The 240962-nt window shown below is 41.2% G+C and overlaps 13 protein-coding genes across 30 annotated transcripts; 6 read left to right on the top strand and 7 right to left on the bottom strand.

Annotated features, from left to right (window-relative positions):
• Positions 1-25531: 25531 nt before the first annotated feature.
• Positions 25532-40783, bottom strand: LOC124481512 (inactive phospholipase C-like protein 2). 2 transcript variants are annotated; one of them, XM_047041523.1, is made up of 8 exons: positions 40707-40783; positions 40070-40153; positions 39716-39991; positions 33379-35862; positions 32168-32371; positions 29273-29348; positions 26531-26640; positions 25532-26248 (listed from the first exon to the last, which is right to left on the bottom strand). In XM_047041523.1, exons 3-8 carry the CDS (start codon positions 39983-39985, stop codon positions 26054-26056), a joined length of 3339 nt encoding a protein of 1112 aa, XP_046897479.1. In that variant the 5' UTR covers positions 39986-39991; positions 40070-40153; positions 40707-40783; the 3' UTR covers positions 25532-26053. The 2 variants fall into 2 exon arrangements, with proteins under 2 accessions (XP_046897479.1, XP_046897471.1); XM_047041515.1 differs by lacking the exon at positions 40707-40783 and adding an exon at positions 40295-40540 and having other exon boundaries at positions 39716-40153.
• Positions 40784-42516: 1733 nt separating this feature from the next.
• LOC124477348 (cysteine-rich venom protein) lies at positions 42517-45875 on the bottom strand. The gene is made up of 9 exons (XM_047035091.1): positions 45791-45875; positions 45519-45591; positions 45358-45364; positions 45027-45127; positions 44747-44837; positions 44108-44250; positions 43823-43911; positions 43521-43603; positions 42517-43253 (listed from the first exon to the last, which is right to left on the bottom strand). The coding sequence occupies exons 2-9, from the start codon at positions 45576-45578 to the stop codon at positions 43111-43113; spliced, it is 717 nt and encodes a 238-aa protein (XP_046891047.1). The 5' UTR covers positions 45579-45591; positions 45791-45875; the 3' UTR covers positions 42517-43110.
• Positions 45876-49693: 3818 nt separating this feature from the next.
• LOC124474727 (raftlin-like) lies at positions 49694-94092 on the top strand. Of its 3 annotated transcripts, none has more exons than XM_047031146.1 (10): positions 49694-50251; positions 58885-59052; positions 69215-69392; positions 74095-74206; positions 75968-76412; positions 80537-80740; positions 85221-85336; positions 89133-89236; positions 91515-91590; positions 91995-94092. In XM_047031146.1, exons 2-10 carry the CDS (start codon positions 58908-58910, stop codon positions 92718-92720), a joined length of 2106 nt encoding a protein of 701 aa, XP_046887102.1. In that variant the 5' UTR covers positions 49694-50251; positions 58885-58907; the 3' UTR covers positions 92721-94092. The 3 variants fall into 3 exon arrangements, with proteins under 3 accessions (XP_046887102.1, XP_046887093.1, XP_046887085.1); XM_047031137.1 differs by having other exon boundaries at positions 74098-74206; positions 75965-76412; XM_047031129.1 differs by having other exon boundaries at positions 49695-50251; positions 75965-76412.
• Positions 94093-98190: 4098 nt separating this feature from the next.
• LOC124480120 (vitelline membrane outer layer protein 1 homolog) lies at positions 98191-99560 on the bottom strand. The gene is made up of 4 exons (XM_047039204.1): positions 99305-99560; positions 99025-99137; positions 98425-98728; positions 98191-98311 (listed from the first exon to the last, which is right to left on the bottom strand). The coding sequence occupies exons 1-4, from the start codon at positions 99518-99520 to the stop codon at positions 98306-98308; spliced, it is 639 nt and encodes a 212-aa protein (XP_046895160.1). The 5' UTR covers positions 99521-99560; the 3' UTR covers positions 98191-98305.
• A 1251-nt stretch (positions 99561-100811) lies between these two features.
• brd2b (bromodomain containing 2b) lies at positions 100812-110104 on the bottom strand. Of its 2 annotated transcripts, none has more exons than XM_047031096.1 (12): positions 109458-110104; positions 106612-106921; positions 106151-106288; positions 105767-105914; positions 105437-105600; positions 104736-105251; positions 104473-104601; positions 103978-104205; positions 103532-103797; positions 102965-103287; positions 102710-102835; positions 100812-102587 (listed from the first exon to the last, which is right to left on the bottom strand). In XM_047031096.1, the coding sequence occupies exons 1-12, from the start codon at positions 109487-109489 to the stop codon at positions 102463-102465; spliced, it is 2505 nt and encodes an 834-aa protein (XP_046887052.1). In that variant the 5' UTR covers positions 109490-110104; the 3' UTR covers positions 100812-102462. The 2 variants fall into 2 exon arrangements, with proteins under 2 accessions (XP_046887052.1, XP_046887043.1); XM_047031087.1 differs by having other exon boundaries at positions 106612-106924; positions 109458-110102.
• Positions 110105-110358: 254 nt separating this feature from the next.
• On the bottom strand, positions 110359-115214 carry tap1 (transporter 1, ATP-binding cassette, sub-family B (MDR/TAP)). 2 transcript variants are annotated; one of them, XM_047031117.1, is made up of 13 exons: positions 115112-115214; positions 114256-114587; positions 113863-114052; positions 113657-113771; positions 113382-113512; positions 113015-113220; positions 112661-112858; positions 112363-112491; positions 112077-112277; positions 111748-111921; positions 111311-111470; positions 111067-111203; positions 110359-110933 (listed from the first exon to the last, which is right to left on the bottom strand). In XM_047031117.1, exons 2-13 carry the CDS (start codon positions 114574-114576, stop codon positions 110700-110702), a joined length of 2196 nt encoding a protein of 731 aa, XP_046887073.1. In that variant the 5' UTR covers positions 114577-114587; positions 115112-115214; the 3' UTR covers positions 110359-110699. The 2 variants fall into 2 exon arrangements, with proteins under 2 accessions (XP_046887073.1, XP_046887065.1); XM_047031109.1 differs by lacking the exon at positions 115112-115214 and adding an exon at positions 114833-115094.
• A 347-nt stretch (positions 115215-115561) lies between these two features.
• On the top strand, positions 115562-122515 carry notchl (notch receptor, like). Of its 4 annotated transcripts, none has more exons than XM_047030267.1 (11): positions 115562-116614; positions 117581-117728; positions 117849-118181; positions 118362-118582; positions 118744-119074; positions 119188-119369; positions 119478-119536; positions 119830-119959; positions 120660-120757; positions 120917-121248; positions 121371-122515. In XM_047030267.1, exons 1-11 carry the CDS (start codon positions 116563-116565, stop codon positions 121882-121884), a joined length of 2400 nt encoding a protein of 799 aa, XP_046886223.1. In that variant the 5' UTR covers positions 115562-116562; the 3' UTR covers positions 121885-122515. The 4 variants fall into 4 exon arrangements, with proteins under 4 accessions (XP_046886223.1, XP_046886231.1, XP_046886241.1 ...); XM_047030275.1 differs by having other exon boundaries at positions 118747-119074; XM_047030285.1 differs by having other exon boundaries at positions 117584-117728.
• Positions 122053-132213, bottom strand: pbx2 (pre-B-cell leukemia homeobox 2). Its single transcript, XM_047030305.1, has 9 exons — positions 132147-132213; positions 128862-129161; positions 127785-127858; positions 126697-126941; positions 125878-126068; positions 125636-125771; positions 125339-125480; positions 125098-125162; positions 122053-122780 (listed from the first exon to the last, which is right to left on the bottom strand). Exons 2-9 carry the CDS (start codon positions 129098-129100, stop codon positions 122700-122702), a joined length of 1173 nt encoding a protein of 390 aa, XP_046886261.1. The 5' UTR covers positions 129101-129161; positions 132147-132213; the 3' UTR covers positions 122053-122699.
• LOC124474310 (G-protein-signaling modulator 2) lies at positions 131759-134900 on the top strand. Its single transcript, XM_047030318.1, has 5 exons — positions 131759-132126; positions 132451-133074; positions 133402-133567; positions 133848-134074; positions 134292-134900. Exons 2-5 carry the CDS (start codon positions 132475-132477, stop codon positions 134430-134432), a joined length of 1134 nt encoding a protein of 377 aa, XP_046886274.1. The 5' UTR covers positions 131759-132126; positions 132451-132474; the 3' UTR covers positions 134433-134900.
• A 1900-nt stretch (positions 134901-136800) lies between these two features.
• On the top strand, positions 136801-140766 carry dnase2 (deoxyribonuclease II, lysosomal). 4 transcript variants are annotated; one of them, XM_047026483.1, is made up of 8 exons: positions 136801-136831; positions 137137-137205; positions 137609-137706; positions 137864-138035; positions 138251-138353; positions 138666-138830; positions 139586-139804; positions 140008-140766. In XM_047026483.1, exons 1-8 carry the CDS (start codon positions 136802-136804, stop codon positions 140370-140372), a joined length of 1221 nt encoding a protein of 406 aa, XP_046882439.1. In that variant the 5' UTR covers position 136801; the 3' UTR covers positions 140373-140766. The 4 variants fall into 4 exon arrangements, with proteins under 4 accessions (XP_046882439.1, XP_046882466.1, XP_046882457.1 ...); XM_047026510.1 differs by having other exon boundaries at positions 136826-136844; XM_047026501.1 differs by lacking the exon at positions 136801-136831 and having other exon boundaries at positions 137006-137221.
• A 124-nt stretch (positions 140767-140890) lies between these two features.
• Positions 140891-155684, bottom strand: rgl2 (ral guanine nucleotide dissociation stimulator-like 2). 5 transcript variants are annotated; one of them, XM_047026440.1, is made up of 20 exons: positions 155351-155682; positions 154274-154443; positions 148902-148949; positions 148503-148586; positions 148196-148362; positions 148002-148058; positions 147700-147893; positions 147313-147422; positions 146901-147116; positions 146355-146458; positions 146148-146232; positions 145417-145476; positions 144864-144950; positions 144697-144729; positions 144332-144453; positions 144126-144215; positions 143913-144006; positions 143319-143549; positions 143048-143162; positions 140891-142948 (listed from the first exon to the last, which is right to left on the bottom strand). In XM_047026440.1, exons 2-20 carry the CDS (start codon positions 154430-154432, stop codon positions 142767-142769), a joined length of 2238 nt encoding a protein of 745 aa, XP_046882396.1. In that variant the 5' UTR covers positions 154433-154443; positions 155351-155682; the 3' UTR covers positions 140891-142766. The 5 variants fall into 5 exon arrangements, with proteins under 5 accessions (XP_046882396.1, XP_046882403.1, XP_046882412.1 ...); XM_047026447.1 differs by lacking the exon at positions 148902-148949; XM_047026456.1 differs by lacking the exons at positions 154274-154443; positions 155351-155682 and adding an exon at positions 150326-154267.
• Positions 155685-157551: 1867 nt separating this feature from the next.
• On the top strand, positions 157552-168138 carry phf1 (PHD finger protein 1). Of its 3 annotated transcripts, none has more exons than XM_047042378.1 (15): positions 157552-158074; positions 158599-158677; positions 159030-159111; positions 159829-159915; positions 160180-160274; positions 160724-160872; positions 161053-161148; positions 161781-161849; positions 162007-162130; positions 162448-162515; positions 162759-162896; positions 163518-163596; positions 164918-165030; positions 165186-165269; positions 165393-168138. In XM_047042378.1, the coding sequence occupies exons 2-15, from the start codon at positions 158600-158602 to the stop codon at positions 165769-165771; spliced, it is 1641 nt and encodes a 546-aa protein (XP_046898334.1). In that variant the 5' UTR covers positions 157552-158074; position 158599; the 3' UTR covers positions 165772-168138. The 3 variants fall into 3 exon arrangements, with proteins under 3 accessions (XP_046898334.1, XP_046898326.1, XP_046898341.1); XM_047042370.1 differs by having other exon boundaries at positions 157553-158074; positions 165390-168138; XM_047042385.1 differs by having other exon boundaries at positions 157553-158074; positions 162759-162890; positions 165390-168138.
• Positions 168139-169683: 1545 nt separating this feature from the next.
• Positions 169684-239747, top strand: syngap1b (synaptic Ras GTPase activating protein 1b). Its single transcript, XM_047041185.1, has 21 exons — positions 169684-169763; positions 187149-187288; positions 194343-194448; positions 212979-213073; positions 214665-214786; positions 218156-218309; positions 218857-218955; positions 220152-220391; positions 220561-220896; positions 221124-221268; positions 221358-221502; positions 221706-221942; positions 222083-222284; positions 222425-222627; positions 222713-222923; positions 223776-224408; positions 224578-225015; positions 225135-225308; positions 225883-226094; positions 231773-231845; positions 237930-239747. Exons 1-21 carry the CDS (start codon positions 169742-169744, stop codon positions 238182-238184), a joined length of 4242 nt encoding a protein of 1413 aa, XP_046897141.1. The 5' UTR covers positions 169684-169741; the 3' UTR covers positions 238185-239747.
• The last annotated feature ends 1215 nt before the right edge of the window (positions 239748-240962 follow it).

Consider the following 240962-nt stretch of genomic DNA (forward strand, 5'->3'; position numbering starts at 1 on the left):
ACCTGCCTTCTTTTCTGTGTTTGTGTATTTCTTTCCTAAGTGAGCGCTGAGCGCTCCACGGTTTCAACAGACCTCATGCATTTTTATTGCCATCTGGAAAATTCCAACAGGTCTTAACGGGAGTCTTGCTGTAATTCTTTTTTTACCTTAAAGCCAGCTGCTGAGTAAACTGCACTCTTTTGACCGGTCAAGCCCCTGGTCAAACCCTGGGTGTGTGTCTGTGTGGGAGACTATGTGTGTGTGTGTAGGGAGTCAGATGGCTGAGCGGTGAAGGAGTCGGGCTAGTGATCAGAAGGTTACCGGATCGATTCCCTGCCGTGCCAAATGATGTTGTATCCTTGGGCAAGGCACTTCATCCTACTTGCCTTGGGGGGAATGTCTACTGTAAGTCGCTCTGGATAAGAGTGTCTGCTAAATGACTAAATGTAAATGTGTGTGTAAAATTCAAAGAATACATGTGTGTATGAATGTGACACAACTGTAGTTTACCTCTTTACTTCTCCTTACAAAAAGCTCCACAGTTTGGTGTGTTTTTCCACATGCTACTTGACACTCTGTCCCCACTCCGACCAGAGGCTGCATTACATTAAAAAATGCAGTCAGACAAGAAACTGAGCATCCCCCATGTGCATCTCTCTGTGGGGAGTGCAAGGTGAGCAGAACTTGAGTTTGTCATGGCTGCACGCCTCTGACAAACATAAGTAGATGCTAATGGCAAAATCGTGCCAGAGCAAAGTCCCACCACCATATGGCTAATTGCCACAACAATATCCTCTGTGTTATTAATCACGTTTTCATTGCATGCCATGATAATTGGAATAATTAGAGTGGGAGCAGGCAATGTGATGCCTTTGGCACCTCCCTCAGCTCTGAGAGACAGACCCAGCAAGAAAAGTGTCAGTTTTGGGCTGTTCTCCTTTTCTGTCCGGAAAAACCCTTTGTCCAAACTATTAGGCAATGTGATCTTTCCTGTACATGTTCTTCCTTCTCTACCTTGGCTTGTTCTGACCCATCTCTCGCCATTCTTTCTTTTCTTATCCTCTCATCCTTTCCTGTATCGCACCAATCACTTTTTAGTTCCCCATTTCCCTGGTTTACAATATGGTTTGAAAATATGGAGAGGGTAATTAATGGAAACAGTGACAATTGCCTATCAGGGGGGCCTTTGAAACCAGAGCTTGGGTATGGTGAAGGCATCTGAGGTAGTTGAATGAGTGCAACTGCAATGAAAATGATTTTAGAGCTGGACAAAGACGATGCTTTTGATTCCAAGTGCTTCTATCTTTGGTTATCATTAGCCTCCTTGTTTGTACAAAGTATATGGGTGTAAAATATTGAGACATACAGTGTGTTTACGTTTGATTGCAATGTATGGTCATGTATGCGTGCCACACCAGATTGTCAGATGTTAGAGTTCAAAGTAGGACAGTAAATGCTATGCGATCCAATGCTTGTTCTGCAAGTAAATAGTTATTTGTGCCAGTTATTTTATATATATGCAGATGACATGCTGGTGTTCATACGGGATGGTGTTTTGTTTTTTCAGGGTGCATAATCATGCTTTAAAAATGCATGGGTTTGTTTTTGTACAGTAGTTTGTACAGTGTCCAAAACGTTGGACAATCATGCTACAGGATATGATTCAATAGGTTAACTTTTTTGTGTGTCTATGTGTGTGAGAACGCGTTATACCAGGTTGGGTCAGCAACAACCAATCCTTAGGGGGGTCCTGGCATCCTCTATCCTCTGATATGATCTGATTGTTCTAAGGGGAGGATGCTGGTATATACTATATGGGATATTTACTTTATCCAGCGATTCACATATTCTACTGCCCCTTCCATCAATGGCCATTGACTTCCAAACAGTAAGCAGAAAGACCATCACTGTACTACCCATTTTACATTCAGGCCCCTTACATTTACATTTAGTCATTTAGCAGATGCTCTTATCCAGAGTGACTTACAGTAAGTACAGGGACATTCTCCCCGAGGCAAGTAGGGTGAAGTGCCTTGCCCAAGGACCCAACGTCATTTGGCACGGTTGGGAATCGAAACAACAACCTTTTGATTATTAGCCCGACTCCCTAACCGCTCAGCCATCTGACATTGTCACCCTTGCCTGGTCATATATTAAACTGTATTTGTTTTAAAACTTTGAATATCACTTTGAATTTGGAAAGCTGGTGAACGTTGAGGAGAGTAGAGAACCCTTATTCTTCCCACTGAGGACCGTTTCATCAAAGTCCCAGATTTGGGGAGGATTCTAAGATCTTTATTAAAGTATCCCTGGTCTTCTGCAGCTACGGCAAGATTGAGATGCTTCACAACATGTCATCCATGCTGCAATATTAGAAGAGGAAGCACCCATTCAGGTGCGGCATACATTAACCATGTGGATTAGCAAAGCTCACAGCCTTGATTACACAGTCTCCTGTAAGGAGTGAATTTGATGTTACTTTTACTTCAAGGGTTGATTGGTGTTAAGGTGCTAGAAAGTTTAGTTTTACATTTGATGAAGAAGTGAAGTGTTTAGGGTTTCCTTGGGAAACCAATGCTTGCATCTGCTATGAAACGTGATGCATGTTTATAAAGGAGAATCTCTTTGTAACAGTATGTCTCTTCTGCCTCTGTATGTACTTTTTCTCTCCGTCCCATGTTGCTGTAAAACATTTTAAAACAATGGTTTTGCCAGTTCCTTTTGTATTAGAAATGTGATTCATCATCCGAATGATTGACCAAACATTTAGCTATACCAAATTAGTTATTAGTGACAACTGTAATTCACTTGGGCATCTACTAATTTGACTAATCTTTACATGCACAAGCATCCACATAGTATGTTTATTTATCATGATAACTATGCTTTATTCAGGAGCAGCCACAAAGTCTCCGAGCACAATTGGGCATTTGAAGTGCTCAACTTTATTGATGCTGACAGCGGGTCAACCAGAGAGCAGTCTATGGCATTGCTGCTCTATTCGGTTCTTCAGTAGGCTGGTTTGTTTGAATAGCCAGAGATCTGACTATCCCAATGACTCCCTAATGAAGTATTTTATTTTCACAAAAAAAAGACTGCTCTCTGAATAATAAGAGAAAGACTGAAGAGATACCATTGGCTAAGTTGATGAGAAAGGGACATTGCAACAGCAGACTGAAAGATTCGAACTAAGGGCCTGTAGAGGAACATTTAAACAATGGATATAGAAGGGGCCCATTATACATATTGAGGAAATCGTGCATGAAAATAATTAATATAAGGAAATAATTGACAACTGTACTTCAATACCTAAACATAAAGCCTATTTCCTCAGGTTAGGGTTGACATCAGCTTTTGCATTGAAGGTTAGTACACAGGATTGGTACATGTCTGAAGAAAGAATAGACTTGTATTCTCCAATCACTTTGAGGTCTCACTAATGACATAAGTCTTCATTGTGCCCTGTCTAAGGTAACTTTATTAATTTATACCTCCTTCAACATCTCTTATCAACACCACAACACACTGTCAAGGCCCCTTGTATTCTATTGCAACTTAATTGACATATATTAACTGAACGGTTTGCAAGTTGAACTGTTTCCTGTCTGACGACCTACCGCGCTGCACCTGAGCTGCTCCAAACTTTTCCCAAACTTTTTTGTCTTGTTTATTGCTATATTTTATATATTACTTCATTTATTCATTTATTGTGTCGTTACCGATGTAATCTATACATCTACTGTCTCAATTATAGGTTTACTCGGCACGGCTTTTTTCCTTGGAGCTCGACGCTACTGTTCCTGTTGAACTAGCCAATTCAACGTTCTGACGAATTATCTTGGCTGGCATAAACTATTAACGTAAGTTAATTATAATGTCTCACACCCACTCACATTGTCCTACATGTGTCATTTTGTTCGAAAAGTTGACTCTATTAGAGAGTCGCGTTCAGTCGCTTGAGGAAGAACGTATGCTAGTAACTTTAGATGCGACTGGCGCAACATCACAGACAGGGAGTCCTAGCGTGAGTGAGGACTCAAGTTTAGCCCCACCGGTTTCACCTTTGCAGCATGGTGGGAGTGGGACTCCGCAGACGTTAGTGATCGGTGACTCCATCACTCGTAACATTAGATTGGAGGGACCAGCGACAGTTTACTGTGTACCTGGGGCCAGAGCTACCGACATAGAAGCTAATCTTAGGGTGCTGGCTAGCACTAGGGCTAAGGCAAATGCCCAAGCTAAGGCACATGGCGCACGCACTGATGATAGGTATGAGAATATTGTCATTCATGTCGGCACCAATGATGTTAGGCTGAGGCAGTCAGAGGTCACGAAGGTTAATATTGCTCGGGCATGTGACCTTGCTCAAAAGATGAGTCGGCATCGAGTAATAGTCTCTGGCCCACTACCTGCTAGGGGGACTGACGAGATCTACAGCAGGCTTGTCTCTCTCAACCGCTGGTTGGCTCGCTTTTGCTCAGAACAGGGTTTAGGATTTGTAGATAATTGGTCTCGTTTCTGGGCCAAACCTGGCTTGTTGAAAAGTGACGGGCTCCATCCTAGCTGGAGAGGTGCTTTTCTTTTGTCTAGGAATATTGAAGCTATTCTAAAGCAGACCTGACACTCACTAGAACAAGCCGGGCTACAGTCTCTTAGAGAGTCTGATAGGTATGTTGATAGGCATGCTGTGAGCTGTTGGGGCCCCGATAGCTCAGCTTGTAGTGTAGCCAGGGTGGTTGCTGATGTTGTTTTTCCCATTGAGACGGTGTCGGCCCCCCGCCCTTTTTCCAAATTCCGGCCCTCAATTATTAGGAATTATACCAATTTAATATATATTCAGCCTTGCTCACCCGTTGCTCTTCCAACTCAGTTTCCTGATAACAGTGCCACCTTTTCAGAAGTATTTTCTACGTCTAAAGCTGCCAAAAACCCATACTGGAATGTTGGGCTCCTAAACATCAGATCTCTATCCACAAAGGCCGTTTTGATTAATGATCTGATGTCTGACTGCAGCCTGGACCTGATTGGTTTCACCGAAACCTGGCTAAAACCTGATGAATATTTCCCCCTGAATGAAGCTTCGCCTCCTGATTTTGCGTATTCACACATCCCTCGTGTTTCAAAGAAAGGTGGTGGTGTTGCTATGTTATATAAAGCTAGCTTCAACCTCAGCCTAAAATCTGTCAATACCTTTAAATCATTTGAGATAATTTGTATGAAACCACCAACTACTTTAAAAAGGACTAATTCTACTACTGTTGCCCCCCCTCCTTCGTTTTGTATAGTTACTCTATACCGGCCCCCTGGCCCATACTCCCTCTTCCTTGAGGAATTTGCTGATTTTAGTGCTGATCTTGTGACATACACTGACAATATCTTAATTATGGGTGATTTTAACATTCATGTCGATGACCCAAAAGATCCTCTAAGTAAGGCCTTTACTGCTCTTATGGATTCCACAGGTCTCACTCAGGTGGTTTCTAAACCTACCCATCTTCACTCGCATACATTGGATTTAGTTCTCACGCGGGGAATCAAGATTAGTGATGTCATTGTTCATACCCACAATCCTATATTATCAGACCACTGCCTGGTAACCTTTAAAATGGATCTCTGCCAGAGCCTTGGAGGCACCCAGAATATTTCTATTAGCCGCTGCTTAACCCCAAATACAGCTCTGGAACTGGCTAGTATTCTACCCGCTGCACTAGAAGCACTTGATGTCCCGAATAAATCATTAAATGCTAAAACAAGGGATCTGAATTTGGTTCTTCAGCAATCCCTAGATTCTGTTGCTCCACTCAAACCAAGGAAAAGAATAGACAAGAAACTGGCTCCATGGTATTCAGAGGAAACCCGCACTCTCAAGAGGTCCACTAGAAAATTAGAGCGTAAGTGGCGTACCACTAAATTGGAGGTTTTCCGCCTGGCCTGGAAGGACAGCCAAATAGAGTACAAGCAAGTCCTCATCAGGTCCAGATCAGAATATTTCTCTAAGTTGATTAGTAAGAACAAACACAACACTAAGTTCCTATTTGATACTGTTGCAAAACTCACTAAGAAAAGTACACTCTGTGTTAGTTCAGATCTCTCTCCCAATGATTTCTTAGATTTCTTTGACCAAAAAATCTATGCAATAAGGGACAAACTACAGACTAGTCCTGGAGGAGTGGCCATCAACACTGATTTTCCCTCTGTACCCAGCATTCTGCATGTTGAGACTCTCACTCACTTTAACCCTATTTCTATGGAAGCATTCATCAAGCTGATAGATTCCTCGAAACCCACTAGCTGCCTTCTCGATCCCCTCCCTGCCAAACTTTGTAGGGAACTTCTCCATATTATTGGACCGCCCATGCTTAGTATTATTAATGAATCTCTTGTAACTGGACAAGTCCCTGACGATTTCAAACAAGCTATTATCAAGCCCCTTCTTAAAAAACCAAACCTGGATCCAGGTTGTCTTAGCAATTACAGGCCCATTTCAAATTTGCCATCTCTCTCCAAAATTTTGGAAAAAGCTGTGGCAAAACAGCTCACTGAGCACCTCTCCTCAAATCAGCTCTATGAACCTCTCCAGTCTGGATTTCGTCTTCACCACAGCACTGAAACTGCATTAGCCAAGGTAGTCAATGATCTATTATTAGCCTCTGACGCGGGCTTTAGCTCTGTCCTTGTTCTTCTAGACCTAAGTGCAGCTTTTGACACTGTAGATCATGAGATTCTCCTGGAACGTATGGAGAACTATGTTGGGATTTCTGCTACTTCACTTCAGTGGTTCAGATCGTATCTATCTGATAGATCACAATATGTCCACTATGATGGTTGCTCATCCAGGAGCTCCATTGTAAAATACGGAGTACCACAGGGTTCAGTTTTAGGCCCTCTGTTATTTTCACTCTATATGTTGCCTTTAGGAAACATAATTAGAAGTTTTGGGGTAGATTTTCACTGCTATGCAGATGATACTCAGCTATACATGTCTATAAAGCCGGGAGAATTTCCACATGCTATGGAAACCTGTGTTTCCGGGTTGAAAACTTGGATGACTGCAAATTTCCTTCTTCTTAATTCGGATAAAACCGAGGTTCAAATTTTTGGTCCGAAAAAACACCGAAATAATTTATCCCATCTAACCTTAGACTTAGACGGCGTCAAAGTATCTCAAAGCCAGCTGGTAAAAAATCTGGGAGTCACAATGGACCCAGACCTTTCGTTTGAGTACCATATTAAGCAAATCACCAGAACAGCATTTTTCCATCTACGTAATATTGCCAAAATACGAAAATTCCTCTCAAAGGATGATGCTGAAAAACTAATACATGCTTTTGTTACGTCCCGATTGGACTACTGCAATGTGTTGTTCTCTGGCCTCCCAATTACCTACCTAAAAAACTTACAGCGGGTGCAAAATGCTGCTGCTAGACTATTGACTAAAACTAGAAAGTTTGATCATATAACATCGACTCTTATCTCTTTACACTGGCTCCCTATCCAAGCCAGAGCTGATTTCAAAGTTCTACTACTAACTTACAAATCTCTGCATGGATTGGCACCACTGTACCTCTCCGGTCTCCTTGCACCCTATTGCCCCGCAAGGTCTCTAAGATCTCAAAATGCCGGCTATCTGGTAATACCCAAAGTTAAGAAAAAAACTGCTGGAGGTAGGGCGTTCTCATATAGAGCACCTCTTCTTTGGAACAAATTACCCATCTCAATTAAGGAAGCTGATACTGTCTCGACATTTAAAACTAGATTAAAAACGTTCTTGTTTAGTCAATTCTATGATTGTTAAAGGGAAGTATGTGTGTACTTTCTATGTAAACCTGGGATGTGTGCTTGCCTATGTGTGTATCACATGTAACTTTTAAATTTTAATTATAGCTTATGTTCACATTGCCCAGCTAGATGTTACAAATAAAGTAAACCTGTTACTGTATATTGTTAGTATTATTATTATTATAGTTCCGTTGCTGTATATTGTTACTGTTATAGTTTTTATTACTAGTTGGAGACAACGGGGGACTGGCTGTTTTCATCCTTATTCGTATAAGTATAACCTACTTTAGAGTTCTTTCCCCTGGAACAGATTTCATGTTCCAACTGAGGGGGGCTGTCGTTGTTTTGGTGTGTGGGGCTGCATCAAATACCCTTTTTGCTCTGTTAAATTGCTGCACTAGTCCACACTTGACCGGTGGGGATCTCATTCTATTTTGACTGTAACTGTTAGCTGCTCCTGGCATTCTCTAATCCCTGCTCTCCTCTCTGTCCCCCCCCCACACATTCCCTGTGGTGTGGGGGGTTTGAGCTGTCAGGACCTGCTTGGTCGTCGGTCTGCCAACGCTGAACCAGGTCGTCACCCGGAATCCAGTCTCCATGACGGCCAACAGCGAGTTTCCCGGTCCCATCCAACGTCTATAAAGCCGAACAATGGATTTTGGTGTTTCAAAACCCATTGACACTGTATGACTATGTTTAGCTTGTGTTCTGCTCCTCTCTCTTACCAACCGTCTCTGGAGGAGGGGATCCCTCTCTGAATTGCTCCTCCCAAGGTTTCTTCCATTTTTTCTCCCGGTGGGAGTTTTTCTGGGAGTTTTTCCTTGTCTTCCTTGAGGGTTTAGGTTGGTTGAGGGGCAGTTCTATGGGCGCATGTGAAGCCCTCTGTGACATGCTTGCGTGTAAAAAGGGCTATACAAATAAATTTGATTTGATTTGATTTGATTAAAAACAACTCTGTGACCTGAGTTGTTTATGTTTAATTATAGTGTGTGTGTGTGTGTGTGCACGGTGTGGGGGGATGGGGGAGGGGGATTGGTGCAAGAACACATTGAGTACAGAGTTGGTAGAGGTCAAAGTATTTCATCTCCTTGTGGTTAGCTACAGTGCCTCCCAGATTGGGACATTAAAGGCAAGGTTACTCTGTGTTTTATACCCTCTTCTTATGTGAGAAAGAATATCCAGACCATTCAACTTGAAAGAAAATGTTAAAAGTATGTAGTCACAAATCTCGAGCCTGCAATTACTGGCCCATTAAGAAGGCACCCAACACGTACTGTAAGTTCCAGTCCCAAAAATTGGACTGCAAAGAACATCCCTGACAGACTACTAAGGTTTTCTTAGAGTGTCTCCGATGTTAATGTTTATGGGTTTGATATATGTGAAGGCCTTTGTGATATTGCTTGTGAAAAGATATATATATATATATGTATTTAAATATACAAATTAATTAGATTGGAAAGCCAATCTTTCTATGACTGTGTTTCAGGGTTGGAAAGGCCTTTGTAAAAGCAGCTTTCCTCTCTAGAGGTGAGCTCTAGGTTGCTTCCCATATTAGTTTGCTTTCCACTTAATGAGGCAGTGGAGCATGAAGGTCCAAGCACTCCTTAACGCTGTGTTCATTAAACCAATGGTGCTTAATGATGACGGTAAAGACACCAGCGACCTGCTGGCTCCTACTGAGGATGCTGTCATTACTGTTACAGCCAACCAGCTGGGGACAACTGAGGTGTTGTCAAGCTAAACACTACCACAAGGACACCTAACCTGGATAAATGACTAAATAGAACATATAATCAACTTTATTCAAAACTTGGTAGATTTGGATCACGATAGTATTCAACTCATCATTGTCTTAATTGAACTGTCTCGCAAACATTGTATTTTTTATGTAACCACTTTAAAACCAGTAGTTACTGTGTTGAATGTCAGTGTCCCACACTGATCAATTATGAATGACAAGGAGCTTTGTTGCAAGATAAGAAGTGGGGAAATGGAAAGAGGCAGGCAGGCATGGGAGGATGGGTGGAAGTCTAATACATTTACATATGGAGCCAGGGCTGAGCTGACCAGCAAGAGCATTATATGACTTTTATATGGCAGCTCACAATGTGAAATGTAACTTTTGATGGTCCACTTTGGTAGTTACATGTAGAACTAACTTTACATTACATTGGTGAGGTATGATATTGAACATCATGGTCTTGCCATATACTGTCATTCGAGAAACATATAGCTTGTGAGATTAGGCTGTGTGTTAACTCTTTGAGTCATTATGGCCATGAAATGTACAAATACACTCAAATACACTTAAATACACTTAAATTGACAACATCACTGGCATGTTATTGTTATTATATCTATTCAGACATACCATATTTGCTATTTTGGGTGTAGTTTAAACATATAGCTGGAATATCAGAATCATAGAGAAGGCTCACACAATTATATTTACAGTAAGGTTTTCTGTCCAAACTATTGGGACATAGCTCAGTCTTCTATTGTTCTACTTTTATGTGATAAACCGCATATATTACCTCAACTTTTTCTAATGGCTTTCCACAATGTTCTGACTCACCTTCCCAAGCATAATTATTTTCTTTATAGAAACTATTTTCAAAAAGAAAATTCCACAAATGTTCCATTTTAGTCCTTACCGTATCCATAAATACAGGAAGTATGAATGTGTGGTCATTTGAGTCTGTGGACTGCATCAGTGCCCACACACATCGTCAGCTTGTGTGTTTACCCACATATCCCAGAGGACACAGTAATGTATCCAAATATATTTAGAACAGATGTTGCATTTTATTTTTCATGATAAAAAAAACATTTAGGAAAATGTACTTCAAAATGGGCACAGCAAGTTTGCTTTTCTTTTTTTCCCCTGAGGTTCCTCAAGTAATACAAGAGAAGTATACCATCTACTGGTGGTGAATTGTACTTCAGATTAACTGTTCTACATGCTGTAAATCTATACTTCTCTCAAGAAAAGTGTTTGCTGTTTACATTTACATTTAGTCATTTAGCAGACGCTCTTAATGTTGTTTAATGTTGAAATACTGTTGCCATATACAGAGTCAAAATGAACTTAATCATCTGGACATTAATGTATTTTAATCACAGTTAATGGGTGAAGACAATAAAGGTTGTGGTGTTTAATTATTCTATTTTGGATCAAGATCATCATTAACTATATTTTTCTTGTACTTGTTAACTAGTAGATATCAAGTTGCAAATGAAACTGCATAAACATAGAGGAAAAAATAATTGGATAAAAAAAAGACTAGAAATTGTGGCATATAATATGAAAAATGTGGAAGGAATTTTGTGAAGTTCTGCCTTTTGTGTGAAAAGGGCAATACAAATGTATTTGTTTTTTAATGTTGAAGGGGGTGACTGGTGATTACAGGTAGTCTAGTAGATCAAATAAATTAGCGTGTGTGTGAAAAAGAAAAAGAGAGGGAGAGCTAGAGAGAGAGGGTTAGAGAAAGTGCACAAGGGGTTGAGTAAGGCCTTCACAAATGAAAGCAGATGCCTGGCGTTTGGAACTTGTCGGCTTGCAGATGGGGGCTAGGGTGATGAAGCTTCAGCTTCCCCTGATCATAATCACTCACTCCCTGTCACCCCTCCACCAGCTCCAGCACGTTCTTTCCCAAGAAAGAAATATAAATACAATTATTCTGGAATACAAGATGGTGCAAAGAAGGAGGAACCTTAAAGACAAGTGATTAGTGGGCAATGTCTGGTTGAAAGAGAGAAAAGAGAGAACAAATAAAACTTTGTTTCCTCTTTCCTTCCCTCTTCAGTACTCTTTCCTCCTCCGCCATTATATAAAGCCCAATTCTCTTAATTGATCTTGGCATTTGTGTGTGTTGATTGATTAGATTGCCTGCGGAACATCATGCAGCTAACTATTCTTTTTGAGAGGGGAGTTTGTCAGTGTCATTGATCTTCTTGTAAATGAAATGTTCCATTTCCAGTGCATTTCATTGTTAAATGCAGTTCATTAGCTACTCTTGAGATTTATGGCCAGTCTTTTCTCCCAGACTAAACTACAGAGCGAAAAAGAGACACGGAGAGCAAGAGGGTGAGGGAGAGAGAGAGAGAGAGAGAGAGAGAGAGAGAGAGAGAGAGAGAGAGAGAGAGAGAGAGAGAGAGGGAGGTGGTGGCCTTTGAAATGTGTTCGCTGTATACTTCTAAGCGGAATCTGAAATTGTCTCTGACACTGAAAGTTAAGCTTAGCTAACGATGGGTGAGGAAGAGCTGTTGAGTAATTGAATGGAAACAAAGTTGAACTTATTGTTTATCCGTTTTCATTCTGACACTCGGACAACTTCCTAGAAAATCTGAACATATACAGTAGTATTCATATTCATAACGTTTTTTGAGTTTTAGACAGGTGCAGACCAACTACTGTAAGTGTTGTATGTTTAGTGCAGGCATTTTGTCTTGTGTTTATTTTCTGTTCCCTTTTTTTCTCTTGTTGCTATATCACACCGCACAAACACATTGCACACACACACAAACACACACACAGCCCAATTAAAAGCTGTCATTTGAAGAAATCTTGGATGTCGTCCTGTCTCACCAGATGTTCATGGTACCTACAGGCAAAGTAACCCCATCTCTCTCTCTCTCTCTCTCTCTCTCTCTCTCTCTCTCTCTCTCTTCTCTCTCTCTCTCTCTCTCTGTCTCTCTGTCTCTTCCGAGAGAAAAGTATTTTTGCACTTTAGTTTATCTCAACTGTGAATAGTCTTTTAATGCAGATCTTCCTCAGGGAGCCGGCTGTTACTTTAGGAACATCAAGGACAGAGCTGCACCTCGGTTTGCCCCTGTCAAACAGTCGGGAGTAGGGACAATTACAAAAACAAACTTTCCACTCTTTGACTTTGACTAAGGTTGCACTGAGCATTCTGAAAAGTGACTTTGTTTCAGTAATTAGGAGGTATGTGGGTGCATGTGAGTGTTATGCGTGCGTTTAAGAGTGTTAACTATGTGGGTGAGCCTTCTTGTATCAGAGTATATTGATTATGAAAATAATTGGTATGATCAGAAAGGTGGCAGGGCTACCATAGAAATGTGCACTTGTTAATCAAATGTCTTGCTTCATAAATAAGCGTAATTAGGTTGCATTAGCAAACTAACCGTTTGCAATGATATTGTCAACCAAACCAGTGTCTAAATGATGTGGTTTTAAAGGGTTTTTAGGGACTTTATACTTTCATTATTTATAGTTATTGATGCATTTTGGTCAAATACTGGAGCAGTTGGTCATTACTTGATCAATAGTGGGCCACTCTTTAACTTCAGTATTTGAGTGTTTACTAATGCTGTAAACGATTACAACATGAATATAGGATGTTTTCATAGTTTTTGGTTTGAAGGACTTATCCCTCCCAGAAACTGAATGGGTAGACTTCTAATTAAACACAACGTATGTGTGTACGTATATATATACACGTACACACACACACACACACACACACACACACACACTGTATATAATATGATTATCTAACATAGATTCATCTATATGATTTGATTAGAAAATGATTCCCATTCCCTTCGTTCTCATACTTAGTTATGGTAATGCCTTCCAGAACCGCCCTTCCTTAGCCAGAACAAATGTGCCACATTGTCACAGGCGTAGCCTGTTCCTGGGGGCAATGAGGGAGCCACACCAAGCTCTCATCCATATTCATCCATCCGAATTGGGGACGCTGACATATGGTTGGTACTCCTGTACACCCCCCCCCCCTGAACGAGAGACACAAATTCTGAATTGGATTTAACACTTAAATTCCCAAATGGTCGCCATGGCTGACACAATTACCATCCCAGCGACACCACACACACAGCCATAATCCAATTAGAACAGGACCAGCACTGTGTTTGTGCGTGCAGGGTGTGGGGTACATGGTGGTACCAGCCAGTCCAGTTGTAGATTGGGGTCAAATCACTGTCCCATTGACTATTGCTCTTTCTCTCATTAGCATCCGTTGTGGCAAGTATTTCAACAAGAAAAGCCTTTATATTAAAACGGTACTGTTCATGGGTTCTACATGATTTAGTCAGATCTGTAATGGATGCAGTTGTTTGGGTTCATTTCCTACCTGTGTGGATGTGCTGATAAAGGTGCCAAGGTCTACTCCCCACCTCCACTCCCCACCTCCACCCCCCACCTCCCCAGGCTGTGTGAGTACAGGGAGCTAGGTATTAGCCCTGACAGATCGTACCGTTAATTGCTAATTGTGTTTCTCATTAGGCGGAGGGTGACAGGTGTTGTTAGTGTGTTGTGAGTTTTCTAGTGCTCTCCCATGACTTGTGTTAACTCCCCCCGCTCTGTGACACCGATGGGCACGCTAATGGTTCCCTGGAGATCTCCCATCAGCCCCTGGGCGCGCTGCAGTGTGAGGTCAACTATAGATACTCTGTAGCAGGGCAGGTACTGTCGTCTTGTCAGTTAGAGGGTGGGTCAGTCATTTTCAGCTTAACAGAGAGTATACTTCAATGTGAAATATGTTTTTACACTGTGACCACACATTTTTGTCTGTCATCATCTTTTTGCTAAAAGTAACAAAAAAAAACGTTTGGTTTGTTTGTTTCCCCTTGGCTGTGGTTCTCTTGTCTTTCTCTCCCAATTGTCATATATTTTCACATGATATTTTTGATAGTAGTTTGATATTCCAGCTATTCGGGTGGATTGTTGATCTAGAAGAAAATTACAACTTAAGATACTCAGGTTGACATTGTGAACATGATGTGCACATGTCTAGTTCTTTTTGCTGACCCACTCTATAGGCATGTACAGGGGACACGTCCTCGGGTCCTTGGTTTTGAACCAGAGAGCCGGTGCCCGTGCAAGCTCTTCCTAATAGATTACCTTAGCCCTGGGGTGATTGTTTTGACGATTGCTAATTATTATTGTCACTGAGACCCCTGTCACTGATGTCCCTGTTTACCTCGTTGGTGTACCTCAGGTGAGCAGTGTTGTCACTGGCTACTAATTACAACCTGAAGACCGGTGTCCCCACATGCCCCCCCCCCCCAGTGTCACCCCTATCTCTCCTACCGTTATGATTAGCGTAGCTATGCTTGGCAGCATTTATTAGCCTCAGATATTACTGCCTCGCCGGCCCACCTGCCACCCCACAGGGAGACTGTCATTGTCTGTGGATATATATTTTTGGTCCCCATGTGGCTGCCCATTGTTCTAGGGATGTTGGAGGGGGGGGGGGGGGCGAGCCTCAGAAGTACATTGTGCTAATAATAATAATTACCCCTTAGAGACAATCCCACTCCCTATTCACACAGTCTTGCTAACGAAGTGACTCAATCTGGGTCCTGGGTCCTGTGCTCTCAGAAGTGTGCACCTCAGGGAACTCTGTCATGTTTCTTACCAACAAAGCACAAAGATTTGTCCCTCTGAACCTGTTCCCTTGCACCACCTGTTGAGCATAACCGTGTCCCCTTAGTCATATTATCTACATCTTTTCCCCTCTGTGTCTCTCACTCTGTCGGCTCTCAAACTCTCGTTTGACAACCCATTATATGAGTCGCTGGCACTTGACTTGTCTCTGTAGCAAACACTCCCCCGCCCTTCCTGTTCCTCTCTTGTGTAATAGACTACAGGGAGTCCTCTCCGCCTTCCCTTCCTCCCTCTTGGCCTCCACACATCCTCTTCCCCACCGTGTTTTAAGAAGGCGCCAGCCCCTCTTGGGTCTTTTTATTTTTTCCGCACACACAGCAGATCCATCTAGAGCCAATTATGTTATTATTTTCACTAACAAATGTTACCTTCAGCAGTCAGGCTCAGTCAGCACTGTGAGTGACCATGACGTGATGGTTTGCCATTTTCTTGACACATTCTTTGACCAAAAACACGGTAGACAAAACAAGCTAAGTAGTTCAGTCAACGGTAAAAAATCCACCCTGTTATAGTTATAGTCAAATTCCTTTACTGTATGCTCACTTGACATAAGTCCCGGTTTAAAGTGCATGGAGTACGTGACGTTTTCTTACATTTCCTCCCACTCTGATCCATCTGAAAGCAGCTGGCTGGTACAGTGTAGATATCTGATTGGATCTGACAGGAGATCCCTGAACATGACTAAAATGTCCAGACGAATCTTTGTCCCTGTCACACAGACAAGAACACAACAAAGTCAACTGGGCCACACACTGCCAGTGGTGTGTGTGTGTGTGTGTGTGTGTGTGTGTGTGGGTGTGTGTGTGTGTGTGTGTGTTTGTGTGTATTTACGTGAATGTGTTGAGTTTATGAACACAATGTGTCTTCACATATGATAAAAATGTAGTCTATAGCCCACTCAGAATATAAACTTTTCTGGTGATATTTTAGCAATGTCCCAAAAGATCAGTGTAGATGTAGTATATTATGATGAGATAATCCTGTGATAATCCTGGCAAACCATTAAGAAACAATTGTTTTGATACACAACAAAGTCTTTCAATACAAAGTTGTTTTGGACAACTCCTTACTTCCTTACAGTAGTTAATGCTCTTTGCTGTGTTGTTTACTACTACTCTTCTACTTGAGCCAATGCCATTCCTAATGTCACAGTCTCCAACAAGCAGTGGAATCACCACTGCACCTAAAAAACTACACACTTAGATCTCCCCTCTCCCAACACACACTATTTAAACAACCTGGTAAACATGTCTGTCTTCATTCATTATTTTCTTCCTCATCATGATCAAGCCTCTCAATTTAATGAGGCAAATAGATATTTCTGCAGTGATTGTCTCTCTCCCTCAAAGTATTAAGACTATTAAATGGACACATCTGTTTTTAATTAGAAGCTAAAGTCACCTCGACGCTGCCTTCCATTTTAATGTACTTTGAACACTGATTCCATCATGTCACCTGCTGATGAAAAACTGCGGTGTTGCTCTGCTGCTCTTGGTAAACAATTGTCTAGAATAAGATGAAGAAGGATGGGGTGACTACTTATACAGCACAGAGGCAAGAGTGGCAGGACAAGCACACCCATCTCATTTAGTAATGTTACACTTCTAAACCAGGTTCATTTAAATGAATGACCTTTGCCCCAGTACAACTTAGTCTTATAAGCATGTCTGCAATTACAGTAAACCAAGGCTTTTTTTCAATAAATGGTTTGGAATATTTCTATATAGTTTAATATCGTATGCCTTTTCAAGTTGCTTGTTGTTTTGATTTCTATGCAAATCCTCATCGACTATGAAGATAGAAAAATAGGGTTCCTTGTTACATAAATCTTTCCGGCATCTCCCATTATAACATGAAATATGCAGTTGAAGTATACTGCTGGAAACCATATCAATCCAACACAAGCAGTATAGGCTGTGCAGTGGAAAAGGTTAAACTACCAATCAGCTCAATGTTGTTTTTGAAATTGCAGCATATGTGCACATGGTAAAGCAGTCCCTCTTGGAGGGCAGGTGAACTGAATTGTGGGAGTGGATTGTTGCCTCCTGTAGACTGGTAGGGAGAGTGGGCAGGTGTGAGACTCCAGGAGACTGCTCTCTGAGGCAGCTCCCAGTAGAATACGACATAATTAGACATGGAAAATCATGAGCTCCTTCAGGGAAGGAAAAGAGATGAGAGAGACAGAAGATGCCATCTAGTGGAGCTTTCTCACACATTTACTTCATGAAATTCAATTATAATATAGTACAATTTATGTACAATTTGTAATTGTATGTAATCAAAATGATATATTCTTATCAAAAACTCTGTTCTTATATGGATAGTATCACATTGTGTGAGACCATTGGGTACCATCTATAGTTCATTCTTTGATTCTGTGCAAGCTTATCAAAGCTGATGATAGTATATGAGATCATATGTGATATGGACGCCAAATGGTGGTCATTGTAAAAAAAAAAGATGTATTTAAATGACAGACGTTTTAGCACTTTGCAAAAGTTGGTGAGGCCTTGTTGCCAGTGTTCATAATTAAATATTATGGGGTCAGATGGCTGAGCGGTGAGAGAGACGGGCTTGTAATCAGAAGGTTACTGGATCGATTCCCCGCCGTGCCAAATGAAGTTGTGTCCTTGGGCAAGGCACTTCACCCAACTTGCCTCGGGGGGAATGTCCCTGTACTTACTGTAAGTCGCTCTGGATAAGAGCGTCTGCTAAATGACTAAATGTAAATGTAAATATTTCAATACCTGTGGAAGAGCTACCTGCTGTGAAATGGCAATTTCTAGGTTCTGGGGTGGTCAATAAAGCCTGTTTGCTATGCAGGAGGAAGCCTTGTTAGGTGGTCAAAGAGGAAGAACAACTACAGTTACAAGATAACCAGGTCTCTGGCTCTGTTTCTCCTTTTTTTGCAGGGAGTAATCAAGACATTCACAAACTATACATGTAAGGCAAGAACTGCCTTGTAGTACTCCTCATGACCACTAAGGGTCAGTATAATACCAAGGATTTGTTCTGCTGTCCTTTAATATCCCTGTGAGGAAATTGGTTTAGATCAGGTTACATGTTTACTTTGGAGAAAGGCAGCAACGTAATCCACTTATACATCACAAAAAACTGCATTATATTAATCTTCCTCAACAATATGGATGGAATAATGGATGGAATAACCTAGCAGAAACAACCCCATACACAAATAATAGTTTGACCTAACTTTGTTTCAATGCGTCAATGTCTGCAGGATGTTTAACAAAAGCTTGTGTTTCTGTATGTCTTTTTTTCCAGAATTACTTAATTGTTGTGTGGTCCAGTCACAATGGGAAAGCAAATGATGTTACACTCTCCAAAATCCTTTTTCATTAAACTTTGTTACTTGATAACTTTAACATGCTCCAGTTGAACCCCAATGCCATTGAAGGATGTAAAATATCAACATCAAGGATATTCACTAGATGAATCATTCAGAGCCTACACAAGATGTTAACACAATTACAATTACTCCGTCCAAGAGAGTCCGAGAGAAAATCTCGAAGGTGTAGTGCTCTGTCACAATCCTCAATAGTTCAAGTTCAAGTTCAAGTTCAAGTCTTTTATTTGTCAGGTGCACAGAGCAACACAAGGTTAGACTGGGCACTGAAATTCTTAAGACAAGACAACGCAAGCACTTGGCATAACATAACATATAAGAACACAGAACAAATTTACATCTATGCTGAGCTTAGATAAGTGAACTTCCTAAATAAATAGTGTGTCACTCTGGGGCAGCTAGTCATAAAAACATATTGCCATCACATTACAACAAGTTTAACGGAGTTAGAACCGGGAAACTCGCTTCTCAGGTATGTAACAGGCCACCCATGTCAACGAGGAGAGCGTGGCTACAGCTGTTACATACCCGTCACACAAGGTTACAATAACTACCATGTAACTACATAGCAATAACTATAGTACCATATGAACTGACATGTAGTTACACTTATATTTACATTACATGTATTCATTTAGCAGACGCTTTCATCCAAAGCGACTTCATTACAGTTTAGTGGTACAAGTTATTTCAGAAGTTAAACTTTGTAAGGGGGCGGTTGGGCCTTCCAGGTGTAAGTGGATGTTAACACTGATCTTGTTTTGGTAACACAACCATCAACTGTCCCTTTACATTCACACCCCTCCCCCATTCTGTGCCTTCTTACACTTTTGTAATATTGTATTACTAACATAAAAATATTTAATTATGTCACAATTATTTTGTGCATAATGTTTTGCTACTTACTTACATGGTAGTTAATGTATTGTAATGTCAAGTGTTGCCAAGAATGTTCACAAAATGTGGTTACCAATGCGACACATTACTGTGTATAGGACTACCCGCAACTCTGTGCAGACTCTGAACTCCAAAAATGGATCATCATCCAGGCAGGAACCAGCTGCTTCAGAAATGACATTAATATCTTTCCCTGTGCTCAATGGCCCATTGGCCACTCCAATCAAGTCAGAGAAAAACAAGGCTATTACTGACTCACGATGACAAATAGGTCACCCTTTTTCGAGTTTGATGGACAATGCTTGTAATCTAACTGGCATTATTCCTATTGGCAACTGTACAGTGTTCTCCAGTATTCTCCAGAGCACGTGGTTGATCAGTTGTTCAAAGTTCAGATGCAGTAATACAGCCATTGTTTGTCAGAGAATGGACAATAATACGAAAAAAAGGCAACATTAAATGAGTCATTACACCAACTTTTGTCACCAGCAGTTTACGTCAGCATTGTCCAGCCTTAAGAGTGAACCATTATGTGGGGGCAACAAACACAATATGTATACAGTTTGTTTTGCACTGAGGAAAGAAAGTAAAATTCTGACAAGACTAGGGTCATAGAATCATCCCAAACAATGGCACACTGTTCAGTTTCAAGAACAAGATATTATTGTGTAAAGCCATAACAAATTAAAGACATTAAGGCACTATGACACTATTAATAACTGGAACAGTTATTTTGCACTTGTTTCTAGATTATTTTACTTTGTTAAGTAGTTTATCTAACTCACTTCCACATGCACAGTATTCCTGTACACTATCATGTAAATCCAGAATCAGGAATTCAGCTCGGTTCTCAAATGTTTACAAACGAACACATGGTAATACAGAACCATCTTAGTTGTACCTCAAAAGATGTAAAAAAAAGATCATACAAAAAACTGTATATTAAGGGGGCCTGCGTAATGTTACTTTGACAAATAAAAAAAAGTATAATACCATGCATAGAGAAGTAGAACATGGCACTTTACAGTAAACTTGTCTCGTAAAATAAACTATTTAAACAGAGCGCTCCACAGGCCTTGGGCATGATTGTGCTGTGTCCATGCTTATGTGAAAGGCATAGAGCACTAAGTGCTCTGGACGAGCATCACTTGGTTGTCACAATAGGCGCTCTTGAGCGTGAGATTTTTCTGGGCTTTGCAGTTTAAAGAATGAGCATTAAAGGCTCAGCATAAAAAGATATAACGGGGGGAAAGAATTTCATTTCCAAAGAGTAGTTTGTTATTAATGAGCAGTAGGTTTAGCTGCTTTCGGCTATTTATAAAATGAAATCAATTTAATTTTGAATAAAATAAATGTATAGGGGAAAATAATGGATTGTGTACCATGAGTAAGGTGGAGAAGAGGCCTTGAGGAGGAGCTCAGAGAGTGAAGACTGACCTTTGCACGGCTGAGACTACTCCGTCCATTAGTTCAAAGGTATCTCCATGCAAAGACAAGATGGCCGGCACTAGAGAGTGCGGATGTGTCCATAACTAGTGGCAGCCTCGGCTTCATCATGGACAGGCAGGAAAACTGGGCCCTTGGAAGAAAACAAGAAAGAGATCTCTTCTATCATCTGACCATATACTGTAGCTCTCTAACATTGCGTTAATCCATAACTGCAAGCACACATACCAACTGCTCGGTAGTCTTGAAAAATGTCCTCATAAATCATAATTTAATGGCTGATGTGCACAACTCCTACACATTCAGGTATAATTTATCTTAGATATGTAGAATCGTCCCTTCTCAAAGGCATACCGAAACTGACAAGCTGTATATTTGGAATGTCCAGATTGTTTGCTCATTGGAATGTGTCTTCACTGGCTGTTGATACGTGGGGCAGGCCCTTGTCTTCTCTTTGTGGTGTGTATGATACTATCCAGACACTGTTTACTCTCCCTGGGCATTCACAGTGCTCTTCAGATGAAATCAAATCCCCTCTTTTGTAGTCCTAAGAAACAGAAAGCTTTTAACAAAGACATGAAGCATACGCAGATCCGTCTTGTAATCTATCTTTCATCTAAACTTGATTTTATATCATTTATACTTAAAAGCAATTCATAGATCGTTTATTTAACCCCCCCCCCCCCCCTTTTCCTTTGAAAATGCCTTGCACTCGTCATAATTAAAAGCGTCAGAGCAACAAGATAGAACTAAAATGTAGGGTAATTGTATCTGCAGACTGTGCTCTATGTGTGCCATGCATATCAGCTCTGTGCACTGTACATTCTGTGCATTCATACCATCCTGTGCAATTTTACAGTATATGTACATGAAATGCTTATCCGTGTGAATATGTTTATGCATGAATTCTGTGTGAATGTGTAATGTACAAAATGATGAGTGTGTATAATCGCCACTGTAAACTCCTGTCACACCCACCCAGCGACAGTCCAATGTGGGTGAGATTGTGTTTAGTTTTTCTATTTGTCACCCTCACTTTCCTCAGTTTGTGGACACGCCCTCCTGTTCTCTCCCCGCACCTGACACCAGTCACTCATCAGCGCACCTGTTATCGATTAGCTCATCAACCACCTACAAAGACCATCCCGACCTTTCTCTCCCTGCCGGATTGTTAGTTTTGTTCCCAATGCCAGCCCAGTCTGCTTTATTGTTTATTTAACAGATTATTTTTGCACCAGTTCCAGTTTCTGTGCCTGAGTTCTGTCCCCTACCCTGACAACTCCACTGTAGTGTGGCTGTATGCAAGCACTGAAAAAAACAGGCTAGACTTCAGCTCAATTTCTCTTGGCCCTTTATAATCCTACTGTATCTATACACAGTGAACTCATCTAAAACTGAACTAATCCAAACTAAAACTTAAATCAGCCAAATTTAAATAGTATAATATAATAAATTATATTTTCAATAACACAAACCCTTATAAAGGTTTTCCTCTGTTACATCCAAGTAAATTGTAAATGTTTGTATGCCACATTCAGGGAACAGGCCTGTCAACAGGGACATCCTAAATAAACTATATTGTAAAATACAAAATTAAACCACTGACTTAATACCAAGTACTGTATTTTATGTAGTTTATTCAGAGGGCTTTGAGGGTTTGACAGATAAGCAAAAAGGAACCTTTTTTTTCCCTGGGCAAAAATGGTTTACTAACAGTTTTAAATACAACAACTGTCACGGCACGGATGTTCATCAACAACGGTAGTCCCAGCAAGTGTCCAGTTAAAACACTGGTGGTGAAATGGGAGATTCAGAGGTGGTTGTGGTGGTACAGTAGTTTACCAGGGTGAAACATTGTCTCAGTTCTGTGGAGAAAACGAGCAGCAAACTAAAACGTGTCAAATGTAACTTCACAGTCCTGTGTCAGCTACTATTTATAGTGCCTTGCAAAAGTATTCACCCTCGTTTAAACAATTTACCTTTTGAACCTTATTGCCTCGGTATTCATTTTCCTACCAATCTACAAAAACATACGGTATGTTTGTGTATTATATTTGTTATTAATAAGATAGATTAATACAACTTTTAACTACTTTTTAACCATGTCTACACAGTATCTAATAAAATAGAAAATTGCCAATTTTTTATTAGGTTGATGATTGAAGTCGGTAAAAATAAAATAAATTGGGTGAACACTTTTGCAAAGCAAAGTGTATTTCAAATGTTTTGGTAACAGTTTGTGATTCTGAGGAAATTAAACCACAGGAAATATGGTAATTTCAGTACATTGTGACTACTATTTTCTAAACGCAAATCACATACAGAGGACAGTCAAATAAAATATAACTGAACTATAAGCAACGTGGAGAAAGGTGTGACAGCTCTTCAGGGAGTTTTTTCTTTCTCTCTTACCCTCCTTCTGTTAATAGAGATGTGCTTGAGGCACAATTATGTTTCATCGTCATATGTTGGCCACCATGGCTGCCACAGTCAATACACTGTATATCATGTACAGGAGAATGTCCTCAACTGCTCCACATTGATTGCAGAAAACAAATTCCTGACATCATAATCACAATGTTTATGGTTATTTTTCCTATCAGATTTAGGTTATATTTATGAGACCCAGATTTCCAGCCTTGGACCATAAACCCGAGGCTTACATTCTCTTACTGATCTGAACGTGTGAAACTCTCAAACTGGAGATTGAGCTACCACCCCAACCAAATCAAATCTGTTTTAGACAAATGCAATTGTATATTTTCATGGACAATCTTTTACATTTGTATACAAAATATTGTATATGTAAGTCATGAAGGATGCACATTGCAGAACAAAGTAACCAAAATCCATATGCACACATACATACTTTGGCAGACAAGAACAAGTTTGTTATTGTAAACAGCTCTCTGTTCAGTTTCCTCTCAATTCCTGTTCCCATGTTCACATTCACAGCTCCAGTTTCTGAAAGGTCAGAAACCCTTATTTTGTGCTTTATAAATCCTTGGACCAATCAGTGCTTCTACTCTGAGGGCTGACCTACAGTGCCCTCCAAAAGTATTGGAACAGTGAGGCGAATTCCTTTATTTTTGCTGTAGACTGAAAACATTTGGGCTTGACATCAAATAATGAACGTGAGACCAGAGATCAACGTTTCAGCTTTTATTTCCAGGTATTTACATCAGGATCTGATGCACAACTAAGAAAATATCACATTTTGTTTGAATCCACCCATTTGTCATGTGATCAAAAGTATTGGAACAGATATACTTAAAACATATTTAAGTGAATAAGACTTAATATTTAGTTGCAAATCCTTTGCTTTCAATAACTGCAGCAAGTCTGTGACCCATTGACGTCACCAAACTTTTGCATTCTTCCTTTTTGATGCTTTCCCAGGCTTTCACTGCAGCCTCTTTCAGTTGTTGTTTGTTTTGTGGGGTTCCTCCCTTCAGTCTCCTCTTAAGCAGGTAAAATGCATGCTCTATAGGGTTTAAGTCTGGAGATTGACTTGGCCAGTCTAATACCTTCCATTTCTTGCCCCTGATGAACTCCTTTGTTGTTTTGGCAGTGTGTTTTGGGTCGTTATCTTGCTGCATGATGAAGGCTCTGCCAATCAGTTTGGTTGCATCTTTCCTTAAATTGGCAGACAAAATGTTTCTGTAGACTTCCGAGTTCATTTTGCTGCTGCCATCATGTGTTACATCCTCAATGAAGATTAATGAGCCCGTCCCAGAAGAAGCCATGCAAGCCCAAGCCATGACATTACCTCCACCGTGTTTCACAGATGAGCTTGTGTGTTTGGGATCATGAGCAGTTCCTTTCTTTCTCCAAACTTTAGCCTTTCCATCACTTTGGTAAAAGTTAATCTTTGTCTCATCAGTCCATAAAACTTTGTCCCAGAATTTTTGAGGTTCATCTCTGTACTTTTTGGCAAATTCCAGCCTGGCCTTCCTATTCTTCTTGCTAATGAGTGGTTTGCATCTTCTGGTGTAGCCCTTGTACTTTTGTTCATGAAGTCTTCTGCGAACAGTAGATAGTGATACCTTCACTCCTGCCATCTGGAGGTTGTTGCTGATCTCACTAACAGTTGTTTTAGGGTCTTTCTTTACAGCTCTCACAATGTTTCTGTCATCAACTGCTGATGTTTTCCTTGGTCTACCTGTTCGACGTCTGTTACTTTATGCACCAGTAGTTTTCTTCTTCTTCAGGACATTCCAAATGGTTGTACTGGCTATGGCATATGTTTCTGCAATGGCTCTGATTGATTTTCCATCTTCTCTAAGACTCATAATTGCTTGTTTTTCACCCAAAGACAGCGCTCTGGTTTTCATGTTGTTTTCACCTCTGAATACAGTCTGCATAGACAAAACCTATCTTACCCAATCTGAACCTGAGTGTAGACATTCAGTGGTATTTATTGATTGAATAATGTATGTAATAGGACACACCTGGGCAACAAAACACACCTGTCAGTCACATGTTCCAATACTTTTGCTCACGTGACAAATGGGTGGGTTCGAACAAAAAGGTGATATTTTCTAATTTGTGCATCAGATCCTGATGTAAATACCTGGAAATAAAAGCTGAAACGTTGATCTCTGGTTTCACATTCATCGTTTGATGTCAAGCCCAAATGTTTTCAGTCTACAGCAAAAATAAAGGAATTGGCCTCACTGTTCCAATACTTTTGGAGGGCACTGTAGGTCCATAGTATATACGTCCGCTGTCTCTCCAAAGTTTGTCACAACTGGACTGTCCCCTGGCTGCAAGTACACATGCACCCCAGTTTACCTACAAAGTACTAAATGGGCAGACTGGTTACCATTAGGATTGGTAAAGAGTGTGTAAATTGTTGCACAGATTGGACAAACAACCAATACAAGGGGTTTTATGAGACTTTGCGCAGCTTCAGAACACTTGGTTTGATTTTGGCACTTAACTTGGATTTGGAAAACACTTTTACTTGTGCTTAAGTTAGAGAGATAGAGAACTACATCAAAAAGATGTTTGTGCTACTAGATTAGGAAAGGATATAATGGGTGTATGATCCGTGTAAAACTGGGTTAAGGCTCGGTAGAATCCTATTTGGCCTGGACAGACATGGGGAACATGTGTATGCCACTGAAGCAGTGTGCATCAGGAGTGAAAGGGAGTCATTAGACGTCTTCATCAGAGAGTTCCTGCACTCCAGTGTCCTTCTCAGGGATGGCCTCCAGGCTCCGGCGGCCCCGGGTGGATTCAGAGCCTCCTGAGTTCTCCTTGCACAGTTCACTGGTGAGTGCGGCATAGTGGATCTGCTTGAGGTTTTCCTGGACCTCCCCTCTGGCATGCTTTAGCAAGTCTGCTTGGCCCTAGGGAGTGCAGACAAGGGGGTGTTGACAGTCCTGATATCATCGAGAGCAAGTACCAAAATCTTCACATTTCATCGTGAACAAAGTCACAACACAATCCATACTTTTTCCTGTAATATGTCACAATGGCTTATTTATGCTAAAATCTTCTTTGAATGGTATTCTAGCTAAACGTTGGCGTTTTAAGTTTTGTCAAACAACATGTCACATGAAAAGAGAAATTCCGAAAAGCAACACACTAAAATGTTTACAGTAGTAGTCATCTGTAGTAGGAATCCTTACCTTGAGAATTGTGATGTTCCAGGTGAAGCTCTCCACAGCCTTGTGCAGCTTCCGGCCTTTCAAGCCCTCCTTTACGGCCATATCGTGAAGGTTCTCATGAAACTCCATCGCTTGGGGGGGGTTAAAGGAGTCAGTAGTCATGAGTTGCTGTTAAACATCTAGAATTTACCTGCCAAGACTTCTGGGAATGTCTTCTAATTCAGAGGTTAGTGTCACTATAGTAAAATCACAGTGAATGTGTTTCTATAAAACGCGGCTGCCTCAAAAACAGCTTGCTAAATGTAGGGGTTTTACAGCAGGTGTGCCTGTGGAACGAGGCTGCGTGCGCAATCTGTGACATTGACGAGCTGTGCGACTTTGCGCCGCAAAATTTTGAATATTTGAACTTTTATTCGAGTCAATAAAGCGCTATAGAAAGGTGCTCAAGAAAGGTGCACTTGCTTGGCGCTCAGTAACCTTTATTGATAACTATACATAAGGCACATTTATTGAATGAACAAACATGAATTGCACCAATAATGAACACATGCAGCCCCCATCCATCCAAAAGCAAAATGGTAACATTTTTTTACATTCTTATTAAGGCTAAATTAATCCTTCACTGTCAGTAAAGTGTGACTTTGCAATGTACAGTAAGTAGGAGAAAGAAACGGAAAGGGCTAGTGTGGGCAGACACACAACATCCTCTCACTCTTGATTAGCATCAAGGCAGAGATTACATTTGTGTCCTGAGGAGATTTCAGTTTATTTTCCTCTCTGTTCTCTACTTCTCTGCCCTTAGCTGGCTGACTGAATGCCCCTCACCAAAATAATATGCCACCAAATGTCAACATCACAGTAATGGTTGACGTGACTCTGGTTTACTGCGTAGTCTCTAAACTATCGTAGGCTAGTCACTGGGGAGCTTACCGTACTTGCAGGACAAAACTTTTCTGGAACTATCAAATACTTTTGGTCTAATGTAGTCATCACCATAGCAAACTGTGTTAAAGGGTGGTCTGACTGCATGCTTAATTGCTGTTTGGTGCTTTTTCAGGTCTAGGTTAGCGTCCAAACCGGTTGGTGTTGTTACCATGATAACACCAGATACATTTTGTGTGCTAGTATGCAGTGGATTGGTTGTCAATTCTGAAAAGGGCTGATGTTGGCACAGTGATAAAACAAGTGTGTACACATGCCAGCCTTAGACCTAAAAATGCAAGAATGTGGAAATGAGCCAATGTCATCATTTATTGATGACACCTAGCAAAAAGCATTTTATCTGTTAGCATTGCTGTACTGTTTTAAGCATTTTGAATCATACATTGATATCATTAAGATTTATTTCAGTTGTGCATGTTGTTTAATGTGGTGCATGGATCAGACTGATTTGCAGATAACATTTTCCCCACCCTCTGGTAAAAAGCTGTAACTACAGTCCACCTGGTAGACACAAGGAATGACTGTGCTTCAACTGCTGAGTCTATCATGTAGACAAGAGGAATGACTGTGCTTGAGATGGAGCTTGCATACACAGAGTAGGTTGCTTGGCAACACGCTGTGGAGTTGGGGAAACATTTCAAAGCAAAGCATTTCAAACTCAATTTCTCTATGAGTTTATGCTCACTGAGAGACATTGTATGAAGGCGATTAAGGCTCTCAATAGCCAATATCAGAAACATACAGGACCGTTGTACATCAGGTGGGAGAAAAGATTGCCAAGGACAATGAGGTTCCATCCAGAACCAAGTTTTCCTGTGGGTCATCTTTTCATTTCTGGAACTGTCTAGAACTCACAAGTTATTTTAATGATTCATTATAGGCTTACAGGAAATTAGACGTCAATCATCAAAACCTCTTCACAGTTATATTAGAAAGATAAGTTATATTAGATAACAACATGAATTATCAATAAACGTGTTTATTCATGAACATGTATATACAATTCCCTGCATCTCTACTGAAAACAGCTACTGATCTGGGACATGCCTTGCTGTTTACTTCTTGTTCTGACTGCTTTGCTCTTTGCATGCTGTGGCATTGACTGAATGTTTAACTGTTTGAATATTTGTGGTTTTGTACATCTTCTGTCATGTATCTGGCTGCTATGACAATTACATTTTCCTCCTAGGATTTCAACTAACTACAACCTATGTATATTTTGGATGGAAATCTACATTTAATGTTTTGCTCTAAGCATGTCCAAGGAGTGAATTTTGGCCCATTTGATGAACATGCAAATAGTTTAATACATACTTTCAATTTTAAAAACAGTTCTCAGATATATTTATAATATTTGAATGCAATGAAAAGAGCTGGAAAATGTGCTCATTGTTATTTCTAGATGATTCCCTTTGATTTCTTATTAGATGAGCTTGATCTGCACATCTTTATGCTGTTCTGGTCATGGTGGCAGCTGGGCCAGCTGTCTTTGAAGTCGTTTCACTCAAGCCATAGATGTTTACCCCACCTAGCCAGGCCCTATCGCAGCCAAGCTTTTAATTAGAATAGCTGCAATTTTGAAACTGGTGAGTATCAAAAAACCGTCTGGATCACAGTGTTTCAAAGCTGAGTGATGTCCAGGTCATGCTAATAAGTCTTACATCATAGGGATGGGGGTATAATGAGTTCATCTTTTTGTTAGCGTAATCTTTGTGGCATACTTCACAGAGGTTTATGTAAAAGAGAGGAGATCTAAGGAGCGGTACATCTTTGCTTAGAAATGACCATATATGGGCTTACATTGACGCTATTCTCTCTTACCTGCTTTTTGGGTTTGCAGTATTCTCTCATAGACCCCATCTGAATGTTCCAGCAGTGTCTTACTGGTCTGGATCACCTGTGAGTAGAAGAAGATGCAACTATTAGGCTATTTGAGCCACAACTGTGTCTTTTATCTTTTTCTGACAGCATGCGGGCTGAATGCCTATATTTTTGAGTATTACAAAGAGATCAGTAAGTAATTAGGTACTCCAGTAACTGCATGCTGTTTGTTATTATTTTGAAACATAGAAGGGTGCCACAGGTAAGTACTTGTATGAGGTATATGTCTCGTGTCATTGACTGCACAAACCTCAACAGTCTTTTGCCATTCTTTGGCTGGGGCTTTGTCATTGCGGTAAAAATAAATAAATAAAATCTTACAAATAAATACAGGGAGTTTATAAAAAGATTCTTTACGATCAGGACACAATTTACCGGTACTTCACATTCCCTCAGTGTCTAAAGAACGTTGCAAGGTGAAGTTATTAACGGAAGCTATCCTGTCCCACGGCCAAGACAGAAGCAAGGAGGAGATGGGGGGAACGACAGTGCCAGGTCACTTTCAGACAGACATTGACCAGCAAAGCACCCCCAAGATCAATCCCCTTTGCCATGCCAATTTTCCATCCAGCCAGCCAGCGAGAGAAGACAGCAAAGGAAGGGGTTTATTGCTCTTTGAGAGAGTTGTGCCAGCAGCTAAGGGTCACTGTGACGCTGCACTGCTAGGTGTTCTACTTCTGAAAAACATGAATAGCCCTTCCCCCTAAAGTTAATCCTATGGCAAAACAAGGAGACATAATGAATAATTTAGCTTTACAGAATAAAATGTATACAGCTAAATCTCTATATTTCAAAATGGGAAAACATTTGTATTTGTTATGGCCCCAACCAATGTCTTTCTACATGACATGTTTGCAATGCACCATGCTTACAGAGTGGAAGATCCGTGTGTCTAAGGAAGGGGGCGGGGTCTTTGTGACAGTCCACAGCTGCAGTACCAGGGCACTGAGCTGTCATGCATACTGTGATTATTTTACTTAAGGGTGAAGAAATTACTGCCTTGGTGGCAGACGTGGGACCACTGAGGTGTATTTATAGCAAACACTAAGGTACATGGGTGGTCTTAAAGCTAGATCAGCTCATTAAATAGTAGTCAGGATAAGTATTTTCCATTCATTTAACTGTGTGGCATTTTACATTTTAAAATCTCAATAGAATGCAAAATATATTAGTTAAACCATGACGCACATTAGGGTTAACTGGTGTAGTGTTGTTAATATGCTCATGTAAAGAAACAGAAAAGCTGCTGGGTCCGTATTGTAATTGGTAGGATTCACAATTTGTTTCTTTGGCTCTTTAGATGCTTATAACTCTGCTTATAGTACTGCAAAGACTTGCATAGACATTTGGTGAAAGTGGTAATTGATGGGAGTAGGGTACCAATTGACCAACGACCTAAAAAGGTCCCTTCTTTCTTTATGAAACTTTTTATCAACCAATAGGCAAACCACCAATCATTATACAAATACAGTACCCAAAGTAATACAAAAGATTTTAACTGTCCAAAGTACTTTTGGTGAGCTTTAAGTAAAATATAACTTCAAACTCTACACTACTCATACTTTTTATTACTATGCTAATACCAATAAATTTAAATACAACGTAATTTTGAAAGCTTTTTAGCAAGCACTTCCTAGCAAGAACGTTTACATTTTCTTTAGACTTTCTGTCACGGTCTGCAGTATGGTCATATTACAGTTCGTCAGATGTCTTTCCTAACTTGTGTTAGAAGGTGTCATGCAAGCTCTGCAGGTAAACGTTTGCATTTTATTCATCAACGTCAAACATGACATATGTAAAACATGTAAATAGCCTAAAGTTTGCCTCTAGCTCTAACGTTAGATGAGCCTAACAACTGAGATAAAACTGCGATGAAATCTTGGTGGGCAAATGAATGAGTACCTCGCTTATGTTCAGATCGTCTCCTTGCGTTTTTTTCCGACACAATCAGAAACATTAGCCTACTGCTTTGGCCAGTGTCACTGTGGCTCGCTTTGTGTTTATTGTAAACGTAATATTTTATAAGCCCATTATGATGGCTTAGTAATTCTCTGTAACGTAGAAAAGTGTTTGCAATGTTACTTATTACATTCCGTCTCAGCCCTGGAACTCGTACCTTTTTCTGATGCCCCCCTAAATATTTATTTAAGGAATTATAGACTATTAATTTCATAAACATGCGACGACCATAGTCAACTAAACCTGAGTGAAGTTGGCCCCCAACCCAACGCAAAACATAGTCAAAATAGTCTCAATTGTTTGTGGTCCGATTTGGGTTGCAATTATTTTCGTTTGTGCTGCTTTCATTTTTTTGATATTAAAGAATGTTTTATAGTTCATCCTGAGGTCACTCAGCCCCCCCCACATATTCCGAATGAACCCAACATAGTCTCAATTGTTTGCGCTTTGTTTGTGTTGTTAACATTTTTGTTTGTGCTGCAGCGGTATTTTTATATTAGACATTTAATTGTGGGTGATGACGTCACCAGCCCCCCCCCCACTTGCTCCACGGATTGTTAATATACCTATAAAACATTCTTTAATATCTAAAAAATGAAAGCAGCACAAACGAAAATAATTGCAGCTCAAACGGAGCACAAATAACTGAGACTATTTTGACGATGTTTGGCGAGGGGTCGGGGGGCCAATTTCACTCAGGTGTCAAACCAATGGCTAAAATAACGACTACTAGTTAACAAGGACAGGTCTTTACTCGGGGGCAGCCCTTGTTAACTCTATTGTCAACAACAATTCAATAACTTATCACGACACATCTAACAATAGCGAAGATAGACTGTCAAATTAAACAGACAATGATGTATTTAGTATACTTACAGTGTCATAGACGTTGACCACCTTCTTGAGGACATCGGGTAGCAGTCCTTGGGGTTCCAAGATGGGGTACTCCTCCTTCAGGTTGAATACTAGTAATGGGTTGTTGTCTGCCCCAGTCAGTCGAGAAGTTAGGGCCAAGATGCACTGCTTCAAGTTAGCCACAGCTGAAAGGCCACACAGCTCTTTGAAGGGCACTATGGCATTCTGCAGAAAGAGGGGGAAGTTTGGATAAGTACCTGTGGGCAGGTGTATACATAGCAAATGGGGTTTACATGAGCCAAAAGTACTTTAACTATTACTCATTTTAATCTAGTTTCTCAACTTAGCTATTTTTCTACATAAAACAAAATGTGTCTTGTTTATTCTTCCAAGCACTTTCAAGTTGAGTGAAATGAAAACTGTTGTTTCTCCATATTTATGCTACCTGACAACAACTGAAATGAAGGTACAATAGAGGCTTTCAGGAAACCTTCACCACAGTAAATGTGTATGTTGATAGAAAGTGGCTTTGTTAGTCACTCAAGTCAACAGGCCTTCACCACTTGCAGTGCACCAACAATAACAATTGTATACACACACAAGTGTACTGTTAAACAGAAGACAAAGTAGGAGACAGTGTAAGGCCGTGTTCACACTTGACTTCTTTTTATAGAAAAAAGCGCTGCCTTCAGTGCCTTTTGAGGGCCTTTTGCTTTTAAAGAAAAGCGCTGGGTGACATCAAGCGCCTTTCTGACGAGAATTCTGTAACCTGAATGGGAATCATACATTCTAACGATAAATTATTATCCGTTTTTTTTCCGTTGGTTACTTATTGACAGCTAGCTACTAAGGCAAATAAAATGCAATTACTTGCTTTAGCTTTGGCGCTTGAGGAGCCATAGCCTGGTAACTAAGAGCCTGGGAAGGCACACTCGTACCTACTCTCCTCGTCCTGATTGGTCAGCTGTCAGAAAGGCGCTTGACGTCACCCAGCGCTTTTCTAAAAAGTTGAGAAAATGTAACTCAAAAAGGCATTGGATGCTGCGCTGGATTGCCAGTGACTGATGAGTATTAGTCTCAAGATGTACTAGACTATGTAAATATCATATAGGGTTCAAGGGACATTCTCCTTCAAAACTCATCTGTAATTTCCACCACCAATTGAATAGGACAATAACCATCTAAGGAAATAATATAATAAAGGAATTTATAACATAAAGGAAAGTTCATACCTGCATGTTTTCTCTGAGGTCAGTTGCCTCTTTGAGTGGCAGAGTAGCTGTCTTGAATACATCATCAACAGGCTTGATCGTCAACACCCTCATGGTGGCGTACTCCCGACTCTGCTTGCCCTTGCGCACAGACAGCCCTCTCTTGTGGGGCTTACCCCCACCCCTTCTGTTCGTGATGGCCACATGGACAAAAAGCCAGGTATGAGGCAAAACCTCACCTGTGAGGGATTGCAGTGGAATGTGCCGGAATCCTGGCTGCAGACACTCAAAGGGAATTGTGTATTGGCCAATGAACTCATCGCCAATGTAGTCATCATCCAGAACCACAAAGCGCACCATGGCCAGCTCAGGGAGGTTAATCTGGAACTCAAAACTTTCATCAAAGAGTGGGTTTTCCCCATTCTGATTGACTGTTTTAGTTCTTTGCTCAGCACAATCGGCCGGTATACCGTGGATCTCCACATAAATGTAAGGATCGACAACGTCCCCTTTAGCGCCTGAGCCTTTGGGTTTGGGAAAGTTTTGTCCACTAATAATCTTAATGTGCAATAACTGTGGAGAGACACCAGGCACTGAATCTTTAGTGTTGGCACTAAAGTAAGACACCTGTTCCCTCATGATGGCTGGCCTCAGAACATAACCACAATTCCCATTCTGACGGAACCAGCCAATATTTAAGTCCATCATCAGACCTGGTGTCTGGTAGTTCATTGCCACAACTTGGCAACCACACTTCCAGAAGGCCTGAGGGTTCATATTACTGGAGTCAATTCGCATTGGGCTGGGGTACACTCGTGCCAAAAACTTCTTGTTGTAGTTCACAAAGTCTCCAGGGAAGTCACTGGCACATCGACTGGCAAAGACTTCATTAAAAGAGCAAAGCTCCCAGTGCTTCTGGCTGTGAAAGGACGTTGGAAAGTCTTTGAACTCAGTTGATTTACACAAGGTTACAAGATCGGAGAGGTCCTTTGAGAGTTGGAACTTCTTAGGTGCCACACTCTGTAGTTCTCCAGGCTCAATGTTCATTCTTTGGGACATCTCAGCACCTTCATCCTCATCTGTTACCTCACCTTCTGAGCTTGTGCAGTTTGCGCCGAGCTTCTTCCCCTTTAACAAGATTTGACCCTTCAAGTCACTGGGTGAGGGAAGGTAGCTATCCTCTGATTTGGGGGGATTCAAGTGGATCCTATCCCCAAGTATCTTTTTCAGATGCTGAAACATGACCTTTTGCTGCTTTAATGAACAATGGTTTTCCAGACATAATATTAGGGGGAAGTCAGATGCCACAAAGGCATATTTGTTAATGATGTCAATGACACTGCGGAAGACTATTTGCGAGGTCATTGTATGGCCAGTGTAAATGACAGGTTCATTGTCTGGTCCATCCCATACATCTAGTTCGACACAACGACAGCCCATCTTGAGTGCTCTGATGTATCCGGTGATGTCAGAAGGGCCTCGAAACTGATCCTCAATTAGGTAGGTGTTGTGGGAGGCATTGATGTAATAGTGGGATAGAGGCTGGTTCATGTCCTGGCAGACAGTTTTTTGTTCTGGGTCAAAGATATGGCACTCCTGAGACATCAGGTAATTCGTTAACCCATCAAGTGAAAGCCAGCCCTTCATCTGACCTTCTTTAGAAGGTTCATAGTTTTGAATGACTTCGAGACTTGTGTTTTCACTAACTTGTGCCATACCCTGTTCAGCCTCCAGAAACATCATTAAGTCCTTGGTGTCCAAAAATTCCTTATTGCTAGAGAACTGGACAAGAAGGAAGTAAATTTCTGGTCTTGTACAAAGGTCATGAAAGACTTCAATGAATTCTTCTTTACTCACGTCACAACCCATCTTATCTTTCGCTTTGTGGAGCTCCTTGAATTTGAGTTCTATCTTAACATGTTTAAGTCCAGGGTTAAGGTTTTTGATTAGTTGTACAGCATCACACAAACTGATGTGCTTGCTATTGTTGATCACAGCCTCATCAAAGAGTTCACCTATCCATGATGATCGCATGTTATTCTGGCTGCTTTCAATCATATTCAGAGTAAGTTTTCCATAGGATTTCAAGTATCTAAGCCCAGTCACCCATATATTAGCTATATCAGCTGAATTTGCCACCAAGTCCAAAGATTCATAGTTCTCCCCATAGATGATTGAGAATGCACAGTCTTCCGATATTTGATCATTAATTCCATTGGTTCTAAAAGTGTCTGTGTTCTTCCCTGTCCGCACCTCCTTAATGGACTTAACATCAATTTTGGCTTTGTCGGACTCCTTTTTGGAAGGCTCCCACCTGAGAGACTGCATGTCTGCGTCCAAGAGGAAGTAGCGGTGATAAACACGGGAGTTTGAGCGGACCTTCTTCAGTTCAGATCCGTCCACCATGGCGTTGATGCAGTCACTTGCACTACTGATCTTCTTTTCTGTTGGCATGCTACTGAACGACACAGTCTTCTTCCTCTCTTTGCGCTGTCTTGAGCCATCCTGTAGAAATAGAAGGAAACTAAAATAAACAAACTAAACACACTCATCTGAGCTACCAGTTCATAGCCACATACATCAGTAATAACATTTCAGAAATTTAGAAGAACTTTGAATGTTTACACTCAGTAGAAAAATGATTAGATACATCTAGTACTCCCCACCCCTTTGCCTTCAAAACGATATGCATCTGCCTCTGTATAAGCATGTGCAAAGCACATTGGAATTACTATTAGAGCTTTTTACAACATCTCTTAAGATATGCCATTAGTCAAGCTCCTATGCAGGTTGAGCATTCACCATCAATTTAGGAAATGCTTTAGCCTCACCATAACCACTCAGCTCTCATCCCTATCAGTTATGCTTACCCCAAGGCTTGCCATGTGACTTTACTCTCCTTTGTACGCACTTACTGAGAGTAAGAATGCTCATGAAAATCTAGGCCTGTGTGCTTTACCGTAAGGAAAAGTCCATAGGAAATGAATCGTTTTCAGATCAAAGGAGAATTTACTTCCCCATATATATTTGGGAAGACTGTTAAATTGCAGGGTTTAAAGTGAAACATTGGACAAATTGATTTCAGATATAAAAATGTCAAATTGAATACTTCATATATATTGCAAAGCCCAAGAAGAAAGATGCCAGCAGTGGATGAAACAGTGAGGGAGGACCCATTCTCAGCCAAATACCTTCAACCAACATACTTACATTTACATTTAGTCATTTAGCAGATGCTCTTATTCAGAGCGACTTACAGTAAGTACAGGGACATTCTCCCCGAGGCAAGTAGGGTGAAGTGCCTTGCCCAAGGACACAACGTAATTTGGCACGGCCGGGAAGGAAACCAACAAACTTCTGATTGATAGCCCAACTCCCTTAACTGCTCAGCCATCTGACTTTTGTCTGCTAGCTAACTGGCTAATATGCCGTCATTTATAACACAATGCAGATGTGAGAAAACATTTGTAAAACTGGATTTTAAAAGTATGGTTACCATTTACTGGTATTATTACTACTATTACCTCATTAATATTATTATTACTGGCAAACTAACATTACCCGCTGTAAAGTTTAGCTAGCTAATGACAACTATGGGTTGGGTTGCATTGTTTTAGTGCTGGAGGTTTAATGTACCCTACATTTTATAGACTATAAAGTTGAACATTACATCCCAAAAGGCAATTACAAATTAATTTTCCTTTAATCTTTGTAGCATTTTGTGAATCCTCCTCCACTGCATATTCCATTTCATTTTGCCTCGATTTGGAGGAAATTGCCGAGGTAATATTCCAAAAACAATCCCTTTATTACTGACCGGCAATATACAACTTTTCCTCCTCCGTGCTCCATACCCTTAGAAGGGCATCTTGACAGAGTAGCAACAGTAACTAAGGTGGATGGGCTTTTGCGAAAGATGTATTGGCTCGAAAGTAGCGGGCTGATCAATATAGAAATATAATTGATATTCCACTTCAACCAAGCTGAATTTGTTACAAAACAAGGACCTCATTAGCTTTTACAACATGTTTTTACTTTTCTTTTCTTACAAAATAAAACATACCTATCGTACCTTTTACATTGCATGCTGGTGCAACAAAAATATTTGGTGTAAAATGTCAAGACATGCTTTAAGAAGCATGAATGTTTTTTTTTTTTTTTTTTAAATCAACCCCTGTGGAGATGAATTATATAATGTGATACCATTTCTGAGAGGACCTAACCTAGAATAAACGTATACACTATGGCTACATTTCTCAGCTGCTGGTTGGTTTATGCAGCTCCTAGGGAAGAAAAAAAAATCTAAAATGCATGACTGAAGATAATCCGCATGATCTGGACAAGAATGTGGACTTTATCTGCAGGAGAGCTTTCATTTGTGTTGACCTCTAGGTGTGGCTGCCTGCTAGCCCTATGTTCCTGATTTATGTTGAATGGCTAGGGCTTCCAGGCCCGGGTTCCGCCTCAGGATTTCCTCTTCCACTTGATGGGGACCAGCATCAGCCCTCCAGGCCAGAAAACAATACACCAAAACTCCCCTGTGTCTTTGTTTTTTGTTTTGTTTTTCCTGAAAAAACTATTTTTGTTTATATAAAAAGTAAAGGGGGCTTTCCTTGCCAATGCTCATTATTAAGTGTGTATTCAAACGGTTGGTATATAGAGGTAGAGATTGTATTATGATATTGTTTTTATACTGTATTGTATATTATAATACAATGTGCCATGTCTCATGGCTTTTCTCTTCATGAGTGTAAACATTGTTTATTCAATTAGCCTCATCAAAGAGATCAGATCCATCATATTGGTGTTAGATCATTGTGGCCAACAAAAAGGTTAATCTGAGCACTGAGCAGTGTTTGACATAACGTTTCAGCATGCATGATGTGCCTTTAATACTCAAAAGGGACCTTAATCTGGACAACCAGGTTGACTTGTGACCAGGCCAACAAACTGTGAGAGCTGAGACCTCTCAGAGCAAATACTTTTCAAATTACATTTACCTGAACTAATAATAATGATCTGTGTGTTAAAACACTTTTCCTGGAATGTTATGGTCCCTGAGACATGTACTATGCCTGTATGCTGTCATATGTCTGAGGAGCCACTAAAGTCCATCCAATAAATTATTTGCATGTCATGTGAACTGTAGACGTAAAGACTGCAGAGAGAGAAATGCATTGTGAACTATGGGATCGATTTTATGGATTCAACTGTTTAGCCTTGTGCCTTTCAATAGGGGTAATTCAAGATCAAATCAAATTGAGAATTGTAAAGAGTGGAGGGTGGTGTTTAGTCAAGTTTAACACTCCTAGGGAGCGACCACGCTGCTACTCTACGCCTAATGGCTAATGCTCTGGGCATTTGATATTGTGATGCCACCTCAGGTACATTTGCTGAGATTCTGAGATTCTGAGATAGATCCCTAAACCGCCAGTAAACTCACCTAGATTGTCAGATCAATACACCAAAAGCCTGGAGCATTAGACGGCACGCAGGAGTACTAGACGATACCCCACGCAGTCCGCGGTTCCAGAATCTTAGCCTTAGTGGCAATGTGGGCCTACTAGGTCTAGGCTTTATTGATTTTAACAAAGTTTTCAGCATTTATGAGCAAGCAGTCAAGCAGACAACCTTCAACTCTACAGTGTAATATTTACTTAATTAAGCTTTTCCTTGTTCCTGTAAAAAACAAATCTATGAGGAAACACCTGTATACAAAGCTGAGAAGTTGTAACAAGGCCTACTGGACATAAAAGTCCACCGTCACTGAAAAACAAAGACTTGAAGCCTGTCTGTCTCAATATAAAATATTTTGTGATGAATTATTTCCTACTCCAATTTACTAAGGAACAATGCCACCAGTTCAAGACTGAAATTCAGCTTTTCCAAGATTAAGAAAACAAAAATATAGAAAACTAAGAAATATTATTGGAAAGAAGTAGGCTCTTACTTGCACAGTAAAACACTTTGTAGAAGTTCTAAGTGCCATTCTAGGAGTGGTTCCCAACAGAGGCATTACGTGTGTTTACTAAGTGTGTGTGTGTGTGTGCATGCGCATGTTTCAAAAGGTTAACCATGTGCTAGCCAACTGAGACAAAACCACTTACTTTCCACTTACTAACCATGATTAGCAAATAAAATATATTAGAGTACACCCAAACCCATTATTTTGTAGCAAGCCCATGCATGGAAGTAGGCCTGGTTCATCAGCATATATTACTTGTTAAATAATTTGGTCTCTACTGGGATGACCATGTTGTCTAGTCGAAATTTCTGGACGTTTAAATTGGACAGATAAAACGTAAGCATACGCATCCGGTTCTAATGATATGCAAAACTGTACATTCTTACTGTATACCTTTATAATGCTGCTCCTGAGAGGTATTCCAGATTTGGCATCCAATGCCAATGAAGTATTGTTAGCCGTTTCCTGTTCCTGGCTGTCAGGGTGGAAGATTAATCCAGAGACAACCATGTCTGTCGTTATCCCACAGTCCCCGTTCAACACCGATCCTTCGCACTGCGTCTTCCCAGTTGTCTCATCACTGGGCACTGTCGTCGTATCCCCAGAATTTGATGGGGACGAGCCGCTGTTCTCTCTTAACTCCGCCATAGGCACTTCACGCATACAAACCTAGCAAGGAGCGGTCAGCTGTTGGACAAGCGTTTCTGTTGCAATGTTTGTCTTCCAATTTCCTTGCGAACGTATTACCTCGTTAAAATATCTGCACGTTCCATAAAATCTTTCACAATTTACATGACACCTAACAGTGACGACTCCTCCATCGTTAGTGCTCTGTAAAAACATACATATAAAACAATAAGGGATTGATCAGTATCATCTAGCGAAATATATCCACAGACAAAAAAAATACTACACATCCAACGTCTATGTGTGATTGCATGAGTAATGAATTAAAATGACAACAGTTGCTACCTTGACTTTTGGGTTAAATGTAATAGGCTTCACCTCCTTGGCAATTCATGTATTGTCCTACATGCATTTTCATACATCTTCTTTAACACAAAGTGCGAGCAATTCCCTTCTTCAACAAGTTCAACAAATGCTGTTCTCGAAGCATGATTTGTGTATCATCACACACAACCTAGCTCTTGGCTAGAGCTAGCTAGAGCTATAGCCATTCACCAGTACCACTAGTACCAGCGAGCGAGCAACACGTTTAGACCAACTAGCGCAGGCTAGATTGCTCTAGGTATAACAAACCAAGGAGATATGCAAATTATGATAGATTTACAAGAAAAAAAACATATACAATTTGTATAACGACTTTGATATGTGTAACTTAATCACACAATGAATCATACATTTCCATAGCAACTTCACTTGCCTGGTTTGATGAGGTCTTATTTAACAGTGTCAGAGCTTCATTCTGATCTGTGGTGTGGGGCGGATGGGAATAAAGAAAAATGCTAGTCTACTAGATACCTACACTACGGTAGCAAAGCATCATCAACTAGATAAGTTAGTTTGGCGAACTATCTAGTTTGTAAAACGTCTGCTGCTGATAGGGCTGAGCTGGCTTACTAGTAACCCATTAGCTACAGTACTGTGCGCGATGAGCTATAGCTACGTGACTAGTCTGTACAACGTAGCTCAGTTAGCCCTAACTGTAACCAAGTATATGCAGGCTCAAACCTTTAATATTTTTCGAACAAATTTCTCGCTAATTGCCTGTCCCTGCAAACATTATTTGTAACCATATTTGCATTGAAGTAAAGAAAGTCAGACTGATAAACAGAAAACTGATAGACGAGGTCTTTACAAAAACCCGAACAGGAGAAACCTAACAACCTGTGCATTACCTAGCTAGCACGCTATCAGAGAGTTACTGCTTCCCTTTGATTTCTGGACCTTGTCTAGTGCAAGCAGCAGCGCTACCCTGCACGATTTAAACTTTCAGATTGATAATGTCAGGTTGATTTCTTATTAGCCTTCATATTCTGTAGCTACTTGTCTAGGCCTGACACAAACAGTAACTACAAAATATTGCTAGTGGCCTAGAATGTAAAGCCCAACTATGTCTATAACCTATGGTTCAGATAATAAACTATAGTATTGTATCATCTTAAAGTCTAGATTATGGTGTCTCGTTCAGAAATCCTGTACAGGCAAAAATAATAATAATGCAATTCGTATAAAAAAAAATAACAAAATAGGTACAGATGTTAATTTTTAAAAGAAATGTTGTTCATTAATTTATTTGTAAATAGAAAAGCAGGTTGCTTAATGGTGGTGATGATTTAACTGGTGAAAATAAGCCTAGTTTGAGCTCATCATAGCCAAGCAATTGACGAGTGGAGTTTCATTTCAGAGATGCAACCTGGGACATATGGAGACGGGAATATTACATAAAAATCATAACATTATTGAAAGTTACTTTTAAACAGTGGACAATCCCATTATGATTTAAAAGACTGATTTCCAGCTATTTTTTCTATTGTTGCTTTATTTAGGCTAGGGCCTACTGCATGAGAAGTTTTATAGTAAACAACTTCACACTTTCTTTAATTAAACTGGTTTCCGTTCTGTCATGTCGACCATTGTAAAAAGTAGCCTACATATTGGACAATATAGCCCCCTGCTGGTGAATTGGCCTATAGCTACCATTTATGTTTTTGTTGTCTTCATAACCATTAGGCCCTACCTCACATAGCCCATTGTCAATTTTAGTACTAACGTGCGTTTGTTTCGTACGTTTTAAGACCAGAGGGTTGTAGAACAGAAAACAGCATGTGTTTGTACAACACAAACAATATGTCAGTGAGTCAGATTTGTGTGCAAAACCAAAGTGCAGGTTATGAACTAGGTGCCATTTCATGTTCATGCAAGCTACATCAGTGAAACCTTTTCACCCAGTTTTTACAATTTAGTTATAGTCTTTGATCATTTTTAGAGTCTCACTATTGTATTATGATTACATTATTTAAGTTTGTCTTACCCTTTTATATGAACTGTTTCCCTTTATTCTCCTGTAGTAAGCCACACCCACGTTTGGTCCAAACATTGCCCATTGTGGTAGAGCTTGGACTGAACTGGACTGGAATGTGCTTTTACACATTATGTAGCTATGCAACCCCGTACATGTGAGTCATACACTCAATTTCATGGCAGAATGTACAATTTTAACTATTCAAAAGAAAGGTAACAAAATATATTTTATTGTAGTTGCCGATTTGGTTGTTTTGTCCCATTTCCCCCAAAACAGGTAATAATTTGATTGTTTGAAATGCATTTAATGCCACATTACAGAAAGGTTTAGCATAGAAATCCATAAATGTAATCATTATCGTCAATTGATATGAACAAAATACATCCAAAATTTCAGAAATAGTATTTTAAGATCAGTGTTCTTTGTGCAAACTTTCATTTTTTATCCAACTTTCTTTGCATTAAATCTAATTCTGTTTGTAGACAGCAGAAAGCTTTCCACTGGTCAATATTCCATGGAACTGATAGATCTTCAAAAACTTTTTTCTATTAATGTGGTGTTAATCATGTGCTCAAGTCAACCACTGCATAACTGTAAAAATAATTTGATCAAGGAAAGTATGTCAATAGTCTTGAATATGATTTGATATTATCTGGAAATTATATTAAACTGACTTAATTTAAATCAAGGTGTCAGCAATGTGTTTATTATTTAAGACGAGAAGCCAACTTTGAGATGATTCAAGTGATAATAACACATGACATACACTGTTAGCATCTTGAGACCATGAAATAGGAGTTTCCTATTTTCGAGCTATTGGAATTATTTCATTGTGGCATTTACAGAGGGCAGGGCAAAAGGCAGTCACCCAAAGGTTGGAACACCCGGCCTTTGCTTTGAGTGCTGCACAGTTGGCATACTTGTTAACGTAAGGACAGGGATTGGCTGTAATGAAACAAGGAAGTAAAGTTAATTCACAACTCCCAAAAGGTTTATAACTATAGTAGCTAATGTGCATTCAGATATGCCATATACAGTATTTGTACAGTATATAAATACACAGTATATTCAAACATATTCAGTAAACATACACATATATATATATATATATATATATAGTATACAGTTATATCACTATTACTCAATTACTATGGGTATGAGGTAATTGTACTATATGGCAGGTTTTAGCACAATGTATATAATGTAACTTACTGCAAAGGTTGTTTTCACATGCATTGGGACACATGGCACATGGCGCTCCAACCTTGTATGGTGGCACTCCTCTGTAATTTCCACTGTTAACAAAATCATTCAAAGGATCACTAGCTCATAACTTCCACACGCTTGATTACTCTACACCCATGAGAGGTTTTTACATTTAGCGTTTTGACACAGGCTGCATATATAACTTTTCAAATGTCAGTTTAAAATATGCTTATCAATTTATTGTAGTATTATGTGGATCAGAGTGCACGTTCTAAACAGCTTGTGGAGGTTGCAAAAATGTGACTTACGCTCTGTAATAGTGGCAGCCGTAGAAATAGACTGAGCCTGGACACATGGCTACTCCACAGCCAACTTTGTAAGAGCTATTCCACACGACCTGTATCAAAGGGATACAGGGGGAAATGTCCCTGTACTTACTCCAAGTCGCTCTGGATAGGAGCGTCTGATAAATGACTAAATGTAAAGGAGAAGCTAAATTATGCTAACAGTTTGACTGAATGTGAATGATGTCTGAACCTTTACATGTTCATAAAGTCCAAACAGATGCCAAGCACTCATCAGAAGGCTGTTACCTGTGTGTAGTGACCAATAGGTTGACCATTGATAGAGCCATTAGGATATATGTAATTAATGACTTCACTGTGCCAGGCTGTGACAATTTCCGTCCAAGCATATGATGCATATGATTTGAAGAGGTTCTCGCCACATTCATAGTCTGTTCATCATGGAAATGAGAAGAGAAACACAAATGTAAATGTAATGCAGTATATCCACATAATAATTTAATATATACAATTCTTAGAATAAGTTGGCTCACAATCTAGGAACACTGTGCCTATAGAAGGGTGTTGGGGTCCCTGAATTTAAGCTCATGTGATTTGTTGTTTTGACTGATTGGTTGTGATCTCTTTCTCTCTTTTGACAATGCATATTATGGACAACCCTTGGTTGGTTTACTACTGGACAGATGCCCAACTGATAAGTGAAGTGAGCCATCTGGTTTACCAAGCTACTCAACTGTATGATTGATATGCATTATGTAAGTTAAATATTAGTAAGTTAGTAGGTAAGCTAGGAGTACCTTGAAATCATACAGTACGCTGTAGAGTGGGTAGATATATCAGTGAAAAAACATTTGTATGCAATGGGAATGCCTTGTCCCAGGTGGATGAGTGAAGATGTTTTAATTTAAATACGTTTATATATTATACCTCCAATCATGCGACTGCTGGGTGGACCATGAACCATGGAACAGGTATCAACCCATGCCTGAGCACTGGCTGCAGCCTCCTCACTCCAGCTCTGCAAGGTACGCACAGCATGCAAGTGATGGGTCGGTAACATTTGGTATTGACCTTTTGAATAGTGACCCATCAAAATCAAACCAACCAATTGTGTGACAAACACAACTGTGTTTGTACATAAGATATGATTATCAAGTCATTGTCGGTTCAGAAGGACTGGTATGAAACTGTAGACATAAAAGATTACCATCTTGAGCATGTCACCTGCCGTAGGCTGAACAGCTTGCCTGAAAGTGTTATGCTGATCAAGGATTTCCGTCTGAACTGCTGTGCTGTCTGTGCAAATGTCTACACACATATTTGAAAATACATGAAAGCCCATAAACATGTCTTAATCTACATTGAATCATAACCAGTATGGGGTTTCATAAAACACATGATCAATACACCATTGAATGTTAATTAATGTTAGTTCATTTCCGTTTAATGAAACAGTAAAATTTATTCTAGATTGGGCATTCTGTATATGATGAAATGAGTACAGTGTACAAAGTCTGGTGACTATAAGTTGCACTTACTTGATTCCTTAGGACAAAAGGAGAATATGAAAGAAAAGAACCATTTAAGAGTCAGAACACAACTTCATCTTGCACATAAGTTAGCATACAACTATCGTATTCTGTGCACATATTAGCTCAGTGTATCAAAGATTGTTACAAACAAAAATAACTGTACACACCACATTGCATGCAGAGTGAACTCTGTGCAGTGTCAGGATGCAAACCACGAACAAAAACATTTTTACAGAAGTCCTGGAGAGAAGAAGACACTTAATGAATGATAGAAAACAAAAACATAACAGGCCTAATATGGATTTACAATGAGAGAGATTTAACTTCCCTTTGTCCTGAAGTGTTTAATTCAGAAGTTGAGTTGTGATCCCAGAAACACAATTTTACTGATAATTAGTTTTCCTCTGTGTTTTAAATAATAACGTAGCAGATCCAGTACCTGTTCAGAGATCCAGTACCTGTTCAAGTGGTTGGGTGGTTTAGTGCTTTTTGTACCCTCCTTTTATAAGCCTTCCCTCAACCTATATTACTGGTCATACAATAGTTACTTTCTGGACAAAACAACTCAGCAAACTAGTTTTAAGAACAGCTGACAGGTGCAAATATGGAATTGTAAGCCCAAGGGTGCAGTTTATGTGCAGATATGTGCAAATACTGTGATGTGATTAATCATTAAAAAAAATGTCATTTGTCAGACAGCAATGCATAGGGTAACAATGACTGAATGCTAAGGTTAACTGTCTAGTCAGTGTTTGTTTCAGTATTGTATGGAAGGTATTAGTTCACTCTTTCAGCAATATTGCTTTTGTTGCCGTATCCTGTTGTAAGTTACGCAAATATCAGTATTGCATGTGGACAAGAAGTACAGCGCAGAGGCCAAATATAACAGATGTGCAATAATATTATTTGTAATTCCCTTTAAAAAGTGTTTCGGATTCGATTGAAGTGTAGGTTAGATATATAGATTTATACACTGGTATTAAAAGAAAACAACTTACTGACCCCATAAAGGTTATCAATTGTTTTAATTTAAATTTTAGGTTCATATATGTTTATTGTATGCACCTTCCTGCCAAAGTAAATTCCTTGTCTGTGCAAACTTTCATGGCTAAAAAATCCCTTTCTGATTCTGATTCTGATTCTGACGACAAATAAAGCCCTGTCAAAATCATACGCATCTCAATGTATGTCTTAACATACCTTTGCTCTTATTCACAGCTATGGAATTATGTGTGGGATGACGTTCAACAATGTGTACTTAACTCAAGTGGGTCTTATCCAAAGGACCATGTTTGTGGCTGTGCCAATACTTGTTCATAAACACACATTTGTCGGTTTCTGTTTATTTGAAGAGTTATCGACAGGCACCATCCCACACCATGTCACAGCTTGATGGTTAGTGACCCTGATCGCACTTTCTAAAATACTAGGTTTACATTTACATTTATTATTTTAGTAGACACTTTTTTCATTTACTCGTGGAGATCTTAACCCTCCTATTGTGTTCGGGTCAAATTTGACCCATCCACGGTGGTCTACTGAATACAATCAAACACAATTTGATCAGTTTTCTTTTTTTTATCTATAAACCTTATACCTTTCTCATACTTCATTACCAACATCTCACCGCATCATGTGCACACACGTACACACACACAAACATGAAAATACCATTTAATCTCTCATATTGCATACTTTTTTGCTGTTATTATTTTGGGAACTGTTTCATTGTCATATATGTGACAAAGGTTATTTCAATTGGGGAGTGGTAACATCATTTTGATAAGACTTTCTTTGAGGTCTTACCCCCATCCCATTCTGAAGCAGCATATGAGTGAAGCCTAGTTCAGGCATGGCACTCTACACCTCACCCATTGGCCCACGTAGGATAAGGCGACATTATGAGGCCGAATACTCCGACACTCACTTCTGGTTGTTGTATTATTGTGCTGCTGCCGCCCTCCACCATCCCTGTCTCCCCTGTGTTGTCTGTATGTTACTATCCATCAGGTGGGATTATTTCTCTATTTGCTCCCTGCCTCATAGTCTATGTATGTTTTGTTTCCCCTAGATACATCCACCCTGCCAAAGTCAAACCTATTTTCATGTTAATGGTTATCAATTAATGCTGAAATGAGCAAAGGATTTCTCACAGCCTACAGAAAGATCATTATTGACATGACCAACATGGAGGGAAGATTAGTGTTAGTGAATAGTTGAAGAGAGATTGACACATTACCATTGTCACATTGCCACATGCCATTCTAATGCTTACCTGGTGTACCTTACACAAATCAAACAATGAGGCCACTGTTTTTGGAATGACATTAGCATTACTCTCTACTCATGGTTTTATAAATAATTTCCCTCTTCTGTTAATTATAACTAAATAAAATAGATAAATGGTACCTTTTTTGTACATAAAACGTGTACATTGTAAGTTCAACATAGTCTATGGTACTAAAATTCAAAGTAATATATTTAACTATGGATATGGATGGCTAATATGTTACTTGGCAGAAAATAACTTTTTATTAGATGATATTTTTTGCTTTAATTCAGTGCTTTTCAATGTATTCACCAAAGGTGTAAACACTTTTTGAACACAATAGGAGGGATGAAAGGGAAAAAAAACAGTACCAGTCGGTGAATGTCAATTTAGTGTTAAAACACCAGAGGGCACTCTTGCATCATATTTCATAAATTGCATTAAAACAACTGTACAGGCGTTTTAAAGAATCTGAAACTCAGCATTTATGGATATATGAATTAACACAATTATAAACTAAACTGATTTACCATGGTGTTTTATTATTATATATTTTTTTTATTTCTTTCAGTTAAATCTTCATGTCACACTGTACTGATTCTTTTCAAGTCCATTTTCTGTCCTGCCAACCATCAAGAACACATGCTTTATTTAACAAATACCAGCTATGCACAAACCAATACGTGACTTCCTAGCTCAACAACTTGGACTGACATTATATGTCCCATTAGGGTTGTTTTGGAGCCTCAACCAATAAGAAAATGTCAGCAACAATCACTGATACATCCTTTGAGGTTGCTTTTGTTTCAGCAGTGGACCGTCAGTTCCACCACTGTGCGTATTCTCTGTTTCGGTTTGAACAATTTACCCACTGAAGCATTCCCTCTGATTACATAATGTTGGTGTTTTTTTGCTCACACAGTGACAGATTGTAAACAGATTAGGCCAACATACTCTGGGGGTTTGTTACTGTAATTCAAGCTTCAGCAGTATAGATACTGTATACAGTAAAGTTATAACAAGACATATCAACAATCTACCTGAGCTAGATGTTTCTTATTTGCCTCTTTTCTGTGTATCAAAAGTAAAGGCTAACAAACCTCTGTCAAAATTGTTCACCAGAACTAGAAATACTGTGCAAACAGCAGGGTTGGGTTTAATTCTAGTTTCAATAATTTCTAAAACCTCAATCTTGAGCATGGCCAATAGAATGATGCTTTCAGTCCAACAGGAAGTTATACAAAATACAATCAAAGTACCTACAAAACAGAATGGTGCCCTCAACCCTCCCATCAACTACTGTAGTAAACCAAATAGTTTCCTCCTACATGAAAAAGGTACCAGGATGTTGGTGCATAACTAAAAAAAATTGGAGAAAATGATTATCCTCAAACTTTTGAATCTTTGCAATATCATCAAACCTCAAAATTGTCATAGGAGGGGTTCCACTATTTGCCACCAAGAGGCCGTTCAAGCATTGGCAGAGCCAGCCAGTTGCCTTTTTGACATTGTTGTTGTTGTTGTTGTGGTTGTTGATGCGTCAGACAGTTGTCCCATGAGCAGTCGCACCGCTCTCTAAGCAGAATTTCAGACTGGTCTGAATAATGAATACACACCTACAAGGGCCATTGACTGGATAACATGAAATATGGATAGTTGCTATAGAGGAGGGCAGACACACCCAAAAACCTCTGAATGTACCCTCTCGCCTAATTCCTAATGCCAGCCAGACAACCCTCCCAAATCTACTAGGAGGGTACCTCATTTAGTTTTTCTTCAAATGCACATAGTACTCATTATGTCTCCCAGTTTCTCTTTCTATGGTTTGTTTGTCTCTGGCTGTTTCTCCTATCTCCACTGCTCAAGCACTCTTCCCCCTTGCCCACCTCTGCTGCTCTTTCCCTCAGTCTGGTATGTCCCAACCCTTCCTTCCCCTTCCCTCCCTGCTCACTCTCTTTCCCTTTCCTCTCTCTCATCCCCCTCAAGTCAAACTCAAATGGATTCTTCAGTCGACTGGAACTGGTGCTCGGCTGGAGGAGCGTTGAGTGTGAGTGAGCGAGCGAGAGAAGTAGAGAGAGAGCAACAGAGGGAGGCAAAGAGAGGGGTGGAGGGACTGCACTGAGCAGAGGCTGGGTCAGAGCGCACTGACAATCACGGAAGAGAGAGAAAGAGGAGACAGAATTAGCAGCGAAAACAGAGAGAGAGAGAGAGAGAGAGAGAGAGAGAGAGAGAGAGAGAGAGAGAGATGAGGTAGATGTGACAGGATGTGGTTTTCCAGAGCTTGCAGAATATCAGCGAGGCATACTTTGAGCATGAAGCAGACAGTTTTCTGCACTCCTTTAGCTGACTGAGTCGCCTGAGAGAAAACAACTCGCCACCAGAGCTACTGATTCCCTCCACACATCAGACTGCTCCCGCTTGCTTGTTTCTCCTTTCTTCTGCAACAGCTCCTTGTTCCAGCTGTGTCAAGAGGACCTGCGTCAGGAATCTCAGTGGATAGGAGCATCTCTTACTGTGCTCTTCTCCTGTCAGTAGAATGAGTTTCTCTTTTGAAACAGCTGGTCCAGTTGCTTTCTCCTGATTTCAACAGTCAACTTTCAGACCCCGGTGTGGTTCACAGCTTCTAAACAGGTAAGCAATCTATCAGACTGTCAAAGATGTGTGTCTGTGTGCTACAAGTGTGTGGGTTTGTGCCTGTGTGTGTGTGTGTTGGTCTCTGTATGTACATACATGTATGTTTATATGCATGTTTGTATGTATCGTATGCATGTCAGATAGCAGACATCTTCTGATCAGTAGTATGAACTGGGGAACAGAATAAAGTAATTTCAGCATCACCCATTATGCCCTCTCTTATCAGTAACTATGACTTGTGTGTATTTTCCATGTGATGCCACTGTATGTCCATCAAAACCCAGGGCAAGCTTGGACAGAAGACAAAAGTAAATCAATAGCTCATACCAAGCACTGCAAGACTGTGGGCACATCTATATATCAGTTGATGGCACAAGTTACAATTTTAGTTTATCTTGGTTTAACCACCAACTCACAGAAACACAACCATATTCACCCTCAGGGCAGTAATCATGCAGATCAATTGGCTGGTGGGGTTGAAGTCAATTGTACGATGGTACAGGGGGGAGTAAGAATGCCCAAAAATGTTCACCTGGTTCCAATCACTGAACCCTGACAGAACTTAGTGTGCTTGACGTACAGTATAAAAATAATGTGGCGCGTGCATGTCGGTGTATGTATATATATGTGCATTTACATGTCCTGAATCTCAAAGACTTTTAGAAGTATTTGAAGGCTCAAATGGAGGGATGCGAGAAGCCCATTGAAAAACAGGAGAATGGAGAAAGTATGAGAAAGGCAAGACAACCGACAGGAAGCATCAGAGAAGTTGGGGGAATGAGGAAAAGACAGAGAAAGTTCAGTGAGTGAACACTGTTTAAGTCAACCAGTTAATCAGTTCCAGCTGGTGAGTTGTGAGCGCTGGACTGTGTTAACCCTTTAGTGTTGATGGGTCAGAAGCTCATTCACATACACACAGAGAAACATTTTCAGAATTCCTCATTCAGGTCATTTCAGAATGTGGAAATAAGTTTGTGTTGTGATGTTTTATATGGCATACCTTTGACTACATATGCACATCAGCATTACTATTGACAATTGTACATTTCAGAATACAAACAAAATTCATTACAATAAAATAATCTCTTAATTTTTATCATGCAAACTGTTTAAAAAAAGATTTTTTTCATTCAATATTTCTACTGTAAACACTAAATATCTGTTGAAAACGCATGGTCTTTTTTTTTTTACAACGGAAACTCAACTGGTTTGTCATTTTCCCCTCATTCACCACAACCTGATCTCTGGGGATACAAATATCTTAGTTTGATGACGCTATGGAAGATGATGAATAGATTTTTTGCACAAGCTTCATATCTCTGTTCTTTGAATGCATGTTTAGTGTGCAAGATTGCTGGCAAAGAATGTTAATTTCTTGTTCTTTATTAATGGGCTTTTGAAGGCGCCAAGTTATTCAAGCTACAGGCATAGCCCTAGACTAAGACAGGATATTACCAGAAAGCCTTTCTGCTAATGGATGTTGGATTGTGATATTTCTTAGTGCTGGTACTTTCAAATGATAAATTATACTACATTAATCAAAGATCAATGTCTATCAAAGTTACAGTTGCTGAAAGGATGCTTACTGTTTCCTTAGAACAGCAGCTTAATTTGAGGGTTCAAATTGTCGGGTATAGAGTTCTTAGACTCACCCAGATGGACGGTGAAAGTTGGATGGGCTGGGTCGACTCCCTTGGTGGGATTCACAGTCTGATTATCAACAGGTGTTGATGATCTCACAGGCATGGATAGTTTAACAAATGTGGATTTTGGTCTTGATTAAGAAAGTGCTTTGTCTGTCTCTTCATAAACGGAGTGACAAAGTTCAGTTAAGTTCTGGATTTTAATAAGTATTATCAATCTGCAGATTGGGAGAGAAAACCAGACAAACACAACACCAGGCTTAGGTCTCAATCATGTCTCTCTCAGCTCTGATGGCCGGAGGACCATCTTTTATAGGGCACAAGAAACAAGTAAACATAGATAGTGACAGTCAGGCAATAATGACATTACAACAGTCTGACACATAGACACAATCTTTTCTTATTAATAGAAAGCTTACATGAGAACATACTAACTAGTATTCAATGACTAGTTCTATTGATTATTGAATAATGTAAGCACACAGGAAATCCCAATTTCTTCCACTGTCTGTAAGTCTATATGTCAGGCCAGATTCTACAAGAGGAAACTCAGTGCCTAATATTCACTGCTTTGTAGTGGCTTAATTGAGGAAGGTGACAAACCCCTTGATATTTCTAGAAGCCAAATGGACTTATGGGTGGTCCAGAAAATGGTGACACTATTGATTGGGTAATGTTCAACATGGACATGTCAATATGGTATATGAATAAGCCAAGAACTTCATTGACCTGCCTCAAGCAAGTTCACTGAAAAGAGTGAGTGATTCATGTTTTGAGGAAAATAATGAGAAACCAAAGGATTTTCTATTTTTAAACAGCTTTTCTGCCTTTTTTGTTGTTGTAGAGATGCATTCACTTTGATGGTGATCCCAAAACATTTCATTGCTTATGCATGGTAGATTTAGAATATGTTTGGATTTTCAGTCTAGAGTGATGTAAAAATCCCAGTAGGAAAAGATTATGCATAAGATATTAAACTCATGACTGTCAAATGCAAAATAAGAGGAGAATATGCGGATTGCTCTAACAGATGAGGAAAGAAAGACTTATGGAGGAGGAGAGGAGTGAGCTGATGGTAAAGACAAAAAAGACAGGGAAAAGGGACTCCAAGAGAATGGGAGGGAGAGAAAGAGGGAGGGAGAGAAAGAGGTAGGGAAAGAAGAGCTTTGCCTTCAAAAAGAAAAAAAAAATGAAGCAAAGGATATTGGTGTCTATTATTCTCCTGAGAGCGGGAATAGTCGTGAAGGGTCTGGTTCCCATGGTAATAGCTCCCTAGACGTTTGTGTGTGTGTCTGGCTGTAATGTGTGGATTGTGCTCAGGCCTTGAGACAGTACTGTACAAGGATAGGGGTTCAGCCAGGCCAGAGTGAGCTAGGACATTCAGCCTTGAAGCACTATAAACACAGACTCTTTTCAGACAACTTTTCATTTGCACTTATCTCCTCTCATCTACCAGGTAGGATTCTCTTTGTGTCTGGAAATACATATTGCCCTTGCACATTGTAATACAACTGTGTTTTCGTGTGGGACATAGTGCTATTAGTTAGTACATAGTTCTAGTCCTTCCAACAACAGGGTTCACAAATGTACCTTTCTCAAATATTTAGCTGTCCTGTACACAATAACCCGCCACAACCCCTGGACTGTCTGTTTCAGTGTTGTAGGTTGGTTAATAAAGGCAACATTCAATATGTTCTAATCCTAGCCCATTCCCTGTAACCTCCCCATACACTGTCCCACCTAGGTGAGAAGCCAAGGAAAGAAGTAAGGAGGGAGGGAGTGTATTATTCAAATGGGGAATGACCCTGCTCAGTGCTCTGGGCTCTTGGCCCTTGAGAGCACTCTCCCTGTGTGGAAACAACACATCAACAGGAAACTGCACCTTATGTCCCACTTTTGTCACAAAACGACAAGGACATGTCAAGAAGTGAGAGAACAATATTTTAAATGGTCTTGATTGGTTTTCTACCAGTCCCTACATTTTCAAGATAATTCAAAGTAGTTGTCTCTAGCATTCAGCCACATCTTTAGCCACATCATTTCCTGGCTATTGCTTCCAGAAATGTATGATTGTTGCTTTCAGTTCCTGAACCCATGGCGGAGTTCATAACCTTGACGCCAGTGAAGCAATGGACATTGTAATGATTGTGAATAACATGATCCCAACTTCTGTATCATATTGGGGAAGCCTGGTCACAACAATCCAAACAAACTCAAACTTACTGTTCAGAACCTTATCAGGTCTTATTGGGCTAAACATCAGATTGAAGAAAAAGGAGACAATTTAGTTTAAACCTCAAACAAGCCTGCAGAGTGCTATAGGAAAATGGGCAGGCCCAACACATTTTGATTGCCCTGAGCGGACCACCTCTGAGGAGAAGTTGGACAGAGAAAAAAAGGTTGTTGCAAAAAATTCATAAACATCTCACACTTCCCGTGTCAGCTCTAAAAATACACTCCGCCTCGCCTCCTTTAGTCTCCAGGAGTCAGGAAAATACAAACCTCCTCCATTTGTTCTCTCCCTTTGTTTTCTTTTTGTTCACCTCTTTTGTTCTGGCCCCTTTCCCCTCGTCAATGTAGACATCATGCCAGAGCCCCTTTCTTCTCTCTCTCCACCTTTCCTTCTCTGACGGTTTCTCAATCTTAAACTCTCTCTCTTTTTGTGTCTCGCTTGCTCACTCTCACTGAAACTGACAGAGACCACATCTGAGGCAAGAGATTATGGTAAACACTGTTTAAGTACACTGTAGAGGATTCTGGGTCTTAGAAGCATGTTAACTCTTGTCTTGTTTATTTTGATGTCAGAAATTATTTAAAAATATGTACTAATTGAACATATCGAAGTTTGCATATGATCCTGGGTGCTTATATTCTTTTTAGATTTCAGAACACATTCAGGGAAATTAATGGAGCTATTTCCCATTTTACTTTTTGCTTTTGAATATGCAATCTGGAAATGGGAAGAAAGGTTTTCTTTCTCATTCATATAGCTCATTCATGTAGTATAGATGACACAGTTCCCTGAGATGACATGCTCAGCTCCACTGAACACCAAAAACATCACAGGACATCAAAGATCCCACCGCTATCACTGCTATTAGTTGTAGTTTCTTCATGTGCATTTTCCTCAATTTACAGTAACTAAAAAAAAGACATTGGGCACAACACGTCCCATGTCCCATGACACACCATAGAGACGTTTGTCTAAAATGGACAGCATTCATGGCAACTGGTATGAATCTTCTGCTGCCAACAAGCCTGTGGCCTTCCTCATCATCCCTTATTTGAGAGTCTTCTTGCAGTCCTCTCTCTGTCCCTCCCTCTCTCTCCCACATTCTACTTGCAATGCATTACAGACCCTTGTCTCACTAACGAATAATCTCCAACCAGTCACCCCATTTCCTCTTCCTTACCTTGATTGGTTTTCACCTTTTCATTCTTCCAGCTCACCTCATTAACTTAGCACACCATTTCCCCCTCCCCACCCCCACCACCATCAGCTCTATCCTTCCACCACCCCTCAACCCCCATCTTTCCCACCAACTGTCCCCTCGTCTAGCAGCGGCTCTTCTTAAGTTATTAGAAAGGTACACAATAGAGATCTATTAAAAGGGGCCAGACGGCAGCCAAGACCCATCAGACTTCCAACCCACCCCATCCTTCCCCAAATCTCGCTTCAGCACACGCTAGAAACCCAGATGGTGGAAACTGATTACATCAAACTGTTTAAGTAATCAAACCGTCATTTAATAAATGTATAGATTGTATAAGTTATGATCTACTTATAGAAATTGCTCAAATGGTTCATTGTCATCAGTAACCACCAGAGGTGGGACCAAGTCATTTTTTTGCAAGTCCCAAGTAAGTCTCAAGTCTTTGCCCTCAAGTCCCGAGTCAAGTCCCAAGTCAAGACAGGCAAGTCCCGAGTCAAGTCCAAAGTCAAGACTGACAAGTCTCAAGTCAAGTCCAAGTCCTGCAGTTTGAGTTTCGAGTCCTTTCGAGTCCTTTTGATCACAGAGTAATAATATATTTACACAGATCATGTATGCTTTTAAAATCTGTATTTATTTATTATAAGTACAAGTATAACTTAGTATAAGTGCAATTGAAATTGCAGAAAAAAGATTGTGCTGACATTGCACTATTAACCAGTCATTTTTTACATTTTACTCATATTTTGAAAGAATATTCTTCATTTTAAACCACTCCTTTGCAGAACAAGTGCAACTGTAATTATTTGTACAAAAGTGCTAACATTGTATTTCGCATTTTAACTAGTTCCACAGCAGTTTCTGTCCTGTATTTATCTCATCTCATTTATCTCACCTCATATTGTCTGTGTGTGTGTGTGTGTGTGTACATGTGAGAAACGTAACAAATACATGAACATAACAATGAACAGGGTTGTGCTTTTTATATGTCAGGGCCCTATGCTGCATTGCATTTGCAAAAGACCAAATTGGCCAAAAGTCTGTCAGTCATTTGTGCACGATGAGAGTTGCTGCTGTAGCAGATTACAGCAATGGTCATTTATTGGAAAATTTATTTCGGGATTTGTGAAGTTGGGTCAGTGGCGTAACTATAGGGAGTGCAAGGAGTGCAGCTGCACTAGGGCCCGTGGCGAAAGGGGGCCCGTCCTCGATCTCACCGTAAAAGTGAGACAACCTGACCGGGCCCCTTAAGGCAATCTGACCTGGCCCCTTTCACCGCTGTAATACCGCCAATTGAAGATCACATATGATCTCTAGTCTTATCAATTCGCAAACATTTCTCAATTATGGTGTCAGTTATTCAGAATTATGAGCTATCACCTGCCCAATAAACATTTTAAAAACAGTCAGTGTTAACAACAGCAAATAATTAATTTTTCCTCATTTGCCTTTTGCTGAATAAAACAAATGTCGTTTTTATTAAGTAATATTGCCCTCGAAAAATAGCAAGGATGTCTGGGTAATATTGTTGTCAAAGATTCCCGCCCACCCACACAGGATTGTTCCCATCCAGTTGTTGGAATACCACAGACAGTTGTTGTTGGGATACTACAGTTGTGTTGCATTAGCGTTTTGAAGCGAATTAGGCTACCCCATGCCATGCCCTTTAACATAAAAGTGGCTCCAGAAAGCGGCAGGAACGAAAAGAGCAAGATGTAAGGATGGCAAAGCTGTCAAAACTATCCTCATTTGGATTGTGGCGAAGCGTGTTGAAGAGGACGCTACGTCTGACCCCCAGCCCGGCAACAGCAATGAGTGTGAAACTCAGCCACCAGGGTAGGCTAATAATTACATAACGTTTACTGTCTGGTATATGCAGTTGACATGGCTATTAAAAGTCATAAAAATGCATATATAGGCCTAGGCTACCAGGCAGCGGCCAGGTTAGATATAGTAAACTGTGCAGGATGTAGTCGGAAAATAGCTAAAGCTAGATAGACTAAATGTAAACTAGCATATCAAACGAACATAAAATTAAATATTCACCATCGAAGTGACTGTTTTTTTTTACTAGTACCCAGATAGCACACATGACAGATCGAAACGTCATTCATAACGTCGGATAAGCCTCGGTAAATGATCAGATTTTCTTCTCATCTCTGTGCTCTATTTCAAACGTCGCAGATACGTCGGCTCATGACTGACTGTTCCATTATGCTCATTCCGTGTTGTAGCAAGCATAATCTAGAGCCAGAGACTCGCGAGTCAGAGCCGTTCACTTTTAAAAAACCGTAATCTATCTTCACATAGAAGGAGCAGTCGTTACCCTTAATTGTACATCATGAGTAGCCTAAATTTCCTTGCGCATCGCTAAACTGAAAACTCAATAATTTCGCCTGACGATAGGTCGGTAAGGGGCCCGTTGGTGAGATCTGCACTCGGGCCCGCCAAGTCCTTGTTACGCCGCTGAGTTGGGTTGTATGTAGGGACTACCGTTCTTTGTGCAATTTCAAATGTCGAACGAAGTTGGAAGTTGTCGCGTCTCCGTCTGAAATCTTCGACCTGCATGTTTTGCAGGCTGCACTTCGTTTTTTGTTGACCACCTCGTAGTTTTTATACCCGAATGAAACTATCTTTGGTGTAATTTTTTCCCTAACTGGCGCGTTGTTTGACAGTTGCTCTTCCATGGTTGACCTGCAGTTTGATTGGATGGATGCTGTCGCTTCAAAACAACGTGGATCTAATTTGATTGGATGTTGTGCAGACAGCACGTACACACACACACACAGGCGCACACATACACAATGAAAGATACAGAGCGTTCCTTAATAACAGACTTTTTAATATTTGGGTTTTGGGGAAAGGAGCAAGTCTTATCAAGTCAAAAGGCTCAAGTCCAAGTGAAGTCACGAGTCATTGATGTTTAAGTCCAAGTCGAGTTGCAAGTCTCTTTACATTTTGTCAAGTCGAGTCTAAAGTCATCAAATTCATGACTCGAGTCCAAGTCATGTGACTCGAGTCCACACCTCTGGTAACCACACAAGTTATGAGTATTCTGAATGTTTTAAGTTTAAAACTCTGGTTAGTAGAGATGCAGTGACACCGTTACAAGTCACTTGGGTGACGGCAGGCGAGCAAGAACACCCTTGAATATCTATCAGCCCCTTTAGGGATAGAGGGCTCTGGGAACCATGAAAACTCTTGCTCATTTATGACCATTTATTTATTTGGAGTCGTTATCCTGCATGTTGTTCCTTATTGGTTTTCCCTCTGAAACTCCCTGAGGGACCACGGATTGGATGTCTGTGTGTATGTGTGTGTGGCCTATAGGGTCATGTGTGTATTTAAATGAGAGTGAGAGTTAGAGTGACAGGGATGGGAAGAGAAAAATAGATTAATATTTTCTTCTACCAGACAGCGATGATGCTTTATGACTGGTATCCAGCTTCAACACAACTACACACACGCACACACACACACACACACATTGAGGGAGAGTAAGGAGAGAGCACACAGAAGATTTAGCCTCCTCTCAACCCTTCTCCTCGCTTTTCAGGGTCCACAAACACACTCGGAGAGATGGGGTGTGGACTGAGAAAGCTGAAGCCGTCCGAGGAGAACAGTCCAGGGAAGATCTATTCCACACTGAAGAGACCTCAGGTGGAGACCAAGGTGGGGGTGGCCTACACCTACCGCTTCCTGGACTTCCTCATAGGGAAAGATGGTAAGTCACAAAACTACATTCTCAATGTAAGATTTTATTACAATAACATATATGGTATAGTTTATAGTTTACGTGCCAGTATAGGTACATTAGAATCATTTGGTCCAGCTTGTCTTGACAATCCTCAGCAGCCTATCTATCCTTAAAAAAAAATGTAACCTGTAACAATAATTCCTAATCAAAAATATATAATATAAAAAAAAATCTGAAATAGGGAAGAATACTGAATTAATTTACATGACAACCGAGTACACTCTAAGCTATAGCAATAACAACTCAGAAAACAACCCTACTTGACAGAATACATAATTGTACCATGCTGTCTTGTGATAAGCAAACATGATCCTCATGGTCCACATGCCTCCTTTTCGAACCCTAAACCTTTGTGCGACCCGCCGCTTGCCCAATGACTCCACCAAACACACACACACACACACACTCACACACACACACATGCAGGAACTGACACATGCACACAGGCATAGGTGTTTGTTTCTTTGTGAGATCCTGAAACCCGCTACAGGAGCAGGCGCATGGTTGGGCGAGAGCAGGGCGTGGAGGTTGGGGCTATATATAGCACTCCCTCTGTTATTTCCCCTTAAGACGCAGTCAGGGTTAGAGCAGAGGGTGAGGAGGAGGGGAGGTGGGGACCGGAGGTTGGGGGGGAGTGGCATCTCTGGGAATCTGAGCAATACTGTCTAAGGGATGGAGGCTGTGACAGTTTATTAGTCTTCATTATTTTGTCCGTCTGATTGGAGTGGATGGACGAGGAGAAGCAGCCATCTGGGTGTCTGAGTGTTTGTCCATCTCTAAGTTTTGGTGTTGCTGTACTGCTAACTAATAATGGTAACACAATGTCATCATTGCCAAATACCAGTAGGAATCTATGTAAACTACTCAGTAAGCGACAAGACATACATAGTAGAAGTTATTTATTCTACACAATTGTTGAATCAATGTTTTTCAACTATCGTTCAATTGGCCTACTTTTCCATCCAGATCCTGTATATTTAAAGACATGGACCTACAGTACTAAATGACAGCTCCGCCCAAGGTATATAAGCAGTCATAGAGTTGGATGGAAGGATGTATCTGTGTGAAAATGAACTCATTTGGACTCACTCTGGATTCATTCACCAGCTGACTCCAGACAGCATGTACGTGTTATGTTATCCTTGAAAACAAAACCACACACACGAACCACAGATGCACACATACACTTGTCCACACACTCAGACACCCAATTTGATTTAATCTTAGTGCCAGACACATTATTTATATGCAACCCTCCTCAAGGCCTCGTGTCCTCTGGTTAATAGAAGCTGTGTGGCAGGTGAGTGACATGTAGAAGCAGCTTTCTCCCAGCGCTCGACTCACCGCTCTAAAGATGGAGCTGTGATGAGGGGAGGTTAGCAGGAATACCTACAGGACACCCGTGCAGAGTTCTGAGTGGAGATTAGCCCTGAAACCAGGCATCCAGGGTTTATCCAGGTTCCATGCTCCTAGAGGCGGAATTAAATGTCGAGTCTCAGGGTAATGACATTGAAGAGTGAATTCATGGTCACCTGCTTTTCCATTAGATTTCCATTATATTCTCACTGTGGGGGCTGTTGCAATGACAGGGATCAAACACACTTCATGCAGAGCATGTTTCCCATGTAGACCTACGTCATAAGCACACCAGGCTGTAGAAAAGAATGTTTGCGTGTATATAAGTGGCCTTGAATAGTCACATCATACAGAATTTATGACGATTATGATGATGATGGCCAGTAGTCACCTGGTATCACGCTGCTCATAAGCACGAATTGTGCCATGGTGCATGATTACCTGAAATTATTTGTGCTATACAGAGATAAATAAAACCCATTCATTTTTGGAGCACATTTTTTTACTTTTTTTGTGCCACACTGAATGTTTTAATTGTAGCCTTTTTCATACTTTTTTGTGTTGGGCTAGGGCTAGGATTACATTTAGAGTTAGCTATCTCTAACCCTAACCCGAGTTGCAATAGTATTTGATTTTGCTAATGGCGTTTATGAGTAAATAATCAATGAGTGGGTTTGAGATGACACATTTTATTTCATGGGTAAAACATGCATTATTTAATACACTTCAAAAACAAAAACAACAATATGATCTTGCAAGTGGTTAAATGACACAATTAATACAAATTGCAAGTAGCTTCAGTCATATGAATATTTTTTTCAGTCTGAAAGTCAAACTGGAACATAGGCCCTTGACAACCGTTTTAACCATGATCTTGGTTCACGGTCTTGTCTCTGAGTCTCTGTTGCACCCATAAAATACAGCAAAGTATCAGTTAGTAATTTGTGAAAGAAGAGACATAGAGCTGTGTTTAAGGCTTTGGCAAACTCAGCAGCTTCAACTCATTAAAGCTTCAAACCAGAGCAAATGCTGACAGTGTTCTTGCATGAACAGGAAACGCACATTTCGGCATAGTTCCTTCCCCTCCATATCCTCTCTCTTTTTTCACTCACTCTCTCTCTCTCTCTCCCTCTCTATTTCCCTTTCTCTCTCTCTCTCTCTCTAATCCTTCTCTGAGCCTGTGTCAGTACAATAGTTTTTTTTCATTTGTATTTGAGGTACTTTATTGCTGTGTCCAAGGTCTTCTTTTTGTGGTGGCTAAATCTCAGTTTGCAGTATGAAGCATGCGATTTGCCTGACAGAATGGAGATAAAACAGTTTTGGGCGGGCTGGTAACACTCTTTTTGAGTGTTTGATGCCTGATGGTACAGTATGTGTATGTGTGTGTATGTGTGTGTGTGGGGGGAAACATCCCTGAATTACTCTGTATTTTCTATTCTAAGTTGTCTTCCCGACAGACACACAATAAGGCCTCCGCCTCCACACAGCTTTATTTGGTCTCATAGTCTTCTTACTCAGTTCCATTATGCTAGTATTGATTGTGCTGAAATGAAATCTAGGCCCCCGATGGTGCCAGAGTAAACAATCTAAATTCAACAAAACACCTTTTCAAACCTTGCCCATGCCTTCAAAGAACCAACTGGAGGAACAATTAGATTTATTTTTTGGGCGGGGGAAAAAAGAGTTGTACACTTTATATAGCCTGTATTATCATGTCTATGTCACTCTAAAACTAAAAGCTAAAGCTAGGTTGGTTAGGGTTTATAAAGGAACTGAACCTGAACTTTGACCTCACTTCCTGAGAGCCATGCTAGCTTTGGATGTCTCTGCTTTAAAAGCTCAAGTTTCACTTTAAGGTTTTGTTGACATTAGTTTTTGAGAAAACGTTGTGCATAATCAAGACATATTTAGGCTCTGAAATGGCATTCGCGAGTTAAGGCCTAACATATTACATTCACAGCCCCTTACTGCCTCTCACCTTTGTCTTCTACCATTCTCTTTTACAAGCCAATTTAAACTTCCTGGCTCTCTGAAGTAGTTTGATTCCCCTCTGAGCTAGTAAAGTATGAAAAGTCAGACTTTTCAAAACATTTTTGAAGTTGTATCTCATTAGATTGGTCCACTAAGATGTTGCTTCCTCCCCATCCACTCTGTTGTTTGAAGGTGTGAGAGACTCAGCTGAGCACTTAGTGCAGGAATCAGTCTGAAGGACTTTCCATTAATAACTGAACAAAGCACTCCTGCAAACGAATTGACAAACTTGGTGGGCAAAATAGGTGTGAAATGTTTGAGGCCATGAAATCGACTTTGTTGGACAGTGGCCTCTAACGACATGGATGGAAGAAGCCTTTATTGACAAAGCAGCTCTCCAGATAAAGTCATGCGGCAGTATTTAAACTCACAGCACCTAGAGTGCTTTTGGCATGTTTATCATACTGTGAAAGTAGTTTGTACTGTAATGGTAACCAAGCTTCAGTCTGGTCCTTTCAGAAGCTATTCCTCAGACATGTGCATTTCAATCTTTCATCATTCATCGAACACATTACTTGTCCCATCAATAGTTTTGTACGTTTCTTAAGTAGAATGAAGGCATCAAATAAACAATTCTAAGTAAGTAAGCCCTAAATGACTCCTTTTAAAAGATTGGTACAGGGGGTGCACATGTTCCGTTTTGAATTACTTGAGATATGGATCTCACTTGTGTATGGATTAATGATTTCAGATCCATATTGGAATAGACTCGACATCGAGATTGTTACATTGTGCCTACGACATAGTTTCCATGGATTTCACAGTGGCGGGATGTTAGTTTCCATGACAATTTGCCACCTGTTGCTCGACGTAGCCTCCCATCTGTTTGGTAGATTGAGGTGTATGGGGCCGATTAGATGAAGAACTAATTACTTTTAAAGAGGGTGTGAGTGATATCCTCATTCATTAATGAAGGCCCTGTCTCAGGGCCTCTTTCAATAGCTTTTCAGAGCTGTCAATGTATTTGTAATCATTAATATTATTCACATGCTTTACATTTTTGCAATGTACTTCAAATACGTCTTAAATGCTGATACTTCCCTACAGAAACGATGGAAACAGTGTTATCAAGTTTAAACTTGAGTGAAAAAATTGCTGTTTTCCCAAACATCTGATTGAATTATATCACATTACTGAACAACTGAATAACATTTTTGATGTATGATAATAGTACACATTATAAGATTAAAGTTAGTATGCAGTTTCCATCATTGTATTTGCGGGCCTCCATTTTAAATCAGACTTTTGTTTTCCACAGTTAATATAACAGAACCAACAACATTTATGAATATGTTATGTATGATATTCATGACACATGCTTCGCTTTATGAATATACCCAAAACTATTGTGTTTATTCATTGAAATGTTATTGACTCTCAACTAATGACATTAATAAATATTTCACATCATTCATGCAATGAATACACTGGCAAACAAGTTGTTCTGCATTTTACAAAATGCTAGGAATCCATGTTAATTATGCAACCCACGTCACAGATGTCACAGTTTTTGAGGTGAGGCTTGCACTGGAGACTTTAGATAACAGGTGCTGTACATCACAGCTCAGTGTACAGCTCTCACTCTCGTGTATAAACGAACCATGTGACATACTGGTTTACTATGTCAAGCACTCTGGCAGTAATTATTGAGACCGTATGGCCCTTACATAAAATGTTTAATTTGGTGATTCTAAAGGAATGTTAGGGGCCCGAAGTTGTTAGTGTGTCATTACATGTCATTACATGTACTGTATCCAACACAAACAAACGTAACACATGCTCATGTAAGCAATGTCAAGTATGTGGCTATACCCCTCTCCATCCTCCCATAACAAACTGAACTGGAACCCGCTCTGCTAACAAACAGACTGAAACATGTAACACATGTACTGTAACTGAGTCTCGCCATTGGTTGAAAAACCGTACGTCAATGGATTCGGCATGGGCATTGAGGAACAACCTGCTCATTTAACACTGCTTGTCTCTCAAGAGCCGTCTCCAGGCAACAGCCCTGTCAGCGGATATGCATGGACAAAAACTCGCGCAGAGAGTTCCTGTCAAGCAAATGTGATGGAGGTAAACTTAATTCCAGGGAGCCCTTTACCTGCTATTTATAAACCTTTTACTGGCTGAGCAAATAACAGGTCGTTTTCCTTCCATCAAGACGTCACGCCAGGCAGCTTTTTTATGCCCTGTTACAAAATACAGAGCCAAGTCTGCAGATGAACTCTCCATGCTTCTCTGCTTTTTTGTGGAGGCTTACCGGAGTTAGTTTGGAGATTGAGCGTTTCAGGGCATGCATATGTATGTGGAGATTTACTAAGAGACAGCCTTAAATGCACTGTCTAGACGGAGCAAGCACAATTGCATTCATATTTGGCATTCTTGCCCATTCCGTGTGCCCAACGAAAGTAACGAGACTAAACATCTGATCAGTATTCAAGCTTTGGAGAGGTGTGGTCTCTTGATGACTGACTGCAAAAGCCTGCCAGGATGCCCTGTGTCCCAATTCTCACTTGTAAGCTGTCATATAGCTGACATGGCCTGTCATAACGTAAAACATGCTTACAGTTCCTCTGTACCAAATTTCTCTTCCGAATGATGACTGGGTGCAGTGGTTTTATTGAAAATGATTAGCATGTGTCATGTAACATCATGCTGAAAAGGGAACAAGACCAGTGTGTTCTGTACCCACTTTAGGTGTTATCCAAGCACCCACGCTACGGAGTCACATGGCCAGTGCACAACTGGGACTTGTGACTGTGTGTCTGTGTGTGTACGAGCACATATGCATGCATGTGTCGGTCTCCAAGCAAAAGTGTACTGGAGGGGTCAGAGTTTTGTGTCAGTGGTTGTAAGCAAATCTGAAATCTGTACATGTGTATGAGTGAATGAGGGAGTAGGGGCACCAGCAGGGCTCTCGCACAATGACTCATTAGTTGGGTAATTAGGGCACAAGGCTGTGCCCCCGAGGCTCTACAGAAGAGTACTGTGAGCCAGGACTACTAATGACGAGTTGCGGCCGAGAGCCGTGTGGAGGTTCCGGAAGGGGAGGGATGGAGAGACTGGCCCCATGTTAAAAGCAAGAGGGTAGACAGTTACAAGAATAAAGGTAGAGGAGAGAGCAGGGGGGGGGGGGGGGGGGGTCAGGGAGGGAGGGAATAGAGGGAGGTGGAAAGGGAACGCAGGGGGGAAAGAGAGGAGGTAAGAGAAAGGGAGGTGGGAACAGGGGAGCTGCTGGCATTTCCATTTTCAGAGTGTCACAGCTAATGACACAGCAACAAGGTACAGCGAGAGAAGTCCATAGGTGGTCCTCAGAGAAGAGAAAGAGTTCAGGGGAGACAGAGGACATTTTAATTGGCTTTAAATAAGGATAGCACTGCTCTGGGAAGATAATCATTGGTTAGATGTTCATGTTGTTGTGACCTAATGTTGCCAATTAGGATAATATGATAAAACTACCTTGTACTTAGAAAGGGTAAAGGAAGGATTTAGGATATTTCACTGGGTTCATGTAAAAAACAAAGGCGGTTATTAGGTCGCACAGTCACAGCCACAACCTTGTAACATAGGCAGATACCCTACTCAAGTTGCAAGATCGCAGTTGTTGTTTCCATGACATGATTACATGACCTGGCTCTGTCACACATTACCACATCCTGAAGTCAAAGCAACACTGGCTTTCAAAATGTTTACGAAACATTCTCTCAATCTCTACATTGGTCAAAGAGATAGAGCCTTTAATATCAATATGAAACAGTGGCTGAGCCTAATGCAAATTTAGTAATAACCTCATAACATACACAGACTTCAGTAATAATAATAGTGAGATAGAATGATACCCAAGAACAGATAGCCGATGAATGGATCGGAAGCTCTGTTCCTGCTAGTCCCAGTTATCTAATTTATTGCAGACACATTTTTTTTTCCTCTCTCAAGGTTCATGCAAATCGTATTGAAGCGTGTCCCCTGCCGGCAGAGGACTGTGTGTTTGCTCAGCCCCCGTGCTCCAATATCTCAGCTTATTAATTTCATATTTACTCATTTATTTTTCATACACATTGACTGATGGAGACAAAGAGGCTTTAGATCAACTCTGCTTACACGACAAAGGCAAGATGGGAAGGTTTCATAACAGATGTAAGATTCAAAACTCTGTACAGGGAGATAGTTTTGGCTTGGTAGTAATGTGGTTGTCATAAAATCAATCTGATCTTAAACAAGCATAAATAAACATACTTATGCACACTTTTATTGTCACTCATGTTGTTATAACCTACATATTTCTATGTATGTCTTTTTGTTCAAACTATAGAGCATACAGTATCAAAGCATGCTACTGTATGCTTGCTGTGCAGTTTAGTACAGACATTTAGTAATCTCTACTAAATGGATGCACTTTACCACTTGCACTTTTTCATCTCACAGATGAAACTGTGGTATGATTCCTTTACAAGTTTCCCACATTTTGGTTTCCTTCTTGTTGTTACATAGGAGTTTGTTTGATGGGTCTGTGTTAACACAATTTTCCAGAAAACCAATTTGTTGGTTGTCAGCCAGGAGCCTTCTTTCTCATGATTTGTCACAGCATGATTTGTTCTTGTTTCTTTCTGATGTGAGCGCAACTTTTCTGAGTGAATCAAAACATGGGCAGAAATAATTGTCTTTCTATTTGCTGATAAGGTTACCTACTGAAGACCGCTTGTCCAGATGGTCACATGCTTTTTAAACAAAGATCTTCACATATTGAGAACATTGGACATTAGACACGGTATACGTATGCTGTACAGGATCTAATCTGTAATCTACCTTAAAAGCAATTTGCCCATATCTTGTTGCTGCGTCAACACTTCTGCCACATCTCAAGATTTCATATAACTTGGTAATAACAAGATGTAAGGAGGATACATATAATAAAGTTGGTTTTCTACCAGCTTTTGTAAGAAACATTCAGTCTCTTATACCCAATGGGAATTGTATTTGCTGTTGACCAATCTAACCAGAAGAGTTCAGAGCAGAAGTAAAGAGTGTTTTAAATTTGTGCTGATAATCACCATTTCACAGACCAGGCAAATACAGCATCCAGTCCCTGGGGAAAGAACTGGGTGTTTATGCATCCTCCAAAAAATTACAGATCACACATTATGTCCAAAGGCAGCTTGTGGGGAAGAAGAAATACAACCGTTTCACCGTTTGGAAATGGTTGGCCTATTTTTTTTGTGTTAATTCTTCCATGCCTTGTTAACTCCCGGGGCTCATGTTGTGGCCGTTTAGGACAGAGTGTGATTGAGAAATTCTTAAAATATATTTTTAGCAAGCCAGTCTCTGGCCTGAGGGGACACTATGAGTTTTTTCAAAGCCGTTTCACAATGGACCGTTGGATCCATGCCCAGGAGAGTCCTGACTGAATCAGCTTTATTCCGCTTCACAATGTTGCTTTCTAATTGGCAGTGGGAGCCTTGTTCCATTTCCACCTTTCCTCTTTTGGTATCCTGGTGATAGACTGTCTAAATATGCGACAAAATAGTGTTAAAGTAATTACAGCCAGCCTTTGATTTTACAGACTGATTTTGGTTGCCAATGTGTACTTTATTCAACGCTGGGCACATCTTCCACACTCAGGCTTAATGTCCCTGTGATCAATGTACAGTAGATGAAGTGTTTACAACCTTTCAACCTTGTTATTTTATTACTATGAACTATGAACACAAGAGGAGCTCCCTAAGTCCCCAGTCATAAACTACCATCACTGCTAATGTTTTTTTTATATGGCAGGTTATATGATAAATGAAAGTCAGTGTCAATAGCAAATTTTCTGTAATGGAGGAAAGCCTGCCATAGTACAGTAACACAAATCTATAGACAAACAGTACATGCTGTATATATGCAGTATATACTTAGATACATTTGTGAAGTATACGTATGCTATATGTGTATGGACATATACACTGCAATTCTGGCCCCAGCATGACCTCCCATATGTTCACAGTTTCCATGGACCATTTCTCTCTCTCTTATCCTGATTCTATGGTCAAAAGTGACAGACCTTGCACTGCAATCTCTCCCTCTTGGCAGTTTCCCACACACCACAGCTGTTTGGACTGGTTTAAATGCCGCTCTCACTGTGGATTCTGAAAGCTCAGCCGTCAATCGACCGGGGACCAGGTTCCTTCACCCGTTCGGTGTCTCTTCTCTCTCCCTTTTCTTTCTCTCTATCTCTCAGAGAGATCCTCATTAGCATACATTCTGTTTTGATTGGCTGGCCAGGACAGGAGCCCTGTGTGTGCTTGTTGTTGCACAGCTGGGTGATTCTGAAGTGAGGCTGACACTCTGTCTCTGACACTGTTTTGCATGGCTTGGCTTGGCCTGTCGAGATAGCATTGAAGACCAAAATGTAATAACAATAATAAAGAACACCTCTATATTTTTCTTTCTATCCATGTCAAATACCGGGTTATTGAGCAATTGTAGGTTATTGCTCCCAACCATGTACAGTACCCTACATTTTCAAGGAATTTTGTCGTTGAAACTTGTACTGTTGGTGAGAAATATGAAGGCTTTTTCAAAAATTGCTTGGTTGCATTCAAGTTTGGGTCTGGTTAGCCTTTGTAGTCCATACATGTATGTAAATGTCTTGTCTTTTTGGTTTGTCATTGTAGCTCCACACTGATTCAATTGCCTTTGTTTAACATTCTCCAAGATAATGACATGCCTAATCCATCCCTCCTGTCTTCTTTTTAAGATGGCACATCCACCCTGCGCCTCGTTTCAGTGAGGGAACTTCCCTCCCAGCTCCAAGACCTCTACCAGCAAGGCTTTGTACTGGCAGCAGTCCACCCTTTCATCCACCCCTGTGGACCTGACACAACCAGCACCCAGCACCAACTGTACCGGGCTGTACTTTCTCGACTCAACGAGGGGTATGAATATTGTAGATACTAAAAAGATGAATACAATTTGTTTATATTTTGTAGTACAAAAGAAAGTCATTAAATTGCAGAAAGAGGAACGAGGAGGCAGAGTTAAGAGATCAAATGTTGGCATGTGAGAAGTGACATATTATTAGTTTTCAATTTACATTTTGGACGAACATGTAAATGTGACATTTGATTTTAAACATCTGTGTTAAGAGATTTGGGAATTAATCAGTGTAGATTTGGACCAAGCACGCTGAAAAGGACAGTTGTTTTTGGAAATGAGTCAGCAATAATCTCATCCCAAGCCTCTGATGCCCTGGCCAAAATCTGCTCATGGTCCAAAGTCACATCTGCCCCTGCATCTGCCCTCCACACCCGACCCAAGTGCCTCCAGGCATTGCATGGAAGGTGGGTATCAGATTGGTCAGGGCATATTTTCCAGCTCCAAGGGTAAGTGGAGGGCATTGCGGGGCAGTGGAGGATGGTAGAGATGAGTGGCCAAGCAGTTCCACATGAAGCTTTCACCAGCTGGTTTTTCTGAAGGGACTGCGGTTTCAAGCCTTCTTACTAGGAGTGTTTGGCCATATGGGTGAAGTGTTTGTGTGTATGTGTGTGGTTGTGTGTATTTGTGTGTGTATGTCTGTGTATGTATGTGTGTGTACTGTATGTGTATGTGTTCATCTGATGGTTTGGTGAAGAACCACTTATGACTATACCCCAGATATGTTACATGTTCAGCATTTGAACCTCTCACCCACCCTCTCATCCATGTTTCATGGCCTGTGTGTGTGTCTGTGTGTGTGTGTGTGTGTCTGTGAGTGTGTGTGTGTGTCTGAACACAGCAGAGGTCTGCTGGGAGGGGAGCGTGGTCTTTGTAGTGAATCTACAGCTTCAGAGCCATAAAACAGATTTTGTTTAAGATTACCTCTTTCTGAATTTCATGCCCAGGAATTCACCTCAAATTCCTTTAAAATTATTCTGGAAATTTCACAGACAAATAATTATAGACCAATTCCTCAGAATGTTGTGGATTTAAGATCATTTTTTTTCTTTTGATTGTGTGCCTGATTGCCTTATAAATGTACCCTTCAAGTGTCTCCTGTCCGGTTAGTCAATAACGTGCTTCCATTGACGAGGGATATCCCACCTCTCAACACACAGAAACATACATAAACACAGTGTTTGGTCAATGAACTTGTGTCTGGACAAAGGAAGATAAACAAGTTATTGATTCTGTGTGTCACAACATGGATGAATGAGCAGCAGCTAGGCTGCCTTCCCTCTTGAGAGGAAGAATCGGTGAGAGATAGTAGGCAGTGGCTGGATGTCAAGGAAAGAGGAAAGAAGATCACAGCCGGGGTGTGAAGAGAAAGAGAGGCATAGAAGGAGAAAGAGAATGAAAAGGCGAGATGGGGTGCAATCCTTTGATGACTCGGACCAAGCCCAAGCCCGCTTTAGCTCAGCGTCTGTCAACGTGAAGACGGCTGCTCACATCAGCAGCTGCCTCGGGGGGATGACATCGGGAGAAATAAAACAAATCAAATGTGGAGCATCTCCACTTCCTGTCACCCTGTCAGTCCCCGTGAATCAAAGGGAAGAATAGAGGGGGAGAGAAAATGCGGATGAAAGCTTGACGGTGCACCCGTTCATCATGCTCCGAAAACAAACAGAGCCCAAAGTGTCCTCTGTGCTTGACGGTGCTCTGCGAGTCAACCAGAGACAACAGAGACCGAGAGGGAGGGGAGGGGCAGAGCGGGAAAGGAGAGAGAAACAGAGATGGAGAGACGGAAATAAATAAGGAAGGAGAAAGCCAAAATAACAGCTAGGCTCTGCTCAGCAGCTGGATCAAGCAGTGTTTAGTATGCACACAGTTTCTTTGGATACAGTCCCAGCCAAATCTCTACAGTATTAGCCTGAATTCTAAGCCAAATGAAGAATGATATATCCATACCGTAGGGTGACATTACAAGAGATTAAATACAGCACCAAATCCACGGGCCATGTAAGCTACATAAAGCTGAGCACCATTGGTACATGTTTCACACTGTCACCTGCATGGTATACTAGGTTAAGTGCACCAGAACTTTAAACGTGCAACAGGCTTGACTGTGATTTGTCATTGGTGGCAGTCAGAGCCAGGTAGAACTCTGCAATGCAAACGGAATGGATTGGACCGTTTGAAACGTTAATGTCAACTGTCAAAACTCCCAAAGTTCAATTTGGTTGAGGCAAAGCCAGGTTACTGTTCAGTAAGCAACGTCTGATAGGATATATTCATCATTATTGGGTAATTGTAAAGCTCACGCGTGCTCAAGCAGTGGTACCAACCAGAAACCATTAGAGGAGATTTGCTCCAGTTAAATTATTCATGACTCCATGAAAAGCTGACATTAAGAAAGATGTTCAATGTTTTTAAAGCCAGGGATATAAGATTACTAAATACAGGTTGGGTGATTCCCAACTGAGGTGTTGTCATGGTGATTGATGATTTTAAGTGTCCATCATGTAAAGTCTTTCTTGAGATGTCCCTGTAGCCTATTCAGATCTAGTCAAAGGATCTCTCACACTGCTTGTTTACTGTCGATACTGTATTTTGGTCTATTTTTTACTTTTTAATAATTCAACACAAAGCCCCAACTGGTGCCAAATGGTTCCCTTGTGCCACCTGTTTTAGTAAATATCAAAGAAGCAAACAAGACATTATATCAGAAAAAAGTAACTAAAAACAGCATTTTGTGCTTACTGGGGATGGGGACAATCATGATTCTGTTCTTTGAGGATGTGCTGCCTACAGACAGTAGCCCATTTGAACTGTATTGTAGGTTGTCCGGCCGATTGGAAGCTACAGGAAATTGTACAGATTCTTATAAAGATCAGAAAATCTTTGCTAGAGCCATATGTGGAAAGGCAAATATATTCTTAAAAATGTTCTCATTCATGAATTAGTAGCCTGTCACATGGTATGTCCCAATTATAGTATATTGGGAGTGAACATATATCCGATTTGAGGCCAAACAGTCTTTGTGCGACTGGGTTGTAAACAAATGCGAACACAATAGTTTCCTCTCAAGCTGCCACCTCAACCGAACTTCTCCCACAGAGCTGTATAATTTCTAGTCTTGGCAGTGGATGGTTGGTCCAGCAGGTGTTGACCCAGAAGGAGACTGGAGGCAAGCAGGCGTTTGACACTCGCTCGAGCCACATGACGCCCTTCAGTACAGACAGCCAGAGCTGTGGGCTGAATGTAAGTGACTGACTCACACTGAGAAGATGGACTGCAGGTGATGGTGCTATTTTTAAAAGGGAGTGCATGGCTTGCCTGAAGGACAGAGATGCACTCTTTGAGATGTTTCTTCGCTTTTGTGTTTGGTCTTTTGTGAAAGATATGAGCCTGCCTCAAGCATATCTGAGGTAGTTAGAAATATGTGTCTGCAAATCGGTGGCTGGAATAGAGTCTACTGTTCTGCCTGTTATTTAGAATTGTTAGTGCTGTAAAGAGTGCTTCAGTTTTTATAACAAGCATTAGCAATGTGCATTCATGGTCTATATTTGGAATGGCGTTGTGTATTTGGCAGTGTTTGCATCTGTCGGGTTCCAGGGCAGTGGTGAAGTGTGAATGGTGACAGTGACATTGGACATGGTTGCTTTTGTGACTCTGAGAAACTAGTAATTATATTTCATCCTGCTGTGCATTAAAGATACAACGACAGAGCGGAACTGGGATGCATCTGATAATTTTCAATCTCACCCACACACCTTAGAAATGCATACACATTTTGACACACACACACACGTATTAAGAAAGGGCAACATTCCTCTTGTCAACAGGATGAGAAGCAGAGAGAAAGAGAAACATAATATGGTATTAGCCTCCTCAGGGGTAGCTAAGGGATTTCCTCTGGAAAAAAATAGAAAAATTTATAACAATATAAATAGATTATTTTCGATCACTATCCTGATATAGGTTGAGTGGGAAAATAAGACTAGATTTGCATTGACTTTCTTACTGTATTGCATCCTTGAGTGCATCTCTATGCAGATTATATGACTCCAGAAGTATAAATGTTTCTCCCTTATACTCACAACAAGGCAAAGATTATACAAACAAACTACTTTCAGACTGAATTTATCTTACATTGCCTAGCATTAGACACATGATAATGTATCTACATGAATACTCTACAGACCAGGTTTAGGCATCATGTTTGGTTAAGGTTAGGTTGACCAAGATGGTTTAGGATAGGTTACAGGACAAAGCTTGATGCAAATCCACAACGTACAATTTGAGCACATGTAGCACAGGGGGGGTCAGATGGCTGAGCGGTTAGGAAGTGGGGCTACTAATCAGAAGGTTGTTAGTTCGATTCCCGGCCGTGCCAAATGACGTTGTGTACTTGGGCAAAGCACTTCACCCTACTTGCCTCTGGGAAAATGTCCCTGCATTTACTGTAAGTCGCTCTGGATAAGACCGTCTGCTAAATGTACATGAACGTATTGTATATAATTAGTTTACAATACTTGTTTGTAGAAATGTACACCTCAGTGAGTCAGAATATTAATGTGCGTGTAGTGCAGTGACTTTAGGTTTGATCTCCTACAACATGATTAGGATGTCAGATTTGCTGGTTCTGATTATCTCTCTCTCTTTCACTCTTTCTCTGTTTCTCTATGTCTCTCTCCCCCCTCCTTCTGGTGTTGTCTGTAGAAGTGATAAGAGCCAGTCCATCCCTGCAGCTTCCTACCGGCTGCAGCTTGAGCACTGTCTGCCCGGTGACCAGGTGCCCACCCCTGAGCTCATTCAGGGCTACGTCAAGAAGGTAAGTCTTTGGCCACTGATAAAGCCATCCTCGTCAAGCCTCCATCAACAGTACATATTTTGATTCTCACTCTGGATGTTAGAGTGAAGGTAGCTTCACAAATCCTGCCAGAGGTATGGACTTCTAAAAGGGAGCCTAATTACAAACAAGGAGAAGAAGAGAAATAATAAGGTGTACACACAAACACACTCATATTTACCAACACTTTTTCCAGATTGATTTTGAGATGTCTGGACTCAAGGGCAAAAAATGCTAATGAACTGTTCATACTTTTAATAACTTTTAATTATAATGTGATTTCTTTCAAAAATCAATGTTACCCTTCTATTTAAATTGCATGCCTCAAATAAAATTACGGTTGCAAATCATGTAGTTTTAGTGAGAATAAAGTACTCTTCAAATTTCCACTCACAATATTGATGTAGTTGAAGGCCAATAAGACCTCATTACACTGTATCTTGGTTATTTAATTAATATTGGATGGGAGAAAGAAGGCACTCTTTATTGTATGAAAGCCATGGACTGTGGACATGGATCAGCAACACAGTGGCAGTCCAGTCCCAGGGGCGACAGAAAACAATCTCTGCTGGGGATTTCTCCTGACCTTCAGACTCAATACTCCCAAAGCAGTCTGATATCTAGGAAAATATGAAATATGTTCAATGTAAAAATAGCTTCCCTCATATATATATATATATATATGTTTTTTTTTTTTACTGTGGACAGCTGCCATTCTCCCGCGGAAGCAGGTCCAGACAAGACTGTCAGCAGATAGCCGATGTACTGAGACATGACAAAATGAAATGTAACACAAGGAAATTGTATGAATGTAATATAAACAAGATTGTTTACAGTTCATTACCATGACCTGGACAATTGCCTGAACATGCCCAATCTACAGTAAACATAGTGTGACTTCTCTCTTAGTTTTGAGCAAACCCCAGCCATCACTACAACATCAGTGCTAACCCACATCAACATTAGACAAAAACATATGTCGAGAAATTAAATTACCCAGTCCCGACAGCCATACAATCAAATGAGATGTTAAAGATTATATTTATTTCCTTTCTCTGTGAGGTTCCATTTAGCATAGATTACTATACATATAACATGCCATCACTGACTGAGCTTTCCTAGATATTGAACAATGCAGCTGGAAACTATGTCACTATTTTCCAATTTAATTTCATACTGAATAACCTACGATATGGCATCTACACTGATTTGATTTTTATTCTCTCTGCATCGGGTGAGAGATAGCCGTGTCGCGCTGCTGGCTGGCTCTTGTGAAGAAGTAGTCATAATGGAGAATGGCGCCATTAACATCCCTTGACAGATAACATTTCAGTTTTGCTTGATGGAAAATCTCCAATTGATATAAAATGCCAGATGACAATGAGATGGAGAAAGAACTGGCTTGATTGGATGCAGCAATGGTCGCGGTCTTGAATGCAATCAACTTTGGTTCTATTAGAGTGCTTGATGCCAGGAAGAGAAGAGGAGAGAGGAAGGGAAGGAATTGGAGTGATGTAATTATGCAAGTATCAGATATGACAACTGTTATACTGTTTATAGTTACCGGAACAAGATTCAGTATTTGCTTTCGTTCTCCCATGAGCTTTCAACTGTAAGAATATGTATCTTAAGAACTAACTCTTCTTTAAGTCAAATTCCACGTCTGGAATCACAAACAAAACCACTCAGAGTGCAGAAACCACACAGTTTCTGAAGATGCTGCTTGTTCTATCTTTCCAGCAGATCCAGGATGCGGCTGACCAGGGCATCACATTTGTTGGCTTTATCCAGGAGCCACGAGGGGCCCCTGCCACCAAGATCCACTTAGAACCAGAAACCCCTTCGCTCTCCCTCCACTCCAGCCCCAGCTCAATGCTCGGCTCCCTCAGCAGCGGCAGCCCCCTAACCCCCAGGAACCATGGAGAACAAAGCTCCCCGGATCAGGAGAACATGGAGGCTCCAGACTCCCCATGTGAGGTGCAGGGGGAGAGCTTGCCTGGGACCCCTGGGAAGAGTGGGCTTACTGGGGTAGATGTCAACCACGATGGAGGTTCCTCTCAGGCTGTATCGCCATCCTCAGACGAACAAAGCCAAGAAGAGATAGAGGAGGACACACTGACACACAACAACAACAAGACAAATACCACAGGACCAAAGGAGAAACCGAGCCTGTATACCAAAAGAAACGGTAAGCCCAAAACAAATGTATTATTGTTTAGAATTCATCTCCCCCAAAAGTTAAACAGGTCAGAATTTGGTCTTGCCTGACTGGTGCTGGTTACACGAGCACGGACACTTTGGTTATCATTCCCATTTGAAGGAATGTGTCTGAGTTTTATGCATTACAATTACTGGGAGTGTAGTCGAAAGATGCAGGTAATTCTAAGCAATTTCATGTTCTTTTTCCAAGTTAGCGCTGATTAGCATTGTCAGCTATATTCGGGAAAATTATGGGAGAAGAGAACCTTACTTCCAAGGACACTGTAAAACGAACTTTCTTTAATAGTCTTTCTAGGCTGAAAGTTCTGCAATTGCTGAAAGAAGCATATTATAAAACAATGTCATGAACAGTCATTTTTATTTCAACATTTCGAAAATTCTTTATTGAAACATTTAAACTAAATAGGCAGGACAGAAATGTTCTCCTCGGCAGTGGCACAATACATTATGAGTTTGGAACAGAAATCTTCACTCGGTTTCAAAAAGCCTACTATGTATAACTTATAACAATACACCATCGCTATTCTAAAGCTCACACTGCCGTGCATAAATCAATTGAAGTTTGGCTTCATACGAGCATTTTGGAATACCAGATGGAGGGGCCCACCCACACAGTTTTCCCATCCGAAGATTTTTTTGGGTGTGAAAGCATACGCGTGCAAGGATTTGTGTGAGCGTTTGTGTGCCTATGCACACACCATCGTGAATGTGTGTTTTCGTGTGAGTACGCTCATGTACTCTCTTGGCTCCAGCACCTCGGCCCATCTGGACCCCCCCTACCATGCGTTTTGCACTTAGATAATCTCTCATCCCCTACCTCCTTCAGCGTTATCCAATCCTCCTACACTCATCCACCCTCACGACAACCTTCACCCAGACCCCTCCCCTCCTCATTGCCTCACCAATCCTTTCTCATTCCCAAACCTTCCAACATACTCTCCACCCTCCCTGCCCCCCCCCCCCCTCTCTCCCCTGACATTCCACATCCCCCACACTCCCAGCCTGTTATGGCGTGTGATTGTGTGCCAAGTTACCATGTCCCTTGCTTCTAATTCTCTCTGCTGAGATTGACTCCGATTCCCAGTTATGGCTGGCCTGTCCACTGTAATCCTCTTCATTCAGCTGCAGGTGTACATATGCTGTAGTCAAAAGGGTAAATTGGGTCAACTGCAAACTTTAACCATAGTCTAAACTGAAGCAGTATCCACAATGCAAATAAGAAGAAATATATTGAATAGTGCAGCTGTTGATGAGATCTGTCTGGTTGGAGCAATGGTGTCGAGTGGTTAGTGGGAGAAAGAAAGAAAGAAAGAAAGAAAGAAAGAAAGAAAGAAAGAAAGAAAGAAAGAAAGAAAGAAAGAAAGAAAGAAAGAAAGAAAGAAAGAAAGAAAAGAAAGAAAAATAAAACAATAAGCATTCACATATTTAATAAGATAACGTCCCACAGGATTGGTAAAAGGACAGAAAATACTTCAGCAGAGTTAAACTTGTCAGTTGGACAGGCATCCATGAGACGAGACTTTGAAGTGACATGTTTGAACGTTGTAATTGCATTCATGCGCTCGTTACCCTGTTAGCTGCTAACGTCAACACATAGCAGACCAGAGAAGGTAACTTCACAAAGACTGTCAGTCATGTAATACCTTTCATGTGAAACTTTAATAGGTCTCAAGATACTTAACCTGAAACATACTGTACTGGATACACTCCACAGTGCTAATTGTATGTGTGTGTGCTTTAAAGCCAAACCCCAAGACAAATAACTATATACCTACTGGAGAATTCTATTAGCATGCATGTTTGCATTTGACAGAAAAACAGGCAGGTCAGTGACATTCTATGAATGTTTATGAAAGTACTGTCTCTTGTCCATGAGCATTTAGGGATAAAAAAATAATTTGACTGTATCCTAAAACAATTCAATAAGTCAGTTTGAGAAGCCACATATTAGGTTAAAGCCTAATCAAGTAATTCCTCCTCTTACTTACGGGAGTCGGGTGGCTGAGCGGTTAGGGAATCGAGCTAGTAATCTGAAGGTTGCCAGTTCAATTCCCAGCCGTGCCAACATAACACGTGTCCTTGGGCAAGGCACTTCACCCTACTTGCCTCGGGGAGAATGTCCCCGTACTTACTATAAGTCGCTCTGGATAAGAGCGTCTGCTAAAATGACTAAATGTAAATGTACTCCCTGTCCTGTACCAATATTAGATGAGCCAGCGACATTGTTCAAGATTAATAGTTAGAATGTATAGATTGTATTGGACCGTTACCTAAAATGTAATCTGGTAACCAGTTTTGATGACAATTATGTGTAGAGCCACCAGATGTTCCAGTGAGGACACTGACATCACACACCCTATCCTCTCCACAATACGTTTGGCATGTTGCATGTTGGTTGGTCCCTTTCTGCCCCTCAGACATAGGCAAGTTACTTCTGGGTTTGAAACAAGAATTCAGACAGAGTTAGAAATGTTGACTCACACCTATGTTACTGCTTCGCAGTGGTTGGGCTGACTTGTGTCTTGCTGTGGAATTTGGTGGCCAGCTGTCACATCGCTCAAGCGTGCAAGCAATAAAATTATAATCAATTATTTATTATTTCTGGTTATCTGACTGACACACTGACAGATGAAACTGTTCGGTCCGTGTGTGTTTGTGTGTGTGTGTGTGTGTGTGGGGGGGGGGGTGCAAGTGTGTGTGCATGGCTGTGGGTGGATGGCTTGGAGTACAGCACATTCTGGCCCTCCATCTGGTTCAGAGGGGAATGTTGTTGCATTCAATGAAATGCATTCAATTTAAAAGAATAATGTTGCCATTTAGTTGCAGTTGCTATAGCAAAAGTTCATAAACATTGTAATTTATTTTCCATACTGAATCAAGACAATTTCATGATTTACTTTCCAAGAAAAGTATATGCGAAGATATGTGTCCTGTTTCAAGTGTCCTGTTTTTGCCATGGAGTTAAATGCATCATGAATTAGAGCTTGAGAGAAACCAGTTGTAAACATTGTAATGAATTATTGATCTATTGTAGTATATACTGTAGCTCCTCTGTGACAAAGAATGTGTCACCTTTGTTCCACCCCATCTGTTTCATGGTATAATTCATTAGTGTTATGAGAGACATAATTTTGCAGGAGTATGACTCAATTACTTAACAACATGATATCCCTTCAGCACAGAAAATGAATAAACCATAGTTTAACTCTCTTTGCCACACTCAAAACAATTCAGCAAATAAAGATTTCCCCATTTTTAGGACTATTAGTATTTTCCCTGTATGTGGGAACATTGTGTTTGACCAGGTATTAGGTAAATATATACAAAGTATTTTTTATAATAAATCTAGTCAAAAAGTAGTAGTTGTACCTTCCTATGATGCTGAAAAATGCTGCCCTCATGCTGACCTCACGCTGCCCTCATGCTGCCCTCATGCTTCCCTCATGCTGCCCTCATGCTGCCCTCATGCTGACCTCACGCTCCCCTCACGCTGCCCTCATGCTGCCCTCATGCTGCCCTCACGCTGCCCTCACGCTGCCCTCACGCCTCCCTCACGTTGACCTCACGCTCCACTCACGCTGCCCTCATGCTGCCCTCATGCTGCCCTCACGCTGCCCTCATGCTTCCCTCATGCTGCCCTCACGCTGCCCTCATGCTGCCCTCACGCTGCCCTCATGCTGCCCTCATGCTGACCTCACGCTCCCCTCATGCTGCCCTCACGCTGCCCTCACGCTTCCCTCAAGTTGACCTCATGCTGCCCTCACGCTTCCCTCACGCTTCTCTGATGCTTCTCTCACGCTTCTCTCACGCTTCCCTCACGCTCCCCTCACGCAGCCCTCATGCTGCCCTCACGCTTCCCTCAAGTTGACCTCATGCTGCCCTCACGCTTCCCTCACGCTTCTCTCATGCTTCTCTCACGCTTCTCTCACGCTTCCCTCACGCTCCCCTCACGCAGCCCTCATGCTGCCCTCACGCTTCCCTCACGCTTCTCTCATGCTTCCCTCACACTGACCTCATGCTGACCTCATGCTTCCCTCACGCTGACCTCATGCTGCCCACACACTGCCCTCACATTGTTCTTTGCCTTCTCAGGGATGGAGCTTCTCGCCCTGTTCAACCACCCGGCGGTCCGTGAAAGCCAGTTGAAGTATTACACCGTCAAGGTGCCTCTGAGGGTTCAGCTCCGCGGTGAGGGGGTCAAAGGGGTGGAGGCCAACTGGTTGGACCACATGACTCAGCACTTCAACAATGGAGCTTCGCTTGTCGATGGATACTTCCACCTGGGCAACGATAATGGTAAACGTGCATCACCGTGACTGTCTAAATGCTCAAGATCTTGTTTTTCACTATCCAATTTGGCATATGGGAAACAATTTGCTGTAAGTCAACCAACATATTCCAGCCAAATTTATAACTTAGTCATTGTTCAATTTGCAATGCAAAACTGTTGTCCATTGCCCCCCACCCTTTCTGTGTCTGTCTGTCTTGTTGTTTTGCCCAGTAACCACTCCCCTACCCCACAGTGTCCTCTCCAGCAAGGCCCTAGGGCGTGCTACTTAGTTCTGACGCCGTTGGTTTCAACCAGCTTGAGCAAATATAAGTCATAATTCATTAATCTTCTAAAGTGAACGCATCAGCGACTCTGAAACACAGATAATTAACCTGATAGCAAATTAGTGCCTCCTTGCATATTTTATGTAAAGGGAATGGGGTAATGAACTGTGTTATTATAATTCCATTTTCATTTTTCTATTGGGTTAGTCTAATGTATTTTGCATATGTGCCTGAAATTGCCACATAGAAACGCCTGGTCTGGAAAAGTAAATATATAGTAAACTGTTCTGCTTGGCTGAAGAAATGTGTTCTTTATTTGAGTGTCCCATAGTGGAAACATCAACAGACAGACATCCATTTTCAAAACCGATAATTTAGTGTAGGTGAAGGTTGTACTGGTGATGGTGTTTAACGTTTAGAGATCTATAACAAAGACCAGGCAGCATCCAGCCATTTGTTAGATAATTAGATCAATAATTATATAATTACTGTATATCAAACAGAGGATCAGCTTATTTTAACAAGCCTTGAGAACCCATGGCTGTACAGACATCTCCAAATATAGCACCTCTTTGAGATCACTGTTTTAATTAATTACGAGACACTCCCCCCTAAAACTGGAAACGAGCTTCACCATGTACACGTCAAGGATATATTCAGTGGTGAAGATCAGGGTAATCATAATGAGTGTACGCAATTGTTTGTTACCATGCAGGGTAAATCAAGTTGTTAGGTTAATAAGGAGGCTTATGTTTGAAGTTATTAACAGATGTCGTTTGTTTACCAATGTTAGCAATCGTCCCATAAATGAGATACTCTGTATCTAAATAAAAACCAACAGTGAAATGTCCAAAATCTAGGGAGATGCAGGTTGTTAGAATTGATCGTGTTAAATGTGTGAACTGGATAGTTTAAACAACAGTGTGAAGCGGGGTGAAGAGAGTCAAGGAGATATATGTTCTTGTAGATGAGAGAGTATGTTAGATTTATGTTGATTTATAAATAAAAGTATTCTTTCATCTATTGAGAAGAGGTGCCAATAGTTCATTACCAGTTGACAAAATGATCAGAAAGTCCAAACAATGTTAATATAAATCAAGTATGGTGAAATCAAACAGAAGTTCAATTTTTTTAGACCAATTTAATCTGCAGTTTCCTGATGTCAACTGCAGTATTCACTTATTACTATTGGAGGTGGACTTTTTCAGCTCAGGGATTCAATTATACACTAGAACCCCTGGTTAAATCTGGTTAAGGAACAAGCCAATGAATTAATTGACATTTTGTCACCTATAAAGAAATGGACACCATGAAGTTAAAAAGTTGCAATGGGTCCCATCTACAGGCTTATATGTTGTTTTCATTAAATTGCCAACAAATATAACCAGATCATCATCATTTTATGACTTGACACCTCTGCATTTTCTGCCCTTGTTTTGCTGCTATTGTTTTCCTTTCTTACAGTCACACGCTTCTTTGTTCATATTCATGCATTCATATTTATATATTCCTCCTTATCTGGTGCCCTTTGCCTAAACACAACACCATCTCCCTATTGTGCTTGTTGTCGGCTGCCGAGGATGGTCCAAGGGAATACGCATACACCACACACTCACAATCACACTCACTCACAAACCGTCTCGCCCCATCCCGCTCACCCAGAAGATGGGTTTCCATGGTGAAGCTTGCTGAGGAGGCGTCGGAGGTTGAAGTGTGTGGGGAGGGGTTGGTAATAGTGGTGAGGGGGGGGGGGGGGGATCCTGTTTAATATTGTGGCTTGGCTAGGCGGGAGAGGGTGGGAGTGTGTTCGAAGAAAATAGAGACTTTTACAGCACTGAGGGGTCGGATATTAGACCATTATTGAATTTAGCAGAATCTCCACCAGCAGAGCAGTCATCTCTACTAGCCCTATGTCATGAGACGACCTTTAAACATTCCTACTCAGCACGTCACCTTAGCACAGCAGCAGACGCGCACACGGTGTGTACGTCTCCCTAACACATACACACAGCCAGAGCTCGGCTGGAGTTCTGAGATGGGGCAACGAGTTTGTTTACTGGTGAACTGACACTAATGGTGTTGACGGGGATTTTTTATTTATTGTTACATTTAGCTTAAGCTATCTCCAGTCCCACTATAAGGATTTGTAGCCTGGGCTGTGAGACATTGAGCCATTCATATGCATGACAGTAAGCTTTGGGCTTTATATATTCAGGCAAAGCAGAAGGAAGATCCAGGCATATGAAATTCCAATACGGTATTAGGAGGGAAATGATGTGCTTGCATTTTTGGAGAGACAATGTCTTGGATTGTAGAATTAGAGGTATGAAGGCCTGTGTCTGCATGTATGTGTGTGTCCTGCTTGCCTTCCTGTCTGTATGTATATTTCTCTGAAAGGTGTCTCTTTAGATGGTCTGCCGAACCATTCAAGTCATATTCTTGACAAAATCCCCTTAGCTACAGCCAGAAATCTGCCTAGAAACAACAGCTGCGTGGCCCCAAGCCTCCAGACCTTTGGCTCACCGGGGAAGAGCCCCGACCAATCCACACACATTAGTAACCTCCCCATCCATCCCTTTCTCTCTATCTCTCTTTCTCCCTCTCTGTTTCTCTCTTTCCCACTCCCTCTTTACCTCTGCATCTGCTTCTCCCTCTCGGTTCCGAGCTGTCCCATTTAAAATATAGATAAGCTGTCACAGCCATGTCTCCTTGTCTGTCAGGCAGTGCTGAGCACACATGTTTAAATCATGTCAGTAGTACACATGACTTGGGGCAGGGGCAGTTAGTGGCTTCCACTCGGTCAAGACAACCTCAAGCTCACACAGTCCTCTGACTCCCTTGTGTGTGTCTCCCTCAAGGAAGTCTGCTTGCCAAGTACGTGTGAAGCCGTCAGGCTGTGTCACCCTGCGACTCCACCCGTCTCCCTCGAAAGTCCTTCTGTCTTTATGTTCCTTTGCTGTTATTTTCAGTCTCAGTTAAGCATTAGCATGTGTCTCTATGTGTGCTAGCCCCAGGTGCTTTGGACGTTTTGGAAGGGTACAAGTTGGTGTCTCGCGAGATACCCTTCAGTCAGTAGAAGATGCATAATGTTTACATTATTTGTGTGGCCTCTTATCCCAGCCCGGTCTGTTTCTTCAGCCCCTTCTGCTAAGTGTCTGTCTGCATCACAGCCCAGGCGTGTTTCTCCTAAAGCAAAGAGACAGGATCGCTGTGTGCATCTCACCTGAGTGATCCTGCAGCACTGGCGAGGAACGATCAGGCCGACACAATCTCCGCAAGGGCTTTCCAATTATACGCCAAGTAGGGACGACTGATGAATGATGTGGGGAAGATGGAGAGGTGGATGGAAGAGGGAGGAGGGAAGGAGGTATAGGGGGTGGGTGGTTGGTTGGGGGGCGGGGTGGGGGGTGGGTGGGACACAACGACAATGTCTGTATTTGAAAAGAGCCAAGAGATGTCTGAGAGATGTCTTCAATTGAGCGCACTCAGGCCCTAAATGGGTTTTCTGGGGAGAAAATAAAGGAGCCTGTCGTCCCGCCTCTTCTGACCGGGCTCCCCAGCCACCCCTTGTTCCCCCATTATTATGGCCACGTAATGAAATGTGGAGAGTCTCATGGTGAAGCCTGGGCCCAGCAAACTGTATTAGTGTGTAAATGGTGCGGTAGTAATGAGAAAGCACTCAGGCCAGAACAGAAGTCTGGTTTGGTCTACAAAGGTCTGGGCTGTGTTTTTCACGCTGTTCAGTGCAATAACAAGAGAAGAATAGCCCTTCTTTGTCAGGCAGTGGGTTTTATCCGGGATGCCAATATGGCTAATATGACCATTGGCATCTAAAGACAGTCTGTTTGTTGTGCTTACGTAAATGTAAGTGTGTATTGTTTTAGCCATAGTAATATGGGTCCCTCAGTCTCAAGTGAAGTATTTGTGTCTAATCATGCTCAATGTATCAAAAAATCGGTCCATCCTATAAGGTTTATTTATCCATTCGTCACAGTATCTCACCCACTCTACCTCCGTACAAAAAAACGTAGGAACATATCCAGACCATACGTTACAAATACAAATGCTGAGTGTAGCCTGTGTAATAAATGACCCACTGCATGTGGGGTTGCTGGGTGGCTGCATAATCTCATTAAGTTTCCCTCTGGCCCCAAGGCTTGGCAACAAGACACCCTCTGTCCTGTAAATAGTCTCTCATGGCCGTTCTCTCTATTCTCTGCAGATTTGCTGCCTAAGTCGGTGGAAAGCGTCTTCATCTTCCAAGAGGCAACAGAGGGGGAGTCGAACACCACCACCACCTATGACGCCATCGTGGTTGAGCAGTGGACCGTCATCGACGTGAGTGGCTTTTGTCTCTCATGTTGCAGTTGTTTGTCTTGACATTGAGAGTGGTAGTTGTCACTTTGAAATGTTCCCTGTGCTACCAGTGATCCAGAGGCAAATCTCAATTCATGAGACGTGTCACAGTGGCTTGTCTTATCTCCCTTATCTAGCTCTTATCTTCCCAGCGATTAAGTCCACAGTTTGTAGAAATCCATGTTAGAAATTGATTTCTGTCTACTTTGTTTGGGGGCATTTCTTTCTGACGTGAATGTGTGTTGCATTGAGCCATCAGTATGATTATTTGTGTGTGTGTGCATGTGTGTGTGTTTTGTGTGTGTTGTGTATGTGTGAGTGTGTGTTTGTGTGTGTGTGCTGATGTTATCACAGTAATCGAGTTTGGATTTTCTAGCCCTGGGGCTATCAAAGTGTGAAAGAGACTTTTGTCCTCAAAATGTGACTGTCATTGTCCATCTCAGTATTGGTAGCCAGTAAAAAAAAAACGAAATGGTCATGAAAAGAACTTTTTAACCTTGACATCAACTCATTTTACAGGTGATATATTATAAAGTTAAATATTATTCTATTTTGCCTGTCACATATCAAGTCTTTGAGGTAGATATACAAACTTCACTTGACTGAAAGAGCCCTCAGCCTACCATCGGCTAGCTAACTGTCCAGACAAACTAAACCTTCTGGCTGTGTTTTCAAATATCTGATGAAGTTGGATGTAATTGTGCATCTTACATTTTTGTGCCTCGTTTTATAAAAAACAATGTTTTTGTACCATGATGTAAAAAGAACATGTACATGGCAACACCTATAGTGAAACGATTGTAGTTAGTAGAACTGATTGCAGTTACACTTCATTACGGTTTAACTGTACAAGTTATTATACAAATTAAACTTAGTATGGGGGAGGTTGGGCTTTCCAGGGGTAAGTGCATGTTAACATTGATCTTGGTCAATATTCTTGTTCAACATTCACCTACTGTACCACTACACCTCTTCCCCAAACTCTGCCTTCTTACACTAATAACCTTATCTGCTAACACTTAATACCATTCATGAATTACTATGTACCTACAATGTTCTTACTAATTGTATTTGTATTGCTATGGAGTTACTTTGTAGTTGACGTGACCTGTAAGGGAGTCGGTGTAGATCCGACTAAAGAACAAAGATCTAAACGTGTTCATTCATCTGTTGCCTACTATAACAAGTTTTTTTTCTGAAGACTGTAGGTATATTGACCCAATTTCAAGGAGTGCACAGAAAAGGAATAACTCGGCCGACACCACGTCCTCCACAATGACAGCTCGAATACAAAGCTTGTCTACAGACTCGAAAGAAAAATCAATAAGGAGTGCAGCCTTAGGTTTGGTGCTTGACAGCCCCCTCCTCCAACTCCTATGATTGTGTTACACAGCAACAACAAAAAAGTTGTTCTCTTTAATAACCTCAGTGAAGACCATTCTTCATAAATTTGCTTGCTGGTAATGTCAATATTACTTCTTATTCCTGAAGGGGAAATCCATTAGCATCATGTTATTGTATTTCCGACAATCTTGTTATATCCAGATGAATTATTAAGGACAAACCTGAGGTGAGGCAACAGGAAGTTGACGTTAGTTACATTTGTTGCTTGGGCACCAGTATTCTTTGCCTTACAGCTTGTTTTTAGATTCTGTGCCACTGAGTGATTTTCTAGTTCTCAAAATGATTAACCCTGTAGGACAACATTTGAGTAGCTCTAAAAGCAAACCCTCTTGTTTTCTCAATGCCCCATGAGTGTTTCCTTTAGGGGCTATATTGAATGGAACTCACCAGTACATAGCCATTATCAATATTATTTACCAAGAAATTTAACAGATCTGTAGGCTAGTTGAAGTTATTATCTGCAGCTTTCTCAGAATTGACGTTGATGTTACTGTAATTATTATTTTCTAATGGTCTGAAGTCCTGACTTTGAAGAGCGTCAGTAGAGTCACTAGAAATCCCTTTAGTAAAATGAATCAAAAATGAATGAATGTCAACAAACACCACAGCATCAGGATGTGTGAGTGTGTGGTGTGTTTGTGTGTGTGTGTGTGTGTGTGTGTGTGTGTGTGTGTGTGTGTGCGTGTGTGTGCGTGTGTGTGTTCACATTCACACACATATACAAAGGAAAAGTGATTTGGATGTTGTTGTTCTACATAGTTGATGACATCTATAGAAATAACAAAAAAGTGTACATATCAAATGGAAGCTCACTGGTTAAGCAAGGGGATATCTGGTGGGATTGTATCAGTGTATTATTTGCCCATAATATTTTCTCTGGCGGAGGTGAGAAAGGAGATGACCTAGATACAAGATACAATTTCTCAGTCCCTGCAAGTGTGAAACAGTCCAGTACTGTGGTGAGAAGTGTGACTGTTGTGGAGGGGCCTATGGGGAAACCTCTGAAATAAGAATAGACAGACAATAATAGAAATACCACAATTTAAATATATAATTCTATTTAAAAAGAGATGAAAATCATTGTTTTCAGTCAACAAGAAGATTTATTTGAACTTATTTAAAAACATACCCCTTGTCTGAAGAAGCAGATCAGAACAAAAACAAAACAATGGCCCTGTGTTTTCTATCTCCAAATTCCTTAAGTGCACTCTGAACTTCAAGCTGACCTCAGCTCCACCCTCTCCTGAAGCGTTTTTAAACCTCTTCAACGCTTTGGCTTCATCCCAACCTTATCACACACTTCATCATGTATGCCTAAGCATTGTTAACACCCCACCTTTAGTATTTATTTGACCATGTAGGGTTATTTTTACATTTTCTATACTTTATCTTTACTCAAGATTATACCTTGAGTAAAGATCACCATACAACCTTGCTTAGCTTTTGATTTACCTAGCTGTATGATGTGGTGAATCACATAAAGGAGAACCTTTAAAAGCTTTAACCTTTCTCTCAGAAGTGGCCTACTATTTCACAGAAATCCTTTCTCAATCAATACCCCTTGAATGTACAAGTATAAAAAAAAACATTTCTGGAAAGGTTCCAAAACTAAAGTCTTTGAGAGGCTGGAAGAATGAATGCCAATGTAAATAACCATTACAACATACTTTATTTTCTGCAGAGGTAGCTTGTGATTCCAAATGTTGGGCTGCTGTAAATGTGTCATGTTTGTCAGTGTTGTCATGGTGATGTGTACTGTGTGTACTGTATGCTGATAGAGATACTATTAGATCTGGTGGATCTCAACATTCAAAAAATAATAATGATATTGGAGGACCTTTGTCTGTGTGGCTAACTTGTTGACCTGATCAGAGCAGTTTCCTATATGCTTTGAAAATGGCTGGAGAAGAAGAATAAACCGTCATTAATCTCGCAATTGAGTATCAGTAGAACTGTTGTGAACTAGGTTTCTTGTTTTTTGTGTAAGTGCCAGCGAGTTGGTATGTTTGACACGTGCCGTGGTTTCTCAGTCAGTACAAATATGTAGAGCACAACAAACCACTAACACATCCTGTGAGAGCAAATGCAATGTGGGTGTTTGTGTGTGGGTGTGCATGTACATGAATGTACTGCATTTGTGTGTGATCATATCCATCAAACTTATGAGAGGTTGGTGGCTGGCTCTCCGGTTAAGGGCACGTATCTCATAGACCAAGGCCTGACTCAAGTGCCCAGGTTCAATTCCAGCCCAGGCTATTTCCTGAATGCCCGCCCACTGTCTCTATTTCTATAAAGCAAAAATGCACCAAAAAATAAATAATAAGGGACAGAGAGTATGCTGTTTTAATAATTGTGTGATGTGATCTCTCCGTAGGGTTTGCAGGTGAAGACAGACTACGTTCCATTACTTCAGTCTCTAGCCATGTATGGGTGGAGACTCACCTGTGTGCTGCCTACACCTATCATCAAGACTAACAGGTAATGTAACTACACTGTGGTTTGGGCATTGTACATGTGTTTCCTAGTGTCCACTCAATGACAAAGCCATCCTTTTTAATCGTTTTAACACCTCAGTCGCCTGAAGTCAGTTCATGTCCCTAAAGAAACCACAAATATATTGTTTTTGGCAATGTGGTTAGGGTGTTGAGCAACATGACTTGAGAAGCAAGCTCGTGTGTGTCACTGGAAAATCTTTTGACAGAGCTATGACTGTCTGTCAGTTGGGTGAGCTCTGACTCAAATGGGTGTAGCACGTGGACGCATCCACTCACTCAAGTATCTATCATGCACCAGAGAGACAGTATGAAGACCGATACAGGAAGCGGTGTGCCGTCCCCACAAGGCTTCTGTCATCAGTGGCTGTTGCAGTTTAGCATGCCCTTGTCTCTGGTGGTCCTTTTTGTGACCGTTCCAGAGCATAGCTGATTAATTACAGATCTATTCTCAACTCTGGTTTTTTTTCCTGTCTCAAAATGCCACAACACAACAGCGCAACATGGCTAATTAATCAAAGAGACGGCCTAGATAAAACACAGCACTCATTTATCTGCCGAAACTGAACGGCATCAGCTGTTGTTGTCCACCAAAACAACTTGATCCAAATCAGATTATCTTAGTCATTACACTTTTTTTATGATTAATTTACACCGAGAATGTTGTATGTATACTGCTTTCACTCTGAGATCCATTATATTCTCTACACTTTATGTAAAGGAATACAGTCTGTTTCATCCCACCCTCATGCTGTTGCAGCAAAGTAAAATAAGCTGTTACATGTTTCATTGTATTCACAAAGACGAACCTTATGTCACAACAATGCTTTTACACAGTATATCAATATCACTGAACACAAATAGCACTCCCATCAAGACATGAAAGAGGCTTAAACATAATTGTAAATCATCTTTGACTTTGTCATTACATTAATGAGCCCTTGATTGATTATGTTGTGTGAGTGCACCACTGAATTACAATCTTGAATGAGCAATTAATGGAGAAACCTAGACACAAGAAGCCTAGACACAAAAGGTAGTCTTTTGTGGTAGTTTTAGGAGGAATACTGGCACCACAATCACATACCTCTTAAAGGAGACTGGATATGGCTAGTAATTTTCCAAGCCACCCAGCTCTTTTCTAGTTTAATGGGCTCTTTTTCTGAGAACTCAGGTTCCTTTCCTCCCATTTTGATTTAGCAGGAAACTGCCCACCAATCTGACAGCCCAGAAAATGGGCTGTGGAGAAACGGTGGAGAAAAAAAAAGGGTTTGGGACGGTTTAAATGGTAAACCTCTGCATGAGACCTTGAAGCCAAGTTGATGTAGATGGAGAGATTTGTGCAGACTCTTAATTTGTTACACTGTTATCTAACTCGCTATCGCTCCTCTCGTGCCAGGTTATGGATTCAGCTTTAATTCAGGATCTAACTCAAAGCTGCATCCCACCAGTGTGTGTGTACGAGCATGCATGTGTATTCGTGTTCATGGGCTTAGATGGGGCTATCTTAGAGAGAGCATTTCTCATGTTTGAGAGAGGAAGAAAAAGAGAGAGAGACAGGAAGCCCATATGTAACAGAATCAGTGTTTCCTGCTCACATTAATCTGTCATCTCAAGTACTCATGTGGATCAAGTGAAAACAGAATGAGACATGAATTGGGGCCAGGGAGATTATGTTGTTGAAGTTTATGGGAAGAGAGAGCGGCCATATTTTAAGGAACAAAGTCCCTTGTGAGCACTCCCCTACATCCATAATAAAACGTGATTGATTTAAGCACGGTCTTTTAAAACAGTTATTTTTGCTTTTACGTCATTGTGGAAAAGTGCTAAGATGCACACTTCAGGGACAGGATAGGATATTGGGAATAGGGGGGTCAATATGCTTGACCACATTAGCCAAGGCATGATATGTGTCTTGGGGGGGGGGGGGGCATTCGAGTGAAATGTATTTCCTCAGTCCCTCTTCACTGTGCGTGTGCAATGACAGAGGGAGAGTAAAGCAAAACTGATGACTGCTTGTTCTCGTTTGAATGCAGTATTGCTGTGTCAACCTACAGCAAAACAAAAGGCAAATGCTAGCCCGTCACTTAGTTCTATAGTAGTAGCGTACGTTTATAGGACCAACTCAAGGTGCTACTAATGTCTACAACCATAGCCTTTTGTAGATATTGTATGTATACAACAAAACAGAATCTGTGTTAACTTTTCTACCCTTTCACCCTCTCCCTATTTTTAACCTCACCCTTTTTTCTCCTGCAACTTAGTGATGGAAGTCTGTCCACCAAACAGATAGTGTTTCTACAGAGACCTGTCTTGCCTCGCAGGAGTAGGGAATCTAAGGTACAGAAAACTTGTTTTCTTCTGCATTTTTTTGTTGGCATGTGTGGGGTCCACTCGCATTCTGTGACTTCATATACTATTGATAACCTCTGACATATGAGATCTTCCGTCACATGCTTATTTCCAATAATTGATATGAGTGATATAATTCTAAAACATTCTTTGTTTGTCTAGTTAATCTCAGAGATATTACTTGAAATGTGTTTTTTTGGCCCAACGGAGTACCCTGAAGATATCAATCATTTCTCTTGAAATTACTTAAATGTTCTTCCCCATATTAACAAGAGTCATTTGAACGATCCTTTTCCCTAGCTTGTCATAAGGTTCCTTTTGTACAGCTTGACAACAATGAGCAATGCATAAACATTGAAGACACATTTTCACCCCAAAATCCTGAATTTCAGAAACTGATGTTTAAAAACCGGAGCAAGTCCAACAAGAACTCTGTCAAAGATGTGCCAAAGACCAAAAAGAAGAAAAACAAGCCATCAGAAGGAGAAAAAGAGCTGGAAGACCCTAAGATTCTTGAAGATGGGGAGAAATTTGTGGAAGAGGAGAGCCAGAGCTTGGACGAAAAGGAGGACGTAGAAGAGAGAGTAAAGAAAGCAGAAGTAGAAACTGAATGGAAAGAGACGGTAGCACCAGAGGAGATGAAGACCGACAATGGAACTAAAAGTGGACTTGAAACTGGGGAAGAATTGGATGGGGATGTAGGAACAGAGGTGAGAGTAGGAAAAGACAAGAGAGCAGAGGAACAAGCCAAAGGAATGGCAAACACTGACCAGAAACAAGAAGGACAGATGGAAACAGTGACTCCTGTAGAAAATGGTGGTGTTGAGGATACAACAGAAATGGTCATTGTGACTGAGGGAGTAGAGGAGACTAAAGATGAAATGTTTAAAACAGGAGAAATTGAAATAGAGGAAGTGAAAGAAAATGGGATAGAGACTGAAAAAGAAAAAGATGGAGATGGAGAGAGTACAAAATCAAAGAATGTTGCCATGCAACAAAACACACCCAAACAGGAAGAACCACTAGTTCAGGAAGAGGTCCAAGAGGAAATGTTTGTTGATGGACATGTCACAGTGACCAATCAAAGCCCTGAAAAAACTCTAGGAACAGCAGAGTAGACCTCATCTTCAGACCATAGCAGAGACCCAACAATTTGTCCAATTCCTCCAAACACCATCACGTGAAGAGGTCATTCAATCTCTGGGACATGCCTAGGGGTGTCACGATATACCGGTATTGACGATAATCATGATATAAAAAAATGAAATATTGATAACATTTTAATAATACACATGATAATACCGTGAAAATAAACCAGCGCAATTTATAATTTTAGATTCTTTATGTTCAACATTGTAAGAACATATTTTGAGTTTAAGTGTAATTCCTTTGCAAAAAAAGAGACAAAACATACAATAAACAGAGTTAAAGTTGAATTTGACTAATAGCATTATTTTATATATATTTTTCAAATTTTCTAGAGACATTGCGATAATATCGTTATTGTGAATTATTTTGGCCACAATAATCGTGTAGTGAAATTCAAATATCGTGACAGCCCTAGACATGCCTCTATCTATTGGAGGGACAGTTGGAGCTTATATCACTGCAACATTTATCTCCCTTATTCTTATTTTGCCTCCCCAGAAGACATCTCCCTCTCCAAATTGCCTTTATGTTAGCCTTCAACATACACCCTACTGTATACTCACATGCTGAATGTATATAATTAATGACAGAGGAGAAGATTGTAAAGGATGCCTATACCCAAACTACTGGATTCAATTGAATTTTTTTTATCATTAGGGTCATTGGGTTCAAAATGTACAGACTTGCTACTGCTTATGTCCTGGTCCTATGCTGTAATATACTCAAATAATTGTGTTAATCGAAAAATGAAAGACAAAAACAGGGGTAAAGATTATGGTTATTGTTGCTACAGTCAATCCGGTAAATGGTGAATATACTGTATATCTTTGTCTTTGTGCCCTTGCCATTCAAGTGCTATAGATCAATACTGATAATCATTCTGATTGTCTGGCCAGGAGTGGCAGCTTCACATTGCCTCCTTAACAGGTCCTTATGTTTCAGCAGGTCAAGTGTTCAGTAGTATGAATCATCCTCTGAAGGAGGGTTTAGGTATAGTTAAGGCTCTAATCATATTCAACATAACATTCCAGTCAATGGTATATCACACAGGTCCTGCAGATAAAGAAGCCCGTGGTAAGGACCAAGACCTTTGACAGACGAAATGAGCGAGAGAGAGAGAGAGAGAGAGAGAGAGAAAGAGAGAGAGAGAGAGAGAGAGAGAGAGAGAGAGAGAGAGAGACAGAGATAGAGAGAGGGAGAGAGAAATAAATTGCCTACTTTAATTTAGAAAAGGTCTTTTGAATGGCCATTTCTCACCTATTTTGCTTTGATATTTCACCTCCAGCTTTATTAAGAAGCTCTTTGCTGCATAATTTCTGACAATAAAGAAATACTAATGTACCCTTTCATGGTATCATGTTGTGTTCCATTTTAACAGCTGTCTGCATTGACACTACAGCACAGTAATTTGCAGGCTAATGGATTTTGTCAACGGGGTATCTGTCAGAAGTCACATACAGTTATAATCTGGACTCATTTATGGACCCAATTGACAGTAACCCAACTCACCTTGTCAAACACATGACTCTTCATGTTAACGGTGATTGAGATAGGCATGATTCTAATTGTGTGGCAGTTACCAAGCTAAGTTGGTGTGAGATGTGCGTACCTTTTCAGATGAATGGGGTTCTTTTGGAAATGCGGTCAGTTTTTGTATTTATTACCAGCAGACAGTTCTAGACTGTTTCATGTGAACGGCCGATGTATTGTATAGAGTAGAATTCCAAACTGTTGCCAGGATAGCCTTGCCAAATGTGGCCCTAATAGTCCTTTGAAGGTGTTGTAGAGGCCATTAGTTTGTGTTGTCGTCTTATTAAAGAGCATTGCATTCAGTGTTTTTAGGTAAATGAAAGGTAAAATCTATGTTTCCTGAGGTGAGGTCTGAGTTGTTAGCTTAACACATTTTAAGTAAAGTTTTTTAATTTGAAGGTGAAATTGTCTACCTTTGACTTTTACAACCAGTGTTTGGGATTTGGTTTGGAAGTACAGGTTCTGTGTACTGTAATGCTGTCGTGCTTGAGCTTGCTAAAAGGTGTTTCTGATGGATGCTGTTAGCTTTGAGGATTGACAGGGGTTTTTTAGCTCTGGGGTCATTATTTCTGACCCTTTTCACCATATGCTTCTTGTCCTCCTGGCCCGAGATGATGGAGCTGGATCCTGTGAGCATGAGGTCATAAATAATGGCAGAAAGGTCAGGGGTCACGATGGAGCTCAAATTGATTTTCCACAAGTGGAAGGGGGTGAAGTATACAGGACTTTGCCTAAGCAATGGAAAATACCCATCATGATATCAAGTCTGGGTGATCTCTTATTGGAACATTATTTGTGGTATTATTGTATTGCTATTCTTCTCTTTCTAAAACATTTTGCTTCAGGCTGTATGATCCTTAAAAAGCATTTTTTGTATTTGCCAATTTTGTTTTAGCCATTTTGGATTACAGGTGATTTTTTATCATTAACAACTACAGTTCAGTATTTAGTTGATACAAAGATTAACAGGATACAAATGACAGTGAAAAACTATCTTTGTGATGATGAAGATTATCAGGAAAATTTGAAAGATTTCCCAGTTGCATTATATTAAGTTTTGTAGGAATGCTATCATTCTTCCTATTGTGAATGTCAGTTGAACGGCTATGGCGTTTTATAAAAGAAATTCCTGATTCATTTATTTCAGAACGTTGTTTTTCATATCACAAATTCAATTGGTGTAGATCCTTTTTCATTTTTCATATCTTTGACAGGTATTCCCCTTTGACATTATTGAACACTGGAATTGAATTGCCTGAACAAACATAATGTTAATTTAGTAACTGGGTAAAAGTTCAGCCAACCAGTTTTGGGTGATCTCATACTTTATATCATTTTTGAACGCCTACAGGAGTCCGGTTTGACGTTCATTACCATGTACAACAATGACCTTCAAAGAATTGGGGTCAAATTACACCAGGTCCTGTTTCCGTCTATACCACCCGGGGTCACCACCCCCATGGTTTTGTCTCTGGCTGTTAAGGAATGATTGGCTGTTTTAGATAAAGTCCTGGGATTGGGACATGAAAAAATTATGATGGAGAGGGAGTAAAGCAGGATCTGGAACTTCATCAGTTAAATTATGCTGAACCATGTTTACTTTCCCTGCCGTGACAGGACCAAGACCTGTGACTAATGTTAGATCTCTTCAGCTTTGTCTAGAATCTTATACAAACTTATGTAAAAAGCTAATATGCTGTTTCCTGTCTTATGTAACCACAACTGTCTGAAGCTCAGCAGTGGAGCAATTGTTCTAGGGTGACACTGTGCAAATACATTTTTGTGGTACAGGGTTCATTCCTGTGTGCTATGTTGTGAAATGGACAGATGAGAAATTACATGACACAATACAATAGGATGGCAAATTATTTTAAAAGTTGTTTTGGCCTGTAGACAATGTATATGTATTTTCATCTGATGTTGCTGTTTTCCTCACCTCGGCCGTCTTCTTGAATGTTGAGTATCTTTGTTCATCGTCAATGCTGGGATTACATGTAAGGAACAATATTTGTATCTTTGCTATCATGGAAAGTGTTTGCATTTGTATTGTTCATGACATCTGTACAATTTGTATATTATAAAATAATTTATATTTAATGTGTAAATGTGTGGTTTATTTTTCACGTACAAGATATTGGTACAATCATCCAAAAGCAGAGGAGAATAAGCATGCAAATTAAGATATAAAAATATCTCTTTACCAACTGCATGCATTCACTGTTGAGAACTCTTAGTACTCAGTACTTCCTGTTTCTCGGTATGGACAATAGGAAAAACAAGCTCAGACAGGTCATCTCCATGTTTTAAATAAAGAACTCTTATGTTGTCTTTGGAATGGTCAAAGAATGTAAATGTCTCCATTCTTTGACCATTCCAAGGAGAGCAACTACTTAAGCCTCTAGTACCTAACTAGAGAGCTTTCTATTGTTGGACCATACTTGACGAAAGAGCAGCCTGTATGTCTGTATCATGAACACATTATTTTTTGCAGGTTGAGAGTCTTGGGAGTAGATTTGGGGTCACATTTTTTGGGTAAAAATAAATAAATCAAGACCTAAAACGTTTCCAAAGTATATTTTACAGAAATATCCCATGAGTGATGTAGTTGGACCATTGTGCTTATGAAAGTAATCATGAATGAATCATGGGAGGGCAAGCTGGTTTTGAGAAGGACTTTACCACTAAAATCACAACTCTGAAGGTGTTGGAGGTCTTGGTGTTTGGAGGAGTTGATGCAGTAGTTTTTAAGTGTGCTATGAACAGAAGCTGGTCAGAAGTACACATTTCTTATGACTGTAAGATTATTCTTATTTTTCCACCTCTATTTGAAAAAATACTGTTCCACAAATCTGCCACATAAGAAGATCAGATTGGTGTTGGTTTTGAAGGTATTCAGTTTTACAATTTCCTCAAATTGATAATTATCCTGACTATTATGCCTTGGTTGAATAGAAATGAGTACACATGCCACTTTCATATGTATCAAAACAGAGATGTAAAGGTATTCACACAACAGTCACCCACATCAGTTATTAGTTACCTGACTGATTTGCAGTACATCTCAGCCATCTTGTGAAGGATCATGATTCCTGTGATCCACCTCCTAGATAAGCCTGCCACCTAGTGACAAATTGTCACGGACAAAGCCAGTCACTTGCCCCTTCCTATATCCTATATGATTTATTTATGCTCAAATATAAAAGGGAAGCACATTTTCCACAATGGCACCACTATAAGCTATCAGTCCCAGCATTCTATGATTTGCTATTTTATAAGGTTAATTGTGTCACATTATATGTGATTATACAGAGGAATCTTTAAATAAACTATAGCCCCTTCCCCTCTAAACATATTTACATGTTGTCAGAAGCTTTTACAATTTATCCGGCAATATTAATCTGCTTTCCTTTGCAATATCTTCTAAAAACCTTTGCTTCGGCATTTGATAAAAGTCTCTCTATTTCAGATTTTTCACACACCCAGCATCAGTAGTAGGCCTAGATTAACAACTCCCCGATTCATTAATTCACCTCTGAGTGTACCAATCGCCTTCTTATCTGTCTCACTCAGGCCTTAAACTGTAAATGAATTAATCCTGTCTCTTGTCATTTCTTAATTAGCTTCATTCCAGGAGGAGGAAAAATGTATGTGTCAGCAACTTCATTTTGTGCTAACTATTGTTATGACTTTGCTCAAAGTTTATTGGTTCATTAGAAACATTGTATTGAAACATATGTCCTCATGTTGATGAGAGTGATGGTGTACCATAAATTATAACTATAAAGGAGATCTCAAGTCAAAGACGTATAAGTCAAAATCAAGCTACTTGTGTAGCCTACTTGTAAATTGTAGACCATGTCATATTTAAATTGTGTGTCAAAAAAAACTAAATAAGAATAACAAGAGAGACAAAGTATTATTATTTTATAAGTTTCCCTTTCATTCATTATAACAACAAAGTCTAGGGGGTCCTTAGTTTGGTCCAGGTTTGTTTTCCAGGTTGAAGTGGTTCACAAGCTGTTACTCATTTCTGGAAAAAAGCATCATGCTAATAATGACAAGGTCAAAATAAAAGCCATCTAATATAAACATTGGTAGAAATCCATAAATACCAACAAACTACAATCTTCTTGTTTGTTTTACCTGGGACTGGGAGCAACAGTGCAAACGCACGTCATTGAGAGACGAGTCGTCCAGCCCATACTGGTACTCTTCCATCTTGGTTTCAATGCCACAGATGCCCCCATTACCACATTCCTGGCTCCAGGTGCCGTACTCTCCCCACTCATTGCCGGTACCCTCCAGAACTGGGTTGCTGCTGCAGCGGAATTTGATGTTATTGACGGCAGTGTCGTCACCAAACATGCCCTGGTGTGGCTCCACACGCAGCTGGAAGGAGATGAGTGTTCCCCTGGGGCAATACTGAGGGCTCGACCAATCACCATAGCTGGAGACGAGGAGTACAATGGGGAAGGAAGGGGGGAAAAGGTAAATGAGCTAAAAGAGTTCATGAGGGAGCATGGAACAGACAGAGGGAGCTCTTTTGATGAATTGCCGGGGATATATAGGTGTAGTTACTCAAGTTTCCTCAATTCTCATATCTTAACAACATTTTTACCCAAAAATTACATGATCAGACAGAATCCTGACTTGTACCCTACATTTAATCTACTCACACAAGGCAGAAGGCTAAAGTTTACAAAGAAGTTTAACAAGTCCTTAAGAGCTAAAGTGTTATCTTACTATCCAGTGTGAGACTCGATTGTATAAAGGAAGCTCCTGTCCTCGGCTTTGGCACAAATGAGGCGAATGCCATTGAGGGAAGTGTCATCCAGAGCATATTGTTTAGGTTCCACCTGAAAGAGAGTAGACAGACACATGCTAGCATGAAATTAACCCAAATGGTAGTGTGGGTTACTTCTATGCACAACTGTATTGATTCCAAAACGGAAAAATAATCTAACCAAACTCTCTCAAACTCGCAATCTGTAAATTGTAGACACATATTACACATAGTTTTTACCCTCAGACTGAACCCAACAGCATAGAATGTGTCAGGGCACATCTCAGGCCATGTCCAATTCCCAAACTGCTCTCCATTGGACACGGTAAGCACAGATGAGTAGGGTCTGCTACTGTATGCCGTGCCTGCACGCTCTACGAACGTCTTCTCCCCAGATGCAGAGAGGCTAGGGGACAACGTAGCAAGGACCACAACAATTGGGAGAAAGATAGCCATGTTTAGAGTCTCAGCCTGAAGACACAGAAAGCCAACTGAGAACTGAAATCTCTTATAGTTTGGCCTGGCCTGATGTGGCCTCCACATTGTTATCTGTATGTTAATTATTTACAGTCTTGTGAACCAGTGTGGGTAGTAGAACAGATGGTCAGATACTGTAAATTGCCACATGTAGTCATAGACCTCTACTGCACCTTTATCCTGCATGCCTGTGCATCAATGATTTTGTCTAGCCATGGTAGTAGTATAAATTTATGTTAAAGTTCCTATAAACACTATCTTGACTCAACTACTATGTGTACATTCATATGTTCATGATGACCATGCAAATCCAGTTCAAAGTGGATTTTCATGTTCATCACAGCTTGGTTGCAGAAACAGCTATAACTATCAATATCTTACCTACCAAATAATATGTTATTGCTAATGCACAATGAAAACACAGATCAAGATTGAAATGAAAGCTTCAACAGATCAAAGCTACTGAATACTGTGGAGAAATACATGACAATGTTTTATTGAGGAAAACTTTGAGGGAAATGAACCCTTAATTGATAACACAAAAACAAATATCTGTGTGTGTTACATTCCCACGGTCCTATTTATGCTTTAAATCTAGAAAAGTCATGTTTTTATTTTGGAATATATCACATAATTTGAATGGATATATTCATTAAATAATAAAGTCCTTAAATAACTTTTTTTTATTTATGCAGTGCTGTTGGGTAACATCTGAAATCATATGGCAGGCCAAACAGGTACTAGAAAAAAACTAAGTTATGTGGGAAGAACCTTTTATTTTCTTATATACATGGATGACTGAAATGAAAGGATACTTTTAGAAAACTGTGACTGGCATCTTATCCTAATACTCTTTAAGGTTAATTGAGGAAAGCCTGAGCTTCTTATAACAAACTCTCTTTATCCGTATAACACACTAATATACCGTTATGGTAAATAACAGTATTATTTAATGCAATTTCTGTCTCAGTAATTTAACGTGTTCCTTCTCTTCACACCCCAGTCATTTTTAGGTGACTCAGGTGTCCAAAAGATCATTGTATTATGCTTCTTCCTTTCATACCTTACACATGGTGACGTCTTTATACCACCAGCCGCAGCCTAACCAGTCATAAAAATGAACCGCTGCCACCTACTGTACACACAAATATTAGCCTATGCGCTTCCTTTTTATGTAGAAAATCCTTAAGTGATTGAACTGGGGAGGGAGAAAACAGACAGGCCTGTGTTTAATTTGCTTCTGGGCTGCAGAGATCAAGTAAACAAGAACTCTTGTTTCATAGAAGAGGATTTTTTTCTTTTATTATACAGTTGTAAAATGAAAGGTATGTTTCTGAGGCAGCATTCCAGTCAACCAGGGGCTAACAATATCCATAACATGTTTGTAAAAAAACAAACGATAACTAGAAGTGTCACGTCTGAGGAGAAATATAGAATACAAAAGGAAAAGCAGGACAGGAAAAAATACTCACTGTTTGAACAAAGACTTTGACATTCAGTATATTACATACAGTAGATTCTTTACAGATCGTTCAGTAACAGTTTGTGTACATCTACCATCTAGTGAATTTTCTTGGTTCAACTAAGAACCTCAAGTTGCTAAGATACATAAAATGTCCAAGGATTTCTAAATAATTAGAGACCAGAAGTATCATCTGCCAGAAATAAATGTCCTTTACAAAAATGAAGGTGCAACAGAAAAGCTTACATCTCTTACATTCCAACAGCATTTGCAACTTCTAGAAGGTCAATGATGTATGTGTTACCCAGCCTGCTGTAACAACTGTTTAGTACAGGGCTATGCTACCATGAAATTTAGCATGACAAGAGTTGCTTACAAACAAAACAGCTAATCGTCATAGTGATTTCCAGTTCCAGGCTTGGCATGTCATGCTGTGGAAGTGGGTAAGTTTAACATGATTTTCTATTTGTTATTTATCAATAGCGACACATCCACGGTTAGTCCAAGTGTTTCAAAAACGTAATATGCTATTTGGTGAATCTGTCCGACAATATAACCCAAAGAACACATCTCGAAGTCTGACTCAAGGTTTTGTCTATATTGTAGTCACCACAAGCAGCCCACTTGTGCAGAAACTGCAATCCACACATTATGGAAATATGTTTAGACACATTTCCAACCCAATCAAACTGAACTTTATCTTCGACGACACCTTAATGAAATACAGGTTAGAAGGACAGCTCAGGTAGTTGCTTAAGAAATCAAAATAAACTCACTTGTGACTGCAGATCTAATACACGTAACTAGACAAAACACACCACCCAAAATTGACATCTAGTACCTGTTTTTTGTTAGTTTTTTTTTCACTGTCATGGAAGGCCCCTTTGCCAATATAAACATATCAGGACGATGTCAGCAATATGGGAGGAAAAAGCTCAATCCAACCTTGAAAGCCAGCCAGACTTTACATCACAGTGCTTCCAACTTGCAATGTTTTTTCCAGGATCTCAGGGAAGCAATGAACCATGGAAGTGCTATACCGGGGGTCGAGGATTTGGATTTAGGATAAAGAGCATCTCACTACATCTTTTCACTTCCTGTCTCCCCTCTTTGGGGGATTTCCATAAAATTCTTCTTTATAAAAGAAACATAGATACATTTGTACAAGTATTTACACAGGTTAGAGAAGAGAATTATAGGAAAATCAAGGCATTTAGTGTTTTTGTTTTGCGTGTATACATGCTGGCCTTTGATCTCTCTTCCTCTGTCTTCACATACAAAGTCCACAATCCCCCCCCGCCCTGCTTTGAAATGGAGCGTTCCACCTGGGGTGTCTCGTCAGGGCTGCCCCCTTCCTGTCAACTCAAGGAGGGGGGGATACAACATTAGCCCTGTACCACCCATGTCCCTGAGTTCTTCTCTCCGGGTGCTTCTCTCTTGGCTGGTGGTGGCTGGTGGCTCAGCCAGAATCTGAGTCGCTGGTGTCTGAGGAGGAGGATGATGAGGAGGAGGAGTCGGAGCTGGAGCTGCTAGCGCTGAGGCGCGAGGGCTGGGCGTGAGGCTCCACGCTGCTCTGCTTCTCCACTGAAGGGTGGCGAAAGGGGCTCGATTATTAACACGCTCGTGAAGAATGGAAAAGGGAGGGGGGGGGGGGGGAGAGAGAGAGAGCGAGAGAGAGAGCGAGAGAATCGCACCGCCGAGCTTACCTTTGGGTTTCTGGGGCTTTTTGGCCGAGTTGAGCTGTCCGCTGACATCCTGCAGCCGCCTCTCCAGCTCTCTCTGCTTCTCCTGGGTCAGCTCCTCCTTCGACTTCCCACTTCCCATCTTTTTCACTGTTACATACAAATCGGTTAACACCGGTTAACAATATTATAAAAAGATAAATAATTCAGTCTAAATGGGTTTATTGCTATTGTGAAACCATGTTGATGCAGTGGTGGGGAAGCAGGGCTTGCTGTTACCGTAGGGCTTGCGGGGCTTCTTCCTCAGGCAAGTCATCACGTATCTCTCCAGCTCCCGCAGCGTGGACGGCTTGAGCGTCTCAAAGTCGATCTCGATCTCCTCCGGGTTGGTGTCGCGCAGCGAGGGCTCGCGCGCCTGGATGATGTGGACCACCCGGCCCAGCTTCTCGCCCGGGAGCTTGTTGATGTCGAGGCTGAGCTGGCGCTTATCGTCGTAGCTCATGGGCGACGTCTCCTCCTCCTCCTCGGAGTCGTAGTGGGGCAGCATGGAGGAAGCCGGCGGGGCGTAGAGGGCCGCTGACGCCTGGGACTTCTTGGTGGTCCTGAGGAGAGAGGGGGACACGTACAGGACGTGTTATGGATTGTTGAAGTATTTAGAGTACGAGTGTGGTAGTGTCTACACGATCAAAACTAGTGGTGGTAGATTGAATAGGTTGTGCCAGGCCAGACCAAACAAACGGGGGAATATAGAGAACAAATGTAAAAAGGAAATGAAAAACACAGACAGTCAAGGACAAATACAATAAACAGACAAACTAGTCGGAGGTCATGCTGTGCGTCACTCACTTGCTGTTCTTCTTGCGACCGGGGCCCCTCTTGCCCTGGGTGGGCACTACCCCAGTCCCTCGTCCAGACTTGCTCTTGGAAACCTTGGCCGGCTTTTCGCGTTCCTCCCCTCCTCCTCCCCCCCCTCGCTCCCCTCCCCCTCGCCCCCGTTTTTCCGGCTTCTTCTTTTTCTTCTTCTCCTTCTTGTCCTTCTTGTCCCTCTTCTTCTTGGGTTTGATGATGGGCCCGTGAGAGAGGGCTGCCAGCTGCTCGTGCACGGCTCGGAGCTATACATCAAAAGGAAGGAACGCAAAAGGAAAACTTTGTACTGATCAGACATTCCGTGGCCATGTGTAATTTCAAGCTATGCATATTTGCAGACAATAGATAATCCACTTTCTGCTACAATTGCATAGTTTTTTTTCATTTGAGTGCCTGCGTTGGTCCCGGGGGGAGGAGTGTCCTACCTGTGTGCAGACCTGGTCCTGCAGCTGAGCCAGCCGCTGGGCCCGCTCCTCCTCGCTGTCTGAGCTCGGGCTGCTCCTGCTCTCTTCGCTGTCGCTGCTGGGCTCGCTCTCCGACGAGGAGGAGGAGGAGGACGAAGAGGACGAGGAGGGACGAATCCCGAGGGACATGGCCGGACGATCCTTGACAGGCTCGTCAGGCATCTTGGCAAAGCGGAACTCGAACACATCCTGGATGGACAGACCCGACAGAGACAGACATTTGTTGCTGGTCAACTACATTGGCCACGTGTCCCTGAGTAACCAAACAATACCCTGAGCTTGTAATGACAAGATATGAGATAACAGGAAACCAAGGAAAAACGAGGAGATAAAGGATAAAGAATTACGAGGAGACCAAAAGAATGCATGTTCTCATCCACGTAACAGACATGACAAGGGACTAATTTACTGCTGCTACAGAGAACAAGGCTTCTACGCGTTGGCAGACTTCAGTACCTGTAGCTTGCGGGCCATGCCTACCACATCGTGGTCAGGGGGGTTGTACTTGTAGCAGTTGGAAAACATGAGGCGGATGTCCCCCGCAAACTGCTGAGAGTCCCTGTACTCACGACAGTCCATCTTCCTCTGAGGCAAGGACAGAGAGCAGGAGACAACAGTTAGGCTTCGACACAAACAGTTGGAAACAATATCTCTAATGACGTCCACAGAGTCGATCAGGTCTAAAAAAGGGCACGTCGAGCTTTCTGCTGGAGGTTCACCTTGACGGTGCTGAGGTCCATGGGGTACTTGATGATGTCGTGATAGTCGTGCACACCCAGAGCTGAGGCGTCGACAGGCTTGTAGAAGGGCCAGGCGTACGCCGTGTGCTTCTTGGACACCAGATCCTTCAGAACCCCGTTGCAATAGCGTAGCTGCTGGCTCAGCTTGCCCCGCCGCATCGGCGGGACCTGCAAAGAGTCTGGCAGGTCCTTCTTGGGGGGTTTAATGGGGCGTCCGCTGCCTCCTCTGCGGCCCATGACTTTCCCACCCCCAGCCATCATGGGCTGGAGCAGGACGGGCCCCCCTGGCCCTACGGCACCCCTGACCAGGCCCATACCCGGGGGGGCCTCCATGCCCATGCCCCCCAAGGAGGACAGCGAGAGTGCAGAGGAGGGGTCATGAACCTGGCCCCCGTGACCTCCCTTCCCGAGGCCCACCATCCGGGCTCCGACGCCCACGGGCAGGCCCATGGTGGAGGGGGTGGTGGTGTCAGCCTTCCGCTTCACTCCCTTCTTCTACAGATTGAAAGAGAGAGAGAGAGACATTTCTCAGATATTCTGGCTGTTAAAGACTTGCAGCAAACACAAATTTTGTCTCTCTATCCAAATACTCAAAATACTGCAGTGTGTGACGGCTAGCACAAAATGTACAGCTTATTCGCAACGTGTCCATATTAGTGCACCATCGACGAGGCGTGTACCTTGGCAGTGGGCTGTGTGTGTGGCATGCCTAGCATGGAGGCAGGAGGCAGGCTCTTGGTCAGAACGGTCTGGGGGGAGTTGGAGAGCATGGAGTCGGCGGTGTCTGAGGAGGAGGGCGAGTAGGCGGACTGAGACACAGCCGGCACCTGGTGGGCTCTCACAGCTGAGATAAAGCGAGACAGAAACAGAAAACACCCACAACGGTCAAACCAACACCACGCTCATTCATCATATCCTGCATAGCTCGTCCTGAACACGTGCATTTAGATCCCTTTTAACCATTCCTGTGCTGCAAGCGTCTCCCCACGACATCCATCCTGGCGACTCACCGTTGGCCTTGCGACCCTTGCCAGCTTTTCCCAGCTTGCCTCGTGGGGCAGGAGGGGCCAGCTCAATTTCCTCCTGGGGCATCTGGGCCACCTTCTGTAGGAAGACCTTCTCCAGAGACTGGGCCATCAGCACTATGTCATCTGTGGGCTGGAAGAATACATAAACATATTACACTTTTTACCAGTATAAAAATGACCTGGTTGATTACATCAAGACATTTTTGTATTTATTCAAATTGATTAAATCTGGATTCAAAATGGTGCATATGAATAAGGGCAGCAATTCTAGCAATTTGGGATAAATAAATAAAAATCCTTTGGTATTTTCAATCTGGCTGGAAGCCATTATATGATAACGAATTGTTGGGTAAACTCGTATGCTACCTTGTTGTATATGTAGCAGTTGGTAAACATGGTGTTGAAGTCCTGCATGCACTCGCTAGCACTGCGGTAGTAGTTGTTCTCCAGGCGCTTCTTGATGGTGCCCATGTCCATTGGCTGCTTGATGATCTTATGATAATCCTGTGGAAAAATAGAGGATGGATGATTTCATGTGATGTGAGGAGGTCTACAGCACCATCCTCACAGGTCCACAGATTTCAAATGACCAGGTGGAGGGTCACACACAAACAGATCATAAGAATGCCCAGTACAGCTCAGAATGAACAGGCTGATATTTGCTAATAATCCTATACACTGGGTTTACTGAAATTAAGCAAAAACCACTGGGTATGGGCACGTAACCGCTGGGAATATTCTAGTCTGCGACCACAGCCGAGATAATCGGCCAGTAAGTGTTGGCCCTTTATCAACAGGGCGGAAACCTCCGAAAAGTCTCAACTCACCGGCAGACTGAGCCGAAAGGCGTCCACAGGTTCGTGGAAGGGCCAGGCAAAGTGGTGCCTCCACAGAGACTTCAGCAGGGCCTTCTGTAGAAACTGCAGCTGGTTGGTCATACGGCCCTGGCGCCCCGGATCCTTGACAGGGGGCTGGGGTGGTGCGGGGGGCCCCGAGCCCAAGGTGGCGGCGTGGGGCAGCGAGGGGCTCTCAAAGCCCTCATACAGCAGCGAGGGCTTGCGAATGCGCTTGCCAGGGCCTGAGGCACCCTGCTCCATCCCGATGACACCTCCACCGCCAGACAGCCCCGCCAGAGAACTGCTGTCCGTCATGTCGAGGAGGACGGAGAGGCACAAAAGGAGGGAAATACGTAGGGAAATCAATTAGAAAGAAAAAGGAGACGATGAAGACAGAATGGGAGAGGAGAAGAGCAGTGGAAGGGTACAAGGTAAGAGTTATCGGTGACATACTGTTCATGTCACTGCATGCCCTTTGAGCAAGTCATTATCATTGCAACAATAAACGTGTCAATGGGAAAACAAATGAGTAAAAAAAGTGGAGATCTCTCCTTCTTACGTCATTGATATAGGCTAACCTTTTTGTATTCTCCATGGTCCACTATTGTTAATCCCTGGATACTATAAGTAAGTAATGATCCCTTTTAAATTTACGGGAAGTCTAAGCCATTTGCGAAGATCTAATTCCCCATTCCTGTATGTGTTGGTTTAATCACAACACAGCTCTCTCTGTCTCATCTCTACAGAAACCATAATCCTGTCAATAGGCTGCCACTTTTGACACTGCCATGGCAACCCTTGTGGATGCTAGTCTCGCCATGGAAACTGCACATTGGTGGAAATTTGCACTTGGGCAGTTTGGCCAATGGTTAAACAATGCCTAGGCCAGTCTAATTGTGTTATTTTAATTGACATAAACCTTCCAACATTAGAATTAAGCAGACTTCCAAACAAAAATACATTCCTAAACTAAGATGTACCTCTCCATGACAAAGATAAGAAGTCTAAAAGAACACATCCAGAACATATCTTGTCCTCTCTTTTGCAGAGGCTGAATATGATCAACTCAAGTGTCACAGGTCAAGAGTCCTGGCACAAACATGCTCCACTGACACACAAATGAATGCCAAGTTTAAGAATGTATTCTAGTCTCACCTCGATCTACTCACACACCCACAACACTGGATGTGATTTAACAAAGTAAACCTCCTAAGGACAAAAATAGACGCATGTTGTCACCGATAATCTTATTAGCATACATTTAACTACCAGTTGTATTAACACAAACAAAAATGTAAGGTATAACGAAATCCCAAATTCTAACACAAAATACAAATGGGTAAATTTCAGGAAAAAATGATAATCAAACATCAGACTTTTTTTTCATGGACTTAGGCTAGATAATCATGAACCTTTGTCCTAATAACTGTCCTTAATAGCTGACCTCAACTGGTCAACCAGATAAAGTAGGTTTCCTGTTCTTGCCAAAAAGTATGTGGGTGCTCCTTCGCTGAGAAGCTTTGTCTCAATCTTTGAGAATCAAAAGGCAGAGACAGAAAGTTCCGTTTAAGAAGGAATATGTGGCACCTGGTGCAGCTCTTGTCAGGCAGTGTGACAAACGGTAGTCGGAAGTATTAAACGTTGTGCCATCATCAAAAATTCTATTGATTGAAAGGACAAAATAACTTTTTGGACTCGTTCCCTTTTCATCAACTTGTACAAACTATTTAAATCATGTAGGCCTACTTTAGCGTTAAAATTGTGTTGTTCAGTTTTGGTTATCAACATCAGTCCCAAATGTAAACAAATCTAAACATGCAGTGCTCCTTACCACCTCAATACTGTGACACCACCCCGCCTTTTTAAGATGTGTTTGTAAACATATTATAGGCCATCACAACTAAAACTACTCCGCAGCACTAGGTACACTGCATATAATTAATTGATCTGGCTAGGTTCTTCACGACACATTAAGATTTTCGGTGACTGAATTCAAATTACCGACCACATCTTACAGTAGTAGTCAAACGATCAAGCTAGCCGAGTCAGCACGATAAAGCTTGATCTCAGTCTAACCGAGTAGCGTCCAGTACCTAGCCAATATGACATGTAAACATGTCGTGAATGGATAGTTGAAAACCCAACTTACGGGAAATAACAAGGATACTGAAGTGCTTACGTCAACTTGGAGGAAAAGTTAAAATAATCAAATGCAAGCTTGCTACAGTTGCGCCGAGCACAAAGATGGCGGTGGACCGTGAAGGATCCTGGTGCAATGCCGCTCAATGAATGACTCAATCCAGCTGTTTGCAGAACTGTTGTTTACAGCTACTGTGGCAAGCGGCATGCAAAATGTATCCGCTACCATTTGTTTTGTCCCAGCTACTTAGTAAAACTACACAAGGGTAGTGCTAGACACCCATTTCACTAGTGACAAGCTTCATAATTGAAAAGAATGACTAATGCTGGCTTTAGCTAATAGGCTGTACTAATAACAATTGTTCCGGCGACAGGATATTCGTTTTAGTAACATTATACACCAGATCAGTCTCTGACACTACTTGCGTGCATTTGCTAACAATAGCTAGTAGCTACCTGTCCAAATAACAACATTCCCCTGAATAAGTTCCCTGTCGGTGGATGGGGAATAGCTTGCCTAGCTAACAGCTACTTAGAAAGCAAGCTAGCTGTGCTAGAACACCCGGCTAGATTCAAAGAAGAAATGCTGCAAGATAGCTAGCAGATAGCTATGGTCATACCAGTCATACCAGTTCAATATATTTTATGCCAAACCTCCATATCTTATCGGTATCCACATGCAATGTATTGAATAGTACCTGTCAAGAGGTGGGTTAATGGCCGTTTCCATCAGGATGGATTCGGATTTTTAGTTTGTTCCAATATTTCCACTGTTGTGTTTACGTTCGTACAGACTTCAACACGAAAGCAGTGAAATGGCGCCGATCAGCTTCCGTCGGTTGCTTTATAAACCTACCATGTGGCATTCCTTGCATTTCCTGTAGGCTGTCAACCAATCCTGATAGTTCATTGGCTACATAAAATATTTTTCAACGCGGAATACAAGCCTTAACTCAACTGCCTAGAACACCCTTTACTTGATCATACAATTTGGCATATACCTTATTATAATGCTGCAAGATGAGCTTCCCACTAAAGTAGCTACAAGAATAAACGCAATATTTGCTTTCTCGACGAACTCAAGTTATTTACCACTTCGATATTGGTAGATTCGTTTAAAAAAGCGACACACGTTAAAAGTAAGGACGTAAATGTTTAAACGATCCATGTTAGCTAGATACATCATCTAGCTAGTAATGCTTCAATCCTGTATGCATTGACATATGGTTAGACTACAAAGAGTTACCATTTTCTTCTGCCATCATATTTCGCTTACACGTACAAGCACTCAAATAGTTATCCGATAAATCACGTGACTAAAACGCAAAGCACGACACACTGGACAGTCTCAACACCAAACCAGGTGGTGGCAGTCGTGTCAAACGTCTCAAGAGGGGGCGTGCATGTCAGTGCTGAATAAATAACAGACTACTAGATTGCTAAATACATAGTAGACTAATAATAAGCACTAGAATCCTCACAATATATCTATTAGTTTGGAAAGTAAAAGTGACAACCTCGAGACTTTTCCCGCCTTAGACAATTGCTTATTTTGTTGTTATGCAACCAAATATAACGTTTTCAAAAAGCTCATAAAGAAAATGTTAGAAATGTTTATTTGAAACACAAATGTAGATAAAAAGGGGAATCATCTTAAAAGTAAATGGAATCACACTTATTTACAATCAGTGTTTAGGAAATATAAACTTTGCAGCCAACACAAATTGAAAAATAAATGCATTTTGGGATTTAAATACTTTATAAAATTATATAATTTAGCAAGATGTTGTCCAGGTTTTTCTTCTGATGTACAGTATGTTATGCAGCTGACGGAGTTGCAACAATTTGATGATGATTTGAAATTATATAGATATGGAGCAATATAACTTGAAACTAGAAATTGGATTTGAAAAAGAAAAATCAACAAAAGACTTGAGTGTCTAAGAATTTCCAATTTCCATCCCCTCTTCTTTACGCTGAAAGCCAATGTTCTGTTTCCTCACCAATTCTGCATAGAACCCACCATTCTTCATGAGTTCATCATGGCTCCCTTCTTCATAGACTTCTCCCTCCTTGAGAACAACAATATGGCTGGCTTTCTCCACTGAGCTCATCTTATGGGCAATCAATAGCACTGTACAACGATTACTGTCCTTCAGCAGGGCTTGGTGCACCTAGGCAGAAAGAAAAAAACAGTAATGTGACAGTTTTGTTATGTAATCTTCAATAAGAAAGCGATGTGACAATGTAAAGAGTATTATGCCACAATACACAGTTTATAAGACTACATTAAAATGAATACTTTACCATGTGCTCGCTTTCGGTGTCCAGGTTACTGGTGGCGTCATCCAGCACCAGTACCCGAGGTTGTCTTATCAGAGCTCTGGCAATGGCAATTCGCTGCTTCTGTCCCCCTGACACCTGTCCCCCCTTCTCCCCAGCATCTGAGGAAGTACATCTATGAGTGCCCAAGCAAGTCCATTGTCCTTGTTTCTATCAGTGGTAAGTTGGTAAATTCAAATTAGCAAATGAATGAGGTTTGGGAACTAACCTGTGTCATAGCCATTGGGCAGTTCAGAAATGAATTTGTGGGCATTGGCTCGCTCTGCAGCACGGTGCATGTCTTCATCCGTCATGTCCTCACATCCATATTTGATGTTCTCTTTGACAGAACGGGCAAACAGCACTGGCTCTTGACTCACCACGCTGATCTGAGATGAGAAGGAGACATAAGTGAAATGATTGATGTTCTAAAGCATGGCCCATTCTCAGATAAAACACAGATCGGTTACTAGCTACTTACTAGTTACTAGTAGCGCAGGTGCTTGTAAAAATGGTTCACAAGAAAAAAACAGTGGATGGCTCACACCTACACTGCAGACTTTGATCAATTTCCATACATGTACATCATAATGTAGTACACTATAGCTCACTTGAGAAGTATGTATCATTGTTTGACTACAGTTTAAAGCCTATAAAGACACATACCTTGTCATGTAAGTACTGGTCATTGTAGCTGTTTAGTGGCTCTCCATCTAGCAGAATCATTCCTTCCTGGGGTTGGTAAAACCTTTCCAGAAGACTGACACAGGTGCTTTTTCCTGCACCAGACAGACCCACCAGAGCAGTAATCTTGCCTGGTTTCAGCTCCAGAGACAGATTCTGAGATAGATATTAGAGATAGAAGAGCGAGAGAAAGAGGGAGAGAGACACAGATGGAAAGGGTTCCAGAATGAAGTTATTGGAGGAATTGTTTTGAGTTATGAATTGAAAAGTGTTTCAACACAACATTATAATGAGTCTTTAAACATAGACACCTTGAGTGTCGTTTTGTCATTTTTTTCTTTGTCTTTGTCAGAATAAGCAAATGTGACGTTCTTGAATTCCACATGGCCCTTAAGTGTTTTGGGGGCCAAAGACCCTTCTGGAGGAACTTGGGGCTTTCTGTCCATGTACTCAAATATCTCCTCAGATGCACCAATTGCTTGCTTCACGTGTGGATAGTATGACATCAAAACCTAGAGAATTTAGGTTAAAGGTTAAGTTCAAGTTAAACATAATGACTTCAAGAGAGATATAAACGATTAAACGTCATAGCCATACCTCCACAGCAGAAGAAAACTGGAGCTCATACAGAACGAAAGACACCAAGTTCCCACTGCTTACGTCCCCTCTCGTTACCAGCATTCCACCATAGTACAGGATACTGACTTTAAGTGCCAGGCTAGACATCTGGACACATACATTTTTGGGAAAGAGAAAACGCTTCCCATTAATATTTCTTATAATGCAACATACAAGTTCCCTTAACACGCATGCACACACACACAAAAACACCCACAGTATATCGTTTATATTTGTTCAGTGAAAAAATAAAGTAACCTTGCAAGCGGAGACTCACACTATTGGTCCAGGTGGAAGCTGCATAGGCAGCAGCTTCCTTTTTGTTGAGAGCGTACGTGTCCTCCAAGCTTTTTTTGTATCTTTCTGTTTCCCCTTCCTCATTGGCAAAGCTCCTCACTGTCTTGATGGATGAGAATGTTTCAGTGGCAACATGATTGGCCTTGGCTAGAGACTCTTGAACCTTTTTGGAAAGTGCCTGAAGCAAAAACAAGATACACATCAAGGTTATGATGCAGCTGAGTAATTTATTCTGATCCTGATAGACAGTATGAGAGGTGCATCCCATTGTTTCTCTTTGATATTTTTCAACAAGTACGCATTGGACATAAAATTTGGCATCAAATCCCCGTACCTGGTGGAACTTTCCTGATATCTTTGGAATGACAAGGATGATGGGGAGTCCCATGGCAGTGAAAAGGGACAGCTTCCAGGAGAGATTGAGCATGAAGCCAAAGAGGAAAATAATCCGGGCAAAATACCACATAAGCAAGCTCAATTTCTCACTCAAAGATTCACTCATCGTGTTCGTGTCCGTGGTGATGCGTGACACTATCACACCTAAAACACAGATTGGAGGGAGTTAGTGTTCCACTTCACAAGAGCGTACAATTTTTCTTAGCAATTCTTTTGTTTGACATTCCTACATGACATTGTGAAACCTTTTTTTAAAAATACTCTAAAAATACATGTAAAAAAGTGGTGCGAAAAATGCTACTCACCTGTTTTATTACTATCAAAGAATGCAATCTCTTGTTTTAGAACAGACTGAAAGACCAAGCCCTGGATAGAGGTGTGTATAAGGCTCATGGTGATATTGTAGATGAGGTCACACACAAACTCACAAACGGCACTGTAAGGCAAAGACCAGTGTATTACTTCTATATAATGACAAGAAGTGAATGAATAATGATAAACATGGATGAACATGAATGTTACTACATTATTAAACTGTAGCCTACTATAATAAAAATAATAATTTCAAGAGGAAGCTTACCTGGAGATGGTGATGACTGTCATAATTGTGATGGCATAAGAAAAGGCTTCAGGCTCATCTTTATTCATAATCCAGTCTGTCATACGGCCAGTGTAATGGGGAATCGCCATCTCACCTTAAAGACAAAGATGAACAGTCGTACTCTCAGATCTGGTTTCCCCTGACAAAGTTGACAGTCTTTACTAGACTAAGTAGAGAATTATTACCAAGTGACGAGACGACCACAAGAAAGAGCACCCCTCCAAAACGTATCACGTAGGGCTTCATGTATCCCAGCAGCCTCTGCAGCGAGGACCCAGTCTTTTCAGGTTCCTTAGTGATCTTACTGGATCGAGTCGGGATGTAGCGCGTCCAATATAACCAGGCCACAACTGTCACGCCATAGCTCTGTAAAAGCTGCCCAACAAAGATTTTGTTTTAGTTTCTTTATCAAAAGCATTGGTTGTTCATTTTCACACTGGTTATTACTCTCTGATTAATAATGCAAAATAATACATATAACACAAAATGTTAGACGACTTTAGGTGTACTGTCTTATCTTAATTGTATATGGTTACAAACAGCAGTGAAATTATAAACAATAGCAAACTTGTATTTACCCCCTGCCATGAATGCCATCCCCATAGCTGATCCAGGGTGGAAACTCCAAATGTCCAGAGAAGGCTAATGTAGACTGGGTAGAGGGAGCAAAGTACTCCTATAGTCTGGACTCCCTCCAGGCTGCTCATCCATGGTAGGGTCCCAGGGTAGGTAGCGGTGAGAAAGAGGAAGAGGCAGGCACGGAGAAGACCTCCACCCCACAGGGTGATGAAGGGGTGCGGGAGGAGGAGTGGGGAAAGGTGGCACATACCGATCGCCCTCACCGCACACATATCCACAAACAGATACAGGACTGGCGAGAACATACTCATTTTCTGCATCCCAACTGTTTCTACATTAAGAAAGAAGGGAAAATTATCAAATGACCAGAGAACAATGAGATAGCTTGAAAACTAACTACTTTCACTTTCACATTTGACACTAACTGTACCAGTAGAACAGTGATTGTGGTTATCAAAGTATTACATTAACTCTAAGAATGTATCTATAATGTTGAAAACGACGTCATTTACAATCGGCCTATGTATTTCGTAGGTTAGCTACTCTAGCTACCGTGAGATTTGAATCCAAGTTTACCTGTGTTTTTGTACACTCAACCTTGAGCTACCGGAATATGGATTATCTTCCAGAGTTCAAATCTTCCATGCAAATACTTCAGAATTGGCTTTAATCTGCACCTAAATAAAAAATAAGGTGCTGCGGCTGCCTTTCAAAGGGCTGTGTTGTATCGAACTAAAACCGAAAGTAGCTGCTTTTCCAAGTGGAAAGTATAGCCTATATAGCCTACCCGACCCTTTAACAAAAGTCCCAACTATAATTAGCCTAGTATTGCATTAATTTTATAGTTCCACTTACATTCGAGTATGGAGATTAAGGTTTTACATCAGTATAACCCACATTTAATTTTAACATCCAGAAATGTATACATTGTGTCAAATGAAAATGAACACGTTTGAACTTCCTTGTGAACAAGGGTGACATCGTGTGACATTTTTGGAAACTGCGTCTTCAATTTTGACGTTTTTGTCAGGGGACGTTTTTATTTGCTTGAAGACGATGTAGATGTTTGAGGTTATGGTACCATATTGCATTGCAGGGTTCAACTTCAAAGAGACCGACTCTATCTGTAAAGGAATACAACTAAGGTGTTTTTTACTTTTTTTTATAAGCTTTACTATTATTGGCTGGGTTTCCCAGATTCGTTAAGAAGCTCTTGACAATAAGTGCTTCTTAGGAGCGTTCTAAGAGCGTTATAGAGCGTTCTTGGAACGCTCTTAAGAAGCTCTTAGCGTTGAGAGCTTCTTAACGAATCTGGGAAACCCGGCCTTATTATTATTTATCGTTTATTTGCTAATTTTTATTAACTATTGTAACTTTTAGAAACAGATGTTCATCCTCTTGATGCAATTTCCCCCAAATAAGGAAACCATTTTGACGACGAGAACAGCAGACAAAGCTTTTGTTGTGTCGACACCTGCTGTGAGTCCAGAGGTAGCCTATGAAGTGACCATGTTAGGTGCCCTCTTAAAGTTTCCTGTTCTTTATGTCGTCCTTTCATTATCTTTCAGACAGATAACGTATGACGCAAGAGTTTAGCACATGGGAACTAAAGTACAAAACTAAAATCTATACCTACTGAGAGCAGCATTGGCCTACCTCGTAATGTCAAGCACACCACATTGCCATAGATTATTTTAAATTCTGTTATGTTGCCTGCTCATGTTTGTAGTGTATTGTGGAATTACATTTTTGAAAAAATATGTAAAATTGTGGGCAAATGCCCTTTTAATTAATTTGCGAACAACATAAAGGCATGCTATTTTTTTTTTTTTTAAATGTCACCATTTGAACCATGCCATCACAGCCCTAAACATTACAATAATAGGCACACACACCCACACCCAGCAACTCCCCCACCCACCTCCACACACACACATATACACACACAAAACACACACATCCCGCTTCTATTCTTCTCCACACAGTGGCAGGAAGTTCTCCCGATATCCGCAGTGCTTCTGAAAAAAGATTTAGAGAGAAAATTGTGGCAGATATTTGCAAAGGTTGGGGGCTGTTCAACAGACTGTTCACACGGTCCAATCTTCAACACAATCAGGAACATAGCAAGACCACAACTTAACAGGAAAAGACCAAGAGTGATACCCCCAAAAAGTTCCCATGCTGGTGAACCTAAAAACTGTTGTGGGACCAAGTTACTGGATTAAACTGTTAAGTGGCTGCTAGGAAGAGAGAGAAGAGTATCTCTTGAGTCTCTAGGAACATACTGGAACATCACTGGCCCAAGGATGCTAGTGCTGTGGATGGCCATTCTGCTGGCTTTAATCAGGATGTGTGCAGGTGAGTATTAAATCCATCTGATAAAATGTTTGACAGATGTGAGATGGAGGAATTTTATCCTCAAAAGAAAAAAAATCTCCAATTCGTATTCATCGTCTTCTCTCTTCTCATCGTCTATCTGGTCTCCAATGCCTAATCGACCTGTTGCATAAAATTACATTATATCTATTGAACTTTCCATATACTATACACATTAGACACAAATTATTTGTACATTATATGGCAATTATTTGAAAAGAGTATTTGAAGTAAACAATTGTCTGTCTGAATGTCCTTTCCTTTTAAACAAAACAGCTGAAGGGCAAATAATGGTGCAAATGAAAAATTCTGGTTAGAATCAGGATGACTAATTTGATAGTGTTAAGTAGGACTAATGTGAAATGTACATTTTTTATATTTGTTGACAGTTGTTTAGTGTCAGTTGTTTCCATGTATTTCATACTTTTTGTTCTGATGTTCTATTGTAACATGCAGACTCAGAACCATTTAATTATCATGGTTTTAATGTGACCTTCGTGAAGGGCCTATCTTTTAAATGAACAGAATGGCTTTTATAAGTAGTCTTAGACTAAGCTACAATATGTTTGATTCCAGCTCCATTGTGCAATCTGTCAGTGTTATGATTTCATTGTGAGGAATACACCTGCCAAACCCATTGTCCCTCTCCATTAAATTCCTCATCACCATGGCAATAACCTTCAACCTCCATCGCTTTCCAGTTCACGCCATTTCCTGTTACTATTCGCTTCTCCTGGAAACTTCCTGTTTGTTACAGGCTTATTTCCTGCTCTCTTAACAGTTTATGCAAAAGGATACCGTTTTCATGGCTTTAGCTTTGTCTACACGTTTTAATGAATGCTTGCTGATACATTACCACGTATAATAATGTGGCTATGAGGAAACTAAATGTGCATGCAGCACCAATTTACAAACTTTGGGAATTTAAAAACGCGATGTCACCCACAGCAGCATCACCTGGAGACCCATGGGGCCAGTGTCCCACCACCAGACAGTGCAAGGCCAAGTTTGCAGACGGATCATGTGACAAGGAGTGCACAGAACCTGAGTGTCTGATGGATGGCTTTGACTGTCTGAAGGACCAAGGCCAATGCAAGTAAGATACTCTTAACTCATTCTCTCTCAAAATGGATTCCTTGAACTGCTTGTGATGAAATCCCTATGATACTATTGACCTTAAAATTGCCTTTCTTGGCATTTTTGTGTGCCCTCCCAGTCCAGGCCATATCCAGTATTGCCGCGACCACTATGCCAACCAACACTGTGAGCAGGGCTGTGACAGCGCCCCCTGTGGCTGGGACGGGAGTGATTGCTTTAGACACCAGAGCCCTAAGTGGGCTAAAGGCACCCTTGTGCTCCACACGCGGGTCCCGTTGCAACATGGCACCTTCTCCAACAGCTCCTTTCTGTGGGCTCTCAGTATTCTGCTTAAAACCTCCCTTAAACTGCGAGGCTCAATGTCCCTTGACTCCAGCAAGGACCTCCTGAACTTTGACCCCCAGCATCTTGCTGAACTGTTGGCGCAAGTCGCGTCAAATGATGCAAATGGGTAGGTATATACAAAAACACACAAAAAAAAACGATTTTTGTGAAAGCCCGAGCACTGCCACACTCCACTAACGCAGATTATAATCTACTATATGAATCATAAGAATCCAAAAATCAAGCAGGGCATAATGATAGCCCTCCTTCCCATTTCAATAACGCTCCCCACCTCCTACTCCAACAGATCTGTGTTATTCCTCCAAGTGGACAACAGGCCGTGCTCCCGCCATGCTCCCGCTACCTGTTTCTTGCACGCCACAGAAGCAGCCAGTTTTCTGCGCGCTGTGATGTCACTGAACCGTGCGTCCCTCCCCTTCCCCCCAGACCTCCAGGCCATTGTAAGTGTGAGGGGGCTCCGAGAGGAAATAGGAGGAAGGGAGGAGGACAAGGTTGAACAGGAAACTGGTAGGTCTTTGTGTGCTGTTGTTACAGGAATTAGAACGTCTAGGAAATTTGATTTGGATCAACAGTACACTTACATTAGAAAAATTCAGATAAAACAATGTTTGCAAGAGAGACATTGCAAAGATCTCTCCTAATCACCTCTGTTCTCCCCACTTGTCCAGTAGAAGCTACACCCTCATGGCTGTGGGCTGTGATCGGTGTTGCGGTAGGTCTGACGCTGGCATTGGCCTTGGCGGTTGTCTTGGTGACCAGAAAGGTAAGAAGGAGTCGAACAGAGAGGGAGGTGGGAGAGAGGGTGAGGCACAGATCCACCGTCACCGACAACAGTGAGGGCGGGGCCAAAACTTGGGCACAGCACACACCTCATCGTGAGCGAAGGGGCAGAGCGGGGAGGGAGAAAGACAGGAACGGGATGAAGAAGAAGAAGAAAGCTAAGGAGGCAGAGAAGAAGAGAAGGAGGGAGCCGTTGGGGGAGGACGCCATTCGAATGCGGTAAGCAAATGTGGAGATCAAATCTAATCAGTCTCAATTCACACTGAATCTCGCTCAGTGAGTGTTTAATTTATATATTACCTAACATGACACACTGTACACTCTTCTTTCAGACCACTCAAAAGGAACCTGGACATTGGCAGTGACACTGACTTTACCCAGAGTTCCATGGAGGACATCAATGCCAGATGTTCCACACGCCAGGAGGATCCTTCTATCTGTGATCACAGAAGCATGGAGCAGAAACACTTCAGGGTCACTCCCAGCCAATCACAAAGCCCTAGGCCTATACAACGTATAAACATTTCCTGTTTATAGTGAATGTATCAATAGACTATTCATTTCATCCCCCTGTATTCCTTCAATGGTATGCATTACGGCATGATGTCATCATATATTTCAGCTCCTCCAAGAGGATGGGAGAGAAATGCTGTCCCTCCACTTCTGAGTCCTCCCAATCAGGTGAGCTCTCCAGTCTTACCCAGTCTTGATACTTATCCTACGTGAGTACAACTTTGGAATAGTGTTACAGACTAGGTTGGGCATGTATCTTTTAGAATCAGAATCAGGCATGTATCTTTTAGAATCAGAATCAGAATCAGGCATGTATCTTTTAGAATCAGAATCAGAATAAAGGTGGCTTGTGCGTAGTGCAATAGGTGTCAGATGGACTTAAAAATTGTAAATTTTACCAATACCTGGCCTATTGTTAGAGTTAAGGTACTCGACATTCACTGTGGATACGCCTTTACCAGTCAGCTCCTGTCCAGTGGTGTGGTCCTGATGGGTCGGTGGTCCTTATTCGGGCAGTGCGGAGTGGTCTCGATCGAGTGGTCCTTGAGCTGCTGCGGGCTGGGGTGCCGGTTAACAACACGGACCATACTGGTAATGCCTTCCCCACAACATTGTATAATGATAACACAAAATCGCAATCTCCCCATGTATAGAGAGGACGACTCATTTACTGCATCCATTCACACAAGATGACAGATATCCCAGATGAGTCAACATATACAGTATACAGAGTATAATATTGTGTCATGGAAGCGTTAATGTGCTTTTGAGAAGTCGTACATTGTAAGACTGCTCTATACTTTGACACTTAAGGGGATGAGTAACTGGTGTAACTTACCCATCTCTCTCACATCCCTTCTTGTGTCCCGTCTTTTCTCTTCCCTCTTCTTCCATCTCTTCAGCACCCCTGCTGCCCCTTTCTGATGCAGAACAAAGTTAATGAGTGCTGAGGCAGTGTGGATGTACCATATTAACCCCGCTCGCTTCCCCCCCCCCCTCCCCTGTCTCTCTTTCTCTCCCATTCTCGCTCTCTTTCTCTGTTATTATATCTCTCTTTATCAGTCTCTAGATTTGTCTCTCTTTCCTGGCTGATTCACTTGTCTTTCACCCTAATTTGCATCCCTGTCAGAATCGCTCCATTGTTCCCTCAGCATTTTTCACCCTCTGGGCTTGATCTCTGTTGTATAATGTTTGTTCACTGGCTGACTTACCAGTAGTCCCCCCTCTAATCTCTGTACCAACCTCCCTCCTTCTTTCCCTCACATCCCTCTAAATGCACTTTATCACTCAGGGAGATCAGCCCTCCACTGGGCATGCTCAGTAAACCACCTCTCTCTAACAAGAACCCTCACTCGTTATGGGGCAGCAGTGGACCTGCAAGACAACAAGGTACCCAAATGATTTATTTTATTTTAAAATGTATTGCGGAAACTGTCCCTAATTATCCCAACAATAGTCACTACTGGAATGTAATTGTAGAGTTTAGGCCCCTCCCACTCTGGCAGTGCCACATTGTGATCTGTTGGGGCTACTCTCATCTTCTACCAGGGGGAGACACCTCTATTTCTCGCCGCCCTTCACGGTTGCTACGATACTGCCAGGTTTCTTCTCCTCAACGGGGCCAATCAGGAATTGCATGATCGAAGAGGGCGTCGCCCACTGGATGTTGCCCGAGAGGGAATGCATCACCAGGTTTTGGAGCTCCTATTGGCTCACAGAGTTCAGAGAGGACCTATTCCGATTGATCCATCCAATGAGATGTTGTGGGATGAGCGTGGCCTCATGTACTCCCCCTGGCCCACTTCCCAGGGCGTACCTGGGAGGAGTTCCTCTTTCTCCGGGGTCATAGAACAACGATATATGACTCCACCTCCACCAAGGTAAACCATCTATCTTGTTATATTTTATCTATCAGGAGCAAGCCAATTATTATGTACACACCCATTACAATCTTTGATTGAGTAATCTATGCGATTGAAAATGCTTATTTCTTCTTTGACAGTAATTGGTCTATGGGCAGAGTACAGTGTCCCTCCCCCCAGAATTGGCGGCCACAGCTCAACCAATCAGCAACTGCATTGGTCACTCCAAGAATCATGGGTCGTCCACCTCGGCCAATCAGCACCCTGCAGGAAGTGACCTCAGAAGCAGAGGACGAAGACAGAGAAAGAGCACAGGAAGTTCCTAGAGCAGCCACCCCCCACTTTTTATTACCCCAGCCTGCTCCTCGACAACGGTCATTCTCCTGTACCCAGCATGCATTGCAGCGTCGCATTAGTACCCACCAACCTGCACCACCCCTTAATGTCGTCCACCTTGACACATCTAATGAGCCAATAGAGAGAGTGATAGTGGTCGCTCCCACAGATGCACCCACACAATCAGACCGCAGATCAAAAACTGATAATAGTGACATCACAAGTAAGGCCGAGGCAGCAAGCTCCACAAATGTAGAGCAGAGAAGCAAAAGTGAGAAATTAAATAACATGGCTGACTCTACTCAAACAGCACTATAAGCGCTGCACTAAATACTTTCCCACAAATGGGCATATGGGTGTTTACTTTACATTGAGATAACATTAGGTGAAGGATTCATTTGTGTTTATATGCATTTATGTCTGAAATTACAAACAAGCATCTGATTTGTATTACTGAAATAATACACCTGTATTGGGAGACAGAACTAAAGATTGTGAATACAGATTCTTTATTGTAAAGGAGGTAGAGAGAATACAGGTGTTTCACTGTACAGAGAAAAGACTGCACTGTTTATATACTCAATTAAAGAGTTCAAATGGACAGCACAGACACAGGTGTGCCTCATTCATAAAATACACACACAAGCCCAGTAGAAAAAAAAAAAGAGAAACACAAATTCTTTGGATTTTCTCTATTGCCCTCTCATTCTTGATTTCATCTCTGTTGTAACATAAAAAACACTACATATTTTAAATGCTAATAAAACAGCAATAATAATAATGTGTCATAAAAACAATAAAATGATAATGCAGTTGCCCAAGCCCCCCAACCAATGTGATGCAGTAACAAGTCCAGGTGGTGAAAAACAAAGCTCATGATCCATGATCCCAATACTAAAACCACAGATAGAAGTACACAAACAAACACACGTACACACACACTCCAAGTGCACATAAAAACACTCACATTCCAACTCTTAACCCATTCAACCAATAGCATGACAGTAATAACATAAAAATGTACTAACACATACAGAAATGATAACTGCAGCCGAGAGGAAAAAAGTGATATCATTCTTTTCCGCTGTCAATCTTTCCGTCAACTGTCGTTGAGGTGAAGAGGACGGGCCCCATCAGTCCGAGTTGTCAGAGTGGTCGCTTCCCGGGGACGTAGCAGAGGGGGGGGGGCTTCTTCCTGGCCACTTCCCATTAGTCTGCCAAGCCATAAATACATGAGTACAACAAAGACAGATGTTCACTCATGGGGAGTGGCAATGAACAAAAAGTCTGCATCGTTTTAACCCTCTTATTCTGTTGGTGGGAAGCAATGAAAGAAGTATCGCACCAAGGAAAGCTTGTGTATTTAAAGGGGCAATTGACTGCAAAACCGATTTTACCTTGTCATAGATGAATAACGACAGTTCGGTGGGTAAACTGAACATACCGTGAATATCAAAGTCCATTGACACCTCTTTCCTATTCAAATCTCAAAAAGAAAAAATTTGGCTGTAAAACGCTAGCTTTTCAACAAAGCTACCGGTCCTACGTAGGACCGGTGATCGCCTTTTTATTGGCTCTGGTCTGTATCTTTGTCACGCCCCAGAATTTACATCCAGACCAGCCCGAGGTAGCGTCTATCTCCCTCCGATACTAGTTTAGCTGCGTGCTGCTCTGTGTAGGCTACTTATAAGGAATTACAAAGAAGAACGTTTTGAATTATAACAAGGATATTGAAAATGGACCACGGTCGTAAATGCTGTGTTCCAGGCTGTACAGGGAAGGCTAACACTCACAGTCTTCCCAAGGAGCCAAACATTCAACAGGCATGGCTGCTGTTGTCTATGAGAAGATCCCGGCGAAGTTCGACACTCAATCATTCATTTGCTCTGAACATTTCACCCAAGACAGTTTTGACAACCTTGGACAATTTCAAGCAGGATTTGCTAGGAAGCTGAACCTGGAAAGAGGTGCTGTTCCGACCGTATGCTCATTGCAACCGCAAGCTATAAGGACAGTATGATGTTGTGCTAACAGTTATTAGCAATGCTAACGTTTCCTGTATATAGCATACCAGGTACTAGTAGAATGCTAAATACTTTTCTACACACATCAAATGACTCTAGCTAGACTAGCTGCAGTCGGCATTAGAAGGGAAGCTTCCAAAAAATAGCCAGAAAACTAACAGCAGTCTGGCTTATTGCTAACGCCTGTCTAGATAATCTATTTGAAAGAACAGGAGAAAGGCAGGTTCTAGATACAGGATACGTTAGCATTGCTAGTAACTGTTACTATTAACACCTAGACTGTAGGCATGTAAACAAGTTTAGCTTGCTAGTTAACGCAAGAGCATAGGTAGAATGTGTGATAATTTAGCCTAGTTTATTGGCAATGGGGCTAAGTTGATTCATGTTCCTGACTGTGTTTCATTCAAATAAATAACCTGTGTAATGAAAATCTACAATTCACGATGCATGTTTGTCAAGATCTTTGTCATGTTATTTTACAGCTACAGTTACAGCAAGATATCTAGAGCTAACTGAAGCCGAGTACAATCACGATATGGTTTGGTTGCTAAGCTGTAGCCTAACGTTCTACCCACCTAAGTCAATCCAGTTTGCTTCAACAACAGAAGTGGAAACAAGTAATGTTATCATTTCAAATGATATATAGTCAATCTGTTGAAAACAATGTTGTGTAGACACAATAGATTTATTTGCATGTTTTTATTTCAAGTCTCCAACTTCGGTGTTTCAGCGAGTGCTACTGTTGGCCGTGTTGCGTTTTTGCTCCCAGCTTCACTCTTGATAACCAACCAATCAGCGCGCAGCTTATCTAAATATTAATGAGCATACCATAAAAGGAGAAAAGCTAGTGTTTTTTCCCGGGAACATTTCAGAGGATCTGTCAGAGGGCATAGAACAGCACCCGGGCCATTTTCAACCCAACCAATGTTACATACCCTATTCGGAGACCTTAAGGAACAGTGTGAAATACCCAAAAAACCCAGTCAATTGCCCCTTTAAGACCTTTTTAAGGCCTTCTCTCACTCTCTGCCCCACTGCTGTTAAGTTCCACCTGTAGTCGTGTTGTTGCTTGTGCATCATCACCCCAGGCCATCTGTCTCCTCTGCTCAGTGGGGCATGTGTACCTAGTATGTAGTATCATGTGAGGTTGTTCTCCCTGCCAAATGGTTGCCATGTAATATATATATATATATATATATGTTGATGTTTAGATGGTCAGTGCTCCCATAAACTAAACTCAATTTCTATGGAAAATCTACATGCATTGTCATTCTATTACATAAATGATTAAACCCAAAGTGAGTTTTCTTTACTGAACTAAAAACGAGTAGAAAAGTCGAGATAAAAACAAGTATCTGGGTTTCCTCATAAAGAGCAACTCAGTTTACGGACGGCTATCATGGATATTTGACTGCGTTTGATGTGCTTTCTCAACAACTTTACGTGTGTTTTTGTTAGCTTTTGTTCTTGCACCAGAATCTGTATGTTTCCAAATAGAATGTCCTACCTGTGCTCCCATCTGATAGGCCGAGGGCTCTCCATTCATGGGTGCAACCCCGAGGAAGACGTCAGCTGATGCAGAGATAAAAGGACCCAGAGTCATGGTTACGAGTCCCAAAACACAATCAATTCAGATTCTAAATGTAATATGGTTTTAAACCTGGGACAGACCATTATTACTGTCTGGAAAAAATACTGTGTGATATCATCTATGGCATATTTCTCAATGCGAGGTTTTACATCCTAACCTGTGGAGTTGGGAGTGTGCGGCGAGTCCTCGTTCTGTGGCGCACCCAGGGCCGTCTTCATGGCATAGATGTTGGCCTCTTCCTGGAACTTGCCAATGTTCTTCTTGTAGCGGATTCTCTTGTTTCCAAACCAATTGGACACCTTTAGGAATTCAAATACGAGGGTCAAAACATCTCTGTACTTAAGACTCAAATCTGATGGTGTCTTCACAAGAATACAGCTGTGGACCAGGCTGTTTGTGACAATTCTAAAAAGGTCATAGTGTATGACTACCTGCCCATGTAAAGCCAGACTACCTGAGAAACGGTGATGCTACACTGTTTAGCTAGTTCTTCTTTGGCCTCTTCACTAGGGTAGGGGTTAGACAGGTGGGAGTAGAAGTACTCATTCAGGACTTCTGTCGCCTGCTTGCTGAAGTTGCGTCTCTTCCGCCTGACAAGGCAGAGAACGTTGTTTCAGTGGCAGCACTTTCCAAACTGCAGCAGTGTAAGCGTGCGTACGTGCACACACACACACACACACACACACACACACACACCTTGCATCCAGGAAACGCGAGCGCAGGATCATGACGGCCTCACAGGTGCTCTGTTTCAGCTGGGTCTGGATGGAGCTGAACTTGCGGTGGATGATGGCCACCATGCGTTCGATCTCCCTTGGCGACACAGGCCGTGTGCGTGACTGCTCCCTCAACAGGTTCATCACATGGGTGGTGAATTCGCTACATGCCTGAGGGAGACAGTAGGGCGGGGGTGGGGGTTGGAGGCATACAGAGACACAATGACCGACTTAACATCTACAAGCAATGCTTTTTTATGTCAGCAGCCTTTGGGCTTCAGATACTAAGTGCCCATCCATTTAAATTCTCTGCACCCAGCCTTTCCCCCCGTTACATGAGATGTTGAAGCAGGGGTGTTACTGAATCAAGTGTACAAACTAAAACAACCCCTGAAGTGTCAAAATGACTGGTAAACACTGCTTTGCCAAAAACATTTAGTGAACAGAATTATATTTAGCAACCCATTTTTTGAAAACAAGTAGCTTCTGAACGATGTCTCCTATACCAACTGTATTAGAAAATATGATACTTCAGAGTGGAAAATGTGTTTTAGTTGAATTGTAACAAAATGTATACATTCCGGGCACTTCTAATAAAACTGACCAATAGAATGCGACGGAGAAATAGGCTTGACGTGTAATATGGTTGCACTTTACATATCATGCACTGCTGTTGTAGCAGGTGTAAGCAGTCCCTAGTTAGTAGCACCCATCCCTTTGCCATTGATAATGTTAGGATATAGGGAGACACCAGTAAACATTCTTCCACCTCAGGTTGGTCTGCTCTCATGAACAGTACCTGCTCATATTTCTCCAGTTCAGTGTGATAGATGTTGCGAATCTGGCTCAACTTGCTTTTGTAGTCCGAATGCTCCAGTGAGCTGTCGGGTGACATCCCTCCCGTACTGGTGGCTGCAGACACTGCCGCCGCCGCCCCACCCCCTTTCTCTGGGCCAGCCACACCCTCAGCCAGCAACATGTTGTCCAATCGCACCAGCTGAGGGTCCTGTGGCTCCTCCTCTTGAGCATTTCTCATTGATAAGCCTGGAAGAACAGATAAAGGCCTAGTTTGTATTTACAGTGCGTAGACATCAGCACTCATTTGTACAACATGAGATGGACGGGCGAACAACGCACAAGTGCACCAGCGCAGTCCCCCCAAATGTTCTGTAGGGAACACACAATATCAAACGTTATGACCCGGTAGCAGTGTTTACATTTTTTTGTTCAAGTCTCATAAGCACCACACTCCCACATCTGGTTTAGGGGAAATGTATGAATGTTACAAAAACAACATGACACAAATGTTAAACAAGTTATACAGGAAATAAGGTTACATTCAAGTCACTGTACAAATAGTCACTATCAAATGACATAAAAACATTTGCAGAGGTTGCAGGCGACTGCCCAACCAACTCAGTGGCATTCTATGCACAGAAGATTGTGTCTCGTTTGTCTCCTCCCTCTACACAGCTTACATTATCCTTGTGTTTACAATTATATTATGATTTACAAAAAAAGCTGACTACTTCCTTTGAAACTAAATCTTGATCCACTCAGTATGAACACTATATCTATACACATCGACAGAGTGGTTGTGCACTCTCCAGCAGTTGCACGTGTGTGTGTTCTTTCTCAAGCCTGGTTCACCTCTGCAAACATTAATATGCATTTATATACAGTATGATTATATACCATCTAAATGACTGACTGAAGGAATTCCAGTTTAAATCCAAATGTAGGTTTGAGGGCTGTTTAAAAAGTAAAATCAATAAAGCACTATAACTATTGGATCAAAGACACTATCAAGACGATTTCAGAAATAGATAAGACATAATAAAACACAATAAAAAGGCTGAAAGCTAGCTACAAAATGAGAACACCTACCAGTTTTTTCTTTGATCTCGCACAAGACGCTGAACAAAGCTGGTTTCATACGATGACAATTCAGTGCATGTTTTCTGTAGATTGAAAAGATGATTTGCTATAGTCAGCTATAATTTCGTTAAGAAACTAACTAGCTAACTGTGTGACTTTTGACCAAAGGCAATTAGGCAATTTAACATCAGGCTGCAAAAATCTAACTAGTTATACACTGTATTAGCTGTACAGTAACCAGGAAACAATCGATTTAACAACCTAGGCTACAATGTATAACGTATAACATAATTTTGGCTAGCTCTGGCTAATAAACTTGGCTTGGCTGCAACAGCATCTATCTTATATATTTTAGCCAGTAAGCATTTTGGTTAGGGCTTTGTAGACAATATATGAGGACATTTGATATCAAGTCTTAGCTGTAAGTATTTATGGTGAGTTAACAATTACGTAGTTACTGTAGTAAGCTTTTGAATACTGAAACGTCTCCGGCACAACGTTAATGTTGACAATTTGAGTGATAACCTGACAAATCCATGACTGGATAGGACAGATGGACATGCTAAGCTACCTAGGTTAGCGTGAATGACAATTATCTCGCTCCCTACTACTAGCTAACTAGCAAAATGGCTAACAATTCATAGGCTAGCTAACGAACACATTAGCAAGTTTTTATCAACTTCAGGTCACGTAAACAAAGCAAAGTGTTTAGTGCTGTACAACTGTCTCGTTGTACCTGAACACAACAACATCACGTGGGAAAAGTGCTCGGGGATGCACATTAAAACCTTTAGAAAAGTTTTCCACGAGCTACAATGAGAAACACAAACAACAAATATTTATAGAGCTGGAGCTAGCTACGCTAAATGCTTTGAAGTAGTCCGCAATTGCTAACTAGCCAATTAGCAAAACACCCCCGAGCTCCATTAAATAATTGAGGCTATAGTACAAACTATCCACTTGCAACATATAACTTTTTTTCTTGGGCATTGAGCCAAATGAAGATCAGAAAGACTTGGTCTAACTCGCTTAGGTTACCTATGCTGTTTTGTATACTTTTATATAAAAAAAGAATACATTACAAACTTTGCTTGTGCTTCGTCCAAACTTTGGTCGGTGATGGTCATTATTTGTTGCAATATATCACCAATGTCTCTTCTGGCTTCGTGACCATTTTCGGCGACTTCGAGGCCTTGGTCACCATCTTGGCGATGTTGAGAGGATGGATGGACCGAGTTTAGGGCGTGCATACCGGAGTGAGCGCTCAAGCTTAGTCCCCGGCCGTTGGAAGGCCCATTGCCCGAGAGAGGCTGCTGCTGCAACATCTTGAGCGGCGCACAGTGGCAGTTACTCACACCCTTCAAAAGTTTCACACACTAGTGTCCCCTAGCGATTGACAAAGTAAAAAACAAGAAAATAATACTATAGCGACACGGGACTAAAGTGGACTAGTCTGTGTGTTTGATTTAGAAAAGCAATATAGAAAAAATGAATAATCTTGATCTGAATAATCATGATAAAAGCCATTTTATTAATTTGATCTGAGCTCTGATTCCAAACATAAAAAATTTCTTATAAAAACAAATCAAAATATAGCTGCAAGCAGCAATGTGGTGGCCAAGCAGGTCAGATGACCCAGAAGAAACTTTCGACATCTAGTGACTGCGGTTTACCTGGCTTTCTTTGCAGTGGCTTATAGTCTCGCTAAACAGAGAATCAGAGACATGACAAGCTTGTCAGCTTTGGCTGGATTTGAACCTCTGACGTTGCCAGGACACCAATTTATCCTAGTGAGCTATTCTCAGTGCTGGAAATCAGATTTCAGTGACTGCGTAAAAATATAAAGAATTTTTCCTGTGGCAAGCGGTTGTCAGATTTGTCCCAAGTTTAAACAGCTGTAATTCAGTCCTATTTTGATATGTCAATGTGATTGTGGTCTGAAGATAATCTGTGTAAAAGTTGGTGAATATTTGATACATTTTGAGTAGGACAAAAACGTTTTATTAATTAATGAAAATGGCGGCATCAATTTGGCTGGTATCACAAGTTAACATGTGTCAGACATGGGATCGCCCCCCTAGAGGTTAGAGGACACATATCTGTAAAGCACAATAAATCGGATTCTTCATGAGTATAAATCCCCTGAGAATGAAACATTATCGTGGCCATTATGATTATACTGCTCGACAGCTACTGTCACATACCTGGCTTCACTAAACAGATAAACCAGTATCATGACATGCCTGAGACTTTGCCTGGATTCGAACCTACGACCTTGCACTTCAACGGAGCCAGTCTATCCCAGTGAGCCATTATCAGCACTGGATGTGTACAGTTACTGAATACAAAAAGGAAGCCGTTTCTCCTGTGGCACGCATGGTCAGATTTGGCCCGAGTTTATACAGCTGTAATTCAGTCATATTTTTACATGGCAAGGTGATTGTGGTCTGAAGATAATCTGTGCCAAATCTGGTGAATATTGGATACATTGTGTAGGAGTAAGGAAAAAAGTTCATTATTCATTCATTCAAAATGGCGGCCTCATCAATTCGTGTGGTATCACGCGTTAACATGCATCAGACGCGGGATCTCCTAAGATATCACGAGACATAGGAATTGCTTAAATACGCCAAACAAATCAACAGTTATTGGTCAAAACACAATCCTACCTATTGTAATGCCCCCTAGAGGTCAAATGACACTACCTGTCTCAAACCTCTTAATAAGAGGGCCTTGAGTCCATACACCAAGTTTGGAGTCAATGCATCAAAGCTTGGCTAAGATATTACCTCACTTTCTTTTTCCGGATCAGTTGCTCAATTTGATTGGCTGTAACTAACAAACGGTTGCAGAAATCAAAACGCCATGTGATGTCTTTTGTGAGGCTTGGTCTGAAAATGTTTGCCTATTGCAGCGCCACCTAGAGGTGAAATGGCATGACCTATTTTGGACTTCTTTAGAACAGGGTCCCTCGTCCCTATACCAAATTTGTTGTCAATGCAGTAAAGAGGTGCTGAGATATGACCTCACTTCTTTTATGGTGGCTTGGTTGACGATTTTGATTGGCTGATGACTTTGATTGGCTGTTCCAGTCGAGTGTAGAAAGTCTAAAAAACATGTGATTTCTTTTGTGTGGCTTGGTCTGAAGATGATCTGTGCCAAATTTGGTGAAGATTGGACAAACCTTATAGGAGAGGTAGCGAAAAAACGTTATATTCAAAATGGCGGCCACATCAATTCAGCCACATCAATTTGATGTGGCTGTATGTAACAAACGGTTGCGAAAATCAAAGCTCCAGGGGATAATTTTTGTGAGGCTTGGTCTGAAGATCATCTGTGGCAATTTTGAAGAAGATTCGACAAGAATTGTAGGAGGAGTAGCGAAAAAACGCTTTTCCTTTACATTCAAAATGGCGGAGAATCTATAGAACTGGGTATGACTGGGTATGAGTGCGTTGAACTCGTCTTGATCCAGGGAATCCAACGATACCTCATTTTGGACAATGGGGCATATGGTTCAAAAGTAACATGTGTAAACACACCTTCAACTTTGACCCATTGGTGGCGCTAGATGGTTGGAATGGGAGACATGAAACTTGGTGAAATTGATGAGGGGACTGGTCCCAAATAGTGTGCCAAAATTCACAACTTCTGACCAATTGGTTCTAGGGGCTGCCATAGACTCCCATGGCAGAAGAAGATGTATAATAATAATAATAATAAGAAGAAGAATACGTAGAAACACTTAAGGTGGCTTCGCCACTTCGCGGCTTGGCCACCAATTAAAAGTATTCCCTCTGCTTTTTTCACTCTGTCATAATCATTTCTAGACTAGACTGTTGTCATTTGTCTAGGTTACTTCTACTTCTCGTTTAGCTCTGTCTTGTCAACAGGATGTGTGCCAAAACCACAGAAGTGTTAGAGTAGCAGGGTGCCTGTTTCAACATGCTGTCTTTGAAAGTAAGGCAAAGGCATTTTCTATAGAAAGAGCATATAAAGCAGACCTGACTCTTACAATCAGCTCATGCCTTAACTCTAGTAGGACTACTTATTTACAATACAAACAAAGCCGTACTTGACGTTTCACAGTAATGTTTCATAATGCCATGACGCAGACAGAAGGTGGCCAAATAAATAAGGGGGGGTTGGGGTAAAAAGAGGAACAGGAAGAGAGAAAGAGAAGACTGACAGACAGACAGTGTTGGAGAAAGCTTGACATGCTTGTGAAGCTAAAGGCATAGCAGGTTGTTTTCACAAAACATTTAGTCAACCAAGTAAAGAATGCTGTGCCTACTCAATGCTGGTAATAGAAGATGAGATTGATCAAATACTAGATTGAAGGAAGAAAAAGGTAAGAAAATAGTAACTTACTTCAATTTTGTTTGAAAAAGTTAGGACACACTCTAGGGGCAAGTAACGCCCTGAGTTGCATTTTTGAGCTGTACATGATGAAACCTGTCATTCTGGTTTCTTATTGATATTCCATCTGCTATTAGAGCCTATTATGAATACATCTGCAGTAGTTGATCAGTTTGTGGTAAATCTACAGTGAAGTTGTATTAACATTAGCTATACAGTTAACACTTTGAGGTTTGTTATGTTGCTGTAACACTAATCAGGACAGTATATATCATAATATTTCCTGTCTTAAAGTTGTCGCTTTCATCAAAAATAGATTAAATCCAGTGGAAACTTCCCAATGGAAGTGGATGTTACCATGGAATCGTCAGAACGTGAAGTTGCAGTTTCTGAAGAGCAACACTTGGAGCCTCTTATAATTATTGAAGAGGGGGACATTACTGAGAACACAGTCGTTGGAGGACCAGAGACCATGACTGAAAACATGTGTGATGATGAAGATAGTATACAGGAGGCTGGACAAGTAGGAAAACTCAGCAGTAATAGTGAAGAGGATGGAGACCCTGGAGAATACCCATGTCAGGTTAAACAAGAGTACAACATAGAAGAAACCAATAGATATTCAGTAACAAACAAAGAAGAAAAAGCATATCCAGGTTCTGACAAAGTAGAGGAACCAGGTGGTGGAAGAACAGAAGAAACTGAGAACAACCAAGAGATTATTAAAAAAGAAACAGATGGAGAGACAGCAGATAGAGATCACAAGAGACAAAGTCAGGTAGGAATCCGGACGGAAGAAATACAAGCCCAAAATACTGAAGAAGACCCCAAGTTGCACATAGAAACATCAACACAGGCTCTACAAGTGGATACAAACAACGTTTTACCATCTGACCGGCCACTGAATGAGATGTTCAGCACGGTAGACACTCAAAAGCAGGTTAGAAAAACCTACTGTATTTTTTGTGTAGAGCCAGTAAATGCTCTTGTGTCAACATGTCACAATCACATTGATTCAATTTGCGAGTCTTTTGAGGGAAAAAGGTTTTATCTTTGTTACCGTCCCCAAAATATTAAATTGATTGCAATGAATCTTTGACATTCTAAACCACCCCCAACCTGAATCTGGAGGAAGATCAGGGGTGATTATATTGTACCACTATGTGGGTGTATCAGAAACTATGCCACAATAAACCAAGAGGAGAAAATGATACAATTCTATAGCCACAATTTCTTCCTCTTTTTTTCCCTCCTCTGACTTTGTCAGGCTCGACGATTAACCCCTGATTTCCCAGACACACTTTACGAGCTGCTGTGCACATTGCAAGAAGGAAGACGTCTGAATGACCAGCGCTGCTCTTTCAACATGGAGATAGGGGGGAGGAGGAGGAGGTGCCACTCTGAACCCAGTGTCACCATGCCAACCAACAGAGGTGACAGGAAGGCTCTGTTTGTGACAATTGTCTAATGAGAATTGCCATTTGAGGACACAAACTGATCTGTTATGGTTTCTATAACACACGTTTCGTTCCAACAAAAGTAAACTTCTATTAGTTTAGTTTGTAATTTTTTGTGTGAAGATTGTTGAAAACCAACACTTATATTGAGATAATGTTTACACTAGGTTTATTGGCGTGATACTGAAATTCAGATGATCCGCGTGGAGCTTATCTCACACTCATCTAACTCCTTTCCCCTCTCCATTTTCAACAGTGGTTTTTTCCTCCATGACTTCACTGCAGAAAGAGGAGTTCTTTGAGTTTGTTGCTACATCGCAGGCACGTCGACTGGACGACCAGCGGGCAGAGTCATTAAAAACCCCCCCTCCTAAACCCAAAGCTAACAGGATACGGAGCAGTATAAAACTCTCCATAGTGAGAAAACCTCCCCCAGTAGCAGTACCCAAGGAGGACTTGTACAACATGATTCTCAGCTCACAAGTATGTGGTTTTAACTGTGATAAGCCTATGGAATTTTTGGGGGCGTCAATTTCCATTGCATACCCTTATGTCTTTTGGCTTAACCTCACCACTTTCTCCTCCTGTAGGGTTAGGGCTTTCATGGTGGCTTAAATCATCTCATGTGCTGTTAACTTGAAAAGCTAAGTTATGTGGGTGTTACTTTTGGTGTAAAGTCTACCCTCTGTGGTCCTTTCAGGCACAGGGCAGACTGGAGGAGCAGCGAAGTGCCGCCCCAGGTCCCATGGATGACGAGGACTTTTTCTCTTTACTGCTGAGGGTTCAGGGGGGACGCATGGACGAGCAGAGGACTGAGCTTTCCACAGCTGTCAGTACCTGAGAGCGCACGAGAAAATGGATGGGAAACAAATAATGCAATTCATTCCGAATGCTGGCGCAGCTTTGATCTGTCAACATTTTTTCTGGATATGTGTTTTGAGTCTGTGTTGAGAGTGTTGTATGACATAACGGTGCAATAGTGTAGTCATAATGTAGGCCTGTGTCAGAATGTGAATAATATGGGCAATTTTTACTGCAGTTTTCCTGACCAATTTGACTAATTCCTGCTTCTTTGAAGATGTCTTGTGGAATCACCTATTAATAGCCATTTACTTATATCTACAGTCTTTTCGCCTTAGCTATATTGTTCCCAACTTTTTTTGTTACAATCGTATAGGTGTAAATAACAAACAAGCAATGCAATCCTTTAGGCCCAACAGCTCTGAAAGAATAATTTAACAGCATTGGACAGTGTTTCCATATTGCTGGACAATGCTCCTCAGGAAAATAAACAAGACGGTGAAGGTCACAATGACTCGTTTATTTGCTCATTTACTTTGTGGGAATGACAAATATATAGCTATGTCTATCTACTTCGGTTACTTCAGTTATTACATGCAATTTATCAGGGTAGCACACAGCTACAGCCAGAGGGGCCTTTGGAAAACACTGACATCTTTTTGAGCACCACGCCAACTGCATGAGTTCTCGATGTTCGTAAATAGTTTTGGGGAAGGTGAAAGTAAATGACGTAGAATACTTCAGTTGGTTCCTCAAAGCTCTATAAGTATGCAGGTTTATTATAACTATGGCCACTCTATGTGGTGTGCTACAGTAAAGTAGTGCTCGCAATGAAAAAGCTGAGATGTCATGTGTCCAACTGTCTGAAAATGTAAGCATAGAGGGGACACGTTAGGCATTAAAGTGTAAAGAAATGTTTAGCCAGTGAAAGTTGTCACATTTCATCCATTTGCAGCATTAGCCTGGTAGAGTTACAGGGTAGTAAGCAACCAAGACTAACTTACAGTACCTCATAGAAAACCTTTTTGGTTTGGTTTTGATAAAATAGGCCCTTGAGAACCATTTCCAGTAACAAAATTATGCAAATAAATAAGTCACATGCCGTGGGACTGGACTGGTCTTTTCCACAATTATGGGGAAGTTCAGTGTCTATGTTTGTGACAACTGCCTCACCCTGACACTTATCCCATTCTCTTTTACTCTGGTGGAAAGGCTCAACAATGTAAAATAACGAATCCCTTTTGGTGCTAGAAAGCAAGTGTGGGTCACAGGAAGTGTAGGCCTATGAATAATAATTATTGTTTAAAAAAAGACTTCTTTCATTTCTATGTGATAAAGGAAATCATCTGACGAGTGAGACAGAATCCTGGTAGGAAAAAAAGATGTGCAAAAATAATGACGGTGGTTCATGAATGCAGTTGGCCTATGAATAGAGACCATGGGGTCACAAAAAGTAAAAGGTTAGTTCACGGTTGAGATATTTCTGCAAATGTGAATAAAACAAGTCCCCTATCAACATTCCTACATTCATTAGCTGTGCATTAGTAAGACAACATTTTAAGAGTTTTGGAAAGATATCCATTCTCGCTTCTCCACGGTAAATGAAATCCACTTGATACTTCTGCATGTTCTTTGGCTCTGGGTCTATGGAGTTAGATTAGTTTCATAATTCAAACAAACAAACGCAACACGATTCAAACAAATTTAACACGATCCAAACAAACGTAACACGATTCATACAAACATAACACGATTCAAACAAACAAACGTAACACGATTCAAACAAACGTAACACGATTCACAAATGTATTTCGTGATTCACAATTGTAACGCGATTCACAAATAAATGACCCTATTACATTCGTTTGCAACCTGACAAACACAAGTTACAAATCCCTGCATTCGTTGGTGTGAATCCTTGCATTCGTTCGTGTGGATTTTTGGAACTTTCCTGACGCGCTTTGATCCACAAATGCATTTTTTCTAAAAGATATCCTCAGCAGCCTATCAGATCGTCTCTTCCAATTTTAGCCAATCATATTAACGTGTCTATGTGGACTTCAACAACCTGCCATAATGACGGACATCGTCTCATTCAGATAATGAGCAATGTCGTCTGGTAGCATGTAGGTGAAATATTGCTTGTTAATCTTATTAAACCGATGATCATACCTGATTAAATATTGTTGAGAATGGCAGGATTCATGTTTAGTCATTTTCCGTGTTTCCTAGGCTAACGCAGAGCCCGTCTACCCATATTAGACATTCTCCGGTGATTGGCTAAAATTGGAAGAGACGATCTGATAGGCTGCTGAGGATATCTTTTAGAAAAAATGCATTTGTGGCTCAAAGCGCGTCAGGAAAGTTCCAAAAATCCACACGAACGAATGCAAGGATTCACACCAACGAATGCAGGGATTTGTAACTTGTGTTTGTCAGGTTGCAAACGAATGTAATAGGGTCATTTATTTGTGAATCGCGTTACAATTGTGAATCACGAAATACATTTGTGAATCGTGTTACGTTTGTTTGAATCGTGTTACGTTTGTTTGTTTGAATCGTGTTATGTTTGTATGAATCGTGTTACGTTTGTTTGGATCGTGTTAAATTTGTTTGAATCGTGTTGCGTTTGTTTGTTTGAATTATGAAACTAATCTAACTCCATATGGGTCTGGTTCAGTTTTTTTTTCCGTGTGCTGTCTTGTGATTCCATGATCCCGCCTTGATGACATCATCAAAACAAGGCTGTGGAAGCGTTTCGAATTCAGTACGGCAACGCGTTTCTTAATTCTCATTTGAAGGGAATACTTGAGGTTGGTATTTAGTAAGGTAGGCTAAGGAACTATAAAAATAAGAAGTTATTATTCGTCAGTTTTGGTTGTGTGTTGGTATCGGCTACGCCAATACAAAATCTTTTTTAAATGAGGTCGTAAAAGCGAATGGAAAGTATTGAAAGTGAATTTTAACTGGTCATGTCTGAGACAGTTTTATCTGAAATATATGAAAATGTTGACGCCACTGTACCGACCGAGTTTCGAATGTTCGAATGTATCACACAAATCAGGATGCTACTAGTAGGGCCAATGGGGTTGGGATTTTTGCAATGTATATAGTCAGGTTTCACGTCTTCGACTAAATATCATCAAATGTATTCATATCCACATTTTAGTATGCTGGTTAAAATAAACTTCCAACTGTTTATTTTCGTTTCCTCAGATGTTTTCCCTTGTTGCCCTGCTGATCATAAGCCTACCAACAGATGGAGACACCGCGCCTATCACCTGCTACAATGACGAAGGAGTTGCTGTTGACTGGTGAGGATAGTTTTGTTGTCTGTATTAAATGTTTTATATTTGCAGTTGTAGCAAAGACTATAGAAGCACTTCCAGTACTCTAAGGTTGTAATATGTGAAATTGAGACGTTGGCGGCTTAGCAGCTTACTTCAACCCCCACCCCTTGTCGCTCTCCAGGTTCTATATCTACAAACTGCCACATAAGCATGGTAGCAAAACTCAAAACGATGGGCAGAAGTATCTACTAATGGATAAAGGGAGTGAGAGATGGACGGACGGGAAAGTCCTGGTGAACGACAGCACTGGAGCACTAGGGAGGACAGTGGGGCAGCTATATCAGCAAGAAAAGGTCTGCTGTGTTTTGTACCCCTTCCCAATATCATGTCTTAGTTACATCAGAGCTGGGATAGAGCTATGGAAGACTTCAGTCACAGTCTAATGACTACAGTCACAACAAATCAACACCATATTCAAAAAGTGTAACAACGATATTCTGTTGTTTCTCACTGATAAGACAGATCAGTAGAAAATATGCTGTATTTAATGTGTGTGGTTTCATTTCAGAGCAGTGAGCTTGCCTATATCTTGTACAATGACCAGAGTCCACCCGAGGCTATGGGCGACAGATGGTTTAATCAAAGTGGAAACAGAGGGGGGCATACTAAGGGTGAGATAGAGGCCAGCTAAATTATCACACGTTTCACATAATCATTTTTTACACAGTTTCACTCCATTGTTCAAAGTGTATGGTATCTAAACGGGAAGTATGCTAATCATTTGCAGTCAGACTTAACATGAGCAAAGTATTACATTTGCATGTAATACATTTGCAACAACTTGCATGTGAAGAGGATCTTAGCTAATTATATCAAAGTTGAGGTATAGCGGTAGAACCTGATAGTTGTCACAGGTGTGAGCAGCACTTCTAATCGGTTAGCATGGTTGGACATTGAAATCATGGTTTGATTTTTCACAACAGGTGTTGTGCTTCTGGATAAGAATCAGGGGTTTTGGCTGGTCCACAGCACGCCTCGCTTCCCCCCAGTACAGAAGAAAGGGCCGTATTCTTACCCGAGCACTGGTGTGATCAACGGACAGAACTTCATCTGTGTCACTTATCCACTGGAGCGCTTTCAGACCATTGGTGAGAAGATGAGTCACCTATCATTTGGAAAGATAAACTTCCATAAGAAAAATGTATTGTGGAACAGGATGTAAACGGTGTATAAAAGGAAAATATGATGACATCCTGTTGGCAACCCTGTTCTTTAAAAGAAAAAGGAATATTGGATGATTTGGGACTAATAGTGGTCAATAACTTTCAAATATTTTCATGTTTTGTACCTTTTACCATTTTCATTTCTGTTGTCTGTTATACAAAATGTTTCAATTGTGCAAAGTTGACAATACCCATGAACTAAACAGCATGTGTATAAGCATTACTTACCAGTTTTTTTTTAGCATATTATTGTGGAAGTGCAACTACAGCCTCACCCGTCCACCCAGCAACTAGCGCCGTAACCATAGCAATGTCTAATCGAGAGTAATCCTTTCTCGATGGCAGTGTAACCATAGAGACAGTGCATCTCCAGCTGTGACTGTTTGCTCCATCAGTTTTATGTATCTTCACGAGTGTTGAGATGGGCACCATTAAGTTAGGTATCGCACTCCTGTTGAGCGCTTCTATTGTAAGTGTCTTCAAGCCATAGCGCACCGTGGTAAGCCTAGATATGTTTAAAGATATGATTAAACAAGAATCTAAAGTTTGTGGTAGTCTGTGCATGGCTGTGCACTCGGCCTAGAGTTTAGTGTGGACAACTTCCTGTCAATTTGCTGATGTAGATGTTCGCTGAATCATTCAAGGGATTCCTCCTCATGTCCTTCCTTTGTCTATTGCAGGAGAACAGTTGCAGATAAACCAGCCTAACGTGTATGACTGTGATGTTCCTGCCTCCTTGGCTAGTCTGGTGCCCTCCATAGCTGCTGTGTGTAAGAAGAACCAAATGACCAACAGCATCTTTCCATACACCAGGCCTGCAGCCAACCGCAGCATGTCTCTCACCTCTTTGGGTGGAACAAAATTCATAAGTTTTGCAAAAGGGGCATCATTCAATAATGGTAAGGCACCAGTTTGTGTGATCAGCCTTTATATCTTGTGCTGGTTCTTATGCAACAAAGGGAAAACATTAATTTGTGTATGTTATCTGGCATTTGCATAAAGCATTCAGTGGCTTGATAACTATTTATCCTTCTATCAACTTTGATTGTTGATACTTGATACAGTGTTGAACTCGCCCTATCCTTCATCTCTCTCCTATCAGACCTGTACCACTCCTGGGTCGCCCCCACCCTCCAGTCCAACCTTCTGGTCCAGTTCTGGGTGCGCTCGACGGGCATACTCCCATCGAATTGCACCCTGGGTTGGAAAGTCTTAGACATCACCAGCCTCTCCCCAGGCCAGAAGTTCACCTACAAAGCCAGCCAGGACCACTCAAAGTGGGCCATCAGCACCAAGGGGAACTGGGTATGCGTGGGCGACATTAACCGCAACCAGGCGGAGGAGAAGCGTGGAGGCGGGACAGTGTGCCAGCAGGATGCCCTGGTGTGGAAGGCGTACAGGATGGCAGCGCTGCAGTGTCAGATGTGTGGGGGAACCATAGCAAACTGTGCCACCTCTGTAGGGTGAGCTACAGCACTTACAGGGAGGGAAGGGAAACGAAAAGTTGTTTTGTCAGTCATCTCTGAGTGGAAATTTTGCACAAATCTATTTTTATCATGCCTACTGAAACAAAATTGAAATGCTGCTTCTGATCATGACTAACATTCTTTACATGTAAAACAGGTGCACTTTGCTTTGAGGTTGTTACTGTAGCAACCAGTGGTAGCCTTATGGCCATTCAACTATAATTGTTGAAAAATCTTAGGTTTTTTATGTTTTGTATGTGCCATTGTGAATGCAACTAATTATTTGGATCAATTTGTGGTCGAGCGGTGTTGTTGGATTTATGTGTGTGTATGCTTGGTTTTGGTACTGTTGTTGAAATGTAGTTCTCTTTTCTGAAATGAAGATGAGAAAAAGAGTTTGTGGTGAGGACATCTTTTGCAAGTAAATATGATCTCTTCAAAAACGATTATGCTGTAACATTGCATTAACATATTTGGGATGTGTATGCATCTGGTAACTTATAATAACTCAAAATCAAATTCACTTCTATAACAAGTACATTTATTACACAAAAAACAAGCGTATATGTAGTGCATAAACATGACATGTTATTTAAAACATGCATAATCATGTATATTGCGAAACATGAAAGGGGTGCATTCCCCTAAGAGAAAGGCACAATCATCTCAGCTGATACTAGCACCTCATCTCAGATCCCCCAGAATCCTCTCCTTTAGAGCCACCATATGAACGCCTCAGTCCCAGCTGGGATTTCAACAGCACTAGAGACTCGAATGAGTTGACAGGTCTGCATTACACATTGACCCCAAATATTCCTTAATTGTGGAAGTTGGGTTTTAGCTCTCAACCTGTCATACATAATCATTTGGTTAAAAGTAGGCTTTAGCTCTTAACCAGTCATACATAATCATTTGGTTCAGATGACATGTAAGAGAGCAGATCATTTTACGTAGGCTTCTACATGCAGGCTTTAGGTTGAACATTGTATAACGTGTCTATTTCTACACTTAAAAAACAAAAGAGTAGAATAAAAATAGAATAAATACTATTTCACATACTGGTTTTGAAGACAGCTATTCCTATCTAGAAACTGTACACCAAGTTCAGCTTGTGTGGTACTGAACAGTTTGACGTGGATAAAAGAAAATAAACATAGTCTTTGTAAAAGGCACATACTAGTTTGGAGTTTCTTTAGTGTCTCTGTTTGAAATGATGGTGTAGCTAGGCAGTATACCAGGTATATACACACAAGCCAAAAAACTTACCATACTTAAAGATACTTACAAAGTATAAGAAATAAAAGCAGTCAAACTCAAGTCAATTTTAGGTACACTTCCAATGTACTTACAAGAAAATGTTTGAAGATCTAATTTAATACATTTAAATTAGATTTAAGTACACTCCTTTTCTGTTTAGCAGTAATTATGCCTTAAGTTACATTCTACAATGTCCACAGCTAGAGTGCTTTGTGTAGATAATACAAGATGCCGCCAAATAAATAATTAGTATTTCAACCACTATGTCATCAATTTATCAATGAATGTCAATTCAAAATGCTACTGAAATAACCATGCTTTTTCTACATCTTGATTTGAAATGTTTGCTGTTTTATGTTTCTTAAAGCAATTTTATGTAACTTTATAAACTACAAATGATACCTTGAGCCTTGACTCCTTGCCACTGTAAACACAATTAAGACACCATATTATACACATACACAGCACATCAACATTGACAAAGCGTATATAGTGTAGTTCAACGAGAGAGTCCCAGGGTTTTGCTACGATAACATATCCTTACATCACTTGCATCTCTAGAAGGTCTGTCATTTTGCATATATACTGTATATTTATAGTATCCATCTTTTGCACAATATTGAAAGAAATTACACTAGACACTACAAGATTAAAGCAATAATCGTAATCTGGATTAATTTGTGATCTGTTTACTCAACTAATAAACTCAAATATCATTCCTTCTGTTAAGACAAAACCTGAGGTACCTCACCGACACAGGGGGAAGCCTTGGTTGCTGTACTAACATCCATTTGGTTAGACAAGGAAAAAGAGATGCAAATGCCATCGCTCAATGATTTCCATTGGTCCTTCCATTGGTCCTTAGATACTGAAAGGATTTCAAGCTAGCAAGATTGATCCTGCTCTCCACATCAAGTAAATGGTTTCTGGTGTGGTCAGCACGTGATAGAAATGTCTTTACGTCATTGTACAGGTTGAGATACGTTCAGCGGAACATTTTGGTAGAAGAAGCTCAGTTGGAATGTGAAATTGTTTTTGTAAAAAAGGCATAGGTCATTTAGGGCTAGGAGAGACAAGGCCACATTTAAAAGAGACATCTTTGTGAAGTCCGGGATTTCATTGAGTTTGGAACCATGTGTCAAAAAAGAGTTCTGACCAGTCTCCGCCCCTTGTCTTTGATTCGAGGAAAGGTGGCACTGGTCTCAGTGCTTATTGGATGAGAGCTTAATGGGGTAGTACCCCCTTTTCTTCTAAGTAGGAAGTCCACACTTGAGGAAGTCATAGCGTAGAAGACGTTTCCTGTGGCAGGAATAACTAACTCTGTAGGGTATACAAATATGCAGAGCATGCAAATGAATAGCTGTGAACTGTTTACAACCAACATACATTAAGTCTTGCAGCTTCAGATCATTTCCTCACCTTTTCCCTCAGGAAGTAGTTGAATAAGCTCATATTTGGAGGCCTCTTTACGGTCCTGATTGTTCTTCTCAAGGGCAGAACTGATGACAGTGGGGGTCTTGTCATTGCTTGACACCTGAGCAGACAATGAGACAGCTTTACTCCTACTTGTTATATTCCGAATGCATTACTGTTCCCCCTAAGGAAAATTGTTTTATTACTGCCAGATGCTTAACAATTTAAGACAGAAAATCCTTTACTTAAGTTAATGTCAGTTTTCTTGTCCCCCCACCATAATGCTTCGATATAAATTCCCATCATGTAAATCCATCCGTATCCTGATGATTCGCATATCTGGCCCCGACCCTTGATGGTTATAGGTGGGATTGTTGCCACAGGAGACGGATCGACGATGTGATTTGACAGTGTTAGGTGATGGGGTCAATGCAGCAGAGGGGGTGGGTTCAGTAGATGAAGGGGAGGAGTCCACATCAAGACAGGAAACCGAAGGGGATTTCATATGCTGCAACATCAACAACAACAATAATGATAACTACAAAGCTTCTCCGCCAAGGAGAATGCAAAAGACAAGAATACACATAAGAGCATTAAAGGACCTTTGTCGTTCCATAGCATGTGTTTTTGCAAGCCCTTTAATGATTGATGAACACAAGGTTGTGCTTGTTAGTAAAATCAAAAATAAAATAAAATAAAATCAAAATAACATACTACCATACACACAATAAACAATACAGTAGCTTAACTACTGTATTGCAGTTAAGCTACAATACAGTAGCTTAACTACAATACATCCTGTGCTATATATAACATATATAGCACAGGATGACATGCACACAAACATTTTGGCACATCATTAGATCATTACCTTTGCAAGCTTGGACAGTAAGTGATTGACAGGAGAGGGAAAGTCAAACATACTTTCACTGTCACCAGCCAGACTGGTTCTTGAGGAACTTAAGCTGTATAAAAGATGGACAGAGTTACTCATGCACAATTTGTATACTCTATTGAATGTATGTTTGATACTTAGAGGTTTAATCTAACTCGTATCAATATTATTTGTATTTGCAGTATTTACTCTGGGCACTGAGTGACGATGACAGTGGGGGTAGGGCCACGACTTGGACTAGGTTCACTTGGGGCTTCGATCTTATTGGAGAGTCTATAACTGCAGCACACATATCGAAACACAAGTTTAAAAAAATATTTTTGCATGCATATACCAATATAAGAGTAAAAAAAAGATATGGTATACTGTATTATTGTGCTCCTATTCCATTGTACCTTTCTTCTTCAGTTAGTGTCGGAACACTGTTGTACCACTGTAGGAAGGCGTCGTCAGAGATGAAGACACAGTTTTTACAGGAAGATTGGAGGAGTCGAATTTGAGCTAAAACTTCAAATTCCTGTAAGAAACAAAACCACTTATCTCTCTCTCTCTCTACATATATATATATATATATGCACATACAGTATATAAACATAAATGCTTATAGCATAAATGGCTTAAACATTCTGTGAAAGTATATATCAAAGTAAAACAACAGCGTAAAAATACAGTACAGTACACTGCTTCTGCTTTTAACTTGAGTTAATGACCCTACAAGGAGTGCTGAATTCCTTCCCTTACGAAACAATGCAATACTTACACGTCTCCGTTTGTCAAAGTTGATATAGCCATTCTGAAAGGGAGAAACAGGAAGTTTTTGTGTAATTTTGTCATGTCGCAAATGGGCATGTCACAAATGAGTTTCACTTGAAATTATGATTGCAGTGGTTTGACCCATTGGCAAGAGGACACATCCCAAAGATTCACCTCTAGCTTGTCTTTGACTGCTGTGTCCAACATAGTGAGGTCAGTCAGGAAGATGCCCAAGTAGGGCACTGTGCCCTGGGCACTGGACTGAAAGAGAAGAAAAAGCAGGAGCATTGTCAGCACCACTGAACATTAATGCCTGTATTCTTTATATCATGGTAATGTCTTAATTAGACCAAACAGTCTACCAATCGAATACAAATCACTATTTCAAAACAATATGGATATGAGAGCCCTCATATAAACATTGAGATTATTAATGAATAATAACAAAGATTTTTGTGCTATTTGTCCTGCTTATCAACCACTTGGCCATATTTTGCACTTACTAGACATGCCAAGGATCACTGCGATTCACTTTTGATTAGCACTAATGTACATTGTAATTTTTAAGGATTATTTTTTATTTTTTATGTTGTGCATATTAATTCGGCTGTAACAGTGCCATTTCTTACCAGGGATCAATAATAGTAGAATTGTAGTTTGTCACACATTCCCATATTGTTCTGTAACACTTCTGTTACAAGATATGTGTGACATTAAATTCTCTTACCCCTATATGTCTTCTGTTGTTCATTTTGCTGTCCACATTGGCAAACTTCGAAGTGCCCTCCTAGAAAAGACACAAACTAACAGTGGAAATTCCTCTTCCATTCAAAAAGGGTTTACCACATTGACTTTGACTATACGGTGTATAAAAATAGCATCGGCTGAAAAATCCTGACAAATTATGCTGTATACTTCTTGTATTGAATGCCTTACACGTTTTCAACCTTGTCTGGTATAGTTACCCATTTCAGGCATAATGAGCTAGGAAGTGGTTTGCTCTGGCGATTATCAAAGCCCAACAGAAGATGTCGGAGAAGCTTTCTCCGACATCAAAGCTCTGATTGAAGTTTTCAAATGAAAGCAACAGCAAATGCTTTTGGGAATTTGCGAATGTCTATGGCTAAAATTGATGCTAATGCATAAGTATTGATGCCTGCATAGTTTAATAGTGAGTCCAAATTATGTAAATCCTTCTTATTCCCCCAACCCCCACTCACAATGCATCCTGAACACAATACATATTTAAAGAAACTGCTGTTTTGTGTGACAGATTTGTGGCAGCTATACAGAACCAGATTAAACCTATTCTGGGCCTAAACAGCATGTTCACTCTGATGTAGATACTCTTTAAAAAAAGGACTTTCACTTCTGTAAGTTTTTATTGAGTACAGACAAGTACAAATTTTGCATGAACTAAATCGTTTTTGGAAACCTGTCTCCATAAAAGTCCCTCACCTCTTTGAGCAGCTCTCTGCTGTGGGAGAAATTGTCCTTCTCTGAGAAAATGTCTGACAGCTCCTCGTATCTCCTCACGGTCTCCCTGTCAGGGTCACGTGACAAAGACGATGAGTGATGGGTGTGAAAAGGCTTGGCCGACATTCTTTCCAAGAGACACAACATCCAGATCAAAACTACAATGAAAATGTTAATGAAATATTATACTTGTCTGTGTCTAGCCAGGTGCGCCTCAGTCTGTGTATGGGGTTACTCTGCAGTGCACAAACAATGGCATACAAGGACGAAAAGTTTTTCCTTGCTCGGCACTCCTGTTCAAAATAAAAATACATGCCCACACCCACACATTATGTACTACACACAAACCTGCAGGTCAATGGGTTTGATGGGCATTGAATTACTCTTACTGTCTGACATGTTCAATGATGCACAGTTATAAAGATACTTCTTTCTTAAAAAAAAAGTTGCTGGGGGTGGGGGGGTCAGGACAGTGATTTGGAAACAAAATGTATAGGAAAATAGTTTACATTCTTGAATGCAAAAATTACTAAATAATATATTTCCATATTGCTCCGGAGAATGAAGGCTGTGTCTTTTCAAATAACGAATGCTAAATAAATACTTTCTGTCCACCAGTGCCAATCTGTCAAACTTCATTTCTCATAAGACATATTTGTCATATCGCACAGATTACATATTGAATTATTTAAACGATCCCAGTGTCCTTTGGCTTTTTGTGTTTGACCCACTAACCTCCGCCACACTGATCCATTGCTCAAGGACACGAGCTCTCTGCCAGCTGCGTAGCTGCGTGGACCACAAGCAGGACGCCGACACAGTATTGGCAAGCTTGTTAAACTGCCGTACCGTGGCCCGAACAGACCAACACACTCCCTCCCGTCCCTTCTTATCTCTTTGGGACCACAGTGAACCCAGGCAGTGGTACGGAACCAGACGGACAAACAACTCCTGGCAGAAGGAGGGAGGCGAAGCAGAGAGGTAGGCAAAGAGAGATCGACCGCAGGAGAGAATATGGGTTGAGGGGATGAAATTGTTTTTTACGTGTAACTTTGTAATTGACATGAACAAGGCAAATGAAGATCATCATTTTTTAATTTCACGAGGGGAGATTCAATGTTTTCAATGTAACAGGGTTTCGGCTCACAGTCTCTATCTTTGTAAGCTGCTCAGCAATCAGCCCAGCTGGAAACACCAGTATGTTGGTGGCATCAAACTTGGAGGGGTCAGGAGGGGGAATCCGGGAGATAGTTTTATCTGAAGAGACATACAGTACAACGAGACATTGACATTAATAAATCAAACTGAAAATGCTAGTAAGGCTTATGAAAGAGACATTCAGAGCGGTCAGCCACCACTAAAGACTAAGAGTGTGGAATATTGGCTTTATCTCAGTGTTATGGTCATATGCTTTGTTCAAGGGCTGAATATTTGTAACGGTATGCACTTCAAAGCCCACTTTCATTCTTGATTAGTAAACGTGTAGGCTACCTACAAGACAATGCGAATATGGATACTCAAAATGGACACGGACCTGTTTGGCTGTCAGAAAGCAGAGCCTTCTCACTGAGCTCCTCTGCAATCTTGAGGAGGCGACTGCGGAGATCTGAGGCGGAAAAGTCCTGGGGGAGGAGAGGGGCTAGGCGCAGCAGGTGGGAGGGCTCCCCCAAAGAGAGGAAATCCTCGGGGTACTCCGAAAGCCAAGTGTTAAACACCATGCACACCGCTCTGAGGAGAACAGGAAGGAAGAGAAGAGGAACAAGATAGACAGAGATGTGAGGAACAATTTGTTAACAGATACATGGCTGGAGATATGTAGTACTTTGAAAGCCTCACCTGTTGAAAGTTTGCCTGGTCTGACTTCTTGTGCTTTCTCCTGGTGGATGCTCTAATCTAGACGGAGGCAATCAAATGAAATCATCAACAAAGAGTGCAACTTTGAATGTGTCCAATAGAGATCATTGATGTATTTCTGTGCCGAGGCTTGTTTGCCTGGGATTTCGCTGTATTCATTGATGTGTTTTTTCAACCTGTCAGTCAGGATGTCCAGCACTCTCTTGGTGGTGATGAAGGAGCGATAGGTGGAGAGAAAGATGGTAATAAAGGAGGAGTCTCCCATAGAGAAGGAGTGGAGAAGGTGTAGGACTAGCTTCTCTTCTGTTCCTGCTTTCACACATTGGGAGCGTGGGGCAGAGGACTGAATGGAGGCAGGGGGGGAGGGAAGAAAAAAAGAGAGGACGTTTTTTCCAAACTAAAAGGACCCTTTAACAACCCTTTGTCTCTTTTTTCAACAACACATATGTGTTGTATTGTATGTTGAATTGTATGCATTCTCACCATTGGACTGGTGGTGGTGCCATGCTGTTGTTTCATCACAACCGTGTATATCACTCCATCCTCCTCCTCCTCCAACACAGTGGACTGAGGAAAAAAAGTTTCATGTCCAGTTCAAAAAGGCTTGAGAAACGTTTCAAATGTATAGCATTATAGACTTCTGGCACATACAGCAACAATCGACTACAATATGCAGTATGATTCATTGTGTTGGGTTATAAATGTAAGTGGGAAGACTTTGTATGTGGGAGGTAAGCACAGTGTGTTTTTGGTATTATGGGCTCATATTCCCTGTCTGATACTTAAGTTCCCTACAATACATTCAATCGAATCCCCTATTGACGCCAGGGCAAGACTTTGGAAGAAAGAGGGTGGCCAAGTTAGTATGTGAGTTAACCTTACCAAGTCCAGAGGACAGTACCATGTTGTTTTCATCGGGGAGAGCTCACCCTGAAGGACAATCCACATAGATTATACAGATATCACTCAAAATTAGCTGTAGACTTCTGAAGTCTTATCCATGTCTTAACCTCATATAAGGCCCAGGCAAAATGGAATCACACGCCAATATTTGCTTGTGTATGTTTTTAGAATGACAGAATGTTTGACTTTTTGGTAAGCAAAGCTTGCTGTATTAACTATAGCGTTGAAAATATTACATAAAAATGTCTTTTTAGGTAACCTATGAAAACAGTTCTGATGCTGAATACTGTCAGGAAGTAGAAAATTGGAACAATCACATATTTACTGGGGTGATTTAGGGACTGCATTGTGCAACCCTATTCAGTACAATCAAAATACCTCAAATGCATGTCAAAAAGAATCTTGGGGTGGAACATGATGTTTGTTTACAAACAAAGAACCACAATAGAATGTTTTTGATAATGAACATACATTAAGGTATTTGAATCTGACAGTAAAGTAGTAGAGGGTTTCTTTGGAACACACATGAAAACACATGCTATGACAACATAACTTTAGCTGAAAGCATTTTCCAATTAAAGAATAAATGAAAGCCACTCAAAATGTAAAAATAATATAGATTGCCACAAACAAATGATTAAATAACTAATATGCCATTCAATAAGATACTATAACATATTCAAGGAACATATCCTGTTACACTTCTACTGACATTGAGACTAATGCACAGGGATTTTCCATTCTGAAACATGTATGAGACACAGTGACATCATGATTCCAATGACACTGAACATGATAACTTCATCATTGTATATGGATCCTTTTACTCCATATGTCTACTAAATAAACCAACTATAGAAAATGAATCAAAGCAATAATGACTCAAAAAATAACACTTTTTTCAGTTCTTATAAGAGAGAGTTTACTGTCTGTTGTATTTGTCTCTCATCACCTAGTTTCCAAACTACGACAAACTTCCAAATACTGTTTTAAGATGAGGGTAACATAAAACTGCAGGCACAAGTAAAAAATAAGTTCATGTGGACAACCGATTAGGGCTGAACAATAGCCGTTGTTACTTATTATCTGCTAATGTCCTTATTTGATCTGTTATATTGCTGTTACTGTCATTAGACACTCTAAGTGTCCATAAACCTGATTCACATTACCTTAACTTGATTATCAAAGTTCAGTGCTCTATGTAGTAGATGTACCATATTGTAGTAAATCTATTAGAATATTTCAATGGAGTGCTGGTTTTGAACAAACTGGTTTAGCTGTCCATTCTGCTTTCCTCTCTTGCTGAGCCTTTCAGTTAACACATATCTACTCGTCCTTTTCTTTCTTTCCCACAAACTCATGCCAGATGTACTTCAAGTTCCCACCACAAGCACACAAGTTACCTTTGACTCGACAAGTCCAGGCAGGCAAAGAGCATTGATCTTCCTTGAAATATTCACCAGAAAGGAGCAAACATTATCTCTGACCTGCCTTGACTTTTCCTTTATCTACTTGGATTATTATTCACCGCTGACCTGCTTCTGAGTCTTTGTCTTTCGATCGTCTAGATTTTGCACCCGTCTTCGACCAACACACACAAACACACCTGAAGCAATAGCTAGGGCCACCCCCTGTGCTAATACGTAATGGACACACCTATCACACACACGCACACACACACACACACACACACACACACACACACACAAATAAGATAAAGACCTGCACATAAACACACAAGGACATGCTCCAGTCAGTTTAAATGACCAAAGCTATTGTTTGAACATTAGAATACATTCTCTCTCCCAATCTTTCCTCCCCTCTGTCCCTTTATCTTACCTTACATAAATTACCTTCCGCCAATGTGGATGAACCTGTTTGGCGGAGTATCCAGCACTCACTGAACAGATCACATGCAGAGAGAGTATTGCTTGAGATCTGAACATATTGATTTCACGCTAGCTCACATGGGCTCAGTTTTTATTCGCCCTGATACAAATATGTTAATTTATCACACAGCCTAAATACACTTGACTACCAAATGCTGGTCAAAAATGTTCAGTCAACCAGGAGGCAAGCCCTGTTTACTTAACGTAGCAGTAGCTAATGTTGCTAACTGCTAGTCTTATCCCTTTAAAGACAACAAGGTAAGACTGTGTAAACATACTGCAGTAACTAGAAACCATGTACACAAAGTAAAGCTGTGAAATGATTATAACACATTGTTAAAGTTCAGAAAGTGCTATCAAAGCTCTTCAGTGCATCCCCTAACTGTTGTGAGCTAAGCCAGCTGGGAGGGGCTATATGGACAGTTCACTACAACTGACTCTCACCAGGGTTTTGCACCCGCTATGCATGTTGACACTGGCATTTTAAGGACAACTTTTAATTGTACTACTGTGTTTTGTAGATTTACACTGTATTGAGTAATTTGTTTTGTAATGTTGCATCTGCTAATGTAACAGCACAATTTCTATCTGGTGTCCAATGAAGAGCTACTCTACTCAAATACCACAAATATGTTTTTGTACTCAAGCATAGAGTATTATTAACTAACAGTTTAATGTTTCATGTAAATACCATGAACTTGAAGTAAAGGTGAGGTCAAATTGTATACATATTTTTTAACAAATAAATAGCATTTTACTCTAAAGTGTATTTAAGTTGAATCACAGTGGTCAAATGTGTTGCGTATCCCCACCACTTTCTCCTTGGTCAAAGGTGTAGTTTTCCTGCAGGTAAGAGTTCAACCAACAACCACAATGTGTACATCTAAACCAGTAAACAGAGGATTTGAAAGAGTCCACTAGGGATCTAGTTAACCATATCAGCCTAGCCAAATATTTTGGGCCTTCAAAATTTGCGATAGTTAAAAACTCACCTATTAAAATGAAATACCTAAATTCAAATAGATTTTCTGTCTAACAGTGTCCTTACTCTAAGCCAAACTATTTGATAGGTACAGTATCTTCTCAAACAGTCAAAGTAAAAACTTGACTGCCAGGCAGCTTTGAAGATAAGATAGGAATCGTTGGCCAACATTGCCGAAGCTTCAGTTCCTGAGGAAACGTTGTGATAAGAAGCAAGAACTTTATTTCAGTTATAATTTAAATTCCATTGCTCATGATCTGTCCCAGCCATTATCTTTAATACACATGCTTCTTTCTTCTTCAATGCTACTTAGTATTTTAGAAGTCCCTTTCTCTCATGACTCGATACTCTCCTTGTCTCTACGTTTCCATGTTTTCTTTTCCCTCCATACAGGAAGTCCATAATGGGCAGAGACAAACACAGGAAGCAGGACGTACAGTGTTGTCATAAAGCTATTTTTCCTCCTTCTCCTTCCTTCACAACAAAGTTCCGTCAGCCTCTTAACACCACTGCAATGGAGTAAAGGACAATTCCCCCCCCCCCTCCCAACAAGCAGGAACTGTGTCACAGCGCCTCCAACTTAATCCTTAAGTTTCAATTCTGCCAGTTGTCTGCTGCTTACAACAACTATTTTCAGCTTTCTGCCTTAAAATAATACCCAATTTTACCAGCTGTATTTTGAAATGGTAGATGATTGTCATTATTTAACATGTAGTAGCACTACTGCTGCCACGATTATTGTTTGCAACTGTGTAACATTATTTCTATTGGGCGGTGGTCATAAATATATCTTCTGAAGCTTTATTTAAAGATGCCCATTGTTGTGGAGCACTCCCCATGTCTCGCACCCCTTCCTTCCTCTTTCTCTGTTTGTCTTCTCACGGTTTCTTTTAGTTATGCCCTTTTCTGTTTCTTTTTGTTTTTAAATAAGTGAAGTATGAAATTTAAGCCTTCTTTATAGCCTTGTGTCAAATCTATCTCTATCCAATGTAGCTATAAATCTTGTTTGCATGATTATTTTATCTATGAAGGTCATATCCCAGGGGCAACCCCCTCCCCACGCCCCAAAATTGTTCTTTCGTTTTTGTGCACAGCCAAGCCCAAAATCAAAATGCTACAGGCAACGTGGGTCACTGTCTCATGACAAAACTGTGAGACCCATTTTAGAGAGAAATGCAGGTGTCACTTTCACTTGTTCCACTGAGCTAGTGAATTACTGCAAATCAGTCACTACAGCTGCAATTTCAGTAATGTTGCTAATCGCCAAATTTTAAGTCTATGAAAACAGATACGGAGAAAGAACACTGTATTACTCTGAAAAGAAAAGTTCACCAGTGCGCAAGGGGTGGCTATTTATTGTGAGTTCTGAACCCACTGTACAAACCTATACACATGCATCCAAGTTTCCCTCATGAAAGAGTAAGCAAGCGCCTGGATTGGATTCCACTTGACAGGCTGTCTGTGGGGATTGCCTATGATATTGTATCTGTGTGCACAGTGGGGGAAAGAGCAGGTGTACAACACATCACCCCGCAGACCGCCACATACATTATTTACATTCAGCCTGTGCAGCCGTCATGTGACCCCACTTGGGAGCGGATGGAGGGGAAGTTTCCCTTGTTGAAGTCTGAGTCAGTGTGACTTCTTAATATAGCCTGGGGAGTTTCTAGTGGTTGCTTGCGAACATTCAAATCGTGGCCCAGCCGAATAAGACAACCACAAGTTCAGCCGTCTTATGTACAGTACACGTCTTTTTCATTTATGTATCTTAAATTACTACAAAAAAAGAAATGATGTAACAACGTGGAACTTTGATGAAACTAACACCTCCTGTACAGCAACATGATGTGGCCTCTAATAAAGAATGACCATTTTAAAGCAGCTCGAGAATCATATTCACCTATTTTCCATACAGTTCTTTATTCCACACGTTTATTACGTTATATTTATTCATTTTGTGTCATTTACTAACACTACTTTGTGGAAAGTACTTGGAAAGTAACCTCTTTGTTGTCTATTTGTAATTTACTGTAAGGTGATATATCCCCTCTGGCTTTTCTGCCAACCGACCAACGTGCTTGCTGTTTACTCAGAATCTGGTTGCTTTTTTACCACGGTTTTTCAGTGAACTGCTTAAGGGCCACATACAATCTGTGGTTTAGCAGATTCAGTCAGACAAAGATTGATTCAATTGCATGCACTTGCCACTTGGGTGAAGTTCTCCTTTTTTTTCTTTACAAGATGGGCAACATTTAGCTCGTTGACACGTTTGATTGTAGTGTCAACTAAATATTTTTTTTTTAAGTGTTCGGAGAGACTGATAATGAGAAAGGAGAAACCAGAGTGCATCCCAACTTTATCCATATAGAAGTGTAATTGTGATGTCTTAGAATCAGATAGTTGCTAGTACCTCCCCATTTTGTTTTTAACTGCTGTACATTTATGAAGAGGTTAAATTAGTAAAGGAAGTCCCTTCAAACCTCTAAGGTGTCCAGTTCTTTGCTGTCAGTCATTCTCCCTGATTGGCTGCTGGGGGTGTTGTTGTCAGGTGGTAAGGGCCGGTAGCCAATGAGAGGAACTTCCCTTGACCCCACCCCTGGCAGGTCTATTCCACCTGTCCGCATATTACGAGGAAGCATTGTGCCAGCAGCTGTGAACAAGTTGAAGAAAGGTACATGGAAGTGTTAAAGTGAGGCACATAGCATTAGCAAATATTCTGAAAGAGTGTTATCTGGAAAAAGCCTATAAAGGTATTGTACATGCCAGGAGCAAACATCATTATGTTACATTTATTACATTTTCTCAGCACTCACATGAGAAAAAAACTATAGTGAACTTGGCAGTTCATTTGTTTAGGCTAAATGGCTTTCATTTTATGTCAACCAGCCTTACTCCAAATTTGAATACCACCTCTCCTTCCCTATTAAATCCCTGCTATCTTGATTACCATGAAGACAGAAAAAAACTGTTACAGGAAGAGAAACAGCATCACAAGAAAGAAGTAGGTGGCATGAGCATTGTGTCCTCATATGGGGAACACACCCTGTTAACAATAGCTTACTTCTTAAGGTATAAAGTTGGACATCAGTTAATCATAGAAGTAGGCAGCAGATCTAGGCCTACAATTACGATTACAGAGAGGATGTTTCCGAAAAACCTTTAGATAAGTAGGCTGTCCATGTCCCTTTAACGATTGCTTGCTCCAAGGTTGAATAACTTGCATTCATACTGCTCCTCACCAAGGAAAACACTCAATGAATGTACTATTTACATCACTAGGCTGTTGCCTACAGCAGTATGGGTCACACCCCGTAATACAAATGTTCTATGTGTCCAGTGCGGCCGTTGGACGGTGCTATTTATACTTATTAACATGATTCTGCATACCTTCTATCAGAAACTTTTTTATTCGAATAATTTGGGGTTTTCAGCCATCATAAAAGTTTGCATACATGCTCATTTGTTTCTGCTGACAAACATTCAAATTATTTCAGTCAAGGCCGTACGTGATAGATGAAATGTAGGAAATGAAATTAGTAGCGATAAATTGAACTCACAGTGAGCAATGTCATTCGCTGGATCTATTGCATGTCCAACTGTGGTCAGCTGAATTGCGACAGCATCGGGGTGCTGATTTTGTCCTCGATCCAATGTGTGGTAGGCTACCGGTCAGTTGACGAATGTCGCGCCCATCCGTTCTGACAGACGACGAGGGACGAGAGTTTCTCTCCCTATCTATGTCCCCCGCTTGTCGCCTCTCAAGCCTTCATCGGATGATAGCAATACTGGACGCTTTTTGTTAGCTGTAGCAACATTCGCCCTCTCCCTCTCTCTCGTGACGGCGCAGTTCCTGTATGTTGTACACTCAGCGCGTTTGGCAACAGCCCACACTTGGTTCTCTGGCACGAGCTCTGACCAGTGAAATTACAGTGGTCACCTGGGAGCTGTGCTCTTTTTGAGAATGAGTATGTATCCAAAACTCATACTCATGCACTCTGTCATCATCCTATCTTTAACATATATGCCACAGAGCCAAGTAGGTAGTAGGCTACATATAATCCTGACAAGGTATCATCCTGCATTGCTTAAAACATTTTAAAAAACAATCAAGAGTTGGACATATGACCCCCATGAGCTATTGTAATGTGATAAAACAACAAAGTCTTGCATTGAAAAACTAGGCCTATATGTTGTTGCCCTTATTTAATCTGAAAGTAACAGTATGTGCATAGGCATGCATGAGCCACTTCTAAGGGAGACTGAGTAGTATTATCAAGAGCTCAACATGCGACCAGTATTTCATCTCCTCGGTCTCATGACCCCAGTACTCACAAAGTACTGGCTGTGTGAAAGGTTTCTGTTTTCAGAACTGAGCGTCAACCTTATGACCCCTGAAAGAACGCCTTGTGGACATTAATGGTGGTCATTATCTCTGAGGCAAAATAGGCTCCCTGAATGTAGAGATGAAATACTATAGATCTACTGTATACAGTGTGTTTTATCTACTTAAACATGTGTGGTATGTGGTCATTATGTTGTCAACATTCACTGTAGTCTGAAATAAATGGTTAGAGAATGTTGCTTTGTTGTTGTTGTTTTTTGTTTTGTTTTTGGGGGTGGGGGGGTGGGGGGTTAGTAACCTTCGGCAATTGCTTTTTTTTGTGATAGTAACCTTCAGCATTTTTTTTTTGATACCCTTATCCTAAACACTGATTGTGAATGTAGCATCATTTTTCAATAATGGGCATATACAATACAGTAACACACGTACCTACACCCAGCTATATGAAAAAAACATCGAATTACAGTGTAGTTAACTACTCAAGTTACTACATATACTCAACTGTATAATAAATAATGGAAATAAACCCTTCTAAATGGTAGGCTTGACGTAATAGTCTAATCTGACATTAGCAGAGGATTGGCCTTCCTCTTGTCACCTTCCAAGGAAATCTACCATCATGCTTCTATGTGATCTTCCAGGCTGAACACTACTGCATCACAATGGTGAGTGCACTGAGCTCGCCATCTAGTGTTAAAAATAAAGAACTGACTACTTCATCTTTAAAATATGCCAGTGGCCATTTTGAGTACAATACAATATTACCATATGCTGGGTTGGTGTGATTCACACATCTGGCACAATAGATAACTACACCAACAAAACAAATACATGTATGTAAAACCCTGAAAGATTGTAGTGTGTAAAGTGTAAATCTACATCAACTGGTTAATCAAATATTTATAGATTAGATCACACAGAGTCATATTTATTCATTTTATAAGACCAACAGATAATAAGGGAAATCATGTAATAGATTTAGACTACCTGGTGATGAATGAGATTGTCACTGTTCTGTGAACAAACCATATGCACTGCGGGGTATTTGATGCAATCATTTGGTTAAAGGGACAACAATTAAAAAATAACAATAATAAATACATATATATTGTGTTAATCCATGCATTACTAAACACAAGATATTTCATTCAAATTTGATAACATTGTGGTCAATGTGACACATTGTATTTCCCTTCTCCTAGTCATAATCTAAATGTATTTTATTTTTATTTTTTTTACACGATTTTAGTTGTGCAGTTTGGGAGAAAATCTTGATTATGTGCAGCTTCCATGGACTTTCAGTTTTCAAACTTTCTCTAGTTCAGGAACTTCACTAACTTGGGACCAATTAATGAGGCGGATGAAATTCCTCTAATTAGCCACTGAAATCTCAACGGTCAGCTTCCTGCTGGTCTTTGACTCCAGATGTACCCTTCAAAGAAACAACCTGTCTTGTCATAACGGTTTAGGGTCAATTCGTCCGATGAGAAGGTGTTCTCGCCCCGCTCTCCCGGTCCCCGGTCTCCCTCCCACTCTATCTCTCGGTGTTTTATGTCTGCGTCACAACAAGTCGGTCGAGAGAGAGGCAGGGATGATGGCGTCTCTCGCGGGTTGATTCTAGTACTGCTCTGACAAACACGCTTAATAGCATCAGTAGATGGAGAAATGAGAGTAAAGGCACGGGAACATGACGAAACGACGTCGCGGAGGACAGACAGAGAGAGAGAAACGGACGGACAGACGCCTTTCCCGCTGACAGCTTGACTGACATCCGCGTTTGGCACAGGGACATACATGCACATCCACTTGTGCACACACGTAGGCTGCACATCCAACCGGCCAGTAATTGGGAAGAGGAAAACAGGGGAGCTGAAACATTTCATGTCAAGTCTGCACAGGAATAGCTGTGACCCCGACAGAAAGGAGTTCGACTTGACAGGTAGCTAAAAGGCTCCTTGTCCATCCAGCTTCTGTCTTTGTTGATGTATTGATTCACAAATGATAGGATGTAACCTGTGTCTCTTTACTTGAGAGCATGCACTGGAACAAATTGACTAATGTGCAGACAAAGCCTGTACAGCCATTCCACATATCTATTCAAGTTTATAGTTGTACATGTTCAAAGAGAAAACATAAGTGCTTTTTTGATACTAAGTAACAGTGATGCTTATAACATTGTGCTGTTTGAATGCAGTGGTGTGTTTGGGTAATATGTTGTGTGTCGTAATGATTTGTCCCGCTCTCTCATTGTGTACTTTCTCTCTTATCATTCAATGTTGTGTATTTTGACTGTCGCTATGCTCAGTTGGTGGGAATTTAACCCTTTAACTTGCCTGTCGGGTGTCAGTACGGAACAATAAGGCCATAAACCTCGTCCGGGCAATGGCAGTGAAGTATTCTGTGAATAAATCGGATTTCCATTTGACATGGGTCTCTCTTTTTCTCTCTCTCTCCCCTCTTCAGGATGGGGGGAGTAAGTGAAGGAGATGATGTTTTAGCTCGATGGAGTGATGGACTACTGTACCTAGGCAATGTGAAAAGGGTAAGTCTGTTGGTGACTGTTTGTGTCTGTGTGTGTGTATGGAGGAAGGTTGTGTGCGTTTGAGATATATACACATAGGTGCTGTTTGTCTGTGAGAGTGTGTCTATTTTGGGGTCAGATGGCTGAGCGGTTAGGGGATTGGGCTACCAATCCGAAGGTTGACGGTTCGATTTCCGGCTGTGAAAAATTACGTTATGTCCCTGGGCAAGGCACTTCACCCTACTTGCCTCGGGGGAATGTCCCTGTACTTAAAATAGAAAGTATAAGAGCATCTGCTAAATGACTAAATGTAAATGCAATTTGAAAAGAGTTAGCTATGTCAATCATTACGTTTACTTGCTTTCTGTCACAGGTAGATGGAGTAAAGCAATGTTGCTTGGTGAGGTTTGAAGACAACTCGGAATTCTGGGTCCTAAGAAAGGACATCCACTCATGTAAGATTTCATTCTTTCTTCAGATACCTAACTCTGTCTACGGAACAAAATCTGTATCTCATAAAGTTAGATAATTTGATTTTAACAAATGTGCTGTTCTCATTTGATAGACATTGAGTGCTTTGTAAATGTTAAAATAGTTTACTCTACCTTTCACCATTGTATGCTTTATTCCCTTTGGGAAACCCTTGGGAGATTTGAATGAAGTGCTTGCAAACAGTTTTTTTTGTATTTGTTTTTATCCTTGAGCTTTCAGAAGTTCATGCTTAATTGCATGCTATCATTCAAGTCTGGTTCTTTGTAGTTCAAACTGATGTTGATCAATTAAGCGTTTATATTCACTGCAGAGACACAGGGAAGTGTTGCCAGTTCTGATAAAAGCACTTTTATGTGTAATTGGTGTATTAGGGTGTATTTATGAATTTATTAGCCTAATGACTCCACAGGGAAATGGCGCCCCCCACTCGGTTAGCGTAAAGTAAGAGGAAGTGCTGCTCGTTAGGAGCCGGCGAATATCCAGCCGTCAAACAGAATGAAATCTGAAAGGGTGCAGGAGACATTGAAATCAATGAGGTGGCAAGAACGCGAATCAATATACATACATTAAAGGCCGAGTGAGTGATCACGCTCTCACTCTCGTTCTCCTTCCTTATTCAACACTCTCTCTCCTTGCTTTATACGTCTCCTGCGCCTAATACCTCCTCTCTCCCTCTTTAGTCTCTATTGGTGTGGAAGAAGTTTGCTGTATATGTGACGCCCCGCCTCTGAAAGAACCCCTCGTGATTTGTCTTAAATGCCGTCATGGTTAGTAATCACTGCATTTACTACTGTAGATGTACCTCTGCAGTTCAGATGTGAAACTATAGCAATGAGTATTGCAATTAACATAGTACTGTAAACACATTCCAGAGTTCTTCTATAGTATAATGCATGTTTAGTGGAATGCCATCAGACTAAGTTAACATTAAACACAATCATCCGTACAAGATGCCATCAGTACAATAATCCTGACTAGTGTGTTGGCCTTTATCATTCGATGCAATGCTCTGTCTTTCTGTTCCAAAACAGGTTATCATCCAGAGTGCCACACTCCGTCCATCGAACCGGAAGCTGACAGCAATTCATGGATATGTCGGCAATGTGTCTTTGCAGTCGCCACCAAGGTTAGACTGCTAATCTCTCCGCCGTTTCACACCTTGGCAAATCCTGGGAAAAGAGATTCAGTAACGACGTGGTAAAAATTGGAAAGGATGTATAAGGCTTTATTTTACTGATAAATAGCACAAAGTGTGCAGGAGTGTGTACTGTACATTATAATCCACCCAAGGTAGGGTTAGGGTTACATTATGGCAGATTTCAATCAGTTTGCCCTGATCCTGTTTTGTAAATGTGAGATGCTAATTGTTTTAATTGTTCATCAGTCAGCGTCCATATCTCATTGTCCCAGCTTCCTCTTTGTTTGAACCTAGCCTGTGTGAGCAGCCACACTATAAAGCGAGACAAATTGCCTTTTCTGGGCAGTTTCCTCAAATATAATCTATGTTGAACTGCTTTGACATGACAGCAAATAGAGGGGTCAGTAGCCAATCAGTTTATCCAAATTGTTTTCCAGAGAGGCGGAGCACTTAAACGAGGACGCTTTGCTCGTCTCATGCAAATCATGAAACTGCGGCTGCCCTATCAGCTGTCGTCTTTGGACTGGGATCCACAGCATCTGACCAACCAGCAGCAGTGTTATTGCTATTGTGCAGGCCCTGGAGAGTGAGTGGCACACCCTTTGCACATATTTTGTATATTTACTCCTAAGATATAACACACAGTATTTTCTATTAGATTGTTATGTAGTGCTTTTACCAGCATTACCTGTTTCTCCATCAGATGCAAATGAAACTGATCATTTCAGAGATTGAGCCAGTTTTTTTTTCTATCTCCCAAACATAGGTGGAACTTGAAAATGTTGCAGTGCGGAAGTTGCGGGCAGTGGTTTCATGAAGCTTGTACACAGTGTCTGACCAAACCATTACTCTATGGAGACAGGTGAATGAAAAAATAATTAACTACACACACTGGGCTGTTGCTATAGACATTTGATAGTGTCCTAGACAAATTGCAGTGCTTTAATAGAGATTCTATGTCTGGTGGAATGCAAATTCTACGACATACTTTACTCTTAGTTTATATCCCTATCAAGACTGGTGTGTTGTTGGTAGTTGTACTGCAGTGCTTTGTCCCAATCAATCTTTTGTCTCTTAAAATATCTTGAGTCAATTGATCAATTATTGTAATATAATTATTGTAATATTTACTCACAGACTGGTTTTAATTTCCATTTAAATGTCAAATCAGTTTTACCCCTTGTTACTACTGTGAAGAAATATGAGGGATATGAGGTATTCGTATTGAATATCTCATAGAAAGAGGTGGGTTTGTGACAACATCTGCTATGTAGGTGATGAAAAACTAGAGAAATGTGCTTCAAAAAGAGATGGTGTGAACTGAGGATTCTCCATTGTATATTTCCACTGACCTTGAGCTATGTAGAGTTATCAACACAAACAACATTGATACATGATGGTTATGCAATATGCAGGGTCTTTTTTCCTAGGGTCAGAAAAAGGTCGATTACAATCGGAAGTACATTGTTAACGGGCTTTTACATTTCTTTAAAGGTTCTATCAGTTTCAGTGCTCAGGATGTGCAAATGGACCAGAGACCATTCAGAGGCTACCCATGAGCTGGTGAGACTGTGGAGAATTTAATTTCTGAAGGAAAAATGGTGTAGAATAATTGTTTGTTTTGTTCTTCAAAAAGTACTTGTTCACTTGCTTGTAATTTGTACTTTCATTAACAACGGCTCCATCCTCTTGTCTTGGTTTCTCCTTTTTGTAAATACAGGGTGGATTTGGCCCATCTGGTGCTCTACCACCTCTCCTTGTGCTGCAAGAGAAAATACTTTGATTTCGACCATGAAATTCTGTCGTTTACCAATGAAAATTGGGAATCCTTGCTTCTAGGCTTGGTATAAATATTTCTTCACATAAGTACCATGAAATGATGAAATTGGGTGAAAATGTTAGGAGACGTCTTGTAATGGCAACCACAAGTTCAGAAGCAGTATGACTGTAATCAGTACTTTTATAATTGTTTATCTAATGTGCAGTTTATGTAACTCAACAATAAGATCAATTGACCGTTCAAACCAAAGAACAGTTCTTGGATTACAATTAGAAGTTGAAATGTTTTTAATTTCTAATGAAAATCAAAGGAACACTCAACATTTCGGTCAAACTATCGTCCACAAGGTAAAGACTGTTTCTTATTCTTATGCATTTCTAGCTTTCTGACACACCAAGGCAAGATCGGTGTCACAATCTGCTCAATGCTCTCAACTCCAACAAGGACAGGTGAGGCTCTGCATATGATGAGAGGAATAAACAGAAAGGACATAGAACCTGATTTATGAGCTCTTGTCCCTTTGTTCATCAATAGGAATGGTATGAGGACTACTGAGTAAAGACTATCAAAACAATGTACAACGATCACAAGTTTGCCTAATAATAACAGACACATAAAACAACTACCTTGTTTAGAACTGCCTTCTAACATGTCGGTTTTATCTGAAGTAATCTATCTCTCCTGCCAACAAGGTTTGTCTCTGGTAAGGAGATAAAAAAGAAGAAGTGTCTTTTTGGACTTCAGGTCAGAGCTCCGCCTCCGCTGACCTCTGATTTGTCCCCTCTCATCACTGACCCGCCCATTAACATCACACATAGGAGAAGGTCAGAGTAAGGACAACCTCTTTTATTCTCTCATGTCAACATTAGCAACAGGACTTTCTACACCCTGATGTTACAGTCGTTATAGAAAGGTTTACTTCATTTGGTCTTAAATCGTAAGTCAATGGACTACTGTTATTTTAGTTACACAAATCCTTGGTTATTGCAGAATCAAGTGTGTCCATATGTGTGCATAAATACGTATATGCATGTGTCTTTCTTGTGTGGGTGTGTGTATGTGCATGGATGGCCATTGTGCAGTGTCCCTCACTGAATTTCTCCTCCCAAAGTTTCTTAAATTTTTCTCCTCTAGTGAGTTTTTCTAGGAGTTTTTCCTTGTCTTCCTTGAGGGTTTAGGTTGGTTGAGGGGCAGTTCTGTGGGCGTACGTGAAGCCCTCTTTTACATTGCTTGTAAAAAGGGCTTTACAAATACATTTAGATTTGATTTTGATATACGTGCAAAGGATATGTGTGCCTGCCTGGGTGTGTGAGTGTGTGTGTACGTTTGATAGTCATGCTCATACAACATCACACCTCTCTAGCATGATGTATTCACACACAGGCTGCACTGCAGGTTAGTCACTGTTGCTGTGTGTGTGTGTGCGTGCATGTGTGTGTTTTGTGCTTCAGCCCATTGTCGCTGGCCTGTCAGAGGAGAGCAGGAGGAGCGGAGTCACGTAAATCAAAGCGGAGCATCATGGAGACACAGGTCAGTGCTTCTGTTTTCTACTGGGGACACTGTAAAAAAAAAATAGATCAGACACCTGCCGGCCTCCTTTATGCGTCGATGCAAACAGATTTCTGGCATTGAAATGACTCGTCGCTCATGCGAGGAGAAGGCATGGCTTTCTAATCCTGATCTGTCTGTCTGATTTTCCTTTAAACCATTGTCTCGCTACCTAGGGTATAGTGTACTTACCACATTGATTTGGTTTAAATACTCAAAATCTAATAACGCAATAGCGTTCTCCACACCGATCTACTGCATTATGTGCTTTTTGCAAATCTATGCTTATCTGTGCCATACTACCTTTCAAAAATGTATCGTGACAAACACGAGTTTTAAAGGTTTAGGTATCATTCCGAATTCAAACAAGTCCTTGAAACTACTTTTTACATCCCTCACATACATCGACCTCTGAATATGAAGTTAATGTCCTATGCCTTCTTACTATGTTCAGATAGTGATGCAATCCAGAGATAAAACACTGTGTCAAAACGTTCCCTACATCAGCAAGCATATCCAGCCTTCCGTACCCAGAGCTGACTGACGTTTATCGTCGGCCATCTTAGGGGGCAGGTTGGTTATCATAGGGAAAGTGAGAAGGGAAGGTATGCTGATATGCGTAGTCTGGGAGCGCTTCCAAGTGCACTTTGCAGTCTATTACAGTTTGGCCAGGTGGTGCTGGCACTTTGACAGTGCAGCACTGACAGAGCACATCCATTTAAAGGGACAGTGCACCAATAATTCCCTGGTATACTGCTGTACTATCACAGCCACTCCATCCTTAAGCACCATATCATGTAAACTGCATTTGGGGGTGATTGACAGCTGATGATTTCAGTGATGGAGCTGATGGCGCTGACGTTTATTCCCTGAGGAGGTTAATAGGCTTATGCTGTGGAAAATGCTATCAGGACCCACAGTAGAAGAATCCTATAGAGGGGACATGAATAACACTGCTGTGCTTGATGTGCTGTGGAATAGCATTTTTCTGGGTCTGCAGCAATGTTCCCACAAGTCACACTGTACATGCAGAGCCATAATTTGGTGTTAAATGAATGCTAATGCATGTGTTTGGCATGACTATCCTCAAAACATCAAAGCCACCTTTCACTTTGAAAAAAGAAACCTCAGTTATCCTTCGCGTTTTCCAAAATGACAGGTCTTCGATTGGGATAAGTAGATGTTTTCAAAAGGAAAGTTAGCGCATTTGGGAAATAACATTCATGCATGTGAAATGAAGTTTGATTGGATCCTCTGATTTGGCATCCAAACACTGGCTAATCAGTGTGTCTCCTGTATCCAGCCTTGTCCACCCCCGGTTGCTGCCAACTCCATAGATCTGGTGCCATGTTGCCATGGCTACGTAGGTGGGGCAAACCTCTATAACTCCAGGAAGGAGGAGGAGCTCAACTTGGGGTATGTTTCATTGTATTATATTCCAACCTATAATTTGGGGATATTTTGTTTAAGGGGGTCTCGCTTGCTAACATACCCATTTGTTTTGGTGTGCCATGTTTTGCTTCTTTTTTTGTTGCATTCTGTTCATAATGTGGTTGTTCCCTGTTCCACAGTTCTCCCCCTAAGAGAATGTTTGCCCTGTATCATCCCACCTATAGTGGAGCCCCAAACATATCCAGAGCACTGCATAACTACAGGTTTGTGCCAGCTACTTAGCAATTATAGGTCAAGGATGTATGTCGATTCAGCATGTTGTGCTTGGACTTCGTTGATGAGCTTGATCCCTCTTTGTCCACCATCTCTCTTTACTCCAACAGTAGTGAGGACCCCTGCAGATTGCCACCCCCCTGCCTCCCCTTCTCCGTCTCATCCTCCCATCACAACCTCCACCATAATCACAACCATCAACAGCACAACAACCACCTGCACCACCTGCACCACCCACACCACCAACACCACAACCAGCACCAGACAGGTCAGAAGCTGGAGCCGTGCCCTTCCCTGCTCCTGCGTGACCTCGCCCCGTATGCAGGTGGGATGGGGGGAGGTGGAGGTGGAGGAGGAGGGGGTGGAGGGGGTGACGGGGCATCAGCCAGAGCCTGGGGGGGCGGGGAGGCAGTGAGGATCTTGGCCAGACGAGTCACGCCAGATGGGAAGGTGCAATACCTGGTGGAGTGGGGGAACGTGAGTGTGTACTGAAAAATCGAGAGAGGGAGAGGTTTGGGAAGGTTTTCAAAAACTCCATGGTGCTTTGAAGAGAGGTCAGAAAACAGAGAAGGAGGGACAGTGAAAGAGAGAGAGAGATAATGACTGCAGGTATAGGTGCCACTTGAAATGTGGCTAGAAATACAAGCAACACAAAATTCCCATGTTGCAAATCCAGGTTGCTCTAAAATATCACCTCTGTTCAATATCATTCTGCTACATGTTACTATATCTCCCTCTTTGCTAGTGTTTCTCTTATATTTATACAGTATACCTTTGAAATATGCCTTCGCATTTATCACATTTATGTTAAAAGATGTATATACAGTGATCGAAAAGGACTCCTTTGTTCCTTTTTGTCATACTTGATTCATACATTCATATGATGTAATAGAAATAGGAGCCGCAAGGGGGCTTTTGTTTTATAGTTAGATTTCTATAGTCACAATATATAACTCAATGATTTCTACTGATGTGGTTGCATAGTGCCTATCTGAATTGTGTACCTGCTGACTGATCCACTGATAAAAATGTATGTAACCTGGCACGCAGTTATTTAGATCATATTGCCATTGTACAATTGATCAATACTGTTTTCTTTCTTAAACTGCTAGGAACACATTCTCAAAAATATTAAAACACCTCATTTAAGCATATGTTTGTACAACATTATTCAAGACTGGTGATAATAAAGTATTTATTAAGTCTTTATGACTATTCTTAGCATATCAATAGAAATAACTTTACGATTGGGTGTTTCTCCACAGTATTGGAAATTAAGGGGGGAACTATCCATACCATTTTAAGCCCTTTGTGTTTTTAGAGGAAAAAAGCATCAGGAAAAAGTTGTCAGTGGGTGGAATTGAGGGCAAATATCTACAAATGGTCTATAGGGGCATTTTCACCTGGCACATCAAGAAAGTAGTGTACTGTATTTAATGCAGAGTCCACCCCTCTTGACGATGACATGTAAACCACATCAGTCATCTTTGAATAGTTTTAAACCTAGCATAGCATTTTATTTGTTTTTTCTTTTTCTACTAAAAATAGGTTTCACTGTTTACTTTTTGCCTAATGAAAACAAATAATATTTGCCATACGGTAAATGCCAATATGGGCTTTGAATTTTGTCTTTGTTCAGAGGACTTTGTGAAATATTTTTCCAGCTATATGTTTTACACTTTATAACTACCCTTTATGTGCCATTCATAAACAGTTGAAGATTAACCAACCTAGATGTGCTAGATTCTTTATGAATGCTGTATTATCACCACTCTAATAGTACATTTTTTACATTTATTTTCATGCAAATGTGAGTAATGTGTGTAATTTGACTATTTTAAGCTGTTTCAATTTCTCCTAATTCATTACGGGTTAAAAGGCTATTGAAATGCCTCATAAAGGTTGTGTTGGCATCTTTAGGGCATAGACAAAAGGAGTCAACACCTACTGTATCTTCCAGGTTACAATGAGGACAAAGACTCAGATGGCTCTATTTCAAACTGGCTCTCAAACTTCTTGTTATTCTTTGTACGTCTGTTTGGTGTAACCAGTACAGCAACAAGTTTAATCAGGATTTAATAGTGTTGTGGGTTGTCTATCCAGCCATATCCATATCTACAATATGCAGTGTTGGAATTTGACATGACCATGCATATTTGTGAAAATGAAAACTCTAGCCTAGATAGAATATCATACTGCTAGTTTCAGAGTTTATATTTATACAGAACTTTATTTAGCATTTTGTTGGATGAAACAAATATAAATCTGTAAACTATAATGGTTTATCTTCCAGAAAGTCAAATCAGAGGTATAGTTAAAATAAGTGAATAGGCAGTTATACTGTTATTACCATGTCAAGACCAAACCTTCTCATTTTGAAAGGCAAACTTAACATGTTAACATCTCTTGCCAAGTTGATTGAGGCAGTATTGGACAAACAGTGGCTTTGGTATGCTTCTAAACAGCAGTGCATGTCCAATACACATCCCAGTACATTAATGTCATTTTGATCATTCTAAGTGAATTTGCCTGTAGTGTAATACGAAGGGGTGTGTTGAGCCGTCTGTTAGAAGATGGTGATGAATGTATTTGTGTGTTTTTTTTATGGTATGTCTATGCCCGTCAACTGTTTGTTAGGTTATAGATGGAACTGAATGACAACTAATGTGACAGGGGGAATCAGGATATGAGTAAGAAACAAAAAAGCTGAGAGTATAGTCGTCTTCTTTTGCTTTGTTGTCACGTCCAAGTTTGGTTCAATGTATTTTTGGACTTTTGGTCAAAATAGGTTTGTACATGTAAACCCTATGTTGACACACCTAATATGTAAACTGAAAAATAAAGAAAACGTATCTCATCATGGCAGAATATTTGTATTCGTCTGTGTTTCATGGCCTTACGTCTGTCAATCGTGTATGTTACACTGAGCAAAAATAATGTTCAGTGCTAAATATTTTAGGATCTACATACATTTCCAGAAGTGTCTGACCATATAATTTCTCTTGTGAGATCGATAAATCACAGTTAAAAATTGAACTCTTTGTAAGCCTTTACATTTGTGTTCAGTTGCCAGACTATCACAACATACAGACTTATATTTAAGTACAATGGTGGGAGCTTGATCATATTTATGGGTTAGAAAATAGAGTTATAACATTACTTTCTCATTCCTCAACACACAGACAATACGCGTACAACATTGCTTAATCTGATAAAGATATTGATGAATATTTCTTTGTAAAAGGTTGTTTGACTGGATCAAAAGTTTCGATTTGTGTCAGATCTTGCAACAAATTAAATTCCTTTCAGTATTCCATACAGTATCCATATAGTAGCCAATATTTTCCCATATGCGGTGTGAAATCCATCTGCCACTTTCGTACCATTGCAACGTCCATAAATAACCGCCAGGTGGTAGCCACTGTCCAAGATTGAGAGACAGGAAGCAACCGCTAGCTGCTCCCACGCCATTTTGGCTCCAGGGACGAAATCCAAGCGATGAGATCGGTTTCCTACTCACCAAAGCAGCACATTAGTTTGGTAATGTGTCTAGGCGAAAATACATTGAAGAAGTTCAATATAGATAGATAATACGCATTCCTTCGATATGTGCGCAGGCCTTCTTTAAAAATTATTACTGCATCACACTAGTCCCATAGGCTAATTTACACATCTTGGGGACAAAAAAAACTTTCTTGAAAGAAGACGGAGCGATAACATGTATTTGGATGGAAGACATGTAATGTTTCACATTAAAGTCTAGGTTTAGCATTTTTAGCTGGAGTTTGCATGGGTCAGCTTAGCCTATTCATTCCCTGGGACTATCCAGTAGAATATTGCACAATAGCTTAGTTAGAGCCCTGACGGTTTGAAAATTGGCGATTGACAATAGTGAGATAAATAATTAGTGTGCACCTGTTTAATTTGAGACTAACGTTCGTGTGCGTGCATGCGTGCGTGTATGTGTGTGTATGTGTGAGCGCGCGCATTTGTGTGAGATGCTTAAATAAATACGCGTTTAACAACGGTGGAGCGGGTAGTGTGAATATGATGAATTTATTACATAACTTGAAGGCAACCTGGTGCTCCTATGGATTAAAACATTCATAAAGATAGACTATAGTCTACATTTGGGAGTGCACACACGAGCGCACGCACTCATCCACTCCCCCCATCTCTCTCTCTTACTCTGTCTCTCCCTCTCTCTGTCTCTCTCTCTCTCGTGTTTTCCCCCACACCTCAACAACGGCGCGTGCGAAATATTTTGCATATGCACGGGACCAACATTTTGTAATGGCTATCGGCGGTAATGGATTATAATGTATATTTTTATACGAGAGTGGAATATTGGTCTCCATCAACTTCATTGTGAATAGTATATTCCTAATTTACTGACTGGTGTGGTATTTGTGCGTGCCGAGATCTGTCGAGACGCAAAGACCACGTTCAATGCCGTTGGAACATGTCCTATGTTCCCTTTCAAGGTAAGAAAACCGATATTCCCACTACTGCATCTTCTTTCCTCCCCCTCACCATCCTCCCTCTCTCTCCTTTGCCTCTCCTGCTCTATCATACAGTAGGCTGTGATATACAATTTAGCAAGGGGTGCGTAAAGCGCCGTAGTAAGGTACCTAGAAAGATCAGTGTCTCCCAGATTCCCTACCTGATACCTTAAATTGTCTCTGTGTGCCAACATGTACTCATGCATGTAGCTACATTGCGTTGTGTTAATCAGGAATGCATGCGTGTTGGTGTCATCAGCACATTCCCGTGTGTATGTCTTCATCATCGTCGGTAAATTATGCTTAAATCTATGCTGTACACCTACTAACTTTGGCCCTGTACTGTGAAGATAAAATGTATTTCGTTTGAGTAGATATAGGATGTTTTACCTGTGTGTTTGGTTTTGGTTCCAGTTTATCAATATCTGTGGATTCGTAGCCTTCCATTTCAAAGCAAAGTCCCTGGCAGAAAAGCACTGCAACAGCAACTGTGATTACTTGTCTTTAAACGATAAATTTCTTGTGCAGTATGTTATGAATTGTGTCAAGGCTTTAGAGTAGGCCTATATGCAGCAAAATGGAGTAAAATAAAACGCCCACTTGAAAGTTTGAGGGACTTTAAGTGGTAGAAAAGGTTCATGTTCTGTGAGTACCTTATTTGCGTTTTTAATTTTGTTTTATTAATTTAGCATAAGCTTTTATTCGAAGCGACTTACAAATATGCATATAAAAAAAATCAGCATCAAATATCAGAAGTACACAGTGCGAACAGTCTTTCAGTGGTCTGAGTCAATGAACGGTCTGTAGTTAGTCACATCCTAGTCACAAGTAACCACATCTCAGCTATACCAGGCAAGGTGAACATGTTACACTTCAGTGCAACTGTTATCCAATAAACACCTTGAAGCAAATGTTTAAGTGAGCATTTGTGTGAGAAAGAGAAGGAGGCGGTTTTCATGTGTCAAATAAGGCACAGTAAGGCTTCTGTACTTTATCAGCACTGCATTGACAACTGCAATTCAACTCTTAACTGGCAAAACTGATTTAAGAAATAGCTTCCATCTTAAATGGACCACACTGTGAACCAGAGACATAGGTTATAATCTGAGGTTATGAAATGAATGACAGGTTCAAACTCTGGCCGCACTTCTGTTGGTCATCTTTTTACTGAGTGGTAGCTGAATATAACCAAAGGACTGTGTGTGAGAACACAGCATTGAAAGCAGGTTGCATAATGTTGTTGAGAACTACTGTTTGCAAATCCTTCTTTGAAAAACAATGCTAGGAATATGTGTCCAGTTTTCCTTCAAAGATCAATGTTAGGAATTTGAATCACTTGTCAATTTGGGTAGAATTGTCTTTGGCAGTCTAATTAACATTGTTAACCAACACTTTGTGCATAAATTGAAGTCAAACTCCATGGTTAAATAACATTGTGTGATTTCCATCTGATGACTCAATACCCATAATGGATGTATGTCAAGTAACATATATGGCCTGGTGACTGACATTAGTGTTACTGTACATGAATAGATGCAATTACACCTATTTTGCAAATGTATGCAGAGGCACATCGACTGTGGATTCCTGTAGCAGCCATGTCTTTCCAAGACTTTGCACATGTTATTTTCTGTGAGAATTAGATGATTTTACAATCTTCCCTTTGGTCTTGACTCTCTCTCTCTCTCTCTCTCTCTCTCTCTCTCTCTCTCTCTCTCTCTCTCTCTCTCTCTCTCTCTCCTCTCTCTCTCTCTCTCTCTCTCCTCTCTCCCCCTCCCTCCCTCCCTCCCTCCCTCCCTCCCTCCCTCCCCTCCCTCCCTCCCTCCCTCCCTCCCTCCCTCCCTCCCTCCCTCCCTCTCTCCCCTCTTTTAGTCTCGTCCCTCCCTCCCTCCTCTCCCTCTCTTTCTCTCTCTCTCTCTCTCTTCTCTCTCTCTCTCTCTCTCTCTCTCTCTCTCTCTCTCTCTCTCCCTCGCCCCCTCTCTCTCTGTCCCTCTGTTGGTCTCGTCCTCTCTCACCCTCGCCTCTCTCTCTCTCTCTCTCTCCTCTCTCTCTCTCTCTCTCTCTCTCTCCCTCGCCCCCCTCTCTCTCTCTCTCTCTCTCTCTCTCTCTCTCTCTCTCTCTCTCGATCTCTCTCTCTCTCTCTCTCTCTCCCTCACCTCACCCCCCCCTCTCTCTCTTCTCTCTGTGTCTCTCTCTCTGTCTCTCTGTCGTTCGCGCATCACGCAAAGCAATGTCCGTGTGTAGTGCAGATGGACACCACCGAAGTACCAGCCATCACTGAGCCATCCCCAGTCATGTCCATTTTTACAGTAGTTTGATATAGCAGCTCCTGTCAAGCATGGCCACGGTTAAAGAGACAGTGCACCGGCAGTGCACTGCAGCACTCCCCCTCGCTCATGTGACATAAGGGGTTGTCTTACACCACTCCACTACTCTAGCTGTGCCAAGAACCATCATCTGTTCGGCTATTACTGTATACTGTATGCTGAAGACACATTGAGCCCATTAGGTGATCTAGCGGGAGAGAAAGCTCATTCATTTTCTAATTTCTGAACTTTGAGCGTCCTACAGACATGCATGTAGTGTTGTAAAATTGTACATAGAATGAATGGTAAATGGTGGAATATTGATGGTTTAAGAGAAAGTAATTTGGGTTTGATTGTAAATGTAGATTCATTGTCCCTGCAAGAAACAGTCATGGCTAATATCCATGGTGTAAAGATTTGACAATTTGAAAATGAATGGAGAAACACAGAAACATGTTTAGGGACACTTTAAATGCAAGATGTGAAAAGTCAAGGTTCTGGACCATCAAACAATGATTAAAACAAGCTTTTAAATGAAAGCAAACATGACGTGATCTCATGGAAATATCACAGTCCTTATTCTAACGCAGAGACATAAAGTCAATCAAAGTTCAACTGCCCCTCATTTGTATAATGATGTACATATGCATAAGCTTGTACTGACATTAAGCAGAGAGGGTGGTGCATAGTAGTTGGTTGTAAGCTAATTTATGCATCGTTGGAAGGCAGTCTGAGGTCTTGGGTGTTGCCCAAGGTCAATCGTTGGCCTAAAACCAGGGAACAACTGCTGAGATGATGTCTACAATGGTTAAACATATGTATGTCACTTAGGTATTATAGTAAGTGTGATGTAACTGAAGTGGGGTGAAGCATATTTTAGGCAAAAAAGTATTCTTTTTCATATTGCCTATCTGGTGGCCACAAGCCACCAACAAGGAATCTTTATATTGTATACAAAGATTGCCATAGCGCACGTGGTGTTTCTCAAAACTCCCAAAACAGAACAACTTGTTTGGTATATCTTGGAACCAATTTGCAATGATAATGCCAACATATAAAGTAAAGGATGCCTTGTTGTAAAGGATGTCTTGCCTTTTGATTGATCAATCGATTCACCCATGATAAAAAGTCAGAATGAACTAGCTCGTTTCCTAACACAATCTGAAAGCTGCCAATCTAGGATCATGTCCCTCTGGATTGGAGGTTTGTTTTAGAAGTCTCACAGGCATGATTTCATCAATCCCCATAGATTATTGTAATATAAGGACAGACATTTTGCTTTTGGGCTTTACTAGAATTTAATGTACATATGTCAGTTCTGAATTATCATGGAATGACTACAAGTTCTTAGTCAGCCTTTAGAAAGACATGACTGTAAATGGTGTAACAAAGTGATGAGGCAGGGTAAAGGGACTGTGGTCAATTATAAATGCATGGTTCAATCATTCAAACCCAGACTTTTTGACAGGAGCATTTCCTAGCAAAACCTTTCCCTCATTGATTGACAAATACCTCACCACAGATACTATAAGCCATATTTGTCATTTGCTGTTGTTAAAGGGTTACAGCAAATATTGAAATTGAAGGCTATCATCAGGCTAATGTCCAGTGCTTCACTGTACCGCTGAAAGTGCCCTTGGAAATAGAAAACGAAAAACAACAAAACCAGACCGCATTAAAGTCTTGAAAAAGCAGAATCTGCTTGATCACAGAGGGCATTTACATTTCTTTATTGAGCCCTTGATTATATTCTGGCCAACGTACATTCAGTCAATGTACTGTATTCTCTTTAACAACTGCATTCTTGTCAGATATGCTGCATTTGCCTTTTCTCTATATTATATAAATATTTTAGCAATGAGAGTTTTTTTCACATTACATGCAGGATATTACTTGCAATTGACAATTATATTTCACGCTTAATACACTTTTTTCAACACTAACTCTGACATGTGATATAAAGCAAGTAAATTACCTTTAAATATGCTTCCTGTGAGCTGGAGGCAAGGTTGGAATTCCACACCATCAAATTAGAAATGGATACTACGGGCTGTGATTTAATTGCAGCAAAATTAAAAGGAAACTTTATTAAATAACGACAGTGTTGCCTGGAGCAGGATTACACATTGAAGAGGGGGACTCTCTAATCTCTGAGTGAGGAGATAGTGCTCTCTGAGGCCTAACTGTACGAATGGTGGGTTAAACCCAGTAGCCACAATACGAACTAGAAGATACTGCTCTGTAAGGGTGTCTAATCAGACACCTGTTGAGTCCCACTCTGTCATTCAGCTATCTTTAATGTCCTGTGTGAATTATGCAGTGTCTTGTAGGTTAAGTAAGTCTAGCATTATACTGAGAATGTTTGTATTTCTCACCATTGGCTTTAGGTTTTGATATTAAAACTAGGTCATGATAGGTTGTGGGGCAGCATCTGATCTTACTCAGGGGTAAACAGGGGTAAACTCTGGATATTTGACTGCTGTTTTACGTAATGGTGAATTTGACCTTTTTTAAGGAATGGTCAACAATGATAACATTGTAACCATGCCTTTTAATAGTCATGTACCGTATCAAGATTGTCACCTCAAACATAAGCTAACCTAAAAGTAAGCGTAGTTAAATACCATAAAAAATACATGAGTTTTTGCTCATTTAAAACAACCTGTAATAAAACATTATATAGCCCTATGATTCAACATAAAATTATATGCGTTTGTGTTTTAGTGTTTAAATACTTATCATTATTTTTGACAGCCTTTACAAGTATACATGCGCCTTGATATATATATGGCTTGCCTGTAAAGTTACATCCCAGAGTGAAAAATAAACCTTTTGATGTTTTCTATCTTTGTCTTTGCAACTGAGCCAAACAGCCTTTAGATACCTTTGATTGAGAGTCTTCTCTTTTATTGGCACTCTCCTCTATCATCTCCAGTAGTTGTTACAAGAACAGACAGGTTGTACAAAATAAGGGGGGGCGTTACTTTTCCCAGGCTGTGCTGTGAAACCCAACATCATCTCCTAACCTTTCGTTTTGTAAGTAGCCCATTTTGTTCAGCAAAATACAACAAACTTGCTTTATTTAGTGGTGGTGGTGATGGTGGTGGTGGGGATGGTGGTGGTGGTGATGGTGGGGGTGATGGTGGGGGTGGTGATGGTGGTGGTGATGGTGGTGGTGATGGTGGTGGTGATGGTGTTGATGGTGATGGTGGTGATGGTGGTGGTGATGGTGTTGATGGTGGTGGTGATGATGGTGATGGTGGTGATGGTGATGGTTTTGGTGGTGATGGTGGTGGTGGTGGTGGTGGTGATGGTGGTGATGGTGGTGGTGATGGTGGTGTGATGGTGGTGATGGTGGTGATGGTGGTGGTGATGGTGGTGATGGTGTTGATGGTGGTGGGGGGGATAGTGTTGATGGTGGTGGGGGGGATGGAGGGGTTGTATACCTCTCTAATAACATAACAATAGTCTCCAATTCTTGTGATGCTGATAGGAGCCTCATAGTATGGTGTCATTACATGTGTTGTGTGAACATTGTGAACGAGAAACGGTTCTCACTCAGAGGCACTGTGAAGAACGATGCATTTTAGTTGCCTGTAATCAACTACACTATCATGTTTTAGCTGAACAAAAGACACAATACTTACTTGACATTTGAAACCATTTTATTACTACTTGTCATTTTTTTTGATATACTGATAGTTATATACAGTAGGCAGTACACATAGTACAAGGTGATGTATCTGCACAAAAATAAGATGAGTTTGGTTATTCATAATATACACAATCCCTCATACTTGTCTATGTTATGGCCTACAAGACTGACCCAGCTTACTTCCAGAGCATCATCCAGCCATATGTACCGACTTGGGTGCCTAGCTTGGGTGGTCTTACAACCCCTGAGCAAATAAAGAAGGGTCCTTGCATTCCCAACATACAGTCGTTCTCCTTCCATGCGCCACAGTGGTAGAATGACATCTTTTCTACAACTCACTCTCTGTCTCTATGGTCCTTTCACCATGTGCTTTAAGACACTCCTCTTCACGTTGCCTTTCTTCTGTTTTTGCTCAGCTCCAAGTAATTTCACCATTAAAAACATGAAAAACAAACCTAATTGGGCTAAACTAGTAAAATAATAATCCCCGGAGTATAATAACATAATAAAACAACAGCTTTATTAACATGTCCAGGAATCAGCCTCAAAACCTTTCTTCAATGATTTAAAACACGAATCTGGACAAGTTCCCTCAGTTAAAAGCTGCTGGAGCAGAGGACATAAAAGCCCTTTTCAAACCAGATTCAGTTCTGATATTTTGGGGAACGAAGCAATGGTGTAAAATTCCCAAATAAAATGATGAGACTCAAAATGACTTGGTAAATAAAAAGTATACCATTGACCGAACATGAGTGGATAGAGAAGCCAAACCTTTTACATCAAGTGATGCGTAAGGGTTTCGCAGTTTAGAATAATTGCAATGCTCCATGATGAAGGGTTTCAATTGATCTCAGACACTGAGCTGAAGCATTCATATGTAGAATTTCTGAAATGGTAAATTAAAAGAATAAATAGCAGTAGCAGATACTAGCCTCTTTTTGGCTAAACAAAAACAGAAATGATTCCTAAAATGTAATTCTAACTTCAGCTTCAGTTTTGTTGAAAGTTGTTGAATATGCAGTTTCTTCCTAAAGCTTGATTGGTTTGTTGGTAAATTTGAATTAGCATACATTAACTATTTCACTGTACTTTCTATGCATTATTTGCAGTCAGGTCCTAGCACATGGGGCGCCCCGGGCGAGTTTATCACTTCTTTTCCGCACAGAAGACCTCATAAAGCACTCAAAATTTCCATGCACTGCTGCAATGTTTTGGGTATTTTTTCAAGTAATTTGAAACCGTATTGTACACAGTTGGAGCAAATTTGAGACCGTATAGATGCTTTTATAGCTCCCAAATAGTATTCAAGAACAAGGCCCTTGTTTTCATAATTAATTAGTCATCACAGTTGGAGTGGATGGAGCGGAGAACTACTTGGGATGGCAGTTCACTTCATTAAGTTTTTTATAGTTATTCTTTGAGGAGTAAAACTACTCTCCTAATGGTTTTTATAGTGCCTATCTTGCAGTTGTTGCTTGATTATGTTTGGCTTTCCAGTAAAGTTGAGTTATTCTAGATCGAAGAAAAAATCATGGAGGAACATTCCATTCCTTTTGATCAAAGGCAATGACTAACAGGTGGAAATGGATGGTGGAGAGAGGATGGCGCAAGACGCCAAAACAGTTTTATTGTGGGTACTCACTTCCTTTTCCCAATTGAATAAATACATTAACTACTAATTTAAATGAAAGCCAAATCCAGCTTAATTACAAACATCAACATTTTTGTACGCTCAGTATTGTGAACAATGCATCTAGGGAACGTGTTTTGAGTGTGATCACTGGAGGTTGAAGAAGTCAAACTTGAGCTTAATCTTTAAATGAAGAAGAAATGAATGAGTATTAAACTATTTGATTCTATAGCCCTAGTGGTGCTATAATTTTTTATGGGTGAATGTCTGCAGGATGTTACCAATGCGACTTGACGCATAATGGCTCCACGCAACACATTGAAGAGTTGCAAAAAAACGACTGTAAATAGAGTGTATTTTTCTCATAAGTGATCATGTTCAATAGGGTACGTCTTCCAGTTGTACCACACTGTATGGCAGAACTGCAACAAGGTCAAAGGGGAATCTCTATCAAAGAATATTGATATGCTGAAGGGACAGATGTCAGCCTTAGGTATAGCATCAATACATTTAATAGATAGAAATCCATTCTCAAGCGTCAACAAACAAAGCCAGGACATTTTATGTCTATTGTCTATTGTCTATTGTTTTAGACACTGGGGTTAATCTGTCTCGAATGCACAAGCAAAGAAGTTCAGAAGACAAGTTCTCACATTTCTCCAAAGAATAGAAGTTACATACAGTACATAGTTTACAGTAAAGTAAACTCCTTCCCTTCCCACATGACATGATACATGTACATAATTGCCATCATTTCTTGTCTTACCTTCTCGCTATATGCGGATCTATACAATCCCAAATGACTCTGTTTGTCTCTAACCCAAACAGATGTACAAGAATGACTAGTTAAGTGGACCCCTGAGTGACCAGGACCAAGGCAGCTTTAATGCTCCACATACGGTAGTAACTTCTATCTGCTGACTCTCTTCCATACATATTGGAGCTATTCAATTCAGTGGCTTACACCCATCCCAAAATGTTCCAAAAAAAAACATGAACATTTGCATCACGGTTTTACAGTTTAAAGAATGGGAAGAAGGTTAAACATATAATGGAATTGAAAAAGTATGAATAAGTGTGATTTCATGAAAAAGTTGGAAATAGGTAGGAACGTGAATTGCATCACCTGTCATTTAAAGAGCATTCAGGGGAAGGTTGGTTTCAAAACACTTGATTTACCATGAAGATAAATAAACAAAATATGATATACAAGCCATATATTGTTTATCAATGTCCTGCATAATCACAGTTGAAAAGGGTAACAGAATAAATCATTATTTGAAGAGATTATCTTTAATTGTTGAATCTTTGGAAGCAGTACATTATGTGAAAAGCAGAATTTTACCAAATTCATTGTTTAATGAATGTATATTTTGCATTCCTAGGGCACATCATATTTTCATTTTGAAATTAAAACCAACTTTCCACTGAATGTTATTTATAAGTAAGGTGATACAACTGGAGGTAATGTGGCTACATAATAACCCTCAAGGCTCAATATTGTCCATATTTGGTATTCTCAGACACAGAAGTTCATAGTTTTTTTTTCTTTCTGTTAGTTTACTTCACCCCTCTGTTTGCTTGTCCATTCTCATCTGCTTCATCTGCAGGCTACTGTCACTTCAGACAGCAAACATGTCATCTTTTGACAACTGATACCATAGCAGGAAGTTGCATAACATTATTGTGTCTGCTCAGTAATCTGATTGGTTCATTCGGGGGAAGGGGTTGTGTCCGGTCATTGGGGGTGATTTCATTACATTTCCTGTGGGGTGAAGAGTAGAATGATGAACAGTGTGTAATAAGAAAGATCTGACATAAAATGACCAACAGAATGTCCTTCAATGACTTCAGATAGGGTGAATTCGGGGCTCATCAGAGCTTCCTGATTGACTAGTGCCCTGACCCTTTCTGTGACACAACACCAATCACGTTTTGTGATTTCAGTCACATAACATCCATGCAAAACCTAGGGTAAAAGTTCTGTGGACTAGACATTGTCATAGCAGGGAAGAAAACGCTCTGGAGTTTAGGTGTCCCACATTACCCAATGTCCCAGATTACCCAAATTCACCCTACACTTAAAAGGTACTTAAGGACTTAAAATAAAGTCTTGCAGGTCTTATTATATTAAAAAAGTACACACATGACAGGTATTGTACCAGCTGGAGTTCAGATGGGGTTTGTCTAAGGATCTCATCCCTTATACCTCTTGTTTACAACGTTGTTTAATGATATGAATGGATTGCATCTGGCAGCAGTTGCAATTTTGTCTTGCTAGCCCCTGCTTGTAGTGTAGTTCTTGATGAGAGTTGGTGGTTGTGTCATGGAAGGCATGTGTCAGTTCGTATTAACACCTGTGTTCATTGTGGAAGAGCCCAGGGTAGGCTCACTGCCTAGATGGGTGGGTGATGGCATCACTTTCCAGTCGGCTGTTGGTTATCAACAGTTCTGGCCTACGAGGTCATACAGTATTCTATACATTCACATTTAGTCATTTAGCACACACTCTTATCCAGAGCGACTTACAGTAAGTACAGGGACATTCTCCCCAAGGCAAGTACGGTGAAGTGCCTTGCCCAAGGACTCAACGTCATTTTGTACGGTCGGAATCGAACCGGCAACCTTCTGATTAATACACCGATTCCCTAACCACTCAGACATCTGACCTCACGACTATACTTTACATGGACAGGTGCACACACCTACACTCACATGGAAACCCTTGTTCTTCCACACAAAAACATGAAGGCTTTGAAAGACACAACAATTCACACGTCAAGTAAGCACATGAACACAACCATACCCCAATCCTACATCTAAACATGGCAATGCTTTTATCATTGACCTGTCGTGAGTGAAAAGACCAAGATTATTCAACGACACTGTGGTAGTGTCATTGTCATCAACCAAGTGAATGTATACAGTATTTAAAAATCCCAAAGCAAGCTTGTTGACCCTGACAAACATTTTACTTTTTTGCAACACGTAATGGGGTGCTGCCAAACTAGACTTATTTTAACAAGTATTCAATAAAGGAATTCAATAAGGCAATATTTTAGTCTAATAAACTGCCAAAACTGTGGCCTTTATAGTAAACATTTTTTATCAAGATGAAAAACAAAATGAACTTGCCTATTGTATTCCACTTAGTAAAAGGTCATGCATTTGAGTAGAACCAATGGTGGATGCAGAGCACTACAATCTGTATTCATGGTTACTGTTGGAAGGTCTGTGCGCCTGCGTTCCTTTTGCGTTTTGAAAGACTGTACTCGCAAATATATAAGTGTTTCACATTTAGCTGTAAAGAGTAGAGAAATCGTACACACCAGCATATGTATACTAGAAAACACATTGACTTTATTCTGTTTCTTGGTTTGTGTAGTTGACTTTTCTGCAGTACTCTACTCAGTGGATTGTAATCCAAGATGACTGTTCAGTAATTATGTATTGTATAGTAGGTGGCTTGTGATATCTCGACATGGGAGATTGATGCTGTATTGGTTAAGTGTAAAATAGACAAATTGACTGCTATATTCAAAGAGACTCAGCTGCATGCTGTACACAATGTTTGGGAAACCTCTAAGCTTGTAAGTACCGGAAACTGGTACTACAGGGTTCAAAAAGATTTGTGTAGCAACTTAAAAAGTATGGTAAAGCAACCTAACTTTCATCATTGAGAGGTTTCCTTCTTTTAAGAGAGATGCATACTGATATATTATGGGTGTATTGTCCATCTTGGGTCTGTAAATCTGTATTTAGTGGTTCTTTCAAGAAGCACTGGTTAGTTTTTTTCTGGACCTGTGTGCAAAAAAAAGGATAATCAAAATGTTTCCCAAGAGGGTTGGAATTGGCATCTTGTAGTTTGTAGGTTAAGGGGATGTTGTCAAGGGAGGCTCTACATTTTGTATTGTCCTTTTTCGGGAGTTGCGATTTTCAAAGGTTAGGTTGAGGAATGACTATGCCAGGAGGTGGAATGGTCTTTGAAACCTCAGTCTAATGGCTTTTTTTTTCTTCAATCAACTACGAGTTGCATTAAGCCTTCAATTTCTATTGAGGCAAGATGAGTTAAGGTGTGTACAAGTCTGATAGACAGCCCTTTGGGTAATAAGACAATGACACAGTTCTTATTCTATCTCTGGATTGAGGACAGATCACTATAATTATTCTTTATCTCTCAGGACCGTGACTCGGCCTGCTTTCTCTCAATATGAGCACCCTACACATGAAGTCATGAGAAAACACACTGATGGACATGTGTAACAGAAAGTACCGCTCACTGAAAATACCTGCTTTATTACTGATATTTTTTGTCCACACGACATACCACGAACATACCTTCAAAGGTGTGAGGGTGGAGATCAGAAAGCAGAGTACTTTTTGTTTCACAAATATCTTAAGTGCCAAAGTTGCAGGTCTGTCAGTCAAAGAAGCATTTGGTTTGACAGTGCACCTGTATCACTTTCTCTCTAACTATCTTTCATTTTTCAGCTCCTTCTTTCTCTATGTATATCTGTCTTCCTATCTATTTCTCTCTTTCTCTTGCTCTTACACACATACACATACACACACGCACACACACACACACAGTCACACCTACACACACACACACAAACACACACACACACACACACAAACTCTTAGTCCCATTCATTTATATATTCCACACTCAGCACATTGAATATCACCTTCACAGATAGGTTGACAGGGCAGAGCTACACATCAGAATGAGAAGTTAGCAGACACTGGTACTCTGTGTCTCATTTACTATACATTTTATTCAAGCCCCGAGTGGGGAGAGTTTTGCGGTAAAACTTGGAGAATTGCTGTGTTGCTGGGTCGAGTATCGGAGTGAAACGAGTGGATGGAAAACTGCACTGTACTGTGCAGGTCCTTTAACAAGCAGAGCCCAACTCGGCGATACTGGCAGTGGAGTAATTCCATCCACCCTACTGCTCTAGCATCCTGGAGCATGGGTGAAACAAGGAGAGAGGAAGAGAGAGGAGGGGGGGGGGGGGGGGAGAGGTTCGTGGCACATAATAGTGGGGTAAGGAGAGAGGGCGATGTAGTAAATGACAGAAAGCGATATATCTGGTAGATAGTAAAACACTACAGAGGGTATGGAGAGATAGAGCATGATATGAAAAACGGGGTACAGTCATAGGATGAGTGTGCAAGGAGAGATCATTTTTTGTGAGAGGGAATGCAACTGAGGGCTGAGAGAGAGGGAGACGGGAATAGAGAGGAAGCGAGAGGGAGCCAGTAAGAGAGGAATGGGCAGTGTAGGAGTGGGGGGACTAAGAGACAGATGGGTGGAAGGAGGAGGGGAAGAGATGGATGGCTAGGGGAGGAAAAGAGGAGAAAGGCTGCCAGGGAGTTACTGGGAAAGTTGGACTTCATTTTGATTCGTTGTAAGGTGATCGCTACGTTGGTTGTAAAGTTCAATATTTCAGTTTATTTCCACGGTCCGTTCATGCAAATGGCTTGGCTTGTGAATATATCTGTGCATCCCATTTTTTGTATTGGTGAAATACATCTTCTGTCATCATATCCTACCGATTTATGTGTGGTAGTATGTTGATGGTAATTTTAACTGTGGTATCTGTGGATGTGTTTGAGACAGAGTTGTATAAGAATTGGATTACCAATATATGTCTCAGCGCCAACTTATGTTATATGGTTTATATATAGAGAGATTGAAAGAAAAAAAGAGAGGGGGAGGGAGAGAGAACGAGAGAGAGAGAGAGAGAGAGAGAGAGAGAGAGAGAGAGAGAGAGAGAGAGAGAGAGAGAGAAGAGAGAGAGAGGGAGGTATAAGTCAGTATTTCATGGATGGCTGGGTTGCTATGGGAACAAGATGTGGGCTCCCTTTTCCCAAAAAAGTGTCCTCCTTCCCTTTTTTCTTCTCTCACTATCACTTAATTTCTCTCTCTCCTTCTCCTCGGCATCCACAGCTCTTCACCTCTCTTCTCTTCCTTTCCCAATTGCATCCCACTACATACCTCTTCGCCCCCTCTCTTTCACTCTCGTCTATCATCCATCCATTTTCCCCTCCCACTCATTCCCCCCCCCCACCCCCCCCCCCCACTTTTGCCCTGTCCATCTCCCTCTTTGCTGTCTTCCATTACTTATCCGTCCTCTCTCTTTCCCTCTTTCTCTCATCTCTCTTTCTCCCTGTCTCTGATCATCTGTCTCTTTAACACTCACTTATATTCTATTCTTTTCTCGGTTGTCATGGCGATAGGCTGGGGGCGTGAGGGAGAGAGCGCGAGCAAGCGAGAGTGGGTGTTTCGGAAGTGACATCTCTTGGGCAGTAACCTTGTTTCCTGTGTGTGGAGTTGGGGGGCGGATTCACTCGCTAGAGTGCAGCAACAGTGACGCCGTGTGGACAAATGGGTGAGAATGGGAAGCCCGGAACGTGCCGTACAAGGGCTGGGTGAATGATCGGATAGGTGAGGATACACATGCGCGCACACACACACACACACACACACAGACACAAATCCACATTCCCATCCACAGTGCAGGCACATCTGTGGCATATGAGACACACTGACACTTCCAATGGAGGCAGAGGAACACCCAAGCGCACACACAGGTTGTGGTTTCAAACACACAACCATACACAAACACGGCCTGTTTAGAAACACACACGCTCACACACACACCCTTGGGAATGATGGTGTGGTCAGTGTCTAAGCAGGGACACGCCTACTTCAATGACCTTTGCAACATCCATTCGAAGCTAACCGAGCAGGTGTGCAATGTACCATGGTCAAATGATATGCGCAAAGTTGAATCCAACCATCTGCTATTTCAGCAGGAAGCCTCTTCCTTGTGGCAAATAGTGACACATCTCTGACATTTGTTGTCCCTCCTGACTCGTCACAGACATATTTCAAGCTCTGAGTCACTCCTTTTCAAACCACAGCACTGCATTCTCAATCCCACGCCACCATATACAATCGTACAGTACATCTAGCCTAGCAACACCATCACTGAATTCATTTGTTCACCTTTTGTCTCATGCCAATTAGCAGTTGCACCTTCCCAGGACTGAGAATATCAATGCCTATGAACGGATGAAATGCTGCCTTTTGGTTTCGCCTCGAAAGTAACTGCGGACACGCTTGTGCCAGAGCACATTATATGCCTCGGGCTGCCTTAGGATATTGCATGCTTATTTTTAGCGCTTTTTTGTAGCTCAGCGATGTGTATAAATCAACATTACCCCTGTTGGGTTCAGTAATGACAATGTTGAGCAGAGCTGACCAGTCATCCGATTGATGCTCAGACTTTCTTTGCAAACTGCAAAGAAAAGCAGAAAAGGGGAGAGAGTCCACACAGAGAGGAGAGATAGGGAGATAGAGAGAAACTGCAAACGTATCTCCTTTTGTTATTCATAACATTGAAATGAAATGACACCCCTGAGTGTCTTACCCCCACCTCGAGTAGAGCAGGGCAGACGTATTTTACTCCCCCAAATTCTGGCCAGTTTTCACAAGCCCTAATGATCTGACACAGAGGAGGAGGTAATGTAGCTACAGCACACAGCCTGGTGGCATGAGTCACTGACGTCCCCAGTGTTTTGCCTCCGTTTTATGACTTTGGTCCAGGGAAGCTCAATGACTGCAAAGTTTAGTGGCCAAAGTTATTGTTTCATATTCTGAAGTATCGTACAATATTTAGAGGAAACTGGGGTGTGTTGTGTGACCTTTGGCCTTTTGGGAAAAACAAATGAAGTCTCAATGGTCACCATATGCATTGAATTTACAGTATGGCATGCATTTACATGTACATACATTATTTCCTTTCCACTCAAACAAAGCCGTAAATTTTTTACAATGCAGATGTCGGATACACACTGTAGTTATAAATCTGCTCAATGGCTTTTTAGCTCTAGGACATGTTCTTCATGTCATCCTTTGAACACAAAGTTTGAATACACTGTCCTATATTCATGGCCTTGATTTTTTTTGTTCGTCATTCTTTCAAAACATGATGTTAAAGTAACTCAATATCCTTAGGCTAACTAAGGGAGAATTGTCACTGTATGTGCATGTCCATGGGTGAAATGAGTGAGGTTGAAATCAAGTTACATTTTATCTTCCAATGATTCATAGCCTTGAAAATGGCACTGCAATCCAGTTTATTAAGTTTAGCTTGTTACTCATGTATTTTTCAAAAGCAGCCAGATTTATAATTAAACAGGATTGCAAAGCACAAACTCAGCTTTTACCTTTTACAATTAGACAGATAGCCTTTTGTGCCTTGTATTTCGGCTTGGCATGTTCAGAACTGTTTACAACGTGATTGGAGAATTTCAGAAACACTTATTAGCTGAAAGATATTGCATTGCAATGCAATGGGTCATAGTGACTGGTTTGCCGTCAAAGAGACAGTGTGGTGTGTTAGTAGTAAGTGTGCTGCCACCTGAGCCCAAGTCGGGACCTGCATCAGTCATCTTCTAGAGTTCATTTCCCTCCTCAAACACGATCAGCTGTCTGGCGACATAAACCAAAAAGGTTAAAGGTCTCTTGGTGTTGACTGAGGACAGTGTAACTGCTCATACTCAGCCTGGAAAGGGTCAGATCAAGTGCAGTGTCTGGCATGTGTTGAGTTGACAGCTTGTATTCTCAAATAGTGTGTGAACACAGTTGTTGTGAGGTGTGAGGAACTACAGAATGTCTCTTTGGTTGACTCATTGTGGCTGACTTGTTACAGACTTGTTTAAAGAGTGGGTTCTTGGGAGTGGGGGTGTCTGTGAATTCTAGCACAAGGTAGGATAGAGTATGAACATTTGGTATCTTGGTTAAAAAGTGAGTGATATAGTCGGGAAGTGTTGAAGAGAAGCGCTAGCTTAGCTACTCGTTTCTTTAGGGATGGATATAAGGATGTCATCTACGAAAACAAGGGAGAACGGTGACGTAAAAAGAGTCCCTAGGAAGAAGACAGGTGAAGAGACGAGAGTGAGACAGTTGAAACGGAGAGAGCGCTGGAGACAGACAGAGGGGTGGAGAGAGGGAGCCGACCGAGTGGAGAGTTCAAGAAAGAGTGACGCGGAGAAGCGAGGAAAGGAGAACGAAGAGAGATGGAGTAAAAGAAAAAGGGCCGTGGCCCGGTTCTTTCTGAGCGACCGAGCATTCCTGCCGACGGTACCAGCCAGACCTTGGCTAATCCACTCCAGCAGTTGTAGCGGTTCAGCAAGCCTCTTCTACTCCTCCTGGTGCCTCGATCCTTCTGCATCAGGATGTCAGGCCTGTCTAAAGAATTGTCAGTCTGTTTCTGCCATCTGTGAAAAGAGATGGGGGGGGGGGGGGGGGGGGGGGGGTGAAGGGAGGCAGAGAGGAGGTGGTTAGGCAGGGAGGCTGGGGACAAATGAGGACACACAAACAGCTTTGAGGCCCAGGGGAGGGAAATAGGAGGCGGTGAATGTGATATGATATTGTGACCAATCAGTTGGTCACAATATTTATAATGACATGATGAGATTCATGCCAATTTAAGTCTAACCATATAAATAAAATCTCTTCAAAAAATCTCAAAATCAGAATGGCATCAAAGGTGACAAGATGCGTTGATGGACAAAGCAAATGGAATGGGCAGGAACATCTGACAGTGACCACCTGAAAACTGCATGTGACACAACCCTTCCACAAGTCACCCCTGTCTGACCTCGCCTTCTCTTCCTCACTCTCTCTCCCCTCCCTATCCCACTCTCTCCTTCCTCTCTCTCTCTCCTCCCTATCCCACTCTCTCCTTCCTCTCTCTCCCCAGATGCGAGGTGTGCCGTCCCCCCCTCCTACCGCTCCCACGCCCAGTCCTTCAACCACGCTCCCTCCTACGATCGTCCTGGCTGGAACCCCCGTCTCTGTGTGATTTCCGGAAATCAGCTCTACATGTTGGACCAGGAGGAGGTACTTCCTGCACAGCATCACTCATACTGCTTGATAAAACAAGACCAACCTCACACAACAACTGCAATAGCATGCGATGCAAACTCCCATGTTAAGTCCAAAGGAGATACCCATTACACCATCATCTCTGCTTATACTGATAACACTAGACTGTTCATTCTTATATTCTATATGCTACAATGGGAGTGGGTTGCAGTAGATTCGCCAGAAAGACATATAAACCACAGAAGATCCTGTTTTCTAAGGACACATACTATTGTATGACTGTTGACCTGACGCCTGTTATACACTGTTGACACACTGTTGGACATTGGACATGGGTTAGCAATAGTATATGGTGTTGCAGACAGGATAATGCCACAATATCCCGATGCCACTTGCTAACTCAACAATGGACCCCATTATACAGTGTCTTTAAATTACATTTCATCTAGTTTAGACCAGGAGGGGGTACTATTCCTCTGTGTCTCTTAACGTAGGAAACTCCCAGGTCGAGAATATAGACGTATACCACTACCCACTCTTCCCAGCAGAATATAAAGGCCAATATGACAGGGTACATTTAGACAACTAATAGCGTATTACAGCATACTAATTATATTGCTATTCAATTTCATTTGCAATATATTACGTGTAAAAGGATGTGAGTGAGAAGGACTGTGTATCTGTCCTGCATTAGGAGAGTGTATAGCTGCCAACAGTATCTTTCATTCTTGTCACTCAAAAGGATAAAGGACCTTGTGGTCCTGATAAGAGCCTGTTCTGCTCTGGAGGGATGAGAAAGAGAGCCCAGGTCAATTAATCAAAGGCCTATCCCTGTCTAATTGTGCCAATAAGGGAGCAGCTGTAAATGGATCGGAGGCAGGCTTGATGCGCTGATAGCCATCACCTTGGAGAGGATGAGAGGCGTTAAATATTCATGCCTGTCACTCACCTCATGTGGCGCACACTAGCAAGCGGACCTCTCTCTCTCCCCCCCTTGCTCTGTCTCTCTCCCCCCCCCCCTTGCTCTCTCTCTCTCTGGCTTGCTGTCTTTGCTTTTTCTCTCTCTTATACACATTAAATCTATTTTAGTCCAATATGAATGCTTTAGCCGCATCCAAAAAGCAATCTCTTGTCACTGTAGCACAGATAAAGGGAAACGGCACAGCCCCACTCTTTCTCCTGCATCCTCCCAACCCTTGTGGTCTCCCTCCCATACTATTTCCCAGTTCACCTCTGTTTTCTCTCTCTCTCTCTCTCTCTCTCTCTCTCTCTCTCTCTCTCTCTCTCTCTCTCTCTCTCTCTCTCTCTCTCTTTCTCTTTCTCTCTCTGTCTCTCTCTCTCTCTCTCTCTCTTCAGAAGCCACTCTGTCCGTAGTAGCTGCCTCTCTCTTGCCCTCTCTCCTTTTCTTTTTCTCTTTCCCACTGTCTCACTCTTTCCCGCTCTCTCCCCATCCTGCCTCCTCACCTCCATCTCCCTCCCTCCCACCCTGCTTCTCACTGGGGTGACTGGCAGGAGCGTTTGGCCGTCCCTCAGGCCTGCTGTCTCATCGTTCTCCTCGTCCCCTTTCCCATTCATATGCCACTCTGGGTTCGTTTTGTGAATAGTACCAGTCACATTTCCAAGGTCCTGAGGGGGATAACTTCACTGGGAGCTCAGGTGCTCCTCCAAGCAAATCCTCTGTAAAAATGTTCTGGAAGGGTCCATGACAAAATATATAGGGCTCGTCTTCTTATTGAGATTGTGTTTACATATGGCCTTGTTCACTTTGTACCAGGCCAATCTTATAAAGCATAGATAGAGGAAGATGATAAATCTAATATAATTCCCATCTATAATATTCTGACATAATAAGTGTAGAACCCTACAATACATTTCCACCCTATATCTATAATATCTCTAATAAAATTAAAAACAATGTTTTTATACATTTTTTCTTGTCCTCAAACATGTGCCTGAATGACTGGATGATAAAATGAAGATACACTTTCTCCAATCAGATTGCCTTTCCACCTCAGCACCTGTGGGGGGAGTGAGAGGGCCAACAGTCATGGTGGGCCCTAGCCCCTCCCCCATTTCTTCACACTAACATGAGGTGACAGAGCTCTGCATTGGGTGCACCAATGCCACGCACCAGTGCCCTGTCCCCAGTCATTTGCCTATGCAGGCACAGTTCCCCAACTGTGCCAGCGTAATGCATGCATTACAGGGCTTTGGGCTGTGTCAGCCTGGCATAGCACTCGTGTCGCACAAGCTTACTAGCATCCACATTAGCAGGCTACAGTCATTCAGAGCTACATTAGCGAGCTACAGCAATTCAAAATAAGAATTGATCTCTTGGTATGAGAAGCCATAGCATTGCATTACAAGCTACCATGTTGGTGGTGGCTGCATCCACAGTATGAGTGTATCAGTCTTGATACTGTAAATTAATTAAGTAGTGCCATTCAACAAATGAAGCCGAAGTGCATTGGTGGATAGCCTATAGCTACATGTGTCACATAACATGACATGGCTCATGAGTAGTTCCTTCTTTTTTTCTCCACATGCCTAACCCTTGGGAGCCTATTTGGAAACGGGAGTGTGTGTTGGGTAATTGTGTTAGACACACAGAGGTGGAGAGGGAGTTAGAGATGAGAGACACATTCTTTGATATACAAAGATGGCTAAATGCTGGCTAAGAAAAGTCCCTTTGTGAGAAAGAGCTGTTTAGCTTGCTAGCTGCTGCATTGTTGACATTTGAATAACCATTACACTCAACTCAAACCAATTCTAAAAGGTCAATCGGCGCATATCTGGGCTTATAAACTGTCTGTAATCACAGCAATTTTATGAATTTGCTTACCATCTGGATAGTGTATGTAGCCTAGCTGGTCTTGAATAGCAACACCCTGGATATCCTACATACAATCTTAAATATGTGCCACTTGTCATCTTCAGAAGAGCACAAAATATCAGATGTTGATAATCTTCAAAGGAACTTGAAAGGACTTATCATTGTGGGCTGTTCCGGAAGATCGAAGTCATTGAAGCACCTGAAGCAGAGGAATGGAAGATTTCCATACAAATATTGTGTGTCTACTGTTCATTTGTGTGGGATATCACACATACTGTTGGGACAAGCTCTCACGTCCTTCATGCTTTTAACAAAGGAGCATTGAATTTACTGTAACCAATGTTAGTTTTAGGTACTCGAATACTTGAACAAGAAATAGTAACAAAATACTGTATGTTACCTTGCGATGCTTTAAGAAAAGAGAACTGTCAACTAATGGTTAGGTGGTCAGTAAATACAGTTTTAACTGTTTCGTTTGAAACTGGTTGCTGTAGCCAATGCCTGAGGTCAGGTGTGATAACGTCTGCCAGTGATAGGACATTATTGAAGGACTGAAGGACAGACAGTGCTGTTGGCCAGCCTTGGCAGCTGTCATGTTAGCCAGAGATACAAGGCTGGTGTTTGTGTGTGTGTGTGTGTGTGTGTGTGAGAGAGTGAGTGTTCGTGACAGGGGCAGAGGTAGGGACCCAGCCGGTGTTTGATCACTGCCCCGTTAAGGGGTAATGGATTACACACCTGCCGCTTCACCACCCTTCTCCAGCACACACACACACACACCACCACCAACATATTCTCCCACCCCTCACAGCTGGGCCTGTGGAGGCAGCAGTGACATATGGGCCAGCCAGCCTGCAGCATCACTCAGTGCTCTGTGCCAGGCTGAAACCCCCTTTTCCCTCAGATCTATGGCTTCCGTTCTCCCCCTTCCTCTCCCGGACCTTTCCCACCATCCGCTCCCCCCTCTGTGCTGCAGAACAGTCATATGTCTAGTGCAGTCACACCCATTGTTACTTCTACGCGCCTTCTAATAGATCATTCAAATAGAATGTCTGTCTATTGATGGTGGGAATTCAGTTGAACTTATTTACGGTAATTCAATTTACCTTATCTCTAAATTACTTTTAGAAGCATTCATGGAAGGTTAAGTCCATCCCAATATTCAATTAACTGCTCAGAAGAATTCAATTGCTTGTAATGTCAGCAAACACGAATGCCAAGTCTAACAAGCATTACAATCATTGGTGAACAGGTATGTGCATTGTATATTTATTTATATGAAAGCCGCATGACATACATGCAAGACGAGCAACGTGGAAACCAATTACTGCACTTTCCCCTGCTCCTGGAAGCGTCCAGTTATATGCCCCATCTCTCTCTGTTTTTGTCTGCCAGCCTCCAAGTCCTTGGTGCCCACTTATGCCAGCGTGGGAGCCTAGGCCGTGTCATGTCTCCAGCTGCAGCCCCCACTGTTCTTACCATGCCCCCCAACCAATCATGTGTGGCCACAAACTGCTAAAAATAGCACCCAGGTGTACCCCCACCTACTCATGACCAGGAGGAATGTGACGAGGAGTGTTTAGAAGAAAGGGAATCTGGGTTTTCTTCATGCGTCATACTCACTGTGATGAATTACCCTTGTTGGAAGAACAGGAGGGGGGAGGAGGTTGTTGGGCTAAACTACGTTCAAGTGGATGTCATTGGGGGAAATTACCATGTTTAGCCCACTGTGATAGGCTGGTATTGAGGTTGAGAAGCGTATTCAAGAATTTGTTGAAGAAACCGCTCTATTTAAGAAAGGTTTGAGGCTGTCTACTTAGGTTTAGTTTTTGAATATACCGTAACTCTTTTAACTGTTCTTATAGGTGCAAAAAAATATGCCTACCCATAGTGCACTCTTTGAAACCAGTGGCAGATACATCCTGTCTCAGGGGAACAAAATACCTGCTTGTTGTCCAGAACACATGTTATGTAACCCTCCCACAACTGTTCAGTGGCTGGGAAATGCAGCCCTCACTGTACAATAACAGTTAGGTATTTATAACACGGCTGAAAACACCATTACTATTGGATGAATGTGTCCCTACTTTTTTGAATGATGACAAAAATTATCTATGCATGTCACCTCACCACACTGTGCAAGTTTGTAAACCTTGTGTTAAAAATAATGTTTATTTATTTTATAACAATTTTAAATTTAAGATACACATAGAGAAAATCAATTATAATGGTTCTGTGATTTTTGGATGTTTCATAAATCAATTGAATTTACTTTGCTTGTGTTAGCTAGTCATATACAGTATGTTTGTGTGCCAATCCCAACATATCTAGACCTATTGGGGCACTCTACATAAAAGGATCTGGATATTGCCAGTTAACCTGAAGTAAGTTGAATTATACTAACAGGCGTTAAAATGCAGTGTGACACATTGTTAACACAGAGCTCACAGAATATCATTAAAAAAACATAACAAGCAAAGCGAAGCTACTCAGTGCATAATTGTTCAAATAAAGGGGCAGGCAAGTCAATAAAGAAACATACTCTTTAATGCTTGAAGTGGACTCATAAAAAATAGATGTTTATATATATTTTTCATTGAGGAACGCACATCGTAATTTCTTTGCAAGTAGCAATATGTCTGTGCGCTGCAAGCCATGCATCACACACAGTTTCAGTGCTAGGGAGCACTAAGTGGATAAAGGAAGTGCAATCAAATACACACCCTTGATTGATGGTGTGCGTATCTGCGATTACTTATTATATAAGAGATAAACACAAACAAGATGGATCCTGTCATTATTCCGTGAAATCTCTTTGGCTGGCTGGGCTAATAGGACCTCGCTACCTGCATTGTACTCTACTACAACAATGTGTGTGTGTTTAATCACATCTAACTGTGTGTGTGTTTGTTTGTGTATTTGCAATTATTCAAACGCTTTGTGTAGGGCATATGATAAATTGTTCTTAGTACTAAGTAAAAAAATATACAACTTTAATGTGTAAAGCTGGTAGCTCTCCGTTGCTGTTTGTCTGAATTCCCTACCATGGTTGTAAGATCTCCACACACCACATACACACATACACACACATTGTCCCACTCGTATGTCCACTGAGTGCTCATTACAGGGATCCTTTGAGTGCCACTCTGGTGTCTTATGGGACATAAGGGTCTGAATGACCCATCAGTGTCCTTCCAAGCTATTGGCTCGGACACAAGGCCCTCAGGCCCAGAATCCTGCAGTCTTTTATCTTCTCCCGACGTCCAACAATGCTCTATGTTCCATTATTTATTTGTGTTTTGCGATTGCGCTCTGCATGTACAGTTTACTGCATTTAAAGTATGCATACATGTCTGTAGTCTTTTGTTGTTGAGATTGAGGAAATTTGTGTTTTACATTTAGTCATTTAGTCATTTAGCAGACGCTCTTATCCAGAGCGACTTACAGTAAGTACAGGAACATTCTCCCCGAGGCAAGTAGGGTGAAGTGCCTTGCATAAGGACACAATGTCATTTGGCACGGCTGGGAATCAAACCAACAACCTTCTGATTCATAGCCCGACTCCCTAACCACTCAGCCATCTGACCCCCTTTTGACAGATAACATAGGGCTCAAGTTAACCTTTTGTACAGACCTAGTTCATTTGTCATTTGGTATCACCTTCACCGTCTCTTTGTGTGAATCCACACACTGCCAGTGGCCTTTACAGCAGATGGATCTCCTTTTTCCTTATTTATATTTACTTTTGGACTCAAATCAATGGGCCTACCCATACATCAACATTCTCTACCTGTACTTTACACTTTACATATGGAAAAAGACGAATGTTTCCGCAAATTACTTAACAAACGTAAGGCACAAGAGCACTAAGACAGAATGTGTACATTTGGATTTCCCTCTTGGAATCTTAGTAATGGAGAGACCAAACGCAGAAAGTGTCTAAACCCATCAGAGTTAGAGCTGCTTTGCCATAATCTACTGTAAGGATGTATACAATTGCATCTGCAATCCCATGTTGGCTAGACAGACCATCATTTTTACTCACCAGTCGATATGATCCCTTTGATGTGGAATCACCAAGAGAATATTTCAGTGATGGCGTTTATACATTGTGTGGCAAAATTGCTTTCCTGAGATACTTTTGCACTCTACCCACGTATATAGCTACATTTCAGACCAAAAAGACTGGTCCATCTCATATGTTTTGCGCTCCTTGACCTTGCCTTTCTCTGTTTGCAGGTTCACCCTTTGTTGATGCGCGAAAGGCGTTCTGAGACGCACAGGAACAAGCTGCTGCGGAGGACAGTCAGCGTTCCTGTTGAAGGGAGGCATCATCCTGAGATGGGTGAGTGGCCCAGGAGGGCCCATGTCTAGTTTTGTTGGATTCTGTTTTATCTATGCCTGACCTTACTCTGACTCAGTATCTCTGACTCTGCCTTTGTATCTTTGACTGTCTGTCTCTGAATCTCTGTGTCTGGCTGTGACTCTCTGTTTTTGACTCTGTCTCTAACTTTGACTCTGTGTGTCTTACTCTGTCTCTAACTTTGACTCTGTGTGTCTGACTCTGTCTCTAACTTTGACTCTGTGTGTCTGACTCTGGCTGGGTTTCCCAGATTCGTTAAGAAGCTCCTAACGCTAAGAGCTTCTTAAGAGCGTTCTAAGAACGCTCTAGAACGCTCTTATAACGCTCCTAAGAAGCTCTTAGCGTTAAGAGCTTCTTAACAAATCTGGGAAACCCGGCCTCTGTCTCTAACTTTGACTCTTTGTTTCTGACTCTGTCTCTTACTTTGACTCTGTGTATCTTACTTGTGACTGGTGACTGAACGTGTCTCTGTATGTCTGCACGTTTCTCTTTCTCCGCCCTCTGGATCTCTGCCTGGATAAAGTAGAGACTCACCGTTTTCTCTGGCTCTGCTTCACTGATTTTGTTAGTTTTTCTGTACTTTCCTGATTCTGCTACCACAGCTCTTCTTCACTCCCCCCCCACCCTCTCCCCCTCACCCTCCCCTTCCATCTATGTTTGCGTTTCTCATTTCTCATCACTACCTCTGTTCTCATTTACTGCAGTCTCTGTCTTCATCCACAGAACACTAATCATTTAATATTATTATATTGTAACCAGACACACAACATCAGTCTGACCTCATATTCGGGTTATATTCGGGCTAAGACGTCATATTCAGCATTTTCCCAACTGACCATGGTGTTTTTTTACTTTTGTGTTTTATCTTTGTTCCCATCAAGCCTCTCACACAATCTGATATCACACAATGATGATTGTACCCAAGTGTGATTACAAAGGTTATTAATAGTGCTGTCAGTTAAACGCGTTATTAACGGTGTTAACACAAACCAATTTTAACGTCGTAAAAAAAGAATTACGTCAGTTTATTTTTCACCACACCCAAACTAGCTAGACCCGAAACAAAACAACAGGCACGCCGTACACACTTGTTTGGGCTTGCAAGCCGGCTAAAGAGTATTAGGCTAACGTTACGTTTTGAGTGGATGGCGAGCGCGAAACGCCAAAATGGATGGCAATACTGTAAGATTCTGAATGGAAAGTTTACTTTTAAAAAGTTGCCAAATGGTTCCTTTGACAAGACCAAAGTGATCTGTGTGTTTTGCCGTTGTGAACTGAGCTATGATCGCAGCACGTCCAGTCTGAAATACCACTTGATGGCCAAGCAAACAGCTGATGCGAATTCACCGCCCCCTCGTCAAAGCCAAGCGATTGCAATTGCTGTAATATTGCATTAAAATGAGAAGAAATAATGGGACAAAAATAAGTAAAACAGTGAAAAGGACATTTAGAATAGATAAAAATGTGCAATTAATTGCAATTAATCGCGAGTTAACTATGACATTAATGCGATTAATCGCGATTAAATATTCTTATCGTTTGACAGCACTAGTTATTAGGAGTTTAACAGGAGCAGTTGGTTTGCTCCAAACTTGCACTGACTCCTCCTTAAGGATGTCAGTCTGATGTCTCTAAAAAGTGTCATATGAAAGAACGGTGAAAATATATAACTGAACTGTGCCTGATATGGAACACCAAACATGAGTTCAAGCTAAAACTCATCTGAATGGACATGGAATCACACTGCATTGACTTTATGCCGAAGGAGAATTTGCTGAGACAGCACTAGGCCGACTGCCTCCTCCCATGACCTCAACATTGTACTGACTCTTCAACAGTGATCCGACTCACACTGTAAACATGGCCACATATGCTACTGAGTCTGCTGAACTGACATCATTGAGGACCATCTGCACACAGAGTCAATGCACCCTGAGGAGTCGTCCATACAGAATGGGATCAATGCCCCCCAGCAAGCCAGTAATTAGCTGATTAACTGAGACTTACCATGCTGTCATAACGCTGCTGTTATGGATTGAGTCTCTACAGAACTTGACCCAGAGACACGTTGACCCATTTTTGGAAAGGCTGCGACCTATAACTTACTAACAATAGTGATACAGGAATATAGTTTCTCTTTTAATTTGCTGTAGGTCAAGAGGGAATGCAGCGTACTGTGGTAAGTCTGCTTGGTTCAAGGAACACGTTTAAGATTTTCTATTATATTGTCTTTTAGAAAATTCCAATACCCAAATTTCCAAAAAAGAGAAAAGAATCATAAAACATAATAAAACAGAGTCAGATGGCTGAGCGGTGAGGGAGTCGGGCTGGTAATCAGAAGGTTGCCGGATCGATTCCCCGCCAAGCCAAATGACGTTGTGTCCTTGGGCAAGGCACTTCACCCTACTTGCCTCGGGGGTATGTCCCTGTACTTACTGTAAGTCGCTCTGGATGAGAGCGTCTGCTAAATGACTAAACTGTAAACTGTAAAACACAAACCGTGGCAAGTGGGACTCATCAGTTTCCACGTAAGTCCCAAACCATTATCATAACACCTTTACTGCTTAGATGTCATGGTCCATTCCAGGCAGTACACAAGTCCGACTACTCTCATTTTATGAAAGGAGAATAATTTATTACAGGCTGCTAAACTCCCTCCATTTCTGTACCAATTTAATCACTTTATTTGTATTTATACACTACTTCTACTCAATTCATTATTACAGTGAATTTGCGTAAGTTGTTCACACCATTTAGATGATTAAAGATACTTGACAACAATTTCAGCTGGGCCCAGATGTAATGACACTTTCTGATGAAAATATTTGGTTCCAGATACATGATTAGCCCAACATATGATGCCTCCGTTGCCTTTCAGGATCCATTGCTGTTGTTATGAAACATCAAGTCACGCTCGCGCAATCATTCCTATTCTTTGTCCACTTTGTTGCACCTTGAAAATGTATAGACTGTTTCAAGTAAAGCAATCAACATGCAATCATGCATTCACCATGGTGGCTTCTTGCAGTTTGGCTAAAATGTTATGCACAAATTGCTTCTAATTAGCCATTTGGAATTGTGAAAGGCTAAAATAATATTTAATAACTTAAATGTCATGATGAGGAAGTGGAGATAGAATACTTCAGGTCAGGGTCGGACTGGCCATCGGGAGAGTCGGGAGATTTCCCGAACAGCTGGTCAAACGGCCGCGGCATAATGGAAAAAATATATACAGTGCCCTCCAAAAGTATTGGAACAGTGAGGCGAATTCCTTTATTTTTGCTGTAGACTGAAAACATTTGGGCTTGACATCAAATAATGAACGTGAGACCAGAGATCAACGTTTCAGCTTTTATTTCCAGGTATTTACATCAGGATCTGATGCACAACTAAGAAAATATCACATTTTGTTTGAATCCACCCATTTGTCATGTGATCAAAAGTATTGGAACAGATATACTTAAAACATATTTAAGTGAATAAGACTTAATATTTAGTTGCAAATCCTTTGCTTTCAATAACTGCAGCAAGTCTGTGACCCATTGACGTCACCAAACTTTTGCATTCTTCCTTTTTGATGCTTTCCCAGGCTTTCACTGCAGCCTCTTTCAGTTGTTGTTTGTTTTGTGGGGTTCCTCCCTTCAGTCTCCTCTTAAGCAGGTAAAATGCATGCTCTATAGGGTTTAAGTCTGGAGATTGACTTGGCCAGTCTAATACCTTTCATTTCTTGCCCCTGATGAACTCCTTTGTTGTTTTGGCAGTGTGTTTTGGGTCGTTATCTTGCTGCATGATGAAGGCTCTGCCAATCAGTTTGGTTGCATCTTTCCTTAAATTGGCAGACAAAATGTTTCTGTAGACTTCCGAGTTCATTTTGCTGCTGCCATCATGTGTTACATCCTCAATGAAGATTAATGAGCCCGTCCCAGAAGAAGCCATGCAAGCCCAAGCCATGACATTACCTCCACCGTGTTTCACAGATGAGCTTGTGTGTTTGGGATCATGAGCAGTTCCTTTCTTTCTCCAAACTTTAGCCTTTCCATCACTTTGGTAAAAGTTAATCTTTGTCTCATCAGTCCATAAAACTTTGTCCCAGAATTTTTGAGGTTCATCTCTGTACTTTTTGGCAAATTCCAGCCTGGCCTTCCTATTCTTCTTGCTAATGAGTGGTTTGCATCTTCTGGTGTAGCCCTTGTACTTTTGTTCATGAAGTCTTCTGCGAACAGTAGATAGTGATACCTTCACTCCTGCCATCTGGAGGTTGTTGCTGATCTCACTAACAGTTGTTTTAGGGTCTTTCTTTACAGCTCTCACAATGTTTCTGTCATCAACTGCTGATGTTTTCCTTGGTCTACCTGTTCGACGTCTGTTACTTAGTACACCAGTAGTTTTCTTCTTCTTCAGGACATTCCAAATGGTTGTACTGGCTATGGCCAATGTTTCTGCAATGGCTCTGATTGATTTTCCATCTTCTCTAAGACTCACAATTGCTTGTTTTTCACCCAAAGACAGCGCTCTGGTTTTCATGTTGTTTTCACCTCTGAATACAGTCTGCATAGACAAAACCTATCTTACCCAATCTGAACCTGAGTGTAGACATTCAGTGGTATTTATTGATTGAATAATGTATGTAATAGGACACACCTGGGCAACAAAACACACCTGTCAGTCACATGTTCCAATACTTTTGCTCACGTGACAAATGGGTGGGTTCGAACAAAAAGGTGATATTTTCTAATTTGTGCATCAGATCCTGATGTAAATACCTGGAAATAAAAGCTGAAACGTTGATCTCTGGTTTCACATTCATCGTTTGATGTCAAGCCCAAATGTTTTCAGTCTACAGCAAAAATAAAGGAATTGGCCTCACTGTTCCAATACTTTTGGAGGGCACTGTATATAATAATAATACACGTCGTGGGCCGGTCTGCGTTTCAACGTCCCTGGCCGTTTTTTGTGTCCCAGTCCAAACCTGCTTCAGGTCTTGAATGGTGCACTGGAGGCGAGGGGCAGATCTGATTGCATTTAATGGCAGTGCATTTGTCACCAGAAATATACATTTGAACATAACAGTTTTTTCTCCCATCGGGATACAGTATATTCACTCTGAGTAAAGCTTGTTGTTTGTGTGAGTGGGTAGTGATTAAATAGATGTTTACATGGTTGCTTTGAGTTACTCAGAGTGCAGAGCAATGGAGTCTGACCTAGGAGTTTAGGATGTTTACTGACCTACCTTTAAAAGCCCCCATTGTTTACTCCATTATATATTTAGAAAGTCTAGAGGCAGGGAATTGCAGAATGTTACAGAAGGGGATGAATTATGTAATATGATGAGAGCAACACTCATTTTAGAGAATGATTCATGTTACTTAACCTAAAGTAACAGTAGTGTCCTTTTTCTGATCCTATGGGCATACTGCATACTTTGGACTGCTGAAATGAATGAGCTAATACAAATAGGGGAGGTCAAGATTAATATAAATGATCTCCCTCTTTCTACCTTTCTATTTAGAGTTTACTGTACAGATAAATGTACATAAATATGAATAATGAATTTGGTGTTTAATATAGAAATAATTTTTGATTAACTGCCCGTTGTGAAAAGGCTGTAGTATAATACAGTAAGTTTTCGAACTACCTACTGAAATCATATGACTGTTTATCTGGATGACATTGGCTTTCAGAACTAAAATCGTTCAGTAATTGAGGTTAGATATTAAAAAATAAATACTCAAACTAGTATTTTTGTACTGCAAAAACTGTTGTGTTGTCTATGAATAATGGATTTAACACGGTCCCATTTACCTTTTATCATATTGTTTGTCAACTACATCCAGTATCTGAGGAATGCAATCAAAAACTGATAAGAACTGTCTTGTATAAGTGAGATTTAAAAAGCAATGTTGCTAATTTTGCTCACTCACAACCTCACAATAGGTCCCCTGAATAAAGTTTGTACTTGATTGGATTGGTGCAGTTGCCAAATGCAATGTCATAGTAGTAAACCAAACTTTATTTGTTGCATATTTCTTCCAACATAGAACTTTATATTAGCAAATGGCCAGGGGAAACAAAGTTGCAAAAGCACCATCAGTAATCAAGGTAGTGTGCAAGTCTTATTAGAGGTGGTTGGCACAATAAAATCTGTATCAGTCCATTTTCAGATTTGTCATATGAAGTTTTAATTTCATCGCTATGTACTCCCAACAGTCAGAGTAGGACTGCTCTGTCAGTATTAGTATTGCTAGTATTAGAAAGAGTATTAAAATGTGTATGTCAGGTTACAGTCCAGGATGACAGCATACCTAAGATGGTGTCATCGAAGGAGCCGCAAATCCCCCTGAAAGCTGCTTCTTGTCTTTGGAGAGATTTGCTGAGTCATCGGCCTGTCTTGGTGTTGGAGCCTGAAATGAATACAGATGGTGTGCTACTGTAGCTAAGCTTCGTTCGGGATGTGACGGACACAAACTATTGAAAAATTGCTTGGAGGGGAACAGAGAGTTCATAGAAGTGTGAGCCAACTATATAATCAATCTTCTTTTTATGGTAATGAGTTACCATACATTCTCGTTTAGATAATGCCCAGAAATCGAGCAAAGTTAGGCTTACTTGATATGGACATTTAAAGTTGTTACTAAAACTCAAGGGGAGAAAGGTTTCAATGGGTAAATGGGTATAATGTCACACTATAATCATATTAGTGCTGTCAACAAATGCTTGCGATGCCCGTGCTCACGATGCAGTCAGTGATTAAGATGACGATTTGTGTACTCCCTCATAATACAGTGAAGAGATTCGCTGAAGTAAAAACTCATTGAAAACTGGTTCAGGTGGCGTATTGGTGAAGAGCAGCAGAGTTTTTGTAAATGGTGCCTGTAAAAGGTGCCTGTATACTTGAGAAACGCGGGTAACTTTTTAGGCCTGTTTAGTTTTCATAAACACTGCATGTCCTTAGGTCCTGAGCAATACAATCTAACAATGGCCGGTTCTTGAGATGATCAAGCCACACACACACAGATTCCTGGAATTACAGTGAGATGTAACTGCACTGTGTCCAGAAGTGTCCTCCCTCAAAAAGTAACATAAAGGTCATGCCTCAATTGCCTTTCCTTATTCGAAAAGTGTAACTCCTTACATGTTCCCGAGTAAGGACAAAACCTGACCCGTCAGAATGCTCTGCATTACGTAAAAGCCAACAATACCATAGTGATTTCTGGAGTGTGGAATGCTAATTCAAACATGTTGAAACATGTTTACTCATTTGTGAAATGCACATATGAGTAAAATACCCACTAGGCTCACTCTGACATAACCATATGCTGTTTAGCAGGAATAACGCTTAAGAAAGTAAATAAGGAATGAACAGCCACCCAGCTTCTAGTTTGTGTGACAGCTGGCCACCAGGGTTAGGTAGCCAGGGTCCCGAATTCAGCTCCCACGCCCTGGCCTGCTTATAGAAGTCCTTGGGGACTTCATATTGCTACTAATGCCTAACAGTCTCTCTGCGTTGACACATGATGTACATATTTTGTTGTGTTTTGAAGCTCACACACCATTACATGTCATTTTAGAGAGAATATGGATACATATTTTGTTGGTCCCTCTTCGGTCGCCACAAACTCATTTTGAGATTTGTCAGTAGCAAAACAAAGAGCAGCTGTTGCCACAACAGTACAGCAAAATGGAGGTTGGGGAAATGGGTCGGTTGGGACAGAAAGGAATGACAACCTTGATCTTTGCAGCCAGATTCAAGAGCCAGATGAGAACATCGCATTCACAAAAGAGGTATAAATAGGTATTGACGACTGAGGGTTATAGAGCAACTGGAAGGACAATGCAATGTACTTCTCCTTTGACAACAGTTGCACCACAGTATGCTATGACAGAACAATTCATTTCGAGAAAAAAGAATGCCCTTGTGCATCACTGTACACTAAGGCCGATATTTGCTACTGTACCTCTAATTCATACAAATGACACTATTTAAACTCATGACCCTCTAACAAAATTATCTTTTGGAGAGTGCAGTAGACCCTGTCAAATTCCTGATCTGATCAAAAACATGGTAGTGGTAATGGTAACTTATCATGTTTTTTGTGTGCAGTGCATCTCATATTTTTCAACTTAAGGGTGGGTCCCATTGATTTTAACATCTTAACCTCCAACAGTTTTTAAAACACATAGAGGCTCTCATCAGCCAATGCTGACCTGAACCTTATTGCATCTATTGGCCAGTCCAACCCACCCCCACCCCTTCTCCCTTGCACAAACACTCACACTCACATACACACATTATCTATCCCTCTACATGTGTGCGTGTGTGTGTTACAGGCTCTGTGATTTTACTAGGCTCTCCAGCTGCACTAGCCCAACACTTAATTGAATATTTGCACACAGCAGTGTGCTGCAGCCTTGGTGGCACGTGGGTTTCGAGAAAGGGAGAGGGACGAAGAGAGAATGGGGAGACCTACCACGAGAGAGCGAGAGAGAGGGGGGGGGACAGAGGGAAAGAGAGTGATAGAGAGCGAGAAAGCTGGTGTTGTCAGGCCAACGCTCCTTCTCAGACCGACTTGCTGTCACTTAGCAGCTCTGTGGTGTGTTCTGTTCTATGATGGTGCTCCGACAGACTCTCTGAGCAAGCTACATGCTATAGTAGGGTGTGACAAAATCCAGAAAGGGGTAAATCATCTTAGTAAATAATAAGTACGTATACAGGTGAATGTATCAAATGGTTTGTGACAAACAGTACTTTGTATCTTTGTATTAGGATCTTTGTGTTTTGATGTGGGGCAGGTGCGTCTAGTGCCGGGCACGCCCATGCCCACGTGCACGCCCATGTGCGCGCCCATGCCCACGTGCACTCGCCAGCCTGTGCCAACCTCGGTCCACACCTCATTCTTGGCTCACTGCCAAGCCAGGTGGCACAGTGTACGCCTCAAGTTTCCTCTTTTCAGACCATCTATCCTCTTTTCTAAAAGAGACTGCTCTTTTTTCTTTGAAATCTACCAGATTTTTGGGGTCCCAGGCTGTGCCCACCCCTTCCTGTGTTGTCAGGGGGCTGGCTGTCACAGCTCTTCCCATGTTTTCTCTCTCCTTCCTCTCATATTTGCCTTCAATCTGGCTTCTATCATCCGTCTGGAAACCTGAAGGAATGGATGCCTGCTGTAATATAGTGTACTGGCTGTACTATACTGTACCTGTTGCAATAATATTTATTTCGCATTGAAGACAATCCATACAGAGTTGAAAACAAGCCTACTGTACTATGCAGGTTTTAGTGTGCATGAGGGAGCAATGAGACAAATGGGATACACGGGTAGAGAATTTGTAGTGTAAAGAAAAAGAGAGCGGTAAAATAAAAGGATAGGATGGAAAGAGGAGAGAAAGATTACAACCATAGTACATAAGCTGTAGGTTCACATTATAAATGGTAACCATGGAAATAATTATAGAGCAGACCTAGACTGAGAATGTGAGAGAGAAAAAGAGAGAGAGAAAGAGAGAGAGAGAAAGAGAAAAAGAGAGATAGAGAGGAAGGGGAGGGGAGGGGAAGGAAAGAGAGCGAGAATGAAGGATGGAGGAAAAAGAGAAATCAGAGAAAGTAAAAACCAAAAGGGGTAGACAGTGAAATGTCTTCTGCAATTCTGAACCACTCCCTCCCCTTACAAGCGTTTAAATAATGTTAGACATATGCAGTAGTGAAAACAGTTAGCCTACAGTGGATCTTCAGTGAGAAGGCTTGGAAAGTTGTTCCAATTCTACAGTGCTGTTGTCATGGAAACACATCTCAGATAGCCTCTGCCCCTTCAACTGCTTATTACATGAAATATACAGAATGTATCCATATCAATTAATAATGCTAATTATATTTCGATGTACCGTGTAGGATAAAACATTTGAAAATTCAACATTATTTTGTCAACATTTTACTGTTGTTCTCAATGATTATTGGAACTTTCTTTGGTTGAAAAATAGATTTGCATTTGAAATTAGCTTCTGCTTTAATAGTTCAGTCTGTGTGTGTGTGTGTGTGTGTGTGTGTGTGTATGTGTGTATAACTGTATGCATAAGCAGGTTGCAGTTCCGCGTCGTAGTTATGCTGTTACACTCCTGCCTCCCACACGTTCGCCCTGAGCTGCTCTGAACCTCTCACTCTAGATGTGTGTGTCTGTTTGTGTGTGTGTTTTGAGTGGGGTTGCAGGGAAAGAGGGAGGGCTTAGGAGAAAAAGAAAAAAGAGAACAAGCAAGAGAGAGAGGGAGAGAGTTCTGGACGCCTCATACTTGTACTTAAAATCACTCCACATCCCATCACTCGACTCCCTGCCCTCATCTCCTTCCAACATCCCCTCTCTCTAACAAAGCTGGGGGAGAGGGAGAGAGACAATCAAAGAGAGATCGACAGAGAGGGGGAGAGAGAGAGACAGAGAGAGATAGAGAGACAGAGAGAGCGCGCGATGTCAAGGCAAGGCATCCGTGTTGCTCCAAGCTGTACTATTCACCTGCGCTAAGTATTGTTTTTGCAGCCGGACCTGAGACAATATGAAAGGATCTCTTCAGTAGCAATTCCTTATGAAGCAGAACTGCACGATGATCATCTTCAGCAACTGGGGAACTAAACGGAGGGGAGATTGTCGACGTTCATCCATTTTTTCGTCATGCATTTTTTAGACAAGGCTAGCCTCGTTATTTTTGTGACGTTGGTTTGTTCATGCTCCAAATTGATTCGTCTTTCTTTTTTGCAAGACTACCTGAACCGGTCGCTGGCTCGGTGTTTTCACGCATTTTCAATACTCTCTCGGGTTGGAAACTGAGAAGACCACGATCTGTTCTCGGAGAGAGGACTTCGGTTCCCACCCTTTACTCTCCTGCCGGACTAGACCAAATTTGTCCAAGCGCAGCAAAGTGCGCGCGGCTCAGCCTGCATGCAATAATTGGTATACAGACGTTAACTGCGCGTCTCCCAATTTACACACACACACACACGCACGCACGCACACGCATGCACATACACGCACACACGCACACACACACACACACAGCTGTAAGATAGGTTGATATTTCAAAACAAGCACTTAAAAAACAAGCGGAAGGCTAGTTTTATATCTAAATTGAAACATTTGGTGACTACAATATTCCCACCATCTGGACAAAATTGTTGTAGGGGCTACAGAGGGCTAACAACCCTTAAAATCATTGCTGAAATACAATCACAACTAAAACATGAGAGAAATTCGCCATAGTGGATTTTCCGTAGGTTACCGAGGAAACGGCAGTGGGATTGCAAGTCAGCGTGAGGATTGTGTGTTGAGGGTTGGGGGCGAGGGCACCGGTGCGAGAGGTCTGGGAGAGGCCGGGGACGAAGAGCTCTCACCGCGACTGCCTGCCGCGGAACAGCCGCTGCCTGTGCTGGAGAGCGAGGCTGGAAGGAGGTGGTGGAGAAATGAACCATACATCTATGAGGAGTTATAACAGTCGCTGGCTTTGGATACCTCTTCTGTGATTTTTGGTTGTAATTATTTAAACAAGTTTTTCTTGAGTACTAATTAGTGAGAAGAAAAGGCAAGATAATTAATTGTGGTGCAACTTTGTCATCTTCTGCAGTTGGCAACGAAGACACTTTTGGGTCATGACAAATGCAAGTCTATATAGCACCTTTTCAAGACAGCGGCACATTTAGTCACTGCACCTTCTGAAAATACCCCCTCCTCTTAAACGTAAAATGATAGCCTATCAAAAGTTTATAGTATGAATGGCATTTCAGAAAAACTAGTAGTAGTTAGATTTTAAAATCTTGTGTTTTTCTGGATGCCAAGGTATAAGAGCCCTATCATTTATTTATGTGTACTGTATTTGAGCATTACATATTTAAAAACTGTAGATTGCCTATATTTCCTATCTAGAGTTTGTGTATACTACGTTTACCTATTTGGCTGTATTTGCCTTTTATACCAACATATATTTTAGTGGGTTCTCTGGCATTGAACATTTGAGTTGAGAGTTGCCAGAGATAAATATTTATATTTAGCCATTAAAGGTGGATCTAAGAGGTAGACATACTCTGTACAAATACTGTGCTCAATTAGTGAGAAGTTTCATACATTTTAATGCACCACTGACATTAACACATGCCATGGCACACATTCATTGCCACAACCACTGTCAATGGATAGTTACATGGACACCAATTTATTCCGCTACTTCTAGACTTTAGTGCCAACGTGAGGTTGAGGAATATTGATTTTCAGTACGTTGGGCTCCATGGAATGTGACCGAAAAGACGGGACAACAATACACAACAAACTCTAAACAAGCGGAATACAAACTCTGAAGTGGACATTTCAAGGTTGTGCTTGGGTGTGGCTTCGTCTTACATTTTTCATTGAGGGGTTCTACGACTTTGGATAGCAACAAAATAATTCCCTAGAAGTCTGGAATCAAAGCACACCTTTCACCTGTCCTAGGTAGGAACTGGTCTGTACTTGTCTATTAATATTTCATTTTGCATGCCCTGCAATGTGTGTGGTTTTTCCCCAAATTCTATTTTTGAAATCTTCAAAGCAGACTAGAAGATATTATCTTGCAGAAAGAGTTAGGTTACAGCTTAATGACATAAACGGCATTGAGAACCATGAGGACTAATGTTACTGGCTCCTCTCAATATGTACCCGCCCGTTGGACTATGATGATGATGTCATCTTGCTGAGTTCACTTAAGAGGGACCCTGTGGACCTAGTAGTCTCAGTCATGACTGTCAATTCCCTAAATTCCTCCTCACCGTTAAAAAAGCTTTAATAGCCAGACCTTCTTTACAATACATATTCTGATATAATTATACTAGGATTGATAAAATGGCATTAACTAACATAATTTAAAAAATGAAATCTAAATTAAACATATTAACATAATCATGGTGGAAAGGATTGCTTAACTGTTTGAAATAACAGATAGTTTACCTGAAATTGACACAATTCGGTCTTCAATTATCTAGGCGTGCTCTTACCTGGATCGAGATCAAGTTGTACAACTGCTGCAAAAATTGTGAGAAAACTTGTTCGGAGCATTCACAAAAGGCCTTTTTAAATTAAGTTGACCATGAGGGAAGAAGTATATCTTCAAACACTGAAACATGAAAATTAACACATCTTGCTTCATCACCACAGCTATTGGTGTAACAGACAAACAATATTTATTTTTGCTATACATGCTATAACATCGTCATTGAATCCTCAGTATTGCAAAACCCAGGGCAACCTAAAAAGATAGAAATTTAGTATATTCACCCCTTTGGGATGATTACAGAAATCACAGATTACAAAGAACAGAGATTTACAGAAATTGGTCATTTATACTGTTACCCACAGTTGGTAATTATACAAATACAGTTTTTTATGTAAATATGACCTTAGTACACTCATTAATAGGGGGTATTGATACTTAGTTGCAGGAACAGTGCATAGAACATTAGCTATGCAGTCCTTTACTCTAGCTACAGTTCATAGATCAGAAGCAAAAATGAAGCCCACCCCCATTGTATAAAAACAAAGGCAAACATACAAAAGGCTCAGAGCATTTCAGCGCTATTTAGACACCCACTCCCTCTCCAGTCTCCCTCAATCTCTCTGGTCCTGCATACTCTATCTATCTATCTCTCCCTCCCTCTCTCCTCACTCGCTGCCTCCCCTCTATTTTCCTCTACCTCAATCTTGCTTTTACTCCACAGTAGGCTGTATGTTCTTCCTCCCACTCCAACGAGTTCTCTGTCTGTGTGTCCCCCCCCCCCCCCCCCCCTCTTGTCCATCTCTCTCTCTCTATCCTTCTCTCTCTTGCTCTCTTCTCTCAGTCTTTCTAGCTCATTTTACATTCCCTCTACTCCCATCTCTTACTCTATCCCTCCCACTCATTTTCTCCCCTCTTCTCTCTCTGTGTCTCTCTCTTTCTCCCCTCACTCTACACCCCCCTCTCTTTCTCTCTCACCCCGTTTCACACACTCTACCTCCCCTTCCTCCCACCCCCTCCTGTCTCTCGTTTTCCCTCTCTCTCTCTCTCTCTCTCTCTCTCTCTCTCTCTCTCTCTCTCTCTCTCTCTCTCTCTCTCTCTCTCTCTCTCTCTCTTTACCTGTCTGTCTGTCTGTCTCTAGCTCTCTCTCTCTCCATGTCTGTCTCTCTCTCCATGTCTGTCTCTCTCCATATCTGTCTCTCTCTCTCTCTCTCTCTCTCTCTCTCTCTCTCTCTCTCTCTCTCTCTCTCTCTCTCTCTCTCTCTGAGGGACTAAGCTGGAAGCTATTGCCACCCACACATTCCATCTTCAGCTTTCGGCTTGACATCAGATTTAAATTCACAATGAACAAGTGGACCATTTCACACACACACACACACATGCACACACACACATACAGGCAGTGCACATATGTATGTGCATGCCAGTGCATACTACGTGTGCATGTGTGTTTGAGTAGATGATGTCGGCTGCCTATAGAAGATGAAATGCATGACTGGGCTATTTGCAATACATGCAGCATGCATGCTCAGAATGGATTCATGATCAGATTCCCACAGATAATACACATGCTTGGGTTTTTGGGAAATCAAATTGGTTACAGCAGACTATGGCTATCATCACTTTCTTATCCCCTGTTTCACTAGCATTTAGTATATTCATTTCAAATACTGAATTCTGATACAAAATCACACAAAATGTAATATATATGTATTTATTCCTATTATTCACCTTATGGATATACTCCATTTGTTATGTAACGTTAGCATGTACAGTTGGTTACATACAGTATAGTACAGAGCTGCTTATTGAGTCATTGCCTGCATCTTCTCTGTTCAAGGCTTTGTTATATGTCTGTAACTCAAATGTAAGGTACTCGGGAAAAATGTTGCCATGGCAACTAAATAAAGAGCCAGGGTGTGCATCAGAAGGGACTGAGTGACAAATTTAATTCAATGGACCTATCCAGTCTATTTAATATTTTTTACCAATGCCTTTGTCCACATTTGCATAATAAAAAAAAATGTTTAATGGCATCAATTTGAGCAGTCCATTACCGTAAGAAGTCCATACAGGGCACGAGCAGCCTGTTCTCCCCTTTAAGAGTACGCCCATTCTCTCCTACGCATGTCTTTAGTAAGAGCCGTAGTCCACGGATGAGCCAGAGAGGGTCTACAGTATCAATCTAATTCAGGTTAGATCATTGTAACGCTACTCAAAACCAAAGTTTACTCCCCATCCATTCAACGACCACCTTAGCTATCTCCTGTTTGACTCTTGGATTACTGTAATACCTCATGTTAGTGTGTATGGGAAATTTCCAATGTCTGACAGTGTTACATACAGTCTTGACATGGCAATGCAGCAGTTTGTGTTAGCTACAGAGTTAACTATCCAAAAGCATACGCATGGTTAGCTTACATAAGCCCACATCCGACAAACAGTACTGTTCCTCTCAGTCTTGCTTGAAACGAAACGGTTCATTTTCGTCTGGCGCACTGTGACGTGTAACCCTTCTAGACTCTGTCTAATGTGGTCAGTCCTGTGAATTACTGGAAGGGAGATTAGTATGCACGATGTGTCTCAGATATTTTCTCCTGAGTTGGGATGCCACTGAGGAATAGGAACAAAGACATACCGAGTGTTAGTATTCATACAGCCTTGAAACATCCAGTTATGGAGGTCAAACAACTGTGACTTGAAATCCAAATATTGTTATGAAGTCCCATTTGTACATAAAGCAATTAAATGTTTTATCTTTAAATGGGGCAGACATCCTTGCTCAGCAAATTCCAAATTAGTCATAATGAGAACAAAGTGGCTCACAATGTTAATTTATTGATAATAAAATAGTGTACTGAAAAGGGTTATTCATTCTAAATGTATCATTCTTATGCAGATTTTATAGGCAGTAAGTTGTTACCCTTCTGACACATGCTTTTGGTGTTTTTTTATAACAATGATGATGATGTTGATACCCCAATGACACCTTGGAGGATATCTTGATGATTAGTTTAGCTTGTGAAGATGATTGGTAGCAATGTTGCTTATATTCAACAATGTCATGTTTGTACCTTCCGTTGGTTAATAGAGCTGTGAGTAAATTACATTGACACACATAAGCACACACTGATGTGACCTTTGATGACACTGTTACCTCTTTTTGTAAAACATGGTTGTGTTCACTTTAAAAACGAATAAAAGGCTACGAATAAAAGGCTACATCAGCCAATCGTATCAGAACAAAAAACCCAAAGCTTTTAGGAATGGTTACCCATGACAACCAGCTCTGAATACCTTAGAGGGACCAAAAAAAAACCTGTTTAGAAAAGAACATTGAAGTATAGTCATAACGTACAGTTGATGTCATGCTTCGTTTATTCCTTAGGAAATTTCTGATTTACTATGATCATAACAACATGATAATATACACATTCAGAGTGATTTTGAAGAAAGGACAACTACTTGGTGAATTGTTATAAAAAAATATATAATTTTGCAGCAATTAAATCCTCCACTGGAGTATGTAATAAAGACGACCAAGTGTTCTCACCCTTAGGGGCTGAACAGTACACCAACTTACAGCAGCAGCGAGAACACCTAACAAAAGCCACTGAGGTGCACCCGTCAGGGAAGTGCTGCTGTGTGGAGGAACGTGCTTCAGTGCTCGTTTCAACATTCCACCAGCTCTAGGGAAAGTCATTAGTTTTAGAAACAATTGTTCAGAAGGACAAGCTCCTTTGCGGTGCCAGACTTCTGTACCATGCTAATTGAGGCTAACTGCGATTAAAAGGTATTTGCAAGAATGATACAAGGTCATCCTGTATCACCAGGTACTGAACATCCCGGGTTCATGATCATCATTTCAATCAAATGAGCTATCGTTTACTGACGTCCAGCGTGTAAATTAATTACCTAATCAGTGTAACTGATGGTCCAAGAAAACCTCTACAAACATCACTCTTTTACGGGTGATAATTCATGGTTTAATTCACGATCTACAGTAAGTACAGGGACATTCCCCCGAGGCAAGTAGGGTGAAATGCCTTGCCCAAGGACACAACGTCATTTTGCACTGCTGAGAACCAAACCGGCAACCTTCTGATTACTAGCCAGATTCCCTAACCGCTCAGCCACCCGACTCCCTTTCACCCATGTACTTGGATATAATAACACTTAAAATATATAAATATATCCCTGTGATGCCTTTTCCTAGTTTCTTATCAAATAAATAGAATGACAGCAGTGCTCAGATCAACGTCAGCTATGTGTCTTAGGTGCATAAAGAAGAAACAATGAAGAGTCCAGATTAAATGAGAACCAACAGATTGAGAAGGATAGAAAACCAGATAGATACCAGATTATGCTCCAAATGGAAAGGAAAGTGATGTAAAAATGAGAGACGAGAAAGAGAGAGAAAGATGAGGGGCAGAAGAGAGGGAGAGGGATAAATGAATTATGTAAAATAGCTGCGTGGGAGAGAGGAGTGTTTGCTGGAGTGTTTCTGTGTCTGTCTGATAGGAGAGGCTAGGAGAGAAAGAGAAAAACTGTTAAGGGTCGAGATATAAAAGAATCTCAGGGAAGAACATGGCATGGGGAGAAACTGCGCTGGAAGAGAGGACAGAGAGGAGACAGGGAATATTTTGAGTTTAGAAGATGAGAAGGTTCTCATTGATCTTTCTCGCAAAGGGAAAGCAACGCATTAGGGGGACAGACCTGGAAAGAGAGACAGAAACCAGCCATACAAGCTTCCTTTATCTTCTTCTTCTGTACTTTGTGGTTTTTGTGGCATAAAATTATGAAACAACACTACAAACCCCCCCCCACACACACCACCCCCTATCCCCCCATACACACACATACACACATACACACACACCTTTGAAGCTAAGGATGTGGGCTCTCTTGTTTTGCTATGTGAGAGTCTGGCCACACTACTCCCCTATCTTCAACACTAGTACAGTGTCTTCCATCCCCCAGCTCACAGTATGAGAGGCGAAGGCCAACACGTTTTCACCCATACCTAATACCTTCTCTTTTCACCATTATGCGTTCTCAGGTGGTTGATATTGCCTATTCTTACAGCCAGACATCCATCCTCCACCCTCCACCCCTCTTCCATCACACTTTCGTTCCTCCTGCTCTGGGTGAGAGTGGATGAGTGGGGAGAGAGGTGGAGGATAGATGGAGCCCTCTGTCTTCTTATTTCTTTCTTTTCCCTTGACTTGCTTCCCTCCCTCCCTCCCTCCTCTCTCTCTCTCTCTCTCTCTCTCTCTCTCTCTCTCTCTCTCTCTCTCTCTCTCTCTCTCTCTCTCTCTCTCTTTCTCTCTCTCTCTGTCTATCTCACCACCTGTTTGGCTTTATTTTATTCTGTGCTTCACACCACACATCTGTTTATTGCATAAACATGTTCCTGTCTCATTCTGCTCTGTCTCCTCACTGTTCATGTGTTGTTTTCTCCCTATTAAATGCCTCCCTCGCCTTTCTCCTCTCTCCTCTTCACCTCCTCTCTCTGTCAGATAACGCTCGCGCCCGGCGGAAGAGCATAGCCACTGGGAAGCAGCCAAGCATGGAGATCCCTCCCACTGCCCCCCCTCAACCCTTTCGACAATCCGTGAGTAACCCCCCCTGTTCCCGGCCTCGCTCCCTGCCCCCCTCCCTATCGCTCTCCCTGCCTTACTCCGCCCCGCAGCACACCTGCCGCCGTGCCAGCGGCACCCCCTCCGTGCCCTTCTCCCTCTCCTTGGCCCTCTCCCCGACCGTCTCCCCCTCCTTCCCCCCCCACCACCACCACGCCTTTCCCCCTAAGCAGCAGAAGGCCTGCAAGAAGGGGGCAGGAACACCCCCTCTCCCACGCTCGCTGCCCCTCTCACCCTCCCTGTCCCTTACCCTGCCCCACTCGCCTGCAACCCCCTCCCTTCCCCTCTCCTATTGGGGCACAGACTGGAGGGTTGCCGGTTCGAGTCCAGTGGCGGAACAGTTTATCGCACCATTGCCCCCCATCGAGGTATGTGGTACAGTCACCAATCAACAATCCCCTCCTGTGGTAAAGAAATAGATTAATGCTATGGACATGCTAACTGCTAGCTGTGATTCCAGTGTTCCTTGGATTGGATTTTCCTGGCTTAATGAAACTCAAACTATTCCTTCCAGTGGATGTCATATCCTTTAGTCTAATGCGATTAGATGGTTATATTTGTCTGACCAAAAAAGAATCCACAGACTGAATTATGCAGTTTGTGAGATCAAATACGTTGCTGTGATTGCTGCTATGCTGCTTAGAATATTACTGTTCTCATCACAGCTAATTGTATTGGTTAGGATGTTTAGTGTACAGGATACTATCTAAGCTTGATACTTGAGTTAAAGATGCTTGAGTTAAAGACATTTCAATTCATAATCTACTGTCTAGCATTGCATTGGTTTTTATACCTTTTGATATAGTATGTTATCATTCAGAACATAGAAATGAAGAGTTTTAGTGTGCATACCCATATCACACTGCATTCAGTCAATCAATATACCAAATTAAGAAAGGAATTAGAGAAAAATTTAGAAATGTAATGTCTTCTTGAACACAATTAGTTCACTATCACTGCAAATTTCCATGGTTATTTTTGCTCCAAAATCACTGAATGTAACTATGTATGGAAGCACACACAGAACAAACTGCACTGTAATGCCTATTTTTGAGCTTTTTGTAACTATGGGACAGTGGGTGAAGCTCTACGATGTAAAGTCATGGGACAACATCCCCCACTATTGGATACTTATTGACACTACATTTGTCTGTCACTGCAGGAGACGACAACTTGATGCTGATGATAATGAATGTGTATTTTGTTCTCTTCTCTTATAAATCATGTATGTCATTTCATATACGTTCACGTCATTTGAATATGTTTGTATTCTATGATATTTTTATTTTTATTTTTTAATCATGTTTATCATCTGTTCACTTGCCCTCTATCATATTATTCCATACACATCATAAACACCCCTCTGACATTGTTCTCACACCTACTCTCTCTCTTGCCCTGTCCATCACCATACTATCAAACCCCTACCTCACCAAACTTCTCCCTGTCCATCACATGGCCCTGCACACCCCAATCCTGCATCTCCTCCATCTTTCTGTCTCCCTCCATTACAATGTTCACCCTCACCCGATGTTCACCTGCTTGTCCGGGGCCTGGCTGCTGCAGAGTTTCCTCAGTAGAAGGCTGAAGGGCTCTATAAAGAGGGCAAAGAGTCAGCCCAAACTGGACCGGACCAGCAGCTTCCGCCACATGATCCTCCCCCGCTTCCGCAGTGCCGACCAGGACAGGTACGTTTGTGTTTGTGTGTGTGTGTGTGTGTGTGCCAGTGGCAGAAAGGGAGAGAAAACATTTTATATTGATATTGTCCTGAAGGTACCCTAGCATTTCACTGGAGTGTATGTGTGTGTCTGTGTGCACGACTGTACATCTTTAATAGATGGAAGTACAGTAGGGAATTGGTAAGGGAGTGGTTCATGGCCAGTTTTAACATCTTCTAGTTTCAGAGCTTCTAGTATTCTTCCTGGATAATTTTTACATTTTGCTTATTTTATAAACGATATTTTTCCCCTTTTCAGCTTTTTTTGTGATAGTGGAGAGAGACAGGAAATATAGGGGAGAGAAAGAGTGGAAGACATGCAGGAAATGGCCCGGGCTGGAATCGAACCTGTGCCCCTGGGTTAAAGCCTTGGTTTACATAGTATGCAGGCACTGAGGTGCCCCATGATTAATTTCTTACTGTTGCACTCATCACTTACGTAATGTCAGTTGAATACACACAGAATACCAGTAGAAGTACAGAAGTCTGGCTTGGTCCATAGCAACAATAAAACAGGCATGTGGTCAGTGCACAGAACTAGTGTACTTCAAATACTTCTAAAATAGCGAGTCAGGTGGCTGAGCGGTTAGGGAATCGGGCTAGTAATCTGAAGGATGCCAGTTCGATTTCCGGCCGTGCCAAATGATCTTGTGTCCTTGGGCAAGGCACCTCACCCTAATTGCTTCGGGGGAATGACCCTGTACTTACTGTAAGTCACTCTGGATAAGAGCGTCTGCTAAATGTAAATATGCCATAGTGGATAATCATAATTTATTTTAGGAGCTGTTGATGCATAGTTAAAGTATAGTTAAATATGGGTAGGGGTGTTCAACACTCCAAGAATGCAGCATAGTTCCACATGGTTATAAGAGATACATTTACAGCTGTTGCAACACAAAGTGACAGAGACAAAATCTTAGAGGGACTTGTTGTGATCTTACCCAGAGAGTTGTCATTTCATAGTGTATGCTTGTCATTGAAAATGATTGCTGAGACAGTGGTGCAGTACATCTAAATGTAAATGTATAACTCCTGAATAATGATGGCATAGCTTGAATTGCAAAGCATGCCATTGTCAATAGACAGCACACAATACTTTAATATCATCAGAGTGATGAACGTATGAATAGTTCTGTAAGTCGAACCCTTGCACCACAGATGTTTTCAGACTAAGGTTGAATTGCGTGGTGTGAGAGGCCTGGGCTTGGTTTGTGTCCTCCAAGTTCAAAAACATTTGATCATGGTGACCTCTTACTGCTCAGGTGATGGTGTGGATTCAGTTGTACTTGCATTGAGTTGGATGAATATGTGTACACAGTCATCAGTGACTCCCTTATTGTTTTTTGATCGTTTAATGTCCCTCCATGCATTGGTTTAATGTTCTACGGATGCGGCTCGTCAGTGTGGCAAAGTGTGATGCAGTGCAGCGTGCATTCACTCCTCTGTTGTCCCTTCATGTTTCTCTCTACCGACTCCTCACACTCAACCTCCCTTTAGTTAATTAAATATCCCTCTCTTTCTCTCTCTCTCTTTCTCTCTCTCTCCCTCTCTCTCTCTCTCTCTCTCTCTCTCTCTCTCTCTCTCTCTCTCTCTTTCTTTCTCTCTCTCTCTCTCTCTCTCTCTCTCTCTCTCTCTCTCTCTCTCTCTCTCTCTCTCTCTCTCTCTCTCTCTTCTCTCTCTCTCTCTCTCTCTCTCTCTCTCTCTCTCTCTCTCTCTCTCTCTCTCTCGCTCTCTCTCTCGGCCCCCCTCACACTTTCTTTTACCTCGTCTCTCCCTTCTTCTCCAAAGGACCCACAGTTTACATAACAACTTGATTTCCTCTGAGAGGTCTTCTGTCTCCCCCTGCCTTCCCTCTCTCCTCCTCCCCCTCTCTCTGTCTCTCTCTGTCTGTCTGTCTCTCTCTCTCTCTCTCTCTCTCTCACAAACACTCGCTACCCTCCCTCTCTCAACCTTCCCTACTCTCCTCCTTTATTTCTCTCATTCTGACTCATTCCTCTGGGTCTATTTTTAACCCTCCCTCCTCATCTCTCACTTTCCATTCTCTGTCCCTCTCCCACTCCCCTGTATGCAATGTTCTGATGCACATATGAGTGAATGTATACAAAAACAGTGACACTGGGAGAAGCTGAGAGAGTCGGACGCATCGGGGACATCATAGTAGGGGATATCTTTCTTTCCTTTTTGCTATTTCTTCTGCGTGTATTCTCTGTGTCACGACTTTGTTCTACCGCTTCTCTGTCATTCCGAGTCATTGGCCAGTTCAGTGATGATCGGTGTGCGCGCGTGTGTACCTAAGTGTGTGTTTGTGTTTGTGTAACAAGCTAGTTGTCTGTGTGTGAGTGCGTACGTGTGTGTGCACGTTTATAGAGTGTATTGGTCAGCATTTGTGTGCGTGGGTGTTCGGATGTGATCATTTTGTGTGCACACAAGAGAGCTTCCCTGATTGGGGTGTGTATCTGTCAGAGAGAAAGTGTGTACGTGGGTGTACATGTGTGTGGGCGAATCTCTGCACATGTGTGTCCTCCTGGAAGTGGGTCTGTGTGTGGGTGTGTATAAGTGAATGTGGGTGAGCATGACAGGCAGGCTAGAGACAATCCAGCTAATGTGTTGCTCCATACCTCCTGCATCTGTACAGAGCTAGGCAGATTTACTTTATACCTTCGTCGAGCAAGGGGTGCATCAAGTGATATCACTCGACTGTCAACATGGAAAATCCATTCCTAAATTAATCCAGTGAAGTGGGAATCATGGCTAGTATAATCTCATTTAATTCTGATGTGTTGACTCTTTCAGCACAACCAATTAGTCTCATCGTGAGACAAGCAGCATGTCGTTTTGCAAAGTGACCTGCTTTTAAGCTTGCCCAGTGTGTGCAGAATTGAATAAGCCTTTTTTACTTCAAGAAATATCCAAAACCTGCACTGGGCTACCTGCTGTTTGTAAACTTCTCTCCATCAGATTTTTTTTTTTTATTGAGCTCAGAAAGGAAAATGTCCTTGTCTTTTTCTTGTCCTAAATTACTGATAACATTTCCTTGTCAAATATATTAAGTTTTACAGTTGGATTTTCATGGGGAGATTGTGGGTAAATAAAACCGTGGGTCCCCTTTTGGAGAGCTCATACACCAGGGTTTCTCATCCTTTGACCACATTATGGCGTCTTCCTCTCAAGCCAATTCTTTTATATTCAATTCCTATTTTTAATCATAAAAAGTGAGAAGTTCAAGAGAAAAGGACAACGCAAAAAAAAACGATGATACTACTGGACGTAGTTAAAAGTTGTGTCTAAATGGTGCTGTGTTCCCTCTCTGCTGTCTCTCTTGTCCCCTGGCGTCTCCCAGGACGCGTCTGATGCAGAGTTTCAAAGAGTCCCACTCCCATGAGTCCTTGCTGTCCCCCAGCAGTGCCGCTGAGGCACTGGACCTCACCTTGGATGAGGACGCCATCATCAAACCTGTCCACTCAAGCATCCTGGGACAGGAGTACTGCTTTGAGGTGAGCCATTACTGTGCCAATTTAGCATTCACTACATTTACATTACAATTAGTCATTTAGCAGACGCTGACTTACAGTAAGTACAGGGACATTCCCCCCCGAGGCAAGTAGGGTGAAGTGCCTTGCCCAAGGGACACAACGTCATTTGGCTCAGCCGGGAATCGAACTGGCGACCTTCTGATTACTAGCCCGATTCTCCACCGCTCAGCCACCTGACTCCCTACTACAGCTAACTTAGTACAGTATTATTCGACAGAAGTACAAGTTCCTTCACTGGCACCTGTGCCTGATTTAATCGAGTTTGACTTCATATTTAAACTGAGTTATCTGCTAAGAGATATCAAAGGAAAACCAACTGGCAGCTCAAAACGAGTCTGTCCCTGGTTGATTTGTCACAGGGAAAAAAATGCTTTGGCTGACTTTGCTTTCCTTAACTGACTAGAACACGACAAAAGTCTATCTGATTAAAGGACATTGTTATGCTACTTGTCATCTTTCCCAGTTACGAGTGGTTGTGGTTGTTTATATTACCGCTCCCTAACCTCAGGTGACTACGGCTTCGGGAACCAAGTGCTTTGCTTGTCGTTCCGCTGCAGAGAGAGACAAATGGATCGAGAATCTTCAGAGAGCCGTAAAACCCAACAAGGTGAGAGAAAAGGAAAAAGGAGAGATGGGAGAAACTGTCAATACTTGTTCTATGTCTGTTTGTGTGGCTCTTTGTGATGCTCCACTTCCATCACTTCCTTCTATTTCACACCTTGATAGACTTCGTTTGGCCCCCTGTAACCTTCATTAATGTTGGGATTGTTCCACAGTTGATGTAAATCTATGCACTTTTCCAAACATTCTATATCTTATGTACATGAGAGGCAACAGGTCTAGCCATTCAGAACTGTCTGATCAAAATGAAAAATTAATATAATTTCACTCCAGAAAGATCTCGTAAGTCCACTTAAAAAAGCAGCCCATCCTCTGTTATTGAAAAGGAGGAGGCTGTCCCAGAAAAATAAAACTAGTTTTGATGGCACACCAGGGACAAGAAGTTATTAAAGTCAAACTGAGAGGAAACCTCATGTGGACTGACTCATCCAGATGCTTGGACTACAGGGGTCTTGGCTGAATCACCAAACTCCAAGGACTCAACGCAATAGTTGCATCTCAAAGGAGATGCATGTCGGAACGCCACTGAGATGAGTGCGACAGAGAGACTAGAATGTTTCTTCATGTTTTACATGTGTCTCTGGGCTTCTTCATGCTCTGACTTCTGATTGAAATTTGTCCAGTAAAACACAGACTAATATGTTCTCGGGCGTTTGAAGGCTGCATCGATTGTCAGACAGCATACCAATGGAGCACTTAAGAACTAAAGGCGTAGGAAAATTGCAGATATATTTAGCCTTCTAAATAGAGGATTAAGAGCAGAGCAGCAGGCCTACTGTTCCAGTGGCATTTCAGACTGGTTTAAATGACTCAGCCCCCCTTACTGGAGGATCATTCCCAGCAATCAACACAGCACTCTCTTCTCCCATGGGAGATTACAAATGTAGTTTCTTCTTTGTGATCATGTTCAGGAATGCATCTTCCTACTGCAATGTGATGTAACCGTTCAAAACATCTACTCTTATCGCCAAAAAACAATTGTGTTATCAAATTCTACCCCATGTTATGTCTTCTTTCTTTGTTTTTTCTTTCCTTTTGAAATATTTCTTACTTTCGCTCCCTCCTTCCTTCCTTCCATTCTTTTTACATCCCTTTTCTCCATGTTTGCTCAGTGTCTCCTGATTAGTTTTATTTAATTATACTTGACCGTACCATTGTCTTCCTCTGTCCACCACTTTCCAGGACAACAGTCGGAGGGTGGACAATGTCCTGAAGCTTTGGATTATCGAGGCACGGGAGCTCCCAGCCAAGAAACGCTACTACTGCGAGCTCTGCCTGGATGACATGCTGTACGCACGCACCACCAGCAAGCCCCGAACTGACACAGTCTTCTGGGGTGAACACTTTGAGTTCAACAACCTGCCTGCTGTCCGGAACCTCCGTCTTCACCTATACAAGGAGACTGACAAGAAAAGACGCAAGGTGAGATCTATCGCTGTGGCGGGCTGACAGTCGGGTCTTGCAATTTGCTCATCATCAAAGATAATGAGAGATAAACCTTTCCCTTTGTAACTCAAGAGTAATTGGTAGCAAACGACCGAGTCCAGTGTCCCCCTGTAGTTTTCATGTGTTTATTTCTTCTTCTAAAAAGGAAAAGAGCACTTACCTGGGACTGGTCAGCATACCCATCTCAAGCATCACCGGCCGACAGTTTGTTGAACAGTGGTACCCCGTCATCCAGCCTAGTGTCCTTACCAAGGGTGGGGGTGTAGGAGGGGGCAAGATCATCAACGCTTCGATACGCCTCAAATCACGGTACCAGACCATGAGCATCCTGCCCATGGAGCTGTATAAGGAGTTTGCAGAGTACGTCACAAATAACTACCGCACCCTGTGTGCTGTGCTCGAACCGCTACTGAGCGTCAAGAGCAAGGAGGAGGTGGCCTGTGCCCTCGTGCACATACTGCAGAGCACGGGGAAAGCAAAGGTAAGGTTAGACGTTGATTCTCAAGAAAATCCAGTGTGAAGATGATATGATTAAATCATTTATTTACAGTACCCGCTTGCATCGACAACCCGCTAGTGGAGGGTCAAATTGGAATGGGGAGTGTTGGGGCTTATACAAAGTACAACTCCCAAATTCAATCTGACCGATTGATAGGACACTGAAACTTGTTCAAAAAAGGCTTATCTTTTATCTGTTGCCTTTTACAGGATTTTCTGTCCGACATGGCAATGTGTGAGGTAGACAGGTTCATCGACCGAGAACACCTTATCTTCAGAGAGAACACTCTGGCCACCAAAGCCATAGAAGAGTACCTCAAACTGATTGGACATAAGTACCTCAAGGATGCAATAGGTAAAAATCATAGAAATCTCAATTATATTTTCAAATTGTTTGACTTTGTCTGTTTGTCAACAATGTGTTTGCGATTGTGTGTCACGTAGGTGAGTTCATAAGGGCACTGTACGAGTCGGAGGAGAACTGCGAGGTGGACCCAATGAGGACTCCACCGTCTGTCCTCCCAGACCATCAAGCAAATCTCCGCATGTGCTGTGAACTGGCCCTCTGCAAGATTGTCAACTCCCATTGGTCAGTGTATAGTATGCCTAACGTATTTATAATGTCGAGTGTGAAAAGTGTTAGGTAGGAGATTTAAACACTGGGATAATTACCCAAGTGCTAAAGCCTTTGAAATTGCTCTCCTTAATCTCAAATAATTGGCCAACTAGTAACTCTCAGCAAGATAAAATGCGTCAGCCATTTTAAGCCATTTCTACAATACCTCTGTACAGTGTGTTTCCACGAGAGCTGAAGGAGGTCTTCGCGTCCTGGAGAGTGCGCTGTGCAGAGAGGGGGCGGGAGGACATTGCCGACCGTCTCATCAGCGGCTCCCTCTTCCTGCGCTTTCTGTGTCCAGCTGTCATGTCCCCCTCGCTGTTTAACCTCACCCAGGAGTACCCTGATGAACAGACATCGCGCACACTCACCCTCATTGCCAAGGTGGTGCAGAACCTGGCCAACTTCTCCAAGTCAGTTGATCTGCACAACGTGACCACGCGTGGCACCTTTTTCTCAAACAAAAGTGTTTTTGTTCTCTTCTGTGTCTCTCGAATCGCTTAAATCAGTTGTTCTTTTTCACAACTGTGCCTCACTTGCACCTCATTCCCAGGTTTGGCATTAAAGAGGAGTACATGTGCTTCATGAATGAGTTCCTCGAAATTGAGTGGGGCTCCATGCAACAGTTCCTGTATGAGATCTCCAACCTGGACAGCGTGAGCAACGCGGGGGGCTTCGAGGGCTACATCGACCTGGGCAGGGAGCTGTCCATACTGCACAGCCTGCTGTGGGAGGTCATGGCCCAGCTCAGCAAGGTAGGAGACCCCCTTGATTATACTCCAACAAACCAATGAATATGCAGAACTGAACTACAATCTCTGGTGAACAAGAACATGGTCTGTTTCCACCTTTTCCTTGTATCAATGTCGTGGTTTTCTGTTTCTTTCTGCCATAGGATGCCATTATAAAGCTGGGGCCCCTGCCTCGTCTCCTGAATGACATCAGCATGGCCTTGCGCAACCCCCACCTGCAGAGACAGCCCAGCCACCAGACAGACAGGATCCAGGAGAGACAAACGGACCGGCTACTCTCTCGGCCCAGCTTCAACAGGGGAGTCTCCTCCGAGTTCCAGAACATTATGATGAGGGACCTGAACAGGTAGGCGTCCAGGAGGATGAACAGTCGGGTAAAGGTTGATTTGATAATATAATGGTTGATTCATACATGTATTTCATCTCTCCAGCTCCATTGACATCACTCGCTTGCCTTCCCCTACCTCTGGAGTGTCCGGTGGGGGTAACATGCCGACCCGTGCTCAGATGAGTTTCCAGGAGCGCGACCATCTACAACGAGCCAACTCCAAAGACGTTTTTTATGTGACCCGCCCTCCCCTGGCCCGTTCCAGCCCTGCCTACTGCACAAGCAGCTCCGACATCACAGAACCGGACCCTAAGGTCAGTTTCCCACCACTGAGTTGAGGAGGAAGGTTTCATTGAACCTCTAGAACAGAAGATTTGGCTGTCAGTTTGGATTTAGAGTAGTCGTTAATTAAAGGTCCTGCACTGTCAATTTGTTTCAATCATCCGAGTAGGGCTCCTTTTAATGTTTTCAGAGCAACAACAAAAAAATACTGACTAACTTGTGAACCCTGTTGAATATTATTACCAGGAAACCATGTTCTTTCCCATTTTATGGTGAGCACCGCACACTTTACATGGTATTTCATCTTTACTTTGCACACCTAGCACCTTCTGGATACATCTATTAATATATGGGAAAGGAATGCAGGGCAACCATTGGTGTATAAAAAACACTAAACAAGGATAGACGTCATCATATATCTTTTCCATTCTACTCATATTTATTTGACCCAGGCAACAGAGGCAGTGCTGTTTGGATCAAGAATCCTCCAAGAAAGTCAATTCATTATAATTTTTAATTATTTGTTGTCCCTATTTACAGTTTACATTTAAATTTACAGATTCATATTTTTAATTTTTTAATAAACATATTAGGACAATACAGGGCCTTTAAGATGGTAGTAGTATGATGTAGGAAAGTATAGTAGTAGTTGGATAATCTTCCTAGTTTTATCTATTCAAATGATATGGTAATGAAAGAAGGTTGATGTTATGACATATATGTGCTTTATTGCAATTACTCACTTTGTACCTTAGTAGTGCATTCTGGGATTGAGGACGCGAGATCCCCCTATGGAAAGATTATGCTCTGTTTATCGGCCGAATGCCACCTGACATTGCAGATTAACGGAGCGCACACAAGCCTATTATATCCCCCTTACCTAGGTGCTCAGTGTCAATAAAAGCGTGTCTATGATGGACCTCCAGGACTCCAGAATGAACAGCGTGTCTAACCTGCAGTCGGTGGAAATGCTCAACTCCTCCCAGGCCTCTCTTGCTGGCATGGGCAGTTTCGGGGGCCTTAGCAGCGGTGGTGGGGGAGGAGGCCTCGGCTCCGGCCTGAGCAGCCAGCTGCGGGCCGGCGGCCGTCTGTCAGCCGGCTCAGGGGGCTCCAGCATGTCGGGCGGCCTTCGGCTGAGCCAGCTGAGCCAGATGGGCGCAACCACCGACTCGCTGTCCCAGCAGCAGCAGCAGCAGGCAGCCGCCATGCGCTACCCGCTTTCCTTCCAGAACCCCCTCTTCCACCTGGCCACGGCTGACGGGCCGCAGCAGCTCCACCACCAGCACAGCCGAGCCCAGCCTCCTCCGCCCCTCCTCCTGGCCCCAGAGCCAGAGCCCTCGCACCCAGCCTATATCCCCCAGTTTGCCCATGGCGGGTTCTCCCGCAGTGAGGACCTGTCCACCCTCAGGCAAGCTCCGGGCCACCTAGGACAGCCCAGCATCATTCATTCGCACAGCTACAGTGATGAGTACAGCAGGGCTGACTATGGGAGGCGGCAGCTGTCCATGCATGTGCAGGTAGGTGGGAAAGGCTGTCTATATTAATAATGTCAGTAACATCAATGATGTCTGTTCATTATATAAGTAAACACAGACAGACCCGTTGTGGATTTGGTAAAAGGAGGTATTTTAAGGTTTGTATGTCAAAGTAATTTCAATGTTTGTGTTCTCTTGCTCTGTTGGTTAGGATAATCTCCAGCAACAGCATCAGATGATGGCATCACAGACAGGCACATCCCACTCCTCTCTGGCCACTCCCCCCTCCACAGTTCAACCTGTGCGCCAGAGTTCCGTGGCCCCGCCTCCTGCTCAGCGTGTCAAATCCCAGACCTCACATCAGTTGTCCGTCAGTGCGGCTGCTGCACCTGCCCCTCCTGCAAAAACGCGGCCACCTAGTGGCAACCTGCTCCAATCACCAGAGTCAGGCTATGGGGGTCGGCAACCAGCGCCACGGCAGCAACTGTCCGTCAAAGATAACACAGCCCCTGGACTGCCGCACCAGCAGAGCTCTGTCAGGGAGAGCCAAAGTCCACAGGGGGGCGCCAATCAGTCTACACAGCAATCACCACAACAGCAGCAGCAACAACCACAACAACATCTGCTTAAACCATCCATTAGCAAACAGGTACATTCCCCGTGGCTTGAATCAGCATTTATCATTTTGCCATGCACTGTTCTAAACTGCACCCTTATAAGGCCAGTACAATGAATCGTTATATTTATATAGAGTTTTCTTCTACCCAGGGTTCCCAGTCACCCTCGACCCTTAACCCCCCAACGCCAGCCAATGAGAGAACAGTGGCCTGGGTCTCCAACATGCCGCACCTTTCAGCAGACATTGAGAGTTCACGGATTGACCGTGAGGACTTCAAGCTGAAAGAGTACTCCAAGAGCATGGATGAGTCACGCATGGACAGGGTGTGTTTCTATCTCAGGATTTTCACAATTTAATTGAAGACGTGCTATTGTGTTTAGTAAATTAAGCTGTTACTACTCAACCTGATACTATGAGACAACACAAGTGCAGAAATGGTCTGAGTCATATCTTCAACTAAGGCTCCTTTAATGTGGGGTGCAGATGTCAAGGAAATGCAAGTCATACAAGTACAAAACAGATGGCGAGGAGATGCTGGTTTATAAATTATTTAAAGAGGACCATAACGATGAACCTGAATAACACCGAAAGTACTCAAACTTTTAGCTCACACGAGTCATACCAAAGCACTTCTAGAATATGTAATAGTTTATGATTGATAACTAAATATATCAACATGTATACAACATGATAAATAGCAAAGTGTACAATGAAGCATTTTTAGAGGGAGTGCTACCTAAAGATCTTTGTTCGGTTTTGCTCCTTGACTATGTTCCTGCACAGCGTCAAAGTATATCATGAAGAGACAGTGAACTTTGAGTCGCTTGTGATGCATCTGCGTCGCAATGTTCTTTGATCCTCATCTATTCTTTGCTCTCTTTTTCTTCACGACTTCAGGTGAAGGAGTATGAGGAGGAAATCCATTCCCTGAAGGAACGTCTGGTGATGTCACATAAGAAGCTGGAGGAATATGAGAGGAGACTGGTCTCCCAAGAGCAACAGACCAGTAAGATCCTCATGCAGTACCAGAACCGGCTGGATGATAGTGAGAGGAGGCTACGGCAGCAGCAAGTGGAGAAAGACTCCCAAATTAAAGGAATAATTAACAGGTAAATAGAGGGGCGGAGGGTGCTGTTTTCAAAGGTTTTCAAAGGTTAATGACTGCCAATTTCAGTAACTCTATAATACATCATTGTATAAATTGACTGGGACATTGTCTTTGCAAAGTGATTTCGAGGGGGGTGGGGGGGGCACACACCACTGTTCATAGACACCCCTGGGAGTGAGAGGGTGACACATAGACAAATAAGAGAGAAGGGAAATCATTTGGTAGAGTAGTTTTCATGGCTTTGGTTTACAATGGCATGAGAATACCTTTGCTTTACAAATCTGGTGACTTGTTCAGAGTGCAGACAATCTTCCACAGGCAAGTGGTGCTTTTCAGTAGTTAAACAATGGGGCATTATCATAGAGTCTTCTTTTACATTTCGACTTTGACATCAAAAGTTGATGCCAAAGTAATATAGCATCTAACTTCCCCAGTATACCTGGTGTTACGATTTCAGTAAAGAAGTCTTTTTTTTTCATGACAAGGCCATCATGAAAAAATTACATTCGTCACTGACCTGAAGAATGCTAACACGATTCAATAGTGTAGCAATAGATTAGGTTGAGATTGAAATCATGTATTTTGGTAACTGGAAAGGTACACAAAGGCACCATTACCCTGTCTAAACAAAATATTGTTTTCTTCGTCAATGACGAATGAAACCAGTTGAAGTTAAATTCTTCAGCAAGATTTTGCGAAAATTATTCATAAATACTTTTGTAGTCCACAATTTATAATATATCATCGATAGATTGTCACAGAGAATATTGCCACTTCTAATCCATTTCAGGGAAGAAGAAGTGGAATGAAGAACCGAACCTGACCATCTTTTATGGAGTACATCCCATCCATAATCCCCCAAATACTAACTCTGTTCATAAAATCTCTAGACTCTGTGCTATTGCACCCTACTGCAGCCATTTTGTATCAACAAATAGAAACTCTTGATACTTTTTTCCAATAGTTTCTGCATTATATGTAGAGATTATTCCTATTATCTTCAACTGTGACTGACTTTTCCAACAGATTGCAGTTTAAAAGCACAATTGAGGATTAAGAATTGACGTCATGTGATTAAAACTTGATCTGCACTTCGTGAAGCAGTTTGTTCAATGACGTCCCTTTGGAACCTAAAAGGCATAATCCGCCAGTGGTGTTAATGTCAGAAAAGCTTGCAAGAAGGACAAAGCAAGTACAGGACATGATGCTAGTTCTTCCATTTAAGATCCAGGTGATCAATCACAATCATGTGCACTGAAGGACTTCAGCAGTGGCACCATCAAACGAGGTTTCCATAAGAATGCTAATGGGGACTATAACCTCGTTTGAGAAGCTGAGACCATTGTATAACTTGGTGGAGTGACAACACTTTGTAGTCCTAACACAGACAATAGATTAGTTATATTTCCCTTAACGCTGAAGAGGATGTCAGTGTCCTACATGAAGTGATACAATTTGGTCACTGAACTTCAGAAATATTCAATATTCAAGACTCCTTAAAAGTAGAGTACCACAGTAAGGAGTTATGTGACATTTCAAACATGTAGACAGCAAATGCTAACTTGAGATCTGCATGCACAACTTGGACTTTCACATGGATACTTGCACTGATACCAAAAGGAGTTGGAGTTCCGAAAGCCAATCTCACATTAGGATTTTGTCCTACATACTTCTATAACGTGTGGCAGGCTGTGAGACAGGTAAAATGTGTGGCAGTGAACATGTTCAGTTGTTGATCAATTGTAAATTCAGCTTGCAGCAATTGGTTTGATCATTTGTCCTCCAAAAGGACAATCTTTTGGAGGTCTAATTTACACACACACAACGTAACTTTTCATGATGCTTTTCCAATCTCATTAATCATTAATTCCGAAAACTAGGATATTTAGATATTGTGTGAAAGCTCTTTTCGTCTGCTTAATCCAGTCTGGGACTAACAGCTGCCATAAGACGAAATGAGACGGTTTTGTACCTTTTTCATTTATCGAAACTACCTATATTCAAACCGTCTCACGTCAATAATGACAAAGCGTAGCAAAGCACTGACAGGCAATACAGATTGTTTTTAAAGAAATCTGTTAGCCCATAACAATCTTTACTGCTTGACTAACTGGATCACCTAGCATATGTTAGTTGATGTCAACAATTGTCTTCTCAAGGGCAATCTGGCTAGCCTGCCAAATTGAGCTTTATCACTTTCCTTACATTGTGATTTGAGCTGCGTTTTGCCAAACGATTTTCAGACTGGCTAGTTTCGTCTCATCTCGGCTGTTAGATCTGAACTCATCTGAATTATCTTGGTTGCTGGAGTGCTGTGTAAATGTTGTTTCTTGAAGGGCAGATGACAGATTGTACAGCGTAATTAACTATTTTTGAATATGTTACCCCTAGCCTTTCGAAGTCTGTGTTGTATGAGCCATACCAGTAATAATCTATTAAGATACTATTTGTGAATTCTATTGTAATATTATCAATGAAATTATAAATTGTGACTATTTTAATCTACTGCAATAGCAAATTCTTTTTGAAAGATATGTGCAATAATAGTTGGAATTAGACCATCTTTATAAAACATAAAAAATTACGGTATATTTGCAGAAGATGTATGCACTCAGGCACATATAGTACATTATATACATACATAAGCTACTAAGAAATATACATAATCAACACCAAATGTTCATGCCTACAGTACCTACTCCATACTGTACATGATTATGGTACACCTGCACTAAAAGGTAGAATCAGCAAATTAATGGTGCCATAAGTAGCCGAGCAACTTCAAAAACAAAGAAATATGTACAGAAAGAACTTCACTTCATCATTTTACACTTAAAAAGGCCTGTGCATCTATTATATCACTTGTATTCATATGGTAGAGAGCATTTGGACAAAAATGAGTGCCTTACATATTTTGGGCACCTCAAGTTTGACCAAACAAGTTTGATTGATTCTCTGAATGCCAATGGGGTTCTCTGCTTAGCACAATATAATCAAGGTAAAAACAGTGAAGCACCCCATTTTTGGAGAAGCATGTCCAAACACTATACCATGTGAAAACAATGCAAAATCTTTCTTAAAAAAACAAAAAAGTGGATTCACTTAGTGGATCTATGGCCTAATCTAACTTCACTCTTCTTTTGCATCCACTGCTTATGGTTCCGTCAAATCGCTGAATTCTTGTTTCATTTAAGGCTTTGACCTGGTGCCATTGACAGTATCAATTTAACCATACAAACATAAATGACTTATTTATATTTTCACATCAGATACCGTCAAGCCCTAAATATGATAGATACAGCTTATGTTCTGCACAATTAGTTTTGAAAGTCTCTTTTTTATTCAGGCATATTTGTACAGTTTAAAATTATCAAAATCACAAAAATGAGACAAAGTTGGATATCCTTAGAATATATTAATGATTTATTATATTATTTAATGTTATCATTAAGATTTTTATCTATATTATTTTGCTGTATATGCTTGATTTAAGATTTTATTTTGCAGCTAATGGTGGTGTTAAGAGACATGGTGATCAATAATATGTTTGTTTAAGAACGATAGAGCTTTGAAAACTGTCAGGTGTTTTATGCAGTTATGATATGGTTTGTCTGTAAGAATTATTAACAAAAGGGCAACAATTGAATTCATCTCTTCAAGAAAAGTAGATTATAGCTTTCGTTTCAATATCATATACCCGCCTTTCTTTTGGTAGCAAGCATTTGTAGGCTATATAGATTGTATTACATAAGAATTGCTTTGTTAGTGCTTACATATAAAATCAGATTTGTGGCTAGTCACTGTGCAGGAAAGCCATGTTGAATGGCATGGCTAATAGCAGCACCGGGTAGAGGTTGACTGTCCATGTACATGTGTAAGGTGACTTCACACGATATATGACCCTAATCTGATACCTCAGTCCCCTGCATTTTTACTTTGTAGCTGCAAATCCAGACATTATGACATGCTCCTGACCTCATGTTGATATATGCCCACATTGTTTTAACTGCATGTAAGACTTGACCTCACAAGCACACTACTTGAAGCGTAAATGGATAAACAGGTTTATTTTTGGTACATATCACCCATGTGAATCACTGTCTGCCTTTTGAAGTCATGTCAAAATTCTATTGTATACTCATGTGGCATTCCATTGTTTTTGAGACAGTGCTAATGTTTCTGTCAGTGCTTATGATTCTTTTTTCCCCTTATTTTTTGTAAAATAATCAACACTGTACATTCTTTATGGAATAAAACATCCAAACGCCTATGTTTGAAACTTCACCTGTGGATTTTCATTATTTATTAATGTTAAGCGTTAGACCATATGACCAGAGTAGTGACAAGCTGAGCTAATTTAAGGCAGGATTTCAAAGTGGAAATGAAAATTACAATGAGTATTATGTGATCTTATTTTTGCCCTACTCAGTGCAAATATTTAGCTGCATTTTACTATGTGGCTTTCAATTTACTGGCAATTTGTAATCTTATTAGGAACACTAATTACAACTGCTCTCTATTTTCCCACTTTAAATTGGCTCTACAGTGTTAACAATGTCCTAAACTCAATCTGTCCCTTTTTCTTTTATTAATTAATCATTGGTCAGTGTTCTGTTCAAGTCAGTTCTTTGGATATTGCAGGGATTTACATTCCCTTTGTCAGCAATTTTCCAATCAGTTTCTGTATGGCATTTTACAGTAATGTCACTCAAGCAGAAAGGGGGATGTGATACGATAAACAGTAATGATTTGTATCGTAAGAAAAACACTGAGGACTGTTTTTGTTCATTCTAGAATATCAACCAGGTAGTGAGTAGTATGTTTTAAATACCTTTCACAAGGTAAAAAAAACTGCTAACAACAAACAGCTGGTCAATACCCTGGACTTACCAATATGGCACTAACTTCACATGTGACTTCAATGACCCTTGTGTATCTGCCAAATAAATCACGCTGAACAATTTTCCTCAAATGACGATGATCCTGGGGGTTTAGGGCCAGTCAGTAATTACTGCTCACTGTTCCCTACCTGGAGGAAACACAACACATGGAAACTAGCAAGAAGAGGAGAACGCACTGCAAGAATAGCACCTCTCGGACAGCAGTAATAAGCTCTGTCAAATCTGCAAGCAGATGCTGTGAAATGGTTGTCAGCAGGATTGGCGATTGAGGCCGTGGTATGCTCATGTTGCTGCCTCTCAGTCATTCCCAGGGGATGATCAGAATCTAACATTCATTTATTTCTTCCTAGCACAATCACAATTACAATGTAGGCATGGTTATCTATGGTTGTATTTGAAAGCACCCTCATTTGGAAAGAAACACCACAATAAATCCCTCGGGGGAGAATGAAAATAGTCGCAATTAACCTATTTTGGGGCATGATAATGTACAAGACTGTCATGCCAATGTTTGTTAAGATGACCGTTTTAATTGTGCTCTCTGCTCAGTCCCTTCATGCTGCCTAGTGACTTTGTGTCTGCTTGAACTCACTATTATCTCTCTCTTCCTCCCCCTCTTTTTCTCTATCCCTTTCTCTCTCCACCCCCTCTTTTTTCTCTCTCTTCTTTCTTTCTTTCTCTCTCGCTCTCTCTCTCTCTTTTCTCTCTCTCTCTCTCTCTCTCTCTCTCTCTCTCTCTCTCTCTCTCTCTCTCTCTCTCTCTCTCTCTCTATTTCAAGGCTCATGGCTGTGGAGGATGAAATCAGGGGAGGACCCGTCATTGAGCCAAAAACTAGGATATTTGCAGATCAGGTCTGTCTTCCCCTCTCTCTCTCTCTCTCTTTCTGTCTTGACCGTAACTTGTTTGTTTGCTGTGTGTATCCCTTCCTCTGTTTGTCTTGACTTGTCCCTCTGTTCTCGAGTGACTGTTGTGTCAATGTGTTTGGGTCTTTCGTAAACCAAAAATTGTCTGTCCACATATTATGCCACAGATTGGTCAGTCTTTTAAGATGGCAAGATGTCCAGGTTGTGACCATAGCTGGGTCTGAGATCACCACCCCTTGAACTTTTGATATATTTGAGCATGATGGTGTCACACTTCTGTCAATTTTTCGACAATGTGTTCAGATTATGTAGGTTCTGTTCTGAGAATGGACTTTGCGCCCTCTGAAGTCTTCAGAATCTACACTCAGTGTTGGCCATTCTATACATTCCTCTGCCCCATCTTCTGTCTAATCCAACACGCCCACCTTCAACCATGAGTCATGCTGCAAAGATATCAGTTTCCAGTGTATGTGTGCGTGGGTGGGTGAGTGCGTGTGCAAGTGTGAGTGCGCTGTAAAACAACCCCCAATGTGTCTCACAAGACTCTGAGCATCCAAGATATGTGTCCATCCATTCAAATCAAATCCTTGTTGCTGAGACCAAATCCTTTGCCTACTCTTACCAAACCATGTGCCATGTTTGTAACCTGCATAGAGAAAGAGAGCCAACAGACACATTCTTATATATATTTGTTATTTGCAAGGACTTCACGGAATTTCCAGAGATTTATTTTGTGAACATCAGACCTCTTTCAGAGAATCCTGTTAGGAGCAGTCCAGAACATCTGCAAGGGATCTAATACTCAGGACTTCAACCATGCTTCTTTGAGGGGGCACAGATCCAGAATCCCATATCCAACTCTCCCATTTCGTGCTAACATCACCCCCCCCCCCCCCCCGCACACACACAAACGAAGAATTCCGTTTCAAGATTATCACAGCCACAAGCTTGTCGTTTGGTGTAATGCACATGCACCGCTCATACAGTATGTCATAGAGGAATTCATGAACTGTGTATGTGTTGCATCGAGTTGGGTTCTGTGCCTGTGGGTGCTGACATTTCACGCACTGCAGTGTACTAGAAATACACATGATCACGACATCACGTTGTAACATTATCCTGAGAGTATCTTTGGGATGGATATGGGATTGAAATTATAAAAAGGTTCTTAAGGGTTATATTAACAGAAATAATATAACGATTGATTGACTGGCCGTTGCAAGGGGGTGGTCTTGGTCTCCATGATTCCTCTCCCAATTTGATGTTACTTCTGTTTTCCATGCATTGTCTGAGGTATTAGGAATGTGAGGTGTATCGTGCCCGTTTCATCTCGACCTATTCTATATCTGTTGTGTCTAATGTCAATGACTGATTGTTCCGTGTCAGTTTGTGTATGTTTGTGTTAGTATCCGTGTGTTTATTTGTCAGTCTTTTAGTGTTATTTGTCTTATTGGTTAGTATTTACACACGTTCTTGAGTGCCTGATATTTCTCCTGGTTAATAATTGCATGCTAAGCAGTAGCATGACTTACCATTCTCTTGTGACCTTGTAGCTTCCGGAGAAGTAAACAGACTTGGCTATTCAAGGTCTTGTGGATTAATGAATCATGTTTGAACTGCTTTCAGATGCAGATGTCTTTCCCACCGCAAGCTGTAACACCCCTGACTTAAACTTAAGCATGTGTGTGAAACATCAGTTTCTTCTTGTGTTTTATGGCTGCTGAGTTTTGTGTTGGTGGGGGAATGTGGTCCTGTTTTTACGTAACAGTTTTTATTGTGTGTGTGTGCCTCTGTGTGTGTGTGTGTGTGTGTGTGGTCGATGTTTGTCTTTTGTGTTTTCTAATTGTGCCGTATGTAACGTGTACTGTTCCTTTGGCCAGCGAGTGTCCCCACTCCTCCTCAGCCCTCATCTCCGTCCTCCTAACTTCCCGCGGTGCACTCCTGCCTTCCCTCTTTCACTTTCCTTGCCCTCTTCCCTCTCTCTATCTCTCCTCCTGTGTTGATGAGATACGGTGATTTCTCTTAGGGGAGGCGTCAATCCATCCTAGTGCAGCCCCGTCTCGCGCCTGCCCCTCCCCGAATGCACAGGTAATCAAACCAGCATACACCTCAGTGGACTTACCGCTCTGCATCAATCCATACTCCGCTTTGATTCCTTCACTGTACTACATGTGCGTCCCTGTTTGTGTGCAGCACAGCTCACACTGAATCAAAACACTCAGATGACCTTTAAAGATAGATGGCACACACTAATTAGTCAACACACAACATGATAGTGCTTTACATACCTTCTAATTGACCGTATTCCTTAGTGTGTATATTTGATCATTTATCTTTTTTTATCATTATTTCAGACAATACGCATACACACATCTGCAATGCTTTCACAGCAGAAAGTAAAACATAGGACATTTACTATTTCTTTATACAAGATCATCGACACACCATTAGACATCTGGCTTTAAGCGATACAGAGGTCATTTTGTTACAGCACTCCACAGACAAACCTGCCAATATCATTTGCACAAATTCAGTCACATACGGAGAACTTCCTGTAAACACTTTGCCTCAGAATTTGCCATCAAACTTCAAGTTCGATTGTAGAATTCTAGATAGAAATGCAGAGAAATACGAACAATCTGTGGTCTGCCATTGATTTCACAGCTCCGATAGAATTAGGTGTGGGCAACCTAATCTCCCTCATCACATAATCGGTGACTTCATCCTTTCACAGTTTTTCAGTTTCAGTTTGTTTCGAAAGTAAATTTTTTCATACGCTGGTTTTAAATGATGGTACTTACATGAAAGTAGTTCATGTAGTCCTCATTACCAACTTGAAAATGTATATTTGTGCAAATGAGTATATTTGACTTACACACTTGCAAACACTGCTTGCTTGATTAGTTGTTTGGTATGGATGCACATTCATACACATAGAGCCAATAGTTTAAACCACTTCTGTTCGAACTAAGGCACACACGCTGCACATTGTGTCTCTATGCTACACATCACAGTGAATCATCCACATATCCATACAATTTGAGCCTATTACAGCCACCTCTCCCCAAGATAAATGACGGGAATTATGGGAAATCTCCGTATCTGACACGTTCCTTCCCTGAAAATTAACTGTTTGTGTGCATTTATGTTTTTGTGTTTTTGTGAGAGTATGTTAATGTAGTTTTGTGTGAATGTGTTTGTACAGGTTTGATATTGCACCTGGGCACATTAGTGGATTCAACATTCATGTATTAGTCATTGTGAGCTGAATCAAGTGTATCACCAACACTGTGTTCTTGTTTTATTCTTTGATTTGTAGGTTGATAAATATTCTGTGTCTATATGTGACAGTTTATCTCGCCTTTTAAGTTTGAGATGTACATTTTCTTGGTAATTGTTCAACACAGGTTTATGATCCATTTTCACTTAATTTGCGCTTCTCTCAACATTATAATTTTAAACACAAGAGTAAATTATAAATGCATCAGTCAATATCTGATTATTGTGACATATGTTAAGGTCTCTGTGTAGGATAAATATAATTAAATATCCTTTCCACATACCTAAAATTACAATATAGGTCCAATTAATGATTTTTACCTTCAGCACTAACTTGAATCAGATATTATTTTGTATCACCCAGTTCATGAAAATAAGCTTACTCCGCAAGTGGCCTTGGTGAACCGAAGGTGATGTTATGGTGGGGAAATGTATCTTGCCTAGATATGATTTATATTTTCCTGGTGTTGTTATTGGCAATCTGTCAGAATTTACATTGTACTTCACAGTGGGTTGAAGGTATAGTGAAACCTAGTCAGTGCCCACTTGGACGTTTCTTCTGGAAACTAGAAACTGAGGGTACATGCTACATTCCTTTACTCAACATTTGCTGGTTTCTCTGAGGTCTTTTGATCCTTGACTATGAATCATTAAGAATCAGGGAGTTAGTGCTGAAAATTTGCCATCCACCATATAATGACCATGTAAATGTTGGGGGGGGCATCCTCTTAAACTGGAGTGTAATATAAAGCATTTTCGTGAATGAACCTAATAGATGATGACACTCACCACATTCAGATGTGTTAGCCACAGTCTCATTGAGTAAACCCAAGAAACATTTTATACACAGGTTTCTCAGAAGTTGGACCAATGTTTGTTTACCTTGAATTATGGGTTAATTGAGGGTTTGTTGGGATATTTGTGAATCAGGTTTGATCATTATTTCATACTGGCAAAGAAACCCTATTAATTATTGTTGTCTCCATACCACCCGTCCTGTTGATTGCACCAAAGGAAATGAAACATAGCTATTAGCACTGGGTAACTCTAATATCTTGGAAAATCTGTCATCTTTTTGTGCTTTGGTTCTGAGTGAGAAGAGAAAAGGTATGCAACTCAATATTTTTTTTGATACTTTATCTGGTTATCTTCTAGAGATGGAAATATCATCTTTCAAAGGACATGCTCTTGAAGATATGTTATGCTACAGTATTAAGCTTTGAACCTTCCAACTCATTTTTCTACTGGATGCAAATCTTACACCCTTCTTAAGATACTTTCCCCTGTCTTTCCCTTCTCCAGTGCTTCATTTTCATCATAAGACTTTACCCGATTTTCATGACTAACTAAATGGCCAGATAAGTTAGCCCATGGGTTCAAAAAGGGCCTGCATGTTTTACGGTTAACAGTTTTATATAGTCGTACTTAAAACTATATTTACAGCCTTGCTTTTGGATATAAATGCCATTTTCCCACTGTATCCAAATCTGCCTTACACAATAACTCAACTGTTTTTTTTCCTACTGCCTCAATACAGACTGCATTGAACAAGACTGGACATGACGGCTTACACACAGAGCTTGATTTAAGTAATAACTGAAATGAATCTGGTTTATACAATGAAGCTATTCTGCACCAGTGTAGGTAAGGATAGATGAAAAAAAAAAACTTTGACTCATGCACCAATCATAAGTTCCAACCCAGTGTTTCACAGGTTTCTTTTATTAATAAAAAGCCATTGGTCACAATGGGTTTGGGTTCGACTTTTGGTTGGTGGATTTGACGATGTTTTGTAGTTGTGCGATTAGTTAGAGTTTACTTATTCAATACCTTATTTTAATCATCATTCTAATCATCATTCTCAATTTAGTGCTTTCCTACATTACCTGTAAGTGTTCTGCATGGTAGTGTACAGTATTAAACAAAAAACGTGCTTTTATCCAATACTATAAATTATAAAGACAACTGAGGTGGCGAAAACACAAAGTTTTATAGTCTGTGTGTAAGGAAATTCTCACAGTTTTAACACAGTTCTGTGTGTTATTTTCTTAGTTGTCTCACAATCAAAAGTGTTTGGATCCTTCTCATTGGCAAAGGATGACAACTCTTCGTCTACTTTGACTTTTCGGACTCTTTGACCCAGTCACTGACTAATATCCCCTATCTCAGTATCATGATGGGATCAGGACGCCCTGACCTTGTTGTTCATCCTCAGAAGTTATGAAGTAATTCCTCCCACCCTCTCTTTCTATGTGCACCGTCTCCTATCCAGTCCATCTCTATTGGTGTATTTCATATCTCTGCTTCGTAACTCATTTTCTTCTCTTTCTCTGTTGTTCCTCCCCATCTCTTTTGTCACATCCTTTTCTTTTTCTCCCTTGCTCCTCTTCTCCTGGCTTATGCTAACACCCTGACCTTCATGCGCACCTTTGCTTTTATCTTTTCCTTTTTGAGAATGACAATATTGCCTGTCTTTCTGTGCTCTACGCATCAATCTCACTGTGAAATTACAATTTATTATTGTTTCTTCATGATTTCTCTCTCAACTCCCCACAATTTGATAACAACATTTGAAATCACTTTTGGGATACTTTACTTTTATCGTCTTCACACCTCACTTCCCCTCCGGAGTACATTCCACACATTATATTCCATTGGTTACCTCTTCCCTGGATTGGCCAACTTTACACCTCTTCACATGCAACACCCTTCTCTGAATGTCCCTTCTACCATTACCATCTCTCCCCTCTGCTATCCCTCTCCTCCCCTCCCTCTCTCTCTCTGTCTCGCTAGGAAGAGCAGCTTTCCTCCCTGGGTACACCAGACCCCGGTGTGAAAACTGAAGGTGGAGGGGGAGGAGGAGAAGGAATGACCACCGTTCCTGGCCCCAGAATCTCCTCCTTGGACATCTTCTCTCACAGCTTGCCCCGCAATGGAGTCCACCCCCAAAGCATAAACCCTCCCTCTCTCCCCACTCCACATCTGCAACCTAATCAGAATGGAGAGCTCCGTGGCAACCAAACATCCAACCTCTGTGACAACCTTTAGACTGGGACCACAGGATAAACAACAGCAAGACTGTGCATAGGAAGAGGCGGAGCAGGTCAAAAACAACACAGAATCAAATCAGAGAGAGAAGACACAATTTAAAAACAGACTTCCATTTTACTCCAATTTTAACGAAGGATGTGATGACTTGCGCATTTTTCCCAATTTATTTGATTTTGCTCAAGCCAGAGAGAGAAGAAATTTGTGGGAAGAAGTGGTTATTGTACACACATTGTACAATGCATTCAGTGTTAACACACCAGACTAAAGGGCTTTCAAATCAACCTGATCTAGTTTCCAAAATGCAGAGACAGTAGGCTATCTGTCTTGCAGGACAAGATTATGATATCCTTTAGATATCCTTGGCAGGATTCTCACAAACTGTACACTGTTAAAATGAAGCAAACATGTACATACAGGTAGATTCACCTAACCAAGCAGGTAAATGGAAACATACTGTGTCACCAGTCGGTGGTCAAAAAAAGAAAAGAATCAAATGTAACCAAACACTATGGAATGTCTCACATCCCAAAGACTTAGTCAATAGAATAGTGCTTTTTTCCATCTTGTGGTATTCAGTGATTCTCATGGGAACAGTTCCATTAATTTCCTGTCCTGAAAACGCCAGCTCTTACATGTCATCAGTCAAGAAGTTATCATTTAGTCTGGCTTCCTTAGTGCCTTTGAGTGTATTACAACAGGGTTGTCGAAACATCAAATACATATATGGTGATGGTATTAATATCCACAAAAGATGCTGTGAGAGATAAATACTAGGACAAGCAAGATACAGTTTAAGTGTTTGGATTTCAAAGACAAGCCCCATCCATGTAAGGTACATGACACTTTCGCAAGTGTCAACAATGAACAACCAGACCGGAATGGGACCGGGCGCATTTTTTTTCTCTTCTCAATCTCAGAACCGATGTGTCATTAACTGGTGCTAGAGAAAAAAACTAAACGGTACCATTTCCAACTTGTGTGTGTCTATCATAGCACAGCCTCTCATATTTGCCACTGTCTAATTATCTTTCTCTATCTGTTTATTGTCATTTGTTTTAATATATTAGTATTTGTCTGTCTGTTTTACCCTTTCTGTCTGTCTGTGTGCTTACAGTTTGTTTAGAGGAGGTGAGATGGAAATTGTGCAAGGATATTATGATATTCAAAGAAACTCTCTTACAATCGTATATGATTTTAACAGTTTGACAGTTTAACAGAATCACATTTTCCCACTGAATTTACAGGTAAATATGGTCACAACTTTTGTTTCACAATTGGTTGCAGTCTGACAGGAAATATTGTCCTTTCCAAATGTTACTTTGAGCCTAGTATATGTTTTTATTTTACAGAATCACATAACTACTGTTTCAGTTAATAGTACGGCTGTGGTACATGAGAGAGTTTGGTCTTGTTAAATTGGACTGTCACTAAGTAAGTGTCCTAATTGACCCTTAATTTAAGTTTTGTCAGTTAAGAATTACATTTGCCTACATGAAGTACATTTTGATTGGAATCTAACCTAAAAGGGATAGTTACTGTAAATTAAACCATGCCAGTTTTCATTTGCTGTAGTCCATCAATTCAAGCCTGAAGTGCCTGCGTTCCAAGTACTGTGCTAGTGGAATTATTGAGATTTTAATTAGATTGTATTGCAGATTATTGCTACATACAGTGAATTTTAGACCTGGAGGCATGGCCAGCATGATTTTTTATCATAAAATACTACACTGTGCACTTCTGGCATATCATTGTTGTGTGTTGGAGTTGTGATAACTCACTGTTGTACTGTGTAATCACACCCTCTCATTTTATGTGTCGACTGTTCAATGTTATCCTTGTTTGGATGTAAATTTGTTTTTGCTTTTGTCTTTTTAGCTTCACATCGGTGATGCTCTGCAACAAACTTGCCTGGGATTTGCTTAAATTTGCAAGCATTTCTTATGTCAACATTCTTATGACACCACTTTCATGAGTTTTACTTGTTTGTCATACCCGGACATTAGATTGACAGATTAGAAAGGCAGTTTATATATTCATTCCAAAATGGCCATTGGATTTACATGATTGAATTTGACATTATTGAATTTCTTACTAAGTGCTTATCATTTTAGATTGGAGATGTGGTATTGATAATACTGTGCTGACTACTTTTTTAGTGCATTAACAAACATGTGCTACACATTACATCAGTATTCTAAGAAATGGGACAACAGGGTCACTGATGGACAGAAGAGAATTATTATGAATATACCTCAGAGAAAATTGAGAGACTCAGGTAACCAAGCAATTGCCTCAGAGCTACACGAGAATGAGCAAAGAGATGATTCCAACTATGGAATGACTGCCATAAGATAGTTGATCCATATACTGTAGGCCTATAGCAAGAAATCTAGTTATAACTGAATCACACCTCATCAAGCACCCCTCCCGTTCCTTCTCTCTCTGTCTCCCTTTTCTCCCCCTAGCCAATCACGCAGCTTCGTGGAGGACAATCTGGAACCTAATTGGCTGATGCACCATGGGCAGTCCTCAGCATGGCCTGGCCATATCTCAAGAGCGCTTTCTCGTGATGCAATTGGCTGACAAAAGGAGAACTTGGGGCTCTGGTCCCATTCTCCTTATCTAATGGATGGTCCAGAACCACAGCTGACCGTGTAAGGATTTGCTGGGTTTTTTACCCAACTGTATTTGGGCCCTCTCTCTCTGATTGGATGACTAGATTTCCTGTGTTTGACGCTTGTGATTGGATATTTGGTTTTCTTATGAAAAAAAAAA

This window comes from Hypomesus transpacificus, chromosome 2 (genome assembly GCF_021917145.1).
Source record: "Hypomesus transpacificus isolate Combined female chromosome 2, fHypTra1, whole genome shotgun sequence".
NCBI lineage: Eukaryota > Metazoa > Chordata > Actinopteri > Osmeriformes > Osmeridae > Hypomesus > Hypomesus transpacificus.

What these genes read in the sequence shown, in the direction of transcription:
- LOC124481512 (XM_047041523.1), bottom strand. Translation starts at nt 39,985, where the DNA reads ATGCGTGAAGTGCCTATGGCGGAGTTAAGAGAGAACAGCGGCTCGTCC. An exon ending in TGGTCAACGTCTATGACACT is followed by an intron (nt 29,349 to 32,167) that starts GTAAGTATACTA and finishes TTCTACTCACAG; the next exon opens with GTGATCCAGACCAGTAAGAC. An exon ending in ACTGCAAACCCAAAAAGCAG is followed by an intron (nt 26,641 to 29,272) that starts GTAAGAGAGAAT and finishes ACCCCCCCCAAG; the next exon opens with CGATGGAGTTTCATGAGAAC.
- LOC124477348 (XM_047035091.1), bottom strand. Translation starts at nt 45,578, where the DNA reads ATGTTTTTGTTCGTGGTTTGCATCCTGACACTGCACAGAGTTCACTCT. An exon ending in CTATTGGTCACTACACACAG is followed by an intron (nt 43,912 to 44,107) that starts GTAACAGCCTTC and finishes CCTTTGATACAG; the next exon opens with GTCGTGTGGAATAGCTCTTA. An exon ending in ATGTGAAAACAACCTTTGCA is followed by an intron (nt 43,254 to 43,520) that starts GTAAGTTACATT and finishes GTTTCATTACAG; the next exon opens with CCAATCCCTGTCCTTACGTT.
- LOC124474727 (XM_047031129.1), top strand. Translation starts at nt 58,908, where the DNA reads ATGGGGTGTGGACTGAGAAAGCTGAAGCCGTCCGAGGAGAACAGTCCA. An exon ending in TTCAGGGCTACGTCAAGAAG is followed by an intron (nt 74,207 to 75,964) that starts GTAAGTCTTTGG and finishes CTATCTTTCCAG; the next exon opens with CAGATCCAGGATGCGGCTGA. An exon ending in GCAGGAGTAGGGAATCTAAG is followed by an intron (nt 91,591 to 91,994) that starts GTACAGAAAACT and finishes CCTGAATTTCAG; the next exon opens with AAACTGATGTTTAAAAACCG.
- LOC124480120 (XM_047039204.1), bottom strand. Translation starts at nt 99,520, where the DNA reads ATGGCTATCTTTCTCCCAATTGTTGTGGTCCTTGCTACGTTGTCCCCT. An exon ending in CTGTTGGGTTCAGTCTGAGG is followed by an intron (nt 99,138 to 99,304) that starts GTAAAAACTATG and finishes ACTCTCTTTCAG; the next exon opens with GTGGAACCTAAACAATATGC. An exon ending in ATCGAGTCTCACACTGGATA is followed by an intron (nt 98,729 to 99,024) that starts GTAAGATAACAC and finishes CCTCGTCTCCAG; the next exon opens with CTATGGTGATTGGTCGAGCC.
- brd2b (XM_047031087.1), bottom strand. Translation starts at nt 109,489, where the DNA reads ATGGAAACGGCCATTAACCCACCTCTTGACAG. An exon ending in AGGACCAGGTCTGCACACAG is followed by an intron (nt 103,798 to 103,977) that starts GTAGGACACTCC and finishes TTTGATGTATAG; the next exon opens with CTCCGAGCCGTGCACGAGCA. An exon ending in AAAGCCCCAGAAACCCAAAG is followed by an intron (nt 102,588 to 102,709) that starts GTAAGCTCGGCG and finishes GCCACCCTTCAG; the next exon opens with TGGAGAAGCAGAGCAGCGTG.
- tap1 (XM_047031117.1), bottom strand. Translation starts at nt 114,576, where the DNA reads ATGCAGAAAATGAGTATGTTCTCGCCAGTCCTGTATCTGTTTGTGGAT. An exon ending in GATGGCATTCATGGCAGGGG is followed by an intron (nt 114,053 to 114,255) that starts GTAAATACAAGT and finishes TTTGTTGGGCAG; the next exon opens with CTTTTACAGAGCTATGGCGT. An exon ending in TGTGGTCGTCTCGTCACTTG is followed by an intron (nt 113,772 to 113,862) that starts GTAATAATTCTC and finishes TTTGTCTTTAAG; the next exon opens with GTGAGATGGCGATTCCCCAT.
- notchl (XM_047030267.1), top strand. Translation starts at nt 116,563, where the DNA reads ATGCTAGTGCTGTGGATGGCCATTCTGCTGGCTTTAATCAGGATGTGT. An exon ending in TTCTGAGTCCTCCCAATCAG is followed by an intron (nt 119,537 to 119,829) that starts GTGAGCTCTCCA and finishes CGCCTTTACCAG; the next exon opens with TCAGCTCCTGTCCAGTGGTG. An exon ending in TGGACCTGCAAGACAACAAG is followed by an intron (nt 120,758 to 120,916) that starts GTACCCAAATGA and finishes ATCTTCTACCAG; the next exon opens with GGGGAGACACCTCTATTTCT.
- pbx2 (XM_047030305.1), bottom strand. Translation starts at nt 129,100, where the DNA reads ATGTTGCAGCAGCAGCCTCTCTCGGGCAATGGGCCTTCCAACGGCCGG. An exon ending in TTGGACGAAGCACAAGCAAA is followed by an intron (nt 127,859 to 128,861) that starts GTTTGTAATGTA and finishes TTCAATCTACAG; the next exon opens with AAAACATGCACTGAATTGTC. An exon ending in TCGCGTTTCCTGGATGCAAG is followed by an intron (nt 125,772 to 125,877) that starts GTGTGTGTGTGT and finishes CTGCCTTGTCAG; the next exon opens with GCGGAAGAGACGCAACTTCA.
- LOC124474310 (XM_047030318.1), top strand. Translation starts at nt 132,475, where the DNA reads ATGGAAGTGGATGTTACCATGGAATCGTCAGAACGTGAAGTTGCAGTT. An exon ending in CACCATGCCAACCAACAGAG is followed by an intron (nt 133,568 to 133,847) that starts GTGACAGGAAGG and finishes CATTTTCAACAG; the next exon opens with TGGTTTTTTCCTCCATGACT. An exon ending in ACATGATTCTCAGCTCACAA is followed by an intron (nt 134,075 to 134,291) that starts GTATGTGGTTTT and finishes TGGTCCTTTCAG; the next exon opens with GCACAGGGCAGACTGGAGGA.
- dnase2 (XM_047026483.1), top strand. Translation starts at nt 136,802, where the DNA reads ATGCAGGGATTTGTAACTTGTGTTTGTCAG. An exon ending in TTGTAACTTGTGTTTGTCAG is followed by an intron (nt 136,832 to 137,136) that starts GTTGCAAACGAA and finishes CATCAAAACAAG; the next exon opens with GCTGTGGAAGCGTTTCGAAT. An exon ending in AGCTATATCAGCAAGAAAAG is followed by an intron (nt 138,036 to 138,250) that starts GTCTGCTGTGTT and finishes GTTTCATTTCAG; the next exon opens with AGCAGTGAGCTTGCCTATAT.
- rgl2 (XM_047026440.1), bottom strand. Translation starts at nt 154,432, where the DNA reads ATGCTTCCTCGTAATATGCGGACAGGTGGAATAGACCTGCCAGGGGTG. An exon ending in CTGGACATCCTGACTGACAG is followed by an intron (nt 148,059 to 148,195) that starts GTTGAAAAAACA and finishes GCCTCCGTCTAG; the next exon opens with ATTAGAGCATCCACCAGGAG. An exon ending in ACCTGGCTAGACACAGACAA is followed by an intron (nt 146,233 to 146,354) that starts GTATAATATTTC and finishes TGACCCTGACAG; the next exon opens with GGAGACCGTGAGGAGATACG.
- phf1 (XM_047042370.1), top strand. Translation starts at nt 158,600, where the DNA reads ATGGGGGGAGTAAGTGAAGGAGATGATGTTTTAGCTCGATGGAGTGAT. An exon ending in CCATTACTCTATGGAGACAG is followed by an intron (nt 161,149 to 161,780) that starts GTGAATGAAAAA and finishes ATTTCTTTAAAG; the next exon opens with GTTCTATCAGTTTCAGTGCT. An exon ending in GAGGAGGAGCTCAACTTGGG is followed by an intron (nt 165,031 to 165,185) that starts GTATGTTTCATT and finishes CCTGTTCCACAG; the next exon opens with TTCTCCCCCTAAGAGAATGT.
- syngap1b (XM_047041185.1), top strand. Translation starts at nt 169,742, where the DNA reads ATGTCCTATGTTCCCTTTCAAG. An exon ending in TCACAGAACCGGACCCTAAG is followed by an intron (nt 222,924 to 223,775) that starts GTCAGTTTCCCA and finishes CCCCTTACCTAG; the next exon opens with GTGCTCAGTGTCAATAAAAG. An exon ending in AACCATCCATTAGCAAACAG is followed by an intron (nt 225,016 to 225,134) that starts GTACATTCCCCG and finishes TCTTCTACCCAG; the next exon opens with GGTTCCCAGTCACCCTCGAC.